At 39.7% G+C, this 288358-nt stretch overlaps 1 protein-coding gene, 3 long non-coding RNA genes and 2 pseudogenes across 4 annotated transcripts; 2 read left to right on the top strand and 4 right to left on the bottom strand.

Moving 5' to 3' along the window:
* Positions 1-57734: 57734 nt before the first annotated feature.
* On the bottom strand, positions 57735-65705 carry LOC125755411 (uncharacterized). Its single transcript, XR_007411902.1, has 2 exons — positions 65451-65705; positions 57735-60442 (listed from the first exon to the last, which is right to left on the bottom strand). It is a non-coding gene; the product is annotated as an uncharacterized LOC125755411 (long non-coding RNA).
* A 9-nt stretch (positions 65706-65714) lies between these two features.
* Positions 65715-272790, top strand: PHLPP1 (PH domain and leucine rich repeat protein phosphatase 1). The gene is given in 18 exon segments (XM_025422101.3): positions 65715-67386; positions 169388-169584; positions 175515-175640; positions 193724-193890; positions 216667-216813; positions 217443-217673; positions 224023-224225; positions 226042-226102; positions 228744-228839; positions 232179-232334; positions 243259-243459; positions 246160-246322; positions 254768-254898; positions 258954-259058; positions 266887-267081; positions 269506-269674; positions 269676-269735; positions 270697-272790. Coding segments are annotated over 18 exon segments (5010 nt in total). The 5' UTR covers positions 65715-65918; the 3' UTR covers positions 271831-272790.
* LOC112644034 (transcription factor BTF3-like) lies at positions 163652-164147 on the bottom strand (annotated as a pseudogene).
* On the bottom strand, positions 202988-212391 carry LOC118352756 (uncharacterized). Its single transcript, XR_004810429.2, has 2 exons — positions 212285-212391; positions 202988-204070 (listed from the first exon to the last, which is right to left on the bottom strand). It is a non-coding gene; the product is annotated as an uncharacterized LOC118352756 (long non-coding RNA).
* LOC118352754 (uncharacterized) lies at positions 252189-268235 on the bottom strand. Its single transcript, XR_004810424.2, has 4 exons — positions 267149-268235; positions 266772-267022; positions 255329-255401; positions 252189-252423 (listed from the first exon to the last, which is right to left on the bottom strand). It is a non-coding gene; the product is annotated as an uncharacterized LOC118352754 (long non-coding RNA).
* Positions 272791-276438: 3648 nt separating the features above from the next.
* On the top strand, positions 276439-279942 carry LOC112643747 (centromere protein N-like; annotated as a pseudogene).
* The last annotated feature ends 8416 nt before the right edge of the window (positions 279943-288358 follow it).

Here is a 288358-nt window from a genome sequence, read left to right as displayed (position 1 = left end):
CCTGCTGCTTTGGCATAAGGCTTATTTTGAGCTGAAAGCGGTTGAGAAGAAGCGGATACAAGAACAGTTCTCTGCCCTCCTCTGTTCACCTCAAAGCAGGATATAAATTTGTCAAGGTGTCCCGCTTCCCTCTCCGCCAGGAAGGACAGAAGTGAAGTCAGCTCTCGACCCTGATAGACCCCAGCAGAGGAGCCCACACGACACCATTACTGCCTAGCCCTGTCTTCCCTTCGTCCCCTCAGATGGGAACCACACAATCTGCCGCCCTAGAAACTCAAAAAATCCTTTTCTTGGTCTCATCCTTTCTCTAAACAACCACTTTTCTTTTGTTGAGTTCAAGTTCTCACCACCCCTGAATTACTCCTCACTGGGCCACCCCCCACCCCCGCCCCCGGCTCGTGTGCGATGCACCTGCTAGTACACTCATGTCGAGTCCTTCTTGTTAACCTGCCCCAGTGACCCTAGGAGGGTGAAGGGAAAAAAATTTAAAGTGAGTTTTTCCTGTCCCACCCCCCTGCAGGCCATTCCTACCACCATCCCCGCCCCCCCCCCCCACTTTTCTTGGCTTTCTCCCCTGCCCTTCACGGCCTTCATCATCTGTTCCTGGTTTTGCTCCTGATTCTCTTGTAGCCTCGGGGCTGCGTCTGCATCTCCAGGTGTGCTGGCTCACCCAGGTGGCTGCAGCGGTGGCCACGGTGGTCACGCAGCGGCCACACCCCCCGGCGCCGGTGCCCTGCAGCCTTCCCTCCGGTCGGAGGTCCGCGACAAGAATAGAACAACAAATGGGGCTCTCAAGATTGGGCTTCCTGTCTCCGCGCAGTGACATGTCACTAACTGAGATGCTTCCTTTCAGCGCCAGAGGATGGATCATTGCCCACATCCCTTCCAATAACAGGGACACATTTTGGGCAATGCATTGAGGGAGGCTCGTCGGGCTCCGTAGGAACCCTGAGGGCTAGAGCCAAGGCACAGGTGCGAATCTATCATTTCAGCAGTTTCCGTGAAATCTGTAGGGTGGGGTGGTTGCAGACGTTCCTCCTCCTTGGAGACCCAGCTCGGCCACTTGTCCCCGTTTGCCTGGGACTCTCCTGGTTTCAGCACTGAAAGTCCCCTGTCGTGGGAAGCTCGTGGCACACTGGGACCCTTGGTCACCCTAGCGCCAGCGGTAACCAGTCCTCCACTGGGCTCGTTGTCAAAGCTCAGGCACAGGTAGGTTTGGTTCAGAGAATGCAAACAATGAGAAGAGAGTCAAGACTCAACTCGGAGAAGAGAAAGCTGGGGGTGAGGGTGGGCCGGGGGCTATTTCGGTGACAAGTTCCACGTGTGCTCACCGAGTGTGCTAGAAGGCACCCAGCTGCTGTCCATCCCTCCCTGAGCTCGGAGCCAGAGGAAATGGGTGTGAGTGGTGTCCCAACTTATTCACAGCGCTGAATTTCCTGACAGTAAGTATTCTTAGACTCCAGAATGAGTTTCTAAAACAGATTAGGTATTGTCTTGAGAGGTGATTCCTAAGGGCTTTAAGAGCTTAGGTGTGGCCCAAGAGCTGAAGGGAGGGACAAAGCACATTTCCAAGATTCCTTCCAACCCCAGAATCCTGTTTCCTTCTACCCATCTCTTCTGGCTCTGATGATTTTTCATGTTCCCTTTTGCCCTCAGTTAAATCGTGCATAGTGACCAGGAAAAAAGTGCTTTGATTCCAGTCTCCTGGGGCCTGAGTCCAGCTTCTCCAGAGCACGATGGAAAGGAAAGATTAGCATGTTTGTTTGTTGGTCCCTGAGGATGTTTAAATTTAGAAAAGGTTATGCATTGGTCAATTCCATGACAGCAATATTAGAAGTTTAAGACAGGGAGAAACATCCCCTGTGGTCCTATTATTCCGACAGCCTGAGCGACCCACTTTCTCTTCCCACTTGCTGTCCTGAGATCTCCCTGGGATTTCATTAACGTTTAACCTGGCGTCTGACCTTCCCCACACAGGATTCTTACATTATGGCAACTGGGCCTTACTGAGTGATTTGGGCAAAAAGCAAAACAAACAAACAAACAAAGCTGTAAAAAACAAAAATCCTACGTAATCGAGTTATTTCCAGTTTTTAAGTCAGCATGGTTTTCCTCCATGGAATTGTCTCACATCCTGGGAAGTCAAGCTGGGCCATCTGGTGAATTGTTGTGGTTAAAACTGAGCTTTCGGGTTGGTGGTGGTTGATCCTTGTTGTTGTTTCAGGGATGTTTCCCCTTCATACAAACAGTTCTGTTTGTTGGGAATTGAGCACTGCCTACGTGAAATCTGAGCATCTCTTTCCACTATGCTATTCGGAAGTTGTTACTTATCGCTTATCCAACCCACCACCCCTGCAGCCAAAAGATGATAAACTCTTTGGCTGATCTCCTTCTGATCAACCCCTTACACGAGTTCTTTGGTGTATTCGTCAGTATCCTCCAGACAAATAGAACCAATAGGATGTGTATATAAGGAGAGGAGATTTATTTTAAGGAGTTGGCTGGCAAGTCCAAAATCTGCACAGTGGGCTGTCAGATTGAAGAGCCGATGTTGTGGTGCCAGTCTGAAGGCTCTCAGGCTGGAGCATTCCTTTTTGCTCTTGGAGGCCAGTCTTTGTGCTATTCAGACCTTCAACTGATTGGACGAGGCCCACCCACAATAAGGAGGACAATCTGCTGCTGAAATCCTCCAATTTCAATGTTTTTTTTAAAGATTTTATTTATTTATTCATGAGACACACACACACACAGAGGCAGAGACACAGGCAGAGGAAGAAGCAGGCTCCATGCAGGGAGCCTGATGCGGGACTCAAACCTGGGTCTCTAGGATCAGGCCCTGGGCTGAGGGCGGTGCTAAACTGCTGAGCCACCCAGGCTGCCCTCCAATTACTTTCTTTTTTTTTTTTAATTTATTTATGATAGTCACAGAGAGAGAGAGGGAGAGAGAGAGAGAGGCAGAGACACAGGCAGAGGGAGAAGCAGGCTCCATGCACCAGGAGCCCAACATGGGATTCGATCCCGGGTCTCCAGGATCGTGCCCTGGGCCAAAGGCAGGCGCTAAACCGCTGCACAACCCAGGGATCCCCTGCCCTCCAATTTCAATGTTAATCTCACCTAAAAATACTTTTACAAAACATCCAGAATAATGTTTGATCAAATATCTGGGCACCATGGCCCAGCCAAGTTGACACATAAAATTAACCATCATGCTTGGATTCACCCTGCCTGTGTGCGCTGTACACTCCCCTGTCCTAACCCTGACTCTATCCCCACCCAGCCTACCACACGTGCACCTATAATCTTGGTGTGGGTTACTCCATGGGGAAGAAGGCAGGGGAGGATTTATATTCCACAAATCAAATGCCTATGAGAAGCTCAACCAGCTCTAACTGAAGTAATAAGACCAGGGCCAGGATAAACCCTTAACTCAAGGAACAACACCTAGACTCTTGCATGAGTGAGTGACTGTTTTCAGGTAAGAATATTTTGGTTTCACCTTTGGGTGTAAACTAGATGAAACAAATTATGCTCAAGAGTGGTATAAAGTAGGAGGCCCTGCATAGGTGCTGATTTCATATTTGAGGAGGTGGTTGTTACAAAGCAACAAATCCATAAAGCACAATTCATGGGTGTAAGGGCAGGGGATCACCAGCCTTTTATTTTTTTTTTTTATTTTTATTTATTTTTTTTTTAAAGACTTTATTTATTTATTCGTAGAGACACAGCTAGAGAGAGAGGCAGAGACACAGGCAGAGGGAGGAGCAGGCTCCATGCAGGGAGCCCGACGCGGGACTCGATCCAGGGTCTCCAGGATCACGCCCTGAGCTGCAGGCGGCGCCAAACCGCTGCGCCACCGGGGCTGCCCTCACCAGCCTTTTAATAAATGATTTCATGGACAAGCCTGGGGTGTTCCCACACATGGATTCTTCTTTTAAGAAGAGGAAAGATGCCTTTTGTCTTCTTTTCCACTGGGCATCTATTCAGAGTTACAGGTTAACAATGATGCTTTGTGGTACCAGCAAAATGTTGTCGATGTTGGGGGTATAAGTCTGCATTTTGTATTCTGTTTATATAAAAGGCCCTTCCGTGTGTGTGTGTGTGTGTGTGTGTGTGTTTTAAGTTGGCTTTCCAAATCACAATTTTACCATGAAACTCATGTAGTCATAAGCAACAGATACATTTATAAAATTAATTTTCTTTTTTTTAAAAGAAGATTTATTTATTTGAGAGAGAGTAGGAGTGGGAGGGGAGGGGAGAGAATCTGAAGCAGACTCCACGCTGAGCATGGAACCCATTTTGGGGCTCAATTTCACGACCTTGAGATCATGACCTAAACCAAAACCAAGAGGCTCAAATGACTGTGCCCTCCAGGCGCCCCCAAAAGTTATTTTCTGATTTCATTTGCCTCAATTGCCCATATTCTCTCAATTGCCCATATTCTCTCAATTGCCCATATTATTCTCCTGATAAATATGCATTCTGGGTTTAAAGGTGTGTCCTAACTCACCTTCCCTACCTTCATACATATGAGCAGACTGTTTCCATAGCTGGTGTTGTGCTGTACATCTCAGTGTATTTAGTTAGTCACTCAATGTGATTTTTCTGAGATGTAGCCATGTTGATATGAGTAAATCTTACTGCTTCTGACTGTTGTCTAGATTTTCCATGGATGCTGTGCCAGTTTATTTTTTATTTTTTTATTTTTTTGCTGTGCCAGTTTAGTTATCCACTCTCCCTCTGAAGGACAGATGTTTACAACTGTTGACATGGGTGGTGTTCAGCAAACACACAGACATAAGTCTATTTTTTAAAAAAATATTTTATTCATTTATTCATGAAAGACCCAGAGAGAGGCAGAGACATAGGCAGACAGAGGAGCAGGCTCTCTGCAGTGGTCCCTATGCGGGACTCAATCCTGGAACTCCAGGATCACGCCCTGAGCTGAAGAGCTCAAGCACTGAGCCACCCAGTTGACCCTGGACATAAGTCTCTTGGGGCACCTTCAGTTTCTCTGGGGTCTCACCCAAGAGAAATGATTCTGGCTCACACAAAGAGTAGACATATGCATCCTCTCACTAAATACTGCCTAACTGACATCCAAAAAATGGTGGTGGCAGGGGACTCTTGCCCATCTGTAGTGCAGCAAGGAGTTCCACTTCCCTACATCCTTGGTGGCACCTGCTCTTATAGCTGTAGGGCTGTATCTCATTTTAAGCACAATCTGCATTTCTCCGATTACTAATGAGTTGGAGAGGCTCCTCGTATATTCATTGGCCATTCTAGTTTCACTTCTGTGAATTTCTTTTTCACATTTTTACCCATTTTTCTATTTTTTTTTTCCTTGCTGACTTGCAAGAGTTTCTCAGATATTCTGGATTTTAAGCTTTTGTCCTAGTTTTGCAAAATACCTTCTTCTGGTACATCTCCTGGGTGTCCCCTTTGTCTGAGGTGTCTTGGTTTAAATGGAAAGTTTTATTTTTGATGTCCTTAAATCCGTCTATTTTTTCCTTTGAAGTTTGTGCTTTTCGTGCCCCTACTCAAATCAGCTAGTTTTTGGTATATGACCAAATGCTCCAAGGCATAGTGGCTTAGGCCAACAATGATTAACTGCTATGGGTTGGTGGGGTGGATCTTCTGGACTGGACCTGTCTCCTGGGGCTGGATGGTGATGGTGGCCTTACATCACAGGAACCTCTGCTGAGGGGGGGGGCGGGTCTGGATCTCCACTCCACACGGCCTCTCGGGCTCCAGGCTGCTAGCCCAGGCTTCTTCACATGGTGGTCCCAGGGGGGTTTCCAGCAGCAGGGAAGGCAAGCCCCAGTGTACAGCTGCTGTTCGAGCCTCTGCTTATTCATATTGCTAATGCCCCATGGGCCAAAGCAAGTCACATGGCCAAGCGCAGATTCTAGAATGGAGAAAAAAAAGACTCCACCCAACTCCCGATAGGAGGAGCTGCAAAATGTGTGTGTCCAAATGTTTTAACAAGCAGCTTCTGTTCATAGAAAAATTAAGCAGAATGTCCAGAGACTTGCCACATAGCCACTGCCCGCAGCATGCATAGCCTCCCTCACTATCAACCTCCCCCACCAGAGTGGGGCACTTGTTACAATCAATAAACCTTCATTGGCACATTATTGTCACCCAGAGCCCACAGTCTGCCTTAGGGTTCACTCTTGGTGTTGTATATTCCACAGGTTTGGACAAATGTATTACGACATGTAACCACCTTATAGTATCATACAGGGTAGTTTCACCACCCCAGAAATCCTCTAGACTCCGTCTGTTATTTTCCTCTTCCCCCAAACTACCCTGTACTCTAAGTTTATAAAGATATTCTCCTATATTTCCTATTAGTAGCTTTATCGTCTTAAAACTATTTGGTGTTTCTTGCTTTATACTGTGCTTTTTGTGTATTTGAATAAATTATCTAAATGTTTAAATACTTCATTTATAATTACACACTTGTGTTTGTTATACCCTAACATAATTGCATGTTATATAATCAGTAAAGACAAATTTAAATTTAAAATTTTTGAATTTTAATCTATTTTTTCCCAGAGTGAACCACATTTTCTTTTCTTTTTATTTTTTTTAAAGATTTTACTTATTTATTCATGACAGACACACACACACACACACACACACACACACACACACACAGAGGCAGAGACACAGGCAGAGGGGGAAGCAGGCTCTATTCAGGGAGCATGACATGGGACTCGATCCCAGGTCTCCAGGATCACACCCGAGGCTGAAGGCGGTGCTAAACCGCTGGGCCACTGGGGCTGCTCCCACATTTTCTTTTAAAGATTTTATTTATTCATGAAAGACATACAGAGAGAGAGAGAGAGAGAGAGGCAGAGACACAGGCAGAGGGAGAAGCAGGCTCCGTGTAGGGAGCCTGATGTGGGACTCGATCCCCAGACTCTGGGATCACGCCCTGAGTCAAAGGCAGGCACCAAACCGCTGAGCCACTCAGGGATCCCTGAACCACATTTTCTAAGGTCTATTATGACATAATCAGTCTTCCTCCCTCTGATCTGTAATGCCAGCCCTATCAAATACCAATTCCCCATATATATATGTGGTTCTGTTCTCAAACTTTGCCATCTATTTGCTTCTCCTGTGGTTGTAATATGGGTTCCCATCTGCTAGAGCTGGTGCTGTTTTTGTTCTTCTCAGAATTCTCTTGGCTCTTTGTGGACTTCTAGTCTTCTTTATAAATTTTAAAATTATTTTTCCCAATTAAAAAATCATCTTGAATCCATCAGGCCCTGGGTATCTAAGGTACAGCTTGGTGACTATGGCTAACAGTGCTGTATTGCAGACCCAGAAGTTGCTAAGAGAGTAGAGTTTTAATGTTCTCACCATAACAAGAACAACAAAATGGTAATTACGTGAGGCCAAAGAGGTGTTGACCAATCTCATTGTAGTAAACATTTCACAATATAAACACACACGTGTATCAAATCATCACACCGTCCACTTTAAGCTTACTTAAGGTTCTGTGCCAATTATATGTTTTTTAAGTTTATTTATTTATTTATTCATGAGAGACAGAGAGAGAGAGAAAGAGAGAGGCAGAGACACAGGCAAAGGGAGAAGCAGGTTCCATGCAGGGAGCCCAACGTGGGACCCGATCCCGGGTCTCCAGGATCAGGCCCTGCCTGAAGGCGGTGTCAAACTGCTGAGCCACCCAGGCTGCCCTGTGTCAATTATATTTTAATAAAGCAATAAAGAAATCATCTTGAGACTTTGATTAAGATTCCATTGATTTAGAGATTAATTTAGGTAAAATGAATATCTGTGCTATGCTGTTTCATTCATAAATACGGCACATATCTCTACTTAGGCAGTCTTTTATATCCTTTAATGGCATTATTATCCATAACTTCCTGTGATTTTTTTTTTTTTTTTGGTTAGGCTAATTCATAGATACTTTCCAGTTTTTGATACTTTTTCAAAAATGTCAAAGAATGTTAGGTTTTTTCCCCCGAATTTTGCCAGAGTTCAAATGTTACGTGTGCGGCCTAATGGAATCGTTGCCACGTTGTAGTAGAGCCCCGAACTGGAGGGAAGAGCATAGCATCCAGACTTATGACAATACTAATATCTGAGGTGACATCGCTTACTGTACCTTCTAAAATGCACCGAGCGGCTAGTTTCAAAGTGAAATTAGCCTGCTGACGTGCTCACCCAAGAGCTTTTAGTAGATTTTCTCTCCTGGTAACGCAAAGGCCCACCTCAGCAAAACTCAAAACAAGCAGAAGTTCACGAATGACTCTCCCTGGAATCTCCTTCATTGCAACAGTTCCCAAGTGTTCAAGAGAATTAACTGTTCAACTGTAGAAACTGGGTCCCAGAGAAGTTTCGAAAACCAGCCAGATGGGAGAGAGTTTTATGGCACATGTGATCTTATACCCCAGCAACAAAAAACCAGAGGGAAGAAAACGCTTGCGTTTCCCTTGTCAGCACAATGCCTATAATTTTCCTTTGTTCTGGGGGATAAACACCTCCTGAGAGATACGAAGGGCAAAGCTTATATACCTGCATTTCCATAATGCTGGGTGCTGAGGATTGGCGTTACTTGCTCATTGCTTTTCATGTTTGCATAGAAAAAAGGAATACAATAAACCTTTGAGAAATGTATGTTTAGACAGCTTGAGAGTGCTTTGTCTTTTGGATGCATGTGTGCGTGTGTAGCAGAAATATCCCCTGGTCTAGGGAGCAAATACCATATGCGTCATTCTTTTGTCAAAGAGTATTTCCGCCTCATTTTGGCCTTTTTCTGTTTTCATTGCTTTTTTGGTTATATTTTTAATCCTTTTTTTTGCATTTATGTCTTAATATTTGGATCCAGTGCAAGTATTTCAGTCAATGAAGAGGCGTGATGCCCTAGAACCCGGGAAGCTCAATCCAAAGTGCCAACATTCCGCTTATGTAGGACCTAAGAGTTGCTTTTCTGAGCCTCAGTTTACTCATCTGACACAGGAAGGGTTTAAGTGACCCCACATGTCCTCTAAAACTCCGGATTGAAGATTCTGGATATCTTCTGGGACTCTTGACATTTGGAGATAATTCTTGAGGCTTCTATAAATAAAAGTGAAGATTGGCCACTTCTTTAAAACCAGTGGGGAGCTCCGGGAACACAGTCCTCACCCAGTCTCTGTGATCCCCGTGGAACCGAATCGGAAATCGCCAGAATGGTGGGGCATTCACAGGGTGGCGAGGAGCAGAGAGCCGCCTTCACATATCCTTCCAGAGTCCACATTTCTTCTTCCAGCAATTTCTTGAATTGCCGTGAAAATTGGGATGGATGAGAATTTTGGGTTTTCCACAAGATAAGAGGCTCACAGATAAAGTGAGTTATCTGTCTTTTGTTCCGACCGAAAGGTGAATTTACCAGAAATTCTGCTGAACATCTAAGGAATTAATCTGGACGAGTGAGCTCAGCCTGATATGAAGATGCTCCGATGCCCTTCTTAGCAATGATGCTGAAATAGCAACAGCTTTAGTTTGCTGAGGCAGTAACAGCTGCCAGGGGAGAAAAAAACAGAGAGAGAGAGAGAGAGAGAGAGAGAGAAACTAGAAAAGCAAAGCCATTCCAAAGATATAAGGTAGCAGTTTGGGGGCTATCCTCTTGAAAAGCTTATTTTAGCAATCAATCAGCCAATACCTATTGATCGCCTGCTTACCAAAATGTCACATCTGCATTCTCTGCCTTCCAGGATCTTAAGATTTAGTGAAAAGCCACCATTTCTCCTCCAGGCCCGTGAGCCCCAGGGCCCGCTGTGCTTTCTCAGGCTCACCCATGCGGGTTTACATCATTACATCCTTGGCTTTTCAATCCCTTTGGGTTCTCAGGCTTCCACACTGTGAATCCGGCCACTGCTGGCTTTCGGCTGCCTGGGTCCTGACCTATTTCAGGCTAACCATTCCTCATTCTTAGAATCCACCTCAGTTCCGGTTGTGTTTGCCTTTCCAACTCCATCCTATCTTTAGCCCCTGGTTCTGCTGGATTCTGTAGCTGAAGACCTTTTCCCCATGACCTTTTCCTGGCTCATGTGACATATCGAGGGTCCTAGATTCTTTCCACTTCTGCATCCTAGCTGCCCCAGCAGATCCCTGTCTGTCGACTGGAGTCATCCTGAAGCCTGTCCTCTACTAGAACTTGACTTTTCCTTAGACACACAAATGTGCCCATTCACAGCCAACGTGGGTTAGGTCCCCTCCTCACCGGGTCAGATCATGCGCCACTGGACACGGGCACCGTAGTGTCCAGATGTGGCTCGTTAGACATTGAACAGAGCAGACCAGAGCAAGAGCAGTGTCTCCCAGAACATGAGAGACTCCTAACTCTGGGAAACAAGAGAAAGGTGATGGAAAGGGAGGTGGTTGGGGGGTGACTGGGTGATGGGCACTGAGGGGGGCACTTGATGGGATGCGCACTGGGTGTTATTCTATATGTTGGCGAATTGAACACCAATAAAATAAACAAACAAATAAATAATAAATAAAGATTTTTTCACACATGAAACAAACAAACAAAAAAAGAGCAGTGTCTCCTGTGTTCTAGGACTTCAGATCCCACTGAGGATGCAAATTGGGACTTTTCTTGAGACAGAGCTCCAGAGCCAAATCCATTAGAGATCCAGGGTTCTGGGTGGGAGAGGACGGGCTTCCTCCAGAAGTGAGTGATTTCCTCAGGCAGAGGAAGCATGGTGGCAACAGAAAACATTCATTCTTTGGTACCTCACCAGGAGGACACAATTCCCAAGAATCTGTGTAGGTGTTGGGATTACAGAGTCTAGCTCTGATAGATTATCAGGGTAGACACAGTGGTTCCAAATCACCTTCATTTCTCCTACCCCATCGTCCTCTTTCTCCTTCCATTGCTGACTCCATTATGCAGCCAGGTGCCAGGTCTGAAAACGTCCTCTTCCCCCTAAGAGAATACTGTTGAGTGTATCTGTCCCCCCGTTGACCCCTCCTTTCTGTCGCCTAGTTCAGGCCCTCACTCCCTCCCAGCTAGGCCAGTGCACTAAGCTCCTAGCCTGAGATTTCCAGCACCACCCTCACCATTCCCCATCTCCACTCCAACACACCAGCTTCCTTTAGCCTTAAGAAGGGAGGTTCATGTCGTTTAGTATGACCATCAACGTTCTCCGTGAGCTGGCCTCCCACATCATCACCACATACTCTGAGAAATAAGGTAGAGAAAGGCCAGATGTTATTCTTGATCTGATTTGATCCAGTAACATTCATATTATCTCAGCCCCGCCACGATGAATGTCTCCTTATTAAACAGGCCCTGTATTTCCACCCTTGGCCTGAGCTCCCCCTATGCCTTTGCCTAGAATACCCTCCTGGGACCTCCCATCTTCTCTCAAGCTGCGCTCGAATAGCCTCACCATCCTACGGATCAGAATGACTCTCCTCTTCTTTCTGTTGTTATGGCATTTAGCATCTTTGACCTCCTGCTGCATACAGTTGCTGAGGCGTCTCTCTTTCCTTAGCACCTTGTAATTTTTTTTTTGCATCCAGAGACACGTAATACTCCTCTTCATGGTCGCCGTAGTCATTGGCCATCATAGGTGCTCCGGGAATGTTTGCTGAAACAATTCTGTCCAAATAGGTACCTGAACGTCTGGCTCCGGAGCTGGATACAGACCTACATGCACATTTGTGCTCTAGGCACCCCTATGTAAATGCACGTAAATGCCTGAGCACACACACACATATATATACCTATGCATGCACACACTCACAATGTATACATATGCACATGTCTGCACACTTGCACCATGGGCAAACCCACACACATGTTCACACACACACACATGCACACATACAAACCCACACATGGGCACACATGCACACTCCCACCTTATCATTATCTTTTAAAGAGGACTTTTGCAAAGAGCATATGAGTGTGGACTGGTGAAGGACCCCAGGTGCAACCCATAAGGGAGGTAAAGCATCGGGGTTATATTTGGGGGGTACACCTATTCCCCACATTCTTTCAGGAGAAGGAGGAGGGGGCTCTTTTTATGTAGCACCCCTCTGCTCAGAGAGGGTGGAGTGACCTTGTTGATAGGAAGTTTGGGAAGAATGCATTTCTTTCCCAATGTGATTGGCTCAGACCATCTCTGTTTTCCTCTTTGGGAGCCACCTTGCTGTCAGGGTGTGAGTTGGGGGGCAGGCTGGGGAGGGGCAAGGTCAGCATGAGAGGCTGCCATGGTCTGTGCTGCTGTGACAGGAGTTCAGCATTGGAAAGCCTATTTGCTCACAGATAGAAGCTACATCTTCAGTATCAGATTAATAAAGGTGATGTTGTAGCCTGGCCCTGCCATCTTTCCTGCTTTATTTCCCAACGGGCTCATCAATCAGGGAAGAAGAGTGTTCTCTCTCAGGACCCCGCAGAGACCCTAACAGAACGTGAATAATTTACCATCTCTCCAGTCTGACCATGTGCCTTCAAATTCACATAAGGAAGGAAAGGAGGCCGGGAATGGCCCTTTGTTCTCAAATGGTATGTTTTCTTACCGCTTGCGATAGATAAGACCCCACTGCAGGTGCTTATCATGTGCGGCTTGATAAATGATAGTTCTATGATATATGACATATATATGTGATGCTTCTCAGCTCTCCCGGGGCTAGAATATCCTTGAACAAAAGGACTCACTCGTGTTTACTTCAATCTGTTTACAACTTTTTGCCAGCAAGTGCCCTCCTGCTCCATTGGCTTCATCTCCCTGGGGAGTTGGTCTCAAACCTTGGGAGTTGGTCTTCCTCCCCTGGGTATGACATCATTGCTGTGCCTTGTCGGGGATCTTATCCGGTAGGATCTGTGTTTTCTTCATGGTGATAAGTTACTTCTGAAGAAACGGCCAAGTTGCCCTGTATGTCACAGCGTGCGTAATTCTGGGGTGACAGTCTCTTACTCGGTGCCCCGTGACATTCAGCACTGATTCTACCTTTTGTGATGGGTTTTAAAAACATATTTTTTATTTATTTTTATTTTTAAAAAAGATTTTATTTATTTACTCATGAGAAACACAGGCAGAGGGAGGAGCAGGCTTCATGCAGGGGGCCCGATGCGGGACTTGATCCCGGGTCTCCAGGATCAGGCCCTGGGCCAAAGGCGGCGCTAAACCGCTGAGCCACCGGGCTGCCCAAAAACGTATTTTTAAAATTAGAGTATAGTTGGGGATCTCTCGGTGGCTCAGCGGTTTAGCACCGCCTTCGGCCCACGGCCTGATCCTGGAGACCCGGGATCAAGTCCCTCATCGGGCTCCCTGCATGAAGCTTGCTCCTCCCTCTGCCTGTGCCTCTGCCTCTCTCTCTCCTCTCTGTGTTTCTCATGAGTAAATAAATAAAATCTTAAAAATAAAAATAAATAAATAAATAAATGAATGAATGAATGTATAGTTGACGCACAATGTTACATTAGTTTCAAGTGTATGACAGGGATTCACAACTTTATACATTATTGTGCGCTCCCCACAAGCATAGCTGCCACCTGTCACTGTACAACACTATTACAATATCATTGGCTACATTCCCTCTGCTGTACCTTTAACCCCTGTGACATTCATTCTATAGCTGGAAACCTGTATCTCCCCCTCACCTTCACCTTTTCTGTCCATTCCCCCACCCACTTCCCTTCTGGCAACCCTCACTTTGTTCTCTGTATTTATGGGTCTGTTTCTGTTTTTTGTTTGCTCATTTATTTGTTTTGATTTTCAGATTCCACATAAGAGTGAAATCATATGGTGTATGTCTTTCTCTGGCTTATTTCACTTAGCATAATACCCTCTAGATCCATCCATGTTGTTGCAAATAGCCAGAACTCATTCTTTTTTGTGGCTGAGTGATATTCCACTATACATCATGTTCCACTATATACTGCAGAGCCCATTGATAGCAATATTACAATTATTTATGTCTCCAGCTAAAAGTTGGAGGGAGGCTTGCAATTGCTAGCTTTGGAGGAGGGCTATAGAGAATGTATTCATTTAAAAAATTATAACCAAATAGAAAACATTTCTAGGGGATCCCTAGGTGGCTCAGAGGTTTGGCGCCTGCCTTTGGCCCAGGGCACGATCCTGGAGTCCTGGGATCGAGTCCCACATCAGGCTCCCGGCATGGAGCCTGCTTCTCTCTCTGCCTGTGTCTCTGCCTCTCTCTCTCTTTCTCTGTCTATCATAAATTTTTTAAAAATCTTAAAAAAAAACATTTCTAGAACAGTGTTCTATTTTTGAGATTTTGAAATGGGAATGAGAATCTCAAAATGTAAAGTTACTGTACCCATCGTGCAGTGTACTGCTGTTAGACATATAATTCCTTTTGATAACAGGTCACTATGAATCCTCCAACCTGTTCCCACCCCCTTCAAGTGAGGTGAAGCTCTTGCCTTGCACACCAGTTCAGAGTGAAGTGGGGGAGCTAGTTCTTGTCTCATGGAGTCAAAGAATGAATCTTACAGACAAAGGAGAGTGAGTAAAACAATAGAAGTTGATTAAGCAAGGATACAGAAAAAGCTCTCAGGAGTGAGGGTGTCCCGATAGGTTTGCCAAGATGGGCCCCCAAGGGCAGTCTTTTATTTAGAATTGACCAGGGAGCTTGTGACCTTATCATTTCTGTGATGTCTTGGTTTGAGTAAAGACTGGTGATAACATCTTTAATGGCTTCTTTTTTGGGTCTGGTTATTCTTTGTTGGTCATAGATGACTGACATAAAAAAGACACCTAGGGCAGGGTGGTCTGGTTGGTTCCCTTATCTCTGGCTTCCTTACACCTCTGCATTTTTGGGATTTCTGTAAGCCCAATCCCATAGTCCCCTATCTATCTCTCCCTGCCTCTCATACAAGAGTTCTCATAAATGTGGCATGTGCCAGGCTGGTATTCCAGGTAATTTCAGTGACACAGAGATGACCCTCTTTTTTACTTTAACAGTTACATATCTATTTTCTCATATGTTAGACAAAAATAATCAAAGGGGAGACATTTCAAAGAAAAGTGAGGAGAGGCCAAGAGAACAATGTAACAAAGGAACACGACTGGACGTGCAGCATTTGGTATTTGCAAACAGGAGGGAGAAGAGTATTTTAAAGTGTGGTGGTGGGGCCCATGTTAAGATACAGGAGAAATAGGGACACCTGGGTGGTTCAGTGGTTGAGCATCCTTGAGCTGCCTTCAGCTCAGGGCGTGATCCCGGGGTCGTGGGATCGAGTCCCATTTTGGGCTCCCTGCAGGGACCCTTCTTCTCCTTCTGCCTATGTCTCTGCCTCGCTCTGTGTCTCTCATGAATAAATACATAAAATCTTCTTTTAAAAAAGAAGAGAAATAAGATCAGATAGAAAACGTGGAGTCTGTCAAGAACAACTTTGAGAGCAGTGATAAATGGCATGTTAGAAACAGACATGGGCTTTGGAGAAAATAAGATGGAATTCTGAGATTAAGAAGCTGAACTCTTGACCATGGATGTAATGATGGCTATTTATTTATCTACGTCCTTCCTTCCTTCCTTCCTTCCTGGTGATCTCTGGGTGTGGTGGCATCACAATTAATTAAATTATCACCGGTGGTAGTCATGCTTCTGGCAATAGCAGAATAGGTTGTTTTGTAGCAAACTTATTTCTGAAAACAACTAGAAAAGCTGCACTAAATATGAAAACATTTTTAAGGCATTGGGGAGCTACCAAGGTACCAAGAATTTGCAGTACCAATGTTAGGAGGTTTTCTCAAACTACAGTAAAAGCAAGCTAAATATGAATAACCAAAGTTGAAGAGAAAACCCCCCTATATTCGGAAATTCAGCACTTACAGTACCCACGAATCAAAAAAGAAATCACAATGGAAACTTTAAAATATTTGATTAAAACATAATTAAATTTCCTACATCTCAAAACTTGGGGGATGCAGCTAAAGCCAAGTATAGAGATATTTGCGTTTTAATATGCATATAGCAGAAAAATTTTTAGAGGCTGGAAAATCAGTGATCTACACATCTAAGAATTTTAAAAAGCAATGAGAAAGTCAAATCTAACAGTAGAAAGAAGGAAATAGATTTAAAAAAGTAGAAATTAGTAGAATAGATAATCAACCTATAATTGATTAAATCAACAGTGCCAGAAACTACTACTATAAATTTTCCTCTCAGCATAGTGTGAGCCTCACTCCATATATTTTGATATGTTGTGTTTCTATTTTCATTTTATTCAAAACTTTTAAAAATGTTTCTTAAGACTTCCTTGTAGATATTGGACTACATTAAAATTAGGAATTTCTGTCCATTTAAATGATATCATTGAAAGAGTAAAAAGCAAACCACAGAGAGTGAGAAGCCATTTATCACACATATAAGCAACAAAGGGCTTTGATCTGGAACATGTAAAGAATTCCTACAAATCAATAAGAAAAAGACAACCCAATAGAAAAATAGGCAAAAGATTTTAAAAAACAACAACAACAACAAAAAACCACCCAGGCACTTCATAAGAGAAACTATCCAAATGACCAATAAATATATAAAAAGATGTTCAGCCTCACTGGTCACTAAAGACATGCAAACTAAAACCACAATGAGATACTTTTATATACTCACAATGGTTAAATATCAATACTAAGTGTCAGAGAGGGTGTGGATCAACTAGAACTCTCCTATGCTGCTGGTAGGAATGTAACTTAGTACCACTTTGGAAAACTGTTTTTGCAGAATCTAAAACTGAACGTTTTTATACCCTATAAAATCCCATTCTTAGATATACAGCCAAGAGGAAAGCAAATGAGCACACCAAAGACAGGTAGACAGATGCACTTGTCAGGTTTATTCACAGCGCTCTGCGGTAGGCTATGAAGGGGCATCCCAAATACCCACAGTCTAATCTCTGGAAACTAAATATGTTACCTTACATTGCAAAAGGGACTTTGCAGGTGTGATAAAGATGTTGAGATGGGAGATTATTCTGGATTATTTAGGTGGGCCCCATGTAATCACAAAGATCCTTACTCTCAGAAGGACACAGGGGAGTCAAGGTTAGAGAGAAGAGGTAGGATGGAGACAGATGGCAAAGAGCATAAAAGATGCTATATTATTGGCTTTGAAGATGGAGAAAGGGACCATGAGCCAAAGAATACATGTGGTCTCTAGAAGCTGTAAAAGGCAGCTTGGATTCTTCCCGAAAGGCTGCAAAAGTGACGCAGCCCTATGGACCCAGTCTCGACTTCTAAGCTCCAGGACTATAAGATAATAATCTTATTTTAAGCCACTAAATTTGTGGTGATTTGTTACAGTAGCAATAGGAAGCTAACATATGTTCCAAACCGCAAATGGCTAAAAAACAGCGGAATGGGTAAATAAATGGTAGTATATTCCTATAATGGAAGCCTTTACAGAAATTTAAAGCCTTTACAAAAATTTAAATTTAAATGATCAATTACAGCTTCATACAACAACATGATAAATTCTCACAAATGTGAGCTTGAGTAGAGAAGCCAGGCATAAAAATGATACACATCGTATGATTCCATTTATATGGTATTTTAAGCTGGTGCCCTCGCGGCCTACTTGGGAGTCCCACAGATAGATGTGGAGCCATTGAAGTGAATTAAATTATATGGAGGCCCCAGTTGTGATAGCTCACTATCCTTCAGGAACTTGGCAGAGCTAGTCCTGGGAATAAGATAATTTGAACAAGTACTATTTGGAAATTTCTGTTTACATTAGGTTCTTGGCTTCTTTGACAACATCTATATTCAGAGGCAGTCCTCCATAAAATTGAACAATAGGATAATAGGAGGAAAGGCATTCCCTTTGATTACCTTTCAGAGGTGAATAATGGGCTAAGAAAACTCACTGTTCTGCTTTCTTTCTAAATTGCCAAGCAGGAAGCAGACTTGAGGGTGGAGTTGGCACTTCCCCACAGAATAGGGGGCCTCTTAAGAAAGAATTTAAGGGAGTTTTGGCTGTTTCACAAAACTTAAGTCCTAAGAAGAATTCCTTAGGCTGCTGTAACAGAGGGCTTTACAAATTAAGGGTCTTGAAGCAAATCCTCCCAGCAGTAGAGCTGAGCACTGCTCCTGACCAGCAGTGGGCAGAGCCACGGCTTACATGGCCCAGAACATTCACCTGAGGCACCACATCTGAGGGGGACAGGGTGATTAAGAATCTGCATGTTCAGTCCCAAATTATTTTGTACTAAAGCACATTTGGAGAATGAAAGTCCCTGGGCAATCTGTACCTTCTTGTCTCTTTCATGCACTACAAGTGGCCGACGCTGATAAAACCCCCACATTCAGGTAACATGGCAGTTGGCTTCCCACAAAGCAGTCTCATCTATTTAATACTGCCTATTGGCATCTAGGATAGCACCTAAGTACTCCTCTCAGTGGGGGGGGGGGGGGGGCACCCTCTTCTGCTGCCCATGGATCTCTTCCAGGCCTGATTTATTCTCGGTGGTTAAAGTTCCATCTTAGGGCAATGTACTCTCAGGAGTGGTCTGGAAGTTTCTCTTGGAGACCCATTCACTTTCTTCCCTATTTATGTAGTCATCCTGTGGAATATCACATTGTTCCACATTTTTACAACAGGTAGACTTACCTGTTGTACTTAAAAATATATATATGCGTTTGTGTTTTGTACATGCTGATCCTAGACCAAATTGCAGTGTGAACCAGAGCTTTCTCTGGAGTCCCCCAACTCATCTGAAGTCTCTCTTCCATATTTTGGGTCTTAAGCTCTTGCCCTAACAAACTCCCTCTCAAGACAAAATTGGAAGCCAACATACCAACAGTTATGATTGTCACAACTCAACTAGTTGCCTAGGTCATTTTCAGAGAGATCGGGGTCTGAAAGCAACGAAATCCTGCACCCCAGTGTTTTACGGAATAGCACACAGTTTATTGCTCAAAGAAATAAACTGGTGCCCCAGAAATCACATTAAATAAGCAAATGACAGCTTGTGATGTCCCCTGCATCCCCGTTTTAATATCTCAGAATTGGCAAGAGAGATTTAAAACAATAATAACCATTGATTCATTAGTTGATCTAGTTCCAGGTCCCCCTCAGCCTGAGTATAGCAACGGGCGATTGACATACCACATCCCATAAACATCAAATCCTTCCTTATGAGAAAAAGTCATCCTTATAAATGGAAATGATCGGGTTTTTTCTTATTTAATCCTCCAAAATGCCAACTACAGCAAGCTGAGCCTTGCAAGCTTTCAAGGGTTGTTTGTTGGATGAATATTACCCACTAATGTGCTCCCAATTATTGCTTTGATGACTATCTCAACAGTGTGTTAACATACATCAGCTAAAATTTCATACGTATCAATCTGATGGGAGAGAAGAATATTTCAAAAATTAGATTTCTTGCCATATTTTACCAAGATTTTGAATTTCTCAGGAAGCCAAGAAATGCTTATTTATTTGGACTGACCCAAAATGTAACACTTTTAAGGCCAACTTGATATATTTATGACCAATCTTCCAAAATCATGTTCCATTTTATTTTTAAATTGACCTCTACATCATCAGTTTTTTCCAGTTTCTTATTTTTGGCAATATTATCTCTCATTTTCTTGCTGTCTCGGAAATGTTCATGATGATTAATAAGTATTTATCCTTGAACCTAGCGCTTTATTTCTAGTTTTTAAGAGCCTTCATGTATGTTTCTGACTTCACCTTCACACATACCTGTGAAATAGCAATAGGGATAAAGAGCTGACTGCTTGTCACAAAGAAGATGACATAGTGCCCAAGCTGTTCTTCTGAGAGATCTAGCTGGAGGGGTGGGTGAGGACTGGGGTGAGAAATATAAAGACAGGCAGGAGAAATGAGGTAGAAGCACAGAGTTGCTCTTTTCCCCAGTGGAGAAATTTAAAAATTTTAGATTGTTCCTTGTCAGTTAAATACCCATATGGTTTTTGAGCCAGGTCTGATTTTAAAAGAAAATATTTAAGGGATAGAACAATTGCGGCTCAAAGATTAGTGCTTTGTCGCATATTGAGTTTCCCTGGATTCTTGCCAATCTTGGAAAATCCCATGGCTTTGAGTTTGTGTGGACTCTCAATATGCATCCCCCCCTTTCTTTCACATGCCTCCCTTCTCACTGTTGTGAACCTGGGGCAGTTACGGTAGAGATAGATACACATACACCCAGAAATGTCAATCTTCAAGGAAAAAAATAACCATACAGTGTCTTGGAAGTTGTCTAGGAACAGATGACACATTGCCATAAATTGTCCCTGTACTTTGGCAGATCATAAGTGAATACAAACATAACACTCTTCAGTTCACTTATGGGGTGTGGTGCTCAGAAACTCCCATCCAAGAACTCTGGCTTAATGGACCATTTCCTGTGTTGATGTGGGGCATGGGGCATCCTGACAATGTATCATACAAATTTACTACATAAACTGAGAACATCCTTTAGGACAGCAATTTAGCTGTGGCAACAACCATAAAAATATTCATTCCCTCTCATACAATAATCCTATTCACTGGTGGAAATTGATCCCAAGAAATATTTCGCTGATTTTGAAATATTTTTGCTTAAAGACATTTTTTTTTTTTGCAGTGCAATCTATGAGACAGGATGGGTGGGAATAAAGGGACATATAAATTATTCAATATTAGTAGAATAGCATATAAATTATAGTATATTATCCAGTAGAATTTTTGCTGCTTTTGAAAGTTGTAATTATATAATACCATAGGAGAAAGTTGAAATGTAATATTCATTGGCAACAACAAATTCAAATTGCTCATGCCTTATGATTACATCTATATGTTCTGTTATCTATATAAACAAACACACTAATGTCTGAAGAACAGAGCCTGGAGCCTGGAAGAGAATACAGAAAATCAAAACAGATGTATTCAGATGCTAGAATCGAGATAGGTTTCTTTTTTTTCCTCTTCCTCTTTCACATTATTTTAATGAAAGTTTTATGATACACAAAAATAGATAAAATGCAACATTGGCACAACTACAAGGAGAGTCAAAATAAAAAGACAACAGATTGTCAGCCTCAGAATCTTTTGGCTTGGGTCAAATTTGTGACCTGATGGACTATAATGCTACTTAAGTGCCATTTGTCCTCTGGTGTCCTCCACCAGGAGGGAATAGAGGACATATTTAATTGTTCAGTGGATGTTGTTGGAGGGAAGGGGGTGGCACTTACCAGCATTTCATGTTCTTTAATAAAGATATGCCCATCATGCTTTTTCTCTCTGGCCACATACTGTATGCTAATGACCTTTATGCTACCTTGGAGCGGATGGCAGTACCATTGCGCCCTTTTTAAGCCTTTAACTATGAAGGCATTCAGAGTACATCACCCCAAAATGTGCCATCTTGGCATGTTGAGTTAAAGACAATTGAGAAATGGCAGCTACGAGAAGAGCACCCTGACCCTCCTTTCCTTCCTGAAGGCTGGAGATGAAACTCCTGTGTGAAAGGTGCCCTCTCTGGACCAGGAGGGAGAAGGCGATCTTATCACAGAGATGGGGAGCTGGGGCTGAGAATCTGTACAACCTTTATTAAAGTCACCCTTGTTTTCCTGGTTACTATTCCACAGGTTACGACCCAGGCCCACACCCTTGTCCTGTCTTAGCTCCATAAATGTATTCCTGCTCTTTGTGGAAGACGCTGTATGAGCTGGAATTCCAGGCCACTGTTCTGAGTTATGTTTCCTTGTGGTTTCTGTTGTATGATGTGTGTGCACATGTCAGTAAACTGTTTTCCTCTTGTGAACCTTTTTGTTAAGGAGGCCCAGCTGAAAACCTAAGACGGGTGGAGGTAAAGTTTTGACATTCCTACAACCACAAACGAATCACAGAGGAACAATTTCTTGGGGACCTAACTACCAGATGGTAAGTGGTGTGTGAAGCCAAGCAGCAGACCCAGCTCGTGCCACAGAAGGATCAGTATGAATGACTATGGTGCGTGTGTTACGCTAGAGGGGACAGTGGTGTGCAGCAGAGAGAGAAGGGAGAGAGTGTAAAATGGAAAGAACTTCAGCAAAGGGAGATGCAGAGAACTTCCCAAGAGAAGGAAGCTCAGGCAAGATCCACACGCTCAAGGAGTTCAGGGCACATCCCAGCCATGGCGGGACAGGATTTTTGTCCCTAATGGTCCTTGGCCGCACTAAGAATAAAGAGGTAGACCAAAGAGTGATGGGCAGCAAAGCAAAGTTTATTGAGCAATAGTTCAAAGCTCCCAGAGAGGGAGGGGCTCCTGAGAGAGGTTGCCTCCAGAGTTTCTAAGTTTAGAGATTTTTATAAGCTCTTTTGCAGAACTGTCTTAAGCAATCAGGGTACACTGAGCCATGCTACTTAGGGTTCTGGTCACACGTCTGTCTACCTATTAGGTTAATGTCTACAGGCTGATGGTCTTTCTTGCTGACATCTGGGGACTTATGACTTAACTGTCCCTTGCCCATGATGGTGACAAATGCTTTGTGGTTAATCATCTTATTTTATTTTTAAAGATTTAATTTATTCATGAGAGGCACACAAAGAGGCAGAGACACAGGCAGAGGGAGAAGCAGGCTCCACGCAGGAAGCCCAATGTGGGACTTGATCCTGGGACCCCAGGACCACACCCTGGGCCAAAGGAAGGCACTAAACCACTGAGCCACCTAGGGATCCCTAGTCATCTTATTTTAGGACATTTTGCAGAAGTCATTTCTACAAGGGCTGCAAAGCAGAATGTGAGCGTGCTCCTGTCTAAGCTGCAGAACAGGATGCCAGAGCTGTTTTATCTTAACTGTCTGGACTCCATGCTTTCTTGTTGGGGACACTGGCCCTGACAGGTATACCTAACTATCCAGCTAATGTCTGAACAATGGTTGGTTCCGAAGGGTGAGACGACCAGATAAATTGCTTTGAAAAGCAGGGAGAGACATCATCTAGTTCCCCACTCATCGTGTTTAGCACAGCCTGACGTGGAGGGAGTATTTGGTAATTGATCTTGAGTCAATCAGTGAAAGAAGGCACGTCCCCAGGATGGACTGGCAGAGAGTGGAAGCAGGGAGGGCAGGGGAGAGTAGGGAAGCATGACCCAGGGCAGTGGGGGTGGGAGTGAGGAGAAGAAAGGAGTGTCACATGTATGCAGGAGGATGGGAGCGCCCAGGGGGAGGTGGCTTCTAGATTGAGAACCTGGGAAACTGGGAAATTAGGAGGAGGAGAGGCAGCTGGAGTTGTAGCTAGAATCCCAGAGGTGGGGCCATGAGTGTTTCCAGCCCTGCAACCTGGGTCTTCTCAGATTCAGTCTCTTAACTCATAACATAAAATTACAGAAGTGTAAGCACATTAAAATGTATTACAAGGTGTTATTATGGCCACATGGGACTAAGAGAAAATGAGAAGATGGGGGGAAAAAAACCTGTCTCCAAGGTAAACAGTTAAAGTTGCTCGAGAAGAGGGAAGAGGAGTCTTTTTATGGAAATGAAGGGGTCCAAGGAGTCCCTGAGCACCCACAAATTGTACAAAGACACAGTTCATGTTGCCACCTGGTAGAGCTGTGCCTTTGTCCTCTTTGTCTACCAATCCTGCAGAGAAGACTAGCTCTGAAACAACTGATTAAATACATTTAATTGACTTGGAAAACATAAATGGGGCCTCACGAGACTTCTTTCTGTTTGGCCAACTTTTAAGACATTGTCGCATGACTCTTCCGCTTTCTACCTGACTGAGACACTCTGATGGTTCTATGATTTCTCTAAAGGTCCATATCTCATCCTAAAATACATTCTTGTATGACTAGAGATTTATTCCTCGGCCTTGGGGTTTTCTTTAAAAAAAAAAAAATGGATTCAGCTGTATAAAGCATGGTGCCAAAGGCAATCCTGCTTCACAGAATGAGAATCAGTCCATTTTTTGTTTCCAGATGGACTAGAACTACTTGTTTCCAGTATTCTTTCCTGTATCCTCAAATTTGAATTTAAGAAAGGTTGTTCGTTGAATAAGCAAGTCAGAAATGTCAGCTTTGAGCTAAACCAGCGGTTCTGGAAGTATGGCCCTAGACCACCAGCAGCAGCCTCATCTAGGAATGTGTTAGAAATACACATCCTCAGGCCCTGCCCCAAACTTACCGCAACAGGGTCTCAGCAGCCAGGGCTCAGCAATCTCTTTTAACAAGCTCCCAGGTGATTCAGACACACACTCAAGTTTGAGGACCACCAGGTTACAGAATAAATAACTATTAATCAGAGTTTTCCAGAAAAACAGAACCGATCGGCTATATACAGGTATACATAAGAGGGCATTTATTATAGAAATTGGCTCAACAGTTATGGAGACTGAGGAGTTCCATGATCTACCTCCTGCCAGTTGGAGAATCAAGAAAGCTGTGGTATAATTCAGTCAGAATCCAAAGGCCTGATAATCCAGGAGTTGATGGTGTCAGTGCCAATCCGAGTCCCAAAGCCCAAGAACCAGGAGCTCCAATGTCTGAGGGCAGGAGAAGATGGACGTCTCAGCTCAAGCAGTGAGAGCAACTTTGCTCTTCCTTCACCTTTTTGTTCAGCTGGGGCCCTCGGTGGATTGATTGGATGATGCCCGTGTGCCATGTTGGGGAGGGCAATCTACTTTATTCAGGCCACCAACTCCAATGCTAATCTCTTCCAGAAACACCCTCACAGCCACACCCAGAAATGTTTTGCCAGCTATCTGACCATCCCCTAGCCCAGTCAGGTTGACACATGAAATCAACTATCACAATAACTAAAACTAGTGTTTAGACTGAGCATCATACAAAGCAACACCTTTACTTTCTTTCATTCATTCAGTCACTGTTTTATGAATATTTTATGGAGTGCTCACATATGTCAGACATTACAATATGTGCTGGGATGATAAAGCCACCAAGGTTCCTACTCTTGGACAGAGTTGCAGATAACGTACAGGAGGTCTAATTCAAATTTGAATTTCAGATAAGCAATGACAATAATTTTTTAGTGTAAGTATCTCCCAATTTTTGGATCGTTTATCTAAAATTTGCAAGGAACTGGGTGCTCTGTATTTTTATTTGCTAAATCTGGCCACCTTACCTTTGTGGCACTTATATTCTAGTGGAGGATACAGACCCCCCCCCACCAAAAGTAAACATGTAATGAAACAATGCTTTTCTATGGCGATATGTACAATTAAGAATATATAATGGAGTAACATGGGAGAGAGTAGCATTGGATAGGCTGGTTAGAGAAATCCTCTCTGAGGAGGTGGGAGGCATGTACATGTAGATCTGAGGGAAGAATGTTCCAGGAAAAAGGAACAATTTAGTGCAAAGCCCCTAGGGTAAGAAAGATCTGAATATGTTCTAGGAATTGGCCAAAAATCAGGATGGATGAACATAGCAAGTGAGGGGGAGAAAGGCATAGACGGAGATAGAGACAAACAGGAGCTCAGTCATGGAGGACTTGGCAGACCAGAGTAGAGAGCAAACTATCCTCTCATTGGCGAGTTTTTAAACACAGAGGAGTCTCAAGCCCAGCTTTGGGGTTTTACATGATCTTCTAGCTTCTGCGGGCAGAATGGTGTGTAGAAGGGGCAAGAGTGGGAAGCAAGGAGGCAGGTCAGGAAAGCCGTGTTGAGGTTCAGGAAGGAGATGATCGTAAAGAGGGGACCTGGGGGTAGTGATGGATATGGGAAGGAAGGGGTAAATTCAGGACATGCTTTGGAGAGCAGTTGACAGGACCTGCTAATGGATGACATTTGGTGGTTGGAGAGATAGGGAAACAACATGGGTGAAGGTGCTTGTCACTGAGATGGAAAAAGACTGGGGGGTGGATGGGTTTCAGTCTGGGGAAACTGAGTCCCATTTTGGACATGTTGCATTTAAGAAATCTATTAGTTATTCAAGTTAGGAATTCAAATGGATCATTTCAGGGCTCGAGATACAAATTTAGGATCAATCAGCACATACATGGCATTTAAACTATGGGACTGATTAATATTACCTGGGAGACTGACTCCAGATGAAGAGGAAAGACCAGGGTGAAACAAGGCACTCCCACAGGTAGATTTGGAGGTTCCATCAGGGGACAAATGAGGAAGTCCCAGGAGGAAGAATGTTTTATTCAACATCAGCTTCATCACAAAAATTGTGTATGTGTGTGTATAATATTGTAGTTCTGTGTATATATTTGTAAATTATGTCAACCACCCCTCTGTCGATTTGAAGACTATCATAGCTTGATTAGATGCCATTATAAATTATGCATATCATGAACAATTTCAAATATATTTTTGCTCCGTTTGGCTTTTTTTAAAAAATAGTCGTTAAAAACCCCAAATTCGTAACATGAAATCTATTTTCCTAACAAATGTAAGTGTGCAGTATTGTTAACTATATGAACATTGTTGGGCAGTAGATGGCTAGAACCTGGCCTTGCATGGCTGAAACTGTGTATCTATTGCATGACAACTCACTGCCCACCCCCCCATTTCACCCCAGCCCTTAGTAACCACTATTGTATTCAGTGCTTCTGAGAGGCCTTACGTAAGCAGAATCACGCAGTGTTCGTTCTTGGGTGATTGGCTTATTCCACTTAGTGTCCTCAAAGTTCATCCATGTTGCCACATATGGAGGATTTCCTTCTTTTTATACAGCTAAATAATATTCCATTGTAAGTGTATACTACATTTTGTTTATCCATTTTTCTGTTGGTAGACATTTGACTTTCCATTTCTTGGCTATTATGGATAATACTTCAATGAATATGGGAAGGTAAAAATCTCTTTGAGATCCTGTTTTCAACTCTTTTGGCTAAATACTCAGAAATGGGGTTGCTGCATCATACGGTGGTTCTATTTTTAACTTTTTGAGGAACCTCCATACTACATCCATAGTGGCTGCACCACTTGACATTTCCACCAACAGTGCACAAGACTTCCAGTTCCTCTACCTCCTCACTAACTCTCATTATTTTGTTTGTTTTACAATTCTAACAGTTCTGAGGTGATAGCTCATTGTGATTTTGATTTGCATTCCTCTGATGATTAATGATGAACATATTTTCATATACCTGTTGGCCATTTATATGTCTTCTGTAGAGAAATGTCTATTCAAGTCCTTTGCCCATTTTTATTTTATTTTATTTTTAAAATTTTATTTATTAGAGAGAGAGAGAGAATGAGTGGGAGGGAGAGGGACAGAGAACCTGCTAAGTGCAGAACCTGACACGGGGCTCAACCCCTTGACCATGAGATCATGACCTGAGCCAAAACCAAGAGTTGGATCTTTAACACACTGAGCCATCTAGGCACCCCCTCCTTGCCCCTTTTTAATTGGGTTATTTTTTTTTTGCCATGTTGTAGGAGTTCCTTATATATTTTACATATTAACCCCTTATATATGGTTTGCAAGTATTTCCTCCCATTCTGCAGGTTGCCTTTTTACTCTGAATTGTTTCCACTGCTACACAGAATCTTTTTAGTTTACTGTCATCCCACTTGTCTATTTTAGCTTTTGTTTCCTGTGCTTTTGGTGTCATATCCAAGAAACCATTGCCAGGACCATTTGGTCTCTTAATATTAAGGGTAAATGTATTATTTTTCCCACAGTGCAGTGCTTCTCCAAAACTTGTGTTTGCATTTCCCTACAAAACTAAATCATTTTATTTTTAATGATGACCTTTTTTTAAAGATTTTATTTATTTATTCATGAGAGACACAGAGACAGAGACACAGGCAGAGGGAGAAGGCAGAGGGAGGCTCCCTGTGGGGAGCCTATGTGGGACTCGATCCCAGAACCCCAGGATCACACCCTGAACCAAAGGCAGATGCTTAACTGCTGAGCCACCCAGGCATCTCTAATGATGGTCTTTTAAACTGAATTTACAATAGAATTAGCAATAACATTAGCCATTTCATCTTTAACAGAATAAACCTCCCAAAACTTTACATTGATTCCACAAATTGTATGAAACAACAACACATGAGTGCCATTATTGGGCTGAATTGCTTTGGTTTTTGAAACATCTGATGACATCATATCAAATCACTATCATTAACCCTTTGCAAAGTTCTGCCAATGGAGTCAACACGAAACAGTGATTGCCTCATATCTCACATCTGCAAGAAAATTCGAAATAAAGAAGAGCAAATGAGGAGAACAGTTATCTGATATAAACAAAAACTCATGCCTCACGGAGTGATGTGTAAATGACAGCTGTGCACGTCAAATCGCTGTCTATGGGAATAACAACTTAGCTTCTTACAATAAACCCTAACTTGAAAGAGATGCTGATCTTTCCTCAGCAGTGCCTTCTGGCTTTCATGTGATCTGCGATAGAACAGCTTCCGTAGCGGATGGTAAATACCAGCAAACATTTTGACCAAGTTGTTTTTTTAAAAAGATTGATTGATTGATTGATTGATTGATTGATTTGAGAGAGAGCATGAGCGGGAGGGACAAAGGGGGAGAGAGAGAGAATCCCAAGCGCCATGTGGGGGCTTGATCATTCTCACAACCCTGAGATCATGACCTGAGCCAAAACCAAGAGTCAGTTGCTTAAGAACTGAGCCACCCAGGTGCCTCTTGACTAGCTGTTTCAAGGGCCCATTTCCAGTATTGCTATTGAGACCAGTGCTTCTTATTCTGGTCCCCATGCATTACCTGCTTGTTCTCTCTGAAAACTTCTAGGATTTTTTTTAAACCTCTGGTTGCAACCTCTTCATTTTGCAAAAATGTTATAGCTTGTTGTGTGTGTGTATGTGTTTAGATGCTCAGTAAATCTATGAAGTCATGTCTTTAAATTCTAGAGAAAATGTCTATTTCTGTAGTTAATAGTGCCAACTGCTACCTAGTACATTTTTTCTTCTTTCTTAGTAACATAATATCTGTACATAGGATTTCTGCCCTCTGCTGTGCTTTCTGTCCCCTGGATCAGAATATCTCTGGTTCACCTTCTTCAGATAATAGCAAATCTATTATCTGCTGCATGGTAAAGGAGCACTAGCCCCTGGCCATGTAGGGCAAGAAGATCTGGGTCTAGCTCCTTCTTATACAGACCTGTGAGCAACTCCTCTTGTTTTGAGCCCCATCCTGACCCCTGGACTCAGAGATGTCTGATGCTCCCAGATTCTCAGCCTCTTGAGGATTCGTGGTGGATTCAATTTCTCTCTGTTGGCTTTGCTGGGTATAGACACTGAGCAGAATGGAGAAAATAAAACCTAACTTATATGTCCTTTGTCCAGCCACTTTAAATCTTTCAAAAATTTGTTGAAATGTTTTGCATCTCCTCTCTCAGTCACTTCCCCCTATTTTATTCTTTTATGGCTGTCTTGGTGGGTTTGGAGAGGGAGTAGAAAGGCAGGCATTCAGTCTGCAAAGTTAACTGGAAGCTGACATCCTCAGCTGAGAGGGCAAACCTAGGTGAGTCTATGCTAAGAAATTCCAGGCTTTTGGTCCACACCCATAGCCATAGGATTTTTTAAAGACTAACAAGTTATGAAAAAAAATTAATCTGCATCACAGTTTTATCTAGAGATGCCTACATGGACATAAACAAGTATCTAAAATAGTTACCAAGTTTCCTCTTGAATGAGCAATAAAGCAGCTGCCTATGTTTGCAAGAATAAGAACCACTCACTTCTACTCAGCACTCTCAGACTCCCAGCCCGTTGTCTTTCCAGGCCATTGTCTTCCCATTAAACCGCGCTGCCCCTCACAGATGCTGCTGCTGGTAAAGATGCAGATGACCAGGACGGTGGCTGACACTTGCACGGCACTCAGTATTGTGCTCAGCACTTCTCGCTTTTCCAGCTTCACAAACATCACTGCCTGCAGTTACTCTGTACGATTCTCCCTCACCGGTTAAGAAGGCACAGAGCAGTTAAGTATCTTGCACAAGTTCACGTAGTTCAAACAGAACGGATGGTTCAGAGCCAGGATTTGAACCAAGAAAGTTGCTACTCTGGAGTCTTTGCTTGTCTGACTGCATATAGATGAAAATATGGAATGTATGGAATCCCCTATAACTTCAAAACCAATGTCACAGTCTCTCATCTGATCCTCACAGTCCCAGGGTGCAGCTGAGGAAGCGAGAGCTTCTGACTTCAGGCAGCAATGCTAAGGCAACTCACTGTTCTACCTAGAGATGCACTGATGTGCTGTGTTTTTAAGATTTGTAGAGCCTTGTAACCCGAAGCTCAGCTGTGTCACCGGTCTGTTTTGATGATTACAAACATTCATTTACACCAAATTCCAAGAAGAAGCACTGTAAAGGTAATAGAAATATTAGAATGCAAGTTATAAATTGTTGACTCAAACCTCAGAAAGCATTTTCCCATAGAAATAACGTGAGTCATGGTGAGTAGGTGGGTAGGCAAACACACAAATGCCAGCGAGTTTCTTACTGTTACCACAGTAACCACAGCACTCCAGGGCCGGGGTGGACAGCAGCCCAGCAGGGAAGAGGGGGGTCTGGAGGCAGGGGCTGTGCCCCCCACAGGAGGGATGAGGCATAGAGGCCTTGGAGAGGTGTCTGCGAGGGGCTAACGCAAAGGCCAGTTGTGAGCTGAGTGTTTGTATACGCGGGGCTCTACCCAAACCCATGCCACTTAAGTACAGGGGAGTAAAATTTACCATTTAATCAAAGAGATTTCCTGGAACAACACACGCATGCCCATCTTAAGGACATGGGAACCCGAGCTGCTATGCTTAAAGAACCAAAGGTTGGGACACCTGGGTGGCTCAGTGGTTGAGTGTCTGCCTTTGGCTCAGGTTGTGATCCTGGGATCCTGGGATCCAGTCCCACATTGGGCTCCTCACGGGGAGCCTGCTTCTCCCTCTGCCTGTGTCTCTGCTTCCCTCTGTGTCTCTCATGAATAAATATATAAAATATTTTTTTTAAAAAGCCAAAGGTGGACAGAGATCAGATAACAGGCCTGAGGCCAGCTGAGAGACATTTGTAGGATACTATGTCCAACTAAGTCCAATTTTCCAAAAGAATTCTGTTTTCTCTCGAGTTGCCGGGCCTCTAGTTTTACTATTAACCTACAGACTTTGTTAGAAGCCCTTTTTTGTCTCAGGGTGACATTAGGAGACTCACATTCTGAGCTAATATAATCAATCATTTTTAATGAAGCCTCCTGACTTTTACCAAATTCCAAATTAGGGACCTTTTTGGGATAAATCACTTGCCAGCTTGACCCAGGATAAAAGCTGTGCATTTTTATGCTTTAATTGATTAATTATAATAATTATAACCATAATAATCATTCATTCATTCAGTTATTCATCTATTTCCTGCAATCATTCTGAAAATTATATGATATGAGGTGACCCAGTGTAATGATGATGGTAGTTTGAGTCCTTGAATTCACCGGATCTCCTGCAATTGTAGAAGAGTAAACATTTCTATGCAGAGGTTTTTCCTATTGCCAGACAGCAGAGGTTGTTTTATTTTATTTTGTATTTTTTCCTGGAAGAAATTAAACAGGTCTTACAACCCAACCTGACTCCTGGCCAAGTATCCCTGCTGTTTATTGTCAGAGAGGATCTGATAAGAGAGTAGCCATGTTAAATTCTAGAAGATGGGGCAGCCCCAGTGGCGCAGCGGTTTAGCACCGCCTGCAGCCCTGGGCATGATCCTGGAGACCCAGGATCGAGTCCCATGTCAGGCTCACTGCATGGAGCCTGCTTCTCCCTCTGCCTGTGTCTCTCTGCCTCTGTGTGTGTGTGTGTGTGTGTGTGTGTGTGTGTGTGTGTGTCTATGAATAAATAAAAAATCTTTAAAAAAAAATTCTAGAAGATGTGCGAGGACTAGACCAGAAGCTAGGCCTAGAACCCGTAGGGCCCTGTCGCTGGAATGTTGGGAGGCTGTAGTACTTTCTAATGTCTTAGAATAAGCAAAATCCACTTGAGGGATTTTTCTTTGAACTCAAGCAAACGACAGAAAAACAGTTGTATTTGAATGGTCTGCTCCTTGTCAGGATTCAGTCAAATGGAGGCCTCAACGGCCCCTCCCTCCAGATTAGGATGCTGAGTGATGAGTGATGATTCTAGTCCAGGCCATCCTTCCATCCTCGAAGACCACAACCCCAAATGACAGTTGGTTGGCTGCCCAACGGGAGACAAATTCTCTTTTTATCACTTTATTGAGAAAATGGAGGCCATTATCAAATATTGTTTCCCATCTCTTACCTTTTCAATTATACAATGTGCTACATCTAAAATCTATCCTGTCTTTTTTTGTTGTTTCAAGGTCAACTTTTCCACCTACGTTTGGGCCCTGTATTATTTTGGCACCTGTAAGATTTGTTTTTAATTGAGGTAACTTTCACATAATGTAAAACTAACCATTTTTTTTTTAAACTAACCATTTTAAAGTGAATGATTAGTGGTATTTCGTACACTCACGGTGTTGGGCAACCATTCCTTCTATACAGTTCTGAGCCATTTCCATCACCCCAAAGTAAAACTCAGCACCCATTAAAAAGTCACTCCTGATTTCCACATCGTCCTAGCCCTGGGCAACCACCAATCTGCTTTCTGGCTTTATGGATTCACCTCTTCCAGATATGTCATATAAATGAATCATATTGTAAGTGACCTATTGTGTCTGGCTGTGACCTTTTCATTTGGCATAATGTTTTTGAGGTTTATCTGGGTGGCAGCATGTATCATTACTTCATTTTTTATGGCTGACTAATATTCCATTACATGCATGGACCATAGTTTGTTTATCCATTCATCCCCTGATGGGCATTTGTGTTGCTTCTACCTCTTTGCTACTATGAACAGTGCTGGTGTGAACGTTTAGGTATAGTAAATTAGTAAATATTTGTTTTAAATTCTTTAGGGTATATACCTAGGAGTAGAATTGCTTTGTCCTATGATAATCCTATGTCTGACTTACCAAGGAACCACCAAGATATGGCTCCTCCTCAGCCTCCTCCCCAGGCTTTTGGATCCATCTGCTGTCAGCCTGGTCCTGCCTGCCCTGCCCCAGGGATCTACAACCATTTCCCCTTTTTCCATGCTTTCGCCTTTTCCACGATATCAATCACCTATCAGGTCTTGCTCCAACATTTCTCCGATTTCCTAATTTTCCTCAAGAATTCCCTCTCCTCTCCTCTGGTATCTTCCCTTGGATGAAAAACGATTCTAGTCTCGCCATTAAAACAGAAAAACATCCCTGTCCAATTTCTCTTCTCTGAATAGTTGTCTACATTCTCTCTCCCCTCTTCAACTTCCTTTCACCTCTCAAATTCCTGCCCTCTAATTTCTATGGAAGCTCTGCTCCCTAAAGACCACCTCTGACTTCCCAACTGCTTTGAGCGGTGTCAATCGTTCTGTCCAACAATTGTTCCTTGTTAACTTATCCCTCCTTCCTTAATACATGCTCCCTTCATTTCCATGACATTTCCTGGCTTGTGACTCCCGACATTTATGATTGCTCTTCTCTCTTGTAGGCGTGACTCTCTCCACTCAGTCCTTAGACTCCAGTGTCCCCCAGGGTTTAATCCTTCCTCCATAGTCCTTGCTACACTCATCGTTTATGCACAGATAACTCCCAAATCTCTTTCTCTAGAACTTCTATTTCCCCCCTAAGAAGAGAACTTGGCTATCCTACTGCCTACTAGCTGGATAGATGAATACGCATCTCACATGTACCCAAGCAGAGCCTAAATCATATCTTCCTCCTACTTTCCTCATCACAGATGGTAGCATCACTTGTCACTAGGTCAGAAACCTGAGTGTCATTCGAAATTCCTTTCTGTCCCTCCCATCACCACCCAGACGATCACTCAGTATTTCTCAACGTGGTCCGGTTTTCTCCATCCTCACTACCCATGCCCCAATTCAGGCAGGCATCATTCCACTTGGACCACTATGCCAGCATCCTCAAGAGTCTCTCTTCCTTGGTCTTATTGTCCCCTAATTCTTTTCCTCAGCTGCTGAAGAGATCCTTCTTATATGCAAATATAATCACACCCTTCCTGCTTTCTATTCTTCGGTGGCTGCCTGTCTCCCATTGGTCCTTCACTGATCTACACACGCCTCACGTCTGGCACCTCCTGCCTCTGACTTTGTTAGAGGGACTCTGGACTGCAGGCACCCCACTGCACTTGGCATGACTGTTCTTGCCTCTACACCTCCCCTCTTTCTCCTGCTCCATAACTCCTGCCTACATCATCCTTGAAGGCTTCCTTGGCCCCATCTTCTGGTCCCTGCTCTGCGCTCCTACATGTGTCAGGTCCTTTGCTGTGGTTGCATCCTTACACCTTTCTGTAGTGATCTTTTCCATGTCTTTCTCTTTCACAGGGTTGGAAGCTCCTTGAATACCCATCACTTGGCTCCATTCCTGCTACATTGTTTTGATCCTCAGAATTAATAGAATGAATGAATAACATACAGATTATCCCCCCTTTTCTGTGGGAAAGGATCAGCAAAAGGGAATTTAGAAGCAATCACTGGAGACAATATGAGAAATATGTCAAATAGAAAACATCACGCTGTTGGTTAATCTGATTTTGTTTTTAAGTCATGGCATTTAAAATATGTTTAAGAGTAGCATTTAAACTCTAGGAATTCTAAATTGGGAAGGATTATCGGAGGTCATCTGTCACAACCTCCAGTTTCTAAAGTACATTGTTAAAAGAGGAAAAATGGTCATTTTAAAAAATGCCTCTCAAAAATAGCTTCCTATCTCTTCAACCCCCCTTGGATGATGGGCCTTTCAATATCTGGATCTGTGGAGCCAAAACTGTTAAACTCCAATCCTGAATGGAGGCTCAGAGGACAGGACTGGAGACAGCTGGCCGTGGAGAAGACATGGCATTGCCTGGTGAGTCTCGGCCCCCCTGCCATTGGCTGGCCCCGTCTACTTGATGTCCCAGGTAGACCTGAGCAGCAAACCTTACTTTTCCATGTACCAATGATGTCTCTGTTACTGAGAGAGCATCAAGGTTACTTGCTTTCCTCGCTCTTGCTGTGTAACTGGTTTATAGTAATGATTTTTTTTTTTTTTTTTTAATGTTAGAGGCTGAGAAAGTCTTCCTGACTTTGTTCACTCAAGTCTATTTACATAGGGCAGATGTACTTGGCAAGTACTAGGAAATGTTTAACAGACTGGAAGGGCTTTTACACTCTATGGAGATAAAACTCATCTGTGACTGTTTAAAGCAGACAGTAGAAGGGAGGGGGATTAGAGAAAAAGAAATCATTTTACTCCCTAGTCTGATGAGAAGGAAGAGAGATGTCAAATCACCCAGGGACATCTAAGACAGGACAAGGAAGCAGCGGTGGGTAGGAGTGGTTGTACTGTTGCTGGGAATGCACCCTCACAATACACAGCACCACCTGAAAGGTGCCTAACCGGGACCTGGGTCATGGGGCAAAGCAATAAGAAGCAGCAGCAGAATGAATAATAAGCCAGGACTGGCACAGTGGTTGGAAAGTTGTGTCTGGATAGAGTTAGCAGAGGAAAGAAAGCTGCCCGACTTGGAGTTGAGGGGATGCAATCAGAAGAGCCCTAAGGGTGGATGTACATGAGAAGATTCCCTAAAGAACTGCCTTTGCCTCAGGGCGTTATCCCAGGGTCCTGGGATCGAGTCCTGCATCGGGCTCCCCGAGAGGAGCCTGCTTCTCCTTCTATCTATGTCTCTGCCTCTCTCTCTCTCTCTGTCTCTCATGAATAAACAAATAAAATAAATGAACTGGGAAGGGTTATGGTCAATCTAAGGCAGTGACTCTTAAGGGGGAGGCGTACAGAGGCCAGGGACACTGCTCTTGGTACAATGCCCAGGGCAAAGCATTATCCAGTCCAAAGGTCAACTGCGCTACGACTGAGAGACCCTGATCTAAGGGAATTCTTCAACCTGATAAACAACCCCAGGGAGATTGACTGGATCTATTGAGGGCCAAGTCACAGGTCCCTGCCCTAATCTGCTTGTGCCAGGCTACAAGGTCCCACACTCCCGAGACCTCACATTGCCAGCTAGAAATGGGCTGCAGTGACAATATTGACACCACGGAAACTGGCAGGTACTACAAAGCGGGGCTTGGGCCCCCCACACCCCACACCCTACACCCTGGAGAGCTGATTCTAAACAGTTGCCACCACACCACTGTTTCTCCACTAGGAGAAATGAGACAAATTCTCTCTTCCCTCTATGTTTTTTTTTTTTTTTTTTTTTTAAGATTTTATTTATTTATTCATGAGAGACACAGGGAGAGAGAGGCAGAGACACAGGCAGAGGGAGAAGCAGGCTCCCTGCAGGAAGCTCGCATGGGACTCGATCCCGGGACAACAGGATCACGCCCTGGGCTGAAGGTAGTGCTAAACCACTGAGCCACGTGGGCTGCCCTCTCTATGTTTTTAAAGGGCGCTCCCCTTAAACACACAAGTGAAAGTGACTAAGTCCTTAATCCTTCTGTCTCCAACCAGAGATTCTCATTGCTGAGCTCCACTTGTGGGGTTGCTGATTCAGTGGGTCTTTGGGGCCCAACAAAGCATTTCTCAGAAATGCCTGCGATGATCTTGGTGCTGCTGGTCAACCGTTTTGAAGACCACTGTTGTGTGCTGCCACTGAAAATGGCCCTGGTGACTCGCATGACTGTCATCAGGAAGCAACTCAGTAGACTTTCAGGTGACGCTTCTGCATCTCTCAAGTACTCACATAAATGCGAGATATGGACCATCACCTTGTTCAGCCTGTTTATATTCTAGTTTTATTTCTCTGAAGATAGATCATAGGATCATGGTGCATGGTGGCTAATGAAATTATCTCAAATGCAGAATGCTAAGTAATAGGGTGAGATTTCAAGCTTCTCAGGTAAGGCCTATCTACTCATTGTGCCCAGTGGTCTAGGAACATTGGAGCTTTTTAACAAGAAAAAATTCTAGAAAGCATGAAAATGAATGTTCTAAAGTGAGATAATTGGGGGAAAAAATGAAAGTTAAAAATTTTAAGAAGACCCTAAATAGATGAGTCTTCTAAGTGCTGATGAGAAGCAGTGTGGCTCCCAGTGTCACGGTAGTTCAGGTGCCGCACTGTCCAGATATGCCCCAGAATGCAGGCATGCTGCATTTGTGCTCCAAACCCACTTCTAAGCAGGACTCTGCTCTTCCTTCTGGAAGCTCCCCTGAGAGAAGATGCCCACTTGAGGCAGGAGGAAGTGATGTAAGTTTTATGGGCTGTGAGAGGGCCTAGTTGCTTACCACTCAGCATTTCATCCCCTAACTCCCGGTTAGTCATCTGTTCCCAGGTGTCTCTACTTGGCTTCCAGCTACAGAGCCAGACTCTTCCCCTCATCCCTCTCCCCCACTGCAGCCAAGTGGAAATGATGGCTGCCCTCTCCTGTGCTGTGCTGGGCACTTTAGCTCCATCTCAGCTCCTCAAGCCCAGCCAGCAGCTGGCCCTGGCTCACAGAAGACTCAGGAAAGCATATCACCAAAGCAGGCCACTTGCTTAGGGGCTGTATCAGAAGGGTCCTGTAAGGAACAGATGGGACGTTCCAATAGGGTAATTTGAGGAGAATTTAATTGAGCGTCCATTTACAAAGGCAGAGGCAGAGCTCCAGGGAAACAACTCCAGGGTAGGAAGAGTGGCAGGCGGAACTCTAGGATGACCTCCAAGGAGTCACAGCTTTGTCCTATCTCCTCCCCTTGAACGTGGGTAGGCCCCATGAACTGCTCCTAGCCGAGGGAATATGGCAGGTGGGACGGATGTCACTCCGGTGATCAGGTCACTGTGTAAGACTTACTCTGCCACTAACCATGTGAGCTTGGAAGGGAACCCTAAGTTCCAGAAAACAGTGCAGTCTGGCCCACACCGAAGTTAGTGCCTTGAAAGGCCCTGAGCAGAGCGCCCTGCTAAGCCAGGCCAGACTCCTGACTCACAGGAACCCTGCGTTAGCCTAACTGTGTGTGACCCCACCCCTCAGATTCACTTGTTGAAATCCTAACCCTCCATGTGACAGTATTGGGAGATGGGGCCTTCACAAGGTGATGGGGTCATGATGGTGGAGCCCTCGTGAATGGGACTAGCGGCCCCATCAGAGAAACCCAGAGAGCTCTCTTGCCCTCTTTGTGCCCTGGGAGGGCAGCCTTCTGTGTCTGGAGGAGGGTCCTCCCCCGACCTGCTGGCACTCAGATCTCAGACTTCAGCGCCCCGATGGCCAGAAATACATTTCTGCTGTTTGTAGGTGCCACTCTGTGGCGCTCACTCTGTGGTGCCTAAATAGACAAGACAATGTGAGGTAGTAAATGTGGGTTCTCTTAGTCACTGAGTTTATGGTAATTTATTAAGCAGCAAGACAGGGGTACGATATACCCTTCAAAACCCTGAGGCAAGGGAAGGAACAGATACCAGAACCCAAAGAGGGGGCCCACAGACCAGAGCTGAGGCCTTTGGTAGGCACAGCCACCCAGCAGTGGCCGGAGAGGGAAGGAGCCGACCTCACACTCACCCGTCCTCCTCTGTCCCCTGTCCCCTCCCCAGTGTTCCAATTAGCGAACCCTGCCAGAGGCAGCAGGGTGGGGGCCAATTAATTTGGTCTCCTGGGTCGGCTTCCCCAGGCAGGGAGCAGGGTGGAGGAAGGTGGACAGCAGATTTGGACGAGCCAATGGGATATACCTTCTGGCACCAGGGGATTCTCAGGCCCACTGTGGGAAAAATAAGTGTTTTCCTTCATATTGTTACCTGTGGAATTGGCCAGCAAAAGGAAGGGGGAAAAGTTAGAGTTTTGGCTTCCACAGCAGAATGAGTAAACAAAAGTCTCCTGAAAATGAAAATGACTGCAATCTTTCGTTTTCTCCTTGTTAAGAGGGCTAATCAGGGCATATGGTCACAAACTTGCTTTACTCAGGGGGCCCCTGTACTCTAATTACATTCGGGCCCAGCATTGTTCAAGGTCTAGAAAGAGACAATTTATATAATAAGGCTGGCCATAAATCAGACAGCTCTGTAGTTACTGGGTAAACGAGATGGCCTCCAGAGACAGCTTCACTGTTATTTTTTCCCTGGTTATTTCTTGGAAGATAGAATGTATTCACTGCTCTGATAAGAATAGATTGTTTAAACACACTGTATCTCATTTTACAGCTGGAGACTTGATGACCTGTATTAGTTTGTGAGGGTTGTCATGACAAAATCCCACCAACTAGGGTGGCTTAAACAACATACTAACTCACAGTTCTGGAGTCTGCAAGTCCAAGGTCAAGGCAAAAGCAGGATTGGTTCCTTCTGAGGGCTGGGAGGGAGAACCTGTTCTAGGCCTCTCGCCTTGCTTCTGGGCACCCCAGGTGTTCCTTGGCTTCGAGATGATCTCCTGGTGTCTTCACACTGTCTTCTGAGTCTCTGTATCTAGTTTCCCTTTTTTATAAGGACACAGTTCTATTGGACTAGAGCTCTCTCCAATGACCTCATCTTAACCTGACCATCTGCAAAGACCCCATTTCCAAATAAGGTCACATTCATTGGTACTGGAGGTTATGACTTAAACACCTTTTGATGGGGGAGTACAGGGAGGGGACACAATTCAACCCATCAGAGGCTCTAAACCAACCTACAGTTTAATGGCAAAGCCTACTTCTAGTAGCCACGTTGGAGACACCAGTGAATCCTCATTTGTGGCTGGTGAAAATGTAAAATGGTGCAGCCACATCGTAAAATAGTTTGGCAGTTATTTAAAAAGATAAACACATACCTACCACATGACCCAGCCATTCCATTCCTAAGCATCTATGCAGGAGACATGAAAGTGTATGTTAAAACTTGCTCATGTGTGTTCATAGCAGCAGCAACCATGAGAGCCACAAACTGGGAACACTGGAAATGTCTGTCACCTGTGAATGGATAAAGAGGTGTTTGTTATATCCATATGGTAGAATATCATTAAGCCATAAAAAGGAATAAACTATTGATACCTGTCACAATGTGGATGAACCTTGAACACATTATATTAAGTGGAAAAGTCAGTTACAAAGAGCATATGCCGTGTGATTCCATTTATATGGAACATCCAGAAAAGCTACCTCCGTGGAGTTTCCTGGGATTAGGAATGGGAGCAATTGTAAACAGATGAGAGGGGTCTTACTGGGGAGATGGAAGTGTTCAAAAACTGGATTATAGCGATGGTTGCACAAGCCAATAAATGTACCAAAGATCACTTAATTGTACACTTAGAATGGATGAATTTCATGGTATATAAATCGTATCTCAATATCAGTATTTTTTTTAAACTCCTGGTGTCCTTAAGGTAAAAATCAAATGCTTTTACCATTTATTTACAAGATGTTCTTCAATAGTGTGTTAAATATATCAAACCCGGGTTTATGCACCAAGACAGAACCATATACAAGATAAAGTGTAAATAGAGAAAAAAAAAAAAAACCCACTCCAAACAAGGTTCAGGACAGCATGTATTTGCTTGGATTTTTCTTTCTTTTTTTTTTTTTGCTTGGATTTTTCTACAAGGTAACACAAGAAATGAGTAATAGTGCTTTACCCTGAAGTGTGGGAATGGGATAGGGTCTTTTCCCTGTAAACTCTTTTGTATCTATGGAATTTGGTATCATCTGTATGTTTTAAAAAATGCAGGTATTCAAACATTTTTAAGGTATCAGCACGCCACAGTCCAAAACATATACTCAACACTGGAGATGACCTTCGAGAAAATAAAAATACTGGATTTCTACTGTCACTTATAAGTGATCCTTCTAGATCTGATATTTGGCCTTCTGTGCTAAGAATAGTTTATTCACCTCCACCAAGGAGCTATTTGCCACAAGAGGCCATGTTGTAATTATGTGGTCATGTTCAAAATTAGGGATTTTGTGTCTTTCTGGTCTGTCTTAACCACGTCATATGGGGAAATTGGGAAATATTCTTTCAATGCAAACTGTCCCAAGGAAAGGTACCACATAAACATTGAATCATTAAGATAATACATGTTATTGGGAGGTGGGTGGGAGTTCCTATTTATATATCTGCCTTCTTTTTTAGAGTACTTGCTGGGCCATAGTTAAAAGGGGAAGCAATGTATTATACTATTTGTTTTCCCTTTTCACAATGTTGGCTGCTGTGTAGGATGCTTATGTTACTATTTATTGATCTCTCTCTATTCCCTCTGTTGTTGTTCTAATGATGTCATGCAAGTTGAGAACAGCTAAGATTTTTTTCTAAGCATGAGAAAATGGCATTGTAGAAGAGATTCCTATAATCAAGTAGTTGGTTTCTAATGAAAATGAGGGAGATTTCGCTGACCAGTCTTAGAATACATTAGAGACCCAGAGCACGTCAGTCATTAATTCTTTCCCATTCTTTTCACAGGGATGTGGGGTTCTGGTTGCTGTAGGCTCTTATACTTTGCTGTCGGGCTCTTCCAAGAAGTAATGCTCTGTAATTGCCCAGACCTCTATGGCTTGAGAAAACTCACAAGTATCACATTTGGGAAAATGTCTCACCATGTCCAGCCCCTTACCCCATCTGACTAGTCAGCCAAGCAGACAATAAAAAGCCATTCTGGTCTTTTCTTGGAGCTGTTGTCGTGTGCTAATAGAGATTTTTTTTTTTTTTTTTTTTTTTGGTCTGCTTCAGAGTGGGGTAGGGAAGGGAATTATTATTTCCTCAAAAATGTGTTTCTTTAATCCAATGCTTTAAAAATGACACTTTTATTCAAATTAGTTGTAGCCAAAGGAAAGAAAGTAAAGAGGAGCATTTATTAATGACAAGGCCTCCTGCTGGTCTCAAGAAAGTGTTTCCAAAGCAGGCTGCATAAAAATTGATCCAGCCACAATGTGCCCCAGTTATCTTTATTAAGACATTATTAATTTGCTCAATGATGAGCTATCACGCAATTCTTATATGCTGTCCCCCCAAAACAAAGATGCTACAACTTCTAGTTTGCAATGGTGATTTCTACTTCATTTCAGGGAACATGGAAAAATGGAAGACAGTATATAAGACATCTAATCAAGGTAGATCTTCACAATTCCTATTTAAGGACTTTTCAATCTTTTTGAATATATGCTAAAATTAAACGTTCTTCTGAAAAAACTGATGTATCTGAATATCTAAATGTATACCTGTGAACTTCGTCATCTACTTTTCTATAAAACACAACATATGATAGGTTCATATTACCTACTGAAATAACCTGGCAAACTTGTTTCACAGTACATTCATCTCCAAGGGAACTTTGTCCCCTAGTAGTTTCCGTTCTAAGTATATTTGGTTACTGGTTTCCAGTTCCCATGCAACAATGCCTAACTATTAGCAGCTTCCACGACAGTGGAATGGTGCGGTGACAGTTTAGTCAAAGCAGTAATTAGATGCACGTTGATGCTCTTCTTGTTCTCCATCTCCTGGTCCACAGGCGCATGGCAGTCAATGTGGGAGCTGAGATTTGAACCAGCTGTCTTCACCACTTTGCACTTGACCCATGCAACTTGACCACTTGGTTCTAATGACTGGGTGTGCCTCCTTCCTGCCATCCTTACTCAATCTGGACATTTTTATTTTGCCAAGTCTTTGCCAAGCTGTGGGGTGAAATGGCAAAATGAGTTTTAAAAGTGTCTTTTTCTCTATATTCTATTTTCAGAGGAGACACACTGACTGGTAATAGTGACTGAGGTAGATGTGTTCCCCAAATGCAAGAAGAATAATACAGGTGTCGTGTTGCTTCCCCTTAGAAATAAAATTAGAAGTAACAAACAAGCAAAAAATAAATGGAAGAAAGAAATAATTTCCCAGTTCCAATGTCCTCATTAGAAATGGATCACTTAAAAACAAATTCTCTCTCTCTCCTTCCTTCCTTCCTTCCTGCCTGCCTGCCTGCCTTCCTTCTTGCCATATTTGGTAAAGACATTATGTGCTTTGTATAGTCCAGATAAGACCTCAAGATCACGACACATTTCAGCTTGGAGAAAGCTTACCTACACTCTTTGGTTTGAATGTAAGAAGACAAAGAAAAGGTACTGTTAGGAAGACAAAGAAATGTAGTTATGTGAACAATGTAAGGTAAAATTCTGTATACAAAATGAGTATTTACTTAGCATTAATGGAATGAATATTTATTCCACAGACCAGCTGTACACAAATTCACAAACAGCATCTAGGTGAAAGGACTTCTGAATTTGTGTGGTCAGTGGAATGCTATTGGTTGTAGAAAAGTTGATCTGATAAAACTTCTTAGTTTGCTTTCAGTAAAAGAGAGACATGACCACTGTGACCAACATAAAAAGAATTGAGTTTGGTGTCTGTCAAAGCTAAGCGATGATAAGAAATGCCCAAAGAATTAACTTCCATATGTATTCCAGTTGTTTGTTCGAGCTTTGTTTCAGACTCTAAGTATCTCCTGAAAGAGGAGGCTGAAAGGATGACTGTATCTCCTGGTAGGTTTTAAAAGAGAAAAGCTGGCCACGTAATAAACGCTGCACAGTGTGGTTAAGGTTATGATTTGGAGAGTCAGATAGGCCTAAAATCTGATTCTAGGGATCCCTGGGTGGCGCAGCGGGTTGGCGCCTGCCTTTGGCCCAGGGCGCGATCCTGGAGACCCGGGATCGAATCCCACGTCAGGCTCCCGGTGCATGGAGCCTGCTTCTCCCTCTGCCTGTGTCTCTGCCTCTCTCTCTCTCTCTCTCTCTCTCTCTGTGTGACTATCATAAATTAAAAAAAATCTGATTCTATTTATTAGCTAGATGACCTTGAACTCAGAGGAATCTTTCAGAGCCTCAGTTTTCTCTTCTGCAAAATGGGAATATTCATTCTTCAGTCATTCAACAAACACTGTGTGCTGCTAATGTGTCAGGCACCGTTCTAGGCGCTAGAAACACAGCAATGAACAGCAATAACAGCAAAAGCCTTGTCTTAAGGACTAGATATCCCAGTGGGAGGAGACAAAGACAACAAGCCAACCAATAAATAAATACAGACTCTGTCAGGTTGTGACATACGCTGTATTCATTTTCTTTCTTTTTTTTTAGCATTTTATTTTCTCATCATGAGAAGTGTACTCTTTAATCCTCACCTGCTATGGCCCCAACCCACCCACCTCCCCTCTGGTGACCTGAATCAATTTGCTTTGCATAGTTAAGAGTCCGTTTCTTGGTTTGTCTCACTCCTTTTTTTTTTCCTTTGCTCATTTGTTTTGTTTCTTAAATTCTGCATACGAATGAGATCATATGGTATTTGCCTTTCTCTGACTCATTTCCCTAGCATTATGCTCTCTAGCTTTATCCATGGTGGTTACAAATAGCAAGATTTCATTCTTTTATGACAGAATAATATGTTATTGTGTATATATAACCACCATTCATCTATCGATGAACACTTGGGCTGCTTCCATAGTTTGGCTATTCTAGATAATGCAGCAATAAACACAGGGGTGCATGTAGCCCTTTGAATGAGTGTTTTGCTATTTTTTAGGTAAATACCCAATAGTGTGATTCCTGGACTGTAGAGTAGTTCTATTTTTAATTTTTTGGGGAAGCTCCATACTGTCTTCCACAGTGACTACACCAGTTGGCATTCCTACCAACAGCGTCCAAGGGTTTCTTCTTTCCACGTCCTCACCAACACTTGTTGTTTCTTGTGTTTTTTATTTTAGCTGTATTAGTTTTCTTGGGTTGCTGTAACAAAGAAAGTACCACCAACTGGGTGACTTAAAATGACAGAAATTTATTCTCTCACAGTTCTGGAGGCTGGAAGTCTGAAGTCAACATGTTGGCAAAGCTCTAGGAAAGAATTTCTTGCCTCTTCCTAGCTTTTGGCGGTTGCTTACATCCTTGGCATTCCTTGGTTTACAGCTGCACCATTCCAATCCCTGCTTCCATAGTCACATATGACTCTCCTTGACTGTGTATCTCTATGTGTCCTCTCCTCTTCTTATGAGGACACCAGTCACATTAGATTTAGGATTCATACTAATCCAGTATGACCTTGTCTTAGTTAATTATATCTGCAAAGACCCTATTTCCAAATAAGGTCCCATTTTGAAGTTCTGGGTAGACATGATTTTGGGGGGCCATGATTCAACCCACTACAAATGCTATGGAGGAAAATAAAGCAGGGTAAAGGGATAAGCATGGGAGAGGTGCTATTTAAATAGGAAAGGGTCATTTGGGAGCAAGCTTCCATGGGTGAGAGGAGGGCTCCTTGCCATTCATCCAGAGGAAGAGCACCCAGACAGGGAGATATCACAGCAGTGCAAAGGTCCAGAGCTGGAGCCTGTTTAGTGGCTTCAAAGGACAGTCAAGAGAGCTATGTGGCTGGAGAAAATGGGCCAGCAAGGGACAAGAATGTGGGGAGCCAGAGAGGCTGCCAGGGGCAAGATCACTTATGGCCTAGTAGACCAAGATGAGGATTTTGGAGTCCGCCTATCTTTTGATAATTTTGTGAAGCTAAAGTGAGATATGATTTCTTAAGCACTTAGGAGTCCTCTGCTAAAAGCAGGCACGTGGAAATGTCCGTTCTCTTCCTCCTTGTTTACCTTGCTCTCCCAGCTCTGAGGCAGCACATTAAGAAATTTCTCTCTCTGGGCTTGGTGTGACCGTCTTCTTCAACTGAGTTCTTTTCTGTTTAACTGCTCACCTGATAAAGGATCTGACATTTTCCATTGCTGAAGGGACAGCATTTCAGAGCTTGTATCAGATAAACTCCAGCAAGTAACCTTTCATAAGGAGGGTACTTGCTAAACCAGGACACCTGCTGAGCAAGGGGAATTACTTGGGTTGGAAATAAACCTCTTGTCCTGCATTCAGTCCTCAGCCCTAGTCATCTCTGAAGACCCTCCATTGACACTGGAGAGGATTGTGGCTAGATTCTAGGAAAGTCTCTTATGTCTTTTATTTCCAAAGTGGCCCTGTGACTGATCTAAGTTGGTGGACTTCAAATGGTCACATAACATTTAAATCTCATCATTGTCCTTTTTGTTTGAAAAACATTTTAATGCGTGAAAGAAGTGAGAGTTGATGTTACATGTGAATACATAGCCCACAGATGAATCCTCATTCTACCCCCCAGACTGTGTATCAAGCAGCAAAAATATTTGTAAATTTTTAATCTGTGTGAATTTCATCCCTCCTTCATTTGTGCTTAAAATATGCATTTACCTCCAGCCTGGCTAGAAGGAACCACATCAGATATTGCTAATTTACCCTTGTGCTGCTAGCTTAGAAGGCATTGACTAGCGAATTCTTGTTTCTCATTTGAAAAAGGCTTCAACATCCAACTGGGTTGCCAAACCAACCAGAGACCTCAGACTTATTGTATCCCAGAAAAAGAAGCAGATGACATCCAAGTACACTGTTTTCCCAGGAGTCAGGACGAGCTACTCCCTCTCCCCTAATTATGAATTTTAAAAGGCCATTTCAGCTATTTACTGCTTTACAGAAGTTCCTATGATCTGTGTGGAAAAGTGGTACTGTGGGGCATTCTAGGGAGGTACTCCACAAATTCTGAACCTGCAGGCTCGGGAAATCCTGCTCTGCCCCCTGAAGGGTAATTCGGTTGACACTTCAGTGGGAAATTGCTAAATATACCAGCACAAAAATGTTTGCTAGCCAGGCTGTTTGGGGTGGACTTGTGTGAGCTTTTTGAATTTTGAATTAATACCATTCTTTTAACTATTTGTCCTTCTGATTGGTCGGAGGTGGAAATGTCTGGAAAGCAGAAATGTGGAAAATAGACACTGCAAATGGGAAAATTCAGTGTCATGGTGGGCTTTTGAAAAACATAAAACTTGGAATGCCTTGGTGGCTCAGTGGTTGAGTGTCTGTCATTGGCACAGGCCATGATCAGGGATCCTGGGATGGAGTCCTACATCCAGCTCCCTGCAGGGAGCCTGCTTCTCCCTCTGCCTATGTCTCTCTCTCTCTCTCTCTGTGTCTCTCATGAATAAATAAATAAAATCTTTTAAAAAAATTAAAAACTAGACTTTCTATTTGTCTTGCATCTGTTTGGAGGGTGTGGAAGTGTGTAGGCAATTTATGCTAGAAAACGTTTATGAGAGATAGGGAACATTTGCTACCAATTATACTTTTAGTCCTGACGCCAAGCTCTCAATTTGACTCAGCAAAATGAAATAGTCAAACCTTTCTGATGATGAGATTTAACATAATATTTGGTATTTTGAATGTAGCCTTTGACACACCATTTTGTTTGTTTTCTTGTGCTTCCTTCTTGTTTGGGGTGTCAATAACACCGCAGCCAATGACAGGCAGCTGATCACCAGGGAAATGCAGCCAAAAGGAAGATCCTCGCCAAGGCATGAACTTTAGTCCAAATGCTCATCTCTGACACAGACAATGCCAGCCCTTGTGTGGGGAAGAAAAAAAAAAAAAAAACAGGGACAGAGCTTTGTATGGGAATGGAAATGACAATATGCCCTAAGATCCACTTTCTTATTAATGCAGGGTTTGTGCTACGGCACCATGAAAGACAACTGTGTGTTTACTGAAAACAGGGTCCCAGTCATTGTGTGGTGCCCTGGAAAAATACAAGATCCTTCTAAAACCCAAAACCTTTTTTTAATTTAAGGCTTATTATAGGGTGTGAACTTAATCCTTAGATTAGAATACCCTCTTTAGAAATTTTTCATTGTTTATTCGAATGGTCTGGGCCTCTTTGACCCCCTGCGTACTTGACCTTAATCACTCCCCTTCCCACCCTATTGAAACTCCTATTTTCCTTGGTTTTCTCTGCTGCTCTCTTAATGGAGTCTTTTTCTCTCCTGACACTCTAAATGGCACTTATGCAATGTTTGTCTTCAAGAACTCTCTTATTGCTCAGCACCGTTCTTCCTATAGAGTGAATTCTCTTCCAATCTAAATAATTACAAAATCTCTATTCCAAACCTCGTCCCGCTTCCCAAGCTCCCATCTCTCATTTTTGATCGCCGGAACATCTTGTCTCTACTGCAAATGATACTTGATTTTAAACCCAACTTCTTTCTCCTGTTCCCTCCATCCAACAAAAAGTGTGGTCCTTCTGATTTTTAAAATTCAATTTTGGTTTTCATCAATGTTATCCATAAAGAGCCAAGTAGTTTTATTTCATAAATCGACAGTTCCCTGCTCCCCCATTTCCTTCTCCCTAAAGGCAAATGCTTTCAATCCTTTTAGCTATTTATTTTGGTACTTCTTATCACAGAATAATCTGTCTACATGGCATTTCCATGTGAGGCATTACAAACCTTACCATTACTACCACACATTTACAATCTCTGCCAGGCATCCTCCCCAAAGAGTTAAATCAAAATTGTGGTTAGATTGTCAACAATTGTCTTGACGACGTAACTTCCTATTGCTGAGTAATGTGGTATTTTTAAGACTACTTTTCCTATTGTCTAAAATATTGCTTCCCCTGAAGTTAATAATTGTCTTGGTTTTTCATTCGCTTGGTTGTCTTCATTAATTACCACGAATTAAGCCCCAGAGTCTTCACCAGGAGAGCAAATATCTTCTCACTGTCTTGGAGCCCACATGGGCATTTTATTAATTTTATCCCATGGAAGCATCTCTGGAAGAGCCTTCTGACTTCTCCTTCATCCTGGAGTCCTCAGGCCTGCAGTACAGCTCCCTGTGTGGTTTCCTTGACCATCAACTGGGGGATCCCCTCCCCTCCCCCTTGGGGTCTATGTTTTCCAGATCCTCTAACATCCTATTTCTTGGCCCATTTCTTCCTTTCTCTATGGCACATTCTTCAGGAGGCTCCTGAGAAGGAGAAAGTGACGGGTAAAGTTTACAGGACTTTGCATATCTGAGAAAGTATCATTATTTTGCTCTAACTCTGTTTTGCTCTCATTTGTTTGTTCTTTCCTTCATTCCTATCTAAGTTATAATTAGTTGTTTGGCCAGCTATGGAATGCTAAGTTGGGAGTCATTTCCCTTCAGAAATGTGAGGGCATTACTCCATTGTCTGCTGCTTTGCTCCTGGGAAGTCTGAAGCCATTCTGGTTCAGACTTTGAATATAACTCCCCCTGCCCCCCACTATAGAACCTTGAGGGTTTTTTTTTTTCCCTTTTGTGCTTAATGTTCTGAAGTCTCATGATGATGCACCTTGATCTAGATCTATTTTTTTCCATCTCCTGTGCTGGGTCCTGGATGGGCCACACAATCTAGAAATTTATGTTCCTTGATTTAAAAAAAATATCTTTTATGATTTTTTTCTATTTCCTAGTATTTGGATATTAACGCTTCTCTAATTTTTTTCTGTATTTCTATGATTTCCTCAAGTTTTCTCCTAAGCTTTCTTTTGAAATTTTCATTTCTTTTGTCCTATTTTTTAGAAGATTTTATTTATTTATTTGAGAGAGAGAGAAAGAATGAGCAGGAGGGGGGAGGGGCAGAGGCAGAGGGAGAAGCAGACTCCCCACTGAGCAGGGAGCCTGATGTGGGGCTGGATCCCAGGACCCTGAGAGCATGATCTGAGCTGAAGGCAGATGCTTAACTGAGGGATCACCAGGTGCCCCTCTTTTGTCTTATTTTAATGTAAAAAAGCTCTTTTTTGTTTGGTGTTGCTTTTTTATGACTTCTTGTTCTTGTTTCATGCAGGCAGTATTTTCTCTTTTCTGAAGACACCGATAAGTAGTTTCTAAAAGTCTGTTTTCCTTCAAGTTACTTTTTTTTTTTTTTTTTTTTTTTAGCTTACTTCCATTTTCTTGTGAAAGGATTCCTTCTGGCTTGATTCTCTGCTGTGCACTCTTCCTCCTATGTGTACACTACTCCTGGATGGTGGGCTTTGCTGCAGAGCAACATAGCAGGGCATCCATGGGTGTTTTGGGGGGAGGTTTGCTGGTCACCCCTGGGAAGGATCTTTCATGAAGATAAATTTGGCTGCCAGAAACCTGGGCAGAACCAGTGCAAGCCTATGCCGGGCTTTGTGAGAATCGGGAGAAGATGGCTTCTCTGGGAGGTAGCTCTCCAGGAGGAGGGCTCCATGATCAGATGGTACCTTCTGGACAAGAAGAAAAGGTGCACCTTCGTCTGGGCAGAGCCTACAGCAGGGCACATGGCTGGTGCATAGAACACAAGCTGGATTTCAGGCTCACTCACCCCCTCTGCCAGGTGCCCTGTGCAGAATTGAGTATGTTCCACTGTGTGTAATGGTATGGGGTCTAGAGGCAGAGTGGAGGAAAAAGTCTGGGAGAGCATGTAAAATTTCACTTCAGTCATCCTTAGTGTTCCAAATCCCAGAACTCTCTATTTTTCTGCTATTTCCAGGGAATAAGTGCTGAAAAACAATTAGTTTCACTGAAAGTGATCTATTGCCATCCTCACTTCCTGAATAGACTAGCAGCCTCTTCTTTTTAAGTTCCATCTTTAGGGGCACATGGGTGGCTCAGTTGGTTAAGCATCTGCCTTCAGCTCAGGTCATGATCTCAGGGTCCTGGAATCAAGCCGCAGGCCAGGCAGCGCAGAGTCAGCCTCTCCCTCTGCCCCTCCCCCTGCTCATGCTCTCTCTCAAATTAATTAAAAATAATCTTTTTTTTTTTTTAAAGAAAAAAATCCCACATTTATTCCTTCCAGGAAGAGCCTAGTGTCAGCACTGAGATTTTAGGAAGACCTTCATTGGAGAGTATGTTGCTTCTCAGATCTCTCCCCTGCTGGTTTAGTGTTCAGTTTCTTAGTTCTGCTAACTTGGTTATCACTCATCCCTTAGGTTTTCAGCTTCCAAAATTTTATTGCCTTGCTTCTTCCTATCTACTTTTTTTTTTTAAAGATTCATTTATTCATTCCAGAGAGAGGGGTTGGGGAGGGGCAGAGGGAGAGGCAGAGAGAGGATATCTCAAGAAGACTCCCCACTGAGTGTGGAGCCTCACACAGGGTTCCATGGATCTCAGACCCTGAGATCATGACCTGAGCAGAAACCCTGAGTCAGGCACCCCACAATCTATATTCATCTGTCTACTGTCATTTTTTTTTAAAGTCTGCTACATTTTAGTGGGATTTCTTGAGAGATGGGAGTTAAACAAGTATTTTTGGTCTGTTTTTTGTTTTGCCAGAAATTGATCTTGTTTTAATATATGTAAGGTAATTTTATGATTTTTTTCTCAATAGTTTCTTCCTTAAATTTGTCCTTTTCCATTCCTTCTTGAGGTTTTCATGGTCTCTGGCCAGGTTGAGCATGTGATAACCAGTTTCTGGAGCAAAGGTACATTCAGGCAGTTGTACCAACAGACTACTGTACTGTTAAATCATGCTGCACACAGTGTAGACAATATATTTTTCCTACCCATCTGGACTACCTGGTCAGTTTGCTGACTTTTGTACTGTCCTTGAATGGCTTGGACTTTGTCACTCTTTGAGATGGGCATAGAAAAGCATTGCACTTCTATATTAGCACATTGGAAAAAGAAGACATTGTCTATCTACTAATGGGTACAGGTGCATTAAAGAGCCCTTGATGGCTTTTGCTAAGAAGCCACAAAGGGGCCATGCTTTATTTTGGCCACAAGCAGGATGATTTCTGATTTTTCCTCTTGGTGAACTTGGTTGCCCAGCATGACAAATGGAACCAAGGGATTGTAGACTTTTCTAGATGAGAGAGTGAAATCCAGAGAGGTAAGTGTCACATAGTAAATCAGCTCTATGCTCTACTGGGCCCCTTCCCCTTGGCAAACCTAGTCCTCCAGGACTTGGCATCAGCTCATTTCTTCCCTAGGCAGACTTCCTTCACCACCAGCCCTGCTCTCAAAGGCTGATTCAGAGATCTTGACCAGATGCTACCAAAACAACTTGTGCTTACCTCTGTTATTGAGGGAACATCTTTTTTCCAGACAGTGTGAGTCAATTCTTATTTTATTTGGGTCCCTTCAGATGATAACATCTTTCTGCTGAAACATCTTTCTTTCAGACAGTTATATTACTGCACAGTTGGTGAGGTGGCCATATACCTTAATCACTTTGATTGAGCTTGGGTAGTTTTCGGGTTTCTGTAGCAATATATTTACATCTTAGTATAGGCTATTTCTCCAGATTTCAATGATTCTTTATTTTCAGAGACTTTGTCCTCAAAGTTTGTGAGTGAGAGTATCTAATCAGAACTGGGATATCTACCTCCCAGACTTGTTGGGAGAATCAGGTGAGATGATGTACACAAGAACACTTTGTCAACAGGAATGCTCTATAAGGATGCATGGCATTATTTTTGCAATACATTCTATTCTTTGTTTATAGTCCAGACTGAAAAAAAAAACTTAGATGGATTAGAATATGAGCTTTAATCTGGAAAAAAGTTTTACACTTTAATTGACCTTTAGATATAAATTTATTGCAAGCTGACTTACTATGTATATAAAAGTACAACAGCTGGAGTTGTTAGTTATTCTTTCCTTCTTCCATTTTTTTTTGAAATGGGTTTAAGATTTTTCATTTTAAAATGTCAGCCCCCCCATATTGATAAATCAACCAAGCTTGTTTGTGTTCAGTCCTATATACAAATTATGTTCATTTTGTTCAATTTAAAATAGAACTGAAGTAGACTCAGATATACCTTAAAATACTCTGACACTAATTTTTGAAATTCTAATGGGTCTCTCTCTCTGAGTCTTTTTTTTTTTTAAGATTTTATTTATTCATTTAGAGAGAAAGAGAGAGCGCAAGCAGGAGGAGGAGAGGACACTCTCAAGCAGACTCCATGCTCAGTGTGTAGTCCAACACGGGTCTTGATTCCAAGACCCTGAGATCATGACCAGATCTGAAATCAAGAGTCAGATGCCTAACCAAGTGAGTCAACCAGGCACCCATCTCCTTGAGTCTTTTAACACCAAATTATGAGTCCCCAACCTTTTAAAAAAAATGTAAACACATTAACTAAAATTTGTTTTTTCTTCCTATGTTTTGGTATCACTATTAGTTATACATCTTATCAATCAAATTTGCTTTACAGTAATTAAGTATTTACATTTTAGGAGGGGAAAATATGAACGGGAGATTTTCCATGCTATCATCCTTCAGTATACTTTGCCTGACTCAGGTCTAACATGAATTGATTTCACAGTTAGGTTTCTACACATTCAAGCACCAGAGGGAAAGGAGGTCATAATTCTAGAAGATGTATGTTACTATGGAAGTGTTAACTTCCATACAAAAATACAAAATACAAAAAGGACATAATTATAAAATGATTGTTCATTCTTTGCAATATTCTGAGGGCAAAAAGCCCTCTGCTAATTGTCAGATTTTGAATTTTTCCTATTTTTCGATTTAAAAAATTATATCTATCATATTCTAATTCAGAAGAATAGCCAGCTACTTCCTTCTCCCTCCGTCCCTCCTGCCTTCCCTGTCTTCATCCCTCTCTCATGTACAAGATGAGGATTCTAAAGGACAGGACTGAATTCCAGTTGAGAAGTTGATTCCTGTTGGAGAGTAGGCACATATTTTTATAGGAGCAGTGCTTGTTGACATGTAGGCATTTTTCTCTTCCAAAGCTGTAAGATCCAAGAGAGGAGGGTATATGGATGATGTGGTCATCACTGTACTCTTCATACCTATCAGAGTGCCTGGCACATAGTAGATGTTCAATCAAACTTTCCTGAATGAGTTAATCTATATGGCTGGTATCATCACGATTACCCAACATCAATAAATGCACATCTGTTTTGAGTCTGGATCTGTAGGTTCACATTGAGCTCAAACAAGGAAAGATAGGTCCTGGTTCATGTGCTTTTGTGCAGATTTCTTTGTTAGGAAAAACATAGAAATTAAGATTCACCGACAAAATTGCAAGGTGAATACCATTCCACTTTCTCTCCAGATTTTGCTACCTATTTGGGCATTGTCTCCATGTATTCCACCCAACTTTGTTTTTCCCTGGGCCCACCTTACCCAACACTCCACCCGTCTCCTATCTCACATGCCCAGAGTCATACGCAATTAAAGTATTAAGTAAATCCAGTGTTCCCATGTCTTAAAAAAGACATAACCTTTTATTAAAGGGTTATGTATAAAGTACTCATATCACACAGACCTACGGGAAAATTGTAGTGGCTTTATAATCTTTCTATCACTTGGTATCATCACTGTTGGTTTTAGTCATTCTAAGGTATGTAGTCTTGATTCACATTTTCCTGATGAGTAATCTTGGTGGGCATCTTTTCACACGCTAGTTGGCTTTTTGATTATCTTCTTTTGTCAAGTGCTTGTTTAAGTGTTTAGTTGTTTTGCCTGCTTTTTTGAAAGGATTGTCTTTTTTTTCTTATTGATTTGTAGGAGTTCCCTTTGCATTCTGATTATAAATCCTTTGTCTCCCCACGGTCTGTGGTTTCCAGTCTCACTCTCTTGATAATGCCTTTGGAGGAGAAGTTTTGTGTTTTAAAAGCTTTGCCAATCACAAGGTCATTTTCAGAAGTTTTGTTATTTTAACTTTCATATTTAGATCTAAGATCTACTTCAGATTAACTTTTTGGCATGATGCCCCATAGCATATTAATTATAGCCTAAGAATAATGAGCTCTCTCTGTCTTCTTCAAAGACCTTGGTCCTCACATCCGTTACTTTATCTGAATGTGGTCATTTCAACTCAGGCTAGGTTACTGGAGAAGCTGTACAGATGTTCTGGGGAAGGAAAGCCTTTCTTCTCAAGTCCTATCTCCTAAGTGCCCGCTATGCTTTGTATCCATGTCTGCTTATGTTCTAGGGCAACTCTCGTTTGCAAGCATGATGCCACTGTGCAAAACTTATGGCCTTTTTAATGGTTGGGGAAAAATCAGAAACTAGATTTTCTGTTCCAAAGCAAAAAAATGCACCAAAGTTGAACAGGCAAGGAAGACTTCATTTAAGGTTATAGCAGTAAGGGAGAGACCTGAACTTAGCCTGAGCCCAACTTCACTGAAGCAGGGGGCAGAAGAGTTTTTAAGGGCTGAGGTGAGCAAGTGAGAGAGTACTGGAGGATGTTGGGCCATCTGTGCTTGAGAATTGAATTTTCCAAAGGAACAATACATTTCTTACCTTTTTATGATAGGAGGTAGTTTTGCAACTTGGAGCAAGACCCCCACTGAAACTAGGCTCTTACTTTGCCACAGAGACGGGGAGATAGCTCTGCTTTCTCCTTCGATTATATTTCAAAGAAGGGGTTCCCAGGTCCTTGAGATAAACATTTCTGGGCTAAAAAACTGGCAAGAGCCTTTAAGGATGATTTACATACATCTCAGAAGAGTAGGGAATCAATAGTTATGAATGTTTTAAGGAAAAGCTCTAAGTAAAGAGAAGTCAGGCACCTGCAGTCATGAGGAAGCCTATCTAAAGTTTAGTCTAGTTGAGGGAAACGTTAGGTTGTCTTGGTCACCTTCTTCTCAGAGACCTGGTGAAGATACTATTAATAAATGCAAGCTAGAGTTGCCACTTGCTCCCTGGGCCAACTACTTTATCCGTCTACAAGTTGGGTGGGCTTCACAAGAGTGCCAGCCTGGCCAGAGAGCTGCTCTGGGAGCTGATGGTTATCAGGACTGCAGGAGAGACGCACAGCTGCTAGTTGCTCCAGATGCTGATGTGAGTTTGACACCTGCTTCCCCAGGCGTAGAAGAAAGAACCTTCGCTCCTCTTTGCCTCAGAGCTGGAGGCCACTGGCCAGATGTGTTCACCTGCAGTGAGGACTGGGGTCCTCAGGGGGCGGCACTGTGGAGGTCTGTGTCCTCCTCCAAAGCCCCACCTCCTCACCTGGGCTTGTCCATGGGGATCTTAGGAGCATAGCTGGGGCCTGAGACTGTTTTTTTCCAGTTTCAGCTCCACTCCTGCAGTCATACCCCACCAACACTGTCCCTCATTTCGGGGCCTAGGGAATTTTATATTCTGTGCAGGAGAGGTAGTGAATCTGGGGGGGTTGCCAAATGGCTTGTCTGGAAAAAATCTGAGTATGTGGGGAAGGGAAGCAGTAAGGCTCAAATGGATCAATGAGGAGAAGCGAGAGAAAATTCTGGTTGTTCCATGAGCTTGGCATGAGCCACGTGCTGGGGCTGGGGTTGTGCCTGAAGATGAACGGAACTTACACTCTGGTCCTGTTTCGTTCGGACTCCAGAGGGGCCAGTTCTTTTTTTTTTTTTTTTTTTTTAATTTTTATTTATTTATGATAGTCACACAGAGAGAGAGAGAGGCAGAGACACAGGCAGAAGGAGAGGCAGAGACACAGGCAGAGGGAGAAGCAGGCTCCATGCACCGGGAGCCTGACGTGGGATTCGATCCCGGGTCTCCAGGATTGCGCCCTGGGCCAAAGGCAGGCGCTAAACCGCTGTGCCACCCAGGGATCCCCAGAGGGGCCAGTTCTGGATGGTTTACCTTTGTATTATTTATTTATTATTATTATTTTTGTATTATTTATTTTAAACCAAAATATAGAGGATGCAGCAGGGAGCCCAACAAACCCCAAATATGCAAACACCCCTGGGATTTCTAGGGGTGACTGAAACAAAGCCATCTCATTTGACTGTCAAAAGAGTACGATGGTGGAGGAAGCCCCCCCTTTGCTGCTCTGGGTCAATGAAAAGCCTCTTTTCCTGGGGACTCATTTCTGAATCCCGTTCATTAGCTTGGCCCTGCCACCTGGGTCCAGTAATCTTTTTTTTTTTTTTTTAAGTATTCATTTTTTAACATAACAATACAGAGGAGTGATGAGCAATTTTTTCAAAGAACCGATCACAACCAATGAAATACCTCCTCTCACTGAGGGTGAGTTGGGGCCATATTACCCAAGCTCTAGGGGGAAAGCCACCAAATTTGGAGCTCTAATCTTGGTGTCAGAAGGCTTGGGTTTCTATTTTTGCTTTGCCCCTTTCTAGCTTCAGTGAGCTGAGAAAAGATCCTGTAACTTTCTGAGCTTTTCTTTACCATGGGAATCACATATAATGCTCACTAGGGTCAAAGGGATGAGAAAAATCTATGGATAGGCCTGGCAATGACCCTGGATAGGGCTTCCAGATAAAACGCAGGACAGTCAGTAAAATCAAATCTCAGATAAGCAATGGATAGTTTTTCATACAAGTTTGTCCAAATAGTGCAATGACTGGGTGTCCTATGTTTTTATTTGCTAAATCTGGCTGCCCTGCTGTGGCATGGGATAGGCATTTAATAGATATTTCCTCACTTCCACTTCTTCATAAGCTCATCTAAAAAGGATTTTGGACAGCACCTGATTTGAATGCGGTTAAGTTGTGATTGAAGGATGGGGAGAGAAGGAAAGATGACTGTAGCAAGATAGGCTGTAACTATACTCTTATTTCCTCAAGGAAGAACAGTACAAAAAAATGGTATAAAAACACTAAGGGCTGGCATAGCGTCCTGTCTGGTCATTGATTCATTATTTATGGAGCTCTTAAATAAATTATGGTTTGCCAAAATGATGCGTTTTTATCTAGAAATTAAAAATTATATTTAGGGTGAGTTTTTTTAGTAACATGGAAAAGTCTTTATGGAATAGTTTCGAGTGAGAAGGGCAGGTTAAAAAATTGTAGCTATATTCTGATCTCTACTATATTAATATGCATTTAAAAATCTGAGAGGAAATACATGAAAATAAGTAGAAGTCATTGGATTTTTTGGTTCATCTCTGCATCTTTAGTGTTTTCAGTATTGTCCAGACTTTCAGTAATAAGTAATAAACTTATTACTCTTAGAATTAATATTTGAAGTTCTCTCCTAAATTAAACTTATAGTTTATTGTTTTAAATTATAAATAAAATTCTAAATGAAAAAAGTGATGGGAAATTTAACTTTAAACTCTTAATTATGAACAAAATGTAGAAGTTCAGATTATAACAAAAAGCATACAGTTGATTTTTTCAAATAAGATTTATTTATTTATTTTAGAGAGAGGGAGAGACTGTGACTGGGAAGAGGGTCCGAGGGAGAGGGAGAGAATCTCAAGCCAACTCCCCACTGAGCAGGGAAACCAAAGCAGGTTATGATCTCATGACCCTGAAATCATGACCTGAGCCAAAATCAAGAGTCATAGGCTTTACCAACTGAACCACCCAGTTTCCCCTATACAGTTGATTTTTAAAGAAACCTTTGTTATGAAGCATAATACAACAATGTACAAATGTACAACTGAAACTGTACAACTGAATGTAGAAATGTACAACTGAAACACATTTTCTAAAAAGAGGGACCCACCTAGGTCCACCTAGGTCAAGACAGAACCCTGTCAGCATCCTGGAAGCCCCCTTAGGCCCCTTGCCACTCGCTCTCACCTAGTGGTTTGTGTTATTTACTTCCTTTTCCTTTTGTTTCAGTTTTACCACCTAAATTGGATCCCTAAAAAAATAGTTTGGGTAGTTCTTGAACTTGGTATAAATGGAATCAAATGGTGAGCATTCTGTTGGGCCTGGCTGCTTTCAATCAACATGCTAAGCTTCATTCATATTGCCTAGCATTGTGATCACTTATTCATGTTTGTTGCTCTGTTGGTATTTCAATGTAGACTATACTGCCACTGATTTATCCATTCTACTGTTGATGAACATTCAGGTTGATTCTGTTTTGTATTGCGAACTGCAGCTGTTAACAACATCCTTGTCACGTGTGCTCACTGGGGCTGATGTTTGGTGCCCTGACCTTACCTCGTGCTGAGATTTCTACCCATCTGTGACTATAAAAGGAAAACTGATAAAGACCTTGGAGTTTGGGAATCTGACGCTGTAGATCTTGTTGTCATGGGTTGGTTCCTATTCATGACAATTCAGATTTCAAAGGACTGAAAACCCAGCAGTTTTCTTTAATGTCAGAATAAACCTGCTGTTTTTTTTTTTTTTTTAATGCATTAGAGACTCTTTTAAATGGCAAGAATCAGTCTTAAAAGGCTCCCCCCCACACAATTTAATAGCATCTAAATGTGAAGGTCTCTACTTTTTGACTAACAAAAACATTTGCCAGTATTCCAAATTAGACAATTTTGTTTTTAGCCAGAATCAGACTTTTTTTTTTCCCAGAAGAGATTTTAGAGACACTATCTAGTTGAGTCCCTTTGTTTCCTAAAGCAGTAACTAAAAACCTCCTTGAGGTCAAATGTCTTCCCAATGTCATACTTAACTAGTAAGTATAGAACCAGGATTAGAATGAAGACTTCTGATTTCCAACCTTAGACATTACTGAGCTCCCCTAAAATATTACATGTGGCTACCTTTCAACTGTGGAATGTGTAGAAGGCTGAGAATGTTATTCTGCTATTGTCGCCTCTTTATATCCAGCTTATTCATACACCCACCTGAGCCTGAGTGCATCTTCTTGATTTTCCTGGCATCCCATTGTTACCACAGAGGTACGATAAGATCAAACATGTTATATGGTACCGGTGCAGTAGTTACATTTTGTAGTATTTTGATCCATAAGGCAACAGATGGCTTTAAATTGCTGAATTCTGGAAAGTAATACCTCTGTATTCATCTAACCATGTATTACGGGCTACAGAGTGGAAGAGCACTAGAGATAAGTCTTTGGATGCCCTATTGCTATGATTACCAGATGCCGGTCTGAGATGTGGCGCTGGTTTGCCAGGTATTCTTCTTGATTTGTGGTAACATGAGAAAAAAGGGACAAAGTAAGGAATTTTCCATAAAGTTAACTTTGTTCAATTTAAAAAGACTACCTTTTATACGGAGACTTGTCTTTCCACCTCTTTGTGTGTGTTAAAATGTACTTTCCTTAATAGTATTTTTACGATATTTATAGTTTAAAAATGTTTTTGGGGCAGCCCGGGTGGCTCAGCGGTTTAGCACCACCTTCGGTCCAGGGCCTGATCCTGGAGACCCAGGATCGAGTCCCACGTCGGGCTCCCTGCATGGAGCCTGCTTCTCCCTCTGCCTGTGTCTCTTCCTCTTTCTCTCTCTGTGTCTCTCATGAATAAATAAATAAAATCTTAAAAAAAACCCTAAATATACTTATAAAAATGTTTTTGAAGGCAATGCTTATACTGTTTTATTTGCTCTTACATACTCAGACCTAACTTAGTGCTTGATATGGGAGACTTAATGAATATTCAAATGAATGAGTAAAAGGTTGATATCCCTAGTTTGGTCAACAGGTTTTTGGGTGGTGGGATTTCATGAATCCCCGAAATCTAGAAGTCTGATGAATTTCAGATTGTCACTCCTGAGGAGTGATACAAAACACCTTGTATACTGGAGTGTCCTTGCCCAAAATTCACAGCTACTTGGCTCCTGAGAAGGTGACTGTATTTGGAAACAGGGTCTTTGTAGATATGATTATATCAAGTTACAAGTTATACAAGTTAAGACAGGGATCATAATAGATTAGAATGGGCCCTGATCCCGTGACTGGTATCTTTATAAGAAGAGGAGTTGAGACATAGAGATGCAGGGAAAATGACAAATGCCAGAAAACAGAAATTGAAGAATGTACTTCCAAGCCGAGGAATGCTGCAACCACCAGAAGCTGGACAAGGCAAGGAAGGATGTCCCCAGAGCCTCAGAGGGAGCATGGTCCTGGTGACACCTTGATTTTGGACTTTCAGCCTCCAGAACTGTGAAAGAATACATTTCTGTTGTTTTAAACCATCTAGTTCATGGTACTTTGTTATGACAACCTTAAGAAACAACTGTATCTAGGAGTCCAGACCAATGGATATGATGGGAAGTAGAGGGGAGAGGGGTAAGATTTCTAGGAATTGATTGTGTCTCCTATAATCATTCTGTTGTGCGGCACAAAAAGAAAATATCCATGCTACTCCTTTAGGGTATAATTAATGACCATAAATATAGGGGAATCATTATCTAGACACTACTTTTCTATTTTTAGTCATGGAAGATTTAGGGAAAATGCTTTAGGAGATTTTGGAAGGATTTTTGTTAGTTAGAAATCTTGGTGGAAAGAGATCTTAGGTACTTGGGACAGATTAGAACCCAAAATGAGTTTCTAAAAAGCTGAGTATAGATCAGTTTTTGAAATTAATATCTTTAAATGTATAAATATTATGAAGGCCCAGATTTAAAGCAATTATATGATGACTTTACATATAAGAGAAAGAATATAGAATATTTAGGGAGGAAATATTTATACCCTAATATGTAACAAATATATCTAGATTGCCATATTTCCCATTTGCCTAAAACAACCACCATCTATATAAAAGAAGAGGTCAATTTTAACTAAAGATTTGAAAAGATCGATGTTTATATACAAGCTCTTCCTTGGGGGGATATTTTTTTTGTCTATACTATTTACTGGGGGTAAATGGTGCCTACCCCATTTATTTTACCCAATTTATGTAAAATTTCAATAAATATCTGTTGAATAAATGTCCCAGGTGATTCATATTGAATGGATGTCCCAGGTAATTTACACTGTTGCTGGAAGAGATGAGATTACAAGGTCTCTACTCGGTCTAATACTTCATCGTTGTGACATAATATAATACATCTGTTTATTTCTACGAGGGAGGATGTGAGAAATAAGGAAAAAAAAATAAAGAACCACAGGATTTAAAAGGGTGCACTAAAATCTGAAAAGCTATCAAATGTACTTTTATAAAGTGGACTACCTATGATGATAGTGGCGATCTGAGCTTTCGATAGAGTTCAAATGCTAAGTTTTGTGAGGGAGGGGTAAGGTTTTAGAGAGAACAGAAGGTATCTTCCTGCCAGTGAGAAGGGAACATATGAATTCAGTTTAGCCACCTGGGACCCATTTAGTGCACTAGAGCAGTAATTTGCTAAATGGGTCCCTCATAGTAAAAAAGAATGAGTAAATAGTGAGCAATTTAGGCATGGTAAACCACTAGTAGCTCAAGGGATATAAGAATGTGAAACTATAATTAGATCCCTTGTTCATAATGTACTAACTAAATGTATTACATTGTATATTGCATCTTTCTGAGTTTATTTCTGGACACAGCTGAGCCCCTAACAATTCAGACTGAAACCATCCCAGCTATCAATTCATGCTTCCATTAAAATTCCAACTGCTTATATTAGAAAAAAATTCCAAAGATGGTTTCTTTTATCTTGGATCTAAGGATGCAAACAGGATTAACCTAGATGCAAAACACAGCAAGTCAGTTATAAATCCCACGGCATAAAATAAACTGTGGCAGTAAATTGAAAATTATGTTCTCTTTTTCTATACTTAGCTGTGAAAATATTTTAACAACTTGGCATCAGGGTTTGCAACTTTTACATCTGTTGTTTCTTTTCAGGATTATCTTTTAGCATTTTAAGATGTGATTCTTTGAAGAGTGTGGCTAGTCAGAAACGAGGTATTAGATTGTACATTTGGAACATTTTAAAGGACTCATGAGTTACATGGTTTCAGGATAGTGGCCTATTCCTGCACTCTAAGTAGGAGAAGCTGCTATTTCCTGGGTGTCTGGAAAATATTTGTCCTTTACTGAAATCCTTTTCTTATTCAGAGCAATTGTATAGTGTGGGTTAGCTCAGATAGTCTGGATGATGTTCCATGATACTAGCAAGTTCTAAGCACATATTTCATTGCCCTTATCAATGTCTGTTATTTCAACTATGAGGTTTCAATTGTTCTAGTGGTAAGGGGACTGTATCCTTTATGAACTCTCCTTTACTTTCTCTCTCTCCACTCACCCCAAAGTTCAGTAACTTTATTGAAGGACTGTAAACCCTTACTCTTCTGCTCTTCTCTCAACTCTGATTTTTATTATTCTGGGTACAATGGAATAAGGCATCTTTCAGACAGTGTGCACAAAATAGTTTTATCTATTAGAAATTATATTCTGCATTCTTCTTCTTCCCTACCCTGTCCCCAATGCAGGATTTTTTGCTTTGTCTTTTAGGCTGGATATATTTCCTTTTTCCTTTATGCTGAGATATTTTAACATTAACATCAGTCATTATTTCCCCCCTTCCAATTCAGTAATCCCTAATAGAAAGTGAGGCAAGTGTGTATGATGACTCCCAGCTCCTCTTACCTTCGGTACTTTGGATACTAACTTCTCTGAGCTATGCTTTTTCTTTAATTTTTTTCCCCTTGGAGGAGATGTTTTGGTTATAAATACCTTCAAAGAGTAAACAAAATTCCAAGAGGATAAAAAGGTAGAGTTGGGGTGATCGTATAAATCTGAATGATGGGAACCAGAACTAGATTAAGTACAGTACTACAATTTCTTAGAGAGGATGAAAATGGACCATTGGCCAATGGTAACAGTATTTATGATTAGAATAAGCTTTCCATGAGTTCATTACATTAGCTAAAGAAATATACCTCTAGAAGGCAGCTATCTGGGAGCTATAAGGTATATTTCTTAAAAAGTAAAAATTAGGGCAGCCCAGGTGGCTCAGCGGTTTAGTGTTGCCTTCAGCTCAGGGCGGGATCCTGGAGACCGGGAGACCCAGGATCAAGTCCCATGTCCGGCTCCCTGCATGGAGCCTGCTTCTCCATCTGTCTGTGTCTCTGCCTCTCTCTCTCTCTCTCTCTCTCTCATGAATAAATAAATAAAATCTTTAAAAAAAAAAGCAAAAATTAAACAGGTTTGTAGGAAATCAGCTAAGGAACTAATGAATATAAAGAGGTGTAAACAGTCTATGTTTTAGGACTGAAATTTAACATGCTCTTTGTTTTTTAATCTAATTAAAGAAAGGGTAAATTAATATATTCTTTTCATTTCTATAACTAATTGTGTTAGGAGCTACTCAAGGCAACATATGGATTAGCGTAGCTGATATTTATTTTAAATATATTACTTCTTTTCTGCTTTGCTTTCTTTCAGAGACAGAACTTTCAGCAACTACCTAGTTTCATATGTTACAGAAAACTTTATCCAAAGTTAGTCTCTATTGTTTGACTTCCTAGGAAAGTCATTCCCCTTGTTTTAATTTTGTCTCCTCCCATGTTACCTTGCATTTTGAATGTCTCACTGTTGAATGTCTTTCTTTATAATAACCTATATGCTCTATATGAAGGCAAGAACAGTGTCTGTTTTTTTTTTTTTTTTTTAACAGTGTCTGTTTTATTCAATTGTTTACCACAGTGACTGGTGTAAACTATGTTTATAATTATTTGTTAAATTGATGTGACTATCTTATCTCTCATGGGAGGATTTGCATTCTCCCTCATTTAAAAAACGGAACTCTGTGCTGTTGATTGAATTGAGACGCAATAAAAATTAGTTTCCTAAGGCCAAGGGGTAAGACTTCAAAAGAAAGATACAGAAAATCATTTCCAGGAATTTCAAGAATTAAGAGAAATATTTATTTTTATCCTGGTAGCTTCCTCCATTCCTCTTCAATGAAATTGTGTAGATAACCTAAGTGTGACTTTCCTTGCCCTTATCAATTTACTTCAGCGATAAGTTTCAGCGGATCTCTTTTTTCTCTTTTATAGATGTTTTAAATTTTTAAGTAATCTCTGTGCTCAAGTGGGACTCAAACCCTCGATGCTGGGATCAAGAGTCCCATGCTCCACTGATTGACCAGCCAGGCACCACCCTGATCTTTCTCTCTGTGGCGCCACCCCTCCCCCCCCCCCCCCCAAAAAAAAGGTCAGTAACTGTATTGAAGGCAGGCTCTGGATAGTTGGCAGTTGACACGTTCTCACTCACTTGTGAAAATCCAGATTTATAAAACAATCTGGGGGAATGGTATTTCAATTAGATCCATTAAATTCTTTAGAATAGGAAGCTATTCTAGTGTAGCCTACAATGTTATTTTCACTGATAAGAAAATGCAACTTTTCAGACCACAACGAAACATTTCAGCCGCAAAACCCATTTTCCCCCCTTAATGCTCAAAGAAAGAACAAGGTAAGACCTAAGAGAGAATACACAGGACGAGCCAATCTCACATCCCACCACGTCTCTGGTCCATCGTTTCTTCTCCTTTGCACGGCTTCCATTGTCATTACGGTAACCCCAAACTTTTAAGGTCACTGGGGGAAAAAACAAGACCCGAGTCGTTTGCCCTTTTCCTTCCCACATATAGTTGTAGGAGAGGCTCGGCTCGGGGTTGCACCGCTTCCAGGAAGCGCTTTCACCAACTGTCCAGGTTGGAACTTCCCTAGCCTGGAAAAAGTGAGGAAAGTAAGGTTGGCCATTTTCACCGCCGGTTATCCGGCGGGCTCGGGTGTGTTTTTGCATCTCCTACAAGGCGTGGAGGTGAGAACCCAAGAAAGCGGGAACTTCACACCGCGTAGAGTTCCTCAAAGCCCTCACTTTAAACCAGCAGGGAAAACGAAAGTCTTCAGGGGAGCGGGAACGGGCGGGCTGGGTACAGCTTAACCAACACCAACACTCCCAGATGCAGAGTTTAACAGCAGAGGGCACAATACCCAGTGGCCGGAGCCCGCGGCCGGCTGCAAGGAGGGGCAGAGAGGAAGGCACTCTGGGGCTTGTGGTTCGCCAAGTTTCCCTCCGCCGGGTTCGTTCCCGCGCTGGAACTACAACGCCCAGCGTGCACCGCGCGCCTCTCCGGGCTCTGCCCGCCCCTCTCCGAGGCTGGCGCAGGAACCTCCCGGGAAACGGCTCCCCCCTCGCCCCGCCCCCGTACGCACGCGTCACGTTTGTTTACCCTGAAGCCCCGCCTCCCCGTCGTCCTCGGGCTCTCTCCGCTCCTCCCGGGAATGCCGTCATGCTAATATGCATATTCATGAGGCCCCCGTGGAGCTCCCGCCCAGCCCGCCTCCCGCCTTCCCGCTCCAGGCGCCTGATTAATATTCAATGAGCCCAGCGACGCGGCTGGCTCGCCCCGGCGAGGCGGGGCCTGCGCTCCCGAGCCCGCGACCCGGGCGGGGAGGGCGTGTGCGGGGGGGCGGTGGCGGCGAGGCGGGCGGGCGGGCGGGCGCGCGGGATGGAACACCGAGGCACCGACGGAATGCTCCGAATTGCCACATAATCCCCTGGAACGGCCGCGCCGCACGCCATTGGCTTCTCCCTCGTCGCCGCGCCGCCGCCGCCGCCGTCTCCCACCTCGGGCTCACCGCCTCGCTCTCGTGCCGCTGCCTCCGGAGCTGGGGGGGAAGCGCGAAGCCCCACTGCAATGGAGCCCGCCGCCGCGGCTACGGCGCAGCGACTCCCAGAGACCAGCAGGGAGGACCGAGCTCCGGCTCCGGCTCCGGCCCCGGCTCCGGCGGCGGCGGCGGCGGCGGCGGCGGCGGCCGGGGGCGGCCGGAGCCCGGAGCCCGCGCTGCCCCTGGCGGCCCCGGCCGGCGGGGCGCGGGAAGAGGCCCCCGGCGAGGCGCTGCCGGGCCGGGCGGGAGGCGCTGGGCGGCGGCGGCGGCGCGGCGCGCCCCAGCCCACCGCCGGCGGGGCTGCCCCGGGGCCGGGGGCCGGCGGCGGCGCTAACTCCCTCCTGCTGCGGAGAGGGCGGCTGAAAAGGAATCTGTCCGCCGCCGCCGCCGCCTCGTCGTCCTCCTCGTCGTCGTCGTCGTCGTCGTCGTCGTCCTCGTCCTCGGCCGCCGCCGCCTCGCACTGCCCCGGCGCCGCCGGCCTCTCGGCGCCCTGCTCGGCCTCGGCGTCGCTATGCACCCGGAGCCTGGACAGGAAGACGCTGCTCCTGAAGCACCGGCAGATGCTGCAGCTGCAGCCGTCGGACCGGGACTGGGTGAGGCAGCAGCTCCAGCGGGGCTGCGTGCACGTCTTCGACCGCCACCTGGCCTCCACCTACCTGCGCCCGGTGCTGTGCACGCTGGACACCACGGCCGGCGAGGTGGCCGCCCGCCTCCTGCAGGTGGGCCACAAGGGCGGCGGCGTGGTGAGGGTGCCGGGCAGGGCCCCGGGCCCCGCGCCCCCGCCCCCGCCCCCGCCCCCGCCCGGGAGCTGCGCGCCCGCCGCCGTCGGGGACCCGCCGCGCGCGCCCCCCGCGGACCTGCCGCTGCCCCGCGGCCCCGGCGGGCGGACGCGCCGCGCCTCCCGCGCCAGCCCCGCGCCGTCGGACTCCAGCCCCGGGGAGCCGGGCGCCCGGCGGGCCCTGGACGGCGCGGCGGCGGGCGCGGCCTCCGACACCGAGAGCTTCAGCCTGAGCCCCAGCGCCGAGAGCGTGTCGGACCGGCTGGACCCCTACAGCAGCGGCAGCGGCTCCTCGTCGTCGTGCGAGGAGCTGGAGGGTGACCCGGCCCCGGCCCCGGCCCCGGCCCCGGCCCCGGCCCTGCCCGGCCGCTGCGCGCAGCCCCGGCCGCCCTCCCCGACGGCCTCCCCGCCGCCGCTGCAGCCGAAAGGCCCGCGGGGCGTCGACGGCCCGGGAGGGGCCGCCCGCGACCGGCCTCGGGAGGAGAAGGCGGCGGCAGCCGCGGCCCCGGGCCGCCCCCCGAGCGCGCCGGAGAAGGCGCCGCCGCCGCCCACCCTGTACGTGCAGCTCCACGGGGAGGCCACCCGGCGCCTGGAGGCCGACGAGAAGCCGTTGCAGATCCAGAATGACTACCTCTTCCAGCTGGGGTTTGGGGAGTTGTGGAGGGTGCAGGAGGAGGGCATGGACTCGGAGGTCGGCTGCCTCATCCGCTTCTACGCAGGTAAGGCGATCACCTGCCTCTGGCGCGTGCGGTGGGAGCCCCCGGGGCCCCGAGGGCGGGTGCCCTGGGCCGGCTGCCTGCCCCACCGAGAGTCCGTGCGAGTCCTCGGGAGCCCGTGTGACTTCTCCGCAGCGTTCCCGCGCCCTGCGTGTGACACGAAGCGGGGCGCGGGCCGGCGGCCTCGAGGGCCCGAGGTGGGAAGCGCTGCGGGAAGAGGCGGCACCACCGCCCGCAAACCCAGGTCGCGGCAGGACGTGGAACCAGGGGCCTTCCCTCGGGCCTCTCCTCCTGGGCATGTCGGGTTTGAGGCAAGTTGGGATTTCAGGGGAACCGTCTGGTGCACAGAGAGGGAGATGACCAACAAACGTGCCCTAGGTCGTTCTTTGTGCATTTGTCCACCGTTGGCCATTCTTGCCCCCCCCCCCCCAGCTCCTTTCTCGTCACCTGGTGCCCTCGCTCAGCTCTCTTGTCTTGTTTATTTGCTCCCTGAGTCCTCGCTAACAGACCCTTCTTAGTGATACTCCCCCCTCCCCCCGGAGCTTTTTTGCTTTATTTCAGTTTCATCTACAAGTGTGATTCTTGCATCAAAAGTGATGTCGCCTATTTCTTTTCCTCATTTCTTGCTGCCAGCCTCTCCCTCTCGATTCTGACCGTGGATGGCAGTGTGACTTGGCAGTAGGGATCACAATAAGACTTGAAGTGGTTATCATCTCTTGAGATGGTATCTAAAATCCTCCTCATTCTTTTTTTTTTTCGGTTCCAGATGAACACTTTTAAAATTTTTCTATTTTCTCCCCAGCTTTTTGAGATATTAGATCTAATTCTTAACTAAGGGTGACTGATGTTTCTCTCTTGATTAAAGAATCGGAGGGTACTAAATTAATGAGCTATATACATCCTGGTTGATACATTGAAGCCTTATATTTGTTTGCATCTTTTTCCTCCTCTAGTTTAAACAATTATGCTCTTAATTATAAGAAGTTTTATTTAAAATAGAGTTAGCATGACAAAATTAAATCAGGAGACTTAAATCTTCCTCAGCGTTACTGTTTCAGTTTGTAGGTGCTGCTGGAAAGATAATCCTACTTGTAACTTTGTTAATCTGTTGTTATACTTTCTAATTTAATGTTTTTGGTCCAACTTGTGTCTTAGTGGCAGTTTAGTCAGTTTGAATGAAGAAATCTTTACTGGCACATTGAAATATGCAAGACCAGTAGGATTCTTGGTGAGATGTCCTTTTAAGTTTCATTGAAGTTTTTCTATAATTCAAGTGGATTTCTGACGGATTTTTGCCTTATAAAGAAAGCCATATCGTAATACAATAGCATTTGCAGTTATCTGCAGATAATATCTCAATTGGATGACACAGCTTTAAAAGTTTATGACCTAGAAAATCGGTGATTTTTTTTTTTTTTTTTAATGTAGGAGCAACAATTATATCTTTTTCTCCTGGAGCTGATGAGAGTATTTTACAAAAGCATTAAACGGTAATCACACTTGGAATGAGGATAATAATGTGAGAATGATAAATGCCCTTATAACCAAACCGATTGCACTGAATGAAATATATATAAAGCAAGGGATATGTAAAATAAACAGTATTGAACATATTTTATATAGATAGAGCTCTGCATCTCTTATTTCCGCATGTTTTCCATCATGATAAATGCCCATGGGAAAAGGTTCTGGGTGTCCTCTTCATGAAATTTAAATCTTTGATTCCCTTGATTGCCTCTTCAAGTGTGTCTAAAGTATTCTAAGTGAATGATACACAGTGGTCTTGTTTTGTTTTAAACTTATCAATAGAAAAGTGACAGATTTTCTGGTTGAATCTTAAATTTCTGGTGTGGTCATTTTATTCTTTTTGTTTTGCTCTTTATGAAAAGCTGTAATTGTTATTTTCTGAACTTCATCTCTGTATGCACAGCATAAGTATATATATACCTCTGTGTATACACTTGTAAAAATAACTAATAAAATGGGGATGTCACAAACAGTATCCAACCTGTTATTGAATGTGAAGCCATTGTAATGTGTCCTAGAAGGAAGATGCTTGATTGTTATAGAGATGGCTAGTTGTGTATTTTGGTTTTTACACAGAATTGAGCCTATTTTAATCCCAAGGTAATAAGCAAAATGTCTGTTGTTCATTTGCCACAGAACAAAATTCAGTATATAGTGAGTCCAATTGAACTTTTGCAAGAAAGTAGTTATTGACGAACAAAAGGGCCTTTTTATAAGGTGGTCTTATTATGGGAACACTGTCAGGACTTCACACGCACTGAGGGCTTGTACCTCACTGGTGGAGATTCCTAGAAATTACCCTTGCAGTGGAATGTAGGACACCCAATGGGAGTGTTATATTTTGGTAGTAATTCTTTCCCTTAGGAAAAAGAGAATTAAGGTTTATTTTAGAGGAAACCCTTCAAGATGGTGTTGTATGCCACATTTGTTTTTATAATTTTACATATAACTGAAATTTCTTGAGCGTGTCTTTTTGTTTATATGTGTAGTTGGAGTTAAGGATAGATTAGGAAGCTGCCTTTGAAGCCTTTTGAATACTTTCCTGTATTTAAATTGAGCTCATTATCTGCTGTCTATCTAGTTATCTAATCAGCTGCTTTTTTTTCTTTTCTTTTTTTTTTTTTTTTGAGAAGTTCTTGTCCAGGGAACTTTCATTCTTTTGAAGGTCACCTTTCAATAGAATTTTAGTATTTATAACTTGATTCAAGTTATTATTAAAAGGTTTTGAAAGGCATTTGCAGCCTTTGAATATTTCAATACTTATTTGGGTAAAGTAAAATGAAAATCTTTAATGAACTGTAAGGTGTTGGATGAAAGTGCTATCTAATTACAGAGTTGTTAATGAAAACTTAGTTTGAAGATTATTAATGTGTCTTTCAAGCATTTTTTTAGCTGATTTAAAATATGACAAAATTTACATGTCTATATGAGGCTACTGGTCTTAGGTATTTTAAGTACTTTAACATTTAATTTCCTTTTAAAACAAACCATCTTAAATTCTAATTGGAAGAGTAATTTTAGGTAAAAAATTTTTAAAAATTTATGTTGCTTGAAATAAGTTATGGACTTCAAAACAATGAGTTTTGCGTTTTGGACTCTTTGGGGAGTCTAAGTCATTGACCAAGGGCAGTATTAAACGATATATTTTTTGACTCTTGTATCACCTTTTAGATTTAGTGGTCTAGCCACTTAAGTTCAAATTGTAATAGTGGGAAAGGATGTTGATGGAATGGAGAGCACACCCACTGTGCCTACTGAATCTTGGACAAGATATTTTTATGTGACTTCTTTGGATTGCTCAGGAGAACAATTTCCTAACCCCTCTCATATTTCTTCTTTTTTTCTCTTTAGGGAATGATCAAACCTTACATGGTTTCCTACATGGAAACCGAGAAGGGGTGGTTCAGCATTAAGCTGTAATATTGACCAGCAGGCTCTTATTACTATAATTACAGCAGTATTGAGTAACGTGGTATGAACATGTGACACCAGTGTGTGCTTGAGCAGTCTTTTCAATGTTAAGAACAAAGGGTTTGACTTTATTTTTGTTGTTTTATATTTGTTGTTCTTGATGTAAAGTGCATGCTGTCTTCTTCATAACTGTGGTTTGAGAACATCTATTAATATGTTGGGTTTTATTATCTTCAAAAATTTTAAAGGGCTTTCACATAAATTATCTCATTTGTCCTTTCAAAAACATTATTAGGGAGGAGTCAGTGTCAATCCTCTTTTCAGATGGAGAAACATGCACAGAGAGGTTTGCCTCTTGCTTGTGGTTTTTCAGTCCTTGGCAGAGCTGAGAATAGAGAGCTGGGATGTTCTGTTTTGCAATTCATATCACTTTCCATGAATCGATGCTGAATTTCATTTACACTTGATTCTTTCACTTGGTTAGAAGCATTCAGAAAATACGCTATTTTTGTTGTTAATGAGGTGATATTATCCTCCAGTCTAAAGCAGTATTCCTTGTGAAATGTTGATGGCCCTAATTTTTATCATGCTGTTTTTAAAAACCTAAGGTACCAAGACTGGCAAATAAATAGGCAGTACAGAAAGAGTACTAAAGTGTTGTAAATAGTCTGGTTGCAATAGTCATACTTGCATTTAAGTTGTTAGGAAATGAAGTTTACTTAATGACTATTTTTTTAATTCGACCATGCCTCATTTGTTAAACTGTAAATCTTCATTGGGTATAGAGAATTAACACTTCATCTGAAAAGTGAATAACTTTTCAGGGGGGAAGGTGTGGTAATTTGGTGCTTTTAAAACATAGCCTTACTTGTAAAGTATTGAAAATCTACATCAGAAAAGGTTTGCTTAAGTCCTATTTTACAGTGGAATTGTTGGTACATTAGCGATAGTGCTTTATTGGTGTTACTATGCTATTGTTACAATTATTTTTATAATTCGTACAGTATATGGAGCTGGAGAGTAAGCTATTCTCCCTGAATTTCATAGTTGTTTCTAAGATGTGTGTCTTTTGTGCTCAGTGAAATAATTACAGGGAGAGGAGATGTATAAGTTAGTTTTAAAGTTTTTGCGTTAAAAGTTTTTTTTTTTTTTTTTTTTTTTTAAGGTTGTTAAATCCACCACCTTAACTGATTGGTTATCCAAAGGTCATTATTAGTTTTTAAAGTGTACAATGTTTTTGTTATTTCTTACTCTCTTTTTTTTTAAAGCCCTGAATTTGATTTATTGGTAACATAACATTCATTGACATTCTTTATGATCCAAGCCTAGTGTAATACTTGGCATTTTAGTTTAAACATTTGTTGAATTGAATTTGTGGAATTTTGTTAAGCAGCTGGTGGTGTATGCCCTGATTCTTCAGCCTTCCATCCTGTTTGGGTCCCCAAGGGATGTGTTAAACACACATATACACAGAGGCATTTCTTATGGCAGGAGATTTTAGATGTGCCACATAGTATTAATATCTTCTGTTTCACGTGAGTGAAGCTCTGTGTGGATTTTGAGAGAGCAGTTCTCTCTTAAACTTTTCTTAGAGTTAACAGGTGTTCTTTTCCCTTCTTTTCAAAGGCATCTCCCACCTCAACTTTGAGATGCATTTAATGAGACATCTGTCAAATGAGGCATCTTAGATTTAATGATTTTGTTATGTGCCTGGCTTGAACGCAGTTCAGTCTATTTGGACAGGAGAAGGGTTTAATTGTTGTACTGTGAAAGTCAGGAGATCCTGAAGCCACTCAGTAGAAAAGCTTTTCCTTTAAAAAAGATGCCTGATATTTTGAAAAAGAGAGGAAGTTATCGAAATGTCTGGGAAAATGAAGCCTTAAAAAAAAAAAAAAAATCCCTACCTTCTAAAACCTACTCTACCTCTTTAATCCCAGGCATCTGGTGTAACACTGGTAATGAGAGGTTTTGAATCTGGTCTCACGTCCGTCCCTGTGCTTCTAGGGCAAGCCTTTCTTTATACTTACCTTCGGTTTTCTAAAGATAGCATAATTAAAACAAAACAAAAAAAATGGCCATGTGGATTCTTTAGACATATTAGGTATTTATAACCTAAGTCTGTGTGACTGGTTGTATTTGGATTTGTATGAAACTTCAACTCTAGGCTTTGGGAAATTTTGATAAATTTGAAACTCAGGGATCTGGAAAGAATAGACTTCCATGATATTTTTTTATTAAAAAACATTAGGATATTTGGTTAACTGTGAAATAGCAACTTTTCCAAGTTGTGTGATAGTGTACTTTAGAATCAAGCATAGTGATTACTGCATTACTGAAGTATAATTACACTTTGATGTAGAGGTGGAATGGTTTTGTTAAATATTTCGTATAATTAAGAGGTATACTGGTATACCTCTAAGTATGTTTAATGAAACAGAGCATAACCTTTCCAGATCTCTAAGTTCTTGTTGAAATAATTGTTTTCATGTTGTATTTTTACATTTGAGGTTGCTTCAATACATTGTAAAACATATATTCTGATAAAATGTCTTGTTCAGGTACAAGTCCGGTAGTTTTCTGAATTTGGAACCTAGCAGTTCTATAAGAAAAGGAGAGGAAAAGTCTGTTTGTAGGTTGTACACATTTTATCAGTTTGTAAATGTCAATATTTTATCAAAAAACAATATGCAGAATTTTTGATATATACTTTCCCAAATGAAGCCTGCTAAAATTGGTCTCATTTTCAGTTATGTGAAAGCATTCAGTTGAAGACTGAACAGAATTAGAAATAATTTTGTCTTACCCCGTTTTAATAAGGAGTGAAAAATCTAATTAGAAATTTGAGGTTTGAGAGGATTTGAATTGGTTGATTTTTCTTTTTAGTTTTTTTCCCCCCTTCATTCATTTCAAACAGGAAGAGTTTTATTTCTCCTATTATGTTTATTTCTAGCTATTTCTACTGATGCTTACATCTGGTGGAAAAGAGGTTAGAGAATGAATCTTACGATATAATTGCCTTATATGCTAGAATATTTGGGCTTTATTTTCAACTATGAGGCATGTTTTTAAATACAGTGGAAGTATGATCTCTACTTGTTTTCCTTGCCTATTCAATAATTTTCTGGATTTTACAATCAGTTCACTCCTAACACATGGTCCAGGATGTGAAATTTCATGCACGGAACGACTTTATTTTTTTACCTTGTCAGTTATGAGAAATTTTTTCCTAAGGAGTTCTTTTTTCTCATCCATATATTTTGAGAACTTGCCTGGCTGTGTCTTAGTCCGGAGTGGGTGCTACATTATGGTTCTTGAGTTTGGCTAATGTGTCCTGGGATCAGGTGGAAGTAACCTTGATTAGTGTTTGTTTGTTTGTTTTTTCAAAAATAACTTTGGGGGCAAAATTCCATGGTTTTATCTAACACTCTGAGAAAAAAATGGCGTGTAGTTTAAGGAAAGTAATCTGAAAGTTTGGAAACTTGGCATGACTTTGGGCATTCATTTTAACCTGTCCTGAGTATTGCTTTCCTAGCCAGTAAAATGATGAGCTTGGAGTGGAATAAGTCTAAGACCTCTTTCAGCTCTTAACATACTGGGGTTCCTTTGGAGAACCTTTCCTTCCCATTAGAAAGACTAAAAGTTGTAGTTGTTTTAGTTAAGTTCTATAAGACCTGTCTCTGGATTAAAAGAGTCAAATCCCCTGCATCTTCTCAGCGAGAAAGGAATGGACTTGAACCTCTTATATGCAAGATAGCCTGAGATGGACAACCAGAGTAGACCCCCCTTTTTGGTATAGATTTGGACTGATGACACCATAGGTGATGTTTGGTTCCCTCCCTCCCTGCCAGCCCTGCTTCTCAACGTAGACTCAGTGTGCTAGAGTTGAATTTAAAGAAATATATCCTTTTTAAAGAGTTCTTCCTTGGGATCCCTGGGTGGTGCAGTGGTTTGGCGCCTGCCTTTGGCCCAGGGCACGATCCTGGAGACCCGGGATCGAGTCCCACGTCGGGCTCCCGGTGCATGGAGCCTGCTTCTCCCTCTGCCTGTGTCTCTGCCTCTCTCTCTCTCTCTCTCTCTCTCTCTCTCTGTGTGACTATCATAAATAAATAAAAATTAAAAAAAAAAATTCTTCCTTAAGTTGACTATAAAATCCTTTCATCGTTCAGTTTATCAAGTTTACTGTAATAGTAACTCTGTATTCGAGGTATTCAAACATGCAAAATTTACTAGTTTGTTAGTTTTAATTCTTGGTGAGCTGTGTGCCTGTCTCCTTGAGCTTCGAGTCTCAGGAGAAAAAGCCATTTAAAAGAAAATGAAAGTTTTGTATTGTTGATTTGATTAAATGATAGAATTTAGGCTCCCATAGAGATCCTAACATCTGTATTTTTATAGATGAGGAAAGCAAGACCACAGAGGTTAAGTATGTGGTCCAAGATCATTGATCAAGTCAGACTCCAGATTAGGAGTAGCACCCATGGTTTGGATTATCTGTCCCTTGTTTTTGTTTTTTGTTTTGTTTTGTTTTCTTACCACTCTATGAATTACAAACTTATCTTTGGATCCTCCTTATATTTAGTATTCAAAATGAAAGTTAAAAAAAATGGAGTGTATACTTCACAGATTTGGTGGTTTCTCTGTGACTTCAAGGTATTTCTAGTTTCATTTCGTTCTAATCAGTGCTTTTGAGAGGTTGCATATCTCTTTGACAGATATAAAGGGGGCTTCTAATGGAACAGCTGGATATCTTAATTGCATAGAGGGAAATTATTATTATTATTTTTGCATAGAGGGAAATTAGATTTCATCAACAATGTTACTCTTTGGGGGATTTAATATGGAACTTTAAAGTTGACAGACAGGTGGCTGAGCGTAGTCACAGTACTAGAAAATGAGAAAACCAATGGTGATTGGTCTAGCACTTTGAAGTTGAAATTGTTAGAATGGAAAGGTGGTAGAAATCATAGACTTTTAACAATTATTTGGGAGAAAAATTTAAGAATAGATTTTGAAAATAATTCCCATTCCAACATGTTCATTAAAAAGATTGAGTATCACATCCTTAAAAAAAATTAAAGATGTTTTCTCACAATGAGATGCACATAGCTTATTCAGGCACACAGACAAAGTTCCCCTTTTGTGTAATATAAAAAAATCAAAACAACTGGCTTCAGTAATCTTTGGGCTTTTGTTGTTTGTTGGCTTTGGAAGTCTTTATCACGAAATCTGCTACTGTTTTGAATATCTCGGAGAGGGAGAGAGAGAACGAAATTCCTGGTCCTGTTAGCAAAAAGACAGTTTGTGAATATTTTTAGGAGTGTGAGAGAGATTCCCTTCTATATTAGGCTCTATTTTAATTTAATCATTTACCTTAAGCGAAAGTTTTAGCTTTCCTTATAGGGAAGTTAATCTATTGAGTCAATTAATTCCTCAAAGATGACTGTTCATTTTTAATATTGAGGAAGGGAACTTTTTAAAGTGCAGAAGTATGAAAGGGTAAAAATACATTGCATCTGACATGTAGAATATGTACTCCAGATGCTGAAACACAGGAGAAATTTTTCTTGATGGTCTTTTGGAGAGATGGCAGCTGACATTCAGTTGTGTGTAATAAGGATCTCTCCTTATGGGAAGAAGTAAACACTACTATAATTGAAGGACACTTTTTCTCTTGTGTGCACCCCATACATGCGTTCTCCATGGAGTGTTGAGGAAGGATATTAATGGAAGGTGGTGGTCCTATTTATGGGTGGAAGGGATAGGTGGAGTGTGGTAAGTAGTCTTGGGAGAAAAAGAAATCTTGATTTAAAAAAAATTTGCAGTTCTAATTACATGGAACTTTTTTTTAAAAAACATCTTAATTGGTAACATATTAATATTGTGACGGCCTATTCTCATATCCTGTGCTCATTTTTTGTTTGATATTTGCCTTCTTCCTATGGGTTTATAGATTTGTTTTAGGAATATATTTAGGGAAACTAGCTTTATTTTGTAAGTCACTAATATTTTCTTTATCCATTACACTTTTATGTCAGTCTTTTCCTTTAAATATTCAGGGTTCTGTGTCATGCTTAGGAAAGACTCCCTATCCCAGGATTAAAAAGTGAAATTTCCTGTATTTTCCTGTGGTATCTTATAGTTTTATTTTCTATGCTGAAAATTTTAATATGTTGTTTAAGAAAGATAGGAGGTGGGAAAGAACAAATTGTGTCAATGCTTTTTATTGGATAATTGAGTTATTTCTTCACTGATTTAAAATGCCACTTTTCCTCAGTTTGTCATTTTTTTTTTTTTCTTAACTGATGGAGATTAAAATCTATGCTATAGAACAGTAGAGGTTTAATAGCTATTTTGAATTTGTTCAGGAAAACAGGGAGAAAGGGAAGGATCCTTATCTGATTTCTACCACATTTCTTTTTTACTCCCTAATTTCTCAGTAGCTTTCAGGATGGCAACTCATGTGCTTTTGGAATATGGATGTGTCAGGATTCTCCTTTCCTATGGATACTTTGTCATCCTGAAGTAGTTAGGGTGGGAGTGGGGTTAGCTGGAGTGTAAAATGCTGATATGTATATGTATATATATATTGCATTAGGCAGAATTCACCTGCTTATTTATGCTGAGGAGATTCCTTTTTTCTCCTTTTAAAGAATTTCTGGGACTACTTTGGAGGTCACTGTGAAGCACACATGATTTATCTTTTGAATATAGAAAAATGAAGACTAATATGCCTATCAAAATCAGTAACAACTGCCAGTGGTGCTTTGAAATTTTCTTTAGTTGACCTGAGAAGGGGTTTCTGTGTGTAGCTGTGAATTGAGATGACAAGGATATAATGCAAAATAACTCTGAGATAGCTGAAAATTGTGTAATGGGACCAGTGTTCTAAATGGTACTTAGGGTGCTTTAGTGCTATAGGTAAATGAACTCCCAGAAAAAATGAAATAGTTTTATTGGGGGTAGGGGATAGTAGAGTCATAGATGTCAAACCTAGAAAAGTCAAGTTAGAACATCTGCCACCTTTAGTAAGTGGGCTTTCATGGTCTGGTGACCAATTCTTAGTTATGTGACCACAAGACAAAAATTGTACACTGTTGCATTTCATGGCCTTCCTCTTTGGTGGAAAACTGAGATTCTCTTCTGTAGGTGTTTAGTTGTATTACCTAAATTCCAAATTATCTTGGATGGAATAGATTCTAGGCTTGAATCCATTAACACTTAAGGGGAAAGTCTCCAGACCCATTGCCCTAAAATACTAAATGAAATAAAGATGCAGTTGCCAAACTTACTTAGGTGTTTACAAGTAACGTTTCTTTTCCTCCACAATGACGACCTGTATGGCATTTTTATTAACTTGAAGAAATAAGTGCAAAAACTCCGTATATATAATGTTCAAGAAATTTGAGTAGTATTTTGTTATTTAGCAAACTTTTATATCATCCTTATTACATGCTAGGCAGTGTTTTATGTGCTATATATATAATGTGGAAGTGCTTTGTGTGTGTGTGTGTGAGTGACAGCCCTATGAGGTAGACCATGTTACTACCCTACCCTAGTATTACAGATAGAGGAACTGAGTTATAGAGCAGTATAGTAACTTGTCTGGATTTGTACAGCAAGTGAGGCACAGAATTCAGGGCCAAGTATCTGACATCAGAGTCAACTAGTTAGTATTGACCTTGTTTGCTGAATGTGGGGAACTTATGCCTAGTAATCTGGGGCCAGTTTGGGCATATCAGTATTTGGAAAACATAGAATTTGAAGTAGTTAAGGCCTGGACTTGAGTTCTGAATCTGCCACTGTCCCTAGAGCTCTACTTGCTTTATTCCTTCTGTTTTTTGTTTTGTTTTTTAGATTATTTTATTTTAAGATTTTATTTATTTTTTGGGGAAAGAGAGCAAGTGAGCTCAAGGAGGGGAGGGTAGCTGTAGAGGGAGAGGGAGAAGCAGACTTCCCGCTGAGCAGGGAGTGAGATGTGGAGCTGATCCCAGGACCTTGGGATCATGACGCAAGCCACTTGGTGCTCCAAGATTTATTTACTTATTAGAGAGAGAGAGAGAGAGAGAGAGAATATGATGTATGAATGAGGGAGGGGCAGAGGCAGAGGGAGAGAGAGAGAGAATCCCAAGCAGACTCCTTGCCGATTTCAGAGCCTGACACAGGACTGGAGATCCTAACCCTAGCCAAAACCAAGAATCAGATGCCAACCAACTGAGCCACCCAGGCACCCCTCCTTCTCTGTTGAAAGAGGTACTTTGTGTCCCATGAGGTTGTTGAGATCAAATGAAATAAATGTTACAACCAAGCTCTAGTTTTAGAGTGGAAAGAGCACCATAATCGAGGACTTAGACACCTAGATTTGACTGTGGGCTTCTCTACTCGATGTGAGACCTATCATAAGCCCCGTAACCTCCTTAAGCCTCATTAGAGAAAGAGAAGTGATAAAATAAATGTGTCTCAAAGAACTTTGTAAGGTTCAGATTTGATGATATATGTGGAAGTGCTTTGTAAACTGTGAGATGTTACACAAATGTAGTGTGGTTTTATTATTCTTAGCAACAGCAAATTGCCACAAATGTTAATTAGAGTTAATTAGGGCTCATTAAGGAAAATGGGATATACAGTTGCTCAGTGACAGTGGCAGCCTGTACACTTCCATCCATCCATCTGTCCGTCTAGTAATTATTATATCTATATGTCAAAGGTGCTTTTGATTAAAAAATGACTGATTTGAATTTTCTAGGATCCCTTGACGTACTTATAGTTTTGAGGGCATTTCGTAAAAACAACAACAACAACAACAACAACAAAAAACAAGCCAACATTTTTATACAAAGGTGAAAAGTGTTTCAGTACAGGCAGGGTTCACAGATTGCTATAGTAGAAGTGAAAGAGAAAGGCACCTGCCTCCATGGTATGAATCCCCAGAAGTCCCTTGAGCCAAAGCTTGAGGGACCAGAAAGAGTAGATGATTGCCTTAATTCTGGTATCCTGAATTCTTTGAGAAGCAACTGTAGATTACTAGTTCAAATCCAGTCAGACCGAGTTTGGGATTAGTAGTTCTAGTTTAATCCCTTAAGATTTATTAAATACCTTTCTGTCTAGGTATCTAGGCCTTTTTATCCACTTGAATCATTTGGGGTCCATTTGGTATTTGAGTTTGTGAGGGTACTATTCTGGATTAAGCAACTATTAATTCTGCTTTTTTGAAAAGAAAATACAAATATGTACATGCTCCATGTTGCCCTGAAGCCTGGTGCTGGTATCCTGCCATACATATGAAAGACATTGTCTTACTTCTTTCTTTAAGGGCTGTGAGGGTTTTGGATTCTTCAGATTTATGAGAGTTATGGGAAATGTGTTTATCTTCTGGAGACAGTTACTTTCTTTTAGTTTAGTGATACATGTAGATTGCATTAATGTAAAGTTTGGACAATGATGAGTTGGTCATAATCTGGGAATTTTATTTTTAACTGTGTTCAGCTAGTGTTTCAATCTTCATTGATGAAGAAGACTTTTTGTTGGACCAGGAGGAAACACAGTTCTTGAATGTTCATATAAACAAAAGCAACATATTAGCTCTTTAATCCATGGCTGGAAAGCTTGTTCTACACATATGGCAAGTTAAGTCTTTACTAATGGCCTGTTATAAATTTTGTTTTGTTTTTGTTTTAAATAGAAGGCATGTGTCTCTGCGAAATATTGTCTCGTGTAGTAATGTGAATGACAACACTGGGAAAAAATCATTTTACTTTTTTTGTTTTTAAATTATGACAAACACCATGGTAAAAAAAAAAAGTTATTTAGATTCTAACTAAAGTAAGTCATGCTTCCAATTCAAATGAAAATGCTTCTCATTCATACTCCTCAGCATTGAGGTTAATCACCTGCCAATGTGTATTTTCCACTGTCATTAGCACCTTTTTGCACTCTGACAAATTTTTACAGAGACCTCAGTTGATTCATTAAAGTAACATCAACACTTGACAAGCTGATTTTATGGGGGATATTTTTTTTTTGTGTGTGTGTGTGTTTTATGGGGGATATTAACAGAAATGTTAGCATCAGTGTAATCATAAAGAGAATAGTTTCTGGTTCTCCTGTTTATAAAGCAGACACTCCAAATCCTTTGCTCTGTAACCAAGTCGTAAGAGCGACTTGGTGTTTTTAGCCACAATTTGAATGGTATTGTGTCATTAATAAATACACGATGACAAAAGTTCTGTAAACAGATATGTTGGAACTACTTAAAAGGATAATGTCATTCTGAAGATACCACATAAAAGTCCATTTCTGAAACTAGGGCTTGTTTTGTAGTTAGTACAGTCAGAATGCTTGTTTTATATCTTGGATCAGCTTGCTGCTGCTAAGAGAGAATTGGGAGCGGTCATTGCTTCCTGCCTTTGGAGATGTGTGTAAGATCTTCCACCTCCACCGCATCCCCACAACCTCTTGGTTCTAAGAAACTGGCAGATTAACCCCAGTGACTTCAACCTCCAAATAATACTGATGGATAAAGGAAGGTAGTACTCATTTATCTTTAAGGTACCATCATAAGCACAACTATACTTACTCCTTTGCACAGTATCTTTATCTTTTAGAAACATTTGTGATACTGGAGTAGGCTCAACCAGAGTCGTCAGGATAGTTACTAAGTCAGAATCTGGTGAATGTAATAATTGAAGAAATACCTGCTAGATTATACCTTTGCCAGACACCATGATATAAAATGGGTGACAATCATGTGGATATCTGAGGGGGAGGGCATAGAATCTGGGCATTTGAAGAGACCAGTGGCATCTAGTTCAGTTTCTTATCTGGCATAGAAATCTGTGCTTCCCTGAGTGATGGTCATCTGGCGTCTGCCTGTTGACTGCTTACTAGGTAAACATTACTCCAGGATAATGTTGACTGGAGTTTTGCTCTCCTTGAGATGTGATCTATTCACTAGCATCATCAGCATCTCCCAGGAGTGTGTTAGAAATGCAGAATCTCAGGCCCTTCCTCAGACTTACAGATCCTCAGTCTGATTCAGCTGTACAATGCACCTTAAGAAGTGCTAGCATTAGATGATTTGGGAGTGGGAGAGATTAGATTTGGAGGAAAGAAATCATTAGGAGCTTGTGTGAGTGAGATACAGAGCACCTGAACTAGAGCAGTGGAGGGAGAAAAGGAGACCTGTGAAGATGGTATCCTAAGACTTAGTAGCTAATTGGCTGTTTTGGTGAAAGAAGCTGACATGTGTGCAGTTTGAGTGATGAGAGAATTGTGGGTCAGTTTGTGAAATTAGTTCATATCACCAGTTCAGTAAAGCTGAAGGATCAGGTTCTAGAGTTAGGAATTGTATATGAGAATGAATGAAGGTATGTCTCCTGGTCTTAATATTCATGAATATTTATCAACTGAAGACTGATTTTGCAGAGGATGAATTTTTTTTTTTTTTTTTTTTTTTTTTGCAGAGGATGAATTTGAAGTGGTAGTACGTGTTAAACTAACTGAAGCCATCCGTTTAGCTGGTAAATGCGTGTGGCTCACCACCCAGCTTCCAGAGCTCAGTGGAGCTATGTTGCTTTCTACTGCTTACAGTATGTGCAGTAACTCCCAGGAAGGTGGTATAAAAATTATTTGTTTACTTGGTTTTCATATGACTCCTTCTTTTTGCATTCAAAATAAATGCTAGTGCTGGTTATGGACAAAAGTGAAGAGGTCTAAAAAGAATGTTTATTTTAAATTTATGAAGCTGTCAGGATGAATGCCTTTTGAATGTTGGCACTTTTCCATCTGGTGTGTGTGTGTGTGTGTGTAAATTACATAAATAATTATAATAAAACTTGAAATACCTTAATGAAGGCATTTACAGAGGGCCAAGGGAACACAGAACCCTGATAAAACAGCTCTCCCTGGAAGTGTAATGCCTTGGAAAGGCTCCATGGGAAGGATTCCCTTTGTGAATGGGGTGCTAGCACTGCATGACAAGGGGGTGTCAGGAACTAAAGCATGAATGAGAGGGTACCATGTAGGCAGGGAATGGTGGGTATCTCCACTGGTGAAGTGTTAGGTGATGAGGTTAAAAGTGGTAGGAGGTAAAACTGAAAAGGAGGTTGGGGCCAGATGATGAAAGGCCTCGCATGATAAGGACTTGACTTGATAAGCAGCGGGAGCTACTGAGCATATTACATGCATGACGGTGACATGGTTAGGTTTATATTCTAGGATGTTAACTGGCAGCTAGCTGGAGGATGGTTGGAGAGGAAGCTGCTAGAGACTTGGTTACTGCCTTATTGTGGCCTTTAATAAACATTTATAGCACTCTGTTAGGAGCTGGAGATCCAAAGAAAGAATGGCCTTGCCTCAAGGAGTTTAGTCTGGTAGGGAGAAAGAAATAATTGCAATACAGAGTATGTCACTTTTGAGGTTTGTACAATGTGGTTGTGGTACCAAATAAGGAACTAGTCAGGCCCGCTGCAGTTGGAGTGGGTGGAAGATGATTTTGAATATTGGAAAGAGTAGAATAGGAATAGATGGGATAGGGCCCTGATATGGGGACCAAGGGCCTACCTGGGAGCTAGATGAAAAAGACCTGAATGGACTAGGTCAGTGCAGTTAAGACCTGCAGAATGAAAATTGTTTAGAATGTAGAATTTTGGGGTCTTATCAAATGATTATATGTTGGAGGAGAAGAAATAGTTCAGGATTTATTATTCATTCTGAAACTAATTTGAGTATGTCTTCCAGGTCGGGAAGTGTGTCATGATATACCATGTCAGGGATGTACTATGCATAAGACTGACAGGATTTGTGTGTCAAGGGTGAGGGAGGAGGAAGTTTCTGGTTTAATTGACTGTAATCCCATCACCCAACAGGAGAATACAGGAGCAGGAATTGGCTTTGAGGAGTAAGTGGGTGGGAAGATGTGAATTAGATTTTGGATGTGTTAGAGTTAAGGTGCCTGTTAAGGCATGTCTGGAGAGAGCTCAGGGGGCATCTAACGTTAGGCAGTCGATGAAGTGTTGGGATTGAATGCGAGTGGAGTGAGGAGGGGCCCGAGGAAGCAACTCTGAGGACTATTTGTATTTAAACAGTGGGAGTGGATTATGTTGAGTGCCAGAATTCAGATAAAAAAGAGACCTACTGGGGATCCTTGGGTGGCTCAGCGGTTTAGCGCCTGCCTTTGGCCCAGGGCGTGATCCTGGAGACCGGGGATCAAGTCCTGCGTTGGGCTCCCTGCATGGAGCCTGCTTCTCCCTCTGCCTGTGTCTCTGCCTCTCTCTCTGTGTGTGTCTCTCATGAATAAATAAAAAAATCTTAAAAAAAAATAAAGAGACCCACTGTATGACTATATTTATATGAAGGTCAGTTAACAGGCAAAACTAATTTTTGGTGATAAGTCATAATAGTTGTTACCTTTCGAGGGCATGTTGATGAAAAGGGGTTTGAGCTATCATCTGTTGATACTGTTCATTGTAGTTTTCTGAGTTTTAGTTTCCTGGGTATAAACATTGAATGTACCATTCGGATTTGTATGCTTTATTTGATATGTTAAGCCTCAGTAGAAAGGAAAGAGGTGCTGAAGGAAAAGACTAGGAACAGCATTTCTATCCTGAAGGGAAAGAGAGGGTGGGGAAAGCTAAGAAAGATGCATGAACGGAGAGGGAAAAATAAGTTCTGAAAGAAATAAGAGGGACGATATCATGAGCACCCATGAAAGAGTTAGCTGTGGGTGGGTATTCTGCCATCTATTTATTTCTTTGAGGCTATTAGGAAGAATGGGTAAGGATAAATATTTATTTTATTTATTTAATTCTTGAGTAAATCAGCCAGCTAATCCTAGTCTCTGCCCTTTTGGGGATTTATGACCCTGGTTTCAACCTATGCTGACTTTTCTGTAGGGTGATCCTTTCTTGGGTTACTCTGAAGCACCTTACTGCACTGGGTGGGGTTGGAGGGTGTTAGTGAAGTAGAGGTGTAGGAAATGATTGCCAGACTCGGTTTTACAGGTTTGGCAGTGTTTGTATTGGGTACGTTGGTTTGTTTTGCACAGGTTTGGTTTCCTCTTCCCAATCTGTAAGAGTGTGTGTGTGTGTGTGTGTGTGTGTGTATGTGTGTGTTTTGGGGGAGAGGTTAAGTATATAGATATGGTCAAAAACCTATGGAAAGGTTGGAACTAATAAATGACAAAATGGTGTTTGTACTTTTTGTTATATCCTGTTTCCTTTCTGTTTATATTACTTGTGGAGTAATAAAGCTTCTGAGATACTTATTTTTTTTCTTCCTCATGATCTATTGAAAGATGAAAGTTGCTTTTTTTTTTTTTTTTAAGACTTTATTTATTCATGAGAGACACAGAGAGGCAGAGACACACAGGCAGAGGGAGAAGCAGGTTCCCTGTGGGGAGCCCAATGCAGAACTCAATCCCAGGACCCTGGGATCATGGCCTGAGCCAAAGACAGATGCTCAACTACTGAGCCACCCAGAGAACTGATTCTGAAGACACATTTTCCATTCCTAGATTTTCAAAGTGACTTATGTCTTGAATGTTTATAAAATGAGCATGAAGACATAAATAAGATTAGATTGGTATAAATCAGATCGTGTAGGGGGTAGTTATTGCTGAATAATACATATTGTTAAGAAACCATGCCAAACCCATTGTTTAACCTCTTGTTAATTGTAACAAGTGTTGAATTTCTGTTTTGTGCTCAGTACTTGGACTAGATGCTTAGATTCTAAATGTGGTTATTGAAACAGATGAAAAACCAGCATTTTGGTTGTTCTTAAGAATGTAATTGCCCAAATATTTACTGTAGTCTCTAGATCATCTGATCATCTGTTATTTTATATTCCCATTGCAAAGTTGGTTTATATAAATTTTTAATAAAGATGTTTTGGGAAATAGGATAGAAACTCTTCAGAGAGAACCATAATTGTTAACTCTTACTATCAAATATGGTGAATTGCCAAACAGTAGTAATGTTGAGAGAAAGGGTCATTGCTTTTGATTTGGAGAACCTGGTGGAATGGCAGTAGAATTGTTTTTATGTTTTATTGGATTGGCAGTTGTAGGTACAACGTTTTGTTTATGTTTAAAATTCACTGATCAGTGTAATGGAAACTGTTTTTATGGGATACTCTCTTTTGTTTCTCATCTACTTAGTCAATGCAGATAGTTGCGGAGTGCTTGCTTCCTAAGGCATGAGGTGCTTTGAAGGTTGTGGGAAAAATGAATCAGATATCCTGTGCATTTTTGGAAGCATAAGCCAGGTTGCACAAGGACACAGATGATCATAAAACAGAGCCCAGTAAGGTGGTGTAGGGAGAATACTCCCTCCTTTCCTGCTTGCAAATAAATCTTGAACCTTGTGTCCACTACATGTCAGTCTTTAATAAGACAGACATGGTCCTTGCCCTCGTGACTTCACAGCAAGGAGGAGACTTGTCAAACACGTACCTGTATAAATAACTGTGGCAAGTGCTGCTAAGGAAAGAACAGTGTTTTTTTGTAGCGGTGAATCCTTGTCATTTAAGCTGAGACCTGAAGGATGAATAGTGGTTTGAGGGCTTGGGGTATAAGGTACGTGGAAGGCATTCCAGATGGGGAAACAGTATATGTGGAGGCCATGCATGTTTATGGACCTAGAGGAAGGACCACACTGTGAATGTAGTACAGTGAGTGAGATTGAGAGTATCAAGAAGCAAGGCTGGAGAATAGTCAGGGCCAGATCATGGGTGTGTGTGGTCTGGAGTCAACTTTTGGCAAGTTGAGTGCTTTGATCATCATAATCCCCCCAAATTAAATAACAAAATATGTAGATATGCACTCTAGGTTATGCCTGGCTGCAAGGGCCTTATAGGCTGTAGCTAGTGTTTTGGAATGGACTTTAAGAATAATAGGAAACCATTTCATTGGGTTATCAAATGTTAAATAGCTTTTGTCTCATTCTAGGACAGGTGTCATGACTATCATTTTATAACTCTCCTTTGTCTTCAGTAGAAAGGATAAAGGGAAGAGAAAAGTTATCCTCTCTTTTCTATATTTGTTAAGCCTTCTATCCTGGATACACAGAACAGCCAGTTTTTTTCTCTTTCCTGTGTACACTCTCTACATGTGCTTTCTTTGTCTTTCTAGCCTTTCCTGTAGCCACTTAATTCCTTATCCTGCTATATTGACTCTGCACTGAGACCCAAGATGCTCTCAAATTAATGGGGCCATGGTTGAGAATAAAGGCATAAGCTTTTTACCAGCCTCACATTAATTTTTACAGAAAGCTTTATTTTACCTTCTCCCTCCTCCCATCCCAGCCCACTCAATTTTCTCTTAGAAGAGAAAAATTAATGCCCTTCATCAAATGAGTAGTATATAAACATTTCCTGTTGTGCACTCCCATCTTCCCCTAACTTACCCCCAGCAATAATAAGCTGTGATGAATATCAAGCATGTTTGATTGAGGAAATAAAAAAAAAAAACAATTCACTGTGTTCTTTTAACACATTAGCAATCAAGTTCTATTTCAATGAAGTTGGGATACAGTATTACAGTTTTTATGTCCTTTCAAGAAGATATTGAATGAGATTATACCTGTTTAGGATCTCTTTTTTGTACACTTTTTAAATGAGAGAGGTCCTGGGGTCATTTGTGCACAAAGTCAAAATTTCAATTAAGGGCAGATTAGTTTCTTTACATTATTAGTGAAACTATTACTTTCTCCTTTTTTCCCCCCTCTTGGTTGTCTTTGTATTTTGCATTACTTTCCTGCTTTTGATGAGATCAAGTGATAGTAAAAAGGAAACAGGTAAAGTTTTTTGTTTTAGGATTTTTGTTGCCATTAGGGAAATTTCAAAAACTTTTCACTTTTTAAAAGTAAGCACAATTTCAGGTCATGACCTCAGGATCATGAGATGGAGACAAACACCCCCACAGGCTCTGTGCTGGGCATAAGACTGCTTAAGATTCTCCCTCTCTTTCCTGTCCCTTTCTCCCTCTCTCTCTCTCAAAAAAAAAAAAAAAAAAAAAAAGTAGACAAAATAATGAAATTTTATGTACTTATTGCCTGGCATCAACAATTACCTACTCATGGCCAGTCTTATTTTATCTTGACTCTCCTCCTACATAGATTATTTTGAAGCAGATCCTAGACATCCTTTCATTCATCTATAAGTATCTCTAAACTTAAGAGTCTCTAAAGTATACACTCTTGTAAAAACAGCCATGACACTAATTTTGTTTTAAAACATTATTCCTATTTTTCAACAAATATCTAGTCAATGTTCAAATTTGTAAGTGTCTTAAATTTTTAGTTTGAATTATGATTGAAATGTCAATATCTTGTGATTGGTTTTATTTTTTTTACATTTATTTAAAGTTTGATATCCTTACTGTCTCTCTTTTCCCCTTCAGCCTCCTCTCCCTTTATTGTTCCCTTGCAGTTTACTTGTTGGAAAAAACTGGGTATTTGTCCTCTAGAGTTTCTCATAGTTTAAATTTTTGGGGTTATATCTCTGTGGTGTTAACAGGAATATATCGAAAGTTTTGATATATACTTTTTTTTTCCTTTTGAGTTTTGTTTAACTTTATCAAGAGTGTTAAATTGGATCTCCTTTTGGAGGACTTAGAACAGAGGTCCAAAACTAGTGCCCATTGGGCCACGTGTGGCTCACAGACCTGTTTTGTTTGTGGACACTGTTTGAAAAGTTTTTTTTCAATTGACTCCATGCAGCATGTGAACTCATGACCCTGAGATCAAGACCTGATCTGAGGTCAGAAGTTGGGAACTCAACAGACTGAGCCATCCAGGTGCCCCTGAAATATTTTATTGTATTATTATTTTTTCCCTGAAATATTTTAAAATTAATTGTTATCATTTAAATATTGTAAAGTTTTCCATAAAAATCAAGGTTTATTTTTATTTTTATTTTTGTTTTGGTCAGGAGATGTGGACATACCAGGACTCTGTGGCAATGTCCACAGTTATAGCTGATGAGTGGTGGCAGCTTGCTTCAGAGGGTGCCTGTCCTTTTCACATTACCCCAAATACTCCACTCATGGTTTCTGCCTGGTCCCAGTGGGCTGATGGATTTGTGAACTCCCAACTTAGAGCAACAGGACTTGTTTTCATCTATGTGGTATTGCTTAAATTCTATGCATGCATGGTAGCTTACTTCTAATTTTTTGCTACATGTTTTACTCCAGCTGGTGTTTGGGCTGTTTTACTATCTAACAATTGATGTTTATTTAGATAAATGGCCAGAGCCAGCTGATGTTCCCATTGTGCTTTGTATATCTATCATAAGACTTGTTCAGTGCGTTGTAAGAGTCTATTCTCATGCCCCCATGGAAATTGGTGTTTATAGTTTTAGAAGCTAACAGAATGCTTGGAACATAGTAGGTATTCAGTAAGTTCTTACTGAATGAGTGACGGAGGACAGGAACCAGTGAACAAAACTAACCAATGGAGAAAATATAGAGAAAAAAATCTTATAATGTATATCCATGTTCAAAATTTCATAGATGTTAGTTCTTCTAGTCTTCCCCATTGGCATGCGTTATCAAAAGTGACTGTAATTGTGCTGTGTGCAGCACACTACACTGTACAATATTAGAAATAACTTGTATAGATGTGCAAATATTTAATAACATAAGTTAGCAATAGATTTTTCAATAAGAGATTTCAGTTTATTTGTGTTTGGAGAACATATTAGCTGGACTTTCCTATTTTGCCTTAAGAATTGGAGTTTAATTCTTCCTTTGGTTTATGTCTAGTGTTAACAAGGGCTTGTAACAAGTGTGAAAAAGGAGAGGCGGACAGCATGAACGAGCTCACAGACATGGGTAGTTTAGGAGAATACCTGGTATAATTGGGTAAAGTTTTTAAACCTGGCATTTTTACATATTGCTAAAAATAACACTTGGGAAAAATACTTTCATGTTTTGGAGTTTAATCTTATTTGCATTATAACAATAATACATATTTAAAAAATTACAATTGAGGGGGCGCCTGGCTGGGGCACCTGGCTGGCTTAGGAACATGGGACTCTTGATCAGGGTGGTGAGTTCGACTCCACGTTGGGCATAGAGATTATGTCATAAAATTTAAAAAAAATTATAATTGATGCTTTATTGAGGGGAGGAGAGTGGTTATGTTAAGCCTACCTGAACTTTTCCTTGCTTACTGACAAATTTTTATAAAAGTGTGGTTAAGGTCAAGTTCTGTACACTTGGACTCTTGGGGAGTATTTAATTTATCATGAGTAAAAAAAACTAAAAAATAAATACAAGTTGCCAGTAGCACATGTTCTAACCATCTGAATTCTTATTTCTTAGTGATAATACATGAAAATGTAGATTGTGTGATCCTAAATTATCAATGAACTGACATGTCACTAAGAAATCTCACTCATTTTGCACATTTTTTATTATGACCTGAAAAGAACAGATGGTACTATTAAAAGTAAGGAATTTCAATTTTAAAGTCCTTCAGTGGCACTTGTGGGAGAAATGATAAACTCTTATTGAAAACATCTGGTATCTTCATGTAGTAGTAAGGTTGAGCATTACGAAGAAGCACAGTAAATATTGAAAGGAATTAGAGAATTTTTTTTGAAAAGATGATTTAAAAATTTTTTAAAAAATTTTATATAAATTCAGGTTGCCAACATATAACTCCAAGTGCTCATCTTACCATGTGCCCTCCTTAATGCCCATCACTCCATGAGAAGATGATTTTAATAATTGCAATAGGAAGAGTATCACCACACTGTACTTACAAAATATATTTTTCAAGGCACCTTCAACATTAAAATGACGATGATCACTGGACCAAATCTCTGAGAAATTCCCAATTAAAAGAAAAATCTTCATGGTACTGTTGCCCCTTTTAGCTGCTGTATTTAAAAAAATTAGTTACTGTTGGTAAATATCACCCAATGTTTTTTTACATAAAGATAAAAGGAAAATTATGATAAGATTCTTTACAGTTTGGAGGAAAACTGATTTAAATGGGAGATTTGAAGCTGAAATACTGTGCTAATTTCAAGTGAGCTGTGTCAGAGATGGTCTGTGTCAGAGGTATTAAATCTAGATAGCTGAGCACTGGCTCTATTTCTAGGCCTCCAAAGGGAAGACTAGTGCATGCTTAATGGATTGTTATATATTAATAAGGAGAGGAAGATAGTTGGAAGAGAAACGGATTTTTTTATAGTGAGGTTTTCGAAGATGTTAACACTTCCCTGCTGTTAAATATTACATTTTATTTATGCAATTTGATTTTCTTCTTTTCTGCATATTACCTGTAATAGCCTTTGAAAATTGTAAGATGAAAATTACTTGAATGATGTGCTTTAAATAGCAATTAATTTAGCTTGATTTTACCCACATGATTTTAGCCTTGCAGTACTTTTTCATTTAAAAAATTGTTTTGTTGTTGTGAGCTACTTTAAGCCTGAAGACAAGTTGGGAGTAATATAAAGAATACTTTGAGCTTTGTTGAATGTAACATTTTACTGTATTTGATTCACATGTGAGTGTAACATTATTTTTTAAAAGATGTATACATGTATACACCTTATGATCTCAGAACCTGGCACATGCTTTGTGATGTTCATTCCCATATATCTTACTTTTTTTCATATTATTAAACGTGGTGGATTCAAATTTTTAAAAATTATTTGCTGGTGCATAGTTATGCAATTTATTTTTGTGTTTTGATCGTAAGCCTAGCAAACTTGCTGAGTTTGTTAGTTTTTTGTTGTTGGTTTTAAGTTTCTTTTTTTTTTTTAATTTTTTTAAAAAATTTATTTATGATAGTCACAGAGAGAGAGAGAGGCAGAGACACAGGCAGAGGGAAAAGCAGGCTCCATGCACCGGGAGCCCGACGTGGGATTCGATCCCGGGTCTCCAGGATCGTGCCCTGGGCCAAAGGCAGGCGCCAAACTGCTGCGCTACCCAGGGATCCCTTGTTGTTGGTTTTAATAGTTTGTATATTTCTTTGAATTATTTTATGTAGTCAACCATATACCTTGCAAATAGTGGTGGTATTATTTCTTTCCAGTCTTAAACATATAACTTCTTTTTCTTGTCACACTGGCTGGGACTTCTAATACAGTGTTGAAGGAAGATGGTGAAAGGAAACTTGAATTTTATTCCTGACTTTAAAGGGAATTCATTTTGCCATTTAAGTTACCAGTTGATAAACTTTGTAAAGAGTGTTATGAGAAGTTTGCTTTTAAAATCATGAAAATAGTATTGATTTTATTTTATTTCTGTACCTAGAGATCTTATGGTGTTCTTCCCCACCCCCTTTAATCTCTGGAATGTGAAGTTAAAATTTTTTCTAATATTAAATAATCCATGAATTCTTGAAACTTAAAAAATTATCTTGGTGAATTTTATTAGCTAATATTTTAAGTAGTATTTTGTGTTTTAGAAGTAGAATTAGCTAAACTTCTCTTTTTGAACTGTTTTTCTCCTATTTTGTTATACTGGCCTCAAAAGGTAAATTGGGAGTGATCCTTTTTAAAATTTTTTTTCTGGAACAATTTGTATAAAATAGAGGAGTTACCTGTTTGTTCCCTGAATGTTTGATGCAACTTGTTTAACTGTAGCTTTTCAACAGGATGTTTCAATATATCTAATAGTTATAACTATAGATAGGTTTTCTAATTCATCTAGGGTCAGTTTTGGGAAGGTAAATTTTTCTAGAAAATATTCTATGTATGTTTTTCTGACATTATTGAAATCTCTACTGCATTTACAGTGTTTCCTTTGTATGTGTCTTCTCTTTATTGTTGGTCTAACCACAAGTTTGTAACTAGTATCTGTGTTTTGAAAAAATCTGCATAGGTTTTCCTGAAATTTAAGTTTCCCTTCCCCATATTTATTTAATATATGCCCTTATTTTTAATTCTATCAATCAGTTTTTTAGGAGTTTCATTTTATTCTAATAACTAAAGTCAGATGCTTAGCTAGTTAATTTTCAGCCCTTCTTTTTTTCGAAGACCAGTTAGTTTTTCGTTAGTTTGGGCTGCTATAACAAAGTACCAGAGCCTGGATGGCTTCTATATAACAAAAATGTATTTCTCACAGTTCCAGAGGCTAGAAATCAGAGTGCCAGCATGGCTAGGGTCTGGTGAGAGCCCTCTTCCAGGTTATATAGACAGCTGAATTCTTATATCCTCATTTGTCTGAAGGGAGAGGGCACTCTCTGGGTCTCTTTTATTAGGGCACTAATCCCATTCATGAGGGCTCCACTCTTATAATCTGATCACCTCCAAAGACCCCACCTCCTAATACCATTACACTGGGGATTAGGTTTCAACATATGAAGGGGACACACACACACACACCACCCACACATACAACACACATTGTCTATAGGAGACCATAAATACCTCTTTAATACCACTTTAGTGGTAGCCCACAAATTTTAATGAGGTGCTTTAGTTTTCGTTGATACGCAGTTCAGTTCTAAGTATTTCATAATTTTATTGTGATTTTTTTCTTTGTACATTATTTATTGCTTACTATGTTATAATTGTCAGAGAAAATGCTTATATGATACTGATTCATTGGGATTTTTTGAGGTTGATTTTATGGCCTGGTGGATTTGTTAAAATTGTTCCATGTCTGCTTGAGAAGAGTTGGATGCTGGTCTGTAATATATGTTCATTAGATCATGCCTGTTAGTTGTATCATTAAAATCTCCTGTAGCCTAATTTTTGAGTGTTCAATCTATTGACACTATGATAAAATCTTTCTCAGTGATTGTGAATTCATTAAATTTCCCCTTTAATTCAGATGATATTTGTTGTATTTTGAGACGGTGTTGATCAATTGCAGGTAAATTCAGAATTTTAACCTTGTTGACTGAATCTTTTTCTTATTATTTAGTGACTTTTTATTTCCTAAAGGGACTTTTGCCTTAAAGGATATTTTATTTAATATTGATGTGATGTTCTTTCTATATTGTTATTTTTGTCCTTATTTTAAGCATCATATAGCAGGCTTAAAATTTAATTTGAGGATCTATAAATTAAGTCCATTTATTTACATTTTAGTCCATTTATTTCCTTTTAATTTTATATTCCCCTCTCCTGTTTAGATTTGTTAATCTCTTGGTGGGGTTTCCTTTAGTTTCTCATATTACTTTCTATTCATCTGGAAGTTTTATATTTGTTTTAGTATTTAGTGGTTACCTTAAAATATTTAACTTGAACATGTGACCTAAAAAGCCTGTAGTTAATCACCATTCCAAAGCTGTGTCTCTTAAAAAACAAAACACAACCCCAAAGACTTTAGAATTCTTTAACTCTGATAACTTTACTCCTGTCCTTGATGTTACTTGCAACTGGTCTTTTTTTAAAATTACTTTTTACTCCTTAACTTCTTCATTACCTTTATTTGGTCAGCACATGCTTAGATTTACCCCTAGGCTTACTGGTACTCTCTAAATATGTACGTTTTTACAGCCTCATATTATCAAACTCCAAACGTCCTGGGGTTTGGAAAAAAGGATAGACTTACCACACCACCCCCCCAATTATAAAAAATGATACGTATTTCTTGTCAAAGTATTTGTTGCACTTTGGAAAAGTATATAGGAAAAAGAGTAAGTTTCTAAGCTTAGGGATAACACTTAATATCTTGATTAACTATTCAGCTTCTTCCTTTCACTTTTACTCTTTCTTTTCTGTTGGTTTTCCTCTTCCCCGTTGTATTAGTGTCCCGGTACTGCCATCACAGAATGCCACAGCCTGCATGGAGTGTACTACAGCAGTTTTTTTTTCCCCTCTAAGTTCTTGGAGAAGTCCCTGATCTGGGGTTGCCAGGTTTGGTTTCTCCTGAGGCCCTGCTCCTTGGCTTGCAGATGGCTGTCTTCTTGGTGTGTCCTCACATGACCCCTCTTCTGTGCACTTGGAACCCTGGTGTCCCTTTGTGTGTCCAGATTTCCTCTTAGAAGGACACCACTCAGATTGGATTAAGGCCTACCCTGGAGCCTCCTTTTAACTTAATATTCCTTTTGAAGGTCCTATTTCCAGATACAGTCACATTCAGAGGTACTGGAGGGTAAAGGCTTCAACATGTGAATTTTGGGGGAACACAGTTCAGCCCCTAATACCCATCTTCCAACTTCTTTCTTTTGGCAAGTAGAGTGTCAGTTGCTGCTGTGTGCAGATGTGAGTTCATTGGGGATGTAATGGTGAATGAGACAGTAGTAGTTCACATCCTCATGAGGCTTATAGTTTACAGTCTTACACGTATAGTATAATTTCTCTCCCTCCCCACTCTAAACCATCCTCTACCTCTCTTCCTTCCCCTTTTCTCCTTACACACACGCGCGTGCGCACACACACACAAACACACACTATGCTTTTTGTTTTGTGATGATTAATATAACCACTTTATTTTACATATATAACTTACATATGTAGAGGAAAAAGCCTTTACAGTCTTGAAAACCTAGCACTTAATATTTTATGGTGTTTCTCAGAGTTCTGATGAGATTCTAATTGTCTCTAGATTTCTGACTACTAAAGTTTTGTCTTTTACATTTATTGATCTTTCTTCCTTTTTCCTGTATTTCCAGCTACTTGTGCCACTTGTCTCTGTCACATAAAGACTGTTCTACAGGTTTATTGGTAGTAAGGATGAATTTCTTAGGTTGTCAAAAGCTACTAGGAATTCTTCTGCAGTTTATTAATGCACTTGCTTTTTGTTGCATCTCAAAACGCTCTGTCCCCTCTCTTCTTTTTAGAGTTTTAGATGTTAGGTCACCTCGTTTTGGGTAGAGGGCCTGGGCAGAAGAATAAAAAGACAAAAATGAAATGGTTCAAGTACAGTAGAAAGGGGAAATGAGACACATTTGTGGAGCTGATTGTGTGTCTGTTCATGTAACATACTGTTGCTCAGGTACCCCGAATTCTCAGGGGCCCAATGTGATAGCTGCATTTTTCTTTTAAATACAGTTTTAACTGCCGTTTGACTTTTGAGTATGGTAGCTCAGAGGTAGATGATCCAGAGTGAATCTTAGACTGATTCTTAGAACACCTGCACATCTGAGATGTTTGATAAGTTTTTCCTACTAGTGATTCATGAATCTAATAGGTAGAATTAGTTTGGAAACATTTTCTATTATTTTTTAAAAAATAAGTGTGAAGCCTAGAGGATGTTTGTGGGAGGAAAGAGGTAGTCTTTCCTTGTCTGACCACTGCCTCTTAAATAATGTATTTGTACGGGGGTCTGTATAAGGTAGTATAACTTGAAGTTCCCTTAGAATCTCACCTCCAGGTACAAGATAATTTGTATTTCTTAAAAGGGTGGATTAAATTATTGTATCTAGCCAACTTCCTCCTGAAATGTTTGTCTAAGAGCAAGAACAACATCAACTCAAGGGGAGAAAGGGGGAGCGGGTAGGGGACAGTCATCTGGCTTTGTTAGCACAGTCCAGCTCCTTGGGAAAGGCTTTCATTTGTATGCCGCCTAATTATACTGTAAAATAAAAGACCGAATCCATTAAATAGCCAGGCCCTTTGTGTAGCTCCTGAATTCCTTTAATTTAGTGGCTGCATAGAAGCTTTATTCAGAGCATTCATAGTCCTGTACTATCTTTCCTGTCTAGATGCCAGGTCCTATTCATGGTGTTCTCACTGCAGGAAGTTCTCACATTCATTTGAGGGTGGATGAAGGCAAGGGGGAGGGGAAATCTGGGGGTGGGGGGAGGCAAAGGACTGTGTGGATCTTTTTTTCCCCTCCATTTCCTGCTCTGCTCCTTAAAAACAAAACAAAACCCCAAACAAAAAGCAAACTCAAGAAGATAGCTATAAGTGACTCAATGGATTGATAACTCTTGGTAAATCACAGAAGAGTTGTGTCTGCCTCTGGCATCTATTTACAAATAGTACTAGAACACCCAGAAGAAGCATTTCAGGTCAGATGAGGGTAGGAGGCATTGGAAGAATAGATGGCAATCTGTTCCAAAGGATTTACTTCCTTTAACTGAGTGTATTTTAAAGGACTTTTTTTGGTCCGGGGGGGGGGGGGGGGTAGGGGGCGGGAAGGTGGTGATGGTGGAGGTGGGGGGTAGGAGAGCCTGAGAAGAGATGGGGGGATGATAAAAAATAGTTTTTAAGGTTGTATTAGCAAGCAGGTTGGGAGTTGACGCAGTTGCAGGAGAGAAGTTCAAGTGAACATCTTAAAATTTAAACAAGAATTTAAAGAGGCCAAGGAATGCTTTTTATCCCTTCCTTCTGTAGAATTTTTAAAAAGTATTACTTTTGGTCTGGTTTCTAATATATGACCTTTTTACTAATAGATGCTGAATTCTTTATGTTTCCAGTTTTCTAAATAAATAGATATGCATGGGAGGAAGGGAACTGGAATGACCCAAGTTGTGTTATCTTTTGTTTTGTTTTGGGATGCTTGTGGGAAATAAATTAAGAGAACGATGAGTGTAGATGGACTCTTGAGAGTAAATAAATAGTGTGCCAGTTTTGAATTGCCAGGTTATTATCTTGATTAATGGTGGTTCTATAGCCCAAGGAAGCTTGATCTTGTTGAGTTTTGTTTGCCCAGAAACCTTGGTGAGTAGAATGGGGTTCTTAGGGGGTGGTCAAGGTTAGATTCTATTCTTGTTACATGTTTAGTGTCTTTTTCAGGCCTTTTGAGTATGTGGTATCATTTCAAGTTTCTGTTGTCTCGGTAGACCCTTCTTGAAGTTGGCCATGCAATTAGAAAACAAAACAAAGTTAAACAACCCCTCGACCACCCCTCGTTTCAGTCAGATCTTCAGTAGAAAACAGGAGTGATGATTGGATGAAAAGTAGAAGAAAGTGAAGAATGTAGATACATGTTATGCTATATTTTGTACTGTGAAATACATTTTTAAAAATTGTAAACAGAAGAAATAGCTATTTAATATGATAGGAAGAATTCCTGATATGTAGAATCCTTGCCTGGATGTGTAGGAAACCAAGTAATAGAATGGAATCAAGCCAAAGAACTGAACAGTCATTAGTTTTCATAGAAATAATGCAGAGTTTCATTTTTGGTGAGGTGGGAATCATAATGTATAGTAATATTTCATTATGTTTAAGTACATAATTAGGCAGTTGTCTTTTCCTCTTATGGCAAGCTGATAATGAAAATGTTTCTAGTTATATTTGAAATAAGTGTTGCACCAGAGATTGTCCAGTATAGTAATGAATAGGTATTAAAATAATTTATGAAAGAGAAACAGGTTGTATTTTTATGTGATAGTCCCAAGGATTTTTGTTTCCATGCCTTAGGAAAATAATTTTTGAGATAAAACCATAATGTTTAAATTATTTTCCTCCTTTTCTGCATTCCTTTTTTCTTTATCATTAGTCATATTTGCTAGTAAATGTTATAGTTGGTGAGAAATCAAATCTCAGCTAACATGTATATCCTTTATAATTACTCACTGCTGTGATGTTTTTCTCCTAGGATATGTGCTTGTAGGAATGGCCATATTTAAGTCTTAGATTTAAGTCTCATAAAATATGATTCTCATCTACTAATCTCAAGTGGGCACTCTACTACTAACACTTTATGTTGGCTTTCCAGTTTGATGATAGGGTTAAAAGTACGGGTCTGTTTTACCCACAGTTGTACTCTCACTGCTTAGAGTAGATACACATAAGAGTGGTGACTTTGTTACCTTAATTTTATTTATTTATTTATTTATTTACTTACTTACTTATTTATTAAAGATTTACTTATTTATTTTAGAGAGAGAGAGAGTGAGCATGAGTGGGAGGGGTAGAGGAAGACTCCCTGCTGAGACTCCCTGCTGAGCATACAGCCCAGACTTGGGTCTTGATCTCATGACTTCAAGATCACAACCTGAGCCAAAACCAAGAATTGGACACTTAATTGACCACCCACACAGGCACCCTGTGATTTTGTTCTTATATTCATTTTCACACAGCCTTTGTTTTATACCATTTTGCGTGGAGTGTTTTTACATTCATGCCAGGAGTTTTCTTTTTCTTTTAAGATTCTATTTATTGGGATGCCTGGGTGGCTTAGTGGTTGAGCATCTGCCTTTGGCTCAGGGTGTGATCCTGGGGTTCTGGGGTCAAGCCCCATATCAGGTTCCCTGCAGGGAGTCTGCTTCTCCCTTTGCCCGTGTCTCTGCTTCTCTTTCTGTGTCTCATGAGTAAATAAATGAAATCTTAAAAAAAAAAAAAAGATTTATTTGTTTTTTTATTTATTTACTTAGAGTGTGAGCTGGGGGAGGGATTGAGAGAGAGGGAGAGAGAGAATCTCAAGCAGATTCTGAGCTGAGCACCAAGCCCAATTCGAGGCTCGATCTCATGACCCTGAGAACATGACCTGAGCCAAAATCAAGAGTCACATGCTCAACCAACTGAACTGCCCAGATGCCCAAACCAGGATTTTTCTTTATTTCATTTTATTGAAGTTGTAATTTTTATCACAGTGAATTAAATTTTTTAATTTCAAATTTAAATGGGAATAGTTTGTCACTTTCAGAAATAGTTGTCTGGAGCAGTGGTTCTCAACCCAGAGCCTAGTTTGTCGCAGAGGGGAAATTTGGCAGTCTTTGGAGAAATATTGGTTGCCACTACTTGGGGGTGGGAAGAGGTTTAAACTACTGACAGCTAATGAGTGGAGGCCAGGGATGCTGCTAGACCTTCTGTAACACACAGGACAGACCCCAATAACAAGGAATCTGTCTCTAAGTGTCAATAGTACTGAAGTTCAAAAGCCCTGATCTAGAAAACAACTCAGTAGAGAAAATGAAGAACTTTGATTTAATCCTGCAAAGTATGCCCGCCTACCAATAACTTGAAAGGAAGAGGCTCTCATGGAGAGAACACTAAGATTCCCAAGACTTAAAACGACAGAAAAAAACCAAAATATGAAATAATAATTGGAAAAATTGTGCTACGTGAGGTATTTACATTTTTTTTTCCTGTTGAGTTGAAGTATAGTTGACACACGATGTTATAGGAGTGTCAGCTGTACAACATAATGGTCTGACATTTACACATAATGCTGTGCTCACCACAAGTGTAGCCGCCATCTGTCTGCAAACTGAAACAGCCTGCAGAGTTGGAACCTGTTTTGATTTGTTCCTCATACATGTACGTACCTTCTAGGATGGTCCAGGCACCGTTAGTTACCGTGGAGAGGATACAGGCATGTAGGAGACTGGGCCCGTGATGCTCAAAACCTCACATTGATGTTGGACTGTGCTCTCAGAGGCGGACGTGCCCCGTGCTGTGGAAGAGCGAGAAGGAAGGAGTAGCTCAGTCAGGGGTCAGGAGTAGTTGAATAAACCATTTTCATAGAAGATATGACATTAAACTAAGGGAAAGATGTGAAATTATATTTTATATAATCTAGGAGATAGTGGGGATTTTGCCAGGTGAGGACAGTAGGGATACAGACGTCATTTCTGGAGGAGGGGAAACTTACGAAGGCCCCGAAGCCCTGAACAAGTGTGCAGAGTTTGGGTAAGGTGGTTAATTTTGTGTAATGGGAACAAAGATGAAAACTGTATTGGAGGGCTTGGAAGAGACAAGGCTGGAGTTGGGGCTGGAGACGTAGGATCGGTACAGGAGGAAGCCTGTCTGCCATGTTAAGTAGCATGTGGACCTGATTTTGTAGGCGTGGGGGCACCTCGTAGGGATCTCTGGGTGGCTCAGCAGTTTAGCACCTGCCTTCGGCCCAGGGAGTAATCCTGGAGTCCTGGGATCGAGTCCCACATCGGGCTCCCTGCATGGAGCCTGCTTCTCCCTCTGCCTGTGTCTCTGCCTCTCTCTCTCTCTCTGTGTCTCTCATGAATAAATAAATAAACTCTTTAAATTAAAAAAAAAGAAAGATTACTTTAGAGCCGGATAAGAGGGACAGGAGCCAGGAGGCCAATTACAGGTTTGGCTGTTTAAGTTCATTTGAGAAAAAATGAGGCAATGGGAATGGAATGGAAAAAGGGGAATAAAGGTGATCAAGTTCAGAGCTGCTTGGAAAAAGAACCTACAGGTTTTGATGAAGGTAGGCTGAGGGCTTCAGAGAAAAGAAAAAGGAAAAAAAGAAAAACAAGCTAAGACTGAATTATAGATCCTGTGAAATTGAAGACTATGAAATAAACAATTTTGAGAACATGCCTGGCATGTAAGTCACTCTGCCAGCTTCCACTTACACCTGAAGCTCAGAAAGCTCAAGAATCTTCTTTGAGTTCATCCAGGTAGGTCTGTGGTAGAGTGAGAATGCAACTCTGATCCTTTCCCACAAAATACTGCTGAGCATGGCATATGGGCTGTGCTCTACATAACGCAGGGGCATGTCACCGAGATGACGATGTAAGTTCTAGAGTCTGGTGCCACAGTACTTCCTCCTTATGCCGAACACAGAATACTGGGTGCTTTCAGTAAAGTTTCAATAAAATGTACTTTTATTTAATCCATACAAGAACATGTTTAAAGATTTTTTTTTTTTAAGAGAGTATGAGCAGGGGGAGAGGAGACTGAGAAGGAGAAGCCGACTACCTGCTGAGCAGAGAGCCCAGCTTGGGGCTCAAACCCAGGACCCTGGGATTATGACCTGAGTGGAAGGTAGATGCTTAACCAACTGAGCCACCCAGTTGCCCCCTTATGATAACATGCTTAGATGGATATAATTATTTTAAAGAAATTGGGATGCTAGGAAGTCAATGAGCTCCATTTTGATATGTGTTGATCTCTTATTGAAGAAGAGAAAATACATTGTTAGGGATTAGACTGCATGTTTTATCATTGTAACTGGCCTATATAGATACCGTTTTAGAATTAAGGAGGAATTACTTAGCAAATTTATTCTCAGACGAAGCAAGGTTTGTTTTATGGTAGAAGCTCTCTTAATTGACGTCACTGTCTACTCTTTATAACATTGACTGTTCCTCACAAAGGTTTGAGGCTAGGAGGTGATTTTTCTGGTTTGCCTCTGCAGTTCTTCTCTACCAGTTGAGTTGAATATTATATTGGCTCTGTCTTCCCAGCATATCCAGGATTTGATTTATCTCCACTGCTAACTCCTTAGTTGAAGTCTGGTCATCTCTCTTGGATTTATGGGCCTGGATTGATGACCTGTCTCCCTGCTTGCACTCTTCCCAACCAGAATGATCCTGATAAAATTAAAGTCAGATCATGTCACTCTTCTCAAAACCTTCCAATGGTTTCTGCCTCAGAGTGAAGGTCAAAGTCTTACTAATTTCCAGTATAGTGCTTGGCTTGTAGTAGGCTCTCAGCGTTTGTTGTACAAATGAATGGCTCCCACTTTAAAGAAACAGAAACTGAATGTTTTAGAGAATGCATTGTAAGTGTGGTTTATGTAAGAACCATGAGTTTATACTTGGCTGTACATCAAAAGATTGATAAATGAGTGTACACTTATGTTTTATGTTAAAATGTAATTGTTTAAGATATTTTAAATATTTTATTCTAAATGTTTTACTTAATAGGCCCTTTTTCAAATATTAATCAAGTGAATCTGTATAATTCACATAAGAAGACTTACGAAAGAAAAAGAAGACAACTTACAATATGGTATATATGGAGAGTTTGATTAGGGGAAAATAACTGAGGGCTTGTTTTAATAATAGTAATTATAATAACTATATTTATTGAACCCATACAATGTCCCATAGGCTGCATAGGCACTTGGCATGTGTTGTTGGCAGCTGATCTTGTTCCCTGATGGATGTCTGAATCTTCTTTTCACTGTTCCTGAGAATTTGATCAGTGCAGTGTCAGGAAATGTGTGTAGCTGTTTTCAGGTGCTGTGCTAAGGGTTGGGGCTTTCAAAGTTCATTAGTTACTGATTGCAGCATAAACATTGAAACAGGACATGCCATACCCTCATTACCAGCTCTCTAGGTGAACTTCACCTTACTGGGGTTATGACGTTGTGTGATTGAAACAATTAGATTAGTAAAAGAGGGTTTTTTTTCAAGTTAATGACTTTAAAAGTTTGGCATTTTTTTTTCTTTGCAACTTTGCTTAGAGAAATTGACTGCTTTTGTAAAATTTCTTATGGGCAAAAGAAAAAGATATTACAGTGATTTTTAATCCTGTGAGATTGAGGGTTTTGTTTTTTCTTGAAGTCTGCTCTTTTGGAGTGGGGTTAATTTCCTGGAGTTGTCCCCTATTCTTGATTCCTAGTGAGGGCTGTGTGTGAAATGCTTTTTGTTACAGTTCTGTAACCAGCCCTTCAGCCTGCTGGTTCCACCCCTCTGTCCTAACCACTGCAGCTGTTCTGAAGGGCTTTTCCATCTTACCTTCTCTGGGGGAGCATGCCCATTGTACTCTGTCTCACATACACTGGCCCCTCACTTGTGCTGAGCTGCTTGCTCAGCTGTTCCTGTTCTTTGGAATTCCTTTCATCCTTGTGCAACAGGCATTCCCCATCACCTGTCTTGTCACTCTGGCAGACTGTGCATGGGGCCAGGGGATTGTTGTTGGGAATCAACATTGGGATTGCAATAGGGCGTGTCCGGGTGTGGACATGAATGTGTGCAGGGGTCTATCTGTAAGTTTGGCTTACACACTCTTAGAGGTGTGCAGGCTGCTGTCTTTAAACTTTCTGAATTCTCTCTACCAAGTGTCTGTAATAAAATGTGTTTGGCTGTCAAAGAAGGCTTTATGGTACAAAGGATGACGAGACTACGTTTCACAGTTATACTAAGAAAGAGTCATAGTGCTTGGGGGAAGCATGGTGGAATCACCCACTTTGGATCCACAAGTATCAAAATTCTATCAAAAGGTAGAGCCTCTCTGACAAATGTCAGAAGAGGACTGTTCACCTATTGTATCTAAGGGTAATAGAAGTTGTTTGTCTTCTGATTTGCTAGAAGTGTAACTTAATGGCATGCACAGTGTACCAAATTCCACATGTAAATGAAGAGAGGAAAAATACAACTTGAGATTTTAATTTTTTAATGCGTTATAGAAAGCATCAAATCGTTCCAGACTTTCTAGGATCCCTAATATGTGTCACTAGGACCAAAATAGATTTCTTGAAACTAACAATTGACAGTTTCATTTTTTTTAGTTAGATAATAGGATTTTGAAATAACTGACATAGTGAAATGAACTAACAAGTATTTTTTTGAAGGCTATTAAAGTTTAGACATATTCCTTTCTTTGTTGTCTTCTGGATAGATGATCATTATAGATCCTTTACTCAGTATAGCTATAGATAAGTTGAAAACTGTCAGTAGCCAGAATGTCCAAAATCTGATCCCATCATGCTTTGTTAGCTCATTGGCTCATTCTTTTCCTTTCTTTGGGTTTTTACCAATACCAGCCTTCTCTATAGATCACTCCTTTCCCTTTAATGACCCCATGGGGAAGGAAGAGGGAAAAGTTTATGTAGAAAATTACTGTATAATATGCTGGTAAGATATTTGTAACTACTATTGTTTGAACTGGGCATTTACAAACTGGAGTTTTCTTAGAAGGTATTCTCTTTTTTCTCTCTGAAATTCTCTTGTTTTCCCTGAGCTAAACTTTTTGCCATTTCTTTACATCTGGGTAGGGAAAATGAAAACATGATTTGTGAGAATATTTTTTCCCATTCTATTTGTGGTAACTGGGAACTCAGATTAGTGTTTTCTTTTTTTTATTTGTTTTTCTTTTCTTTATTTTTTTGAGAGAGAGTACATGTGTGCACGATGGGGGAGGGGCAGGGAGAGGGAGAAAGAGAGGAGAGAGAGAATCTTAAGCAGGCACCTTGCCCAGCATGGAGCCTGCGCAGGGCTCAGTCTCACAACCCTGAGATCATGACCTGAGCTGAAATCAGTAGTCCAGATGCTTAACTGAGCCACCCCGGCGCCTCTGTTTTTATTTTTTAAAATAAAATGTATTAGATTAGCTTATATTACACTAACAGATAACTACCAAATGATTTAGTGGCTTAAAATAGTAAAGGTTTAATTCCTGTTTGTGTTATATATATTTGTTGTCCGTTAGCAGTAGGTTAGGTAGGGGGGAATCTGCACAGCATTATTACTCAGGAATCCAGGCTGATGGAATAAACTAGTATCTGGAACTATTACCATGCAAAAGGCAGAAGAGAGTTCTAGAGGGTTTTCAGTTTACTTGGCTGAAGTGACGTGGCCCACACAACCACAAGGGAGTCAAGAAGTTAATCCTAACTTTCACACCTGACCAGAAGAGGAGGCCCACACCATGGTATGGGTCACTTAGGTTGCCTTTTTGCTGCAAGTAACGGACAGCCTGAATCAAGCAAGCTTAAATCCTAAGGGAATTTAGTATTTCAAGGCACTGAGAATCCAGAAGTTGACAGGCTTCAGATAGTCGGTGGTGTGATCAGAAGCTCAGTGCTGTCATGAAGCAACTGAGTCCTGTTTCTCACCTCTGCTATCCCTAACTTGGGACTTTGCTCCCAGGAACGCTTTCCTCTTGGTCAGAAGCTATGTTAGCAGTTCTGAATAGGACTTCCAGAAATGATAGTCTGTAGAGGACGGCACAGGAGGAACATAAATTTTCTTAGGAAATCTTTCCCAGAAACGCCTCGCTGGATTTTTCGTTTCATTGGGAAGATTCGTGATATGTCCATGCTAAACCAGTTACCATGATTGATTTAGAAATCACAGTCTATCTGTTGGAGCTAGGACTGGGTCTACTTTCTCCTGAAGCATGTGGCTATTGGCAGGAGAGGTGGGTACTTGGTGAAAAGTAAGGTTCAGTCAAGAAGGGGAATGTGGAAGGAGCCACCACAGCGTGTGCCAATTCTTTGCAGTGAGTATATGTATGCTGAGGCTCTTGTCCCTAGAGGTGATGAGAGATAACTCATTTCATATGGGTGAAAGGTGGTACATTTGAGTGGACAAGGGGTAACCATAACTTTAAAACCTCCTCTTCAGGGGCAACTGGGAGGCTCAGTGGTTGAGCATCTGCCTTTGGCTTAGCGCATGATCCTGGAGTCCTGGGATCGAGTCCCATATCAGGCTCCTTGCGGGGAGCCTGCTTCTTCCTCTGCCTATGTCTCTGCCTCTCTCTGTATCTCTCATGAATAAATAAATAAAATCTTAAAAAAAAAAAAAAACTCTTCAGATAGTACAGCAGATGCAATGTATGATTGTTTTGTTTTGTTTTAACAAAAGTCAACACTGTATGTATAACACTGCAGTAGGTGCCAGACAATGCATTATAGGAAATACAAGGCCTCAAATGCATCATCTGTCATCAGTTTATAGAACTTCTACCTAAACAAACAGAAACTTACATGAAGCAAACCTGAAATGGCCATTGCTTCTCTTATCTCTCCAACAGTTCAGTTTTTGCTTGGATGGGATAAAACTCAAGTGCGAATTTAATTAGTTTTTATTTCATTTCTTGCTCTTTATTAAAGATGTATTAGTAATGTTGTGATTTGTTCTGCTGTGTTTCAAATAAGGCTTGGTGTTTCTTTGAAGTTTTGAAGAAGTAGTGTTCCAATTTCTTATCTCTCGAGTGCAGGCTACAGTAGTGATACTGAGACCCATTTGTATGGGGTGGCCCCATTTAACTTCTGAAACCTTTGTTTCTTTTCTGTTCCCACAGAATTGAGCTTACTCTTCTGTCTGGCACCTGAGGTACTTGGAAAGGGTGCTGTTCCCTAAAACTTGCAATGGGGCTGGGAGAGGTGTGCTCTCTCTCTTTATAGCTTTATATTTGCTGTTTTCCTTCTAATTCTTTGGTGGGACGGCCCTGCAGTACTTGACTGACTGGGTGCTGTCCCGTGCTGCCCAATGCTTTTTTTCCAGCTTTTCATTTTAGCTTTGGAGCCTTCCTCCCAGGCTTGCTCTTTCACCTGCTTCCAGACCTGTATGAACAGATCACCTCTGAGTATTTCCTGCAAAAAACCCTTTCATCTTGCCCATTTGGCTCTGGACCCTGAATGTATTTGTTTTATGAGCAAGGCCTTTTTTTCATTTGTGTGTTTCGGGTTTGAAAAAAATGTTCAACTCATTTTCATCTGTGGAAAGTTCCAGATTATGGGCACGTCTAAATAAATTCTCGTAGATTATGGAATGGGGGAGGCAGCTCACATTTTGACCCATTGAGCTGGTTTCTACATGTGTAAAATGCCTTTTTCTCCAAGTATTTGAAAAATATCACACAAAGAAAATTTATTATACTTGGATGGTAAAATTACTTGATTATAGGGGTGAACTTTTTTTTCCCCAATCTTTTAGTATATGTTTAGCAAAGTAAATCATACACTTGGCATCCAATAATTTAATAACATAGCTTTAAAAAAAAAAAGGCAAAATGAAATACTTCATTCATGGCCAGGAAACTGACATTTCAAAGATGAGGAAATGGGCACAGGGAGGCCAAGTAACTTGACCGAAGATTATGTGGCTAGTAAGTGGGCAACCTTTTGTGCTCAATTGTGCTGTTCTGACATGAGTTTCTCCTTAGTCTTTTCCTTTAGTGTTTTGTTTTCCTTTGATGTAGTTAATTTCTTGTTTAAAAAAAAGTGAGAAGATGGTTAAACTATACATTCTACAGTTTTATTCTCTTAGGCTAGTGACTGTTAGACTTCTTTTTTCTTTAAAGCAAAATCTTAATTCCTCAGTGCATTTTTGGGTAGTTACAGAAACCCATAATTATCGACCAAAGGGAAAAAAATTGAGTTTCTTTTTGCTGAAGAGCCTTTGGCATCTTAACTTTCTAGGTATTATTTAGTGAATTGGTATGAGACAGAGATGAAACATCTTATTAAGTTTTATTACTTTCCTCAGTAAACCCATTGCAGAAAAGAAAATTTCAGTTAATGACCATACTTGGATTTTGCATGTGGAAAACCCTTGCTACTAGAATTAACTATTTCCTTGAGAGTTAAAAAAAGAAAAAAACAACAACTCTCCATTTCTGAAAATTATTCAGTTTTAAGAATAATGAAACATTATTTTCACAGGAAAACCAAATGCAAATTAGCTTCTTTTCACATGGTGATTTCAGTGATGGGAGGGTTGTAAGGTTAAATCCTTGTGCAGAATGGAGGCTCTTGTTGAATTCAAATCCTTCCAAACCTAGAAAAAAAGGGAAATTTGTGTCGGATACATATATGTTTATAGAACCAACAGTGATGCTTGTGAGTCAAAATAGGATTTATATGGGAATGTTTATTAGTTGAATTTGTGAATCTACTTTGTGGGAGGTATAGAGCATGGAGTGAACAGTCCTTTAAGATAACTTATCACTGCCTTTTTTTTTTTTTTTTTTAATCACAAATGTAATGACAGAGGGTGATTTAGTGGATGTGGTGGGATCCATGTCAAGGGTCTGTGTGCTAGTAATGGTGTGGAGTCTATCAAATGGTCATGTCATTTCATAAGATTGCTGTAGAAAAAAAGCTAAAAAGAATTGTCTTGAGATCTCACATAAAAAGTTTGGAAAATGTTTTCTTTGAAAGCTTGAAACAGTTGCCATTCACCTGTAAAATAAAAGCACTCTATACTCCTAGGCCCCATTCTACTCTGAGATTCTGTTGTATTTGCAACTAAAATGTTTTGAATTTATTCACAAGCATGTTTCTTTCTTTTTTTTTTTTTAAGATTTTATTTATTTATTCATGAGAGACACAGAGAGGAAGCAGAGGCATAGACAGAGGGAGAAGTAGGCTCCCTGCAGGGAGCCCGATGTGGGACTCATTCCAGGGCCCCAGGATCACACCCTGAGCCAAAGGCAGATGCTCAACCACTGAGCCACCGAGATGTCCCTCACAAACATGTTTCTTTGAAAATGCAACAGATTGAGAATGTGTGGAGAGAGGTGGGAAGAGTCAGCTATACTGGTTGTGTTCTCATTTGTGTATCTTTGACTAAAATAATATTTGTCAAAATCACTTGGACATATGAATATTTCTGTTTCAATTTCAAGATCTTAACTTCAAATGTAACATACTGGTGTGCTTACTTTCCCTTGGCTATGCTTTGTTGACTAAGATCAATGGCTAATTGATCTTGGCTAATGGCTAATTAAAAAGGACTAATTCTACACTTTGTTGGCAAACCCACAAATATAGTATGTACTGGTTTTGGAGATCACTTTTTTTTACCCTTATGTATGGACCCCACTTTTACTTGTGGTTAGTTGGATCTTCTATGACTTAAACTATGTATTTGTCTATTCCTCCTAGACTACTTTTCTTTTGGAGTATACAAAAAGGATAGGTTGAACTAGTGATTTTCCCATTTTGGTTTGAAAAAGTGAACCATTTCAGGTACATGTGTTCAAAGTGAACAGACTTTAAAATAGTGAAATAATTGGGAAATCCATATTTAATTATTCAAAAATGTCTCAACCCTTTCTGATGTTTTTACCCTGCCTGGTAATTAGAATTCTAGGTTGTCAACACTTTAGCCTCCCAAATATCTAAATCTAAATAACAAATTGACGTTATTTTTCTTGTGTTGTAAATTTCAGCTTTATCTTTCTGTTTAATTATTATTATTATTTTTGAAGATTTTATTTATTCATGAGAGACAGAGACAGACAGACAGAGAGAGAGAGAGAGAGAGGCAGACACAGGCAGAGGGAGAAGCCGGCTCCATGCATGGAGCCTGATGTGGGACTCAATCCCGGGACTCCAGAATCACGCCCTGGGCCGAAGGTGGCGCTAAACCACTGAGCCACCCAGGCTGCCCTTTAATTATGTTTTTGATGTTGCTTCAGATATATTTATGTATATAGTTACATGTATGTGTTCAGGAATGTCACTGTAATTCTGAAACATATTAGAAATTTGTTGAGAATGTGGTATGAGACTGGGATTGCCCACTACTACCCAAATTAATCTTAACTGGTTCAGAATTGGGGATATTAGAGTTTCTATAACTAGTGGCTTGACTGACACACTTAAGAGTAGGTTTTGCCTGGGCCATTAAAATCATTACTGTATAGTTTGTCTTTCCTCCATCTTTCTCTTTAGCACTCTTTAACTTTGGGAAATTGAAAACCAAAAAAAAATTAAGATTGGAACATGTTGTTAATAACTAAGTTCAGTTTAGATTAGAGGGATACAGTGATTCATCTAGCTTTATAGTATTCCAGTTGTCAGAACTGTACTTCTTTGCCCTTTGGGTTCCATACTGTTTTTGTTAGAAATCATAGTAACACTTTCAGATAGTTGCAATCTGGCATTTCCAGGGACTGGATGTTAGTGGTCCACAGATTTATATTGTTTGTGAAATATAGTGTTTAATTAAAAAAAATTGTTAGCATTTTAAAAATGAGATTATTTTTAATGTCTCTTGAAAGGAAACAGTCTGGCAACACCAGGCCCACAATCCTGCACGAAGTGAAGCATAGCTGCCGTCTTTAGATGATGTACAACTGTTCCCCAGTTACACTGAATTCTTTTCGTTTTGTATTACTTGCCTGGCCCCATAGGCATTTTCAACTTGCAGTCCTGTTCTAGATTTCTTACTACAGGTGCTTCCCCATTTTTATGGCATTAGATTTTCTACCTTTATTGCTGCTGATTCTGTGCTTACTGTGGCTTATGAACTGGTGAAGAAAAATGTATGATTTTGGGAGCTGGCTATAATTGGTCTGGAATCCTAATTTTACCATTTACTTAGCTGGGCATATTTGGACAAGATTTACATCACCTCCCTAAGCTTCAGATTCCTGGTGTGAGTAATAAGTATATTCCCACCCCATGGAGTAGTCGTGGCCCTCGGTGTAATGTTCTATCACCCTCTTCTGTCTTTCTTCTTCCAATTCTACTCTCCTTGAACAATGCATTTTGTATTACTTTTTTACATTGTAAACTAGGTAACACCATTTAATTCTGTAGGGATCCAGAATTATGGGAAAAGAAGGGTGAATATAAAACAAAGTGGAGGCCTTTTGTTTGTTATTGATAGTGGCTTAGCAAAACTTGATGGAAATTGCACAGTGGTATCCCTTGGAATGGGTGTCCTGGCATTTTTAACGAGGACAGGGCTGTATATGTACAGATTTTAAGTTAAAACTTAAAAAGCAGTACAGCGTTTTTTTAATGTTCTAAGAAGTATGGTGATTGTTAAATAGTACAGTTTTCAAAGCAATGTGCTAAAAAAAATGAGAATTGAGAATATGAGGCTATCAACATATAAAAATATAGGCATTTTACAAATGTGAAATAGAGAAACATATATTTCTCTTTTTTTTTTTAAGATTTTATTTATTTATTTGACAAAGGGAGGGAGAGAGAGCACAAGCAGGATGAGCAGAAGAGGGAGAGGGAGAAACAGGCTGTCCATTGAGCAGGGAGCCTGCCAAGGGACTCGATTCCAGCACTCTGGGATCATGACCTGAACTGAAGGCAGATACTTAACTGACTGAGCCACCCTGGTGCCCTCTGAACATATATATATATTTCTGTAAGCATTTTTTAAAGATTTTGAAAACAGGAAAGTGTCCTAGACTCTATTCTTATGTATAATCAGATGCTCTGAAACCTAATAAAGATCTAATAGTTTTCAGTATGAGATTACTTAACTGATAACATTTATTTTTTTTTATAGCAATTAGTATTGATTTTTAATTTATAAATTACAGGTGGTATGAGAGAATTCCTGACTGGCTAAATAGATAACCTCTTTTTGTTCTGAAAGATTAATTATCTGTGCTTGCAAACCTGTGGCTTTGATGTACTTTGAATGTAGTCCAACTCACTCATTGAGAGTTGAAGAGATGTTCAGGATCCTGCAAGGAATGATCAGCTCAGTCTGAGCTAGGACGTGGGTCTTCTCCATTCAGTTTACATTCTTTCTATAATTCTTCCCTAACTTTTAAAAAAAAGTACGTTTTTCTAGAAATCTTTGTTCTCTTGATGTTACATGATTTTCACACAGATTTATACTTTGAAATTAAATTTTAAATATTAGAACAGTTCTTCAGTTTTGTGACTGGGTCTTATAATTGATCCAAGTAGGATATGCTTTGCTCAAAGGAAGTATCTTTGTTGCATAGCTATAATCTGTTTTAAAATGCTCTATTTCTTACTTTGCCATAATGGTTGTGGTAGAGATGTCTGTGGGAAAGAGATCTTGGTGTTTTTACTCAGGAAATATAAATTGTAAAATAAGATGATCTAAAACACAGCTGTTACTTTTTAACACCCTTTAATACCACTTTGCAGCTAAATCCACAAAACCTACCAGCCCAAGGTTTCACCTAGCCAATTAAAATTTCTATCCAGAAATTTTCCCAGTGTGGCTCGCTTACTCATTTTTTTTTTTTTTTTTGTTCTCTAACAATTGGTTCTGCCTCCAGGATATGCGTGTGCCCACAAACTGCCTGGGGCAGCACCACCCTGTGTAGACAAACAGTTGCACCAAAGTGGTTGCAGTAACTTGTCTGCCACCCTCCCCCACTGCTTGGAGCATTCTTTTATCCCTACCAACTCTGTATGCTTCTGAACAAGGGCCTTAACTGTGCTCTCTGACCTCCTCTGGAATTCAGGAGGAAGAGCACAAGTGATTTCCATATAGATTGTAAGTGGGGCACTGGACATCTGCTGTCCTCAGCCATAGCTTCTGTCCTTTGGTTGGGTACACACATTGTGCCTGCCAGAAGTCCTGGGCATGCCTCATTCAGCCTCTTGTTGCCTGTATTAAACCAGTGCTACCCACCTACTCCAATCTCTGTGGCAGAAGGAAGGTGGAGGCTGCTATGCACCTGCCATTTTTGTTCTGTCCCCTCTCACATCTTACTCTTTCTTGCTCTGTAGTCACCCCGACTGTAGCACCATGACATTGTCGTCTGGTAGCCTTATGCTTTTGTCTTCTGTATGTCCCTCCCTACTTGCTCCCTGGACTCTTGATTGTATACACCCCTGTTCTCTCTAAATGTGACTTTTCCAGTGGCACTAAGATGCTTTTCCTATTGAATAGGCCTACATTCTGTTGCTTCAGTCACTAAACACTTAAACATTCAAATAGCCTTAAAGTCACTTTCAAGACCTTCAGCTTCTGTTTCTATCCTCTATCCCTGTTTTGTTGTTGTAGGTTTGTTTTTAAATAAGCAAATCCTTTATAACTCTTTTTTTCTTCTCAACACTGTATGTTCTCAGCCCCATCCAATCTGGGTTCTGCCTCTGCCTTGTTATGGAAGTAATTTTCTTGATGATCACCAAAATACGGATGGTAATAACACTTAACAACTCATAGGGTTCTTGGGAGGATTAAATGAATTAGTACTTGTAAGTCTCTTCAACAATGTGCTTGATACATGGTAAGCACTCAGTAGATGTTAACTTTCATTTATTAGTTATTGCCACCTCCATGAATGTCTTTGTCCCTTGTCTCCTTTAAATATTGACTGTATTTGACACAGAAGATCATTTCATCCTTTTAAAATGCTTTTCCCTTCCCTTGGCTGCTATGACACTTAACTGTCCTTGTTCTTTCCCAGTGTCATTGACCATTTTCAACTCCTTCATTGATTTCTGTTTCACTTGTCCTTTAAATGTAAATGTTTCTGAAGGATCTCTCCATCTAAGTGTCCTTCCCTCCAATTGCTCTTTGTGCATTTTGATTAATGCTATTATATCTTCTGACTCATTCAGTATTGTCACCTTAAAATCATCTGAAATTCTGTCATCTTCATTTCCTTTCTTCATACTATCTCCAGATCTAGCCCTTTTCCCCCCAGTTCCTGTTGATTGCACCTCTGTCATTTCTTGCATAGCCTAGTCATGTTCATTGCCACTATTCTATTTTAGGTCTCCAGTCTTTTAACTTTTTCCTCTCCACCTTGCTACCAGAGTTGCTTCCTTAAAGCTCAGTTCTGATGTCACATCCCATTGGTTTTCCGGTAGTCTCCATAGAGGGGTGCTTACATAGGGAGTGTACAAATAGATACACATGGATGTGGGAAGAAAATATGAAACCTTGTTTTTTTATGCTTAAATTGAAGTCTAGTAACATTTGATGTTACATTGGTACCTTCTTTGGATCTATAAGTCATTTATTTGGTCACATACTTTGAAACATCCTGAGGGAAGAATGTAAGACAAGTTAACAGCCCTCCGTTATTTGTTTCATTTCAGCATATTGCAGTTGATGCCTGCTTAAGTGAGTATATAGAGTGTATTAATTTTTAATAAGCAAATACTTGCAAAATAGATACATGACTTATAAAAATTCCTACAAAAAAGAAAATTGAAGATAATAATGCAAGATGAATAGGTTTTACATGGGGGAGAAGAAGAGTGTTTCACTCAGAGAGAACAATGTGTAGGAACTTAAAAATGTCATTCTGGATTCTGGGGCAGCTCGAGGTCCCTTTGGTGCTACATGTTGGGTGAGAACTTCTTTCTTCTGGTTTTGTGTTTGCTTGTATGGGATGGGCATTTATTGGGATAATATTATATTCCTGACCTCTCTAGGAACCCTCACCTACTCTTCCCTAGGGGAGAAGAAGTGACTTGTTTTTCTGAAGTTTGGAAAAAGGAACTGAACACATGTCTAGTTCAGCTCATCATTTCCTGCAGAGTGCCTACATTCTGTCCTGCCCATTCATACTGTAAGTTTTGTAGGGGCTGGCCCTGCAGGAAGGCTTATGGCTGTTGAGCTGTACTTGTGACTGGTAGATAAATTCATTTAATTCTGGGCTAAAATATTAGCAAGACCAGTTGGCTAACTGATCTAAGCTACCTTTTCCAACCTAGGCTTTATTAGTAATAAAGCTGATATATATATATATATATCTCCATCTGCCTGATTTCTCTCTCCGTTTCTCACTGGTTCTAAACTTGGGAAGGCGGGGGAAGCCTCTATCTCGAAAGTCAAGTTACTAATTACTGACTCTGAGAGTTGTTTTATAAGGATAAAAGATATAGAATGAAGTTTTTGAAAAATAAACTGTCTAAAATGTATGGATATTTATAAATATTCTTTAGAGTGGAAAGTAGAGACAAGCTGGGACCTGTTACTTTTATAATTAACTGCTATCCACAGATTAAATCCAGCTCCTGCCAGCTACCCCTGCCAAGTCCCTGGATTATGGGAAGTGGTTGTGGTGGTGGGAGGGAGCTAAGTGGAAATAGCAAATGAAAAAGATCTGACGTTGAATATTATCTGGCTATCAGGGTCTAAATTATAGTATTATTAGGGTCTAATTATAGTAGATATCACAGAATCTGGGAATGCTGAAATGCCAGATCAAGAAAATTAATTTTCCAACAGAAATGGGAAAAGTTAAATAATTTCAAAGGACATCACTAAAGCAGAGATTGCCTCAGCTTTTCAAAAAAGATTGCAATGTTATTTGGCCTTTTCTTAGTTAATGAGAGGTGGGAAATGTGCTTGCATTGGAGTATCAGAGCAAAACCACGATTCCTACTCCCACTTGAGAAAGTCCTAGGATTTGGGAGAATACACTTGTTACTATATAAGATTAGAAAGAAAATCATTTGCAGTTTTCTGTTCAATTTGATCTTTTCCTCCATATATGAAATGATAGAGCCTATACATGGCAAAACCCAATTTAGTTCCTGAGAGTTTTAGATGAAGTGATTTAATGGTTTGGAGCATGACTCACCTGTGGCATAGGCATGAAATCCTACATAATGACTCATGAGAGTTGCTGCTGCCACACAGTTTTAGAATCCAGGAACTGAACTTTGAAAATATATTTAATTGCATTTCTAAGTAGGTAAGTAGGTAATAGCTCTTTGAATCTGGTGGTAGCATGTGTTTGGGGGCATGGGAGAGAAGATAGAGTGTCCTCCTGTCTGTTATGTTAGAGAAATTGTGCCTCCTACATTCCCCCTCTATTGGCTTAATAGAGTACAAAGCAAAGACCTAATCAGTTCAGTGAGTGGCCCATTTAAATCTGGCGCTCTTTATCCACAAAGTGGCTTGGAATGAAAGATGCTAAGATGCAGTATTTGGCTGGCACTAGTTAACCACACAGAATGTGGAAAAGAGAGTTGATGTGTGGCTCAAGTCATCGTAGGGCTCCTGGGAAGGAGATGAGAACCCACTGGTACCTCTATATCTGGGAAAAGGAGTGTTGCTGAGAAGCCCTGTTTTGTAAATTTGTTTGATTTCAGTTTTAGACAAAAACTATCCAGTGAAGTCTAAAAGTTTGAGAACTGCAATATATCAAAGAAGCCACAGCTTGGATGAAAAATTTCAGCTGCTATGATTAAAGAAAAGCAAAAACAAAAATTACAAAAACAACATTCTCTCCCATTCCTCAAACCTTAAATCAGTGGGTAGATACCTTGAGAACCAAAGAGATTGAATACGATGGAGAAGATCCAAAAACGGAACCAGACATGACCTGTAAGGCAGGAAGTACAGCTTGAGATTCTATTGAAAACAACTCAACAATGATATCATTGGCTAGGGACGGAGAAGGCTATTTTGTAACTCTCTCGGATATGAGTTTAATAATTATATTACTCTGTAAGCAACAGAAACAGAGCAACAACAAAAGGCTGTGTAACAATCTTCACCTATCTGGAGTTTAGGGAAAAATAGGAAAATAGGCAGAAATTTTCTCTGAATATCCCAAATTGATGACATTAAATCTTACCTAGCTCAGATTTCATTATCTTTAAATATGATTCTGTGAAGCTTGGTTATGTGGTTATATTAGAAATATGCAATTGGGAAAAAGAGGCTATAGGCAGTTGCAGTGACAGTATCAAGCAAGTATGTGGGTGGGGATGGAAATTATATGATTACCTAACAATGAAAAAGGAGATAAAAAACTGTAGAAAGCAAATACAAGACCTTAAAATCTCAGAAGCTGTGTTCTAATTAGGATAAAAGCAAACAGTTTATGTCTTAGTAAGCCTTTAGGTATCAGAATTACAATTAAGTTATTTTATAGAGGTCAAGTCAGTGGTTTATATGCTGTTCCTTGGGAAAAGGTTATGGTGCAGATAGCAATCTATTAGTGATGTCTTCCTCCCTCATTGATCATCATGGCTGAATAGGAGATAATATTTGGAAAGTTTAATATGTCATTGTATAAAATGATTACTAATAGGATAATGATAAAGACTGAATCTTAAAAGAATAACTTTGTCTAGAAAACTCTTAAGAACTTGTCATACACTAAGCATTCTAAACACAGTTTCAGAGATGATTGGTTGAAAGAAACATAAGGCAGTCATGTGATTTAAAGCTGAGACTAAAAATACATTTGAATTTCAATGGCTTGTTGAATATAAATCTTAACTAAAATTTTTGGTATTATGGCATCAGAAGACGATGTAGGAAGGACACGGAGATTTCATGTAATTCTTGGTTTCTGCTAGGCTGTTTTACAGAATTTTGAAGCCTGTCACGTTAGAGGTAAAAATTATTGACAAGTTGAAAAAGTGAATTTTGGTTTTGAAATTAAGAGAATAATGAGCTGTGATTGCTGTGGGGAGGGAAGATAACCATGATTTTTTAAAGATTTTATTTATTTTTTATTCATGAGAGACATAGGCAGAGACATAGAGGGAGAAGCAGGCTCCTTGTGGGGAGCCCGATGGGGGGACTTGATCCCAGGACCCCGGGATCACACCCTGAGCAGAAGGCAGGTGCTCAACCACTGAACTACCCAGGCATCCTTCAATTATATTTTTCATGAATATTTTTCCTTTAGTCCTCTGTCTTGAGCCTGTTAACTTGCAATCTACTAATGAACCAAATGAAGTAAATTTTGATCATAAACATCACAATAAATGAATGACTACAGTTTTAAGCTCTTTTAGCAAAGTGCTCTAGTCCACATTCTTGTTGCAAAACATTGCATGATGTAGCCCTTCTTGTTGAGTGACTTAATGGATGAGAATGCCATACTTTTTATACTTAGAAATGTATTGTTCATGTATCAGTTCTTAATTTGAGAAAAATCCATCTACACTATCTTCATTTGAAGACTGACCGTCTGAGATTTTGTTTATGTGATTAATTTCATTGTCATCCTTCGAGTTTAGAGTGCTGTCATCTGTCTCTGCACTCATCTTCTGATTTGTCTAATTGTGACGTCTTTGTCATTTTTATTCTCTTTGCCATTATGGGCAGACAGTAACAATTTCTGAATTCTCAGCTGTGTTCAATGTAAAGCTAAAAGCAGATGACCAAGTTAGTATGTTCAGTCTAAAACTTTCTTGAAAGATCACATCATACTTTGGTAGTACAATAAGAAAACTGAAGGATGGTACAATAGTAGCAATACATTTCATTATGAAATCATCATTCTTTAGGTGATCCCACCATTCCTCTGTTTGCTTATGTTAGTCTTTTTTTTTTTTTTTTTTTAGATTTTATTTACTTATTCATGAGAGAGACAGACAGAGACATAGGCAGAAGGAGAAGCAGGCTCCTTGTGGGGAGTCCAATGTAGGACTCGATCCCAGGACCCTGGGATCAGGATCTGAGCCAAAGGCAGAAGCTCAACCACTGAGCCACCCAGGCACCCCTCTTTTTTTTTTTTTTAAAGCAAAGTTGGGAGTAATTGTTTAGTAATAATGAAATAATCTTACGGTAATTTTTAAGAATGGAACAGCTTGCAAATAGCAAACTGTTTCAAGATATAGTAAAAATAAGATCACTAAGATCCCGTAACATATCTTAGATTTATAAAATGGTCCCCTGGACTTACCTGGTAATTGCAAGATAAAGTGAATTTTATTGTTTTTAGAAAGAATAGGTAGATTTTTCTCTTTTTATTTGGATGACCTCTAAGAGGGATAAGTCATGAAATACAATCCTTACAAATAATTAGAACTGCTTGAAAAAGAAACTCAAAAACTGAAATTGGGTACAGTGGACCCTGGTGGTTCACTCAAGGCCACTTGAGATGATAGGCAGTGTGATGTTTTATGGAAGCAGAAGAGAAGTGATGGATGCCAGGAACAATATAACCGGAAAAGACCTGGATTTGGTCACACTGGCAACTTTGGGCTGCTAGAGTTTGAGGGTATCCTTTCAGCTTTAGTTTCTATGGTAGTGCTGTATTGGATCTTCTCTAAGATGTCACACGCCACTTTTTTTTTTTTTTTTAAATGTTTCATAGATTTTGGTTGCTGGAAGACTTCCAGAAATATAATGAGATATTTGTGTTAGCTGGTCTGATCTCAGTTAGGTAGATGGGACATTCTCAGAGCCTTGAAAGACTTGTAGTGTAGCTTGGAGCTATTGTACATCAGTGTGTTATTATTATTATTTTTTGGTGCTGTTATTTTTGTGGGCCTTGGTTTAGTTTGTCTTTATTGTCTCTCTGTGGTAAAGTAGTATATTTCAGAGACTGGTGTTGGTAAGAATTTTGGCTATATGTAAAGTTTCATTGTCATTTGTATGTCTTCTTTATTTACACCTTGTCACCACAAGGTGCTAGAGTTTGGAGGTAGGACTACTAAAAATTTGGGCGGGGGGGATGAGGGCACCTGGGGTGGCTTAGTCAGTTAAGCATCTGCTTTCGGCTTAGGTCACGATATCAGGGTTTGAGCCCTACATGGGGCTTCTCCCTCTCCCTCTGCCTCTCCCCTTCTGCTCGTGCTCTCTCTCAAATAAATGAAACTTAAAAAAAAAATTTTTTTTTGAGGGGGTAGGTTTTCCACCAGTTCTTAGCCAAAATTTAGAGTATTTTAACTTAGAGGAAGCTCAAAGCAATGAAAAACCAGTGCTGCTGTGAATTTGGTAGAAAATATCATAACCTTTTTGTGACATATGCCTTAATTCATTGGCTCATTCTACCTATTTCCAAAATCTCATTAGTTGAACTAAATTCAAGGCCATGTAAGATATGGTTCTAGGCCAGTGTTTTCCTCTTCCTGTATATTATTCACTCCAGCTGAATCAAACCAGTCTTACTTTTGTATGATATTTCCACATTATTAGGCACATAGCCATGGCATGGGGAAGTGCAAGGGGATTGGAGTCAGATCAACTTCATTTTGAGCCTTACTCAAAATTTTTGACCTTGGGAAAGTCACTTGACTTCTCTGAGTCTCTCATTCTTCATCTACAAATGTTACAAAGTTGTGATATTTATTTTTTAAAGATTTACTTATTTAGTTTAGAAAGATAGGGAGAGGTAGAGAAATCTTTGAGGAGAACCCCCACTAAGCATGGAGCCTGATATAGGGCTAGATCCCAGGACTTGAGATCATGACTTGAGCCAAAATCAAGAGTTGGCTGCTTACCCTACTTGAGCCACTGAGGTGCCCCCAAAATTATGATATTTAAATGGCATGATAAATTTGAAGACATTTGACCTAAAGGTCACTTAGTAAATCATCTCTTCCCTTATCCTTGACTGAGCTAATATAAAGATGCTTGCCCCTTCTTAAAAGAGCCCCCCCCTCCCCACACACAGTAAATTTGAAAGTTGTCTTGAGAATTTGTAGTACCCGTTGAGATGATTATTTAAGGTATAGTTCCTCCTGTGTTCTTGATCTACCATTTAGAAACCTTGCCCTTCTCATTTGTTATCAGCAATCTACCTGCATTGTGAGCTAATTCAGGCTATAAAAGCATTCATGTTTTTTTCTATATATAAGCAAAATAAAATAATATGTCAAATCAAATGAATAGCAAAAGCAAAATCAAGCAAACAAAATACCTTCCTCCAAAACCAAGTCCTTAAATTGCATTCAGCTCAGATTTATCTTTGGAAGCCTAAACTCATTGGCTTTCTTGGCATTACCACAGGATGTCCCAACAGAACCATAGCTTAACATGATTAAAGCTAAATCTACTTTAGCCTGTACATCTTATATTCTTGATTTGAGTTTGTGGCACTATTATTCACCCAGTTGCCCATGGTAGATAATTTATTGAAGTATGATTTATATATGGTAAACTATACCCATTTGAAGTATATAATTTGATCAATTTTGACATCTGTACACCTGCAAAACCACCACCCTAGTCAAGATATAAAATACTGCCAACAGCCTTTTTAAAAAGTTTTCTTGTGCCACTTTGCAATCAATTCATCCTTCCTGTATCCTTGGCCTTAGGGAACCAATGATTGACTTCAGTAACTATAAATTAGTTTGCATTTTCTATAATTTTGTATAAATGGATTCATATCTATCAGAATTCACTGAGAAAGAGAACTAATAGGATGGATATATAGGTATAGATGCTATATATATCTATAGATACATAAAAAGATTTATTTTAGGGATTGGCTTACATGACTGTAAGGGCTCACAAGTCCAAAATATTCAGGGCAGGCCAGCAGCCTGGAAACTAACGGAAGAGTTGATGTTACAGTCTTGTGTGTGAAGTGTATGAGGCAGGCCAGCAGTCTGGAAATTCAGACAGGAATTGGTGTTATAGTCTTGAGTCCAAAATCTATATGAGGCAGGGTTTCTATAGTACAGTCTTGAGGCCGAATTCCTTCTTCTCTGGGAAACCTCAGTTTTTGTTCTTATGGCCTTCAGCTCCCATAATTGGATATCATGTGTTGTAAATTTATTCTTCTGAAAGGATTTTTTTTCTCTTCTTCTAAAGTAAGGACTCTTTTAAACTTTTTTTGTCTGTGTTCAAGCCTTCATTCTTCATTGTCTTTGAACTTCACACTGAAATATTTTTCTCATCGATGCCTTATGCATGGCGTCTTCCTTCTCCAGTCCATTTCTGTAATATGCCACAAGTCATTTTAAATCTCACTCTGTTCATGGTACTCCCTGGAGAAATAACTCCCACGGTAACTTTCCATTTCCTCAAAATTGCCTAAGTCTAGGTGATAGCTTAGCTTCTGATGGAATGTCCATGTTATAGAATGTAGCTTGGGGAAAGAGAAAAAATCAGCCAGTTTTCTATGTAAAGGAGTGATCCCAAACTTGGAGGACTTAGGCATGACAACATTCTGTTGTCATTATTTCTTTTATTAGCCTGAACTCCTTTTAGATTTTTTATTTAATTTTCTTTTTAAGTAGGCAAGCCCAACGTGAAGCTTGAACTCACGACCCTGAGATCAAGGCCAGAGCTGAGATCAAGAGTTGGACACTTAACTGACTGGGCCACCTAAGTGCCTCTAACCTGGACCCTTTTTAATGTATTGCTTTTAATATTTTTACTAGTTCCTAACACAGACCATTGTGACATAGGAAGTTTTTGTGCCTGTCTTTTTCTTTTGTTTTTTGGGTTTTGTGTGGGGTTTTTTGGTTTGTTTGTTTGTTTTACCTTTAGGAATTAAAATAGTAGTAATGGAAATCATTGACTTGAGAAAACTAGGCAGCCAATAATTTTTGGATGCTATATTTTTATTTTTATTTATTTATTTTTTAAAATATTTTATTTATTTATTCATGAGAGACACACACAGAGAGAGAGAAGCAGAGACACAGGCAGAGGGAGAAGCAGGCTCCATGCTGGGAGCCTGACTTGGGACCCAATCCTGGGACTCCAGGACCACACCCTGGGCCAAAGGCAGGCGCCAAACTGCTGAGCCATCCAGGGATCCCCTTTGGATGCTATATTTTAAAAAAATCTTTTAGTTTTATATGTAGAGGGCCTAATTTTTTTTTTTTTAAGGTTTTGTTTATTTGAGAGAGAGCACAAATGGGTGGAGGAGCAGAGGGAGAAGCAGACTCCCCACTGAGCAGGGAGCCTGATGTAGGGCTCCATCCCAGGACCCTGAGATCATGACCTGAGCTGAAGGCAGAGGTTTAACTCACTGAGCCACCCAGGTGCCCTGAGGGCCTTTTTTTTTTTTTTTTTTTTTTAGATTTTATTTATTTATTCATGAGAGAGAGGCAGAGACATAGGCAGAGGGAGATGCGGAAATCAATCCCAGGACCTTGGGATCATGACCCGAGCCAAAGGGAGATGCTCAACCACTGAGCCACCCAGGTGCCCCAGGCCTAATTTTTTTTTTTTTAAGATTTATGATTTATTTATTTATTTTAGAATGAAAGAGTCTGAGCAGGCGGAGGGGTAGAAAGAGAGGGAGAGAATCTCAAGGAGACTCCCGTGCTGAGCGTGGAGGATGCAGGGCTAGGTTCCAGGACCCTGAGGTCATATCTGAGCCGAAATCAAGAGAATTTATTTAAAGAGAATAATCTGGAAGACTAAATATAGCCTTCAGTTTAATTAGGAAGTAACTTTTGTTGCATTGGCAGTGGGAGATGTGTTGAAGAGAATGATAAGAGCATCACTGATCATTATTCTGAATTTTCTTTGACATGTTTTATACCATGGCTGTTCTATCAGGGCCTTGCTGTTTAGGTTTGAGACAGGTTTCTAAGCAGCAAGATTACATATTTTTAGAAATGTAGAAGCATGTGTTCAAATTGAGTTTGTTCTTTGGATGATTTATTTTTTGATGTAGGTAGCATTAGCCTTCTAACAGGCATCTCGTAAAACTGTTTTATGACTGCTAATCTAGATCTCACACAGAGTATCTGGGAGATAGAGTCATTTGACCTAGAGAGTAACAGAGAGCAACTGTGTGTTAGTGTATTGATTTTAATGTTTGCAGCTTGATGATATGGTATAGATTTCAAGTCATTCCTTAATATGTTTGCTCAAATTATACTTTGGAAATATTTTAAATTCAACCTTCTGCCTCCCATGGTCCCATGAGGTTAGCTGTGGGCTCGTACATCTTTACCTCCAGGAGTGTGAGTTGTCGGGGGTGGTAAACTCAAAAGCGCCTTTGGAATTTGTAATGATTCTGTTGTATTCAGTAAGTAATCTGATCCTGTTGTGCTCCTATTAAAACCCTTCCAAGGGTTTCCCATTGCATTTAGAATGAAATGCAAACACCCTTTCAGGCCTCCAAGCTCCTGTCCCTCTTCTCCTTATTAGCCTGGCTTCAGCAGCTCTGCCCTCTGAGCATTCAAGTTCATTCCCTCCTTCGGCCTTTGTACTTGCAGTCACCTCTGCCCGTAATCCTCTTCCTCCAGACCTTTGGATGCCTTTGTCAGTTCTCAGATCAAATGTCATCTCCTCAGAGAGGTCCTTGCCAGTATTTCTCCCCAGCCACTCTATTCGATTACACTATTTTTATTGTCTTCATATAGTACTCACTGCCGTCCCTCTCATTGGTCACTAATTCTCTAAAGAGTCTGTGCCTTTCTGTTTGGTTCCTATGTATCCCTATGCATGGAAACACATAGTGGGTACTTTGTAAGCATTAGGAGAGATGAATGTTCCTTATAATTATCCTCATGGAAGTAAAGTGACAAGTTAAAAACAATATGTGACTAGGTCATATGAGTGTCTGTTTAAATTACTTGATAATTGATTCATCTTTTCATTACATAGTACAGAATTCAATTATGGTTGGAAGCAGATCCTGTCTCTTGTGGCTGGGGCTGGTATGCAGATACAAGATCCTATCTTTTATTCAATTTGTCAGGTCATGATTTCTATCAGTTCTTTAAAAGAGATAGCTGAATAATAATTTCCTTTTTTCAAAATTTTAAGTTTATATTCTAGAGGCATTTTGGAAATTTCTAAAACGTCATTAAATCATGTGCCCTGTTTTTTTATTAAATTAAATCACGTCTGAGGCAGGGTGGTAGATTGGGAGGATTCTGGAGTGGAGGTCAGGAGGCCCAGGCTCTGGTTTTAGTTCTGCCAGTAGCCAATTCTCCACATGAGTCTTTTGGCTCTCAGTTCTCTAATTTATAAAATAATAGGGTTGAATGAAATGATCTTAAATGTTTGTTCTCTTTTGGGGCGCCTGGCTGGCTTAGCCGGTAAAGCATGAGACTCTTGATCTCAGGGTCGTGAGTTCAAACCCCACATTGAATGTAGAGCTTGCTTAAAGAGGAAGGACTTTTTTTTTTTTTTTAAACAGTGTATAATTATGTAATTCCAGGCATGAATCAGTTATTCTTTCACTTGCATGGATGTGTGATATATATGATAGTTGTCTAGATATCATTAAACTTTTGCAAGAATGGAAAGTCAAATTTGTTTAATTAGCAGAACATTAAAACCTCTGAAAGATTCAGAAGTGCTCTAGTTTATTTCACTTTTCTGGCAGCAGCTATGCTGAGAAATACTATACATGATTTATTGGATGTATTGATTTTAAAAGTGACAATGTTTAAATGTATAATAAAGGTTTGTCTTTAGGATACTACTTTTGGCCTTATCACTGTTTAAAGGATCCCAATCTTGTTCTTCTTTGGAAATCATTTAAGAATTTTATAATTTGGCATAATGTGTCCTACTTAAGTGCGTAAGGTTTATTTAAAGTTCATATAATTCATCATTGACATTAGATACATAATAGTTTTCAGAAATAGTGTAGAATACCGTATGTCCTATATTCTTTAGTTCACTAGTCCTCAAACTTTAGCATGAGCATCAGAATTGGCTCTAGGATTTGTTAAAATAGAGATTGCTGCCCTATCCCCGAGTTTCTGTCTCAGTATGTCTGAGATGAAGACTGAGGACTTGGCGTTTCTGACAAGTTCCTGAGTCATGCTAATGCTGCTGGTGAGGACTCACACTTTGAAAACCTTTGCAGTGGTTTGTCAAGTTCTTCCTTTGCACTCACTGTGACATCTCCATGCGGAGGAGTCCAGGTTCCTCCTTACTGTATAGTGAGGTGTCTCAACAGCACCAGGCCCCTTCCCTTTGTTTTCACCTGTGGTCCTTGATTCCCTGGTATTATCTGATATCACTTATCCTTTCCAGTCTCCCAGTGAGTGTGATATTGTAATAAAAGATTAAATGGAGCTGGAACCCTTAACAATAGGACACTGCTATTGGTAACTTAACCTTTTGGAGTGTGCGTTTACATGAGAAAACATGCATTTAGAGGTGATGGGCAATTTACTCTCCTCAGTGTGACAACACTGTCTTTACAATCAAATACTTTGGCTCAGAAATTATTGGGCAGACCAGGTGGCTCAGCGGTTTGGCACTGCCTTTAGCCCAGGGTGTGATCCTGGAGTTCTGGGATCCAGTCCCACATTGGGCTTCCCTGCATGGAGCCTGCTTCTTTCTCTGCCTGTGTCTCTCTGCCTCTTTCTCTCTGTGTGTCTCTCATGAATAAATAAATAAAATCTTAAAAAAAAAAAAAACAGTATCTCTACCACTTAATGGCTATTTAAGTTTGTGAAAATTATGTCACTTTTCTGAATCTTAGTTCTCTAATTTCTAAAATAGGGTTGATGATATCTGCCTTATAGGATTTTCATAAAGAGTTAATTAAATTAGATAAGGTGTATAAAATACTTCCCAGGTACTCAGTAATTTGGTGGTTTCATAAAAGGTTACATGTCAGTATAAATGATTGTAACTCCCATGTAGTTGGGAACAGTGTTACTCTCAGAGAACTATTCCTGTCCTGTTTTCATGTGCGTTGCTCACCTAACCTGCTTGTGGGAGCCTAGCTGTGGGCAGTAGACATTTAGTTGTCTACTAATGTTTGCATAGATCCCACCTGTCTTGTTTGGAAATGCTGCGTCTTGTTCCTGTCTAACCTGGCTCTGTATCCCTGGTGTGTGGTGCCCATATCAGGCCCTTACTGCTCTGTGGACCTGTTGCAGCCTGTTTCTCTGACTGTAATCCTCACTGTGTGCCAGGGTGATATTTTCCTCTTTCTGGCTGTATGTGAAATATAAATTAAACACCAGTGTATTTAGAGGTGTGTAGCTCCACCCCCTACCTGGGATAGGATGATTTTTTTTTTTTCATGAAAGTAACCGATCTTTAAATATATCTTTCAATATGTATATGATTTTAATTTGTCAGATTTAAGGGACAGCTTTGTGCATTTTAAGTGCCACTTTTCTTATGACATTAGACATGAGACATAGAGCCCAATGGAAAAAAATTTGATTTACTATATATATGTTCTCTTAAAAAGTACCTATATTCACCAGATTCTAGTTAGCTTAGAACGTATTGGGGAAATTCACAACTGTGAATTCTGTTCATTGAAATGGAGATCCCCTAAGATGCTGTTTTAGCCCTCTAACAGTGTTTTGTGAGAAAGTGCCAGTTCGTCCCATCACAGATTATGCTTGGTGGCAATGGTGGTGGTTCAGTGACTCTTCATTGTTGTTTTACATTCTGTTTTTGGACATGGCCTTGAATTCTCTGTTGTCCGAAGCCCTATTGTAATGATGTACTTTCAGCCATATTTATGATTTCATGCTTTTTAGCTACAGAAGAGATTTGTCTTCGTTACGTATTTACACAAACACTTTGCTTCCTATTTCCTTTTTCAGTGAACCAATATTCATCTGGCTCAGTTGGGTTGGGGGTGGGGGTTCAGCAAATATATGAGTCTGACGGAGCAATTGTCTCCTAAGCATGATTTTTCTTGCATTTGTGAGCACCCAGCAAGCCTAGTGCAGTGGACTGAGTAGAACTCACGGAGAGAGAGCAGAAGCATCAGATGCAGACTACCATTTATGGAATTATGAAAAATAGATGTTAGGTGTATGGAACAAGATGTAGTAGTTTTGCTCTATTGAATTAGTATATTTGAATATTAGTAGGATAATTCAGGATTGGCACACAGTACTATCACCTAAAAAGATAGGATTTAGTATGAAGCATTGAATAATACATCATAGGTCTTTCCCTGCCTTTTATATATTCTTGCTTAAATCTGTTTTACTATAGTGCATGAATATATACAAATTTAATTTAATTTAAATGAATTCAGCTACATGCACTCCATCTTTTGTATAAACTATAAATGTGTATATGTCAAAGAATCTATAAATGAAGATTTATAAGAATTTCAATGTGATTTTTGTCTTCTTCACTAATTTTATTATCTATTCCCAAGTAAAATGCAGCTGAGAGTAGGAGAAGAAACAGGGATGAGGACTTTTAGTGTTGTTGAAGGTGGTATAGCAAAGAGCAATGTAGTAATTTTTGACAGATTAAGATCACTTATTTTTGGAGCAAAGTGCTGTTTGGTTTCTGTACTTCCAGTGGTCTGCTTTTTGGTATCTGTGCTGGAGTAAAATGAATTTATTTGCTTTTGAGATGTTTTGAAAACTTAGGATGGTTTGGGTTCATTTCAGCTCTCATAAGCAAATAAGCTTTGGTGAAAGTTTATGAGAATCTCTTACATAGGCTGGGGACCAATGAAACGTCATTCTTGCCAGAAGTTGGGAATGGTATAGAAATGGTACCCACCAATGTACTCCTGCTAAACTTGATGAATTAGAATATTTGTTTTCACAGTCCAAAATAAAATAAAGGTAAAGTGAGTCACCTATAGTTACTAGATTGAGGTACTACTTCCCACAAGCCTTTAGGTAAATGCCGCATTGTAATGGTTACCTTAACAAGAAGCTATTGTGCTGCACTCAGGAAATGAATATCTTTTCTGATCCATGAATACCGCCATTATCAGGGGAACACTTGAAGCCTTGGAGAAAGCTTTTCTTTACCCTTTCTTCTTGACACATTTTTTTATTCCCTTAGAGCAGCTACAGGTTTATGTTTTAGAATACCTAGTAACAGTAAATCGTCTTCCATACAGAGTAAAATGAGTGACTATAGATAGGCACACAGTGTCCATAATGGATAAGAAAAAGGAAATATTGATACTTGTCTTTTAGGAACCTCATACTTCTCAAATTAGGTTAGATCTGTTGTTCCAGAGGGGCCTGAGAATGAGTAGAATGTGGGCCACAGTAAGGAGGGGCCTCCTGCTGCCAGCCAGCAAGCCAGCCAGCCAGCCAGCCAGGGCCTCAGCAGCTGCTGCACCAGCAACTTCAGAGCAGGCTCATGATCTTCAAGGATTTTAATCTTTAAAATGTGACACAATGGCAAGAATCTTGAGGTTATTTTCATTCTTTGACTATTCTTTCCTCATCCTAGATTCTTTATACAGTAGGAGACAATACAGTGTCTCTACAGCAGTAGTTTTCTTCTGGGTAGTTTTGTCTCCTACGGGACATTTAGCAACATCTGGAAGCATTTTTTGGCTATTACACTAGGGAGATGGCTTCTGGGATCTATCATCAGACAGCTAAATATCCTACAATATTCAATATAAAGCCTATCAAGAAAGAATTACCTACCCCAAATGTCAGTAGTGCCATGGTTGAGAAACCTACTGCTGAGGAATCATCTCAGAGAGAAACAAAAGTTTCTAGTATTAATAATCCCATCCTGAAGGTTAGTTATAAGAAAGACAGCAGGAGCAGAATTCTAATTTTTAGTATTCCCTGCCTTAGAATGAAGTGATAGAATTTGGTGTGCTGTAAGTCACAACACAGGTTTTGTGGCCTCTTCTACAAGTGCCCATCCTTAGAAGGGAGAGAAGGTTGTGGGTTCTCTTGGTTCTAGAGCAGATCATTTCAATGAGTGGTGCAAGTTCAGACTACCAACACTACGCATTTGTTTGTGTGCTGAAGAAATGAGGGAACTATCACCAAAAAAACCTCATTTAGTTTGCAAGTGGTATGTAGCCTGCTTCAGTCTGTGGTGCATCACTGGCTTTCCTGTCATCCCATTCGGTCTTAATTTGAGTTTTTCACAGTGAATTGGAGAAGAGCACAAGTCTACTCTCACTGACAAACCAACAGAAGATTATAGGGATCTTTTTTTTTTTCTTAAATTTTTGTAATTGTGGCTTCTTTTTTGACGTAGTTGCCATAAATCAAGAAATTGAGGCATGGTCTGCTCAGGGCAAAATGAGTCATGAAGTCAGAAAATATATAGATATTTGTGGAAAAAGATTAATATGACATAAGTGCTAGAGGAGGAGAGAATAATTTGAAAACTAATTATTTATAACTTGAGGCAAATAAATCATAGTTCCAAAATTATGTTGTTAGAAAACATGGAAAACCAGATAATTGGTATGTTTTTCTGTTTGATTCTCAATTTTAAAGGACTCTAATTGATGTATTGTGTATATTGTTCACTAAATACAGTGTTTGGATGGTAGAGAGGGAGTAGAGAATGCATGTGATAGCAGCTCAAAGATGTGCAGTGCTTCTCCCCCAAAACAATTACAGCGCAGTGGCTGCCAATGGTGATGTCAGTCAGTAGATAAAGAGCCATTTAAGACTTTATAACCATCATTAGAAGAACAGAGAGAATTTGTGCAAAATCTGAAGCAGTGTTAAGATTCCTACTGTGTTCCTGTTTTGTTGCCTTAAATGATAATGTTCTTAACATTTAATTACTTATATAATTTACAAATTATATTTAGTATCACCCAGGAAAAGAGAGTACTGTTTATAGGGGGGCGAAGTGGTTGCTCTGTTTGCTAGAACAGAAGCAGAAATGCAAAGCAATATTTTGGGACTGAGATAGAGGAAGATAACACTGGTTTCTAACTTAGTAATGTGGCTACTAGAGGTGGTGTTGGGCAGAACTGACCTACCTAAACTGTACATTTTAGTACTGTTTATAGATAAGTAACATTCTCTTGAGGAGAGGAGAGTGCCAGTAATATAGGCTTAAATGATAATAAGTGAGGGGGCCAACTTCTTTACAGTCAGAAAGAGCCTCACTTAAAACTAATTTTCCAAAGACCCTCAGCTGCCCCTGTACTCTGCTATTTTGCCAAGACTTGGCATGTCTTTTCCCTGGATTGTTACCCTTCATGCTGGATTTGGAGCCTGAGTTAGAAGGAAGTATACTAACACTATAGAGATGAGGAAACCATGCCATCATTCGGCATGGTGGAAGCAGGCAGTGCATGGGGAAGAGTGGTGAGCCATGAATCTGGAGAACTAGCTAAGTTAGTCTTTGATTTGAATATTATCTCAAGATTTTCAGTTCAAAGTTTAGTGCCTGACCCATAATAAATGCTTAATCAGTAACTATAATGATGTATAGGTAACTGTAGGTAAATACTTAGAGGAAGATTACTATGTTCTCAGTATATCTTTTATCACTGTCTTTTCTCTTTCTGCTCCTGTTTCAGATTAGACCATCAATTTGAGAGGGACGGAGAAAGACTGAGGAATGAGAGAGGGAAGAGAGAAAGCAAACAAGTACCAGTGCAACAGAAAGAAAGCTTAAGTACATTGGGCTAGCCTTTGTATACTTTATTGCACTTAACCTCTTGGAGAGAGAAAGAGATACCTGGAAGAGAGAGATACCTGGAAGCTTTAAAAGAGTTATTAAAGAAAACAATTTGATGAAAAATGAGCAAAGAACTTGAATAGACATTTTCCCAAAGAAAATATACAAATAGCCAATAACACATGAAAAAAATGTTCAACATCACTAATCATTAAGGAAACACAAATCAAAACACAATGAGATATCACTTCACACTCATTAGGAAGGCTACTATAAAAAAGTGTTGACAAGGATATGGATAAATTGGAACCCCCCCCAAAAAAAAATTGGAACCCATGTGTGCTGTTGATGGGAATGTAAAATGGTACAGTTGCTATGGAAAACAATATGGCAGTTGTTCAAAAAATTAAAAATAAAATTACCATATGATTGAGCAATTTCCACTTCTGAGTATATACCCAGAAGAAATGAAAGCAAGAACTCAAAGAGATATTTGTACACAGTCGCACAGTTGCCAGTTGTGTTGAACAGATAGTAACCTTTTTTTTTTTTTTTGCCTTGATCCTTATGTATGGTTTGTGAAGTTTATTTAGTATGAAGCCTTGTATATAAGATTGGACTAGTACCTAGTCAGTTAATTGAGAAAGTTGGTTAAAGCAGATCATACAGTGTTTTTAAAGATTTATTTATTTATTTTGGTGGGGGGAGAGGAAGAAGGAGAGTCCAAAGCAGAGTCCACACTGAGTGCAGAGCCCAACACCGGGCTTGATTCCATGACCCTGAGATATCAACCTGAGCCAAAACCAAGAGTCAGATACTTAAATGACTGCACCACCCAGGTGCCCCAGAGCATAAAGTATTTTGTGGTATTTTTTATTTTTTTAATTTTTTATTTTTTTGTACTTTCTTCATGCTAGACTTTGTATGGAGGCAGGGGAGATGTAGGATACCTCTAAAGCATCATTCTGAAAAAGGACTCTGAGAAAAGCAAAGTACATTTCCTAGAGTAATATTCCCAGGCTGACAGGTAGTTCCAGGAATTAAATCAGGAACAAAACTGCTATTTTAGTTCTTGCCTCAGAACCAGGTGATTAGATTTTTATCAGGTCCTGCCTCCCCACTATTATTTACAGTTTCTTTAGAAACACATTTTAATACTTTATTAATTGATTCACTTTATTGAGTTTCTCCAAAGCATTGAACTTAGTTTTCATAAAAATAACTTTTCTTTTTTATTCCTATTTTCCTGATATTATAAATGTTAATGTAATACAATTGTTACTACAGGTTTGGTTTGAACCCACCACTCAGCAGGTAGGGGTAGAAAAGTTCTGTGATTCTGTGGGGGACTTCATAGTGCCATGGGCTTCACTGATGTGTTCTGGTTGAAGGAGTCCAGACGTGTGGTTAATCTGCTGGGTGGGGTAGGAGGAGATTGGTTAAGAGCATTTTCTCTGTTCAGAGTGTTTCTTTAGTCGCCTGCCTTTTGAACAATATATCTAGTTGTATCAGACCTCAGTCGCACAACATTCATTCAGTACCCTCCTGTCATAAACATTTCGGGTCTCTTTTATGTTTATTTGATATCTTTGAATAACTTGCCCATGAAGAAATTAGGCCACTAGCATTTTCTCTGTTTAGGGCTGTAGTCTCCCTGTCTTGGAGGAGCTTTTATGGTCCTTTGCTTTAAATTCCTTCCTTTGAATCGGTTGTTACCGAGAACCCTGGGCGGTATCTCTGGAAGATGGATCATCTTTCATTGTCCTGATGCTGTGTACTTTGGCACACTTTTAGTTTTCTTTATGAGCCGGATACTGGGAGTACAGGAAGCTAAGGTAGGAAGCAAGGACTGAAACAGTGGGAAGAGGGAGAGATGACTTCTGTCACGAAGGGGCTAGCACTAGGCAAGACCCACAGTGGGTATGTGATCCTTGGTGAGGATCAACATGGTGAGCCTCACGTGAAATCAGTCCCTCCCCTTCTCACTTTATATTGGAATCGTGCCTTCTGGCAAAATGTAAAAGCTTTCCCCTTTGTATGCTGTTTGTAACCGAGCATCATTTTATGTGGTTCAAGTGAGCTTAAGAGTAGATGGAGATCAGAGGTAGGGTTTCTTTTTTGTTTTGTTTCTTAACCTAGGGGCTGTTCTTGTTCAGTCTACCGTTGTGTGTCACCATAAATTGTAATTAAAGCTTGTTATATCTTATGTGTTTAAAAACACCAATCTTGAGTTTAAAATAACCATACCAAGCCGTTGATAAGGCACAGCTTCTGTTTTTGATCCTGGATGGATAAACCTAAAACAGACAGATTTATGTGAAAAAGATATTCTGGATTCCAGAGAAAAGATGATTTACTTAGGATGGCTTTTTTTCTTTTTCCTTCTTCTTCTTCTTCTTTTTTTTTTTGCTTAGGAAACTGCTCTCAATTTTTGAAATATGGTTAATCCCAATTATCTTTATGGAATATAGGCAAGTAGAAACTTCCAGGATATCTGGGCCACTCACCCTCTCTTTCCTTTTGGTCTTTACTTTTGTAGTCATTAGTGATTATATGTATTCATGAAGTACAACTACTATGAATTTTGGACTTCAGAAAAATCACAATGCATTAAAGAATGATTCTGTTTGAGTATCTGAAATTTTATATGCTATTTTCTCCTTTTGTTTGCACATTTGATTATATGCAGAAGCTTCTTATATCTTATATTCCCTTTTTTCTATTTGTATTTTTATGTTTCTGTATTGTGCAAAGGGAGCCAGTTCTTCCAGACCCTTCTAGCTGTGTGTTAGCAAATAAGGAGGGTGTAAGAAGGCAGCTTTTACCAGCTATTGAGGTGGCTGGCTTTATTTCCCATCACTGGAGATGTTGATGTTGTGGCAGAGAAGCCCATAAAGCTAAATTAAACAAAGCCACATCAAGGCTTGTGTCACAGCAATAAACTAGACAGGGAGGGCTGCTCTGATACCATGTCAGATGAATACACGTGGGCACGTGGGAGAGGAAGAATCACTAAAAATACTTCAGGAGTCTCAACTATGCTGTGTAATTTCTTTCGTTAAGCCTTAGTTAATATATGTAAGATTGTTTGTTTTCACAGAAACAAAACAGGAACATTTACACATTCTCTCTGCTGACCAGAGAGAATCATAGCTTGAAAAATGAGAGGGGTGTGTGTGTGTGTGTGTGTGTGTGTGTGTGTCTATGTCTATATATTGATCAAATATTACATTTAGCTGCTTTGGAGTAAAAGCAGAACAGTGCCTTTGTTTTTGAAGAACAGACAAGTACACCTAAGATTTCATAAAATGCTGTATTTTTACCAGAATTTCTAGGCTGTTTTAGAAAAGGTGTTATGCAGAGGTGAGATACGGAAGGAGCTCCTGCCGTGAAGGGTGAATGTGTCAGGAAAACCCCTCACTGGGAGGGGCCCACACCCTCCACTCTTCGTCAGGGTCCCCAGCCCAGCGTCAGGGCTTCTGCATCTCTGTTGTCTAGTCTTGGTACTGTGGTCCTGCTGTCTGCCTTCGGTTCTTTTCATGCCTCCAATCCCTGATGCCCATTTGGAGCATAGCTTTCTTCTTCTGTGGCTGCAGAAATTCTGACTGATGAAGGTAAGTAGTTCCAGGCTGCACTTGAGGTTAATTATAATTATATCTAATGCATATGCACATACCTATTTATAAATACAAGAAAACTAAACATACAAACCTTCAATACTTTTCATAGCAACAACTTAAATTCTCTGGCTTTTTTTCTTAACACCCTCCATATGTCATTTACTGTGGTTGTAGTCCTATGTGTAAGTATACTTATCTTCCAGCTAATTTTTTTAGTAAATTCTGTGTGAGGCTAGTGATTTTTTTGAGCTATAAGATGATAAAACAGTAGCTAGGAATAACAGGAAACAGATTGCATAATACAGAGTCACCGCCTTCGTAGTTTTCCCAAAGAATTTGGAAAAGCAAGACTTTATAAATAAGAAGTCATATATAGGTACACCTCACCTGTTTGGTTATCAGGCAGTTTTATCAGTTGTAAACATAACCGTAAGCCAGGTAGCCTGCAGAAAAGGCCTCTCTGCTGCAGCCCAAATAGATACTGCAGAATTTTAGTAAATGCACTTGGCGTAATTTGGAAGTAGCAGTCATAAAGTGGGAGCCAGCCAGCCTGGGATCTCAGTAGTCCCTGAGGACATTTTTATGAATATCATTTATTATACTCTTACATATCCTTTAATAATGATGACTCAAGACCATCAAGAAAAAGTATTCACTGTTTATTTGACTTTTGACAAGGCAGGACAAGCTATGATATATTCAAAAGCATTGAAATAAACTTACTGGGATCCCTGGGTGGCGCAGCGGTTTGGCGCCTGCCTTTGGCCCAGGGCGTGATCCTGGAGACCCAGGATCGGATCCCACGTCGGGCTCCCGGTGCATGGAGCCTGCTTCTCCCTCTGCCTGTGTCTCTGCCTCTCTCTCTCTCTCTCTGTGTGTGTGTGTGACTATCATAAATACATAAAAATTAAAAAAAAAGGAAATAAACTTACTGCCAAAAGAATAAATTCTTAGACATCTGTAAAGCTCAGTAATCTAGAAGAGCACATGATCTCCAGGGTTAGGACAGCCAAGATATTATTGTTACCAATTACCAGTATAGAATGTTCTAGAAAAAGCCCCAGGCTTTAAGTGGGACAGGAGAAGATACCACAGTAACTCCTTGTGGTGGTGTGCATGCTTGGGGTGTGTGGTGGGGAGAAACTGGGGCCAGCAGAAGTAGTTAGGTGGCTGTTGCCATAGTTGAGGGACAAGTGGGAAATTAGGGTCAAGAACTATCACGGTGGGTACGGATAGTTCTCTATAGGTATGGATAACCGAGAGGAAGGTCTGGCACGCAAGAGATACTGTGAAGCCTGTAGGGCAAAGTGACTAACTAGATAGGGAAAGCAAGAGGGAGAGGGGATTTAAAAGCGACTCCAGGTTTTGCAGCTCTTAAATCTGGGAGAATGTTGTTTGCTACTGCAGAAATGGGACAGGGAGCCGATTTTGCAGTGAGGGAGACTGGCTTTGTTTTCCTGGTCCCGGGTTGAGGAGCTGGCCAGATACCTGGTGGACCTTTGGACTGGAAGCCTGGAACTCTGAGAGCCTCTTTTTTAGCTGTTCCCAAGACAAGCGGAGACAGGCATGCTTTTATTATTGTCCTGGTAAGTGCTTAAAAATTATTGGTTGGTTTGTAGTTCTTTTGAGTTTTGTGGAATGATTGGATTTGCTTGAAAACAAACTTTGTTCAGATACATAGTTTTTTACTTTCAAGTAAAAAGTCAGTAATGAGACCTGCTCATGTACTTGGAGAGAGGGAACAGAAGCCAAGGCAGGCTTGCTACAAGCCTGACATTGCCGTAGTCATGAGTTTTCTTTTGAAATGTTATATAAAATCTCCATTCTACAGTATGATCATTTTAATAAAATTTTTAAAATATGAAAGTATTAATAATTGCTTCCAGTCCAAAATGAAGAGTTTCCTGCCATGTTTCTCTTATGGTCTTGCTTGGCTCTTCTTTCAGAGTTTTTGTTGTTGTTATTTTTTAAGTAAGCTCTGCACCCAACGTAGGGCTCGAACTTACAACCCTGAGATCAAGAATCACATGCTCTACCAACTGAGCCAACCAGGTGTCCCTTTAGTTGGCTCTTCTTGAGTCTACATAGATATGCTTTGTTCCTAACTGTGAGTTTTAAAGGGAAATGCAACTTCTTGCCAGCAATATGACAGTTCTTTTGGTATATCATCAAATGTTCTTGCTGTGTTATTTCCATAGTCTTCACAGAAATATTCTAAATTAGCAGAGCATTATGAAATTCTGTAAGGAAAACAAGGTAGGATAGCTCCTATCATTGGAACTTTTTTGTGGCTGTTTTTATAATAGGATAATAGGGAATGCCTGAAGGGACTAGTTAAGACTTTTTGTCTTTTTAGAATATACCGCTTATTGTTGACTGATTAATAATTGCAGATATTGTCATTGAAGGGTTAGGATTCCAAGTGGTTAAGTAGGTGACCTTGAGGGAAGTCAAGTCTTAAGTGACTTGGATCAATACCTTTTAAAAAAGTTACTGCCCTTCACGTTAATGAGCAGACTACTTTTTCTGGATTGAGACATTTTCTCTTTTTTCTGAATAAAGAAATTATAAAAATATCTTTTTTTCCCCCACTCTGAATATAACCATCTCAGATTCCTATAGCCAGAGAGAAGATTTTATTGGGAACTTAGCACACGTTTTTCTAATCAGAGTGCTTAAGCGAAACCTGTCTTTCCATGCTGCAACCTTACTTCAAATGAGTGCTACAGAAATAGGAAACTAAACCCAAGAGGCATTGACTTGGAGAGTTTCCCATCTTTCAAAGAGCTGGAGCCTGAAGGCAGTTTAGAAAAGAAGTATTTTCTCAAGCATAATTTATTGAATATTTAATGATGATTTTTCAGTGTCAGAGTAAAACTGTATTTGTTATATACCATTTGTGCTCCACAGATATTGATGTGAAACAGCTTACCTTACTGCTGTTGTCCTTTGAGTACAAATGGCTTTTCCTAATTTTTTCAAGTAACATCATCACTTTTCTTACTTGGGAAAATAAATTCTGATTTTGCTGTCCTTTTCTGACTGGCTGCATTTGTTCTCTTCTCATTTTCTTCTAACCTACTTCTTACCTTTTTATGGATGTATTCTAATGACTTCTCTAAATACTGGCTACCCAAACATAATGCAGAGGAGCAGCCCATTGATAGACAGGTTAAGAACGTTTTCCTTTTATTATGAAGCTCTGAGTTTGAATTATATTTTGATAACTCAGCATCCCTAATTTTCTTTTTAAATTTCCCTTTTTTCCCTTACCTCTCTTTTCAAAGTGTGGGTTTTCCCCTATATTTGATGTTTTGTACCACACAAAGAAATGCTTTTGCAATTAACAATAAAATTTACTTGTGGAATAGCACTGAGAGCATACTTGGGTTAGAAAATCTGTGTAAGTTTTATCCAGTGAATGTAGTGTGCAGGGGGATACTTGTCATGACCTGCCAGTCACCTAGTTATCTGCATAGAAAAATCAGTTCTGAAAAATTTTATTTAATAACCTAGAGGGATTTGATGTACTAAGAAATAGGGCTTTCAGATACTTTGAAGGGACTTTAATGGCAATGAGTACATATAAGGAATTAGGTGCATTTGAAGATTTTTTCCTCTGTAATATGGATTACTAACATCTGCTTGCTGTATGGTGTTGATAACAAATCACCTTCATTCACTAAGTACTGTGGATGAAGAGATGAATGAGACAAGCCGTGGAGAGCATTCCCATGCAGATGTCTCTGCCTGAGCTTTGTAAGATGAGAAGGGAAGTTAAACTGGTAAAGAAGGTAAGGAAGAACAGATGTGTCTGTCTTCAAGCAGAGAGACATCAGTGACACATGCAACCATAGAGATGTGTTTGGGGTACTGCACGTGGGTCTAGTGTGACTAGAGCGATGGAAAGTTAACCTGGAACTTGCAGAAAGATGTGCCTGCAAAGGTCAGCAGGGATAGTCCTGAAGAACTTCCTTAGCTCTGTTGTGGCTAGTTTAGGTGAGGCACTACTGTCCAGTGGTCAGGAGCATGGCTCTAGGTTGGATCCTGGCTTTTCCTCCTCCTAACCTGCTCTGTGACCTGGGGACAACTCTCATGGTCTCTGGTGCCTCATCAGCAAATTGGAGCTAATAATTGTACTCACTTCATAGAAATGTTGTGATGATTAAATTAGGTCAATGCTTGTGAGTGTGTGCTCAATAAATGCTAGTTCCTGATGTTGTTAATGTAATTATTGTTACTGTCCTCTAAAGACTGTGGGACAATCATTAAAGGAGGTGGTGAGACAGGAGAGTAATTGATGGCATTAGCAGAGTAAAGGAATGAAGTAAACTGGATTAAATACAGATAGATGGCTGTTGTCATCTAGGAAAGACAAAATGAGGTCCTGAAGCAGTTGCAGAAGTAGAGGGAGGGAAGGATGGATTAGAGATTGAGAATGGAGATTTGGCTAGTGATAAATTTGATATGGAGAAATTAACCAGTGTGTCCAGATTAACTAGCTGGTTTAGGGTTTGGTTAGCAAATGGGGAATCCAGAGAGAAAATAGATGAGGAGGAACAGGTTTTAGGATATGAGATGATGAGTTTAATTTGGATTTGAATTTCATGTGCTTGTAGGTCTTCCTAGTAGAGAAGTTCAGCAGCCAGTTTGGACTAGCTAGTTGGGGTGGGGGTGGGGGATTGGGCTGACCTTGTGATGTGGAAGTTAAGAATGATATCACGGAAGGGAATAGAAGTAAGGAACCTAGAAGTCAGAGCTGGAAATCACTCACATTTATAGAAACCCCTCATATTGAATGAACATGATAATAAGAGCATCTGTAAGAGGAATTCCATGAAGAAGATGGAGAAGTAGAAAACTGGAGAGGAGGAATGTTATAGAAGTTGAGATGGGCTGGGGAGAGTGATTCAGGAGTGAGCTTGTTATGGAGAGCTGGGGCCAGTACACAGGAGGTAGAGGGTGGAGTTAGTTGCCCTTTGGAGAAACTTGGCTCTGGAGAGGAGGAGAGACTCTTATTTATCAGTATGGTTCCTTGCTCCATGACCTCCCTGATCTGTGGTTGAAGCTCTGTAACGGTCCATCTCTCCACCGAAGCCTCTTGGGAGTTTCAACTCCACTTGGTATTTTGGGACTAAGCCTGTCCTGGATCGAGCCAACATGACTACTGGGTCCCAGCCATGTCTTTTTACCTCTTGTAACTAAACTAAGCTCTAGTCTTGTTCTTTGATCTCTTTTTTTTCTCCCCTTCACAGTCTCAACTAATTCCCTCCATGCCTGCCTTCTTCCTTCTTCTTTTCCCCTCTCCCCTTTTTCCCCTCCCTCCACTTCCTCTCCTCTCCCTTCCTTCCCCTTGTCTCTCCCTTCCTCTGCCATGTTAAAGTACTTTCTGTGGTTTCCCATCTAGTACTTCAATTTCTTGGACACTGAGGTCCACATTTTCCACTTAGTTCTTCGTAACTGTTATGAGTAAATCTTCAAAGCTGAATGTTTAATACCGACTGTTGATTCACTCTCACGTCAGCTTGCCTACCTGATGTAACCATCCTGTTCCAACTGCCAAATTCACCTGGTGATATGGAGCTTAATCTACCTATTGTCCAGCTTTGGCTGATCCTAATACTGACTGGTCCTATGTCTAGATGGTCTGCAATAGCTTGCTCCTCTCCCATAACCACAGTTATAATCTGGATTTACTGAACATGGAGCTGTATATATATTATAACAGTAGTTAATAGTGATTGCATTCCCACCTTTAGTAACCAGTGTTCTCTATTTCAGCCTTTTCTAACTCTATACATTTTGCATTAAAATTTTTTTTCCTGGGGCGCCTGGGTGGCTCAGTCAGTTAAGCATCCAACTCTCCACTAGGGTCATGATCTCAAGATCATAGGATCAAGCCCTCCGTCAGGCCCCATGCTGAACATGGAGCCTGCTTGGAATTCTCATTCACCCTCTCCCTCTGTCCCCTCTACTGCCCAACTCTGGCAGGCTCATACTCTTTCTCTGAAAAAATATTTTTTCCTAATCCATTTATTTTATCACCCTTCCATTTGTTGATGACAGATCAGGAAGAAAAAAATTAAAGAGGACAGTCTTCAAGAAAGATGTATGGTGCTAGAGTAGTAGATAATGAATAGAGTTGTAAGTGCTATGTATCAAGTACTAGGCCAGATATTACAGATATATCTATAGTATCTTATCTATGGTAATTTTACCTGTTTTACAGATAAATAAACTAAGGTTTGGCTTAGTAGCTTACTGAGGTTCACACAGGAAGAGATAAACCCAGCATTCAAACACAGCTCTAACTCCAAAGCCTATACTCTTACTATCACACCACATTGGTAGTTCCCTACTCTCCACCTGTTCTGGTTTGAACTAGTTGAATGTCTCTCAACAGGGGTCCGTTGGCCTCCTGTTGGGTCTTAGCTTCCATTGTGTCCAGTCCTACATCAAACTTAAGTTTTACAAGTTTGGTCTCCTGATATGGATGAGTGTCTCTGTTGTTGCTGTCCACATGCATAATGACCTTTGCCATAACTAATTAATTTGCTTTCCTGAAAGGTAGGTATTGTTAAAAGATTTTAAATCAGCATTTTTATCCTGGAAATAAGTGGCTCTCTGTAAGACTGATAAGTCTTTTCAAACTTTAGAAGAAATGTCATAAATACACAAGCACATGATTAGCAATTTAAAGTACTAATTTTTTACGCACATCACTTAGGTTTTATTTGTAGATTTATTGTTGATGACAGAGGATGAGGTACTCCAAACTGGCCCTTGTTATTTAAATATTCCAAGGGGACTCTGTAGGCCTAGGTTTGCAGTGCAGGAGAGGATTAGTTTTTAATGAGTATCAGTAGTTTTACTCCCATAACCACATTAAGGATTCAGTGAATGGAGTAGAAAACAAAATGCTTCTCTTGAGAACAGAGGAGAGAAAACAGAAATCACAGACCTTACGCCATGCAGGCCACAAACCTCTTCGTTATCCACGGTTCCACCCTCTTTTGGAATCTGCCTTTTTATTACTTTCAGGCAGGGTTGCCAAATTTTTTATGTATAGGGCTGAATAGGAAATATTTTAGGCTTTGCAGGTCACATAGATCTATTGCATATTGTTATTTTTTTGTTTGTTTTGTTTTTACAACTCTTTAAAATTCCACTTTACAAAGTTAAGAACCATTCTTAGGTCACCGGTCATAGAATAAAAGCCACCGGCTGGACTTGGCCCTTGGGCAGTAGTTTGCTGACCTCTGCTTTAAAGGAACCTTTTTAGTTGAGCCCTGTGATCACCTGGAATAAATGTAAGTTCATCTTCCATCCCATCCTCTAGAAAGCATAGAATCCTTTTCTACTGCCAGTATCCTATTGCTCCTTCTCATTCAGGCTATTAGTATGGCCTGTCGACCTCTTCCTTTGCAGGTTCCCCCTCTAAACCCTTATTGCCCCATTGCCAGGATTATTGCCATAATTTCCTGCTGTGCAGGTTTCTCTACTTACAGTCTGTTACTGGTCCCAAATGTCCTATACATAGCAATTAAAATAATGTTCTGGAGAGACAGTTATACCGTGTCATCTTTTATTGAAGGTACATTAATTTCTTGTATGACCTGAAACTCATCGTTTGAAAGGTTACCGAGCTTCCCGTACATGGTACATTCTTATTTGTTTCCTCTGTGAACACACAGTTTCTAAAGCAAGTTGTATCTTGTGATTACTTTCTGGACAAACCTAAAACTGTCGATCATAATGGATTTTGTGACGTACATTGTAAAAATCAATTCCAAGTTTGTAAGACTTAGATGTAGGATTCAGAGGCTCTAATACTAATGTAATCATGATGTGTCAGTCACCACACTTTGCAGGTACACTGGCTTCCTTGCCCTCACTACAAACTAATGAGGAAGGTACTGTTTTTTTTTTTTTTAAACCATTTTACGGGGAGGACCTAAGGTACTCGTCAACAAAGGAAATGAGTGACAGAGTTAGGACTCAAACCTGGGCTGTCTGGCACCAGAATTTACATCTTTGAACCACTTTGCTGTATTGCTTCCACAATGAATTAAGAGTTAAAAGAAAGACTTTGAACCTAGTAGAGGAAAGGAAGGAATCGTTCAAACATAGCTTTAACCTTCATCCCTTTCCCTGCCAAGGTCCCAGGTCTCTTTGTATTTTGTTGTTTTGCCAGATAGTTTATGAACTTGGCTGAACTTTATAGATGGAAGTATTTGAACATTTGAAATAGGGAAGAGTTGAAGGTTATCAGAACAGAAAAAAAGTACAGCTCTCTTCCAGGAGCACGATCAGGTGCCTTTACATAGAATGTGCCAAGGATTCTATCTGTAGGCAAAGAGAAGAAAAAGCATTTGAACATGATTATTCATTGTGAAAATTTGTTAAAAACATCAACAAAGCACAGTTTTGGTCAGCCATCTGCTGAAAGATAGAAATGAACTTGTTAAGAATTTGCAGTTGTCTCAGAAAACTGTTGATGACTGTTTTGTTTTTGGATTGCATATTGTCATCTGGATTGTTAATTGCTTGGGAAGAGAAATTTTATTTTGTTTCTTTTGCAATTCAAGCCTAAATCATTCTTTCTTAGCATTCTGTACATAGGCAAGCGATCTATGAATGTTGAGCAAGTAAGATACAGATAATTGATCTCATTGAACAATAGTTAATTTTGATCTTTACTCATTTGTTTCAGTTAAATCCTCAGATACTTAAGGTAAAGAAAACTGATAAATAAAATTCTTACTTTCCAGCCTGTTTAAGAATATTCTTTTGTAACTAAAACTCTTTTATCATAATAAAACAGATGTTAAATATTACCCAGCCATTCACTGTATAACTTTTTATTGAGGCCACCATGTGGAAGCCTCAATAAATGACTCTCTGCTATAGGTTCTCACAATCCAGCCAGGAATAAAACAACGGTCTGTGTCCCATGAAGTTTAGATTCCAGTGGAGAGAAAAGATAAGCATAATACAGAAAGAAGTAAATTACATAATATACTAAGTGATAGGTGCTGTGGAAAAAAGAAAAAGTGGGGCAGGGAAAGGAGTGCCAGCACACTGGGAGGAGCTGGTTCTTGTATTATAAATGGGGTGGTCAGGGCAGGCCTTACTGCAGTTTGAGGAGGCGAAGGAAATGAGGGAACAAGGCAAGTGGCTAATTAACTGTAATGCTTGTCACCTCCTCTTATTCTATTACCACTCTTCAACTTGTTGTAGATAGACCGTGATTAATTTGAGTCCCTGTTGTATTTCAGTGGTTAAATTCTGTGGATGGTTTATGTCGCATGCATTGTGGAATTTTGACATATTGTACCTTTTGCCATCATACTCAGAGCAAATAAATGAACGTTTTAGACTTTGTGTCGCGTAAATGTAATTTATTTGGGTCAAGCTCTCTATTTTGTGGTTTGATTATTTTTAGCAAGTGCAGTCTTCATGTTTTAAAACTTGCTCTAACAGTATTAATATTAGATTACAGTATATAGTCGTGATCTCAGCTTTTTTTTTTTTTTGCTTCTAAGGTTGATCATGCATAGACTCTCACCCTTAATGTTTTCCATTATATGCAGTGAAAATTACTCCCATGGGGGAGGCAAAGGGAGGGTGGCTGAAGAATGAGGCCTTCCTCCAGGGGGTCATAATAAAAAGAAGAGAATGGCTCTCAGTTTTGATATTTGCCTTGGTTCTAATTATTTGTTTTATTGCTTTGAGAGTTTGTGTTAACTGCTTGTGATCCTAATAATAACTTTGTGAGCTAGGGCCTTTTTTTCTAGAGTGCCTTGAAGGTGTTGGGTGCTGAGTGGGCTTCTCAAGCTACCTTCATTCTTTGCCTGACTTAGTGAGTTTTCGTAAACACTCCTAACCTCAATCCTTAGGAGTGAGAATCTCTTGTTACTGCTGGTGGTGGATGTACCAATAGAGAGAAATTCAGCTGAAGTTTATTTTATGAAATCTTTTTATTGTCTACTTTCACCTAACTGGAAATTTCCCTTCTTGGTATTTGTGCATATTAAGTTGAGAGTTGAATTACAACTAATTTCTAATGCAATTATCCAGAGCAATTAATTCTTAACTGTGGGTTTGCCAAGGTGACATGTTTTTTTTCACATGGTAGGTGTGGTTTGGAGCTGAAGAGATGCATCAGGCATAAACTGTTTTTATATAATGTACAGTTTCACTACCAAAATTAGTCAGTGTTGTAAGTGAGACTACGTGCCAAAAAATAATTATAAGGGACTTCGATAATTTGGTACTTGGGATCAGCCACGGAGTGAGTATGCCAATGTTTACCTTAAAAAAATGGGATCCCTGATCTCTGGAGTTGACTGACCTGTAAGTTTTGTTGTGAAACTGTTGAGTGAGCCTAGAGGATTGTGTTTAAGCTCTCATTTTTCTAAAACAATTAGTAAAAGAAAGTATTACAGTTTGTGCCATTGATGATCATATTTACTAAACTGAAGAGCTTGGTAAATTTTGAAACATTTATGTAAATTTTATACCCAGATTTTTAAAAAATCTGCAGCAAGGTCAGCACTGTACTTTGTAAAATAAATTATATAAGAATTATGTTATTGTTAATTTTGTTCATAACTGGCTATGGAGAGGAGTACTTCTCTGCAGGTGTGCTCAGATTTCTCTGGTTATGATAGCTTAATGTCTAGTAAAAAGCTCCCTTTATTGAATGCTTTCTGTGATGCCTGACATTGTTCTCAATGTTTTACGTTTGTCTTACCCTCATAACAATTTGGTTTGATACAATCTTCATTTTATAGCTATGGAAATTCTCAGAGAGGTTAAGGGTATTCATTCAGTAACTGTGTTTTGAGTTTATACTGTGTGCTAGGCCTTGTTCTAGGTACTGTGGATACAGCACTGGCAAAAACATTAAAACAAAGCGGAACAACAACAAAAATCCACCGCCAGGGGTTTGATGGGGAGCTTGTCTGCACAGCTCCTAAAGGACAGAGCTGGGGTTTGGACTTTGAGAGCTTGACCTCACAGCCCATGTGCTGCACCACTGAGCTGTGCAGCCGTCCCGTTTGTTTTTATGTCCATAGTTTCCCTCTTCTCTTACCAACTCTTGGGAACTTACCATCTGTCTCTTCAGCATCTCAACACATTTTCTCACCTGTTTCTTGTCTTTCCCACATTCCATCATTTATATTTACCTTTCATGTCCACATTCATGTACAGTTAAGCTTTCATTCCGTGTCTTTAGGATCAGTTACCTTCTGTTGTTTTGAGGTATGTCCACACCATTTTTATTTTTATTTCCTCTTTTCCCCTCTCACCATCTTCTTTTAACCTCTTTTCCTTTTTGCCTTCTGTGTCCCTCAGTCCCCTGACCACCTCCCTTCCTGGGCCAGTGTGTATGCTAGCACCCAGAGGCAAAGGAATGTTGGGGGAGAAGGCCGAGGAGAGCTACCTCTTCTTCCAGTTGTTGGCAGGGAGAAAGGTCAGATAAAAGAAGGGTGAACTCAGGAGTGATTAGGGAAGGGACAGACTCTGTGCCCAGGGAGAAAGAGGAGAATAGCAGCACAGCCAATCTGGGAGGCAAATGAGAACAGACCCCCAGTCTCCCTAGAGGGGGGCACATGGGAAGGGGGCAGATTAAATTCCATGGAGGGGAAGAGCCCAGTGGAGCCTGAACAAATGGGGATTAACCCTCTCCCAGATAAAATATGACTTTTTGAATTTTGATAATAGAAATTGTTTTAAGCTTTGCAGATATAGTCTGTATGGCTCTAAAACATCATACAGCTATGTGGATAGGTAGAGATACCAAGACATAGACTACAAAATGCAGCTGAATTATAGTAACCTTATTTCTAATCTCTTAACTAGGGCTAAATATCTTCACTAAAATAAGCACTTAAATATTGGTTGGTTAAAAATAATTTGGTCTCATTCTGTAACTTTTTTTTTTTAAATGCACACATGCATATTTTCATCCATCTTTCTACTGTGCCAGGCATTGTGAATGTATAAGTGAATGAGACTGTGCCCTGTGTAGTCACTTGGAACTTTGTTGAGCAGACAAATGACAACTTTTAAAGATGTCTAAGGAGTATAAACTAAGTAAAAGCCTACTAATTACGGCCTTTGGGTGGAGCAGTTCAGACCAGTAAGTTCAAATGAAAAATTGAATTGGTGTAGGAGTTCAGGAAAGTCATTAAAGGCAGAGAGAATAGCAGGAATGGAGTCAGGGCAGGGTAGAAAGGATTCACGTGGAGAGAAGCCCAGTGAGGGCTGGGTCTATGGTGAGTGGCAGAAGATGAATTTGCAGAGCAGAGTGGAAGATGGAGAGTGCAGACTGCCTGTGCCTTAATCACTTCTATTTTTGTTTTTATTTATTTCATGCTTTAAATAAAGTCAGATTTAAGAAAAATTAATGTCAAAATGTTTAGTGTTAGAAGAGTATGCTGCCTGGATACTGGATATATTAAGGGTTCATATTGGTGTTAACACTTGGTACACATTAGAAATTTTAATTTAAATATTTGCCTATCATTAGCTTTCTATATCAAATTGCTTTTATTTTTAAAGAATTTAAGTCTTTTATTAAAATATACATTCAGAAAGCTGCACAAGTCTTAATCACCAAGTGACTTACTCTGAGCTCAAGAAATTGAATATTAACAACATCCCAAATCCCCTTGTGCCCCCTAGTTACTATTATTACCTCTACCTTCCTCCTCTAAAATAACCATTCTCCAGATTTCTTCTTCTTCTTCTTCTTTTTTTTTTTTATTTAAAGATTTTATTTATTTATTCATGAGAGACATGGAGAGAGGCAGAGACGTAGGCAGAGAGAGAAGCAGGCTCCCTGCAGGGAGCCTGATGCGGGACTTGATCCAGGATCACGCCCCAAGCCCAAGGCAGACGCTCAACCACTGAGCCATCCAGGTTCCCCTCTTCTTGTTCTTTTTGTTTTGTTTTGTTTTGTTTTAGAGCAGGAGAGGGCAGAGGTAGAGGGAGAGAGAGAATCTCAGACTCCATGCTGAGCATGAAGGCCACTGTGGGGCTTGATCCCACAACTGTGAGATCATGACCTGAGCCAAAATCAAGAGTTGAACACTACCAACTGAGCCACCCATGTGCCCCACTACTTGTGATTTCTAACATTAACAGTTCATTTTGCCTGTTTTTTTTTTTTTTTTTTTTTTTTGTTTTTAAGATTTTATTTATTTATTCGTGAGAGAGAGAGAGAGGCAGAGACACAGAGAGAGAAGCAGGCTCCATGCCGGGAGCCCGATATGGGACTCGATCCCGGGACTCCAGGATCACACCCTGGGCCAAAGGCAGGTACTCAACCACTGAGCAACCCAGGCGTCCCTGTTTTGAACTGTAGATAAATAGAACTATATCGTGTGTACTCTTTTGTGTTTAGCTTTTGCTTAAAGTTGTTTGTAAAATTTATCCATGCTTTTGCATGTAATGATAATTTATTTTCATTGCTGTGGGGTATTACAATATGTAATTGTTCTGCAGTTTATTCATTCTAATGTTTATAGGCAGTTGTAAAGTTCCGTTTTTCTTTTTCTACTTACAATTAATATGGTCATGAAAAATCTTGTACATCTTTTAGTGCACTTACATATTTATTTTTGTTGGGTACATCTGTACGAATGGAATGAATGAGTCTTAGGGTATTCATGTTTTAATTTCAGTAGATCATGCTAATAGTTCTAAAGAGGTGTGTACCAGTTTATATTTCTATCAGCAATGTATGAGAGTTGGTATACATCCTTGCCAATACATGGTATTGCTGGTCTTAAATTGAGCCTTTCTCTTTGGTGTATAGTGTGACCTCATGTGTTTCTAATTTACATTTCCCAATAACTAAGATTGAGTACCTTGCATATGTTTTTTGGCTCTGTAAGTATTTGTGTGTGTGAGAGAGGAAGGTGCAGGTAGAGGCCCAATTTTTTACTGGGTTGTCTCTTTAAAACATTTTTTTAAAAGTAATTTGTAGAGGTTCTTTTTATATATTCTGAATATCAGTCCTTACTTAGCTAGTTATATATGTTGCAGATACCTTTTGTCCACTCTGTGGCTTGCTTTTTTTCACTCTCTTAATGGTGTCTTTTGATGGCAGACGTTCTTAGTTTTAATGTACTCTAACATGTCTACTTTTTCCTTAACGATAATTCCTTTCTGTGTCCTGTTTAAGAAATCTTTGCTTGTGTTAAGGTAATACAGATATTCTCCTATGCTAAGAGCTGTTTATGGTGTGAGGTAGAGGTCAAGATTTTTCTTTTCCCCCCCTTCATCTATATGCATAGCCAAAATTGTTTTTTTTTAAGTTTCAAATCTTCGGAAAGTATTTCAAAATGTTTTATCTAATCCAGTTTCCTTTGCAAATAGTTTTATGAGGTAAAATGTTCTTTTAATACAAATAATGGTTGTTTTGTTTGTCCTATTTCTGTAGTTTATCATATCCTAAATTGCAGACTAGTTTTTCTACCCGCCCATCTGCTTTTCTTCATCTATCTATGGAGAAAACAAAACAAAAACTCAAGCTGAAGTGTTTTATATACAATGTATACCCTCAGAAGTCATGTCCTTTGTTGAACACAAGAAATACACCTTTGATGTCATCATTGACATCATATGCTATGCATATGTTATGCATATAAAGAAAAATGGAGGATTTGTAGATAAAATTAGGTAAGTCAGGAAAATCAGTAATATCTATTTCTTCTTTCTAGATTGATTTCTTACAGTAATTCCAAATTGAATTTATTGTTAGAACTCAGAAGGAAAGGTGCTCTTGTATTTATTCCTTCCTATTATTTAATATTTATGCTTTTTTCCTTTCTCCTGCTTTCCCCATTTTTAGTCAGAAGGCATTAAATGGTCATAGCAGTAGGACTGGTGAGCAAGTATATTATGCTTTCAGAGTAGCTTGTTATTTGGTTAGTAGATTCTTTTTTGTTGTTAGTTGTATTGGTCCCAAGATTTGAGTAAACCTCTTTCTTCTGAAAGATGATAATACTTCTGAGGCAAACACTTTGTAGGGAAATAAAAAGATGATAAATAAGAATTTTGTTGTGTATTATGTCTACACTAATTCTCTCTGTAGTTGGACTGTCTAAATGTTGTTTGCAACGTTGAAATTATATCTTTGAGGATGAGTTTAACATCTGTTTTGAAATCTGTAATTTCCTATTTATCTAAACAGAACTTTGCCCTCAGATCTTAGTGTGAGATTATATTCTTTAACTTTAAAGCTCTTAAGTATAGTTTTATTTTCCTTATAAATTTGTTTGGGATTATATGAGCTGAAGTGTTGTCTAAAGGGGATAAGATAAAGAGTCAGAAGCTGTTTGGGGAAATGCCAAAAATGAAAACTCTAGGTGAATGCTCAGTTCATCAGGAATTAATTTAAATCAGTATATTAGTTATCCAAAAGTAGCTTTAGTTTCAAATCCTTTTCATGAAAAAAATTGCCCTCATTCCTTTTCATAGTGAAAGCTCTGGTTTATTATAACATGAATACGTTAATTAGATTTTCTGTTTTCAAGTTAATAAGTTTTGGGGATATTATATGCAACCACAAAGTAGTTTTCTTTCTTTCTTTTTTAAAATTCTATTTATATATTCATGAGACAGAGACAGATTGAGAGAGAGAGAGAGAGAGAGAGAGAGAGAGAGGCAGAGATATAGGCAGAGGGAGAAGCAGGCTCCCCAGGGAGCCTGATGTGGGACTCGATCCCAGGATTCCGGAATCATGACTTGAGCTGAAGGCAGATGCTGAACTACTGAGCCACTCAGGCATTCCTAGTTTTCTTTTTTATCATATGAAAACTCTCACGTCTTTGGCCAACAAATATATGCCAATATAACATTATTGGCAAAATATGAGGTAGTGATTCCTTATTAATCATAATCCATCTTAGTTTGTCTAGGAAGTTATATTTTCCATCAATTGTATTTACCCTAAAACTCAAAGACATCAAATTAAGGGATGAGGCTAAAATTTTAAGTAAATTTCAGTTGAATATATTGAGCAGTTCTCTGTAGGCTTATGATTTCTGGGGTAGATGCATAAACAAGAAGATAACATTGTTGTACTCACATAGTTTGCAAACAAAACTACAACTAAGACATTTGTGTATGTAGATCATTCTGAGGTGAGAATTTGGAAATAATCGATTCAGTGGTATATTCCGGAGTTCTACTTCTGCTGTGTGGGAGTAAGGGAGTAGGTGAGTCCAGTGTGGTGAAGAGAGTCCAGTTGTGTGATTACACACTAGTATGGCTCCAGCATGCATTCGTTTTCAGAGGTGAGTAGCATTTTGCCCTATGTCTGGACTGGAGATGTTTCCCCTTCCAGTTTAACCTATAAACTGAAAGCCTGACATAAATCTGACAATGCAAGTCAGCAGAGGCTGATAAACAAGAGCTGAATGAATGTGAAACATTTATTCTAAACTTGGGGTGAAATAAGCTAGTCAATTGTCTAAAAAGTTAATAATGCTGCCCTAATGGAGTTTGTCAAATTAACAATGATAAATGTGGAGATTGAAAGGATTTTTGGATTTGGCACAAGAAATGGATGGATTTTGTCATCTTTGTAGTCTCTTAGAAAGGTTTATACTTGATTGTGTTTGATCACTGTAGTATGTAATTTTGTATCCATAGCTAGTAATTAGTCTTCTTTGCTCCTAAAAATACAAAATTTGAAATTTGACATTTTGTGTGTATGAAGGACAAGTTTTGTATAGTCCATCAGCTAAATGTTATTCCTCTTTCTTTTGTATAGAGTTTTTGGTTAGAAAATACTGTATATAAGTTGAATTTTTCTTATCATTAGAAGTGGTTTCTTATTTTATCTCCAGTTATCTCAGTTAATTTGTTTAGACTTTTAGTGAATGTCTGCTGTGTGAGACACTGGTCTGGGCCCTGTGAGAATATAAAGGTGAATAGCGGGGATCCCTGGGTGGCGCAGCGGTTTGGCGCCTGTCTTTGGCCCAGGGCGCGATCCTGGGGACCCGGGATCGAATCCCACGTCGGGCTCCCGGTGCATGGAGCCTGCTTCTCCCTCTGCCTGTGTCTCTGCCTCTCTCTCTCTCTCTGTGACTATCATAAATAAATAAAAAAAAAATTAAAAAAAAAAAGAAAAAAAGGTGAATAGCATGATTCTTGCTCCTGAACTAACAGAAGATAGAAAAGTTAATAATTTTAACATTATATGAAGTATACTTTAAGTATGAAGTGTATGTAGAGTGTTATGGACAGAGAGAGATGATAAATTAATTTGACAGGCAAAAAACACAAATGTGAAATACTTAAGTAGGACCTTGAAGGTTGAATAAGAATTGGTTTTCTGATTTTATTTGAGAGAGAGCATGAGCAGAGGTGAGGGCCAGTAGGAGGGGGACAAGCAGATTCCTCGCTGATGTGACAGTCCATCCCAGCACTCTGAGATCATGACCTGAGCCAAAAGCAGATGCTTAACTGGCTGAGCCCCCCAGGTGTCCCCTTAGTAAGATTTCCATAGAAGGATTTGACCAGGCTTGAGAGAGCTTTGAAAAAAATGAGTTATAATAGTGATCCATACTTTTGGTGTAATTTTAAGAAATCCATGCCTTTTCTGAAAATAAATTCATTTTCAGATTTTTGTTTACTTTGTGTGTATGTGTGTTCCCTTATTATTCTATTGACTCAGGACATTTTTGTCTATTTAATAGCTATCAAGTTTTATCTAGCTGATGAAACATAATGTGTAGATTTATTCTACTACGTGATGTAATTTTTAATTTTTACTCATTGGTAATTAGTGAATTAATTTTGTTAGTGTTAAGAGCCAAGCTAAGAATAAATGCCATTTGGAACTGCTTATAATTGTTAATATGAAAGACTCCAATTGCAAATGTGAAAACCTAGAATTAATATAGAAGTTTCTAAGTGGTTAGTCTGAGAAGTTAGTGATTTACAGTAGGCAGAGAGGGGCTGAACAGAAATAACCAGGAATAATATTTGGGGCTCAAATGCCTTGACACAGGAGGCCTGTGTGACTGGGGGGCATGGCCAGGGCAAGTGGGAGGGGATGGTAAGTCAGAGAGTTAGTAGAGGACCAGGTCAGTAGAACTTGCTAGGTTATAACAGAGCTGGGCTTTTATTTTGAGTTTGTAAGTCATTGAGGGCTTTTGAGTGGAGGAATATCTTTTGGGTACTGTGTTGGCAATAGACCCATGTGAGTTAAGGACAGAAGCAGGAAGACCACCTAGCAGGCTATGGCAGAAATTCTTGAAAGAGAGATAAAGGTAAAACACATCTATTATAGGTGGAAGTAAGGTTGATAGATGATTGAAATCTGGATATATTTTAAAGATAGAGCAGAGGTGGAGCTTGGATTAGATCTGGGGTGTATAAGAGAGAGGAGTCCAGGAACACTGTGGGTTTTTACTGAGATATTCAATGGGTGGAATTGCCTTTTCTGAAGATGGATTAATCTTGGAAAAGTAGGAAGAGACATTCAGGTGGAGATATGGAGTAGACAGCTGGACAAAGGAAACTGGAGTTAAAGGTGAGAAGACTGTACTGGAGATATAAAGTTAAAGGTCTGTTGTGATGAGCCCATTCTTTGGATCTCATCCATGTATGTAATCATGTAGGAGTATCACACTAATTATATGCAAACTTTTTTTTTTTTTAAGATTTTATTTATTTATTCATGAGAGACACAGAGAGTGAAAGGCACAGACACGGGCAAAGGGAGAAGCAGGCTCCATGCAGGGAGCCTGACGTGGGATTAGATCCCAGGTCTCCAGCGTCATACCCTGAGCTGAAGGCGGTGCTGCTGAGCCACCCCGGCTGCCCAATTATATGCAAACTTGTTAATAGTTCTCTAATGCCAAATAATTGTCTTAAATAATCATTTTGTTTGGAATTAGTACCTTATGTGATCCCCAGTACATTGTACTTTTTCTGTCATGGTTTCTATCAAAGTATATTATACTTGCCTGGTTGTCTTAATAGACTATAAGATTTTTGAGGGTTGGAACCTGTCCTCTTGTATACCCACTGCCACATATAGAGATATTTATGCAGGTCACTTAAAACTCCATTTAATATGAATTCAATTTCAGTAGGACTGGAATATAAATGTCACTAAATTTGTATTTTTAAGAATATATATCCTATGTGAAAGCTAGAAGCCACCACCTTGCCATTTTTACACAAAACTTTAGTGCAGCAAACAAAAAATAACTAAATTTTCCTTTTTTTTCCCCTTTCTTTTCTTTAAAAGGATTGATTGCCTTTAGGGAGATAAGGCATAAGTAGTATAAATGGAAATTAAGTTATAACCATATAACTTTTAAAAGGACTCCAAATCATTAATTTGAGAGAAGCTCAAAATAGCTCTGCCATGACTATCTTTTTCTGTCCAAAGTTGAGTATTTATGAAGACATTATGAAGACAGAGTAAGCATTCAAACGGTTATAAAAATGAAAATGTCATGTTTTTCCTTCTACCATTAACTTTGACTCCTAACCACAATCCTTAATTATAATGCCACAGTTGGATGAGTAGGAAGGAACGTTCTTCTGATCTTTAAAAATTTGCTTGATTTTAGCAGATTGTTTACAGGAATAATTAATACATTAAAAAGATGCAGCTCACGCAGTCCTCTGACCTCTTACAGAAGAAAATAGCACCAACAAAAGGTATAATAACACTGAAGGCACTATCACCATTATCAACAAAAATACGGAACATTAAGGAGTTACTCTCTACACAGCTGGGAAATAAAAATATCTGGGGAATGTTAATATGTAAATCTTAGAAAGCTAGGACCTGGTGCCAAGAAGGACCCTTAGTCATCAGATAATCCTCTGTGGTGTGTGTGTGTGTGTGTGTGTGTGTGTGTGTGTGTATGTGTGTATGTGTGTTCTCCCCTCAGAACCTTTCTTTAAAAGAAATATCATTCAGATAACTCTTGATAACTGCTTTATTAGCAATTGGATTAGGGGAAAGGTGGGACTTAAGATTACTGAGGACAGTTTGTTAACCAGTGATTTAATATTATTTTCCCATTTTCTGTCCCCATTTGAAAGATAAAGGCCTAGAGAAGTAAAAGAACTTATCTGAAATCCTAGAGCTAGTTAGTGGCAAAGTCAGGTCTAGAATTCAGCGTTTTTTTTTTGATCCAATCCTGCCTTAATTCTCATTGTAGACTTCAATGTTAATATTTTCTTTAAACTAATATTAATGTATTTATCATTAGACTTTATTTAAAACTGTAGGAACTCTATTCTGTATGCTAAATTAGGAGAGTTGTTTGTTTGTTTTAAATCTGTGAAAGACACCAAAAATTGATACCATGGCATGAATGAAACATGCAAGTTTGGTTTTGGTTGAGTTTCACTTGTATATTTGATAGTGGAATCAGAGGGTGTTTTTTTTTTTTTTTTTTTTTTTTTTTGTAGGTGAAAGATTGGACAGAACCAGCGCAAATATAGGAGCAATTGTTCAGGCAATAGCACAAAACCCAGGATGTGCTGGTTGGATGGAGTGTCTAGGTTATTGGGCCTGTTCTCATGCCATTGGGCCAGGTTTTGGTGAAAGCATGACCTTGGCTTATTTTCTTAAAAGAGCCACTTGCTGTACTGACTTTGCAGGTTTATCTTGCAAAGGCATGTGGTACCAGATGGTATTGATGGGAACTGAAGGGACTTCCACATTTTAACAGAAACCAACTAGAATCCCATTTTTTGCCTTTTCTTAACTGGAATGATAAAGTTGACAGAAATCTCTACCATTTTCACTACAGTTTTTGAAAATTTTCTTTCTTTTTATTGAATAACTTATGTGAACTAATAACTAATGTTACTGTATTTCCTCTTCCTACTTCTTCTCATATACTGTGACAATTACAGAGGCTTGAAAGATGAATAAGACATGGCTGCTGCCTTCGGAGTTTAGAGTCATCGAACTTGAGGGTAGAGAGGGGAAAGTGGGAGAAAAGTTAGGGTAAAGATATAAATATAGTGGTATGGAATACTTGTGCCCTGGGAAGTGGGGATCAAGGAAGACTTTGCAGAGGAGTCATTTGAATTGCAAGTTGAAAGATAGGTAGGATATTACCTGATACAGAGGATAGTAACCACTGGAGAGTTGCTTCATAACACAAAGCTCCCTCTCCTTTTCACTCTCCCTCGTTTCTTTCTCTTTCCTTTCTGTTTCCCCCTCCCTTCCCTCTAAAAAAGGTATATTCACTTGCCAGACACATTTATAAGTTTCCCATGCCTACTATTATTAGGTGGTACAGGCTCCCAAACACGTCCATGTCCTTCCTAATCCCCATAATTTGTGAATGTTACCTTATTTGGAAAAAGAGTCTTTGCTGATGTGATGTAGCTAAGGATCTTGAGATGGGATAATTATCCAGGAGGGCCCTAAATCCAATCACAAGTATTTTTTATAAGAGAGAGCAGAGGAGACTTGAGTCACACATAGAGAAGACAGTAAAGTTGTAGATGGATTGGAGTGATGTGGCTACAAGCCATGGAATGCTGACAGCTCCAGAAGCTGGAAGAGGCAAGGAGCAAATTCTCCTCTAGAACCTCTGAGGGCATACAGCTCTGCTGACACCTGTTTTCTGGGGCTACTATAAGAAATTATTACAGACTGACTTAAAATGACAAATTTATTTTGCAGTTCTAGAGGCTAGATAAAAGTGCTTCCTCTGAAGGCTCAAGAGGAGGATACTTCCTTGTCTTTTCTAGCTTCTGGTGGTTGTTGGCAATCCTTGGTGTGCTTTAGCTTTGCAACTGTCACTCCAGTCTCTACCTCCATTATCACATGCCCATTTTGCCTTCCTATGACCATGTCCCAATTTTCCTCTTACAAGGACACTAGTCTTTGGATTAGAGCTACCCTAATCCAATACGACCTTATCTTAACTTGATTGCATCTGCAAAGACCTTATTTCCATATAAGGCAGCATTCACAGGTATTGGGGATTAGGACTTAAACATATCTTTTTTTGGGAAATGCATTTCAACTCACAACAGGGGTTGTGGATGGCTGCCACAGTGACTTAAGAGAATGGAAACAAAGGAATTAACTGAGAATTTGTTCAGTCAGCAAAAGGTGAAAGCTATTGGATTTGGAATATGTTTGGGGAATAGAGCTGATAAGAATAGAAGATAATGAGGAGGACAGGAAAATTGAGAATGATGTTTCTCCTTTTACACAGATACAGTTGCTAGTCCAAGATAGAATGATACATAATGATGACCTTGAATACATTTGATTACAGATTTTATTGGCATTTTTTAGCACATCTTACAACTAATTGATTGTTGAGTATGCTTTTTTTGGTGAGTTTTTTTTTTACCCTGGATGTTGGTTAAATGAATGTATATGCTCAATAAGTTCTTTCTGTTCAGTGTTTTATAACTAATGTGCACATTATTTGTACATGTGTTGGCATTTTAGTTCACTGTCCGGTTGGTTTATATAATTAATGGATGCTAGCTAGCGTCATTTGGAGTTGTTATGTACCAAAAGTATGTAAAATTGTGGGAAAAAAATACATAAGATTTTAATAGTCTGCAGGTTTAAATCTTCATGGTTTTTAAGTCTTCTTCTAGTGCTAAGAGCTTCTCTTGAAGACAGTTAAATAAACAATGAGGTTTGTTTAACTACGAAAGAAGTTTGTTTGACGTGGAGGGAAGTGAAGTGCTGGTATTGGCACAGTCTACTGATGTGCCATTTTACTGGTCTTTAGCCAAGCTGTTGCCCTGCTACAGACAAAAATCGTGGAATGCTTCATGTATCTTTTCTAGTTTGAATTTCCAGATACCGTGCTTAAAGACATGGTACTTTTGTTTGCCTGGGCATTTGCCTTTAACATTTTTTTAAAGGTCAAAATGCGATGTTGTACCTAGCAATCTTTTTAGAGCTCAGCTAGCACAAATTGCTTGATCTTAGATGATACTTAATGATTAAGTAAGTTTTATTGTAAACTTAGTAATGTATTCGCTACGTTATAGAGAGAATACACTACGTTATAGAGAGAATACACTATAGCAATACTGAATAAAGGCGGTAGTATAAATATGTAATTCTCAAATTTTGAAAAAAGAACCGTAAAACCAAAGAAAAATAGACTTGATTAGATCAGAGATCTGTAAGGTAGTAGGTGTCCTCCCAAAATTCATGTCCATGCAGTGCCTCAGAATGTGATGTTAGTATTTTTGCTGATATGATAAGTTGAGATGAGGTCATATTGGATTAAAGTTGGCCCTAAATCCAAGGACTGGTGTCCCTATAAGAAGAGAAGAGGGTATACAGAGCTACACACAAAGAAGGTGATGGGAAGATGGAGGCAAAGATTGAGATTATGTGGCCACAAGGCAGAGAATGTCAAAGGATTATCTGTAACCACCAGAAGCGAGGAGAGAGGCATGGGACAGCCTCGCCCTTAGAGCCTTCAGAAGGAGACAACCCCACAGACACCTTGATATAAGACTTATAGACTCCATAACTTTCTGTTGTTTTAAGCTACTCAATTTGTGGTAGTTTGTTGTGGCAGACTTAGGCATGCAGGTCCATGACTAATACAGATAGTTTAGGATTCCAAGAGTAACTTTCAATGAAAAATGGATTGTTGCAACTTTCAGAGCCACTATAGCTGATATTCAAGTTGCTGCTCAGAGTCCCTCTTCTGGAGAATTGACTGCTGTTATGGATGGTATCTGTAAGAAGTGTGCTGGCATCATTTACCTCTGCCCCTCCGTTGTGACAGATAGCACAGTCAATCACAGCCCTTTTCCCCTTGTACGTAAGAAGGATGGGAGGTTTTGCACCCTACTTATGCATATTGGTGTTCCTAGTTTTAGAAGTTTGCTCATGCAATATGATAACAATTTATTTCAGTTCCAGTTAGGGTGAAATTTTGATTTGAATATAACTGTGCTAGAGAAGTTTTAGTTACTGCAACAACCAGTCATACTGATTTTATACTTTAACATGATACAGATTTCTTTTGTTCTCATGATCAAGTCCATTGCTGATGTTTCTGGTCAGGTAGCTCCATTCCAAGTGACTCAGGAACCTGAGCTCCTTCCATCTTGTGGCTCACCAGCCCCTTGAGCATCCTGAGCGTTCTTCTAGACCATCTTCATCCAGCTGGTCAGTGGGTGAGGAGCCTGCGGAAGAGGATGTATGGCATAGGCAGATCTAGAAGTGGTTTATGTATTTCTGCCCACATTTTCTTGGCCAGAACTAGTTGCAAGACTTCAGCAGAATTCCAGGAGAGGATGACAAATGCAGTTACTATGTGCATCCAGGAAGATGAAATGGGATTGTTGAACATCCAGCCAGGCTCTACCAAAATAGCATATGTAATATGTGCCATTACTGTATACAAAAGTGTGTTTTGGTATATTCATATTTTAAAAATCATTTTAATATATTTTCTAGCCATAAAGCTTTTATTTTATTATTTTGGATGTTGGATTTAGATTTTCCAGTCATTCTTCTAAAAACGGTAAGTGGACATTATTCCTGTTGAGGAATAATGACTTATAGAGCCTCCCCTTTATCCTCCTTTCTGATTGTTCTTGCTCTGATCTCTGTTACTCATCTTTGGGTTATATCTACAGTCTTTATATTTATATCTGTTTATTATCATACTCCTCATATACTTTATGATGGAAATAAGGACAGACTTATTTTGTCAAACTATATATATACATACTGTAATTTAGTTGAATGACTTTAATCTGCCCATTGATATAACAACCTTCTTTTTTTTACTTTTTTTTTTTCAATTTTATTTATTTACTCATGAGAGACACAGAGACAGAGAGAGAGAGGCAGAGACACAGGCAGAGGGAGGAGCAGGCTCCATGCAGGGAGCCCGACGTGGGACTTGATCCCAGGTCTCCAGGATCACACCCTGGGCTGAAGGCAGCGCTAAACCCCTGAGCCACCCGGGCTGCCCCCCCCCCCTTTTTTTTTTTACTTAAAATAAGACTCCCTTAATGTTTCTAGAAAAGAAGTTTGAAATATTTGGCTGATAATTCTAGATGAATGTTTTCCTTTGTAATATAAACTAAAAATTGTTAGAAGCTTAGAAAGTTTGTTTTGAGCCATGTATTTTTTTTCTTCTGTCTCTTCTTCAAATACCCAGCTATAGACTTCATAGTTTTTGTAATTTGAGCCGTGTATGTTGAGAAGTGCTTGTTTCCTTTAGCCTAAACATGGGAGTGTATTCACTGACAAAGCAGGTACTCATTGAGCCCTTAGTCTGTTCCAGATATTGTGCTAGGTTTTGGACCTGCACATCGGAAAAGGCCACAGCTGGTAGGTTGTGTATTTGGCCTACTCTCTGGCATTTACAAGCCACAGAATGGGGCTCATTGGAGGAACTCTAAGGCCCAGGAAGCCTGGAGTTCTGGGGTTCTAGAACCCTCCGAAGACCAAAAAAAGACTTACTTGTGAATAAATGATTTGGTCATCAAAGAATTAAATCAGTACCCTAGATCTGAAAGATTTATTAAATATGCTTTTATGATAACAAGCACTGTAAAATCCATGACAGTCAATTACAACTATTTTTTCATTGTGGTTTGGAAGTGTTTTTATCCATTGCTGAGTGTTTTGTTACTCTTTGTAGTTACAACCAGTTAGTGATTTATGGCAAAGTTACCTCTCCCTCTGACTTTTCCATTTGGTAAAAAGCTGTTCTTTTGGGCTTTTGGGGGGGAGGGGCAGGTGGGAACAGAGAGGAAAAACAGTGCTGGATAAAATCAGAATGCTGTGTACGTGTACAAGTGTAAAACTTTTCACCAGAAAAATTATAGGCCATTTTTTCCCTTCCCTTGCTTTTTTAGCCTATTTTCTTTTAATCATTCTTTAAAAAGTGGAGGCTTCCCATGTCTTATTCAAACACATCTACTGGTATCAGCAATCTGACACCTATTTCCAAATAGATAATGGATGTGGGTTCATTTTTTTGAATAACATAGCTTAGTGTGCTGTGTTTTTGTTTTTTTCACATGTTCTTAGGATGTCTGCAAAGGTCACTCGTTTCTTTAGGAAAAATATTTAGTAGTGGAAGCATGCTTATTCTTAATCATTTTGCTTATTTTGCTCATTTATAGCTAATTTAAAGTTGCTACCTAGAAAGAACTGGCAATATTAAAGAGAGATTGGGAGTCACAAAAAAATACCTTGTACTTTGATTCGGCAGTTCATACAATGAAAATTTGGAAATAATAGTTAATAATGAAATGAGTAAACAAATGATTATTTATGGAGTATCTTGCAAATCTTTAAAATAGAATGACAATTTGGAAAAGTCTATATGATACAATTTGAAGAGGCTAAAGCAGGGTATAAGATAATGTGTATGTTATGATTACAAGATTATAAATAATTTGCAAATAAATTGAAAAAAATTCAGACTATAATGCTACTAAGAAAGTAGGATTGTGTTTATTTATGTATTTTTACTACCCTTCTAAACTTTTGATTATTGGGCTGTATTTAAAATAGTAAAAGAATATAAGTGAGAGCTTTGTACATTTTGTGTTTTATTCTGAGAAGGTTTAAAATAAAGCTCTTCAAGTTTCCCATAGTTACCTATAGGTAAATCATGTAAATGGACTAATTTAGGGGAGGTTTTTGTAATTGTTTTCTTTGAGATTCCTAGTAAACTGAGGGATGGTCATCTATTTAGAGTGAGTGAGTTTCTGACATTTCTGAGGTGACATTGGTAGAAGATAGTTTTTCAGGTCATCTTTAGAATATCTGACTCTAGATTAACTTCCTTTAGAATATCTGAATCTAGATTAATGTAGAGAAAAAGGTAACTATTTAATGCAGTAGAGAGGGATTAGGAGTTTTGCTCTTGGAATCTGTTTCTGTTACAAAATTTATTTATTTATTTATTTATTTATTTATTTATTTATTTATTTATTTTTTTTTTTCTGTTACAAAATTTAAACCTTTCGGTGTGAGTTATAAAGTGGAGCATAAACTTGAACCCCACCTTCCAGAGAAAACTGTGGATAAACATTTTGAATCATGTGGCATTTTAATGGGATTGTGTGGACGTTGCTCTTTGTAACATTGTCAAGTCATCTTGGCTAAAGTGTGTTCTTCACAACAAAGGGACTGAAATGTATCTGGTCTCTTTTACTAATAGGAGAGAGGAGGAGTGATGTGGATTATCCAGAAATCATTCATGCTTGATTTTAGAATTTTTTTTTAATTTTTTTTTTTTTTTTTTTTTATTTATTTATGATAGTCACACACACACAGAGAGAGAGAGAGAGGCAGAGACACAGGCAGAGGGAGAAGCAGGCTCCATGCACCGGGAGCCCGATGTGGGATTCGATCCTGGGCCTCCAGGATCGCGCCCTGGGCCAAAGGCAGGCGCTAAACCGCTGTGCCACCCAGGGATCCCTGATTTTAGAATTTTTATTTTAGCATTTATTTATGAATGTGTGTGTGCCTCATTGGAACTTTGTAACCCTCCGTTTAATAAAAGCATCCCTCAGTGAGTGAAGACTTGACTCAGCAGGAGCTCTGGTGCTGTCTAGCCTCATCATCCTGATTTCCACGCCCACAGCGGTATGCATCACCTCTGACACAAGTCACAATTTTTATCTAAAGGAGGTAGTGAGTGTGTTTATTCTTTTGAGACCAGTTATGGGTATACTGGACCTTAGGCATTCTCAGATTTAAGATTTAGTCATCCCAAGGCCTCCCGCGCTTCATGATAAATAGTCATTTGTAATTTTTCTGAGGCCTGCATTTGAATCAGACATACCAGGAGGCCTGTTGCCCTACTTCATGGTTTTGAGAAGTTCATCTGTTTCTCCTCACTCATGGTGTTTTATGCTTTAATGCTTATGACATTATGACATTATCCTTTGTGGAGAAGTATGACAAAAATAAAGCCAGCTGGAAAAGCAGGTGATGAGGATTTTTCTTCAGTCTACCAAAGTGATGGTTTTTAGCCAGAAAATAGAAGTTGTAGGTAATTTAAGAGTGTTAAATGTGGCAGAAGCTTGACAAACCTATGGACCTGAACAAGTCAACCGTGCACTGTAATGGAAATGACAATAAAAAGTTAGTGAAACTGTTACAGTGATTTTTTTCTAGCCAAGGAAAAAATTGCTCATCCAATGAAAAAGAAAAACTCAGGACACTGTTGAAAAGGCTCTTAAGGTATGCTCTGGTTATGCACCGGGAGACGAGACTGCCATTTCTGGGAAGTAACAGATGGTGAAGACATTGAACTGACAGGTGAAGGTTGATTTGATGAAATTTCTCAAATGCATTTTCTTTGCCAAATGTGAAGTTAATAAGGGGAGGCCACACCCGCCAGCCATATATTGCTCCTGGAACTGAGCTGAAGGAACTCATAAAGCAGGGAAGGGTTATGGTCTCTGTAAATGCAAGATTGTAATGAAACCCACCTTTGAAGAAAATACCTTCTCTGAGTATAGATCCCCAAAAGAGATGTGACCCTTGGGTATTCAGACAACTAAGGGGTAATTCTGATGATGGAATGGAGGGAATTCTAAAGATGCCTGGGAGATGAGACAAGTTCCTTGTGAGGACAAGAGATGAGGGAAGGAAGGAGAGCTGAGGGTCTGAAGGCAGCATTTGCTTCTTCTAGTTCATTCCTAGTTGCCTTTCTTATCCTTTCCCCAGCTTTGATGCATTTGCTTCTTTGGTTAAGGTTTATCAACCAAAGACTGATGATCACTAGGTTGAAAAGACGGTGTTAACCTAAGGCTGTAGCTCAGTGAGTCTCAAATAGTGGTTCTCAGACCTGCAGCATCAGCAGAATGGCTAGCCCTCACAGAATTACTGAATTGAAAACTCTGGATAGTGGAGCCCTGCAGTCTGTCTTGAGAAAGCCTTCCAGGTGATTTTGATGTAGGCTAGTTAGAAGCCCTCTGCTGTAATTTGTCTTCATTCAGCATTTCCTTGCAGCATTTTATTTATTTATTTTTTTCCTAGGCAAAGAACTTTATTAACCTTGTTTCAAACTTTATTCCCAGGCTTCTTCAGCTTAATTAGCTGCAAAGAATGAATTGTGTATAAGCAAAAACTGAAAAGAGCTGCAGTGTCCAAGGGGCTGGGGCTTAAAAAGATTAGAGATCTAGATTTTATCAGATCCATGAACAAAATTTTAAAAAGCAGTCATAATATAAAATAGCAGCTCCCAGTAACTTCTTCAAGTTTTATCTTCTTCAGTCAATTCTGTTTGCTTCATTCTTGGAAGCTTCATCAAAATTCTCCACAAGATCTGGTACTTAGTCGTCATCATCATCCTCTCCGGAGCAAGTGGTGCTTTTCCATCCACAGACTGTTTGGGCAGAGCTTCAGCCAGTCTTAAACTAGTCAGACTGTCTGCACCAAGCTGGTTTAAGATACTGGGTAGCATTTCTGTCAGCAGCTTTGTCTCCGCATGGCCTGTAATGGTGAAAGTGTTCGCTGCCAGCAATGCCTGAACTTTAGGGTTGTTAAGGTAGATCACTGTTCCTTGGTTTGTGAACATATTCACTTCTTCAATATCAGAGATATTGTTTACCCCTAACTTCTTTAAGGGGAACTGAAGTTTTTTATCATCTGCTGTAGCTGTTCTATGAACCACCTTCTTCTTTCGGTGAGCAGTTCCTTTCCCACCAGTGCCACTTGTGTTTGCAGTTTGGCGAGTTTCTCCTGGTTCATGATAGTGTCTTTCATCTTGTTGGAGCGGGAATAGGGTTGGTGCTCAGGGGGTCTCGGGCGGACCAGGTGAGATTAGGTGCACACACGCGGGGACACAAGATGACAGCTCCTTTCAGTATTTTAATTTATTATACTTATATATTACATACAGTGTGCAGTCATGGTAATCATTATTTTGACTTCTCGAATTTTTTAGATTCATGGCTAATTTTATTACAGTTTATATTAGACTTTGCTTTGGTGGAGTTTTAAAAAATTATTTTGGCTCTGTGTTTACAGAATCTATAATATGAAGGGCTAGCTCACATTTCCCAAGTACTGTTTTAATTAGTATTTTAAGGGAAATTATAAGCTCTAGTGGTATTCAAGAATTTAGAGATTAGAGAAAGGTTCAAGTCATGAGATTTCTCTGCAATAAGGGTCTACGGTAATTTTGGGGATACAGATAAACCTAATCAAACTGAGTATCTGTCAGTAAGAAGCAAGATTTACTGGGCAGTTGACTTTATATATTTTGATCTGATACATAAATTAACCCTCCTCAAATCTATTTAGCAGCTGGTTGTCATTTCCATTAGCTAAAAGCAGCTAGTCTTAAATCTGTTTCAAAGCCCCTGCCAGCACGTCTTGCTGAGCTTGTTTAGGCTTTCAGCTGTGAGACAGAATTCCAGGTGCCACTTCAGCGCTCAGGTCTCTAGACCTTGTTATGGGTTGTTTAAATCCTTCGCCGGCTCTTGAAATGACCCTAGGCAAGTAATTTAATTCAGTCTTTCTGTCACTGAAAGTAGTCAAGAAGGATTTAAGGATTTATATGCAATAAGAAACATGCTTTAGAGTTTTATCAGTCAGAGCTCTAAAGGTAGAGGAGGTGAGGTGAGGGTTCCGTGTTTGCACTCATTTCTGACCATTTTCAGCTCCAGGGACATGGTCAGTTCTTCCATTAACTTTCGTACAGTGATCAGACTTTCTTAGTTTTTGGTGCCATATCATGATGAGTACTTTCATTCTCTAAAGTTTTGGAAATTATGATTGCTTTATATACTATTCTTATTCTTGTTTTCTACTATTTCTGGTTATAGTAGACCCTCATTAGTTTATACAACGGTTTGTAAATTTGTAGGTGATTTTAGGGAAATGTGGGTTATTTAAGTAATACTATATGTTCAGGTAATAGAATTAAATGAAACCAACTTTATAACGTTGTATTAGTTATTGTCCTGAAATTTAATGGCTTAAAATACCACACATTTATTATCCCCTAATTTCTCCGAATCAGGAGTTCAGGAGTGAGTGGCTTAGCTGCCGAGTACTTTTGGCTCAAGTGTCATGAGCTGTGCAGTCGGTAATGTCTTGGGGGCACTGGCTTGAATGGGGCTGGAGGATCTGCTTCCAATATGGTTCAGTCACGTGGCTGCCAAAAAGAGACCTCAGCCCCTCACCGACTGTTGGCAGGAAATTTCAGTGCCTCACCTTGTTGGCCTTTTCACAGAGTTTCCAGAGTGTCCTTGTGACATGGCAGCTGGTTTCCCCAGAGGCACTGATCCTAGAGAGAGAAAGGAGGAAGCACAATGCCCTTTACAACCTGGTTTCAGAAGTTGATTGACTTCTGCCACATTCTGTTTGTTAGAAGAGAGTCACTTAGTCACGTGCAAGAGGAGTGGAATTATGCTCTGTTGAGGGAAGAATTGTAAAGAATTTTATGGACATATTTTTAAACTTCTACAGTGATAGGCACGGTTATATATTTAGCAAAGACGTGATTGGCAACAACCATATTTGTACTTATTTCTTTCTTGTTTCAGTGCTTTTGTAGTTATAACAGGTGTTTCTGCTACTTTATATATATTCCTGAAAATTCTCATGTTCTCCAAAATTGTAAATTAAAAAAATAAAAAGGTTTATGGGAAAATGCAGCTGGAAGGGGGTAGGACTATAAGTCCATGCATCTTTATAACCAAAATACTAACAAAAATAATGATGGGTCCTCAGGAGATCACCCATAGGGCCCACTCGGGTATCCTAGTGTGCCTGAAAGTTGAACTGCCTTAAGGAATATTAAAACTGCACAATAACAGAACAATAGAAATGCTGGCTTGTGCGAACCAAGACAGCATATTTGCTGTGGGCTTATTTCTTTGCTATTGAAAGTTCTAATTCTAGAGTAAATCTTTTTGAATCAACACAATATGCATGTTAAAATGACACCATTCCCCTATTTACAATCCTATGAGCTAATTGGTATTAATGAATCACAATATTGTAGGAGAGCAGACTGTAGTTTCTCTTAAATAAATAAATACTTCTCTTCTAATCATTTATTTAGTAAAATTCCCTACCAATAGAGAAAGACTGAAGGAGACTTCAGTCACTCTGCTGTGATCAACTTGAAATCCTTGCTTTTGCTGTCTGTTTTTCCTCCTGGATCCTGTAAGAAATGCCTTAAGCCTGTAGGGGATTAGAGTAACATTTCTAAAATAAAAGTTTAAACAACTGATCCAACTTTGAACTGGAAGGCATTGGTTACTTGGTGTTGTTAATATTTATTAGAGCATAGGACAATTGGAATTCCTTTGAATTGAGAAGTTTGAGAACTGGCAGGAAGAGATAAAATATTCCTTATGTCATAGAATAAGGAAGTCTGACACAAAGGAGGCATCTGGGTGATTGCCCAGGTATATAGTACTTATTCTTCTCCATTTTCCCCAGAGCCCTGTTTGAACACAGCAAGTCTTGAGGACATGTCTGATCTGGAACACCCAGGCAGAGAGCCGACCACAAGGACATTGAAATTCACTCAGAATAAGACAAGAAGGGGTTTGATTCAAACTGGGATGTTTAGGGCTTTCCAAGGACAGACTGATCTTACCATTAGGCTCTAAGACTATTTAGGCCCTTTGGGAGTTTTTCTAACGAGAGAATAAAAAGCCTGTCTCTGTTGATGTCTCCATACTCCCCTAGACGTATATCCCTTCTGGGACATGTAGTCCCCTCTATCTGGTGATTTGTTCTGGGGCTTTCTCTAGCATTTTTGTGGAGTTGGGGATTTGCACGGCTGTCTTTATGTACCGCTGTTGTAGATCTACTTACCCACAGATATACATAAATGTGACAGGTTAACAAGTGTCCTTGAAGCCACTCTCAGGTGTGGCTAAATAAAATGTCTCCTCCTTAACCTGTATGTAAATGTGTGTGTGTGTGTGTGTGTGTGTGCGCGCACACATGCATATTTAGATCAGGTTCCTCATTACAGTATGTTAGTTTTTTACATTCATTAAGAGCTCCCATAGGGATCCCTGGGTGGCACAGCGGTTTGGCGCCTGCCTTTGGCCCAGGGCACGATTCTGGAGACCCGGGATCGAATCCCACATCGGGCTCCGGGTGCATGGAGTCTGCTTCTCCCTCTGCCTGTGTCTCTGCCTCTCTCTCTCTCTCTGTGACTATCATAAATTAAAAAAAAAAAAAAAAAAAAGAACTCCCATAGTCTTGCACTTACCTGCTTCCCTACAGAAGAGTCTGTCATGTAGAAAGGAAGCCTGGGAGTCTGAGCATTTTTCTCTCCAGGTGTAAATGAACTTACACAGAAGGGGACAAGCAAATGACTGTGGCCTGATCCCTTACTGGCAGACTTTGGCAAGTTGTGTCTGACCTGAAGTCTCCTGAGCTTCCTACCTCTTTGTGGGGCATTAGCGTCTGGTAACTGAACAACTCAGTGGAGTTCTCAGCCCCCTTGAGAGTGTTAGCTTTGTGTAGTTGTTTGCTGGGCACCAAGTTCAAATAGCTGAACCACTGTTACACTTCATTCTGGCCCAGCCCCAGCAAAATTATGTAGTGTGCAGTATCTATTTTATAACACATTTGATATACTGGGAGAAAGAGGAAGTGAAATTCAAACCTGCTGGTTTTGTTATTTCTGCCCAAAGGTATGTACTGGGAGGGTTCCAACTCTCTGGATCTCTTGAGATCTATTTCTGGTGCTCCTGCTCTTCCTGTTTCCTTCTCTAGTAGGTATTAGACATCTACCAAAACTACTTGGTATTTATGTGAATTTTAAATATTAATAAGAATATATTTACCTTGGGGACACCTGGGTGGCTCAGTTGTTTAGCATCTGCCTTCAGCTCAGGGCATGATCCCAGTCTGGGGATCGAGTCCCGAATCAGGCTCCCTGTGAGGAGCCTGCTTCTCCCTATGTCTGTGTCTCTGCCTCTCTCTGTATGTGTCTCATGAATAAATATATAAAATCTTTAAAAAAAAGAAGAAGAATATATTTCCCTTGAATATGTTTCTTCTGCTAGCCTTTGGCAACTAGGCAAATTTCCAAATAAATATAACCCTTCTGGCTTAGGTCCTACTTAAGGACACATGTCTCTCATTAGTCTATTTCTGAGCATGGGTTTCAGGACTCTTTGCTATTATACATCCAGTATCTACAACTGGGAATGTTTTTCCCCTTGTTTATAATGCTGTCATACATTAATCACAGTAGTTCTCCGGTCCATTTGATAGGACTTGTCTCAGTGTCAGTTTGCCAAATTCATTTCCATCTTGGACACGAAGATTCTTAAGATCTTTCCCACAGCCATCTTTGTCTTTGATGCCTCTCTCTCAGTGTTCCCTCTATGAGTCACAAGCACCACCACACACCATCCTTCATAGATTGGTGTTCAATCTATCTTGTTAGAGAGTAGTATTTTCTTATTAGGAAAGTTATATATTAAAAAAAGAGAAGTTAAATATTTTTTTGTCTTCTTAATAGAACACTTAAGTGTTCATTAAGTGACTGTAGGAGGAAAATATATCAGCATTTAATTCCATTAAAACTGATTAGTTTCATTAAATGCTGGATCTTGAATGTTATTTTCCTGTCTTGGTCTGTAATATTTTCTTCCTAATGTACTTAAATAAACACAAGCTATTTATAAAAATCTTGAAGTCATCCCCTTTTATAAATGTAGGAAAAAAATGTGAAGATATAGAAGGAAATAAAATGGGTTATAACAGAGGACTTAAAATGGTCTTTTCTGAGGGTTTTAAGGAAAAAGCTTTTCTTTACCTAAAATTAAAGTGCGCCTGTGGAGTAGATGTGGTAGTTTTTAACCATAATTGTATGACTGCAGATTTCAGAGTCCTTCAATTATAAATTAGATTGTTGCCCAATAATTATTCTCTGTTGCCTTGGTAGTTTATCCGGTATGCCAATGAGTTGAAAAAAGCCCAACTCTTTGGACTGAAATATTTGCTTGTGTTTGTTTCAGGAAAACCTCACAGCACCGGTAGCTCTGAACGGATTCAGCTCTCAGGAATGTATAATGTCCGTAAAGGCAAAATGCAGTTGCCAGTGAACCGATGGACCAGACGCCAAGTCATCCTGTGTGGGACCTGCCTAATAGTATCATCTGTGAAAGACAGCTTGACCGGAAAGATGCATGTTTTGCCACTAATTGGTGGAAAAGTAAGTTTAAAATGAACAAAATACTAATAGGTTACCTAGTGTCATTAAGCTTACTTTGAGCCATTTCTCTAATATGGGGCCCATGGTTTTCACTCATCTAAGATCTAATTCAGTTCCTCTTGTGCTCCACCATTGGGCATTGTTGGATGGTAGAGTTGTGGAAGATAACAATGCCATTGGCCCACGTGAAGCCTCCGTGGTTATCACTTTGTTAGTACATGCATCTTACTTATAGGCCTGAAAACAGAGCAACTAAAATTCAGTATTATATTTTAGGCTGTAGATGATGAATTATTCTTTATGAGTAGACATCTCTTGGTATCTTGAGTTTGTATTGTGTAGTATAGTATAATAATGATCCCTAAGTCCATGGCTTTAGGACCATTCAAACATGCTTACCAAAGGTTAGACTCTCTCTTTCTTGCATGAATCTTTGATCCAACTTCGGCATACCTGTCTCTTTTTGTATAGTGACCAATGCAGTCAGCGGGTTTTTTTTTGTTTGTTTTTCGTTTTTTCATTTTTTTTTAGTCTTTATTTCTTAAATTCTTTTTTAAAAGATTTTATTTATTCATGAGAGACACAGAAAGAGAGAGAGGCAGAGACACAGGTAGAGGGAGAAGCAGGCTCCATGCAGGGAGCCTGACAAGAAACTCGATCCTGGGTCTCCAGGATCACGCCCTGGGCTGAAGGCGGCACTAAACCCCTGAGCCACCCAGGCTGCCCCTAGTGGTTTTTTTTTTTTTTTTTAAGATTTTATTTTTTCTGAGAGAAGAGAGAGCATGATTGGTAGGAGGGGCAGAGGGAGAAAGGGGGAGAGAAACAGATTCCCCACTGAGTGCAGAGCCCGAAGATGAGTTCAATCCCAGGATCCTGAGATCACGACCTAATCCCAAAGGCGGATGCTTAACCAACTGACCACCCCTGCAGTACCTCAAAGTTAGCATTTTTTAGTTTATCACTTTAGTCAATCATAATCTTTGAACCTGAAATGTTAACTTGTTTCAGAGAAAAGCTGTAATATAGCTGGTGGATCTTTCCAACATTACTAGCTGGTTTGCTTTGGGCATAATTATTTTATTCCTATCATTTATAAAAGAGAAAGAACCAGATTGCTTGGGAAAATGTTACATTCTTTTTTTTGCCAGATCGATTTATTAATATCCAAGTGTTGGTAGGAGTATCATTACCATATAATTATATGTTAGTATTTCCTGATTTTTAAATGATATGATAATCTCTTAATAAATGGGAAGGCGAATTTGAATGAAGAAAAGGGTTTTTGAAAATTGGGGGCATGTTAGGCAAATATTTTCTTTACCATTTTTCTTCCTGAATGGGCATTGGAAAGAAGACAGAACGTGGAGGATATAAATAGAGGGGGGGAAAAGAAAGTCAACTTTTTGTTAAGGTGAACTTTTTAAAATTGGCACATGTTTGATGTGCTGGTTCCAGGGATTAGAAATGCATACGGTAAAATCAGATGTGTGCAGTAGTAAATGGCTTTGTTATTCACCTGCTATATGGCAAATTCATTCTTCATTTAAACTAGTCTTTCCTTATGTAAATACCCCATGGCAGATCCCCATCCATCCCTGTGCTATTATGCATTCTAATCCTAAGAAGACTAATACTTGATCATTTAAAAAAAAGATTTTGGTCAGGCTGACAGGTACGTTTAGATCTATTTCAGTCACCTCTTTTGAAACCATTACTTCCCTTTTGTCTGAGCATTGAAGAATTAGTGGTATCTTATTACTGAAGATTTTGTCCTCTGGATTGAATTCTGAAAAATTAGTTATCATTATTACTCCTGTAGGTCATTATTAAAAATGCATATTTAATGTTTGATGCCCTGTTAGGTCAACAGCCTGTTTGTTTCTTCTCTATGATGTTAGGCATTTGCTTAGGCAAATTTAATATAACTATTTATTAAATAACCTCTGTGGGGAAGCCACTTTGCTTGGTGTCCCAGAAATACCTAGATGGGTAAGTCATCAACTCTGCCTTTGAATTGCTTATAATTTCCTATCCAGAGGTGAAGGATGGGCACAACAATATCTGCTCTAAGAGACATGCAGAAAAGTAGTGCAGGAGATGAGTGGAAGGAGAGATTACATTTTCTTGTGGGGAATCAGGGAAGTTTGTGATGAAGGAAGTAGCAATCATAGTAGAACTTGAAGGGTGAAAAATCTCTTGACATATGAAGTAGATGGTCAGAAAGATTATTGTGCTCAGAGAAGCAGAGGCAGGAAAGCAATGGAATGTTCAGATAAGGTCAGAAGATCGAGTTATAATTAGCATTTTCATTCAGAGCTAGCAACTTGTCTTGTTTCCCAGGCCTATTATTGGATGGACTTCTACTATTGAATAAATTGAAATAGCTTCCTTTTCTCACAGACAAACCTTGTAAAACCTGTTTTGCACTACGCCTTTAAAAATAATTGAGTATATTGAAAAACAGTCTTTTAAAACCTGTTTGACCAAGTTAGGGAAAAATAATTCAGTCTTTGCAATCTGAGTTTTCATTAATGTTTATTTGTTCCTTTTTTCATTCTGTTCACTGTTTCATTCTGTTAAAGGAAAAACTAAGAGTAAATGGAAGGTTTTTGTTTTTGGTTTTGTTTTTTTAAATATATATGAAGATACCTAGAAATGAAGTATGAGATAGACTGACCATAACTGAGCAATACTTATTGATAATCAAATCTGACACACCACTTAGAGCATGGTCCTTTAGGGTACATTTTCAAAAGTTAATTCCAAATATGAAATTAAATGAAGCACTCTTAAAATTTAATGTTGAGAAAAACTTATTTAATAGACACGTTTCTATTCATTGTGCAACTATTATGTTATTCTTTAGAATTTAACACTAGATTTTTAAATGTAATATTTTAATATTTTACTCAATAATTGCTAAATTATGATGCATAATAAATCAAATAACCATTAACTACTATTCAGTTTAACTACTATTCAGCTAATCATAGCATTATCAGTACCAGTGTTTCTATCTGTGTTCTCTTTATATCTGTCCCATTGCCTTCCCCAACCCCAAGGTATCCACCCATTGTCCTAAAATATATATTCATCATTTTCTTTTTTGAAATAAGTTTAATCATGTAACTATGTTTTGCTTGTTTTTGATCCAATAAAAAAGGTATTGTGCTATGTGTGGGCTTCTGTGTTTGAATTTTTTCACTAAATATTATGTTGTTTCATAATAAGATTCTATGTTGCTTGCTGTATGTGGTTTTCATTTCTGAATAATGTTCTCAATGTTCTCTTCTGTAAATGTTTTAAATTCTCATAATTTCTTAAGTAATTTTCCTGTTGATGGACATTTGGGTTGCTTCTAGTTTTTTGTTATTATAAATAATGCTGCTGAAATAGTCTTACATTGATATGCCTCCTGGTATGCAAGTAGTTTTCCTAGGGCAGTAGTTCTCAACTAGAGTTACTGTGCCCAAAGGGGACATTTGGTAATATATGCAAGTGTTTTGATTGTGAAATTATTGAGCAGTCAACGTATCAGTTGATATTAGCTAAATTATGCTATAGTAACAAATCCTCCCAGATGTCAGTGACTTAACATAACTGCTTTTTTTTATTCCACTAATTGTTCACTGTAGATTGGTAGAGATTTCTTTTTTCACATAACTGTAAAGGGACCCAGTCTGATGGAGACTCTGCTCTCTTAGAACATTTGGAACATGTACCCTACTTTTGGTGCTTAGGCAAGGGAAGACATAACAGGAGGATCATGAACTGGCTCTTGTATATTTGGATGCAGAAACTTCTGCTTATATTCATTGGCCAGAATGAGTCTCACATGACTTCACCTTACTTGCAGAGTGTCTGGAAAATGTGGAAAGTAGATAGTGTTTGGTTAATACCAATCTCTTTGGTTCAGGGGGAATCTATTGGCATTTATAGGGCAGGGACTCAAAGGATAAAATGTCATGCAAAGTATTAGACAGTACTGTACAATGTAGAGTGAACTGTTTAATTCAAAATCCTATAATAAATGACCTCCTTGAGAAACACTGCTCTTAGATACATAGTTAGGAGTGCAGTTACCGGGCTGTAGGGCATATGCACATGCTATAAGATGATATCAAATTGTTTTCCAAAGTTCACGCATGGTTTTACACTCACATCAGTGTACAAGTGTTCTTGTTTCTCTGCATCTTCACCAAACTCTTTTGAGATATAATCAAAATATAAACTGCATATTTTGGTAGTAATTTGATAACAGTATAGATAGCTAAATACGCCCATTAAACCATCACCACAGTGAAGAAAAAAAATGATCATACCACCCCCAAAGGTTTCCTTGTGCTCCTTTGTATCCTTTCCTCCCACACTTTTCCTCACTTTCCCTATCCTCCAGAAATCACTGATCTGATTTCTTTTAATATTGATTAGTTTAAATGGCATTTTAAAAATGTATTTTCTCTTTAGAGTATAAAAATGTGGTTGATTTTTGAGTATTGATTTTTATATCTAGCCCCACCTTGCTGAATTTTCTTATTCTAATATAGTGTCTATAGATTGTTTGGCATTTTACTATGTAGCTAATCATGATATTCAAATAATGACAATTTTCTTCCTTCTTTAATATATTTAATACATTTTTGGTCTTAGTGTAATGGCCAGAACTCTGGTATGAATAGAATACTTGTCTTCTCAGTGATCTTAAAGAGAGTGATATATCATCATTAACACTGAAGTTTGCCTTAGATGTTTGATAAATACCCTTTGTCAGCTTGAATTGTTATTTGTGTTCTTGGTTTGCTAGGAGTTTTTATCATGAATGATGAATGAGTGATGAATGTTATGAAATACTTCTTCTGCAGCTGTGGGGATGATAATATGGTTTTCTTCTTTAACCTGTTAATGTGATTAAAGATTTTGTAGCTCCAGTAATGTTAAGCCATCTTGCCTTTTACTGAGGTAAATCCAATTTGTTCCTGATATGTAGGGTTTTTAAAAAAGATTTTATTTATTTATTTGACAAAGAGCGCTAGAGAGCACTAGCAGGGGGAATGGCAGAGGGAGCAGGAGAAGCAGACTCCCCACTGAGCAGCGAGCCTGATGCCAGGCTCTCTCCCAGGACCTGGGATCATAACCTGAACCAAAGGCAGACACTTAACCGACTGAGCCACCGAGGCACCCTGACATCTAACTTTTAACTGCATTTTGGTTCCAGAACATCTAACTTTTAACTGCATTTTGGTTCTGATTCTGATCTTTTTGAAAATTTTTTACACTTGTTGACTTGTGATCATTTTTGCAAATGAAGCATAGGAACTTGTGTAATGTCATGTTACTTGATTATCTGAACTTTTTCCCCTTAGGATGAATTTACTGGGCAGTGGAAATTTGATTGGACTGTATCATTGCCTGGTGAGGACTTGAAACTTCTCTTGGTAGAGTTTTATTTCATGTTAATTTCAATTTCATGTTAAATTTTTAAAAACTTATTTAACATGCTTAAAGACTTTTTTCAAAAGATTGTAATTCAGAGTGATACAAAAGTCCCTTAAAGTAAAAAACTTACCTGGAATAAAAATCCTTAAGTAAAATATTAAGTACAACTCCTTCCAAGGGGAGGAAGAACCTCAGCACCCTATTGTGACGATAAAGATAAGGAAGGGAGTCATCCAATTTAAACAGGAAGAAGAGAAGTTCCCTCTTGTGGGGAAATTTGAAGAAAATAAAACTCCCCGTTTTCGATTTCCTAGTAATTTAAATTTGTTGGTCAGACTTAGGAACTTAGTGTGTTTTAAGTATGAAGAGGAACATATATAGGGAAAGATGCAAATCCGTGCAGGCTCACTGGCCAAAGGTATGTATGTTGGGCCAATGAACTATGTAACTGGTCTGCTTTCCTGCCTCATTTTTGTCTCTGTTTGTTTTTATAGGTAGAAGAAGTGAAAAAGCACCAGCACTGTTTAGCATTTAGCTCCTCTGGACCCCAAAGCCAGACCTACTACATTTGTTTTGATACATTCACAGAGTATTTAAGGTGGCTTCGACAAGTCTCCAAGGTAGGTGCTTACCCAAGAACACCGTTCAGCTTCTAGCTGGCTCAAGGGTTGCTTTCTGCTTTATTCAGTTCCATAATGTAGTATTATATATATTTTTTTCAGATACTGCTAGTAGTTTACAATTTTTAATTTTGTAAAACTCGTTTGGGCTGAAAAGTAGCCAATTAAAAAAAATTTTAATTGTTTTCATTTGTTAGGTTTTGTTTATCCTAGGGGACAAAAAAGAATTCAGTGGGTAGACTGGCATTACTATTTTAATGTTAAAAATAAGGAACATAGGCTAAGAATATTTAAGGGACTAGCCCAGGGTAGGACAACTGTAAAACCACAAAATACCCAGAGAATTGTTACAAATTTCCCCTCTTCCTCTATTTTTTCATAGAAGTAGTTTAATCTGTGCCATCTCCTTTTCGCCTGTTCAATTTCTGCCTTTCGGATGGCTTAATTTCTTTTGACATCTTGATTATTTTGACCATTTTATAGTCCCCTAATTAAATAGGATCACCATGACCTATGAAATAGTATACCTCTGTGTGTGTGTGTGTGTGTGTGTGTGTGTGTAATGGAAGCCAGAATAACAGGATAAATAAGATAAATAAGTGTTGGTATTTCAAGTACTGTGTGTGAAGATGATTTTACATCACATTTATAGAATTATGTGTAAAATGGGTGGATTGTAGTACTTTGTGCCTTGGTTTTGGGTGTGTTTATGAAACGATGAAACCTCTCTTGGGTATAGAAGCATTACTTTGGAATTTACTTTCATATTTTTGAATTCATAATCCAGTTTGCTATCCAAGTTCAATATGATTCAGACTGCTGTATGATGTAATTATTTATCAAACAAATGAATAGAGAATAACTTTGCTTAAAAGTTAATAGAAAATTTGAGAATAACATCTAGAAAGACTTTTTTGAAATACTGGCTGCCCTTGAATTATCAGGTAAAAACTGTGTTCTCGGGTGATGCCATACACTTAAGAACATTATTGGTTTCCCCTCCTTTCAGAGAAGAAGCAATGGGCAGACTTAGGATTGATAGGACCTAGAAGATTCTCCTAACCGTGATGCAGAGTTAATGTGATATTAGAGGCCTTAAGTGCATGTGTCTAGTTATTTTAAAATTACTTTGTGGTGGCAAATGCGAGGAGGCAAGTATTAAATAATACTGTGCTTTTATATTTAAATGGTTGCATGGGTTCAGGGCAGTAAGTCAACTGCCTATATTCTGCTTTTTGAAAGTAAAATGCCAAAATGTAGTCAGAGTGCATTACATTTCTATGTGGAGATGTTGATTTTTTAAAATAAACTTTTTATTTTGGAAGAATTTTCTATTTACAGAAAAGTTGTAAACATGAAACAGTTTCCACATATCCCCACCCAATTTCCCAAACACCTTCTATTACCATGATAGATTTGGCAAAACTAAGAAACCAATATTAACACATTACTCTGAACTAAACTCCAGGATTTATTTGGATTTTACTAGTTTTTCTTCTAATGTCTTCTTTCTGTCCCATGGTTTAATCCAGGATACCACATCACATTTGACTGTCATGTCTCCTCTGGTCTGTGACAGTTTTTCAGTCTTCTTGTGGTTCTTTTTTTTTTTTTTTTTTTTTTAATGACTTTGACAGTTTTGAGGAGTCTTGGTCAGTATTTTATAGAATGTCCTATATGGAGACATTTTGATCTTTTAAACCAAATGCAGTGTCATAGTCACCTGCTTTGCATTCTTTTTGGAACAAGTCAGAGGTATAAATACTTAAACATGGATAAAGATGTAAAAAAACATAATTTATCAAGCTTACCAATGACAGGTTGTTTTGATTGAAACAACAAAAGGATTAATAGGTATTGAGTTTAATAGTCTTGTATATTAAACATCCACACAATTGATAAGTCACTCTTCTAAAGCTAGCAAGCACTTATTAAGCACCTTCTGTATGTCAAGTATGTGTTTTATGTACTGGGATATAGCAAAGAACAAGTCTAATTCCCCTCTCTTGGGAGCACTTACATTGGGGAAACATATGATAAATAAGTAAACAGACAAAACACCAAATAATCACTATATATACAAGTTATAATATATACAAGCTATATTACAAGCTATAATGACAGAGAATAATGGAAGAGGAGTAACTCTTTCTGACTAGGGGACATTTAAACTGGAATGTCAGTGAAAGAAGTAGAAGTATCTAATTATTTGAAGATCTAGTGGCTGGAGTTTTCCAGGTAGAGAAGATAGTGTGAAAGTCCTAAGACTGGAACAAGGGATGTAAAGTCAGGGAAGGCAGGGGTCCTCTGTTAAAGAAGAGAATAAAGAACTGACATTATATTATTGGCATAATGGCAAGCCACTCAAAGAGTTCTCTTCCAGAAAGTTACATGATCTGACATTGCTATTGTGCGGAGGACAAGAAGAGAAGCAGGAGGGTCAGACTGGCAGGAGGCTCTTAGGTATATTCCAGGCAAGAAGTGAGAGCAGAAATGGAGAGAAGTGGATAGATGTGTTTTGGGATGTGTTTTGAAGATTGAGTGACAGGATTACTGATAATTACATATCAAGCATGAGGAAAAGGTCAGAATAAAAAATGGCTTCTAGGTTCTTGCTTTGAATGAGTAGGTAAATTGTAGCCTCAGTCAGAAACCAAAGCACTAATTAGACTTTTTATATTGGCACCTTTAAACAATGGCAAAATAGTTTTTAACTTCAAAGAGTTTGTTTCTAGAGAGACAGCAGAGGTAAGCAGAAGAGGTAGATTATGAAATGCCTCTTTAATGGGTTATGGAAATTGTTTATTTCTAACTTGCTGCTGGTGATTGTAAATGTCAAGTGTTAGCTTGGTTAGTACTCTTCGATGCTGCTAGTTTGTGAATATGACGTCTCCATGGTCTAGTAGGATAGTGGATCTGGAACAAGGCTCTCTCTCTCTCTGACTATTCAAACCACAGACAGATTCATGCACCAGGCCATTCAGTAGGAGAAGATGGGGGCTAGGGAGAGAAGTGACACAAGAGAAGGTGATGGTGGCAGGTGGAGGAGTGTTGGTGTGAGTTTCCTCTTCCACTGATTATTGTATTGCCGTTAGAAAGTATTTAATGTGTAATGTAGCTATATGCATAAGATCATTCACACGCATATATGTATACAAGCTTACATTTCACACAGTTGTGGGTGGGTGCTTCCAGGAGGGAATTTAAACTAATTACCTTAAATTACTAGAATTAATAATTAGTTAACTAGTAGCTGGCTGCTATTAGTAAGAATGTATTTGAATTAACCTCCTTTCCTTCAGAAAGGCTCTGAATGTTTGGAGAAAACAAATGTATGAGAGTAAAGAGTTCGGGTTTTAAACTAAGGCAGACATAGATCCTACCATTCACTGACCCTGACACTGTCAAAGCTTCTAAGTTTTAGACCTTTTCATTTGGTAAAGGGAATAGTATTAGTTCTTACCTCCTAGGGCTTATGTCAAATATTCATGATAGACTTATAACTGGCACAAAGAGGTTCTAACGGTGTGTGCGTGTGTGTGTTTGAGAATGACCGAGTAAATAAATACATAAAATAATTTTATGGCCATCATTCCTGCTGTTAATCACTGATTGGCCAAATGATCTTTTTAAAGCATTATCTGTTTTTATGTTTATTTTAAGCAGATAAAGACATATGCTTGGTTTATCTGAACAAAGGACCTTTTGCTATTCCTAACATAGCGGCCTTTTGGGGTAACATAATTAGAGATGTCAGACATTGGGGAGAATGATTTCTTCCTGAAAAGTCAGGGATCAGGGACAGAGGGCAGAACATCTTACTAAATGCATATTTTAGATAACAGTGTCTTTCCTCTCTCTATTCTTAAAAACCAGATACACATTTCAAAAGTTTTTAGAAGATGTTATGGTTAGTGAATTAAAGGAGAAACTGGTTGTAAGGGTCTGGTTGAAGAGGTTAGATATTATAGAAGAAATCCATATGAGAACCCACTGTTTGGATGTGAATCACTTATAAAACAGTCATGCTCTTCTTTAAACTTCGTTTATTAAGGGTAGTCCTGTGACAATCTCTTTTTCTTTAATCCAGCATCCTGGGTGAGTAAGTTGGGGCTACTAGAAAAAGGAGGATGAGAAGCTGGATCCATTGGGGAGTATGTGCTTATGGGAAATTTGGAGTGGCCAGAGCTGATTCTCATAAGCCACTTGGACTTCCAATTTCCCTTTCCATTGTCCTCTTCTTCCTCATGTCTTAGGCATTAGGAAGTTATACAGTATAGTCATTCAGGGTTACTGTGGAGACTTTTCTTTTTAACACCACATTCACAGAATGGATTGTCTTTATATCCTAATGGTTTTTTCCCCTTCTTTTTTGTGATATCTTTTCATCTTTTTAAAATTTAAATTCAATTAATATATAATGTATTATTGGTTTCAGAAGTAGAGGTTAGTGATTCATCAGTCTTCTATAAAACCCAGTGCTGGGGCTCCTGGGGGGCTCAGTTGCTTAAGTGTCTGCCTTCGACTTAGGTCAGTCTGCCTTCGACTTAGGTCATGATCTCAGGGCCCTGGGATCAGCCCTGCATCAGGCCCTCTGCTCAGCAGGGAGTCTGCTTCTCTCTCTCAAATAAATAAATAAAATCTAAAATAATAATAACACCCAGTGCTAATTATATCATGTGCCCTCCTTAATGCCTATCACCCACTTACCTCATCCCTCCAGCTCCTCCTCTCCAGTGACCCTCAGTTTGTTTCCTGTAGTTAAGAGTCTCTTATGGTTTGTCTCCCTCTCTGATGTTCTCCTTCTGATTTTTTTGTCGTCTTTTATTTTTTCCTCTCTTCCCCTATGATCCTCTGTTTTGTTTCTTTTTCTTTTCTTTTCTATTCTTTCTTTTCTTTTCTTTTCTTCTCTTCTTCTTCTTCTTCTTCTTCTTCTTCTTCTTCTTCTTCTTCTTCTTCTTCTTTCTTCTTCTTCTTCTTTCTTCTTCTTCTTCTTCTTCTTTTTTTGGTGGGCAACAAAGCAAGGTTTATTGAGCAATAGCAAAGTGATAGTACCAAGCTTGGGAGGAGGGAGGGGACACAAGAGGGTTGCCCTCTGTTTTGTTTCTTAAATTCCACATCTGAATTAAATCATATAATTGTCTTTCTCTGATTAACTAATTTCGTTTAGCATGATACCCTCTAGTTCCATCCACATTGTTGCAAATGACAAGATTTCATATTTTTTTGATGGCTGAGTAGTTTTCCATTGTGTGTGTGTGTTTATATATATATATATATTCATATGTCATACATCCTAATGTTTAAATGAGATTCATTTTGATAAGGATCTGAAAGTAAAACAACAGAAAGAAATATCTGAGTTTCTGATTTTTAATGACCATCTCCACCTCAGACTGAGTAGGAGGACAAAAAGAACCAATTCCAATGATTTTTAAATTAAAATGAATGAGATAATTAATATAAAGGAAAATCCTTTATTTTTATGCTTCTGGATCTTAGCTAAAAGAGAAGTGTTAATCTTCTAATTTGTTTCATTTGATTATGGGAAAATTTATAAAAAGTTAGATATGTTCTACCAAGATAGGTCTTTACATACTTATTTTTCTTTAAATTTATTCCTAGGACTTAGTATTGCTTGCAAAAATAATACACAAGGCAGTGTCTTTGGAGTTTTTGTTTTGGGTGGGTGTTAGTGGTAGATACTGTGAATGGAAGGAAACAGCTCCCTTGGGAGGATTACGATATTGATTATAAAGTCATCCCTAAAATATTAATGCATGACATGCTTTAAAAATCCAGTAAACATCCCATTGTATGCAGTGTAAAAAAGGGCTCTGTTTGCTCAACACAGGCCCATGTATTTAGTGTGTTTTCCAAATGGTGGGAGGAAGGTTGGGGGCAGGGGGTAGTTGAGAAAATAGGAACTGCAAAAGATCTCCTGTCAAACACACGAATGACATTCTAAGAAATGCTGACCTTTATATCCATCTTTGTGGCCCATTTTTTGGAGTGCATTAGCTTCAGACATTGATTAATCCTGTGAACTCTCTTCAGTTATTATTTATGGAAATCTATAGCCTAAGCATACTTAATTTTTTATTAAGCCATAGTTACTTCTACAGCACTGTATTGTCCCACTTTAAAGTTTGTTTCTTTATTTCAAGGAAGATTTAAGATCACTGGGTATTATGCATGGATGTGTTTTTAATTTTGTATTATGGAAAATGTCAAATATTTAGTAGTGGATATAATAGTAGAGTAACAACCATATACCTGTGACCTAGCTTCTACAATCTTCAGCAGTGACCAGTTGTGTTACAGGTATATGTTCTATGGCCCATCATTACAAATTCATACCCCATTAGGAGCATAGCTTGTGCACGCGTCTCTGTCTGTGTTGATCAGTGGTGTACATGTTGGCAGTTTCCAGTGGCTGTGGTCATCATAGTGGCACTCTGTCCTATCTTTCTTCCAGTATTAACTGTAGTATCTTAATTCTAGGCCTCTTGTGTTTTGTTTTGTTTTGTTTTGTTTCTTTAAGTCACTGCAGTGAACTTTGGTTGCCTGGATATATTGGGTTCACTCTTACTGTGCATAGTGTAGGGAAGTTAGGGCCACATTTCGTGCTAAATTAAAGATCACATGAAATAGTGAATAAATATCACTATTTAAATAAGAACAAAGTATATGGTCAATCACAAATGAACTTTTGCTTTCAGGTGCTTTAAAAGTGTTTTATTGTCTAGATTTCACTCAAAGAATACTTCACTAATACTTGAGTCCAGTCATTCTAATGTAATAAGATTAAGGTTTCCAACACACAGATTTGTGTCATTAGAAATAGTTGCAAGGAACCCTGTAAGATTACTTAGTCATCTTTTACACATTGTTTGCTTCTTAGTTTGGCATGTAGATTAGGGAGTATGCTGCTTTTTGTCAGCATGATTTGAAACCTGTCTTTTAGGGATTGTGCTAACATTGGGATTATAATGGTAAGAGGCTTTACTCTCAGTATGTTTCTGCTAAGAAGTCCAGGCGTTTTATGTTTTGTTTTGATTTGTTTTGATGGAAACCCTCACCTAACATTTTATACCCATTTTTTAGGGAGAGAAGTAAGGGCCATTTGAGCAGGGACAGTCTAGCAGATCTGTGGTAGAATCTTAAGTGAAGCAAGTGACAAGGATTTAGCTTATAATACATCACCCCATCCCAAGGAGATTGCTCTTATACCAACGCTGTAGTGAAGATGTGAGAAGAAAATTGGAAATCCAGTATATGAGCTATTTGGGTACAGGAAGACTTCAAAGAAGTAATGGGCAAATTGAATTCTGAAGGATGAATAGGAGTTCACCACAAGGATGAGGGGAAGAGCATTTCAAGGAGAGATGTAAAGTATGTACAAAGGCACAGCTGGGTAAAATGTGAAAACATAGTCATATCACAGATGTCTGAGCAGCATGAGAAAGAAAACAAAAATAGAAGCTAGATAAAGTAAAAAAAGTACTGGCCAGTCTAGATTGTTTCCTGCTAGTTCCATGTCATTTCCTGGGGGAAATTTGATTATTATAACTAACTTTACAGCATAGTAATGGATTCGTTATATAGAAATTCATGGTATGCAATCTTTTCTTATTATAGATATGAGCAACAGTTTATGAAATTAAGGAACTTAGGAATTCTGCTTTGAATTTAAGCTAAAGATGAAATATTTTGGATTGCATTAAGTTTTGTTTTTGTAATACATAAAACTGATTAAGTTAGTAAAAATGCTTAAAATGATCTCTTTGTGGTTATAATTATGCTTCATCTTATTTCCACATTGCTAATCCTGTCTGTTCTTTTTTTCCTGTGGCAGCTATTGGTTCTGAAATCCTAGTTAACATATTCCTAAAGAAGGGTTTTTTCCTTGAATTCTGAGTCATTTCAGTTTAAAGCCATTTAATTTTCTCCAAAGTTTTATAATCCAGTTTTATACAAGTAAAAAAAAATACATTTGCTTCCCATACCCTAACAAAAGACTCGTACTTTTGTGAAATACTGCTGGCTTGTACATTTATTGGGTTAAACTCATCCCCTGTGTCTCCGTCTTCCCTCCTCAGGTCTGTCACCCCCTCCCTGTTCTTCTGCAGCTTTGTTGGTGTTACTACAGAGTTGCCCCGAGAGACATGGGGAGGGAAAGGAGAAGACTAATTCCACCCTTTCTTTATGCTGGGCACTCTTCCAGACTCCACTTCTAGATTAGGATCTCAACAAACGGAAGAGATGTGCTCCTCATGTGGGATTTATCTGTATATTGTTATTACTTTTAATAAAATTCATTCACCTTTTCAAGTGAGGGGCTACAGCTGTGCTTAAAGTTACAACGTATTATTTTAAGATTGGAAAGGGCCCTTGTCACGTAGTCACCAAAAAGGTAGTATTACCTAGTGTAGTTTTCTGGAATAATTATCGTAACAATTATTTGGCATTTTCTTCGAAATTTCTTTAGTTTAACCTTAAATTGTAGCCATGATCAGTGCTCTTAGTTTAGAGACTTCAAATTCAAGATTCGAAAAGGACTTTCTGGAGTCCCAGACTTCCTTCCCTCCTAAAAACTGTCTCTAGTGTTTCAGACACCTGTAGTGTCTGCCCAGACAGCTCTTCCTTACCAGTGAGCTGAAGTCTGTATCCTGTGGCTTCAACCTGTTGATCCAGTTTTGCTCTCTGGTATAACATGAGCTAATTCTACTTCTTCCCCAGTTGGTAACTTCTGAATATGGAAGTTACCATGATTTCTCTGCCATCCCTCACCCCTTGACAGTCTGTTATCAGGAGGAGCATCCCTGGTAGTTCCGACAAGTCTCTGTCACATGGCTCCCAGATCCTTTCCTCAGCTTCCTTTCGGGTGTTACCTGGTTTATTGATACGCATACTTGCAGATACCAGCTGGGGAGCACCATCATCTTCCTTTCTTCATACATTGTATCCAAAGTGAATTAGTTATTCATTCATGAGGTCAACACAAAAATAAAAAGAGTTTTTGTTTTTAATCCCCAACTCATTGATATATTTTGTTAACAAAGTTACTTAGCCCTTGAATTGATCTAGTAGTGACCACAATAATGCCAATAGAAATAACTAAATGTTTTGGTATCTTTTCTATGTGCCAAGCACACGTCTAGGTGCTTTATAGCAGCCTTGTGAGGTAGGTACTCATTACAGCTCTACGACCTCAGGCTTTACAACAGAAGATAGTAGTCACTCTGGAAGAGATACTATCACATCTCCATTTTGCAGATGAGGGCACTCTATGGTATACGGTATCCAGCACTGTTTTATGCAAGAAGTTCTGCTACCTTGCTCTTTTTTCTTTAATTGTACTTCTGATGTTTTACAGTGGCCTGAGGGGACAAAACAAACCAAGACTCAAGTAACAACTGAAATTTACTGAAAATGTCAAAGGGAAGTACTTCATATATACAGTTGTCAGCAGAATCCAGGCAGCTCAGTGATAGAATAAAAGGTGGTTTGTCACACAGTCAGTTGTGTGGGATATGCTGCTAGGGACAGGAGCTTCATCGATCTTCTTAAATGATGACCAAGACATAGTTAAGAAATCTGAGATGCTTTCTGAGTCATCTGAGGCAGATTAAATTGATAATCATTAATAAATTGATTTTCTTGTTGAGGGGACAGGCTGCTGTTGCCTAAGTCTTCAAAAACTTGTCAAGTATTGCCATATCATGAACTTAACATATATGATCAATCACATCTTTGTATCTAGCCATGTTAATATTATAGAGTTAAGTTATTTTAATCTGAGTATTTAGACTAATGTAAATATATATTTACATATCCATATATATATGTCCTATATATATATATACTTAAGAGTTTAGTTTCCATTATATATATGCTTATCTTGAAAAATCTCAATATTTGTAATATTTGTAACTCAGAGTATTGCATTTCCTGCAGCTGCTCTGAAGAGTTCTTCTACCCACTGGTTTGATTTATAATTTTATAAAGTAAGGAATCGTGGAATAATTAGAAAAATATCAGTGACCTCTGTATATCTAAAATACTGGACCTTGTATATTAGATTTGGAGCTTAAAATACAAAGTCAAGTACCTTATTTCTAATAGTAGAATCTTTTAAGTATACATTTATATCACTTCTTTTACCAGAAAGTTAGAATTCAGGTTTTTTTTTTTTTTTTTTTTTTTTGTGGTTGGCTATCTTTCCCCTTCCCCATGTCAGGGAGATGCCACTTTCTCAGGTGGCCACTGTCTAAAGGGACTGTTTACACCCAGTTTGCCAATAAGGAAATGAGGAAGGAACTCTGAGTTCAGATTTGATCTCCACCCAAGCCAAGCTCTGTTTTTCTGTTGTTACTCAGAAACACAATGGGGTTTGTGTGTGTGGAGGGGAGATAACTGCCAGAGCAACACAGGAGTGATTCTGGGAGGCTGGTGGTGCCATCTCCTTGGAGTTTCTCACTGCTGCTTCTGCCAAGAAAGGTGGTGCCGGGTCTGCATTTCCAGTTGAGGCCATGCAAGGAGCTCCCTGGACAAATACCACAGTTGTGGCTGCTCTTGGTGGAGATGTGCAAGTCTCTGCCCAGGTCCCTGGGAATACCTGCCCATTTTGTTAAGGGAGGGGAATGTAGGTGCTGGAATTGTCACAGCATTGCCCTGAGATTTGTGTTCTCTGCTCTGTGTGCTCTCATCACACCATTGGTGTACCTTCTTGAATGACTATTGTTTAGGTATCTGTGTCTCAAGAGACCAAGCTTTTGAAGACATAGAGTGTGTCTCTCCAGGACCAAGTATAGTGCCTGGTTCATTGAGGCAAATGATAAACATGTGTTGAAAGATTCACTCATCCCCATCCATTCCCTTAGCAAAGAGAGACCTGGATGCTTAAGTGGTGCTCTTATTCTAAATTTCTCAGTATTGTTTTTTTTCTATATTTTTATAGCCTGATGCTTTAACAGTATTCTAACAAAATCGGCACCTTGCTTTGCTCCTATTAAGTATAGTAATTATTAATTATTAATGATTACCAATTAATTATTAATTAGTGGCTCCTATTCATGTATATATTGTAATTAATTTTATACTAAAGTTTTCTTCATCTGTTAAACAGATTTTATAAAATGGTAATGTTAGTACAGGATCAGGAGAGATGTCATTGCAAAAAGGTCTGGGGTCAATTGAAAGTATTTCTTGTAGAAATTTATAGAATTTTTTTTTAAAGAAAATGATCACATGTTGTAAGGCAGTGTTAATTTTAATTTTATTAAAATTGGAAACTTCATTTAGAAGGTATTAAAAAACTTGATAAGATGAAGTTGAAAATAAGTTGCTAGAATGCTTAGCTAAAAGATTAATAAACATTCTTCTAAATTCATATTCTTCTACCTCATGCCTTCCCAAAACATTTTTTAGGAGGTGAGAATTAAAACTAGGTCAGTTAAGAGGTTAAGAATTTTTTATAGAAGTGGAGTAAACTCCCCAGAGACTATCCCTGTAGCCAGGGCATAATTTCCCAAGCCACTGAAGGTTAGGCCAGAGCAATTAATGACTCATTATACTGGTGAACAGCAGTCTTTTGCTTTACACAAGCAGAATTACTCGTGCTATTTCAGCTGCTTTGACCAAGCCTTTCAGGGTCATTTTGCTTAATTTTTGAGCATGTTTGGCACATAATAAGGATAAATGCCACTTCATTAAAATATAGTGGTAACAACAACAACAACAAAATCACTTGAATGTTTTTCTAAGCTTTCCCTTGCTAATAAAAGATGATTGCCCACAAAGTGAACATCAGGAGTAATGGGAATAATGTGGAGGACAGTTCTGTTGTAGAAGATGATAATTTCAAAAGCATAGCAAGGATAAGTTAGGATAGAGATATTTTTGGGTTAGAAATGCAACTCAGCTAGACTCAAAGTAGAGACTAGTTTTGACATAAGTGTCCTAAAAGCTTGCCAAGAAACAACTGAGCAAAGTGTTGAGCTGAGTAGCATGTTAGAAATATCTGGAAGCCCAGTAGGTAGTCTGAAAAGTTTGTTGATGTTCATATTATAATTTTTATATTTTACCCCATAGTGTTCTTTGGGGGAGATATTTTGAGATCCAAGTGAACTCCCTCTACCCCCCACCACACACACATATTTACAAGTAATTTGGAAAAAAGACAACCTGAGAAGGTGACTAGAATTCATGTCACTTTTATGTGTCTTCCGGAATGGGATTTCCCCTCCATGAACCTACATGTAGGTTGGTGATTAGTTCACCAACTCTTAAAGCCTTCAAAAGAAGTTTTGCTGTTAATCCAGACTAGCACTAATTTCCCTATCACAGTTATATTGAACTGATCTTCTAACACTTGAATCCCTTCATGTGTAGTTCATGTTCTGCCTTTGATTGAGCTTTATCTGTGTAACTGCTCAAGGTGGCGAGAGCAGTTGTCTCTGCTATCATCCTTTTTGTGTTACAAGTTTGTACTGCATGCAACTGTGGATGCTGGTCAAGGGATACTGCGTCTGCAGAGCCTTTCCTGATTTTTTTTTTTTTAATGAGGAGAATATTATTTACAGCAGCTTGGTAAATTCAAAGGGTAGGTACTGTCTATTCCACTTTAGTGTTGAGGGAGCAGAAGGACAGATGGATGGAGTGACTTATCCAGAGCCACGTGGCTAGGAAGTGATAGAGTTGTTTGTACACCCTGATTGTTAAGACTGTGCTCTTTCTCCTGCACGTCAAGTTGCTTGGGTTTCAACTTTGGTCTTCCACTGTCTTGATGTTGGGAAGTATAATAGGTGTACAGTAGCTTTTGCCAAAAGGATTGCATATTCTAACTGTGAGGTCCTTCCCATAACAAAGAGTTGAGGCAGTTTCTGCACGTGCTTTTTTCTTTCACTTTTCCCCCAACTTTCTATAACTTTTAAAACTTGTCCTGTAACCTTTTAAGATTCAATTTGGTGCTTACCAGGTGGCATCACCGCTGCCCAGGTGGACAAGCAGTGTAGACAGGACTGGGCAGAGTCCATGATGTCAAGGAATGGTGCCCCCCTGGGGCTTCACCCTTCCCTGGAGTCTGTAGGCAGCAGGTACTTTCTGCTTTTCTCAAGGGGACTGTCTTCTGTACTGCCCTTCCTGAGCCTTAAGCTCATCCTAGGGATGACATCTGATCATCTTTGCTGTGGCCTAAGGGGTTCTGTTATTATTTTATCACGGAAGTTATAAGTACAAGCCCTTCTGCAAACTCAGTTTCTGTTGTGCTTGAACTGTGTGACCATGGACGTGCCCTGTGACTCAGCTTACCCTTCATCTTTGAAATGGGGATAAGTCATTGCTACACTGAGTTGTTGTGAAGACTAAATATGATGGCTAAAGCGGTTGGAAGAGGGCCTTCCACAAGTGAAGCACCCCCTAAATGTTAGCTAGAATTATTGTTATTCCTACTACTTAAAAAAAAAAAAAAGTTAGAGTAATAAAAGACTATTTGCCCTGAGGTGTAGCTAGGTGGCTTTTTGATTTATTTTTATTACTTATTTAGGTCTTTCCTGTGAAGGATCTTAGTTTTAATAGGTGCTATGTATGTGGGTCACAGCTTCTTTGGGCAATCCAGCTGCTAGTTTTTTCATTTGGGATTTGAGCAAAACTTCTTTGAGGCGTATCCTTAGGTGCCCAGGCTGGTCTGGGTGGAAGTGCTTCAGGCTCCCTTTGTCACAGGGACTGGGTAGAGGTGCAACTCATGGTAGCTTTTGTGGCCACCTTAGCAGCTTTCTGCCCTGCTGCCAGCATTTCTGCTGTTGCTGTAGCTGTTCTAGCTCTGCAACGATCCCCCCCCCCCCCCTTGCTCATTGTATCCTTGTTAATGTGGTTTCTTCCCTGTTTCCAGCAGCAACAGCTCGCGGTACAGAACGAGGAAAGGAATCAAATACCACTTGACATTTAATCATTCTCTTTCAGTTGTTCAAAGAGAGTATTTAGTGTGATGCTTCCATCGAAATAGGATTTGTCCTCTTGAAAGTAGTCTCTGTGTGAAAGAATATACTAGGTGGGTCAGATGCAAGCTGGTGAGAAAGAAAGGGCTGTAAAGTAGTCCAGTGGCCATTCTTCTGGCAAATACTTTTTCGAGGGTCACCAAGTACTGAGCAGGGGGTATAATTAGTGAACAAAATAGGCAAAAATCCCTGCCCTTATGGAGCTTACAGTCTAGAGACAGAGATTTTCAGAGCCTTTCCATGCTTCCCATTTTGTTCACATTAAAAGCCAGAGTGTTTGCAGTGATCTAAAAGGCCCTGTCAGATCTGCTGAGGCCCTGCCAGATCTACGCCTTACCTTTCTGATCTCATTACAGGTCCCCTTACCTATGGTCTCCATGATGTTCCTTGAACATGCCAGGCACACCCCTTTCTAGGGCCTGTACACTTGCTACTTCCTCTGCCTGGAGTGTTCCTCTAGACACATCAGTTCAGTGTCTTCTTCATATCCTTAGTGTCTAAATGTCACCTTTTCAGGGGAGCCCACCCTGACCAGCCTATTTAAATATAACCTACCCATAGTTCCAACAATCTGACCCTCTTTTCCTTGCTCTATTTTTTCCATAGTGTTTGCCAGTTTTTAACATATAATTTACTTATGTATGAGATCTAAGTTTAATGGAGGCAAGTATCTTAATTTTGTTCACTGAAGCATACCAAGTACTTACCAAGATCAGTAACTGGCGCATAGTGGGTATTCAGTAAACATGTTGAGTGAATGAAAATGAAAAGTACTCCGGAAAAAATTATGAAGTGGTATATATTAGTTTACAAATTAACAAAACCAGGATCCTTGGGTGGCGCAGCGGTTTGGTGCCTGCCTTTGGCCCAGGGCGCGATCCTGGAGACCTGGGATCGAATACCACGTCGGGCTTCCGGTGCAGGGAGCCTGCTTCTCCCCCTGCCTATGTCTCTGCCTCTCTCTCTCTGTGTGTGACTATTATAAATCAATTAAAAAAAACAAACAAACAAATTAACAAAACCTTGGTGACTTTAAAACAACAGAACTTTATGCAGAAGTCCAAAATCAAAGTGTTGGCACGACCATACCCCTCTGAAGGCTCTAGGGGAGAATCTATTCCTTGCCTCTTCCAGCTTCTGGTGGCTCTAAACATTCTTTAGCTGGTGGCCTGTATTTCTCTGGTCTCTGCCCTCATGTGGTCACATAGACTTCTCTTCTTCTGTTTCTCCCTTAAACTCCTTCTGCCTCTCCCTTAATAAGGATACACATAATCATACTTAGGGCCCACCTGCATAATTCGGGATGATCACCTTCTCTCAAGATCCTTAAGAAATGCTTCTTGTCATATAAGGTAATATTCACTCTTGCCATGTAAGATAATATTTATAGACTCCAGGGATTAGGATGTGGAAATCTGTGGTTTTGTCTATCTCAAATCCTTTTTGGGGCCATGATTCAGTGCACTACAGTGGGTTTAAGGGGGTCCTTGGAAGAATTGTTGTCCCTGGTGTACCACCTAGTAGAACACTGAATGCAAGGAAAGCCAGAAGGCTACTCTCATCCATTTTCTTCTTTAACTGAAATTTTCATTGAAATTACACTTTTTTAAAAATTAAACACACAGAATAATATTACACACAAAGAATAATATTACAGTTTCCATGTACTTGTCTTCCCCAGTTGTTAATGTGTTCCCATAGTTCTTCATATCTTCCACTGTCCTCTTATAAGGAAATAATCATTACAGATAAATTCCAAATCTCCTATCTTCTCATTCCTATTTCCTTTTCCTTCCTTATCCATCTAGAAGCAGTCACTATCGTTAATTTGGCATGTGACCAATGTATGGTTTATGCAGTTAATAGTTACTGCTTCATAACTATTTATACATGGTATATGGAGTCGTGTGTGTTTGTGTTTTCTCCCTCTCTCCTGGCTTCACAATATATAAATCTCAGAGAAGGCCTCTGGTTAGCCTAGCTTAGTACCTGTTGGATCAGTCTGTGGGTTCAGTAGATGGGGTATTCTGGTTGCTGAAGCCTGGAGAATATGCCTACCCCTATGGCCAGAGGGTCAGCATGCTTTGTTCTTGGGATCTCAGGTGTTGGAAGGATTGCTATAGGAATATATGGAAAAAGGATTTGAGGTAGACAAAAACACAGATTTCCACTTGAGTTTTAAGTTTGAGTTTGGACATTAGGTCCTCTGGGAAGCCTTCCTTGACTTCCTAGATCATACTCTGTGCCCTTGTACTTCTGATTATTGTAACCATTATCATGTAGTACCTTAAGTCCTCTCTCCTTCTCTTGAAGTGTGTTCACTCAGGGTGGAGACTGTGCTGCCTTGTTTACTGTTGTACTGTAGGAGATAGAAGGCCTGGCACACCATTGTGTGCTCAACATCTGTGCACCGCGCTTCCTGTGAACAGGTTCCTGTGAGTGTTTGCACCTGCCTTTCAGGCACATTACATTCCTCAAGGCTCTTTTTACATCTTTTGGTGTATGTGGGTGATTTGGCCCTATTTGGGATTCCCTCCCTCCCTCCCTTCCTTCCTTTCTTCTGTGGTAAACAATTTCTTCTTTTTCTTTTTTAATAGTGAAAATTCAAGAAAAGATATGGTTGCTAAGAAGCAAACTCAGACTTCCTCTGTAAAGTTTGAATTGAGCCCTGCCAGGCTGTTTTTACCCCACTCTCCCCTTAGCTCTATATGTGCACAGTAATTTCTTTCTAACCTCAAATATGCTATCAGCAGAATAGTTTTACTATTCTGAATACCTTTTTAGTGTCAGGAGAATTTGGATTTCAGTAGATGTAAGATGTGAATCATTCTGTTTGGCAGTACTGCTAATACTAATAGCGATAGTACTAGCAGTCACTGTGTATTGAATGCTGTTTCTGTGCCGTCTTGTAGATGTCACCCTTACACTTGTTACACAGATGTGAAAACTGGAGCTTGTGGGGGCTCCGTGATTGGTTCAGGTTCTCTCAGCTCCTACTTGGGGGAACTAGAATGTAAAGTTGCACATGGACCCCAGAGTCACACTCCTGAAGACCATGCCCTACTGCTTTCTGTAACTGGGAAAGAAAAAGCTGGAGTTTGGTAATAGAAGAGGACATCAGATTGATCATAGTTAAGGAGTGATGTTTCTACCATAAAGCTTTGGTAAAAATAAAGAGCATGAGGGAGAATCAACCCAGAGCTTAGAACAGAATTCCCATAGAATTCTCATGGCCTCTCTGAGGAGAGAAGCCAAGGTGTGTGTCAGAGGGACCGAAGCCACATACAGTGGCATAAAGTGGCACCACATGACCTGAAATATGGGAGAAAGCATTTGAGAAATACAGATCATCCAGTGCTCTGTCTCTAGCACGCTAGTTGGTCTTTGGCCCTGGGACTCTCACCACAATAAGTCATTCAACCATGAAGGCTTTAACTATGTGGATAAATAATCAGACAGAAAATAAATTTTCCTTAGAATACTTGCATGAAGCAAAGCACGATGAATTTGTCAGCATCTCACTGAAGCTTTGTGCGAGAGATAACCCGAGAAGTTAAGAGCAAGCAGGCAGTGGAATCTGATCATATGCTACCATTACTATTAAAGATGTGTACAAGGCCATGGATACTACTTTTATTTGTGCTGTTTTAAATCTGTATATTCAAGGGCTTTGATAGGTTCCATCTAGACCTTAGTGTCTATCTCCTAACCCAGTATTTATTCTAGAGTCTTGTATTATTTAGCTCTGAATTCTCTTACCATGAATGTTTTCAGGAACTTAACCCACGGTTGGAGATTACTGGTATCACTGAACCTGATAGGATAATCTGTGCTTTTTGTAACCTGTCTCCTATACCAGGTTACTCTAAGTGCCTCCTAGGCAGGGACACTGTTTTCCGCTTTTATGGTACCTGACTCAATTCTATAGTAAGTAAATAGTCTACTGGTTTATATTTGGACTACTAGTGGCACTTGTATAATATGTCTGTGTTCTCAATGGGGTCATTATATTTCCATCCATAGAGGGCATCTGTAGGATAAATGGAGGGTATTAAAATCAGGCTGGGTTTTATCCCCCTCCAGGTTGCATCACAGCGCATTAGCTCAGTGGACCTCTCATGTTGTAGCCTGGAGCATCTGCCTGCCAACCTCTTCTACAGCCAAGACCTCACTCATCTCAACTTAAAACAAAACTTCCTAAGGCAAAATCCCTGCCTGCCAACTGCCAGGGGGCTCAACGAACTGCAAAGGTGAGCATACAAAAATGGGTAGCTTCTGATTGTTTCTTGAATATTCTGGCTTAAAAAGCTAAAAAAGCGTGTAACCTTTCTCTTTCAGAGGGCAGAATAATAGGATTTTATGAAAGTAAGGATATTATCAATTCCATCTGAATTTTTTTGACGGTCCCTGCCTTTGAAATAAATGATTTATGATATTCATTAACTGGATAGATTTATGTAAGAAGAAGATTTCTCTTGAAAACACTGATCTGCAAATGAATCTGTGTGTGATATCTGTTACTTCTGACAGATTAAACTATTACTTTTGAAAGTTATAAAAAGTACATTTTTTTTCTGTGAAAAAACATTTCCCTACCAGTTTAAGAACTAAGGTTTAAATCCACTAATACCAGATCATCTGGGTGATTAGCGTGTAGGTTTCAAGAGTCAACTGTTAGATGAAAACAGTCTGCTTTATAACTGGAGAGAAGGGACTTTATTTGCATGTACCTAAAACAGATTTAAGAATTTACTATATTCATTTACTTTTTAGAGCAACAATCATTCTTGATTCTGTGGTAAATTAAGCCTCATATATTTGTTGCAGATATATAAGACTATAACCGCAGAAGACTGTAACTCTTAAATAAACAATGAATTGTTCATTTGTTCTAAATGGCAGATAATGATCTGAGATTAAACTATGGTAACACCATCGTGATTATGTGTTCATGGTTTTTAATATTCAGGAAGAATAACCCAGTATGTGTTTATTATAAAGTTTGTGCTATGTGTAATTGGAAAAGAGGAGACTGTTCTAATGGTCTTTTCAGACAAATGTGAATAGTCTTCTTTGATACTATACCAAAACTTGACAAGTGGTCATTTCGTAAATGTTGATTCCAGCATTGAATCTAAAACCCTGTTGTTAAACTTTAAAAAATTCTTTTACATTAGCTTCTGTTGATCTTTCTTGCACTTTGATTGGGTCCTTGCCCATGCATCATTTTGCTGCATTAATTATTGGTCATTTGGGAAATACTGGTTCATTAGATAATGGGGATATTCCCAATGTTAACAGCATTTTATTGTGCAATTTTAAGATATCACAGTTGTTAATACCACCACTGATCTCATCAGAAAAATCTTTAAGTATTGGGAAGTTCTCAAGTTCACGGTGGAAGTAAGTTTTCCAAAATTTTGATTTTCATTTGGAAGCTTGAAGGCTGTCCTTGGCAACAAATACCGTCAGTTGTTTTTCCTGAAATGACCTTCTCACTTCATTGTAGAGAAAATGTCTGCCAAATACCCAAGTCTGAATAATGAATTTGTCAGTTGTTCTTTCACATAAAAGTGATATTCCATGAATTATTGACTAGTTTGGCTCACGGCTCAGATAATCATACAAGTGTTTTCTTTGAGAAAACCATCATATTTTACTATACAGCAGAGGTGCTTTTTGTGTACTTCCCATTTTGTCTCCCAGAAAATAAAAAAGATGTATTCAGGGGTCAAGATGTAATACAAATAACTTTGTTACATTGTGAAGGACATTTCTAAGTAAAACTAGCATTACAAATTATTATTTTTAGATTTATTTTTAACTGAAATATAGTTGACATAGATTTGTTTCAGGTGTACAGTGTAGTAATTTGACAATTACAAAATGCTCACCACAAGTTATCCTCTGCCACTGTACAAACTATACACTATTATAGTATTATTGACTGTATTTCCTGTGCTGCATACAAGTAATTTTAAAGAGTATTTTTGCTGTGATTACCTGAAGAAAAGAATATGGTGAAAACAGACCGTTGGGTGCTGCACTTATTTGGTTAGTTAGGCAGTAAGAACTCCAAGAAGGCTCAAGCACTTCCCTACTTTTTCCCTGTAGCAAATGGGTACAATGAGAGGAAACCACAGTGAAATCCTTGAACTTCAGTTTTTATGTGCCCTATGTGTTGATAATAATAATTTTACTGACACTACCATAATAAAGTGACTATGATTTTTCTGCCTAAGTATTAATTATATCATGATTCAGTCTGTTTTTGAAGTTTAAAATGATTTTGAAATATTTTTGTGTATTTTTTTTTAAAGATTTAGTTCATTTATTTGAGAGAGAGCGCAAAAGTAGAGTAGGGGAGAGAGAAAAAAAGAGGGTGGGGAAGGAGGGAGAGAGAATCTGAAGGAGACTCCCTGCTGAGCTCTGAGCCTGACACAGGCTCTGATTCCAAGACCCTAAGATCATGACCTGAGCCAAAATCAAGAGTAGGACAGTCAACTGACTGAGCCACCCAGATGCCTCTTGTGTATTTCATAGCAGTGCAGGCTTCTGCATTTCCACTACAGAACTTCAAGAACTTGATATCCTACTATTGAATACTAAGACATCAGCAAAGGGGCATTAGAATTCATTCAAACCAAAGCTCTCATTTTAGAGATGAGTGAATGGAGAACATAAATGTCAAATTCAGATTAATAGTTACTGTGAGGCAGTGTAGGGGGATCAGATTGGGGAATGATCTGAAAAGGGTTTCAACCATATCCATCATATTTATTTCTTTAAAAAACTTAGAAGCAAATATGGCAAATAGTAATACTTGAAAAAGCTAAATAATGGATATTTGGATGATCATTATTTTTTTTGTATTTCTCTATTTGCGTGTTTCATGATAATTTCAATTTTTTTTTAATTTCAAAATTTAAAACCTAGACACAAAATCAAAATGCTTCTCATTCCATAAGGAAATACGATGCTCCCAAAGAGCCAGCATTTGTGAACTAAACAAATAAATACCCAGGTGAAAGGATATTTGGGACATTGCCCTGCTTGTTTTTAGTTCTTTCAGAGCTTTCTGATTGGCTTTCTATATCTGTGGATCCTACATCTGTAAATTTCTTTATAATTCTCCCCCTTCTCCTGTGCTCCTCATCCCTCAGCATATGGCCTCTCCACCAGCTGTTGGAGGAAGCACTTCTCTGCTCTCACCTGGATCTGGCAGGAGCTTTGTGTCATTCTCCTGCTCTAATACACCCTCTCTCGTTTTCTTAGAAGTCTGCTATTTTGTACATTCCTTGGTTTTGTTTTATAGTTTAAAATTTAAACTTCTTTTTCCATCAGAATAACATCCTATGTAGATTTTTTAAAAATCTTAATAAACAACAAGACTTAAAATAAGATATATGTGCATGGAACTCCAGCCCATCCTTAAACCCCAGCCCTGCCCCAACCACTTTTGAGTCTTTTGGCTCTTTTTTGCTATTTTCCTCCACCTTCAAAAGTACTCTGAATGTACTGCTATTTTAGGTTGGTGGGTTTTATTTTTTTTGCTGTTTTGTTTTGTTTTGTTTTTTTTGTTATTGGACATTATATATTGACTTAGTATGGAAGGTGAAGATTTAACTCTGTGACATTGTCACACCATCTGCACAAACTGCTGCTCCTCCTGTTCCCTCAGTGGATTCCTGTCAGTTTGTCCTTATTGTGAGCGTGGAGCTGTGGGCCACTTTTAAGGCACTTAAATGCAGTGATTATATTTTCTCTCTTGTGCTGGCTGGAGAGTAATCTCTCACTTGTGTACTTTTTTTCTCTAGTCTTCTAAGTTTTCTGACAGAACTCTAACATTCTTCTTGACACCTTTTTCTTGGACACTTCTTTCCTCCCAGAGTTAGGGTAGCTACCTGCCCTGTAAGCCTGCTGCACAGCTGGCGTCCTCAAATGACCTTCTGTCATTTTCCTGGTGGTTCTCATCTGCTCTGTGTTGGACCTGGAGTTTGCTGACATCTAGTAACTTGAAGAAAGACTTACTTTACTTCCTCTTTTTAATGGAATACCTTCCTGAGAAAAGAGACATGGGAGACCAATTTATAAGACACTTTGCATATCTGAAAATATTTTTCTCTCCCACTTGGATGGTTACCTTGGCTGGCTTCTAGGTAGGAAAACATGTACCCTTAGAATTTTGAAGCCAGTGTACCCTTATGATCCAGGGGCTATAGTTGGTATTAAAAAGTGTTATGCTATTCTAATTCCTCTCCTTGTAGGTGATCTTTTTTCCTCTTTTGTTTACTTGTTTGTTTTAAACAACCTCCAGAAGATTTTAGGATCTTCTTTTTATGGCACTCTATTAATTTCATCCATTATGAGGGACACTCAATCTGAAAAAATTATGTCCTTCAGTTCTGGAAAACTTTCTCATTCTGTTTTTTGATCATTTTCTTCCCCATCTTGGTTTTCTCTTGTCTTCCCTTGAATTCCTGTTAGTTAGGTGGGACCTCCTTCTTTATCCTCTAATTCTATAATTTTCCTATCTCTTTGCCTTAATGCCCTATTTCTTGACAGATGTTCTCTACTTTATCTTAACCCTTCTGAAGTTCTGCTGTCTTTTTCAATAGCTCTTTCTTGTTTGTTTTTAATTTGTGTGCATTTTAATAGCATTCTCATCTTTTTTTCATGGGTGCATGTCTTCTGTTTCTGAGGAAATTAAAGTTATTTATGTCCTCCTTGCACTGTTTTTCCCCCGTTTGTGTAGGTGTCTGACTGTTGTGTTAGAAAGGTAACTATTTGGTGACCCTTTGCTCTCTGTTCCTATTTAATGGTAAGTCACTGAAGTGAGTTGGGTACCGTGATATGTGGGCAGGGCTTTTCCACCATATAGCTTCCCTACCACGGCTATCAGGGGTGAGCTCTTGGTTTCACTGGGGGAACTTCCAGAGACAATATCTGTGGATCTTTTGCCTAAGGCATGTCAGTTTTACTTGGAGGAATCCTTTGGTCTTCTCTGTGGGCAATGCATGCCAAGATTCAGGAAGCAGAATGATTGGAAGACAGCTGGAATCTCAAGGTATAGTGTGTGGATTTTTAATTGTTCCCTGTTTTCAAAACAGTGTTTTCTACTCTGCCTGAGGTCTTTGAGCCAGAGACTCTCCAGTTCAGTTTCTTCCAGGGAACAAACTGTCTTCTGCTGGAGCTGGGGAGAGGATCTGAGGTCTAATTCTTCCTTGTATGACCTCATAAAGTCTTTTTGTAGAAGTATAACAAAAACATAGAAAAGGCAGTATAAGTGCACAATTTGGTGGATTTCCAAAAAGTAAACACATCCATGTGACCAGTACCTGTATGAGAAATAGAATATCTAGCACCCCAGAAGCCTTCCTGTGCTCTCCTCTAAGTACCCCAAAGATAATCACTATCCTAACTTTTAACAGCATAAATGAGTTTTTCCTGTTTTTGTACTTGATATAAATGGGTAGGTAGTATGTAGTGTTGTCCAACTTCTTTCATTTATGTTTTTTTTTTTTTTTTTTTTAAGAAAAGCAAACAAAGCATATGAAGGTACACATTACTAGTTTGTACTTTATTGGGTACAATATAAAGCCATGTCTTTCACTTAAGATGGAAGATTTTACAGTTTTACACTGCAACAAAGGTTTCTGTTTTCTTTCTGTTGCTTTATGCCTGGGGGAGATGGAATGAGGGAACTTGGTTTGTGGGGGGCTTCTGAGCAACTGGTGAAGCTGCTGTTGTGTTGCCCTTTGGAAAACAAATGGGCTTTAGGCCAGTTTTTTTTTTTTTTCTACCATTTATTACTATCCACATTGTCCAAGAAATGTTTTATTGCAAAGTTCTCAAAGTAATGAATCTGTAAGTATGTAATACACATACACGCACTTAGTGCTATAAGTTATAATATATATTTTAAACTAACAGACTCCAAAAAAATTTATGTAGCTTTTATATTCCAATAAAATTAATATACATTTGAGATATGCCATATATTAGTTGCTTATTTTTATTCATGGATTTAAGGAATTTGTGCTAATTTTGAGTGTGTGTTTCATTGTGAATATGTTAGAGAGGTACCAGAGGGGGACTTATTTTGTTTTTACCTATTTCAAGGAATGAATTTTTAGATTACAAAGTTAGGGTAGATATCCAGGGAGTAATTTTAAGTACAGTGCATTTATAACAGGTAGGAGTTCTGTGACTTTTTCTCTTAACCACATATCCCCTTAATTTTTCTTCCTATTGGAAATTCTTGCCTTAAATAAATGAGCTGTTTTTACAGAACATTTACGTTGGTATTTCCAGCAGCATTCTAAATCTGGAAAGATGGCATGCTGATGTACACACATAGGCCAGCAGTTTCAGAGGGAAAACATTGTTCTTGGAACGACCACTGTTTGTTTTTCCTTTATTGGCATTGGAAGTCTTCAAGTTAGTTTTCAAAATATAGAGGAGAGGCAAAATCAGAGTAATTTTTGGTAGTTTAATGGTTTCTTTCCTGATGATGTATGTCACTATTAATTATGCGTTATTTACCTCTATTTTATTAATAGATATAGTACTTTACTTACTGTAGCCACATCTCCATTTAGATGACCCAGATGGTATTAGTACTAAGATTATTATTATTTGAAATGGAGAATTTTAAAAAATAAAATATAATAAACTTCTTTGTAAAGTCATGAAGAGGATGACCTTTTTGCTGGTTTAAGTTCGAGGAATATAACTTTCCTTCCCATGTCTTAATTTTATTGTTTTTAATACTGTACTAAAGCAGTATGAACTTACTTGTGCAAAATTAAATTAGGGTTCAAACATATTACTGTACTGATAAATCTAGCTCTTTTAAAATTACCATTTATTAAGGTTTTGTGGGTAATAATACTGCATTAAGGGATCTAGAGCTTGTAAGGGATGACAGATCAGAGAGTTCTTTTATGGTAATAGCACAGTGTTTCAAAGAGCAAGCTCAAAAGCAATTTGATGTTAATAATTTGTATGCACCTGTTTCTGGTAGCTTTGTCCATGGTACTTGGAAAGTTTGCTACTTCATTTAAACTTAAATATCCTCATCTTAGATAATTTTAATTTATTAATCACTTCTGCCTATCACTTTTATAGATAAGCCTATGTTTTAATATTTGACAAATTGGTAATAATTAAAACATACTTAAATTGCTTAATTCTGTATTTTGAAAATTAGACAAAGTATATAATAATCACTCTCTTAAATACAAATTGATTATGTTTCAGTTGTTTTGATGGCTGGTGGTTGTCTGTCACTTCCACCCATTAATAAGGGAAGCAAATCTGATTTCCAGCTCTTGCTATTTATAGGTGAGTTGGTATAGAGAAACAAATTTAGCACAGCTAGAGGGGCCCAGCAAGTTCTAGGAACGGAGTTGCTTTTTTCAGTAGGAGGATTATTAACTTTAATTTCAGTGGAAGTTGGGGTTTCAAATTATTTGGTAAATCATGTATGTCTACAAAATTTTTAATGTATTTTTTACCATATGTGTTCCTAAAATAGGCCAAAAAAATATAATTCCCCTCAGATTTACCACCTTCAGACTTTTTTTTTTTTTAACATTCTTCTTTGGATACTGAACTTTGTTATTGTTTTGTTACTATGCTCCTCACAGTTTCACAATATTTTATGCAATAGTTAAAACTGCCCTCCCAAAGATGTAATACGTAGGAATAGCAGTATTGCTTCAACTTGTAAACAATTTGATGTTGCATTTAATTTTTGCCTGAATGATTTTCAGTGTAGGTACTGATTGTAAGGAAAGAGTTGACTTCAGCCTGTCACCATTTTTGGTTTTTGTTTTTGTTCTTTTTTTCCTACTGTTTTCTGTATTTATCTTGTTTGCTTTGAATTCTTAGGGAGCAGGGATCTGTTCTTCCTCAGAGGAAGGATCTACTACCAGATGGGCCATTAAATAACTACATGGTAAATGAATGACTGTGTGAACGAATGGTGGTGGAAATTGTCTTTATTCATTCAGCTCTGTGTTAAGTATATCCTCTTTCTTTGCACAAGGTATTTGTAGCCACGTGTAGAAGGAAGGGAGACTGGTAATTAATCCTTAATGTGTTTCTTTGGTTGAGGTTAAGATGAGAGGACAGCCTGTGGGGTTAGGTGATTCAGAAAAGATTACGAAGATGTGTAAGAAGGGATTTGAAGTTGGAAAAGGAAACATTAGATTTTAAACAGACAATATGATATTGGACTGCTTTAAAAAAAAAGTCTACGAGTCTATTCACCATTCTCTAAACATACTTCACCTTCACCTTGCAAAGGAATGTGCCTCTCCTGCTTCTCATCCACCAGACCCAGGCTCTACCCAGTGAAACCTCCTTCCCTTCAAAGCACGTTTGTAGTGACCTTTGCTTTTTGAAGCTTTTAGTTATTTCCCATTTCCATGTGACCTTTTTGTCTTCTGAGTTGTTAGCTTTCTCTGTACTTGATGCATTTACCAAGTATACCTTTTATAATAAACAATTGAAAACTTCAAAAATCGCCATCTACATGAACTCCTTGAGATCAGACATGGAGTTTCCTTATCTTTGTCTTCACTCTCTGCTTCTCCCTTATATTTAGCCACAGGATGTAATACATGGCAAGCCCCTTAATAAATATTTGTTGGATTGAATTGTTAGTTTTCCCACCACCAAGGATAATCAAAAGGAATGTGATCCTAAAACTTTCAGAAAAGAGCATCCAAAAAATGCTTTAAACATTGGCACCATTTGGTATGTTTAGTGCTTGAGGTGACTATTTTAAGCCGACAGTAGTCCTTTAGAATGATTGTAGATCAATCATGTTACATTGTATGGCACCTGGAGATCAATTTCAAGGAACTGAGAAGTTAGTGTATAATTGTATCTTATAGACTATGGTATAAAATGGGTATAATGTAGCCTAAAATAAGGTAAAGATTACAGTTACCTCTAGGTCAAAGACAGCGTGAGTTAAAGACTTGGAGGAAAGAAGTGATTTGATACCTGTTTAGAAGCAAAATGTGTTTTAGCTGAAAAGAAGAGGGATGTTCAAATGGGAGAACAGTGAGGAGAAGGAATGAAGTTAAGTTGGGTGTGCAAGTGTGTGGGTGGAATAGAATGAAAGCTATGAAGAAATGAGCATTGAGAAACTCATAATTATGCCAGGAATTTATCAAATACCTTCTTCTTAGAAAGAAAGCTCAATATTCTACATTTTTAATCTCCATGGAATGGAAAACAAATGACCTTATTTCCTACTCTTCTTTTGGGGATCTTGGCATTCCAGAGCTACCAAGTTATTCATGTTAATTACTTACCCATACCAAAAGTTCGTTTCCAGGTTTTTAAAGAGAGATTTTAATATTAATGTTTTTATCAGTAATTTCTGAAAACTCCCTTTTAATGGGAATAGTGATGATTCATTAACAGTAGAATCAGGAGCAGCATGCTAAAATGTTTTTGCAGCTCATTTGCCAGACAGAACTGCAGTACTTAGCCCAATTTCAGCTTCTTTGAAGATGCTCTGCCATATAAAAAAATACTACAAGTGAACAAGAGCTAACTGCTGCAGAAAGGATATGGCCAATGTATTAAAGAACACTTAGTGCAAGTGCTGCTCAGGGATGAATAACCTTGGGATGGAATTTCCACTACTGGGGTTTGGTGAGTCTTGCCAAGTGTGTAAGGAATTTCATAGACTAGGTCTAATGCCCTTCTTTCTGTTAACTCTTCCCAACACTGGAAGTTCCTTTATGATACAGCTTTGCTTTTCAGATGGAATTTTGATCCTCTTGGGAAGCTTTCCATTTCACACAATTCCCATTTTCCTCCCTGATCAAAGGAAAACCTTTCCATAGTGCTTGGGGCGCTGAGATTGTGTAGCCTTTGGTCTTCCCCTTGTTGTGGGCTCTCGACCTCATTTCTGAAAATAATAGCCAATTTTCCTCTTCCCTCACATGGTGCATGTAAAGGAGGGAGCTCAGAAAGAAACAAAAGATTTCTTTATCAGCCAGACTGTATTAAATTACAGTCTGCCCTGTTGACTTCTTGGGATCCTTTAAGATGTTTAACCTTTTTTCCCACTTAAATAAAAAGAAAGGAGGGATCTTCAGAAGCCTTGGCTTCATTCCAGTGAGGCGATTGTATTCTGGCCAATTCCATTCTTCCATTTGTTCTAGTTGAGCTCTTTGCTATACTCTGCAAGCTTTAACTTAACTGCAAGCGGTTAAAGTTGAACACAGTATTTGTAGGTATTTGTTATTCTGAGTGGTGACCAACTTTTCACTCTGCATATAGTTCTTGGACACAGTGATAAGCATGTAGGGAGAGGCCCACCAATGATGCTTATTTTGTGGTTTTTGATGATGAAGTGTTGTCACGACTTGGGAGCACAATTACTGTTGTTCCTGATGACTTCTGAAAAAAAGAAAAAAAAAAAAGCCAAAAAACCCTTGGTTGCCAATGGGAGAATGCTGAGGGAAACTCAGTAATGCCCCCTTCTCCCTCTCTTCTCTGCCTCAGGTCAGACAGCCACAGCTCACTCCTGAGCTCCTTCTGACCACATACATGCGTCACTTTGGAACACAAACGATCCATGAGAGTTGTTATGCCTTAGAGTGCCTGTAATACTGATGTCGCTCACCATGCTCTCCATAGTAACAGAGCTGTGAATGGGAGGAGTCACACACCTGCTGTCATTTCCCACGGGGTGGGAGAGGTGGGGAGGTGGGGGGGTAGGATGATGGTGCCATTGCTGGCAGGATATTTCACAGTGGCTTCTCTCAAGGAGGGCACACCCATCCCTCCCTGGTGATGTGTTTGGGAAATGTAATTAACAAGAGAACCTTAGGGCAAGTCTGACTTTCCAAATCGTTTTCTTTTTTCCAATTGTAAGATTTCTGTCAGAATGCATCTTTCACCCCACAAAGAGCAGTAGAATGTGTGTGTGTTTAGAATGGAAGCACAACAAGGAAAGCAGAGGTGTTCTGTGACTTGCATGATACATACAAAGCCATGCATCCTTGCAGAGATGATTTCACTCTCTTATTCAGATTTTTCATAGGTAAGTAGCAGCATCTTCATCTGGAATTCAAGGCGCTCTGTACTTTATGTGCCCTTTAAGACCACAGTTCTTACTGCTTAACGCAGTCATTTGCTCAGTGTTTCCTAAGTATACCCTGTATTTTTTGCCTTCCAAATCAGTGTTTCTCAAAATGTGATTTATGAAATACTTACCTCAGGATCACATGGAGGTATTTACAGGGAACGGAGATACCTTCTTTCCCTGCCATCCTTGCAGAGTCAGAACCTCTGCTGATGAGACCCAGGAAAATGCATTTTTAACAGCATATGCTAGATTTGAGAAACGGTCAGGTCATCCTGTTCTCCAAATTTGAACGTTCTCTCTTTCAATCCCCATCTCCCCATTAAACTCTTGTTTGTGTCCCTTGGCCAAAGTGAGTTTTCTCTTCTGTAAGTACTTACTGTTTTTGTTTTTGTTTTCCAGTGAGTTTTCACCTTGTGCTTTGTATTATAGCAGCTTTGCTCTCAAACTATTTTTAAGTTCCTGGAGGGTGAGAACTGTATGTAGTTCACATTTGTATGCTTCACACACCTTTGTGCATAATAAGAACTGAGACAAAGTTTAGTGAATGGATAGTTCAGAGTTTTATCATACCTAGTAAACTTTGGGTATTGGATTTTTTTCTATTAACCAGATATACTTGGTTTATTTGTGATGTGAGCTTGAGCTACTCCTGTCTAAGCACATTTTCATGATATAATTATTCTTTTTGACCTTAGCTTATGTTCACTTTCTCCTTTGGTAATCTGGTATCTTTGATAGAGATGTTATCTGGTTTTCATTTTTATATATCCATATATGACTCAACTGGGAGTTTATCCAAGTATACTTTATAAATCTTCTCTTTTTTTCCCCTTTGAGAAGAGGAATGGAAATAGCGATCTGTTTTCTGCTTTTTGCAGAAATATTTTTTACATTTTTGTTCTTTGTCCTACTAGTACGGTGGTTAATATTAAACATCTCTTGAATGATGTTGTAATTGAATTGGTTCTGGGCAGATCTCTTAGTAAAAAAATGAGAACAGATAGTCATGGATAAAATGAATAAAGAAACCATTTCATAGGAAAGATATGTTTAGCTGTAACATAGTAACATACCTCTTGTTTGTCTTCTTAATCATTATATTGCCAATTTATAAAAAAATCAGAAAATGACAGATTTATGCTGCTTGTGACTCATTGTTTTGATGAATTTACTTAGTGCAGAGTTACTGTAGATTACTGTAGATCTAGTGACTGCTCTTTCCACATGATTACCGTCTTATGATTTGGAATGATTTTCTATAAAATATACTTCCTTGATTCATGGGAGCCTGCCCCTTTCGTCTCCCTACCCCCACCTCCCCGTGGGTAGGAGCTCTCTTACTGGCTACATAGGGTTAACTTAGCCTAGGTCTGGCACAAAGTAAGTGCCAATAAGTGCCTCCTATTTGAATTATTTTAAAAGAGGATTAAAATAGAAATGTCTCTCTTTAGGGAATGCTTTAATTTGCATCCCAGCAATATGTCCATTGTAATAGTTGCCAATATGAGTGTTCTCGATTTCCTTGATTATTATTTTGCAAAAATTATGTCTGTGAATTGTAGCTTTGCTATACTTATTCTGTGGCAATTCTTAAGCAAATTTTTCTCAAATATAGTTTTATCCAAGATATGCATGCATTTATTTTTGTTTTCTAGTTATAGGAAAAGGTGATATGCCTGTTTTGCTTGTACTGAGAGTCATTAATGGTGATTAGGATTAAGATAGAATGGTTTCTGTTTATTTTGGCTCAAGCATTGAGAAGCTGGTTGTGTGCCATATTAGCATTTGTACATTTGTACGCGTGCTGAAACTACCAGAAGACCCTGGCAGGTGTTCACTGGCTCCGAGGCTGGTGGACTTTGTCCTGAAGGGACAACAGGAAAAAAAATCATTGCACCAAGAAGCCGAGAAGTCACCAATGAGAGAGTTCAATCCCAGGGCATCAGAGTTTGAGGGTGTGAAAGCTAAAAGGAGCTGAGTCATGACTTCTGAAGAGTAGATGTTCCTAGCAATCCTGAGGTAGGCCCAGTAACTTAAATGTGTCTTATGCCACTGCAGCTACAGACAAGTCCGAAAGGAACATAGGGCAAAAAATATTCTTTCTTTCCTTCTTTATCCAGGAAAGACAGCCTTTGAAGTCTTTTGCAAATTGTTTTGTTCTCTTACATAAATACTATAGCTCTGGTTGCCCTATGTCATAATACCTGGATTAGGGCAAATATATTAAAACAAGGCTGTAGGACGAAGTTCACGCTAGAGGAATCAGAATTTAAAGTGCAAGGAGGATAAATTAAGTTGCTAACTGACATCTCTTTCACTCACTGATTTAACTAATCCTTCTCAAGAGAAAGTACATTTAATACACATTTTTTAAAAAGTACTTTGATACTCTTTCTAAGATGTATCCTTCTACAGATAAAAGGGACAAGTTACTCTGTCAGATGAATTGTTTAATTGAAGCATCTTATGGGCTCCAAGCTACAAGGTGGGCTCTTGGGAAGAACAAAAAAGCAAGGCATTTGATTTTATAAATTCTCTTGGAAAAAAAGAAATAGAAACAAAAAGTAAACGTAACTTGTTTTTACCTATGCTTTTCTCTTTGTTTTGTTTGAACAGTAGTAAGCTATTTTTTCTTTTTCACTCTTCCCCTAGTGTATGAAATTGAATGAATATTGAAAATGGTGATTAATTTAAAAAATGGTGTTGGCATAATTAACTACTAGACCAAAAAAAAAAAAAAAAAAGTAGATTTCTACCAAACAACACATGTAAGAAATAAATGCCAGGTGCAATAAAGATCTGAATGTACAAAATGGAATACATAAATACTAGGAAATATAGTGCCATCTTTTGTGCCATCTTTTGGGATGTGAATAAGAGGACCTTCCCAAGCAAGGTGAAAAATATAGACTCCATAAAGGGAAAGATTGCCAAATTTGAGCAAATAAAAATTAAAAATAGTATGTGTGCTGAAGTCATTAACGGAGTGGAGGAAAATGAACAGAAGGCTGGGAGTATCATGTGACACATATGCAGCATATGACACTGAGTGTGGCAGTTAATATTCAGGGAGCTGTCCTACAAATTGATAAGCTAAAGACAAATAACCCAATAGAAAAATGGGCAAAAGATATGAATATGTATTTTGAAGAAGATGAACTTCACAAAAAGATACCACTTTTTGCCCATCAGATTAGCCATACTGGAAAGAATGCTCACATTAAATGCTAGCAAAGGGAGCATGGAAAGGAATTGGGAGTTTGAATTTCTACAACATTTTGGTAATTTTGCAGTACATATTAAAATTTAAATTATACGTATTTTTAGACCCATCAGTTACACTTTTAGAAATACAGGTTCACAATCCCTTACCCAAAACTCTTTAGGCCATTTGTGCTTCAGATTTCAGAGAGTTTCAGATTACTAAAGATAAATAGCACATATATTATATATTCTGTAACACCTCTAGCGTGCTTTGGGACTCCATAAGCAGACACGTTTATATATCTAAAGAGAATAAATTCACATTAATACATCAGTTCAGGTCTGCTTTGGTCACCACATGAATCAGTGAAAATTTTTTCACTTTTTTAGAGCCTGTTGGATTTCAAAATTATGGGTAAATCATTGGGCACCCATAAATACTGCAAAATGAAAGCATTGATGCACAGATGGATATGTTGAATTATTCCTTATAGCAAAACAAAACAAGACTGGGAGTACTCCTAATGTCAGTCAGTGAAGGGATGGGATCAATTGTGGTACCTTTGTGCTCTGTGTATTATGCAGCTATCAAAAGAGTGAAACTTTTACCTACTGTCTCAGAAAGATGATTTGTTTATAGTAGATGAGAAAACAAGTTATAGAAAAAAATGTGAGTGATATAATCCCATTTAAAACATGGGGGAGGGGGGGATCCCTGGGTGGCGCAGCGGTTTGGCGCCTGCCTTCGGCCCAGGGCGCGATCCTGAAGACCCGGGATCGAATCCCACATCGGGCTCCTGGTGCATGGAGCCTGCTTCTCTCTCTGCCTGTGTCTCGCCTCTCTCTCTCTCTCTCTCTCTGTGTGTGTGTGACTATCATAAATAAATTTAAAAAATTAAAAAAAAAAAAAACATGGGGGAGGGAGGCTATCTCCTATTTATGCACATATGTGTTTTATAAGGAGGAGAAGCTTTCGAAGTCTGTATACTAGACTTGACGCTGTTTAACTCAGGGGGATGGGGTTTGGAAGGAAGTAGGAGAGACTATTAATGTGATCTTTATATGCTTCTATAGTTTGACTTGTTAAAATGAGCATGTATTATTTTGGTAATCAAATAAAAGCAATCCTCTTAAAAGCTAATATTGTGAGTATTCCCAAGCACTGACAGTCTGGCAGCTCTCCACTAAATAGTCCAGCCACTCTGAGCCATTAGAGAGCTGCTTCTCATAATTAATGGAAAGCAGGAGACTAAGCCCAGAGCTAGACTTACAACTCCAGCCCTCGAGTAGGTCCTTCATTACTTAATATTGGAGCCTAATAATTTCCAAAGTGTATTAGCGTGTTCCCCCACAGGGAAAAAACAAGTGAAATATAGACTGTTACTATGAAACGGAAATCCAGTCACCAGGGAATCTTTTTCTAATTGACCCACTTGTAGTGAATAATAACTCCAGAAAATAATATTGATTTCTCTCTGTTAGAATCATTGAGTAAAACAAGCATGGTTTCCTCTTCATGTACGTAACATGTGACTCCCATTTAATCACATTGGGAATATGTTTAAAAACAAAAGTGCTTCCACCATACTGTTATTTTTACAGTCAAAGTTTTGTAATCTATCCTCAGTTCCTAAAAGGAAAATTACTAAAGATTTAGGTGGATCTAAAGCTAATTATTATGTCTCTGAATAGTCATCATACTATTTATTTGGTTTTGCTTCCTAAATATCCATAAAGAACTTTGTCCATTGAGTTTTGAGTGTGGATTGAATGGATACAAACTGAGAAAGGAGAAAGATTGAGAGTGTCTATGATCGTGACAAAACAAGCCCAAGAAGGGAAAGCATATGAAAATCAGCATTTGTATTTGTTTATTTTTCTCAACTTTGATATCAGGAACATTGGCTTTTTCTTTGCTGCCCTTGGAAAACATGGCTCCACTTCATTCTCTAAGGAGCACTTGCTCCCAAGTGGCTTTTCGGAGGCCAGAATGAAATAAGCTGATAGAGCTGCAGTTGATCTGTTTAAAGACCTATATACCTGTCTAATAGAGATAGGGAAATGGGATGCATAAATGTGATGCATTTTAACCTTTCAGGTTAATTTAAGAAACTAAGTACCCTTCCTTTTTGTAGTGGGAGTAACTTGGAAGATTATAGGTGGTAAATTTAGTGACTGAAGAAAACAATCCATTTCAAGCTGGGTGTAGACTCTAGTATGTCATACTCTGTCTGGATGAAGACAGGAAACTAGGCAAGGGCAGCGACAAAAACTAGTGATTGCTCCATTATCTCAGGAACAGTTTCAACACAGGTGCTATTTCTACTTTGTTGTTCATTAGTGATGGTATGAAGTGGGGGAAAGAAAGGAAAAATTAAGAACATTAATATATCAAACCCCTCCACAGCACAGCATGTGTTATGTCTAGATACAGGATCGTTGTTACTATACTTTTGATTTTATAGTGTAAATATAGAAGGAAATGAAAACGAAAGCATTATCATCAATTTGGCAAAGCAGTGGTAGTGTCAGCTCCACTCTACCATCTTTCCACTTGTGACTTTCCATCATTTCAAGGCCCCTGCCTTCTGCAAGCAATACCATACTTTGTTATATGGTCCTTAGGATAGCTAATTTGGAAAGGACTTCAGTTTTTCTTTGTGAACACAATTAGAGTTGCCTCTGTAGATTATCAAGTATTTAGTTGATTGTACTTTTAAGATTTATTTATTTATTTTAGAAAAGGAGAGAGTGCACAAGTCGGGGAGGGAAAGGGGACACAGGCTTAATGCTCATGTGGAGCCTGATGCCAGGCTCTGTCCCACAACCCTGAGATCATAACCTGAGCCTAAGTCAAGAGTTGGAGGCTTAACCCATTGAGCCATTCAGGTGCCCCTGATTGCACTTTTATGTGACGCTTAGTATTAAAAAACAAAAGTGTACCTTGGAACTTTGTTAAGCGAGACCCAAGTTCTAGAAGCCCATAAATGCCCATTGCCATTGGCTAAATGTAATATTGTAATACTGCACCCATAACTTTGCTTTAAGAATTAATAAAGACTCTGGATAAATGTTAACTTGATTTCTTACCCCCTGCTTTGAGCTGTATTATAGAACAAATGGACACAAATTATAGTTCTTTCCTTAAAGCAGATTGCTTGCTCTACAGTGTGAAGTCAGACTTTGCAGGTTGTTGGATAGTTTGTGAACCCTGGGTAGTGCCTGAATTGGTTTAAATGGAATTGCACGTGGTGTTCAAAATATTCATCGTCCTCCATTGCCTACAGCGTGCTACTCTCTGTCGGGGGAAGTGAGGCTAAAAAAGAGTGCTTTCCATACTCTGCTCTGAGGCTACTCTTTGACCTGTGACTTAGAATTGTTAGTAATTGATATCTATTTATATTAAAGTCTCTAATAAGATGTAATAAGAGCAGGAGAGATGAGAAGTAGTACTGCTGTTGAAAGGCGGTATTTTCAGGTTGTATGCGATGTTTACACAATTTCTCTGAGCCTACTTTCTTTATCTGTGAGCTTGGGAAATGAGAGAAAATGACTTCAGAGGCCCCTTTATTCTCACTTTAGATAACTGAGAAATGAAGAATATATATCTACTTCAGTTAACTTTTTTAGCCTTGGCACTGTGTGTATGTATATACAGGTATATACATATAACAGATGTTTTTTAAAAATAAATTACAGAGTTTACCCTTTTAGTTCTAGAACATCAAGAAGAGTCATTCCTTATTAACTGCTAAACCAACCACTATCATTGTTACAATCATCATTAGTAATTTTTATTAATATGAAATTTTATCTGTTCTGTTCTATATACCTACATTGAACAGCTATCAGGAAATATTTGTAATCTGAACAAATACAATGTAACTTCATTTTAAGGACTTAATTTTAGGGTTTAAGAACTGTAATAGTAAAGAAAGAAAAAGGAACTGTGTTAGTAGTTTAAAATTATTTAAGATATTTCACCAAATATGTATTTTTCCAAAGGAGGAAATGGAACCAGTTTTATTTTGGAATCTGAGTCTGTGCATGTTTCATAGTTTATGGGGCTCACCTTTTAGCATGACAGAGCTCAAAGTCTTATTTTATAGGAGACATAGAGATTTCCAGTCTTTTCTTCCCTAACACTATGTTGTCACCTTGTTCCCTCCTCTGCATTCTTTTTGAGTGAAGGTAAAAGGAGGAAAGGTCATCCACTCCCCATTTTGATTTCTTATCTCTCTTTTAAACATTGCCTCTGGTATCTCTTCCCCATTTTAAGACCTGAGATAAGTAGATTCTAGGTAGACCTTCCCTCTTACCTTTGAAGGGATTTTTGAATTGGCAGATGCCTGTTGCCTGTAATCGGACTGCTTTCCACATCTGTAAAGAAAAAGTGGAACTCTAAGAAGAGTAAGGGTTAGAGTTTCCAAAACAAATGAATTTTAATGTGTTCAGACCAAGAACTTGAGTTCTCAGAAACAATCCATGCTTTGTTTGCTAAACAAGTCTGCTGAACACTGTGTTCTTTTCTGGGAAGAACTTGGAGGATGGGCTGCACAGGGAGGAATACAAGGGATGTAGGGAATATGATGAGAAGGAAGGAAAAAATTTTAAGATACTTAGATGTACAGGTCTAGGGCAAGAGTATAAATGGAGGCCCCATACCATATATCTAAATATTTAAGTTGTAATCAAGCTAATAAACTGTTAAATAAAATATGTCCTCTCCTCCTACCTTAACAGATTTAATAACTTGCAAGCGTAGTATCAAGTTTAGAATTTTCAGACCCCTCTCAGGATCTCACACTGGTTCTGGCAGCATTGGGAAATCTGGCCCAGGGGCCCAAATGTCTTTTCTTTGTGTCTCTAGCTCCATCCCTCACTGTAGGTCTGTGGACACACTGTCCCAAGTTCTGTCCGTGCCTAGGGCCTCTAGGTGAAGAAGATGGGCCCAGGGAAGAGGCCCACGGAAGCCCTGAAAATAAGGTTGGGTGTCATTTGGGTAAAGAAGTCTGGAACTCTGCATATCCTTAGTATGGAGAAAATGCTTGTCCATGAAAACATAATGTGAGCCATATACGTGAATTTTAAATTTAACAGTAGCCACATTAGGGAAAGTAAGGAGAAACAGTTGAAATTAATTTTAACAATATATCTTATTTAATGCAGTATATCAAAATTGCTATCTGTTCTAAAAAACATTATTGAGTTTACGTTCTTTTCTGTGTAAAGTATTTGAAATCCAGTGTATATTTATACTTAGAGAGCATCTCAGTTTGGGCTAGCCCCACTTCTGGTGTTCTATAGTCATCGAGGGCTGTTGCTCTCTTACCAGACTCCTGTTCTGCGTGGGGATGCTTGACCCCTGGAACTGAAGACAGTTCACTTTATTGTAAGGTCTGGTAGTGTTTTTGTATAATTGAATTGATATAAAGAATAATTGCATTTCTTTATATTTAGAGCCTGTGGCCATTTTAAAATCCAAATATATATACATAGGCTTTGGAGTTTACTTGTTTTTATTTCTGTTCATTTCTTCAACTTTCTTTTTACTCATTCAACTTAATACTGCTTTCCTTTGGTGTGGTTATAGTAAATTTGTTTGCAAAATTGAAGATACTCCCTGCCCCTCCTCCCCACCCACCATGTTATTGACAAATACTTTTCCAAAAGCCAGTGCTCTCATTTGCTGTCTTGAGTTAAGTCCTGGAGGTGTAATCGTATCATCTCCACTCTTGTTGGATAATGTCTTTAGGGAAGGTCTTTTTCCTTCCTAGAGGAACTTTTTTCTAAGTTCAGTTTAATTGTGTGCGTATTTTTAAACTGTGGCCACTTCTACCAAATGAGGAATCATATCTAGAAAGTAGGATACTGTTTTTGTTTGGACTAGAACAGCAGTTTCATCTATTTCAGGATAGAGTTGGCAGATTTAGAAGGGAGAAAAAGCACCCAGTTAAATTTGTATTTCAGAAAAAACAATACTTTCTTTCTTTCTTTCTTTTCTTTCTTTCTTTCTTTCTTTCTTTCTTTCTTTCTTTCTTTCTTTCTTTCTTTCTTTCTTTCTTTCTTTTAAGTATAAGTATGTCCCATGCAATATTTGGGACATACTTTACACTTAAAAAAAAAAAAACCTGTTGTTTATCTTCTGTATTTTATCTGGCAACTGTATATTAAACTCCTTTACTCTAAAAAAATTGAAGACCTTAAGCAGTTTCTATTTATGTGGATTAAATCTATTGATATTTACATTAAAAACCTAAACCTGAGAAGTATTTTAATATATGTTCGTTTAGAAAAATAATAAACCCATTCTTATTAACCTACACATTTTTTATGAAAAGTAACTATTTTAGGGCAGCCCAGGTGGCTCAGCGGTTTAGCGCTGCCTTCGGCCCAGGGCCTGATCCTGGAGACCCAGGGTCAAGTCCCATGTCGGGCTCCCTGCATGGAGCCTGCTTCTCCCTCTGCCTGTGTCTCTGCCTCTGTGTGTGTGTGTGTGTGTGTGTGTGTGTGTGTGTGTGATTAATAAATAAATAAAATCTTCAAGGGGTGGTGGAAGGGGAGGAGGGTGGGGGTGAATGGGTGACGGGCACTGAGGGGGGCACTTGACGGGATGAACACTGGGTGTTATTCTGTATGTTGGTAAATTGAACACCAATAAAAAATCAATTTATTTAAAAAAAAAAAGTGACTACTTTAGAAAACTAAATATGTAGAAAAGTGTCATCGTTTTGTATTTTTGCAAATCTTTCCATGTCTGTCTTAATAGAAGATAGTTGGATTTCTCCTGTTTCTGCAACCAGTCAGGTATGCTATCACACCTGTACCATGTGGAAATCTCCACTGGACACTTGAGAGAAAAGAAGAATGGAGAAGGCAAATGGCATCTTAATATTGTTATGAAAGTAGTTTTGACCTGAGGGATTCTCTTGAAAGGGTCTGAGGGACCTCTTCCAGGGTCTTCTAGCCAGGTTTTGAGAACCTCTGAACTAGGAATAACAGAATCTGTAATTCTGTCTCATGTAATGAATAAATCATGATGATTTAGTCAGAATAAAAGATAAGCATTCTTTGTTTTAAGAAGGCCTAATGAATCACATTGTAAAGTATAAAATTTCAAATGATTATTCAGGTTTAGTAGTAATTCTTAAGTTTTTTTTTTTTAATTTAAAATATTATTCTGTCTATACTTTGCCATTCAAGAAAATTGCTATTATAAAAGAAAAATCAAATGTGTCACTTTTAACATGTCAAATAGGCCCATTGTCATCTTTCTGTGTAGAATAAACTTTATGTCACTATTTAAAACAAAACTTAGGGGTGCTTGGATAGTTCAGTAGCATCTGACTCTTGATTTCGGCTCAGGTCATGATCTCAGGGTGGTGAGATCAGCCCTGCTTTGGCCTCCTTAGTGAGGAGTCTGCTTGTCCCATCCTCCCTTCTCCTCCTCTCACTTGTGTGCTCGTGTGCTCTCTCTCTCTCTCTCAAATAGAGAAATTAAGTCTTAAAAAATAAAAAAGTAAAGCTTAGCATTTTTTATTATAAAATTCAACAGATGGGTCACAGGACAATTTCCTTAAATGCTGATTGAATTGAATTGGAGTTATGTTTAAGATATGCATGTCTGTTCTAGGCATTATGCATACTGCCCAATATAGAGACTTGGGCAGTTTTAAAAATAATTAGCATAATGCAATAACTAATCTGATTCTCATCTCAAAAAGAAAGGGTAGAGGTCAGTAGTGGACGGACTGAGAAGAAATAAAACTTTAAAGATGACTTCTTTAATCTCTTGGACAAATGAGGAAATGAAAGAGCCATTCACAAAAATAGAATAGGAGGAAGTGCTGGTCTGGGAGAAAGACATAGGTTGAATTTCGCACTGAAGATGCTGTAGGGTAGCCAGGAGCAGGAGACGGTGTGTGGTCAGTTGAGAGTTGTTCACAGAGCAGCAAAATGATTTCCAAGGAAGGCAAGGTAGAGAGAGGAAAGAAACTGGTCAAGCACAGGATTGTGAGAATTGTGTGACCCTGGGGTGGGGAAGAAGAGATGAGGAAGAAAAAAGAAAGGACCTAGGAGGAAAGAATTGGAGAGTATTGGAAGAGGGCTGGGGAGGAAAAGATAGTGCAAGTGAAACGAAGAAGAGCTTCTCCAGAAAGGGGGTGTGGTTAACAGGATCAACTGTTGGGTTGAGATTAAACAATGATAATAATTGGTTCTCAAATTTGAAACTATAAAACTTGGTTCCTGAGAGAGTGTGTACTTCTGATAAATTAAGTTTTTATCTCAGGTTAATATTTGGGGAGAAGTGAAAGCAGAAAGATTTGTGAATAGTGTGGGATAACACAGAAATTCCGGAAGAGCTAGACCTGTCTGTTTTCTCCTTCCCTCTCTGTGTTATCAATTAGTGGTATGTTAATGAAGCTGGCCCAGGTAAAGCTAAAAAACCTTACTCCAACAGAGTCTTATTCTAGACTGACAGGTTTGTTTGTTTTTAATTATAATGTTTTTTATTTTATGTAAAACACTGGCCTCAGAGTCTGAAGAGGTGCATTCCAGCTCGGCTGCACACTTAACCTCTGTGGGCTCATTCCCTCCTCAATTGAATTGGGTTAGATTATCTCGAACGCTATGCTAAAATAATGTGACATTATGCATCTATGACATTTGTCTTTTCTTGTCTTTTGCTTTATTGTAACAGGTTCACCAAGTTGAAGAGTCTTAATCTTTCCAATAATCATTTAGGAGAATTTCCGTTAGCCGTCTGCAATATTCCAACCTTGACCGAGCTGAACGTGTCCTGCAATGCTCTTCGAGCAGTTCCAGCAGCCGTCGGAGTTATGCACAAGTACATACTTTAAACTCCACTGCATAGTATCCCTCAGAATGCCTCTTCCCCCCCACCCCCCTACCCCCGGGAAGCTGCACTGGGGTCACAGCAAATGATTAACTTGTTATGTCGGTCATGTAAGACTTGGCCCCAAAGCAAGAGATTGGGCTCTTCTGTAGAGTTAGTTTATTAGCTTTTATATTCTTTAGAATCTTGTAAAAAACTGAAATATCCTTGTTTAAAATTGGAATATCCCCACAGAGGAGCGTCTCCCCATGGGATGACATGCTTACTTTCTCATTTTCTGAGTTATGTTGAATTCTAAGACTTTAATATTTAAAATAACAATGAAAGATGGGAATTGGGGCTGATTCACACTGTAGTTAGTTCATGTTGTTCCCAATTATGCCTATCCAAGTTGGGAAAATGGGTCATAATTTTGGTTTTCAGTAAAAGATTAAGATGCTTATCTCTGATCTTTTCTCTGTGGTGTATTATTGCTTCAGGTACTCTCCTTATGCATTTTGCAAAAGATAGTTCATTTTCTTTTCCTAATGATGTGATTTATACTTATGGAACTTGCATGTTGATAATAAACACGTAGAACTTACACGTTCTCTTTATAATTCTTATGTTTCCTTTACTAGCTTACAGACATTTTTGCTGGATGGAAACTTTCTCCAGGCGCTTCCTCCTGAGTTGGAGAACATGCATCAGCTTAGTTATCTTGGTCTTTCTTTCAATGAATTCACTGACATTCCAGAGATTTTGGAGAAATTGACTGCTGTGGATAAACTTTGTATGTCTGGAAACTGTATGGAGACCCTGAGGCTAGAAGCTTTAAGAAAAATGCCTCACATTAAACATGTGGATCTAAGGTAACTATTTTTAAGAAACAGATCTCATGTAAGTGGTTGGCTTATATTTAGGAGTAGGTTACAGCCCTTTTGGTGACATTCTGCTGCAAGGCGAGCAAGCTGGTTAGTTGCAATTTATGTGAATGAAAAACTGTATCATTGAGAGCAAAGTGGGTATTTTTTCTCTTTGTCCTCCTTTTCTGTGGCTTGAGACAGTTAACATCATTGAGCATTTCTTCTTTCTTAAATTTTTTTTCCTTCCTTCACTTCCCTAATGTAATACAATGTACTAATTGAATTATTTAACTTATTTAATTTCCTATTTTTCTATCCAGGTGGCTCTGCCCTTAGTTTACTGTTCTTTACAAAAATATAAAATGCATAACTTCCTGTTAGGCCCAAGGTTGGCTAGAACCTCCACTCTCACCCCTCATAAGAGCAAGGAACCTGCATTTTTATTCCTGATCATGCTAAATAAATAAACTTCTACTGAAAACTGCTAGCATGGTCCTTGCTACATTAAAGATGTGCCATGATAATCCCTTAGTATGTGAGGTTCAATTTTAGTTTCTAATCTACAAAGAATCAGTATAGGAGGAGGAAGCTATTCTAAGTATCTGTTTTTTGGGGGAAAACAAGAGACTGTCATGGGACTGAGTTCCTACAAAGCAACATATCAGGCTTAGACCTTCATAACAATTTGCCCAATTTGATACTTTTTCAACCAAACTAATTCCTCCATTAACGAGGGGTTGATGACCGCATACTAATGATGTTAAATCTTGGGCAAGAAATTTAATGTCTCTGTGCAACTATGTTCTCATCTCTAAATTATAGTTAATAACACAACCTAATTCATAGACTTTGGGAAAGATATGAGTTCAATGCCTCATACTCCCAGTGTGTTATGTATCATTCTTATTACTTCATTGGGAATTATTTTCTATTTATGGAACCTGCTCAGATATCATTCTTAGCCTCTTTACTCCTCCCATTTGTCAAAGATGATTCTTTCTTTTCCTTACTACCCACTTTCCTCTCCGTTGGTAACGCTAGACCCTCACTGAGGCCTCTTGACTTCTGTCAATATAAAGAAGCATCGTCTTTTGCTCCTTTTCTTCCTTATTTATATGGTCTAGCTTTGGAAACACATTTATTCCAGTCCCTCAAATAATTGCTTTCCTTGGGGCTCCTGGATGGCTCAGTGGGTTAAGCGTCTGCCTTCCGGCGCAGGTCACATCAGGGTCCTGAGATCGAGCCCTGTGTCAGAGCCTGCTTCTCCCTCTCCCTCTGCCTCTCCTTCTGGCTCATATGCTCTCTCTTTCTCCCCTCCCCCCTCTCTAAACAAATAAAATATTTTTTAAAAATTACGTGCCTTTCCCTTTCCTCAGACTAAAGAAATCATGCCTGTTGCATCTGGGGAAATGTTGGTTAGCAATTTGCAGACCAAGAATTCCTAATTCAAGGAATACAAATGGTAGTACTTTATCTGACTTCAAGAACTTTGTGGAATGTCACAGGAGAGGGCACTGAACTTTCTTTCTAAATTGTTAACATTATTTGTCTCTGAGTCACTTGGATTTAGAAAACTTTCATATTAAAGAATTTAAGGCCTTTTAAATGGAGCCACCCAGATTTCTAGTTCTAATTGGATCTTTTTAGATGAGGTCAGTTGCAGGACATTTAAAGACCACAGTAGCCGTGAGACACTCTACATCTTGAATGACTATGCCTAGCTTACTGCTTCCCTCCAGGCCACTGAGATGAGAAGGGGAAGATCTTGGTCTGATTTGCTTGTAATTCTGCCCTAGTAGAATTGCCTAGTAGAATTAAATTGAGGCTAGTAGGGGACTTTTTTTTTTTTTTAAAGATTTTGTTTATTTATTCGTGAGAAATAGAGAGGCAGAGACATAGGCAGAGGGAGAAGCAGGCTCCCTGTGGGGAGCCTGATGTGGGACTCGATCCCAGGACCCCAGGATCACATTCTGAGCTGAAGGCAGATGCTCAACCACTGAGTCCCCCAGGCATCCCTAGTGAGGGGACTTAAGGGGACTTTCACTTAGTTTCTGCAAAGGGCTAATTTTATTGGGTTTTTTACTCCTTCAGATGTAAATGTAACATCAGATGAAAAGTGATCATTTATCATTTTTCTTTTAATCTTTCTCCTCATATCAACTTTCTTTGAGTCTGATACTGTGTCTTCTGTGGCATCATTAATAATTCCTCTTTTCTCTTGGTGCAAACTGGATGTTACCAACATCTCTCTCCCTGATCACTGTTTTCTGCCTCAGTGGTTGCTTGTGCTCTCAGGAATTGTTATTTATTTTCCATCTTCACGTTGATTATTCCCCTGTCTAACCCTTATTTCTCTTCTTGGGACTAACTCCACTTGAGCTGTCTGCTGCATAGTTTTACCTTGGTTCCCCCACACTGGCACACTTACCCACACACCCCTGAAACAGTTCAATTTCTTTCTCTATCAACTAGTTCTTTCCCTTGGATTCCTATTTTACTGATTGCAGCACCACTTCAATGGTTCTGTAAGCATGAAACTTTGGACCCTGTCTATAGTCAACCACCAGAGTCTATCAGTTCTTCTTTCACAAGGTTTCTCTCTTTGTCCCTTCCTTTTCCTTCTCCCTGCTACTGTTGTCTCCTAGCTGAGCCATCTCTTTCCATTGTGTAGCCTCTGGAGCAGTCTCAGAAGGCCCAGAGCCCTCAATTCTTTAGCTGGAGATATTTAAGCTCTTCTTATCTGGTTTCAACCTACTAGTCTGTGAGTCCCTTGGGGCTGAGACTCTAACTCAGAGCTACTCCAAGTGTGGTCCTCTAACCTGTGCTGGTTACTTTTCCACAATGAAATATGTGTAGAAATTGAGACTTAACGTTTTAGAAACACGTGGTGATTTGACATTGCCACAATATGTAAATAGACTCATTTAAGGCAACTCATCTCGTTGTACCAGGAATAGACTAGTTTAGTTGTTGATGAACTCACACAGGGAGCCGCCTGTGGGTCACGTGCAGTATGACTACACATCAGTCCATGGTAGATTAGAAGTCTAGAACAGAGCTCATTCACCACAGATAACCAAGCAACACTGTCCTCCTTCATCCTTGTTACCCAGTGTTAGCACATCATTGGTACTTTGACTGACAAAGCCAGCCCCCTTGCAGCCTCTCGCAAGCTCTGCTCTCCTGCACTTGTGTGTGGCTTGCTCCCTGTGCTCATCTTCAGTCCAGAGACCATTCTGCCCTAAATCATGCACTGCTTTCTTTGCCTACTTACATCTATTAATTGTACCTAGTCTGGGGATTCAATGAGGTGCTCCCTCCATTGCAGCTTTTTGACCATTCTCTGTATTTTATACATCATTATGGCACTTGTCACATACTTGTAGTTTTTTTTGTTTTTTTTTTGTTTTTTTTTTAAATTCATGAGAGACACAGAGAGAGAGAGAGAAAGAGGCAGAGACACAGGTAGAGGGAGAAGCAGACTCCCTGCAGGGAGCCTGACATGGGACTTGATCTTGGGACTACGGGGTCATGCCCTGAGCCAAAGGCAGATGCTCAACTACTGAGCCATCGGGGCTATCCTACTTGTAGTCTTTATATTTTAAAGCATTTGTGATTTTCCCTCACTAATGCATTAAAATCTGTTGAGAAACACCTTGTTTTATTCACTCTTATTGACACAAAGCCAGGTCATCATCCTCATCATCACTATATCTTTCATTGTTTGCATACTATGGGCACCTCCTTCATTTGACTTTCTCCACTGCCTTGGAGGACAAGGACAGTGTTATCCCATTTTACAGATTAGAATTAGGCTTAACCAGAGATACTAGGTGACTTGTTCAAGATCATACTAGATATGATGAGCAAATTGGAACTAGAATATCATGCTCTTTCATACTGCCTGTGTACGCTACACACAGCAAATCTCAGTATTTATGAAATAAATAAAATGTCTATGTTAACTGGAGATTATGGGAAGGAAATTTTAATCACATTTTGCCTCTTTGAAAGTTCATCCTAAATAGTTATGTTATTGCTTGAGCCTGAAAACTTTTGATATTTGAATCCTGATAAGACTTGGCAATTTTTGGGATGCCTGGGTGGCTCAATGGTTGAGCATCTGCCTTTGGCTCAGGGCGTGATCCTGGAGTTCTGGGATCAAGTCCCACATCGGGCTCCTTGCACGGAGCCTGTTTCTCCCTCTACTTGTGTCTCTGCCTCTTTCGCTGTGTCTCTCATGAATAAATAAGTGAAATCTTTAAAAATAAAAATAAAGAAATGCAGACTCTGAGGCCCCACCCCAGATCTACTAAGTCAGAATCAGCATTAAAAAAAAAAAAAAAAGACTTGGCAATTTAAACTGAACAGTTCCCTCTCATTATAGATTTTTTTCTTTTGTCTCCTCATTAAACGAACCCTTTAATTATTTTAGTGTGAATACAGTGAAATTACAGGAGGGAGCCATTCCAATGAAGATGATAATGCCACATTATGAAAGTTACTTACAGTGTAAAGTAGGAAAATCACAGGACAGTTTTTCAATTACTATATAGTATGTTATGTTCAAAAAGAGATTTTTATTATTTTTTTAAGATTTAGTTTATTTATTTTAAAAAGAGAGCACGTGCCCTCCAGCTGGGTGGGGGAGGGAGGTACAGAGGGAGAGATAAAATCTCAAGCAGGTTCTGCACTGAGCATAGATAGAGCCCAAGGTGGGGCTCAACCTCATGGTCCTGAGATTATAAGCCTGAGATCATGACCTGAGCTGAAACCAAGAATCAGACATTTAACCAGCTAAACCACCCAGGCATCCCTAAAGTGAAATTAAAAAAAAAAAATTCTGTGTACATATTCTAGTAATCTAGGGAGCATTTGGAAGTAGGCAAATTACTGGGTTGTGGCCAGTTTTTAAATCTTACAACCTGGAATAAAAAAAGAGAAGAAGCAAAAAAACAATCATCTTGGGGACATTTGAAGAGCCCATATGCTGTGTTTACAGATTGACAAATTTTAACTCTTTGCTATCTGTCACTCATCTTTGTGTTTCAGTGACTTTATCATATTGCTCTTAATAATTCAGTTATCATTACTTTCTTATTTTCAGTTACCATTATTTTATTTTTTCAAAGGGCAGAAATTCACAACTTAGAACCTTTAGCTTTTTCCTAAGCTCCAGCCCTCATATTAATTCTTCTAACCAAGTGCATTATCTCAGCACTTTGTTGGCTTTGTAGGGTTCTTACTGTTTGTAAAGGAGTTGGGGATAGCCTAGCAAACTAGGAATTGAGATTTTCATCTATTTTTCTCCCTTTTGAAGTATGTCTTCATTCTATTGATTCCTAGTCCCCATTACTACTTACGTATCTTCTTGGCAACCCACTCATAGCAACTTCAGTCTGTTAGTTAACTAGTTCTTGTGGTCTAAGTTCTGCCAGCTGTCTCCTGTGCCTAGCTCTGTCCTAGATTTGTTGATCCCATTGCTGTCCTTTGTTTAGTAATTTCTCAGTGAATCCTAGATACCAAATTTCAGTATTTTCTGTGCTTTGCTCTTTCAAGCAATATTTTATATATATATAAATTTATAAATACATGTATTTTTTTTAAGTAGGTTCCATGCCCAGCTTGGGCCTTGAACTCACAACCCTGAGATCAAGACCTGAGCTGAGATCAAGAGTGGGATAGTTAATCAACTGAGCCACCCAAACACCCCTCCGGCAATATTTTAATAATGGAGATAGTTTTGATAATCAGTCCTTGGTCCTACGCCAGCCAGAAATCCAGATGTGTGCATTCTTATGTCTGGTACATGTGTGGCTCCCATTCATTACCCCCGTTCCCAAGGTCTCTGTTAAATTCTATCCTATATGAACTGCTCATCTCCCTGCTCACTAATCCTTTCTCCTTCCTTAAATATTTAGTATAGTTGTAACATGCCTAACAGGTTGTTCTAGGTTTTATTTTTTGTGTTGTTTTCCACCAAATTTTTTGAAAATAAATGATTAATTCTTTGAAAATAAATAAAATCAAATGATTATTTGATTAATAAATGATTTTTCCTCTTGAAATGAATTAAGGTAAAATCAACATATGTGCTTGTCTTCTAGCCTAAGTGGTCCAAATTGTGTTTGAGAATATACTGTCAAGATTAAGACCTTCATGGAATTGTAGCTAAAAATAACCAAGGAATCTGGCCAGTTAAGGAAGTCCAGATGCAGAGATTAAAGAAATAATGGAGGATTATAATATAGTGAGACTGGCATCCCATCTCCTTACCTCGGCCTATTAGGGTGTGGTTATTTATTTATAGCACTGCAGTTAATTATAGTCTCTGTTTGTGTCCTTTCTCCTCAAGACTGAACGTAATTAGGAAGCTAATAGCAGATGAAGTGGACTTTCTCCAGCATGTCACTCAGCTTGATCTGCGTGACAATAAGCTTGGTGATCTAGATGCCATGATTTTCAATAACATTGAAGTTCTACACTGTGAAAGGAATCAGCTGGTGACATTAAACATCTGTGGCTATTTCCTAAAAGCGCTCTATGCTGCTTCTAATGGTATGTAATGTAGACCACATCAAAGTTTCTCTTCTGGTTTTAAGAATTGACTCAGCGCCGTCATCTCTACCTCACTCTGATTTTACTTTGCTCATTTAATAAAATAAGTGTCAGGTTTTGCTGAGGTAAAAATCATAAAAGAAGAATGCTGGTATGGTATTTAAAGGAACCAAAACGGAAGATTTTGTAGTTCCCAACCTATTTTTCTCATGATGTTTAGGGATGTTACTCCCACTTTTGATTTGGCTACTCTGCTTAAAGGGCCTGAATAAACTATTTTGTGGACTACCTCTGTTAAGATAGTAAGTCTGGAACCATGATTTAATATGGGAGAGTGAAAATGAAAGGAAGGTCCATTTTGGACTCTATTCAGGGCCTCAGATTTCATGCTCCTCAAACAAAGGAACTAATCTTAAGAGAGATCTGAATTCTATACCCACAGGGACACCACAAATCAAGAGTCTTGCTCATTTAATGAGATCTTTTCCACAGCATCTGAAAATCCTGACAGTTCTAAAAAAGAAAAGATCCTAGGTACCTATGTTTGCTAAAGTGAAGATTTCGATTCCCTGCAATCAGAAAACTGAGTGAAAGCAAGTACTTAGTACTACAAGTTGAACAGTTGTTTATCAAATACTTGTTCTATGCAGAATGTAGTGCATGATTTAAAGGGGATTTTTTTCTTTCTTTTTTTTTTTTTTTTGGAATGACTATTATCATCTCACAGGAGAAACAAGACAAATGTCCGATAGCTTCAGGTACCTGAGAGTTATAGGATTTTGATAGCCAGGAGGCACAAAGTGGGTGTTGAAGGGGAAAGAATCTGAATGTAGTCTGTTTGGCAGATGGGAGAAGTCAGGGAATTCTGAACTCAGAGGTGCGCGCTGGAAAATGAGAAGAGGTAGTTATAAGATGATAGGATGTGTGGCTTGGAGTCAGATGCTGAAGGTTTGAAGCTAGTGCGGTAAGCTTAGAGAGACCCCGTGGAGATTCTTAAGTGGAGGGACATGTGACAGAAGTGAGTAGTGTACAGGGTTCATTTATGGAGAAGAATGGAGTCCTTGCCTCCCTGCTCATCCCCGTCATTGTAATGGTTTTCATGGGAGCACATGGGAACTTGCAGTCAGGACTACAGATGTTGATTTGAGGCTCGTCTGTTCCAAAGTGGTACCTGCAACCGTGGAAGTAAGGTAACTGGGAAAGAGAAAAGCGCTGGTACCAAGTCAACTTAGAAAATCCTCAGAGCTGGCACCAGGATAGGCAACCAGATGGATGCTGAACTTGTGAATCACAGAGTGAATGTGTGGAGAAGCAGAAGGGCATCTAGAAACTACTCTGAGAAACAAAGCCCTGTGTGGATGGTTGTATCCTTTATCAGACAGCTTTGAGGAAGGGTTTTCAGATTTCGGTAGACGAAGTCCTTTGTGACCCTCAAGAACATGGTTTCGGTAGAGCAAAAAAGGCAAAAGCCAGATGCATTTGGTTTTATGGAAGGAATTCCAGATGTAGAAAACTGTGTTCATACAGTTTATCTTCCAGATAACATTTACCATGCATAACAAGGAGAGCCACAGGATTGGGAAAAGGTAGGAAAGTAGAATGAGTGATTTATTTTGATCTCTAAATAAGATCTTGTGATTAAATTGGAGGTTCTCTGTACTTTCCTGTAGTTTCCCAGTTTAACAAATGGATGTATTGTACTTCCTAACCTAAACAATTGTGAATAAAGCACAGTGAGGATGTTCTACATACAAAAAGAGTCTCTGTGTGACTTGAATGGTAATAATGTCTTTGTGTTTTTTTCCCTGCCTCCTAGAACTTGTTCAACTGGATGTTTACCCAGTTCCAAATTATCTGTCCTACATGGATGTTTCACGGTAAGAAGCCAAGTCCTAGAGCACTCTAGAGTCTGCTTGAAAGTTATTTAGATCATCCTGTCTGAGCTTATGCCTAAAAATTTTAAAATATATTTTGACAGTAAATATTACAAATTAAATTCAATAGTTTTTACTTATCCTTTGAAAAATATATATAAATATCTATCAATTAAAATACTACATTTGTGTGCTAGAGTTCAAAATAGAAGAAACAAGATATTATGTCCATGTGGTCACCAATTTGGCCACCATGTTTGGGCCTGAAGGATTAGTGAGTTGAGTATCATATGGCTGGAAGGTCTAGAAGTTCTTTAATTATATTAACCATATCTTCAGTCTTTGAAATGATGTTAATTTCATTTTTTAAATATTGTGCTCTCTTTGATTTTTTTTTTCCTTTTCTCTGTTATTTTGCACCTGCATCTTCTTGCTAAGAACCCTTAGAAAGTAGCAACCAACCCTACCAAAGTAGGATTTCTGTCCAGCCTTCTCACTTTGCTTGGCTTATCTGCAAATAGACTAACCATCTCACCTTTTATACAATTCACTACAGCAGTGTGTCATGTTTAATTCCTGAAGGCCTAAAGCATGTATTTATATTTATAAATTAGATTTTAATAACCTTAACACTCAAAAATTGAAACTTTTAACATAACTCCAAAGGAGATATCCAAAATTTTCTGAACAACCATAGTACATGAGGGAATGTGGCCCACTCAGCATAACAAGTGTTAACTCATTTCCATATGCAAAATCTGATACAACTGGCATGTAATTGGTCAGGTGCAGAATTTGCCTTTAGTCATAAAAATATACAAACCTGGTGATTTTCAAAATAATATTCTCAATCAGAATTATGTAAGAAAGTGTCAGAAGTATTAAAATTACAATTTTTCAGAAATTTAATTATAAAATACTTTATGAATACTGCTTCATTAATTTCCTACTAAATTCATGTCTAACAGTTTTGTTTAATAAACTTGAAGTCAGATATTATCTGATTATTATTTTTAAACAGTCTGGAATGCTATCTTCAACCTTTAACAAAAGTATTGGAATGGGGTTTACATACATGGGGATGTAGAAATAGCTTGAACAGATTTATTTCAGAGAGTCAGCTATAGAGTAAATCTATTCTTTTATTTAGAGCATGTAATTGGCAAATGGTTCCCACTGAAACCCCTGAATGAGACTGAATTGGAAACCCTGTCTTGTTTTCCCTGAATTGTCACTTAAATACTATCCATCTTTCTTTATAACTCTAATATCCAGGATCTTCATTGTAGATAACTTACTCTGCTCAGTCGCCTCCCCAGCAATAGGGCTTTCTCTTAGAAAACCTGACACCTCTGACATAGCTCTTCACCCTCCTCCTCTGATGTATTTATGTTACCTGCAGGAACTGAGCTGTCACCCATCATATGGTGTTTACTAGGTCCTCAAGTTCAAAGTTTCAGGTTATTTTTATGACTGAGAAGAGTTGTATTGCTATATATCAAGGTTGTTTATAGGGAGAGGGACTTCTACTCTCCTATCTTATGAAGATGTTTTAGGGGTTAACCACTATAAAATAAAATAATTGAGGGTGTCAATCTTCAGAACTTCAAAGCCAGAACCCTGTGTACCTGTACAGATGCTAAAAAAATAATGCTGGCTTTTCTATATTTTAATTGAAAAGTTAGTACACTAGCAAAATTAAAGAAAATGGTTTTTAAATCACATGTAATGCCCCCAATTTAACATCACAATGGGTTTTTTTTTCCTCCTTTCACTTATCAAAGTGAAGGGAGGAAAAAAAAAAGGACCAAAGTCCTGTCCCAAGCATCATATTTTCACGGAATGGTTCATCTCTTTTTTGAAGAATTGTGCTCACAGTATATATACCATTTTACATTTTTCATGCCTGGTCTTTTAACATATATAAAAAAAAAAGAAAAAGAAAAAGGCTAATCATCCTTGACTAGGGGGATAACTCATTGTAGTAGATTTGTCTAAGAAGTGTTGAGTTCATTTAATGATAAAGTCAGCATTAGTTTAGTTCACTTCTTTCTGGTAATTGTAATTGCCATCTCATGTCTAAGTTAATGTTTTCAAATAATAATTCTGGACCTTACAGGTCAGTGTACCATTTCACTGGTGCCATTTCTTTCCTTTTACTGTGATCTGTGATCTGTGGCAGTCCTTTCATGATACCTGCTGGAGTTGAGAAATATTTTAATGTTAAGGGTAAAAGTGTGAATTGGAAAATAGAACTATTTTATGCCTTTTAACTTAATTAGAAGAATGTGTATGCTTGTTTGTTTTTTCCAATATAAGATATCCTCTTGCTAAGCTTGCATGGATTTATAGATTTCTTAGGATAGCAATTCTGGGAACCAGACCTTTTCTTTTTTTTTTTTTTTTTAAGACTTTAGAGATGATGTAACTGTGTCCTTTTCTACTTTTTCTTTCTTTCCTATTCCTTGTCACACTTCATCTTGCTTCTAGATTAAAGTGAATATACATATCCTTTTGATTAATATTCACGATACTTTGGTATTTTGTTTGAAGTTTTATTCATTTTATGTAATTATTCTGAGTTTCAAACCATACTTCAGGCCAAATTCCAATCAGAGAAAAAACTGTATATTCTTATATTTAGGAACTGCTTAGAAAACGTGCCTGAGTGGGTATGTGAAAGCCGAAAGCTAGAAGTTTTGGATATTGGCCATAATCAAATATGTGAACTTCCTGCACGGTAAGTATTACAGATCAAGTGAGAGAATCTCAAATCAGATAAGCAGTTTTTAAATAATTTAGCTTGTTATTATGAACTCCTAGAAGGCTTTGTTTTGAAACCTAATTTCTAGGATCTTTTACCTTATGTGGTATCCTGGAATTACAGACTTTCTTCATGCAGTGGAGAGTAGAGTGAGACTTTGTCAGCCAGGCTTTCCACAGCCACGATGAGCAGTGCTTAGGGGGTGCTTCTAAATAAGCAGTGTTTGAAAACTTAGCCAATAGTATGATTGGTTCACCTCAGTAATCTCAGTTCTTTCAGAATCTTCAGCTTCTGTCTGTTGACCAACATATCTACCTTCCCCACAAATAATTCTTGGTTTTCCTCAAACATAACTTTGGGAAAAACAATTATTAGATCATAACCCTAGAAAGAGCAAACTAGATTCTGTTTTTCTTGGTAGAAATTAGGAATAAAGGTCCAATAACTTTTCTTCTCTATTTTGTCTTAATATGTGTTATTTTTATTTCATAATTTTCACTTTAATGGCAAGATTTGTGACACAGCCATTTCTTGATGTCTAGTGTCCATAGATACAAATATCTTTGGGTTAACGAATTCTGGTACAAAATATTACTGTTAGTGACTAGCCATGCAATTAATAACAAAAAGTAGGCTCTTCCAGTGCTGCCATATAGAATTTTCTGTAATGATGGAAATGCTATATATCTTATATGAGTGGTTCCACTTGTCACATGTGACTGCTGAGACTTACAATGTACTAGTCCTAACTCAGAAGTACTGAAGTATAAAATATGCAGTAGATGCAAAATACCTCACTAATACTGTATATTAGTTAAATGTTAAAATAATATTTTTGGTATATTGGGTCAAATAAAATGTAAGAATTTATTTGTTTCTTTTCACCATTTTTAATGTGGCTACTAGAAAATTTACAATTACATATATGGCTGCATTGTATTTCTGTTGGTTAACACTGTTAGAATATAGATCTCATAAAAGAAATCTGGGTTACATTTCAGTCTCTAAGAAACTCAGTTGATTTTACTTTGTTCTCTGGCCATATGTTATACCTGGAATTTCAGTCTATTTGAAAATGCTTTCTGCTTTGGAGTTTTATGTTGACTGAGTATTTAGGTGACCCAGTGCAGCCAATCACATTATCAAGAGGACTTTGATGTGCCCTGTGGATGGTAGTGTATGTGTGAGATGGAGAGAGACTTTTTCAGAAGACAAACAGCAAAAATCAAAATAGGCTACTACTAATGGGGGAAAAAGAATTTGTTGGAACAAAATCTTTGAATGTTACCTTTCTTCTGTTTTCTCTGTTGTCTTCCCTACTTCAAACCTCCCCAGTCCGACAAATAGCAGCACATTGGTATCCCAGACCTCTGTTTCACTGTGGGCTACAACAAAGATATTATGTGTACAAACCCAACAATTACATAAAAATAAGATAACTGATATTTTTATCCACATTTCCCCAAAGTTCATTAATCTTTGATTTGATCTGAGTCAGTCAGCCTTGTTTGGGGATCTAAATGAATTCAAAAGCAAATGATTACAAAGCAAATTCCAAATGCCTTCTTGTTTAGGAATTAAAAGTATGTGTCTGTGTGTGTGCATGTGCACGTTTTGTTTAACATGTAGGACAAAAACAGTATGTACTATTTTCTTACGGTGTTTAGTTGTAAAGTTTCTATCAGCCCTTTCATTGATCTAATATTCAGGCAACAAGACAGCAATTTATTAGAAGTTGATTTGATATACAAGCTTTATTTAAGCAATGTATATGAAGAATTTGACAAAACAAATTAATATTTCAAAATAGAAATGTTAAAAGGAAAATAAGGTATCTTAATGCTTAGTATCCAGAAGAATTTAGCTAAGTCCAGTAGTTAGTATTTAAGACTCATTCTGTAGTTATAATATCTACTTTCTTATTTGGAAAGTCAAGATAAAGATTTTGTTATCTGTCTTTCAGTTATCCATTTATTTAAGGATGAAGTGTGTATGTGTAAATAATAAATAACACATTTTTCCCTCTGAATACTAAATTGCACCCCAGGCCCAGCAAGACAGTAAAATTAGTGAACCAAATCCTGAATTACTGGGTTGAGGTGAATTACAGAGACCACCCTCTGTGATAGTGGTGACTATTGACCCCTGTGACTGAATGTCCTGGATAATCTTTCTTGTCACATGGATATCCAAACCTTCCAGGCAGGCATGCCAGGTACCTTTTATGGCAGCCCATGGTGTCACAATGTTGAGACAGGTTACTTGTGTCTCTATGAGTGAAGAATCTAGTTTTAAAGTGAATAAAGTTCAACCATCATGTGGAGTGATTTTAACAGCTCTGGTGGTCCATGAGTAAGGTCAGAGTGGCAGAAGGCAGGAGGTGGGTAGGGGTTGCCTCGTTCTTTGACAGTGTACTAGGACGTCTCCCTCCAGAGTGATCCTGATGCAGATTATAACCTCACTTTGCCATAGACCCCACATTTCTGGGTTTAAGCCCAGGGGCTGTTCTATTCTCTACAACTTTCGAAGTCTGAATTGGTCATAAAGCAGATTTATATTTGATTAAAAAGTATTCATCATTTGTTGCGGTTTTGATAACCCATAGAAGAAACACAGCCAGGGTTCCAAACAGCTCTCTTAAGGCTCAAAAGAGACTAGTGAATTCAGTGCATTTCCTTCTCTTTGGGAGGGGTCTCTGTTTTGTCTAGGATTAAATCAAAGAGAAAAGAAAGGTATACAGACTTAGGGAAGTGAGAAAAGGAAGAATTAATTGTAACTGTGAAATGCAAATAAGGAAAAATGTAACTTTTTATCAGTTAGCATTTGTAAAAGTTTAATCGGATAGAAGAATCTTTATTTAATGTTGATCCTATAGGTAAAAATTGGTCAACTATATTTATTGAGAACCTTTTGTAGGTAAAACACCCGTGTTCCAGGGCAACAGAAGACATGAGCTCTACCTTGAGACCTACAACCTTGTAAAGCATGTCTTCGGAGTCTTACAAGGGTAGACCCTTCTCTTCAGTATCTCCTATGGAATTTTTTTTTCTCTTTCACTAAGTAGAGCTTCATTGTTAAATATTCCTGTTCACAGTTTTTCCCCACCCTCCTTTATTTTTTTTTGTTTGTTTAAGTATTAAAATATAGAGAGCTCCAAGTTTGAGCTTATGTTAATATGAATTTGCAGTTGCTCTGAATGAATGTATGTTTCTTTGGAGAGATCATTTAAAGTATTCGACTCCTGTTCATTTTTTATTTCTTATCCCAGATTAGCTCTAAATACGTTTCCTTCTGTCTTTGTCCCCTTTTGCACAGCTTATTTTGTCACAGCAGTCTCCGGAAGCTGCTGGCTGGACATAACCAGCTGACAAGGCTACCTGAAAGGCTAGAAAGGACCTCAGTGGAGGTCTTGGATGTGCAACACAACCAGCTCCTGGAGCTGCCACCGAACCTTCTCATGAAGGCCGACAGGTAAAGTAGCTTGTTTGTTTTATTATCCATCTGAGTTGTCGAATGCCTCCTTGTTAGTATTCTTGTCTTATATGGTATGAGACCAACCCTTCGTGTGGATTATCTGATGTGTCCGAGATTTACAAAGAAAATGGTTTTGCCAGCCGCTTCTCTATTTAGGAGGGGGTGGAGACAGGGGCTATCCTGCAGGCTCTTCATTAATTTTGCTGCTTCCTGGAGAGAAGTGATTGGAGTCGTTGATAGCATGTGTTGTGGAGGTGTAGCTATAAAATGAAGATAAGTTCGCTACCTGCTCATAACGTGCACAAGTCTGCTCCAGTCTGAGCTGAATATTCTTAGGATTCTCTGCTCTCGCTTTCACACATTTGTGACTTTGGGTCACAGACATAGTTTCCCTAGAGTTTGCTAAGTTCTCTTGCTGATGTTGTTTTCTGACCCGTTGTACTTAATTTACCACAGTTTTCCCTTTGCTTTTAAACTATTTTCCTTTGAACAAATGTTTCCTAAATAGCTTGTTTTACCGAGGAGTTAAAGACATTGTTTTGATTTGAGAGGGAGGTTAGTTTAAACATTCAGTGGAATCTATTTTCTGTGGAGAGTTGCCACATGCAGAACTTTCCTTAAAGAAAGCTTTACATTAACTGAATGTTGACTTACTTTGGAACATCTTTTTTGCATCACACGAAAATGCTCAGGCTGATGGCCTGCATCATGTTGACCTCTGCTAAAGTTAACTTTTAGTGAGTGACCATAATTTTAGAGGTGATTTAACCTTTGGTATACCTCATGAGAAAAACAAAAAATTAAAAAAAAAAAAAAAAAAAAAAAGAAAAACAAAAAATTTAAGTTTAATTTTATGGTTCTCTTGCAGAAGAAAACAATGATGGGTCTTTCTGCCTTAAAATATGAATTTGAGATATGTTTCATTCAGCATGTGATTTTTCATGGATGGAAAGAACTCTGCCTTCCTAAAGTGAATTAGATACCCGACTATGTGTACCAAACTCCCTTTGCTTATTCCTGTCATAATTCTCATCACACAGTGTCTTATAATTTCTGTTTCCTGTCTGTCCCCACTATTAGATTATGAATGCTGTGTCCAATGACTGTGTCTTAATTATAGTGGTATCCTCAGCATTTTGCAGCATGTCCGGAATAAAGCAGGGTGCTCAACAAATATTTATTTAATGAACAAAAGAAAATTTAAGGAATTTTAAATACTACCTTCACCCTTGGATTTTCACTTTTTTTCCTCTCTGTCTCCTTTTAAAAAAAACAAAAACTTGGGACGCCTGGGTGACTCAGCAGTTGAGCATCTGCCTTCAGCTCAGGGCATGATCCTGAGGTCCGGAATTGAGTCCCGCATCAGGTTCCTTGTAGTGGGCCTGCTTCTCCCTCTGCCTATGTCTCTGCCTCTTTCTCTCTGTATCTCTCATGAATGAATGAATGAATGAATGAATGAATGAATAATAAATAAATAAATTAATAATATCTCTTAAAAATATAAATAAAAATAAATAAAAACCTTCTTAATCAAAATAGAGCTTATAGTAAAAAAACTGTACAACACTTGAGCATACCACTCAGTGAATTATTACACATATATGCCCCTGTAACCATTGCCTAGATTAGGACAGAGACCATTCCTAGTTCTCTCTTCCTTTTCCTTTTGTTCTTTTTTTCCTCATTTTAAAAAACAGTCTTTGTACTTAATGTAAGTTACAGTGAATTCCTACTGGAATAGTTCTAGAGAAATAATGGAATTGTGAGAAAATAGGATTGTTAAATTGTAATTGACATATATCATTCTATATGTGCTATATCATTCCCCTGACAAAAAGAGCAATGTTTCAAGATCATTTAAAGAACTGTTTGTATTTCTATATTCATATCAAAATACAGTTGAACCTTGAACGACATGGGGTTTGGGGTAAAAAAATCTCTGTAACTTTTGACCCCCCCCCCCAATTTAACTAATAACCTACTGTTGACCAGAAGCATTACTGATAATATAAATAGCAAATATTTTGTATATTATAAATGTATTATATACTGTATTCTATAAGTAAGCTAGAGAAAATAAGTGTTAAGAAAATCAAAAAGAAAATGCACCTCCAGCACTATACCATATTTTAAACATCCATGTATAAGTGGATCCATACAGTTCAAACCCGTGTTTTTCAAGAGTCAGCAGTACAATGCACAGTATATGGGTAGCTGAGGACACGTGCTTTTTGTTGTCATGTGTACTGTAGGAAAATTCTAAGTTATGTTGTAACCTTGTGTTTTCTTTCATAAGGCTAACTAGACAAAACTTGGGTGTAGTTTTATCATGAGAATCTACTTGTTCTCCTGGGTGTCTATAGTGAGTCTCCAGAAACAAGTGGATAGATGGACTCAGATTTAGTAGTCTTTGAGTGAGATAAATCTTTTCTGAATCTGGCCAAGCCTGATAAGCTCGGAGCTAATAGAGTAATAAAAAACACTGGAACTCCCCAACAGATAATGAGTCTTTATTCAGTTCTGAGGGTTCAGTTTTTAAAAGGACAGTTCTGTATATTTTTAATTCTCTAGAAGCAATCAGTAAGCAGGCAGTGGATCTCCTTGGTGCTGGGGCTGATCTAAAACATGTCCCTGAGGGGAGCTCATAAGTGTAGTCAAGGAGACTGTGGTTTCATGTCTGGAAAAGAATTTGAGTTGGGCAGCTATAATTTAGATTCTTCCACAGGTGATTCTGCTTACTGTTGACTTTGTGACCCTGTGCAGCTCACTCTGAATCTCAGTTTTCCCATGCTGCATATTCTGGACAGTTCCCAAACGGAATCTGTAATTTGGAAGTGGAAGGACTGTGTGAACTGGAATATTTCTAGTAATTCAACATGGAAAATTAGGGACCTGAATTGAACCACTGAAAGAGGACATTGCTGTCATGGAGAGTATAAGCTGAGCTAACAGTGTGAGCTAAAGGCGTTGAGGCAATTCCCATAGACTGAATAGATGGGTCTGTCTGAAGCCAATTGCATTTTGGAAAATAGGAACTGTTGTGGGGGCATTCACCAGCTTCTGTGGGTTTTGGGAGGAGGGCAAGGCTGTGTGAAATGTAATTCTGGCATAGGAAAGTCCTGAGAAGGAGGCTGGGTGAATTACAAGGAGCAAGCATCCTCCTTTATTTTATAAGAGAAGAGCAAATGACCAAAAAAGGCTGAAATGAACTTTTTCAAGAAGGCATATTTCAGTGCTTTTGTTTTCCAACCACCATAATAGCCACCTCTCAGCATAGTGTATTATTAGTCATGTCTCTGACTCAGAAAAAGTTAAGAGTTTTGGTTCTCTTAGGCAAATAGGGTTATGAAAGGGATAGTGTAAAGCTGATGAGTGCTTTACTCACTTGTTGAAAGACAGCACAGAACACTTGATAATGATTCCCATTAAACTATTTACTGCTCATAAATGGTTAATACTTCTGCTTATCTCCTTTCCAAAACCTAAAAAATGGGAGATTTTTATCTTCCTAAATTTTATTTATTCATTCATTCATTCATTCATTTGTTGTGCACCCGCAAGCCTCAGGGTGAGGGGCAGACGGAGAGAGAGAAAGAATCTGAAGCAGATTACTGACATATAGGGCTCAATCTCACAACTCTGAGATCATGACCTGAGCTGAAGGCAGGAGTTAGATGCTTAACTGACTGAGCTACCCAGTGCCCCTCTATTGAAGTTTTTATAAAAAATTGTATTTTTTTTACTGAGGCATCATTTACATTCAGGAAAATGTAGAGAGATTGTGTACTTGGTTTGATGAGTCTTGGGGTAAAGAATAAAGGAAAACTGACAGTTGTGGGAGCAGGTCGACCCAGAAAAGATGCAGCTTAAAACATGAAAGAGGGTTTTTGAGGACAGAATCTCCATGACAAGCATCTAGCAGGTGGTTTCACTTGTGATTTGTTCTAGTTTGCATGGTTCAGGCCAACATCTTGCTGCCCAGTACACTGAAGTCACTGTGCTGGGTGCCGCAGGGCATTGGAAATGACTAACATTGGTGTTACCCTCAAGAGGCTCACACTCTGATGCAGAATTTAAAATAACTACACAACAGACCATAAGAAAAGGTGGGTTTTGGAGGGTAAAAGAGAGGGGGGAAATGACACAATTGGTTTCAATTTATGCTCCTGGCATGAAGAAGAGCACTTTGCTGTTATAGAATACAGAGCTGTTTGTTTGGTAAATAGCTTCAGGCAGTAATGAAACTTTTTTTCAATTCCCCTTCTATTCAGTTTGCTCCAAAATACAAATCTTAAAAACATATAGATGCTTCTTGTTTCTTTTTTTTTTGTGGTAATAAATTACTGTTGCCAGTTCTGTGTTTGGTTATATAACTGAGGAGAGGGCCTGAATGCAAGTCTTCATAAGTTATAAATGGTTTAGCTCGTGCTGTAAGTAGAACTTGTGCTTGGAAGCTTTAAGAGAACTGTCAGAAAAACATGCGTCATTGGACACAGAGCAAAAGACTGAACTTTGACTCTCTTTCTTGTGAGTTTTTCTTTAGCTCTGAATCTTGCCTGCTAAAACCAATGTCATGGTTTTAATTACGATATTGTCTGTTAAGTATTATAGCTTTAGAGTGGCATCTATTAATCTTTACCTGGTAGTAGAAGGTATTTGGTAACCCAATGAGAGAAGGGAGCCTGCTTTAAATTAGATGTCTTTTAGTAATATCTTTCTCTTTCTGTGAAACCTTAGACCAGTATTATTAAAATTCTTATGGTTTGAACCAGCAATGTTAGCTTATGAATTTACTCTCCTAATTCATCTTTGAGTCTTGTTTATTTTTACTTGCTTTTCACTGGCAGCTCAAAAACTGTAGACAGATGTGAGATGTGATGGACCGTGTGTTGCCAAGTTGACTGTGATTTTGTGTCTTATGATGAGGGTGGGACTTGGTCCTGTAGGGTCAACTGGCAGTGTTCTAATCTAGATCTCTCACTGTCTTAGATCTCTCACCTTACCTCTTTTTGCTTAAAGTTGAAGATCTTGATGGAAGCCCCTAGGAGTTTCAGATAATCAGTCTTCAGAAACAGATGGGCAGGGTGGGATAGATAGTCACCAGAGCAGATGGATGAGGTACTGCCATCTTTCTATTTGCGAAATCTTGGTGAGGTCCACCTCCCTGTCCATCTCACATCTGCACACTCATTGGATGGTGAGAGAGCTGTTCCTATATGAGGCCAGTGAATTAACAAAGCTGCAGCTGACCCTTTAAAAGAGAATTATAGATTCCTGTTGTGGGTGGACATTAGAGTCTGTTTTTTTCCCTGGTTGGAGCAGTACAAGGTACTTTCAGGGGTGGGAGTGGGGAGAGTGTATGTGCAAATGAAATACATGGTAATTATTAAATATCCCCAGAGTATTAGTCACATTACAGACCATAAGTTTTAGTGACTCAGAACGTGTAAATATCAAGGGGACTAAACAGGAACAGAGAATGTGGAGAGCGTGATCAATTGACCATGACAACTGGTGCCTTTTGGCAAAGACAGATATTTCTGGCATTTTTAAAAGCTAAGTTGCCTACACTATTTTGTTTAAGTGAAGGAGCTAACTTATGAACTTCTGATATTTTGAGAATAAAGTTAAAGTGTTTCTCAAAGTGTCTTCAGAGTACCCTGGGGCACATATTAAACATGCAGATTCCTGGCCCTTATCTCCGTTTTACTGACTCCGTAATCATCAGAATCCTTAATTCCACAGAGTTTTGAAGCCTTACCCTGACCTACTTAATAAGAATATCTGGGAGTTGAATCTGAGAATCACATGCCTTCTAATAGGAGGGCACAATATCACTACTCTGTATTTCTACCAAAAATGCACCACATTATCCTAATGATAAAACCTCAAACAAATCTAAATTGAGAGACATTCTACAAAATAATTGTCTAGTACTTTTCAAAAGGTGTAAAAGTTGTTTAGGACAAATAAGACTGACAAAAAGAGTTGCTAAGGAGGTGCCATGACAAAACACAACATGGGATCCTGGATTGGATCCTGGACCGAATAGAGGACATCTGTGGGATAATTGATGAAACTGGGATAAGATCTGTCAATTAATTTGTAGTATTGCATAAATGTTAATTAATTCTTAATTGTACTTAATTTTTAAAATGAATTATTTTTGTGTTCTTGTTCAACAGTTCTTTCATGTGTATAATTTTTGTTTCTTTACCTCGTAGCCTTGTAGCCAGGCAGATTTCCATACCTTCCAAAATAATAGATTTCTTAGGATGTATGCACTTTTTCTTCACTTGGAATCTCTCTACTCTTTGGTGATGTCGATAGGCAATTAATAATTGTGCGTCTTTTTTCAAATTAGTGGAGTATAACTCTAATTTAGTGGGTTTCTACTAGCACTTTAGGAAATTAAGCAGGATAGAAAACATCATTTTAAGATAGAGTCAGATTTAGTAGTGATTATGAAACTTTTTTTTTTTTTAGATTTTATTTATTTGAGAGAGAGAGAAAGAGAGCAAGCAGGGGAAGGAACAAAGGGAGGGGGACAAGCAGACCCTGGGTTGAGTACAGAGCCCTGCACGGGGCTCGATCCCACTTCTCTGAGATCATGACCTAGGCCAAAATCAAGAGTCGGATGCTTAACTGAGCCACATAGGCGCCCCTGTGAAACTTTTAATTATACATGTATATCTTGCGTTTGTACTGAGTGGTCATGTAAAAAGTAGTTTGTACTCTTGGTTACTATCATAAAAGTTTGAAAGCCCTTCCCCTAAGAGCTCTCAGCCTTGTGAAGACAGATGAAATTGTTAAAAGTGTCTTACAGACAGATGATAAGGAATTTAGAGTGTTTCACAGTTCTGGGACGTTTGGAGGCCAGAGATCAAGGATTTGTCTAAAAGAAGGGTTTTACTGGGCTTAGAATCTTAACCTTTTGCATTTTTAATAGAATACAAGTCCCAGTACTGATCTCCTGAAAAATTATTAAAATGTAGAATGCTGGGGTGCCTGGTGGCTCAGTCAGTTGAGCATCCGACTCTGGGTTTTGGATCAGGTCATGATCTCAGGGACGGGAGATTGAGCCCTGTGTCGGGCTCCCCCACTCAGTAGGGAGTCTGCTTGAGGCTCTCTCCCTCTGCCCCCTCCCCACCTCAAATTAAAAATGCAGACTTCCTGGTATACCTACAAATAGGTAAATCTGTTTTGATACTAAGTCCTGCACTTTGTTTCAGTGACAGAATTTGGCTGTAAAATTTAAGGATGTGCTGGAAATTACTAAAAAGCAAACAAACAAAAACAAAACAAAACAAAAAAACCTAGATGAGCCAGAGCAGATGGACAGAATGTGCCAGGGAAGAACAGAGCAATTGCTCAAGAAGCAGGAAGTGGACTTGTCTCCCTGCTGTTATGGGCAACTTTCCAAATGCTTTAGGGCAGGAGCTGTACATGAGTGTTTTTTTCTCTGCAACTTTTGTACTTTCTGCTAAGAAAAGCTTTTGAGTACTAAGTTATCTTAGGAGTGGAGTCTAAAGTACTTTGCACATGTGGTCTTCACACTACCCAGCAGGTGCCCTGCTTGACCTCCAGCATTTTTGTAGAGAAGGGCCTATGAAAATGTCATCAGGAAAATGTTTTATTATTAGTGTTTTTTAACATTTGAATTTTGGAGAGATATGTTAGGGAATCTTGGGCTCTTAAGATTAATGAGGTCTGAGTTTTATTTCTGGCCCTGCCATTAATTTATTTAACAATTGCCAAGAAATTTGACTTTTCTCAGCTTGAGTTTCTGTCTTCGGTGAAATAGTAGGGGGCATCACTGTGATGATGGGAGAACCAAATGAAATAGAAAATAGGAAAGCGCTGTGGTCTCTACGTATTACCTTACTGATGAATAGAAAGCAGTCATATGTTACTGCTTTTTCTCTATTCAGCAGAAGAGGGTTGCCTAGTGAAGAGGATTATATGGATGAAACATTTCTTGGCACGTGAAACAGTCTTTTATCTTTTATACAGTTATCACAAAAATCTATAAGGGAGAGGCTTAAGGAGGTTATCATATCATCTTGAGTTGAGACCAAACTCAGTACTTAAGGAATTTTTTGGAGGTTTTGAAAGCAGGGGGTAGGGTTATACACCCTATTTTTTTAGCTCAACTGTTAACCAAACTGGAGAAATTTTGCAAAATTAAAGTAGTTGCTCAGTCTGGTGGAAATGCAGCACCTACACCATTAAACCAGTCTAATTTGTCTCCTGCTGGAATACTGTGAGGTTGTGAGACAAGTCTTTTTAAGAGGATGGGCATTGAATTGAATTTTTCTGAGACCATTATAATCAGAAATCTTTTTAGCCAGATTGTCTCCTCTCTGACCGTTAACTAACAAGATGATTCAGCCAGGCCCTTTCAGTTCAAATCAGATCCTTTGGAACTAGCCCATGTAATTTCAACTTGGTTTCATTTCCTGGAGGGGTAGGATGTGGGATTTTTTCCCCCTCTTAATTTCCCACCAAAGAGCATATAGCTCTTCAGTATACAAATTTCAACAAGATGAGAGAACAAGTCTTTATGGAAATCACTTTCTTCTTTTCATTCAGTTGTTGTGAGGGATTTTCAAAGTCCCTTTGGGAGCTTTCTAGGTGAGCATTCACTTGTTAAGTCTTTTTTCCTTTCAAAACAATGTTCCTTCCTTTTCTGGCCTGAAAATACACAAACATTCATGAATTCTCTTTTTTTGCATCCTTAACTATATATTTCCTAGACAATTATATTTTCATGAGATTGTCCTATAGTTTCCCAGCTAGCCCCATTCCATGATATTTCAGGGCAATACATTTTAATTTGTTCTAATTCTTCACTGAAGAAACCCTTAACAGGGTATTTAAGTCAGGTGATATAAATGGGACCTAAGGAAACAGACTCATAAAAATACTTTGAAGAACTATGGTGCTGAAATTGGTTTCCTTCCTAGTTCAAAATCATTTCAGAAACTGCATGAATGACCTTTATTTTCTTCTGTGTAGCACACACGACTATAATTTCCCATGACTATTTATGGTCTGTACAGCCCTTTCTAACTTCCTTTTTTTTTTTTTTTTTTTTAAATGTCAACGGAATACGTGTTTCTTTAATGGAAAATGTTCTATTTTGGGGAAGCTGCTTTTCCTTAGACAAGTAGTGGAGTTGGAGGGTGTGTGTAAGTATGTGTGGGGGTTTGCAAGATTGGGGAGGATTAGTGGATTGAGAGCTTGGCATGATAGTCCTGGTGATGACTCCTGAATACAAAGCCTTCTTTTTGATCAAGGTTAAAAATAACTGTACCTCATATTCCATATTCTTTTTTTTTTTTTTAAGGAAGATTTTATTCTTTTTTTCTAACATATGGCAGAGTAGTCCTGAATTGGACACTGAAAGTTTCAAACCCAAGGGGTTGTGACACAAGAGAAAGGTGGTTCATTAACAGGCTTTTCCAGGTGCAGAGGCAAGGTGGCTTTGACCTTGGTAAGCACAGTGGGGAGTCTGATGGGCGGACACTCCGCATGTTCTGGGTGCTACAGCCTCACAGGGGAGCCCACACAGTGGAGATGCATCGTGAAGCTGGAGGGTCACCAGTGTGACTCATGAGCCATGCACAGTACCTGCTCTGTCCTTCCCTTCTCTTGCCAGTGACCTGGAATCCAATCACAGCAAGAATTTTGTTTCAGTTCTCCAGCTTTGTATTTTGATATTTATGTTGCACAATAACTATGGAAGGAAGACATGATTTTAGTTTAGCTAGTTTAGTGTAAAAACGTTCTTCATATTTTAGCCATTTTCACTCTCTCATCTGGATAACTGGTAGCATATACACTTTTTTGATTTTAACGTAAATCTTATTGACGTACAATATAAAGGAAAAGAGGCCAAATCATAAGTGTCGCATTTGACAAATTAAGTGAACACTTGACAAATTAAATGTGTAACTAGCACTTGATCAAGAACCAAAACATTATTGTATTAGAAAAATTAGACCCTCTCCCAGATTCTACTTCCCTTCCCTGACTTCTAATAGCATGCATTAGTTTAGCTGTTTTGTTTTTTTAAACATTTATTTATTTTAGAGAGCGAGAGCGTGTGTGCATGCAGGGGGTGCGGGGCATAGGAAGGAGAAGGAGGATTTCAAGCAGACTCCTCGCTGAGCACAGAGCCCAACATGTGGTTTGATCCACCTTCCCTGAGATCATGACCTGAGTCAAAGTTAAGAGTTGGGTGTTTAACCAACTGAGCCACCAGGCACCCCCCATACATTAGTTTTGCTTGACTTTGAATTTGATAATTACAGACTTATGCAGCAAATCCCCTGGTATTGCTCCTTTCACTCTATTTGTGAGCATCATCTTGTTGATGTGTGTGGTTGGAGATTTTCATTCTCAGTGCTATATAGTAGTCTGTTGTTTCAATACAGAGCAAAGTGTCTCCTGCAGTTGTGAGTAAAAATCAGTAAAATGTGGTTTGGGCACCATACTGAAAAGGACTTAGTCACTATGTGATTTTGTTGTATTGTGACCTAATGTCTAATTGTTTTATTACTCTGAGGGCCCTTTTATTTAAAACTAGGCAATTGTTTTCTCTTCCTTAAGACAGAATTTTAATTTTACCTTACCACTTTCCTTTCTACACCCTACCAACTATAAAATTAATCACTTCCTCTCACCTTTCTCTTCCATAAAAATTGATTTTTTTTTAAATTTAACACAGTTATTGTGTTTATTTATCATAGACAGTGGAGTTATATATCCATACACCTGCTAGTAAAGCCGGGACCCAATTTTAAATTCATATTTTTAAGCCCAGTTTCTAACATGCCAGGTATCAGTCAGAAAAATTCTATATTTGTTGAGGATTCTGGACTCATCAGTGGGATTTTATTGCATTTTGTCATTGTAGCCTGAGATTCCTGAATGCCTCTGCAAACAAACTGGAAACCCTTCCTCCAGCCACTCTTTCTGAAGAGACGAACAGCATCTTACAGGAGTTATATTTGACAAATAACAACCTCACAGATAAATGTGTGCCCTTGTTAACAGGACACCCTCATCTGAAGATCCTTCACATGGCCTATAACCGACTACAAAGTTTTCCAGCAAGGTAAAAGATCACAAAGTAATATTCTTCATTCCATTTCTGAAAATGGATTCGTAGATGGAAAAGCAAAAGATAAAATGTTTATTTCCCAGATAATGTAAAGCTTGTTACTCCTGTTCACAGTTCTCTTTCACATGAGCAATGATTAGCATTTCCCTAAAGAGAAATGTGTTAGTTTTTCTAATATGAATGTATCCAAAGACCCAATCATTACAGTGTTGTTGTGATCTTGAAATAAGGTATGTCATTTCATGGATGTGTTTTTTCTTTTGGTTCTTTTTAACTAAATTATTTTTGAAAAACTAACCTAATACAGTGTGTGGGAATTAGAACATAAAGTAGGCACTTGACGGTTCTTAATTAGCTACTGGTTTGTGTATTTGTGCTGTGGTGTAAAAGGCACCAGAGAAACCATGTGGCATTATAAATAATTTATGGCTCTTAGAATATTCCATTTTTAATTCTGTTGTAATTTGAACTTCTAATTTTAGGGAGCAGTGGCCTTGTGTCTAACTTTGAGGGAATCCACACATGGAGTCTGGAAGGATTTTATTCCACTTCCATGTCATTGGCATTTGTCCATCTAACAAGTTAAGACTTGGAACACATACCCACACATCAAAGTAGCAAACACTACCCCCTCTGGTATTCTGCTGCTAACTACAGCCCAGCACTGGGACAAAGCAAACTATGGGCACAGCTTACCTCCTCTGCCATCAAGGCTACAAATCTATTGAAACTTTATGAAAAGAGAAAGGCCCAAATATGCATTGACTTAAAGTATTGCTCTGGGTTTTTGTTTTTATTTTGTTTTCTTTTTGTATATCTTTCTTTTTTTTCTCTCATTTGATGTTAATGATTAAACCTTTTTTTCTCCTGTGTACTTGACCTCTGTGTACTTTTTTTTTTTTTATTTCTATGTACTTTTACTGTGTACATAATAGTATTTTACTATGGAATAAGAAGATGATAATTTTGAAAGGACTCACAGTACCATTTAAGACGACGAATGAGCCCTGCAGGAGAAATTACCATCAATTCACATTTTGATGGTATTCCTCAGTGACTCATGCCAGTTGTAATCAGCCTAAATACAGAGATTTTTTAATGCACCTCGTAAAGATCCATTTTGCTATTATTTCTGTCTCCCTGGGTATTGTGATGTGTGTGGCACAGTAACTCCCCTAAAGACCCTGAGTTCCTTAAGAGTCAGGACTGCAATTTGTCTCTGTCAGCCCCACGACTCCTATGAGGTCTGGCCTGGGGTAGACACTCAACAAATGGTTGCTGAATTAAAGAACATGCTTCAGCGGTCTAGTCCATCAACCACCTTCTTTGTATGTTGAGGGATAGAAACTTCTTGAACTTTTTTCTTTCTTGGGCCTGAGTTTTCTACTTTCAGTTATTTTTCATGCCCCCATTCCTCATTGATTTTTCCATATTTCTTTCCAAAATGTGAGAGTCTTACAAATTCAGGCAGTCAGAGCTGGATTACTTCACAGTCTTATGTACACAATGTTGTTTGTAACACATCCTGATGCCATGTTGACTGTTCAGGATATTAAAAAACCTGATGTTGTAAGATGAAAACTTAGTTCTTATTGTATCTTCAGCATATATTTATTTCCAAGATAAGCAAATAAGATAATCTTTATATTTGAGAGATTTCAGAAAGAAAAGTAACAAATGAAGACATAGCAAATAGAAGAGATATCAATGACTGTAAACTAAATGATTCAGATTATAAGTTTGAGTTCTACTTTCTGGGAATCCTCCGCTTTTTGGAGTCCAGCATTACCAGTGGTAGAAAAAGAGAGAGGTAGTGGTTGCTGTTACAGGATTATGGAGATGGAGGGTTTTTTCCCCCTCCAGATTTACAGAAAAGGCAAGAAAACCTAACTCTGAAATTTTCTTTATTTGGTTACTATAATTATTACTTAATATTATTATGATCAAGTACTAATTAAGGTTGAACAATAAAAGACATTCTTAAATAAAAGTGTTCACTATATTAGGGCATTTTATTAAGGTAAGATTAAAGAGAGTCCACTTTTGTATATGTTTAACAGGCAGTGAGAGAAATTTCGTTTAGGTATGGTTCGAATTTGGGCACTGCCAGAAGGTCAGGAGATGATCCAGATGATACTTCCATCACCGTATCATCACCAGTGTCAGAGGAATTTGGGGAGTAGAGTTTTAGGAGAAGCATATCTTCATAGGGCCTATAACTTCATTCTCCTCTACATCCCCTTGAGTTTTCAGTGCCAGTACAAAGAAATCATTCTCTCAAACTGAGCTCCTTTAAAGCACTTATATTGGATTAATGCTAACTTTTGACCCACTTGAGTAGGATTTTTGTTGGAGTTTGGACTAAGCTACATAGCATAGTGGTTGTTGCCAGAATAACTTATCCACACACAGAGTTTTAAGAGGAAAGGGACATTCATTTTTCTGTTTTTGCTAATTTGAAAAGTTGAAGTTAGTAGTTTCTGTTTTGTAGTTGGAAAGGAGGTATTTAAATACTTCAATACTCAAAAACAGTAGTGAAAAATGGCCCTGTTTGTTAAAATAGCTGCAAATGAATCTTTAAAGAATCCTTAGGCTCATAGTAAATTCCCTTTTTATTCTCGTTATGTATTACTTTCTTTAAATTCCCTTATGATTATTTTTGACCCCCTTCCCCTTGGATTTCCTCTTTTTTAGCAAAATGGCAAAGCTGGAAGAACTTGAAGAAATTGACATCAGTGGAAATAAACTAAAAGCTATCCCGACAACCATCATGAATTGCCGGCGCATGCACACCATGATTGCTCACTCTAATTGCATTGAAGTCTTTCCTGAAGTTATGCAGCTCCCAGAAATCAAGGTATGTGGTTTGATTCCACAAACTCCAAGCTGCAGGTCAGAAAAGAGAATTGTTTTCTCTAATTCATCAGTTCAGGATGTTTGTACCTTTCCTAGATTGAAGACTTCCAATCATCCTTGCCCCATCTTTCCTAACCATTGGACTACACTGTTGAGTCAACATTAGGGGAAAAAAGTCAACAAAGACAATAAATAAAAAGATACTGGATTGGGAATTGAGAAAATTATATTCTGGGCTCTGTCCATAACTAGCTGTGTGAGTTAAGGCTAACCATAGGGTCACCTAACACTTTCCCATCTAACAAGACTTGTCCTCCTTATTTCTGGGGTGGTTATGAGGTTCAAAAAGTATGTCACTTAAATGTCTGACAGCAGCTTGAAAAAGTTCACGGTACTACTGCACACTCTTCCCCCAGACTCCCCCAATTAAATAGCATCCACCACCGCTGCACCCAATCAGTAATAATTCCCTAGATACAGTATCACTGCTGTCACCAAATATTCATTTCAACTTAACGAAATTAGCAGATATTATTTCCATTTGATACTGAGCTCCTGAATAATGAAAGGATTTGTGTACATGAAGACAACAAATTGGTGGCAGAAGATAGTCTGCAGTTCCTGACTTCTGACTCAGGGTAGATCATAGGATGAAACCAGTTCAACAGAATGAAAGCCATCTAACAACTTTTTATTCATGTTTTTTTGGCACAAAAGTAAGAAGTTCTTTACATATCATGTATTTTTTCACTAGCACCTTAGCATTTCTGACCATCACTTTTGTGCTTAATAAAAAATAACTCTGTAGTTACAGACTTGGAGCATATTCTAATCTTCTAAAAGGGAACAGAAGTCATCCTTCTTGGCCATTCTTCTTTTTTCAGGCACTTCCCGATACGAACTTTGTGTATCAGATTATAGAAAGTGTGTAGACATTTGAAGGCACTTTAAGTAGTACACATCATCTTCATACATTTTGTGGGGTTTTTTGTACATTTGTGGTCAAGGCATACACAAGCCATCTTCTAAGTGTGTGCATGTGTGTGCACACTTTAGGCCATGATGTATTTTACTTGGAGCACACTATCATTTCATACGTCACTGGCGTTTTAGAGCATTGGTTATAAGCTAGCAGACATAGTTTACTTCTGCTTTCTACATAGTACCTTTCACAGTGGTGACAAGGCAGGGCTCTGAAGGGAGGCCTGGAGTTGATTCCCAGTTACAAGTTCCTTAACTGCTCCATCTCCTCAGGTGTAAATGAGGGGAAGAATATTCCTTCCTTTACCACAGTGCCGTGAGGATGAAATGAAACAGTACGTGTGAATGTTCGAAATAGGAGTGGCACATAGGAAAGACTCTGTAAATGTTAGGTATGATTAATACAGTCCTTGATGTGGTTCAACTCTGATGTTGATTATATGGAATTCTTCTGTCTGATGATCAGCAAAATCTGGAAATCTGTTACTTAATCAAGTCTTGGCCTCCAGCACCAGCAAAGGTTAGCAGCTAAGCTTCCCAGGGCCCCTGTGCTGCCCATTCCTGGACACAGGGGCTGCGCTGTGGTATCTTCTACGGGGGCCTATTGAACTGGTCTCTGTGCGCTATGCCCAGTGGGACCCCAGTACAAGAAGGGAAAAGTCTCAAGACCAACCTCCCGTTTGCCAGTCTTACTTTCTGCTCCTATTTTAATGTTCTATAACTCTAAACTGTGGATTAGGCTTGTTGTTTTGTTTTTAAGTATCTGGTTTAAAGTACAGATACAGATAGACATTTAAACTTTTTAGGTTTTGACTAGATTTTGCAAAATCTGACTCTTGTTCTGTGAAAACAGATCCTCTCCTAGACCCTTGCTTGGCTTCCTGGATTCTAAAGTCGGCGCCTCCTATTTCTGTTTAACGTTTTCCCTGTTGACTTTTGCCTGTAACTGACTTTACAGCTCCTTTAAAAATTTTACTTCTGGTATTGCCTTTTTAATGATTTTCTTTCTTTTGGTCTTTGATTTTTCTTGTTATCCCAGATATTAAATCTTAGCATTTTCCATATGTTAATAATCTCCTGTCTTTCTGATCCAGCTCTTCCATCACCAGCAGATAGAGATTTTGTTGTTGGGGATTTTCTCTGGGGTGGGAGTGGTGGTGGGCAACATCAAGCATCCTGTATGTGCAGAAGTACACATTTCACAGCCCTGGACAGATAGTGTTGATAAAGTAGTAGTTATAATGTTTTAGAACTCTGAATTGGCATGTCAGTGTTCTTTCATATGAGAATATTTTAAATTGCAGTGTAAGTATTTACACACATTTAAACCATCCAAAAGAAAATTCTGGGTGAAAAGGCTTAGCTGTATCTCAAATGATAAAATACCTATGAGCATCTTCACTGCAAACTGAGCTCTAAATTAGCGTGTTTTTAATGTCCTCAGTTGAAATACTCAGCCTATACTAAAATTTTATTATTGAGTTAATAACCCTAGATTATATTCATATTGCTTGTTGGAAATAAAGTGAAGTAATTGTAAAGTAGTTCATAAAAGGTATTAGATCATTGCAATTATAAAAACTGAACAGGGAACATGATTTAAAGAAGCATGGGCCCTGGTATATTTAACTAGCTTGTTCTCTCCAAGCAGTCTCATCTTTTAAGCCATTGAAGAAAAGTGCTTATTCATAGCTTTGTTACCAAAGCTCCAAAGCCAGTTATTACTTAAAAGTATAAATAAGTTCCCCTACTAAAATACATGTGCCAAAATATATTTTTGTAACTTGAAAAATTAAGCCATTATTCATCTACCTCTAAAACAGAGAGTGTATGCACCTTCTAATCGGATAAAATTTAGATCTGGCCATTTTCCATTTTGGTACGTCTTAGTGAGATCTCATCATCAGGCATCACTTTCTGTACTTGAGCAGGAAGATCATATAAGTTGTTAGTAAGAAAAAGTATATTTTCAGAGTTTTCCAGTGAGCCCAAGTGGACCAAGTGAGAGTACTTTTGTTCCTTAGTTTTATTGTCTTCACTTTCAAATGAATCTTCTACCTTTAGTCCTGTGTGCCCTGAGCAGGTTGTATTCTATTCTGGTCCTAAAGTAGACGGGCTTCCCTCTGGATATAAATCAGCTCTCAATGAGCTAAAGAAGAAGATATGATCCCAGAGTCACCACATAAGCCAGATTTGGCTCGGCTGGTCCTGGGCTGAGGTCCACATTTCGGCTACTCATGGCTAATGAATCCAAATAGCAAAAGTGATCATGAGTATGGCATTCAGTTCCCCAAGCTCTTGGTTGAGTGACTTCCAATTAGTGACTTTTTCTAACCTTTTTTGAAGTGTAGTTTAAGTAGGTAAAATAAACTGGTGATACATATAGTAAATGAAATGTGTAGTTTAAACACCATATCAGGAACTTCTTTTTTAAATTTAACATGTTCTCGTGGCATCTTGATTTTAATTACTAGATGAACAGTATCTTTTTAAAATGTTTCAAATTTTCTTCAGAATATTTTCATGTTGTGCTATGCAGTAATAAACTACTTGGATAAGGTGAGTGAACTCATCTCTAAGATCTGTGTTATTTTCACTGGGAAATGAAGTATGAAGTATTTTTAATATGCCACACTCTTGAGAACAGTGGGTACAGGAAGTTGACTATCCCCTGGAATCAAACTGTTTGCTACTGTTTCTAAGGTGAGATGAGAGAGAGAGAACCAGTGTGGTGATAAAAACACCAAGAACATGGGGAAATGGCTGGGTCAGAATAGATGAAAGGAAAGGGATTAATTTTTTGGAAAGTAGGATAATGCAAATGAAGACAGATCAGGGACCACTTTGGTGTCAGCTGGGTAGAGTAGCCGACCTCATAGATTTATAAGGTCATTGATGCATTTATATTGCATATCTGAAAACCAGAAATGAGGAGCAGTCATCATTATGGTCCTAGAATCTGGGTCAGGAATAATTATTTAGGAAATTTCCTAACGTTACCTTTAACTTTGATTCCTTACAAAAATCCCGTCCTGGAAAGCCTTCTTGGAGGTCTTAGCAGTGGGCCCTTCGCTGTCACAACCATGCACACTTGTACATGTTGCTGATTCGCACAACTGGAAGTAGTATTGTCCATTTCCTGCTCTGGCCTGGGAATTCCCCCAGGGTAGGGCCTGTGATGCCATCTCTGTAGATCCCTGATGTCTGATGTCTGGCTTATTGTCTGCCACGTTAGAGGTGCTAAATCAGTGTTCCTTTGGATGAATACTTGGATTTATTTGCCTCTTAATGAATTCATAATAAAAATTAGTGAACCTGTTCAGAGAAAAATCAGTCTTTGTAACAGAGAAGGAGGCTTTATATAAAATTAAAGGTCTTTTGCAACTCCCTAATGAAAGGTGGGGCAATTTAAACAATATACATGTCTGAATAATTACAAAAATAATTACGTCAGCAAAAGCTTTTGCCCCATGAGGGCAAAGGAGTGTGAAGGTGATAGGGAGCCCCCCTTTTGCACCTGTTGGAGTGGTTGGGCAGCATGGCTGAGGTGGCAGGCTAGCTGTGGTCTGAAGAATGAAGCAAGCCATTGCAGAGTCACTCAGCTAGTAGGTGAAGTTGTCATTTGAGGGTGGCACAGGCAGTTACTGGGCAGGTAATAAAATACACAGTGCTATGGAAAATTGATATGCCAAGGGCGCCTGGGAGGCTCAGTCAGTGGAGTGTCCGACTATTGGTTTCAGCTCAGGTACCGACCTCAGGGTCGTGGGATCGAGCCCTATGTCAGGAGAATCTGCTTGGGATTCTCTTTGCCTCCCTCTGCCTTTCCACTCATTCTCTCTCTCTCTCTCTCTCTCTCTCTCTAATACATAAATCTTTTGAGAAATTGATATGCTTGTGTCTTTTTTTAAAAAAAGATTTTATTTATTTATTCATGATAGACAAGGTGGGGGGCGGGGCAGAGACACAGGCAGAGGGGGAAGCAGGCTCCACACAGGGAGCCCAATACGGGACTCGATCCCAGGTCTCCAGGATCACGCCCTGCACTGAAGGCAGGCACTAAACCGCTGAACCACCCAGGCTGCTGCCCTTTAGTAATGTTTTGTGAGGAAAACATTATAATAAAGATATTAGAGCTTTGGTGATAATTATACTTAAATGATAGATCAATTCTTTCTCTTTAAGATGCACTGATTATTTTTCCGTGCTCTTCACTAGATGTATTAGCAGTAATTTTCCTCTAAGTCATGAGTTCCTCCAACTAGGAGTTATCTAACTTTTTCCGAGGCTTGGATAATTCCATTTTGAGTATTCTTACCAGAACTTTGTGTTATAGCCAAGTAATTTTTGTAAGCTATGTCCTAGAATAGGCCTGAGAGAGAGAAAGGTAACTTTCTGTTAGTCACGTGGTAGACAAATTTAACATTCCGTTTAACAACATATTTTCAAGAAAGTTTTAGTGTATTAAACAATAGAGAAGCATATGTTCAACAACACAATATGCAAGTACTGTGTTTTTCTCCAGTCTCACCTCCCAATTTTCTATTTTCCCAGGGGTAGCCATTATAATCACTTAGCCAATAAACATTCGTTGGGAACTGTTAAAAGAATAGGAAACAGTACTTGTATAAATAGAGCACTCACTATTTATGTTAATGCCAGTAAGTCAGTGCCAGGTACCAGCATCCTGCAATTTTTATGAACAAACTTTCAATGTGCAGAGCTATCAAAGAGTATTTCTCTCTTGCTTGCCACTAAAGAAAGTGTTGCAGTGTGGTGTGACTTAGCCCAGACTGAATTTAATCTAAGCACATGTACCTCACTTCCCATCCTAGGAGACTGAATTACTAGAGACTCTTCTTGGATGACTGTTTCATTTCTTCATTCAACAAATAATTGTCTACCAATTCCCAGGCAGTTAGCTGTTTATTGGTTCCTCATTTGAACAAAAGTATTTGTTGGGCATCTGCTCTTTGTGATGCACAGTGCTCAGGACTCTGGAGAAGTGGTGGTGTCTGTTCTCCAGGATTCTGGTCTAATGGAAGGAATAAATAAGCAGATACTTTGAACAAGAAGCATCAGTTTGAAACAGGGGTCCTAGTGGAATTGGCATGGAGTTGAAACCTACAAGAACAAAGTAGATTTTTACCAAGTAAGAGGCAAGAAAGCCTGAGAGTCCCTGTCACAGAGGGTAATGTGCACAGAGGCACAGGTGAGAACATGACACCTGCGAGACCTGGAATTAACTTTGACACAGCTGAATATAGAGCGTGAGGAAGCAGGTGGTGAAAGGTGGAGATGAAGGGCCTTATTTGACATGCAGAGGAGTCCGGTGGCAGATTGGAAGGCGGTAGGGAGCAACTGAAAGACAAGCCAGAGTGATCAGATGGGATAAAGCACATCAGAGTCACCCTGACAGCAGTGGGGAGTGGGTCACAGGGAAGTGACAGTAGAGCAATGTCAGGATGCTGTCCCAGACCTCCCAGGAGAGGCGATGCAGTTGGACAGGATATGGGAACTGGTTGCAGTAAATTAAGGGGTGGGGAGGGGGGGCCAGTGCTCGGGATGATGACAGGTGCCACCTCTAAAAGGGTTATTTATAAAGATATCAATGGCATTGTCTTTATAAATAAATACCCTGCTGAACTCATTTTATGATTTTGCAATTTAAAGAATGAGCAATTTTACATCTTCAGAACTGTGAAAGTTTAAATCATTAGGTAACATTAAAAAACATTGCTTATCAATTTCATAAAATTTAGTGTTCTAAAAGGTCTAGTCTTTCCTTGTCGTGCATGCTCTGACCTGAATATGTTTTGTCAATTATGTGTTCTAAATTACTCACATCAGCCAGCCCTTACACTTGGGTGTCACCACTACTCCACACATTGTGTGGATACCATTTGTCTTGTCTGTGCTGATGATGGAATAGCTCATCATTAATAAGTATTATCAGTGTTTCATTAAAGTCCAATTGACTGTTGATGCAACCATTATTTACAAGTAGGATAACAAAACAAAAAGGAGATAACAATTTCCCCAATTAATGTTTAGGTTAAGTGAATTTATGTACTACTTAGAGTGTTAAGGTTATCAAAGGTGATGGGAGTACAGACATGGATTAAGTGCAGTGTGATGAAATTGTACCTATTTTTTAAGTTTTTGTTTATATTAATAAGGCTACAAGAATACAGAATAATAACACTGGTTGTATTAGGTTGCAACATTTAAGGCAAGTTTCCTAAGCTTTTCTGCTAGTCCAGCTTTTGGTAATGTGTTTATAATGCTCTCATAATAAAAAATAATTACTTAAAATTACAGCATAATTTTATATCATTGCTACTGTTTGGGAGCAAGGGTATAAAACAGTGTGGAAACATTGTATTTTTGAAGTCAGTTAAGAATATATTTCTCCAGAAATACGGGTTTTCATTTTATTCAGTCTCTGTCCCTCCCCAATCCATAATAGACTTAAAAATCTTTCCAAGTAAAGATGATTCTGTCTACTTTAAAGATTCTGAAATTCTTAGATACAATTTGCCTTTCAAACCATCTTAAGAACTTTAATAGGCTCTTGAGGCATTTTTTTTAAATGATAATAAGGTGCCATCCCAAGCCAGAGAGTTGAATGCTCCAACCCATTCTGCCAAATTGTGGGTTGCATATTCTTTTATCCAGAAAAATTGCCAGTCACTCTTGTTCTCTCTTGTACATGGGGAGCTGCCTTCTACCGTGGTTCCCTGCTCTCATAACACAAATGCAGCACCTCATTCTAGGGCTTACCTCATTTAAGCCTTACATAGGTTTTGAGAGAAAGGAGGCATTATTCCCATTCACAGATAACACATAATTTTGTTGTGATCAATATGCTGACCCTTTTTGTGGTTGTTTTCCAAATGAGATTAGGCAGGAACTGTTGGGGAGTCCAGGTATTGGATGCCTGGAGTTTAGGATCCATATTTGCCTCATGCATATGGCAGGCATGCCCACCAGCTAGTCTTTTTACCAATTTCTTATTTAGCTTCTTTTGAAGTATCTTCTCATTTTGGATGTCTCCTGGCCTTTCCTCATTTCACGAGTTTTTTGGCTTAAGAAAATCCTTCACTTCCATTTTGATGTTGTAATTGTAACCCTTATGGCTATAACAGGTGCAGAGATTTTGTGAGCAATAAGAAAAACTATGCTTAGGATTTTCAGTTAATGCTTATTTTTTTAATGCTTATTTTTAAATGTAGATGGGAGAATAAAGAACACAGATTTTCTGTGTTCATCAAAGAAAGTAAACATTTTAGCTGCATTCAGCAAGATCTGTTTTAAGTGTTTATGGGAGGGCAGCAGACAACCTATTTTTCTGCATTTGGCCAGTATCGAATAGTGAATGGTAAGACTGATTCTCAGGGCAGGGGTGGGAGTGTAGAACCACTCGCTTCTCCAGGCCCTCACTTCCTGCTTCCCCTGGTTCCTTCAGTGCGTGGACCTGAGCTGTAATGAGCTAAGTGAAGTCACTTTACCCGAAAACCTGCCTCCAAAACTTCAAGAACTAGACCTGACTGGAAACCCCCGACTTGCCCTCGATCACAAGACCCTGGAACTGCTGAAGTAAGTATTTAGTGATGCACTGCAGCCCCATCAGTGATCACAGACACAGCGTGAAAACTGAGCAGAATATGACCTATTAGCTGTATCGATCATGTTTGAGGTGACTCGTGAGTCTATATCGTTCACCACGATGGAGGGCCAGAAACACTCTCAAATAGTTGAATACCTAAGTGTCCTTTCAGAAAGTTTTTGAGGAAGTATCCAGCCAAAAAGGGAACAAGAATAATGCCTGCAAAGAAGAAAGGGGAGAGAAAAACAGGGGAGCAGTGATGCGCCACGACATAAACTTACATCTCAGTCACCAATAACATGGTGTGTTATGAAAGGATTTTGGAAGACATGCATCATGTGGGGAAAATGTACAATGTGGAACTAAAATCCAGATTATTTAAAAGTGGGAGTGTGGGGTATTTAGATCCTGCTAAGTTACCTCCTTGTTTGGGGAAAGGATTCTTTGATACAGTCTCATCTTGATGTCCATAGAGAATTACAGTTGAAGTTCACTGTGTAAAATATTAAAGGAAATTTCGTTAGAGAAGATGTCTTTGAGAAATTTTCATCACAGAACTCTTAATAGTCTATCAGCAGAATTAAGCTTCACAACTGAATATAGCCATTAAAAACAACAACGTAGAGTTATATTACAACTCTAAAGATCTCTACATATGATGTTAAATGTGAAGAAGTTTACGAAGAAATTTGTATGGTATGTTTAAGTCTTGGACATTGACACAGTAATCATTATGTATGCCATTTATGCTTAAACTTGTACTATCTACTGCTAAAAGTTATATTCCATTATCTTAGAAAAAAACTGAAAAGGAGTAGAATTTTAAAAAAAGAGTAAGCAGCGTCAATGATCTATTAATATTATCCTAGGCTTTTAGTGCAAGCCAAAATTTGAACATCACTCAAGGTGATTCCTGGATAGAATGGGCCTAATTAGTGCCTGTTCATTTTAGGTATTTAATTGATTTCTTTTTTTTTTTTTTAATTGATTTCAATATATAATTGAAGAATACTGCTGAAGTAGAGTATTGTAGGAAAGCCACATGGGACCCAGGCACTCTCCACTGTTTATCAATGTGTGAAGCCTTGGCCCAACCGAGTCTGTATAGACCTTAGTTTTCTCATCTGTGTGATGAGAAGAATGGCCTAGATACTTGCTAAAGAGACTTCTCAGAACTAAGAGTGAATGGATTATCAACATATATATTGCATTTATACAGGTTACTTTTGAGGATTTTTACAAAAAGATGAAATTTTATGTTAAAATAATTATATCAAAATTAGTTAAATGGAAATAGCTGTTTGGAGAAAAAAGTTGAACTTGTATTATACACCAAATTAAATTCTAGCTAAGTTAAAGAGTTAACTCTATAAAATGAAATAATTTCTAAAAGGAAGAAGAAATCCTATGAATGTATGACTTTTTAGGCCAAAAAAAGGTGGGTGGGGGGTGGTAGGAAGACAGAGATCACAAGAGGAGAAATCAATATATAAAAATTGGTTTTGATATTTACATTATAAATATTTAAAAATACTTTTTATACATTAAAGTTTGAAATATCTTTCCAGAAGTGATCAAGAGTAAACCTAAAACTAAGAAGAAACACTGGCAAAAAATAGGAAAAATAAAAGCATTCATGTTTTCAATAGAAAATGTTCTTATAAGAAAAGTCCTCAAACAAGCAAAGAACGTTAACCTTTAACAAAAGAGGTACAGAGAGTTACATGAAAACATGATGTTCAACCTCAGGATATCAAGGAAATATTAAATATTTAAATAACATTTCCCGCCGCCCCTCAAATTGGTGCTTCTGGAGTACTGTAAATTGACACAACTTTTCTTAAAAGCTATTGACTCTGTGTATCAAGCTTTAAAAAATATTCACATACTTAGACCAGGGTTTTCTGTGGCAAAATGTATTCTAAAAAATAATCAGAAAAGAGCTCATTTTAGGTACGGAAGTAGTTATCAAGATATATCTATTATATTTAGGATGGATATAAAATGATATGGGGAAATGTTTGTGATGTAATTAGAAAAAAGATGCAAAACCACATATCTAGAATTACCCTACTATTATATATGTGTTAGAAAAATCTGTTAAAGTCTCTGAGGTGAGCCTGTTACATGCTACTGGACTGGAGCAGCTACTACAAAGTAGCACATGTGTTCTCAGATTTAAAAAAGGTAACATGAAGTCTTAAGACTTTTGTGTAAGACTGTTGTTGCCTTCTGTTTAACAGAGAGAGGGCTATGGCTTCTTAATAACTTGGGAGAGCTTCCATACCTAATGTATTTCTTGTGCTTTTCAAGGGTTGGCCTGTTTATTCGACATCAGTCAGGGTGAGTGCATATGGTGGCTCTTCTGTGTGATTGAGCTCCAGCTCCTCTGTTCTCTCAGACTCGTTTAAAGATGTACAAGAGTCAACATTCAGGTCATTTCGGACAGCTGCTCAGCCACATTATGTTCTGCTGGGCAGAGAGTGAGAACACCCCCCCACACACACACACACACACACACACACTTCACTACAAAGGATTGGGGGGAGTTTAAGGATTATTTTTTTTTTCACTAATTTCATGCTAGGATGGAATTATTTCTTTGAAGTTTCTGTGTTCCATAAAAAGAATAAAAGTAATATCCGCTGTTTCAAGATTGATCAACCTCATGTCTTTAGAAATGAGCCCTCAGTTTTTCTCTGGAATTCAGAAAGGTAGCAGAGATGTAGCGAGAACCTTAGGTAGGCCTTAAGAAACTATCACGTTTGCTTGCCATTGTGCATGGATGAAATTTGGTTCCAGGTTCTATGAATAGCAGATAATGGCAGACTCCTTTTTAAATGGCTCTCTTTTATTGTTGGGATTGAAAAATTTGAATAGAGGATATATAGCTCTACTATAAAATAAGGTATTAGTTTTATTTCTGGATTTTCTATTGGCACTTTTTCAGTTTAGGATAAAGGGAAGAGTGAATGTTTGCTGGTAATTGAGAGTAGAAACTTCTTTTCATGGAATATTTTTAAATTTTAAAGAAATTGCAACCAGCTATTTCTAGAATCAGTGAATACAATGAGATACTGATTTATTTCTTAGAGTTGAAGGGTATTCAGTGTTTGTTATATTTTGGAGTTAACTTAAATTCTTGGGGTCATGACAAAAGTGTTTGTGTTAAGAGATTATATATAGGTTTTTTTCTCTTGTTTAAGTAACAGAGGAAAAAAAACTAGTGGCAATTTATAAATAAGTAGGATTTATTTCACCATGTGGTAGCCAGCATTTTTAAAAAACTGTTTCACATCTGTATGACTTCCTGTTTGGGGGCACTGAATACTCTCTAGTAGGGTGGTTTTTAATAAACCACATTCAAGAGTTTACATTTTCGGTATTTGTCTTGGGTCCTGTTGGACCAGTTCTGACGTGTGACACCGAGGTGAGATGACTTGTCTCCCAGTTTAAATTCACATAGTTGATGTGTGATTTATGAAATACCCCTTATTTCGTAATTTTATATTAGTCTTAGCACAAATGGCTGTGCAAGTTTGAAGAAAGAATTGGAAACTTCGGGGATGGCAAATCCTCAGTATTTGTGAAATATTTGAAGGGATGATATGGGCAGAAATTGGATTTGAGAATGAGTGTTGCAGAATTCTCTCACATCATTCAAATACATTACTGTGGCTTAGATTTTGTACTTTTTCAAATCTGGGTATTCACGTTGTAAGAATATACCCAACATAATATTTTCTCATACCAGGGTTGAGAGCTGTCCTTTTCTTTCCCAGGAGACAGCAGCCATCTAAGTGCCATGTGTAAAGGTCTCAACCACCCTGGGATGCTGATAAGAAACTAATTTTCATGCTCTCTCTGTATCTGCCCCTTTGTTTTCACTTTGTTGAGTAGCTAGTTTAGACTAATATTTTAAACACATTAAACACAAATGGTAAGTACAGAGCGCTTAGCAGGTGTTTTTCATTTCTCAAATAAAGGTAGCAATTCACACGTATTTGACTTTAATGATTCCCGTCCCTTCCTTTTCTCTTGTTAGTAATATCCGCTGTTTCAAGATTGATCAACCTTCAACAGGAGATGCATCTGGAGCCCCAGCTGTATGGAGCCATGGCTACACTGAAGCCTCAGGGGTGAAAAACAAGTGGGTGAAACTTTGGAATGAGAAGCGCCTCCAGCCCACCTCCCTTCTTTAGTGGGGAAGATACTCAGTGCTAGCACACACTTTCCTCGTGTCACACTGATCTGAGCAGGATTCCCCAAAGTGAGGCCACCTCATGCCTTACATTTGAACAGTAAGCTAAGCTCTGCTTGGCATCACATACTCTTCTCTGTGAGAGATGTTGCTAGGATACAGTATAACTGACACATTGAGTCTCTGTGAGACTCCAGTGTTTAGAGAAAGCCTGAGTATGGAAATGCATCCCTGCCCTTTGGAAAAGTCTATCTTTCTCTGAAGCCTATTTACCAAGTAAAATGGGATAGTATTAAAAGAGAAGTAGCCTTGATTGTCCATATTCAATCACTTCCATTACTGATTTGTTAGTTCTATGGAATAGTTTCTTACCATCTAAATTAGCTTGGCAGGGACACCTGGGTGGCTCAGTTGGTTAAGCGGCCGGCTCCTGACTTTATCTTGGGTCATGATCTCAGAGTCCTGGGATTGAGCCCCACAAAGTGGGACTCTGCGTTCAGCAGGGAGTCTGCTGATAGATTTCTCTCTTTCTGCCTCCCCCACCACCGCTCGCCAGCTCACACACTCACTTTCATGTGCACTTTCTAAATCTTTTTTTAAAAAATTCATTTATTTGACAGAGAGGGAGAGGGAGAAGCAGGTTCCCCACAGAGCAGGGAGCCAGATGTGGGGCTCAATCCCAGGACCCTGAGACCATGACCTGAGCCAAAGGCTGATGCTTAACCAAACTGAGCCACCCAGGCCCCTAAAATAAATGAATCTTTAAAAAATAAATTAGGTTGGCAGGAGTTTCATATTTCATTCCCTGAGATGTCAACTGCTTGTCTTGCTGCCAGGACTTGTCCATCTCAATTTCTTTTTCTTCCCTTTCATAGGGCCTTTGTAATCAAGCTCCTCGGGCTTGCTTTTTAGAGGTGCTAATAATTAGTACCAGAAAAGGAAAGAAGCCTATAAATTAGAATAGTCATAATTAAGGTATCGCAACCTGAAGTTTTGACAATAGGGAAAGAACAAAAAGTGGAAGATGATTCAGTAATACCCTGGGTGCACATTAGAATCAGTCAGGTGAGGAACCTAAAATCTTCAGCCTGGGCCCAGTTTTTCAGAATGTTTTAAAATCTCCCACAGGTGATTTTAATGGGCCTCTAGGAATGGGAACCACTGACTAGCTGAGTATCTTTTGTGGAAAATGAAAAGTGGAATTGTGGTTGCCATGCTGCTTTTTTTTTCTTTTTTCTTTTTTTGAGCAGAAAACAGAATCAACTTAAGTTCTGGATCTGACACATTGATCCTTCTTTCCCTAAGGGTGTGATTTGGCATTGTGCTGTCTAGAGAAGAGGTAGCCCCCATTTCAACACCTCTGCTCCCTTTGCCCAATAAAGGCAGAATAACCAGTTGTGCCTGGGCTCTGGTTCTTGCATGAGTCCTGTGTACTTTGCGCAATGTTATCATTGTATTTTTTTTTCTTTCTTTATCATTGTATTTTTGGGGAGACATTTGTACATTCTTTGGAGCACTCAAGAGTTCCTTTCTGGAGATATTGTTAAAAGACCTAGGTCTTCTCTTCCCTATGATCCTCTATTTTATTTCTTAAATTCCGCACATGAATGAGATCATATGATGATTGTTATAGGGGAAGAGAGGAAAAAAACAAGACAAAATCAGAGAGGGAGACAAACCATAAGACTTTTAATCATAGGAAACAAACTGAGGGTTGCTGGAGGAGAAGGGGGTGGGAGGATGGGGTAACTGGGTGACGGGCATTAAGGAAAACACGTGATATAATGAGCCCTGGGTGTTATATAAGACTGATAAATCACCTCTACCTCTGAAACCAATAATACATTGTATGTTAAATTTAAATCTTAAAAGTCTAAAAAAATTTTTTTAAAAAGACGTAGGTCTTGCTTATAACCACCAGTATGTGAAACTGCTAATTCCAGGATACTACTGTGAAACAAAACCCAAGATTGGTTTTTAAACATCTCTGGATATTAAAATTTATTATCTACTCCAACATATTAATGAAGCCGGGGACCAATTAGACCTGTTTTTACTGTATAATTCTCTCTTTGACCATTACTTTTTTTTTTTTTTTTTTGAGAGAGAGAATGAATGAATGTGGGAGAGCAGAGTAGGGGAGGGTCAGAGGAGAGAGATCTTAAGCAGGCACCACACCCAATGTGGAGCCCCCAACAGGGGGCTCAGTCCTATAGCCCAGAGATCATGATCTGAGCTAAAATCAAGAGCCAAATGCTTAACCAATTGAGCCACCTAGGCACCTCCACTTTTTTTTCCTTTAATGTTATATTGAAGTATAACATTCGTATAGAAAGTTACATAAATAAGCATGCAACTCTCTGAATGGTCCTAAAGCAAATACATCTGCAAAGTACCATCTAGATTAAAAGTAAAATGTTATTAGCACCTCAAGTTTGTGTTACCCTGGTCCTCACATTATTTCCCCTTGCCTTTTTTTTACCCTTAGGTTTTGCCAGAAGTCTCAAGTGTTTTGGGTTTTTTTCTTTTAAAGTGGTCATGTACACAAGGAGCATGAGACTTGCCATCTTATAAGGAGAGGGGTCGTTCTGCCTCCCAGGCTCAGATGTCTGTTTTCTTTTCTCCCTCCCCAAGGGTTGCAGTGTTGCCTCTCAGATCATTTCAGATCCTTTGGGGAAACCTAAGCAGGAACCTGAAACTGGATAATTTAGATTTCTTTCTCAGACTAAAAAACAGGAAGCTTTAACAGAAAAGAATCACTACTGTATATTTTAAAGTGTTTTTTTTTTTTAATGCGTCCCCTCATTCTGACTAGCACAGGGAATGTACAGAAGGAAGATAGACCTAGGATTATTAAATTTTACTTTGCTACAAATAGCCATATAATTAGGATAACTTTTTTTTTTTTTTTTTAATAGAGGCAAGGATTTCAAGGTATTGAGATAAGAGCCAGGCTTTGAATCTGGGCTTCTTACTTATTTGCTATGTGACCTTAGGCAGTTACTCTACCTCACTTTGGCTAAATTTCCTCAACTGTAAAATGGTACTAAAACCAATGCCTGTCCTCAGAGTTGTTGTAAGGATCCTGAGTCCCACATATGTGAAGTACTTAGAACAAGATGTGCTATATAGAAAGTAAGTGTGAGCTATTGTTAAGCTCCTCAAGAGCTAGGATTATTTTTTCAGGTATAAAACTCGGTCTAACCATGATGTAGATCAGATGCTTGTTTTTATTAATATATAAAGAATTAGAAGTTATGTATATTCAGTAATATTCACCCTGTTAGGAGTACAGCACTACAGGTTTTGATGAGGAATGTCATTGTATAACCACCACTGCAGTCAAGTTATAGAGCAGTTCCATCACTCCCCAGACTTCTGTGCCCCTTCTGTGTCAGTTCACCTCCTGACCTCAGCCCTTGGCCACTCTTGACCTTTTTGTTGCCTTGGTTTTGCCTCATCTAGGATGTCAGATTCATGGAATTATATAGAATACAGCCCCCTCAGTCTACCTTGTTTCATTTAGCATAATGCATTTTACATTCATCTGTGATGTCACATGTTCCTTTTTATTGCTAAGTGTTCCATTGCATGAATGTATTGTTTATCCATTCACCATTTGAAATCTATTTAGAATGTCTCAAATTTTTAGCAAATACAAATATGAATGTTATCAAGAGTCACTGTACAAGTGTTTGTGTGAACATGTGTTTTCTACTCATAGGTATTTACCCCATAGGATTATATATTAAGTTTCATAAGGCTGCCAAATTCATTTCCAGTTTTGCATTCCCAGCCATAATGTGTGAGAATTCTAGTTGCATATCCTCACCAGTGTTTCCTGTTATAATAAGGTGGTTGTAGCAGTTTTGGCTATTCTAATAGTGATAGCTCATTGTGATTTAATTTTGCCTTTTATAATGACTAATGATGCTAATCATCTTCACATGCATTCATTTATCATCCATCCATATATCTTCTTTGGTGAGAATATATTCTCTCACGTTAAAAACTGAAGGTATTTTTGTAGGCACCCTTTATCAAGTTAAGAAAATTCCCTTTCCGGATGCCTGGGTGGCTCAGTCAGTGAAGCATTTGCCTTTGGCTCAAGTCATGATCCCAAGGTCCTGGGATCAAGTCCTAGGTCGGGCTCCCTACTTTTCCCTTTCTTCCTTGCTTGTGCTAGCTCTCACTATCTCTGTCTCTCTCAAATAAAATCTTTAAAAAAAAAATACCCTTATATTCATAGTTCGCTAAGAGTTTCTATCATAGACTTTTTCTGCATTCAATTAAGATGATCATGTTTTCTTCCTTAGTCTGTTGATAGGTAAATTACATTGATTTTTGAATGTTGAATCAGCTTTGCATTCCCAGGATAAATTCCACTTGGTCATGATATATTATCCTTTCATATGCTGCTGGATTCAATATGCTGATAATTTGTTGCTCATGTCCACATTCATGATGGATATTAGCCTGTAGTTTCCTTGTGATTGTCTTTGGTTTTGGTATCAGGGTAACACTGGCCTCATAAAATGAGTTGAAGAGTATTTCTTCTTCTTCAGGTTTCTTGAAGAGTTTGTACAGAATTGATATTTCTTCCTTAAATATTTGGAGAATTTACCAATAAAAGCCATGTTGGCCTGGAGTTTTCTTTGGCTTCTAACTACACATTCTATTTCTCTGCTATAGGATTCTCTCTCTTCTAGAATAAATTTTGGTAATCTAGGTCTTTCAAGGAATTTATCCCTTTCACCTAGTTTTCAAATTTATTGACAAACTTGTTCATAATATTATCCTTTAAAATCTGTAGGATCTATAGTAATGGCTCTCCTGTTCTTCCTGATATTGGTAATTTGTCTTTTTATACTGATCAGTTTGGTTTGAGGTTTATAGATTTTATTAATATTCTCAAAGAACCAGCTTTTGGTCTGTTGGTTTTTCTCTATTATATTTGTTTTCTAGTTCATTGATTTCTGCTTGCTTTCAGTTTATTCTGCTCTTTTCTAGTTTCTTAACATAGAAGCTTAGGTCACTGATTTGAGCTTAGAAGATTAATATTCTAATATCAGCATATAGAGCTATAAATTGCCTTCTAAGCAGATTTTTCCAAAATAGAGAATGTACTTTGAATGACTTGAATCCTTTACATTTATTGAGACTTATTTTGGCCTAGATTATGGTCTGTCTCAGTAAATATTCTCTGCATTTGGGGAAAATGAGTATTCTGTTGTTGCGGTAAGGTGTCAATTAGATCAACTTGATCCATAATGTTGTTGTGTCTTGAATATCCTTACTGATTATCTACTTGTTCGGTCAGTGGCTGAGAGCCTATAATTATGGGTTGGTTTCTCCTAGTTTTATCAGTTTTGCCTTATGTATTTCAAGTTGTCTTAATTGCATAAACACCTAATACATTGTAGCTTTGTGATGAAAAGGATCAGTTCATTATGAAATGACTGTAATATTCTTTGTTCTGTAATATACTTTGATATTAATGCAACTTTGGCTTTCTTTTGATTAGTATAAACATAGTATATCTTTTATCCTTTTACTTTTAACCTATTTGTCCTTTTATATTTAAAGTAGATTTATTATGGGCAGCATATATTAGATATTTTGGGAGTTTTTTGGGTTTTTTTGTTTTGTTTTGTTTTTAATCCAATCTGACTTGTCTTTTGGGGCAGTATTTGGACCACCTGTATATTTAATGAAATTAATATGCTAAGGTTTAAATCTGCCAACTCTTTTCTATTTGTCTCATCTGTTTTCCATTTCTTTTCTCTTTTTCTTTTTTTGGATTTACGATTCCATTTTATCTCCTTTATTCATTCTTATTAGTTATACTATACACACTAAACAAAAGGCATAACGTTTAACTTATTATTTGGAGATAAACTGTAATTAGGCTATCATTTCACAATGTAAGAACCTTGTGTAAGATACAATGTAAGATACAATATGTATCTCCCATTTCCCCTCCCCTGGTCTTTGTGCTATTGTCATATTTTACTTCTGTTATAAATTCCAAAATACATGGTTATAATTTTTACTTTAAATAGGCATTTTCTAAAGCAGTGTTTCTCAAGTTCAGTACTTATTGACATTTTGAACCAGGTAATATCATTGGACAGGAAGGGGACTGTTCTGTGCATTGTAGGATGTTTGGCAGCATCCCTGACCTCTACCCACTAAATATCAATAGAACTGGGACCATCAGAAATGTGTCCTGGGGGTAAAATTGCCCCCATTGAGAACCACTATTGTAAAATGACTTTTAAAATAAGAGTTTTATATGTACTCATCTATTTGTCATTTCTTGTACACTTCATTCTTTTATGTAGATTCAGATTTCCATCTGGTATTTTCTTCTGCTTCATGTATTCCTTTTATATTTCTTATACTGCTCATCTTTTGGTAGTAAATTGAGTCTCAAAATGTCTTCATTGCACCTTAACTTTTGAAAGCAATTTTCACTGACTTAGAAAGCCAGGTTGACAGTTTCGGGTTTGTTTGTCTCCACCGCCCCCCCCTCCCCCACTATCAGTACTTTAAAAAAAATGTTGCTCCACTGTCTTCTGCATGGTTTCTGCAAGTCTTCTGTCATTCGTGGCTTTGTTCCTCCTTAGGTTATGTTCTTCTCTATCCTACTTCCCCCGCCTTTATTCCCAATATTAAGAAATTGTTCCTTTTTTTCCCATTTTCTTTTTCTTACTATTTGTTGAGCTTTTTATATCTATTAGGTTTATAGTTTTCTTCCAATTTAAAATCTTTTCAACCATTCTCTTCAGAGGTTTTTCCTGTCTCACTTCTCTTTTGAAGACTCCAGTTCCCTGGATATTTGGCTGCTTGAGGTTACCCCAGCACTCACTAATGCCCTGGCCTCTGATTTTTCTGCCAGTCATCTTTCCCCTCTGTGTTTAATTTTGGAGATTCTATGGGACAGAGTTAAGTTACTTGGAAACAACATGGTTCTGTAGAGCTTGGTGTGCAGGGACTCTGGTGTAGGCAGCTATCCCACCTCTTGTACTCTGCCTGCAGCCCAGAAACTTTCTCCAGGCAATCAGCTGGGCAGGCTTCATGCTTGCTCTCTGACCTGTACTTCTTATCAGCCAGTGTCTGAATACTGTTCCATAGGTTTGGGTTTTGTTTTTTCCTGCCTTTTTAGGTTGTTTGGAAAAAAATGAAAACATACAAAAGATCCCAGCATTTTAGCTTTAACTCCATTTTTGCCCAATGAGGTCTCCTTACTAAATATTTTATGAATGAATATGGACATGTGGATTCAGAATCTTGTATTCTTTCCCATACCTCCTGTACTCTTTCTTTCACTGCCATTTAAAAATAAAATCAGGGATCCCTGGGTGGCGCAGCAGTTTGGCGCCTGCCTTTGGCCTAGGGCGCGATCCTGGAGACCCAGGATCGAATCCCACATCGGGCTCCCAGTGCATGGAGCCTGCTTCTCCCTCTGCCTGTGTCTCTGCCTCTCTCTCTCTCTCTCTCTCTGTGACTATCATAAATAAATAAAAATTAAAAAAAAAATAAATAAATAAATAAAAATAAAATCAGAAGATAGGGTGGTGGAGGTGGCGGGCATCATGAAGTATCAGTGCTAATCACTGTTCTTTGATTTATGAAATAAATTAGCTGGGGTTGGTTTACCTTAGGTTTATTTTTAACCCATCTGAGGTCATGAAGAAAGAGATAAGACTGTTAATAGCGCTGGGTGGGCAAGAAAAGATGAGTAGACTTAGCACGCATCACTCTTGCTCTGCAGGTTGTGCGTTGCAGCCCTGTCGGTGAACAACTTCTGCGACAACCGGGAGGCCCTCTATGGGGTGTTTGATGGAGACCGTAATGTGGAGGTGCCCTACCTTCTCCAGTGCACTATGAGTGACATTTTGGCTGAAGAGCTGCAGAAAACAAAAAATGAAGAAGAATACATGGTCAATACGTTCATTGTTATGCAAAGGTAAAACTTAGAGTCCCTGCGAGGAGTATAGACCGTTTGCCCAATAGTCTCAAGGCACTGTTCTCACATGTGGGTATGTAAGATGCATTCAGGTGATCTGGTTTTACGTAAGCATCAGGATGGACCGTGTTTCATTGAGACATACTGATGTTCAGACAACTTTGTAGGAGGCCGAGTCAAAGACAGGAATTTTGTTTAGGGCTTTCAGTCACCATAGAAACTATGGAATGTTGTAACTCTTAGGGATGAATGTTACAAGCGTTCCCTCCTTCAAAGAATTGCTCCTTCTTATGTCACTTTAATGGCTTTGTAGGTTGTAAAGGAATTGCCCGTTCATACTGTACTGCAAACACCCCTGTGGGCCCAGGAAATGGGGAGTGTGATAAAGGTCATGAGAACAATGAGGAGTTCTCCTTTCTCCCTCCATGGTAATCTGCCAGAGGAAGTCAATTCATAACAGCAATAGAAAAAATATCTGCTAGACTTCCCTCCGACTTTCATATTCTAGTGGGCATGTACCATTAGCAATTAAATACTGACAATAGATAATATTTAGTGAGCCCATACTATCTACCAGTCATTGTTCTAAATACCTCACTGTGCCATACCATAACATCATCTCTCTGGATAAAATGCACTTACTTTACTAAGAAACTGAGGTAGAGAAGTAAAACAAATTTTTCTTTTGAGCTAGTAGATGGCACAACCAGAATTTGACCTGGGGCAATAAGACTCCAAAGGATGGTCCAACAACCACCCTGATCGATCTTTTTCTGTTTTTACCACCATTGTGTCCTGGGGGCGGGGGGAATATATGCACAGACATACATGTGCATACACGCCCTTCATACTCCCACCCTAAAGAGGTCTTTTTATTTATTTATTTTTAAGATTTTTTATTTATTTATTCATGAGAGACACGGAGAGAGAGAGGCAGAGACACAGGCAGAGGGAGAAGCAGGCTCCATGTGGGACTTGATCCCAGGACTCCAGGATCATACTCTGGGCCGAAAGCAGGCTCTAAACCACTGAGCCACCCAGGCATCCCAAAGAGATCTTTTTATAGACATGCGAGCACCAAGTAAGAATTAAGAACCTCAGGATGCTTGGGTGGCTCAGCAGTTGGGCATCTGCCTTTGGCTCAGTGTGTGATCCTGAAGTCCTGGGATCAAGTCCTGCATCAAGCTCTCTGCATGGAGCTGCTGCTTCCTCTGCCTATGTCTCTGCCTCTCTTTCTCTCTCTCTCTCTCTCTCTCTCTCTCTGTCTCTCATGAATAAATAAAATCTTAAAAAAAAAAAAAAAAAAGAAAAAACCTACCTCAGATTTCTTCCCAGCTATACTGTTCCACAACTACCATCCAATTTCTGGTTTCTGTTAAGAGCAATCATTGTGCCTTGGAATGAAGCAAGCAGTGCCTGCCGGTCCAGTCATAGATGTCCACAGGTCGGAGCTTAAAGACCCAAATTGTCAGCCCATCTCCAGGGCCATTTATATGCTTCTTATTTTCCCCATTAAGAGGACATGGGATATGGATGATCTTTTCAGCCATTGGAGGAACTGTGTCTCCTTGTGCATGACATCCTAACTCATTCAAGTAGGCAGCCTGAGTTTCCATTGCTGGTACCGCTGCTCGCCTAATGTGGATGGCTGATAGGAGCTGACAGTGCCTGCGGTCTGCCCCTATAAACAGAGGAGTCCGTCTTAGCCTTCTTGCTTCTGTGCCACTCGGGATCCGCAGGCGCCTGGGGGTAGTGCCATCCACGGGGCTTGTGAGAGGAGTTCTTGGCTCCTTTTGTCAGAACTTGTAAGTGCTTTGTGTGCTCAGTCTATAGAGTAGGGGTCACGAATAAAAGGGGTATATCACCAGCACTTTGGAGCCTGGTCACTAGAATGTCCTTCCTGTGAATATTCTGGAATAGATAATACTGGTTTAGAAAGTCTTCCCCATATAAGGCAAAAACATGAGTGGTCCAGTAATGAAAGGCTCATCCCAGCAAACATCCTTCTAAAGGAGAAGAGGGTGGCCAGGTCATCTTGAAGTACACCTGTCTGGGGGTGTGGTACAGGTGTACCTGCTGAAGCAAGCCCTTCAGTTCCTTCTGCTTGGAGCAGAGGAGATTTAAAGAGGTGCGTAGGGGGGAAAGTGGCTATTTTCCTGCTGTCCGTGGAGCCTGGGGATAAGGGAGCAGCAGGCTGGATGCAGCAGGCCAAGGGCTCCTTTGGTGGGAAACTGATCCCTAGGTGGGGTTGGGGTCAGATTCCATAAGCCCTTTTCCTTGGAGATACTGAACAGCACTTTGGTGAAAGAGGCCAGTGGACCCTCCAGGCTCTATTTTTCCTCCTAGTCCTGCCCAGGGGCCACTGTTCCTATTAAATTAGCAAAACTGACATGTGACAGGCTGTGTTTGGGTTTGGGATTCCAGGAAACTTGGAACAGCCGGACAGAAACTTGGAGGTGCTGCTGTCCTCTGTCATATCAAGCATGACCCTGTGGACCCAGGAGGATCCTTCACCTTGACCTCTGCTAACGTGGGCAAGTGCCAAACGGTTCTCTGTCGGAACGGGAAGCCGTTGCCTCTGTCCAGATCATACTGTCATGAGCTGTGAAGAAGAACGGAAGAGAATTAAACAGCACAAGGCCATTATCACGGAGGTGAGGAGAGCACGGTTTTCCTCAGAGCGGTGGGGAGGATGGGGCCGGGGTCACGGCAGGATCAGCAAACTTCCAAACTTGTCACAAAGTAAATCCTTTGTCCAAGAGGTCTGAAGGCATCATGCATAGGACAATAAAGCATTTCTCCATGGCCTCCCTGCGTCGGAGGCTATGCCCAGTGCTTCAGGCCCTTAGCTCCTCTGACACGCACAAGCCCCCTCTGTGAAGGTGCTGGTTTGGTGCCCGAGGGTGCCACTCCAGAAGCCACACTGCTGGTACTCAGATCCTGGCTCTGCAGCTGCAGCCTGAACCTGTAAGCCTCTGAGCCTCAGTTTCTCATCAGCAAAGTAGGGACAGTAACGTATCCATCCTGTCTTCCAGGGCCAGTGTATCTGTGTAAGTGTAGCCAGTTGTGATTTTTGGTTCATACCTCCTGTTCCCTTTGAGTAAGGCAGTGAGTGGCTTTTAACCAGGGGTTCTTTTGCACCCCAGCCCACTCCCAGCCCTCTGCGGGGACATTTGGCAATGTCTGAAGACCTTGGTTTTTCACAGCTGAGTGGAGAGTGCTTTGGGCGTGTGGTAGGTAGAGGCAGGGGTGCTGCTCCACATCCCAGTGCCCAGGACGGCTCCCCCAAGGGTACGGCCACACTGTTGAGAAACCCTGGAGTAAGTGTGTCCTAGGGCTTCACACGCTCCTTCAGCCTGGGCCCTCGGAGTTCGCTCTGGTCACTGACTCACGGCAAGATGCCGAGCACACCCTGTGTGCGTGGAAATTGGGGCGGGACGCCAGAGACCTCCCCGCAGCCACGCACCGGCCCCGGGTTCCTAGGTTCCCACAGAGCCGCGCGCAGCCCCGCCACCGCGGTGGAAGCTCACGATGCCCTGGAGGAGATGAGCGAGTCTAGCCAGCCACCCACCTGCGTTAATGTCGATTTGGGGCTCCCCTCCCCTCCCCTTCCAGGACGGCAAGGTGAACGGCGTGACGGAGTCCACGCGCATCCTGGGCTACACCTTCCTGCACCCCAGCGTGGTGCCGCGCCCCCACGTGCAGTCGGTGCCCCTGACCCCCCAGGACGAGTTCTTCATCCTGGGCAGCAAGGGCTTGTGGGACAGCCTGTCCAGCGAGGAGGCGGTGGCCGCCGTGCGCCACGTGCCCGACGCCCTGGCCGCCGCCAAGAAGCTGTGCACCCTGGCCCAGAGCTACGGCTGCCACGACAGCCTGAGCGCCGTGGTGGTGCAGCTCAGCGTCACGGAGGACAGCTTCTGCTGCTGCGAGCTGGGCGCGGGGGGCGCCGGGCCGCCGCCCAGCCCCGGCATCTTCCCGCCGTCCGTCAGCATGGTGATCAAGGACCGGCCGGCCGACGCGCTGGGTGTGCCGTCCTCCAGCAGCGGCATGGCCTCCGAGATGAGCAGCGAGCTGTCCACGTCCGAGATGAGCAGCGAGGTGGGCTCCACGGCCTCGGACGAGCCGCCGTCGGGCGCGCTGGCCGAGAGCAGCCCGGCCTACGCCAGCGAGCCCCGCTGCACGCTGCACCCCGGGGGCCTGGCCAGCGCCTTCCAGCGCCAGCTGTCCAGCGCCACCTTCTCCAGCGCCTTCTCCGACAACGGCCTGGACAGCGACGACGAGGAGCCCATCGAGGGCGTCTTCAGCAACGGCAGCCGCGTGGAGGTCGAGGTGGACATCCACTGCGGCCGCGCCAGGGAGAAGGAGGCGCAGCGCCTGCTGCACGTGCCGGCCGAGGCCAGCGACGAGGGCATCGTCACCAGCGCCAACGAGGACGAGCCGGGGCTGCCCCGGAGGCCGGACGGCGCGGCGGGGACCATCGGGCGGCGCAGGCCCAACGGCTCGGTGGCGCCCCAGGAGAGGAGCCACAACGTGATCGAGGTGGCCGCCGACGCGCCGCTCCGCAAGCCCGGAGGCTACTTCGCGGCGCCGGCCCAGCCGGACCCCGAGGACCAGTTCATCATCCCCCCGGAGCTGGAGGAGGAGGTCAAGGAGATGATGAAGCAGCAGCAGCAGCCTGCGGGCCTGCAGCCGGCGCCAAGGCCGAGCCCCGGGGACCCGCTGCCGGACTACTGTGACACGCCACTATGACCCCCCCGGACGCCCGTTGGCAAATAAACTAACCGAGAAAGAGTCTCCCAGGCTCACGTTAAACCAGGGGTTCACTCCACGCCCTCTCCCACGCCCCCACCCTGTCCTGGCACCTCCTCTGTAGGTTCTCCTTCTGTTGGCCATTTTTAAAAACAATTACCACTTTTCTTCTAGTGATGCTTTACCAATATGATTTGAATTTGTTAACCTCTTCCCCTAACATATCAGATGTGTAAAGACAAAGAACAAAAGGTTTAATATATTACAGAGAAACAGTTAATGATAATGTAATATTTTTTAAAATGGCTTTTTGTTGTTTTGTTTGGAAGGCAGGGCAGGTTGCCAGTGCTAAATGATTTAATAATATTGTAATTCTGTATTTCTTTGGGGGAAAGGCTTTTTTTTTTTTTTTTTTTTTTGTCTTGAAAATGATAGACATTTGTAGAATATGGAGACTAACTCCTAGGAGTTGCTTTACTCTGTCAGGTGACTTAAGTCACTGGGATTCACTAATTTTCTCTGAGAGAACAGTTGATTGAGAAATTTCTATTGTAAATAGCTCAGTGTTGTATAGTGACGCTTCAGATGTTTTGTAGTTTTGGCGTAAGGACACAGCCCACACCACTGACTTTCCTCTTCCTTCCCCTTCCCTTGCCCACCCCGCAGTGTGAAGGCTGAGCAGCCAAGAGCACTTCTGTTCAGATAGGGTGGACCTTAGGCCACTAGAAACAAACCTGCACCCCAGGGGCCTCTGCACCTTTTTTCCTCCTCCCCTGTCCACCGCCCCCCCCAACCCTCCTGACTTTTGCAGACACTTTTTGTGTTCCTTACTGCTGCCACAATCAGCATGATTGTATAGCGTTCAATTAGATCATTTACATACCAAGAGTTATATTAAAGCAGAATGCACAAATGAACATGTCATAATTTTTGTTATAATAAATACAAAATTTACAAGTATTGGACTCATCTGCTTTTGTCCCGGGAGCCAGGTGTGTCTCTAGCAGATCATACCCAACTTGGGTTTGGAATGAATGGGTGTAACTGTGGGGCCACTAGTTTTGTTTAAGGGAAAACACCCACTGGTTAGCCGATGTTGAATGCGCTAATGAAATCAACCCTATGGTTCACAATCTGCAGAGCTGTTCTTAATAGCAGGAAATAGAAAGGCTTCATCACGCAGGGATAGATAGAGGTTGTATAGAGGAGATCCCTGGGGATACTGCTCCCACAAAGCCAAGTTCTTTCCAATTCTCTCAGGGGCCCCTCCACCCACATGAACAGGTTACTAGACCTTTATGTGAAGAGCGAGAGTCAGGAGCGGCTGCCCCCCTCTCCACCGCTCGCAGACAGAACGATGGCACAGTGGGGTCCACCGGGAAATCCGGTTTTGCCAGCTGACGTTGCTGACTGCAGCACCCCCCTTCACCCCAACCCTACATCCCTTGAACCACATGTTAAACATGCTACTAATCATCTCTGTCTCCCATGGACCAGCTTCCCAGTGGTCCCTGGCTAGGTCAGAGCCAGGACAGGGCACATAGCATTTCTCATTGCGTAGACTCAGTGATGGACTGTCTGGCTCTTTCATTGGGAGCAGAAATCAGATGAGCAGACCAGCCTTGCCTTGGTAACATCGGTGCTTCATTCTGGGTCCGGCTACTTGTACACATGCTCTAAGATCATAGAAGAATGAACTCCACCCAGTAAGGGACCAGGCACCAAGGGACAAGACTGCCCAAGCCCAGACAGGAAGCCAAGCCAGCTCAGGCTCCTGCGCCCAGCCCCCAGTGCCTTGCCTTCCTTAGTCTTTGCTCTGCTCCAGAGGGATCAGGGCATACTCAGAAAGCTCCGGAATTTCACAAGAGTGCCTTGTTCACTACAGAAGATGTGGGCTAGTTCCTGGACTTCCTCAGTTCCCCAAGCCCCTGGGCCATACCCAGACTCAACGCTTGCTGCGTGAGTGTGGCCAACTGAGGCAGCAATAATTGGAAGATGCCATGACGGGTCGATCCCACAGCAGCTACTGGTGCCAGGGGCAGCCACTGGGATCGGTGAGTTCCGTGGAAAGACTTAGCTGGTGTCCTAACTTCGGTGGCTGGGGTGGGAGAAGCGGTACAGACTTGGAGCTGGTGTTTTCCTGGGTCCAGTCAGAGCTCACTTCTCCGTTGATTAGATCATGAAGTCCCGCTGAGCACACACCACAGGTGAGGTACCGCAGACAGAAGGGGCAAGGTCTCGTCCTGTAGGAGCTCGGGGTACACAGCTCGTGGATGAAAGATAACGGAGGAGCGCATCTTAGGTGGCCAGACGGGGAGCTGTGCTTCTGGGTCTCCTTGCGCTTGCCTGGGGCTCCCAGTTGGTTTTCTGAGCAGTTTCTTTTCACTTCTGCTCAATGTGGCATCTCATGATACAGGTAGAACTGCTTATAAAACTGTAAAGTGCTTAACACATGAAGGTCCCTGAAGCCAAGGGCTCTCCAGAGTGAGTATGAGAGAGAAGAGCAGCCTCTCCTGCTACATTCCCTGCTTCCTCCAGGAAGGCCAGGGGATTGGGAAAGGGTTAGAGCAGAAGCCTAGCAAGCTTGCAGCCTTGTGGAGACCCAAAAGGGTCCGATGGAAGAACCTAGAAGTTGTTTGGTGTTGGTCAACCACATGCTGCCAGGCGTGTGCCCACGTGTGCCCACTGGCTTTGAAGGGGTCACCCAGGCGCTGGAGCCCAGACACCCAACCTGGCTGACCCGGTTGCTCTTGATTTCTGTTGTCACAGCACCACCTGCTGGTGAGATTGGATTCCTTCTCTATCTTTATCCTTCCTCCACTCTTCCAGAAGAAACAAAGTTCCCTCTGGTTTTCCTAGCCTCCTGATGGTGAGCAACCCCCAACCCACCCACCCCCCCTTTAACCAGCAGGGAAGCTGCAGTAAACCACGTGATGTGCCAGTGTAGATGGGCCTTGGGCCTTGGAAGGTGGGAACCTGACCAGGGGACCTGTCATGAGGTGTAGCCAGAATCCTAGCGTTGCCGGGAGAGCGGAAGTCGGGCTCCAGCATCCATCGGTTCCCCATCCCCCTGATGAAAGAAAGAAAAGTCCACAACGCGTGTCAGATCTTACAGCTCAGCCTCTGAGAATCAGCTCACCGCCCGCTCCGCCCGGTGGGGAGATAAAGACCAGCTCCTGCCCGTGTCGACGCGCATGTGAGCACTCAGTGGAGGACGCTGTGAACTCACCCGCGTGCAGGAGGATTTCTGGTAAGTGTGGGGCTTGTATTGTCTGCCCTGCCTGCCTCCCCCGTGATCAAACCAGGTACGTACTTAAGGCTTTCCTCTCTACGAATTGCTTTACGTAAGTGGAAGTGTCACGGCTGTAAGTGAACTAACAACGATCAGACAAGATAATCGGCAACACAGCAAAAAGTAGCTTTTTAAATTAAAAACCCTTAAGAGGAACATCTGTTGGGATTGTTACAGGTAGCAGAGAGGAAGTAATGGTAGAGAAAATCGGCTTTTCTCCTTTCTTAACCACTGAATTTCTTTTAGTTCCTCCTCCAACATAAATTTTCTGCAAATTTATGCAGATTTTTAATTTCCCTTTTGTCCTTCAGCTATCATGAACCTGTTCATATTACTGCATATTTGAAAGATGACCGTAGAGGGTGTCCCCCACCCCCCATCCCACCCCATAGCAGAATTACAACCAAACTCAGACTGATTTTGGCAAGTCTGTTGCCCTGATCAGTAAGTGAAAGTGTGAACTACACGTCGCAGACAGAGCTTTGGACTGGTAACAGGAAGCAAGCTCCCCAGGCACCGCACACCCTCCTCATTCCCCATGTCCATCCATTCAGCACGTTCAAGAGGCACCGGCATCGAGCCATCACTCCATCCAAGCACTGGACGGCCACACAGGGGCTTGGGTGTAAGGGTGGCTGTGCCAACCACATGGGGTCACCACACTGAGCCTGTGTGAAGGTGGACCATAGACCCTGCATATTGCCCCTTCCTTGGCAGAAGGAAATGAGCAAAGGAATCTCATCTCCTTCCACTTCTAGGCTGTGGGCTAAAGTAGAAAGCCATGCTGTCCCCCGCCCTAAATTTAAGTGCCCCCGAACAAGCACTGCTTTGGTTGGGCTCTGGTTCATGAGTCCCTTTGTTTTATTCCAAATCAGAGACACAGGGTTCTAGCCTCTTCAAAGGGGGAAACAGCAGACAATTTTCTTCTATCTGGTTATAACCAACCAAACCACTCCCATTGTCATTCCTCTATTTCTAGAGAGGTGGAAGTAAAACTGGCTTTACACTAAAGTTATAATGACTTTCTAGTCATTACTGTTACTTGGGTCTTATTCCAAAAACTACTTTACTCTAAATACTAAGCTTATCTATTAAAAAAAAAAAGTCGAAATGAGCACAAAAGTCATTTTCCCAAATGTGGATCCCCTAGACATTGACTTTGTAAACTCATTTATAGGTCATTTGCTGTTCTGGGTCTTAAAGAAAACTACTCCACAATTAACGTTTAAAGGTTCTTAGATCAGTGTTCCGTTTAATCAAAATCTGTGCTGTAAGCCAGCAATAAATCTTGCACACAAAGTAAACTCTATTTGTTTTAGGGCCAAGAATACATTTTAAGAATTGCTGGAATATTCCTTTTCCTAGAACATTTCAGTAGGTTAAATATAGCTCTTCAGGATCCTCAGTCCCACGTGGCAACCCAGGAATGCCCCGAACTCCCCTCCTGCTGGCGCACCAGATCTACAGCTGTGTACAGAGCAATCGCCCTGAAGAGGAGCAGCATCCAGAGGACGATGAGATGACGACGATGGCGAGGCCCTTGAAGGAGTGACAGGAGAGACAGAGACTCAGCAACAAAGGGAACCCCGGGCCCGATGCTCAGAGCTGCAGTGAGGATACTACCAGGGGCCGTGAGCAGACTGCTGTGGAGCCAGGAGAAAAGCCCCAGTATAAACAGGCAATGGAAATAAAAGGGAACCAGACCCAAACCCCCATCAGACAGCTGCCAGGTCAGGGGCTCCGAGGGCCACATTCTGTGGTCTGCTCCCACCTTTGTGCAGAGAAAGGAGCCGGGGCCCTAGCTGGCCTGACACCCAGTGAGCCACCAGTTCCTAGACTCCAGCAGCCCTCTCTATCCCACCAGGAGGACCCCAGATGGCACTCATTACAGCTCCAACCAGCTCCCCAAGGTGGTATACTTTGTACTGGTGTCACCACACTGCTGTCCTGTGTCACTTCAACAGGTCACTCCCCAGAAGTCCCCTGTGCAGAGCACCCTGGAACCCCTGGCCCATGCCCGGCTCACCTCCAGCTGCCCTAGAGTCATCCTGTGCTCAGAGCCCCCTGGACCCCTGGCCCATGCCCACCTCCACTCCAGACACCCTGCTAGGGCAGCCCCTGCATAGAGAGCCCAGAGATCTCCCCCAGGTCCAGCCATACCCCCTACACACCACCTGCATGTAGAGCCCTGGGACCACACAAGGCTCGTGGCTGACTCCCTTCAGCATCCAGCCAGGTCACCCTGTGTGTGGAAAGCCCTGCAGCTGCTCCAGCCCACGCCAACCTCAGTTCCAGCCACACCACCAGGTTAGCCCCGAACAGAGCAATCCCAGACCCCCAGCCTAGGACCACAACAGCTGCAGCCAGCCAGCATCACCAAGCACACGCTGTCTACACAGGGGGCCTCCACACACGATCAACCCATCAAGACTAAGAGAAGTAGCTGTTCCACCTAATTCACAGAAACCAATAGAGAAAGTAGTATAAAATGAGACAGAAAATATACTTCAAAGAATGAGACAAAACCTTAGAAAACCTAAATGAAGTGCAGATAAACAATCTACCAGATAAAGAATTCAAAGTAATGTTCATAAAAATGTTCACCGGGATGGAGAGAAGAGTGGATGAACTCATTGAGAATTTCAACAAAGTGATGGAAAATATTTAAAAACACCAGTTGGGATTGAAGAAAACAGTAACAAATGAAAAATACACTCAAGGGAATCAACAGATTAGAAAATGAAGAACAGATCAACAATCTGGAAGACAAAGTGGTGGAAAGCACCTAAGCAGAACAGAAAAAAAATTTTTTTAAATGAGGATAGGTTAAGGGAGCTCTCGGACAATAGAAAGTGAGCAAACATTTACGTTATAGAGAACCCAGAAGGAGAAGAGAGAGAGAGAAAGGGGCAGAACAATTATTTGAAGACATAACAGCTGAAAACTTCCCTAACCTGGGAAAGGAAACAGACTTCCAAGTTCCAGAAACACAGAGTTTCAAAACAAGATGAACCCAAGAAAGTCTACACTATGACACATAATTATTAAAATGTCAAAGATTAAAGAGAATTTTAAAAGCAGCAAGAGAAGAGACACGCCTGGTGGTGACAGACACACCAAAGAGATGGATGAAACCATTGCCGAGTTTATCAAGAGAACCACATTGAAGATCCCAATGTCTGAAAGATGACAATCCTCCAAGTCTGGGAAATTTATTGATTGATTGATTGATTGATTGTCTGAGAATCAACTGCAGACCATAGACTTCTGGCAAAGAAAGGAATCTCTTGTTCAGGACTGAGTTCTGTTCTGTGAGGAGAAGCAGTGCCAGTCCCCAGGATGCAGCCCTATAAACACCACTCATACTCCACTTCATCGGCACCAAAAGTTTGGGATGTTTTTCAGAGAGTAGAGGACCAGGTGAAGACCTTGATCTTTTTGATATGGAACAAGTCAAAGGTTCATTTGAGACACTTCTTCAGGGAACAGTAGAAAATGTGAGTCTGCTTCCAAGACACTGAGGAGAATGCTGTGTGGGTTCGAGTTGCCTGGGGAACACAGTGGAGCAAGCCAACCCAGTACAGACCTGCTTATGTGGGTGCATTATTCCCAGACTCCCTACACCATCACTTCCTCCTGCCAGCTGAAGAGCAATACACCCCGTCCGTGGCAGGCACTGCCAGTTGCTAGCCAGCACCATATGTTTGTGAAAATGGACCCCAAAGCCGGAATCCGGACTCCCTTAAGCAGTATAACCAGGCCTTTGAAACTGACCCCTCTACCACAGCCCTACAAGAAAGAACCCTTGAGCTGGAAATACACATGGATCAAGGATCATTCATGAAAATGAAATAGAAAAAGAAAGTCCAGAGAGGGACTCAAGAAACTTGGGAGACTATCCTCAACCAAGACTAGAATTTGCACAACAGGAGCTTGAAACAAAAGCTGAGGCACCTCTGGTGCCTAATGAAGTTCCCTAGCCCGCATCTTCTGGAAGCGTTGAAATCCTCAGCACCAGCCAGTACTGCAGATGCACCACTTTCTCCACTGCTCACTTACATGCCCCATAAAGGAATGAATTATATTAAAGTTAGATGTAAATAAGACGAATGTGGTCTTACAAGCACAGCTTATAAACTTGACTATATTGCACACTCACTAGTTAACCACTAGCTGGATGGCTTCTGTTTATAAGCTTGTATTTTAGAAGTTAGTTCTTGATATTGACAGTTGAGAAATGTTCAACACAATTGTTGGGACTGATTCTGTCCTCTTCCACTGTGCACCTCCTTCCTCCATATCCTGCAAAGCATAGCAACTGGGGGCCTTTAAAAAGTGACAAGAGGTCCTTTTCCTGACTCCTCTCTCTCTTTGATCCTGGAGAGATCAGGTTCTAATTGCTTGTTTCTAGGAATTTTGTCTTAAGGCATGAAAAGCAGCAGCAAGAGAAACTATCCCCAACTCAAAACTTCTCTAGAAAGTCATAAAATTGGTCTACCAAAGGGTAGAATTGGGTCCATTAAATTATTGCAGGAGGTGGCATATCAAAGGACTCCTTTATATAAAATCATAGAATATGTTCAAATTTAAGTGATCATCAATACAGACTGCTATGTATTTAGGTGGTTCTATATGAATTAGGTCGATGCAAATGTTCTCAGTGTTCCAATAAAGGCCATGGGGTGTCTGAATGGATAAAAAAGGAAGGTGGGTCAAGGCTACTTTGAAGAGACTCACTTCAGACCTAAAGACACACTTACTGAAAGGGAAAAAGATTCCGTATAAATTGGGGGGTGAGGCAGGGGGAGGAACAAAGATGGAAAAGGGTTTGTGTAGAGTTGATATTAACTTGAATAGCTTAGTAGAATTCTCCAGTGAAACCATCTAGGCCTGGAGATTTCTTTTTGGGGAGTTTTAATGATTTCAATTTCCTTAATAGTTATAGGGCTGTTCAAACAATCTATTTAACATGTGGTGAGTTGTGATAATTTGTGTTTTTCAGGGAATTTGTTCATTTCATCTAAGTGGTCCCATTTAGGTCCCCATTAGGGGTGTTTTTTGGGTTTAGTATTCCCTTATTATCCTTTATCAAAATTTCAATTCAATTAATTAACATACAGTGTATTACTAGTTTCAGAGATAGAGTTCAGTGACTCAGCAGTCTTATGTAACACCCAGTGCTCGTTCCATCATGTGCCCTCCTTAATGCCCATCACCCAGTTTAGCCCATCCCCCCAACCCCCTCCCCTCCAGCAACCCTCAGTTTGTTTCCTATAATTAAGAGTCTCTTATGGCTTGTCTCCCTCTCAGACTTCATCTTGTTTTATTTCCTAATTTATTTAATGGAGTTAGCATTCCCCTGGTACCAAAACCAGACAAAAATAGTGCAAAAAAGAAAACTGCAGACCAATCTCTCTCATGAACTTACATGCAAAAATCCTCAAGAAAATATTAACAAATCCAACCCAGCAATGGATTAAAAAAAATTATACACCATCACCAAGTGGGATAGTCCTTGCAGGTATGCAAAACTGGTTCAACAGTTTTAAAACAATTAATCTACCATATCCACAAGCTAAACAATTATAGGATCTGAAAGGGAAAAAAAAGAGATGGAGTGGCAATACCTATTTGACAAAACAAAGACTGTAGCAAGAGACAAAGTAGGGCATTGCAAAATAAAAGAATCAATCCAACTAGAGGGTACAACAACAAATATCTGCGCACCCAGCATTGGAGCACTTACAACAAAGAAGCTGTTAACAAATGAAAAAGGGAAACATTGGGCAGCCTGGGTGGCTCAGTGGTCACCTTCTGCCCCGGGGGATGATCCTGGAGTCCCGGGATCGAGTCCCACGTCGGGCTCCCTGCATGGAGCTTGCTTCTCCCTCTGCCTGTGTCTTTGCCTCTCTCTCTCTCTCTCTCTGTATCTCATGAATAAATAAAATATTTTTTTTTAAAAAAAGGAAACATTGACAGTGATATAATAATAGCAAAGGACTTTTACATCCCACTGACATCAATCATAGGTCATCCAGGCAGAAAGTAAATAAGGAATCCATGTCCTTCAATGGCACAGTAAACCAGGTTGACTTAATAGATTTATATAAAACATCCCACCCAAAACAACAGAATATACATTTCATTCACATGTACTTGGAACATGGTTTGGGAGAGCTCATATGTTAGGTCTTAAAACAAATCTCAATAAATTTACGACTTAAATCATTTTAAGCATCTTTTCTGAACACAATTGGATGAACCTAGAAATCAATTACAAGAAAAAAAACCTTGAAAACCACAAACATGTGAACTAAACAAAGAGTCAATGAAGAAACCAAAAAGGAAATTTTAGAATACATGGAGAAAAATGAAAATGAAAACATAATCCAAAGATCTTTGGGATGTAGCAAAAGCAGTTCTGAGAGGGAAATTTATACCAACACAGGTGTATCTAAAGAAAAAAGAAATATCTAAATCTAACCTACACACCTAAAAAACTAGAAAAAGAACAAAGCCCAAAGTTAGTAGGAAGAAAATAATAAAGATCAGAAGTTAAATGAGGGATCCCTGGGTGGCGCAGCGGTTTAGCGCCTGCCTTGGCCCAGGGCGCGATCCTGGAGACCTGGGATCAATTCCCACATCGGGCTCCCGGTGCATGGAGCCTGCTTCTCCCTCTGCCTGTGTCTCTGCCTCTCTCTCTCTCTGTGTGACTATTATAAATAAATAAATAAAAAATTAAAAAAAAAAGAAGTTAAATGAAAGAGACTAAAAAAGACAATAGAAACCATCAACAGAACCAAAGAGCTGGTTCTTTGGAAAGATAAAATTGATAGCCAGACTCATCAAGTGGAGAAAAAGAAAAAAGAAAAAAGGACACCAAATCAGAAATCAGAGTTGTAACCACCAGCATCACAGAACTAGGAAAGACTTCTATGAAAAATTACATTATCAACAAAGTGGCCAACCTAGAAGAAATGGATACATTCCTAGAAACATATAATCATCCAAAACAGAATCAGGGGAAAAATAGAAAATCTGAATAGAGTGATTAAGTCATGAAATTGAGTCCGTAATCAAATAAATCCCAATAATGAAAGAACATTCATAGGTCAATTGTACCAAACATTTGTTTTTTTTTAAAGATTTATTTATTTATTTATTTATGATAGACATAGAGACAGAGAGGCACAGAGACACAGGAGGAGGGAGAAGCAGGCTCCATGCCAGGAGCCCGATATGGGACTCGATCCCGGGACTCCAGGATCGCGCCCTGGGCCAAAGGCAGGCGCCAAACCGCTGAGCCACCCAGGGATTAAATGTATCAAACATTTAAAGAAGAGTTAATACCTATTAACTTAATATTCCAAAAGCATTCCAAAAATAAAAAAGGAAAGAAAGCTTCCAAATACATCCTACAAGGACAGCATTACCCCATGCCAAAACCAGACAAAGACACTACAAAAAATGAAACTATGGGCCAATATCTCTGATGAACATCAATTCAAAAATCCGTTACAAAATATTAACAAACCACATTCAACCAATACATTAAAAGGATTGTTCACGACAGTCAGTGGGATTTTGAGGATGCAAGAATGGTTCAATATCCACAAAAATCAACATGATGTACCATATTAAAAAGACAAATATTATGTGACCATCTCAATAGATGCAGAAAAAGCATTTGACAAAATTCAACATTCACTGATGACAAAAAAACTCAAAGCCCAAATGTGACAAACCCACAGCTAATGTACTCTATAAAGAAAAACAGAGATTTTCCACTAAGATCAGAAACAAGACAAGAGTGTCCAGTCTTGCCACTTTTATTTAAACAGCACTGGAAGTCCTAGCCATAGCAATCAGACAAGAAATAAAAGGCATCCAAACTGGGAAGAAGTAAAACTATTTGCAGGTGACATGATATTATATATAGACAACCCTAAGTACTCTACCAAAAACCACTAAAACTGTTAAATGAATAAAGTTACAGAATCCAAAATCTACAGATATCTATGGCATTCCCAAATACTGATAATGAAGCAGGAGAAAGTGAAAGTAAGAAAACAATCCCATTTATCACTGCACCAAAAACAATACATAGGAATAAACTTAACCAGAGAGGCAAAAGACCCGTACTCTGAAAACTATAAAACCCTGATTAAAGAAATTCAAGACAATACAAAGAAATGGAAAGACATTCCATGTTCATGGATTGGAAGAACAAATATTGTTAAGATGTTTATACTACCCAAAGCAATTTATGTATTCAATGCAATCCCTATCAAAATTCCAATCACATTTTTCACAGAACTACAACAAACAATCCTAAAATAGGTATAGAACCACAAAGGATCTCAAATAGCCAAAGCAACCTGGAAAAATAAAAACAAAATGGGAGGGATCACAGTTCCAGATTTAAGGTTACTACGAAGCAGTAGTAATTAAAAGAGCATGGTATACTAGCATAAAAATAAACAGAGCAATAGAACAGAATAGAAAGCCCAGAAATCTACAGTTATATGGTCAATTAATATCCAACAAAGGGAGAATGAATATCCAATGGGAAAAAAGAAAGTCTCTTCAACAAATAGTGTTGGGAACATCAGATGACTACATGCAAAAGAATGAAACTAGACATCTTTCTTTCACCATACACAAAAATAAACTCAAAATGGATTAAAGACCTAAGTGTGAGACCTTCCAAAATTCATAAAAATTGTTAAGAACACAGAGCAACATCAGCCATAGCAACATCTTTCTAAGATCTAAGGCCTCCTGAGGCAAGGGAAATAAAAGCAAAAATAAAACTATTGGGACTACATCACAATAAAAAGCTTCTGCACAGCAATGGAAACAATCAACAAAACTAAAAGACAACCTGCTGAATTGAAGAAGGTATTTGCAAATGACATATCTGATAAAGGGTTAGTATCCAAAATATATAAAGAACTGATACAACTCAACACCCCAAACCAAGTAATCAAATTAAAAATGACCAGAAGAGAGGCACCTGGATAGCTCGGTTGTTGGGCATCTGGCTCCTGGTTTTAGCTCAGTTTATGATTTCATAGGTCAGGAAATCGAGACCCACATCAGGCTCCATGTTCAGCAGGGAGTCTGCTCAGTGATTCTCTCCCTCTGCCCCTCCCCCGACTCTAAAATAAACCTTTTTTTTTTTTTAACAAAATGAGGAGACATGAACAGATATTTCTCCAAAGACGACATCCAGATGGCCAACGGTCACATGCAAAGATGTTCAACATCACTCCTAATCAGAGAAATGCAAATGAAAACACAAGGAGATACCACTTCCCACCTGTCAGAAAGACTAAAATCAAAACCATGAGAGAAAATGAATGTTGGTGAGGATGTGGAGAAAAAGGAGCCCTCTTGCACTTTGGGTGGGAATGAAAAACTGGTGCAGCCAATGTGGAAGACAGTATGGACTTTCCTCAAAAAGTCAAAAAGAGAACGACCCTGGGACCCAGTAATGGCACTACTGAATATTTATCCCCAAAATATAAAAACACTAATACAAAGGGACACATGCGCCCTTAAGGTTTGTTTTGCAGCCCTGTTTCAGTAGCCAGACTATGCGAGCAGCTCAAGTGCCCATCAGTCAATGAATGCGTAAGGAGACGTAGTAGATGTATATGAGGGCCAGCCAGCAAAGGAATGAAATCTGGCCATTTGCAACACCATGGGTGGAGTTAGGATCAAGCTAGTGAAGTAAGTCAGAGAAAGACAAAGACCAAATGATTTCACTCATACATGGAATTTAAGAAACAAAACAAATGAGCAAAGAAAAAAGAGACAAGCCAAGGAGACTCCTGAATATGGAGAACACACTGATGGTCACCAGAGGGGAGGTGGGGGGCGGGGATGGGGACTAAAGAGTACGCTTAGCAAGAGAAGTTCCCCCTTTATTTTCTTTCAAGGGGAAAAATTAAGTTCAAATGTGGTGATTGTAAAAAAAAAAAATTTTTTTTTAATTGCTCATTGAAATGTGGGTCACATCCCTGCCTCCCTTGCTTTTTCCTGAGGAGCTGAAGCCACCATGTCTCACAGGTAAGCCTCAGAGGGTTTTTCCTGGAAGCCTCATTAGGCCTGCGTTATAACCCTGTCTCCATATAGCTCGCATAGGATTTTCATGGCCCGTTCTGATGAGTCCTCTACTTCTCCACCTGAAATTCCGTGGTGAGATTCCTTGGATCATAGTGTGTGGGGTTTTGTCCTTGTCTCATCTCCATTAGCGGTACCTGCTCCAGGGGATGAGGCGGCGGGTGGCGGGAAGAGCAAGGGCAGAGGGCTGCCTTGTCCTCTTTCCCCCCTTCTTCCCCCCTCCTTCCCCCTTCCCCCCTTCTTTCTCCCTTCTTCCCCTCTCCTTCCCCCTTCCTTCCCCCTTCTTCCTCCTTCCTTCCCCCTCCTTCCCCTTTCTTCCTCCTCCTCCCTCTCTCCTTCCCCCTTCCTTCCCCCCTCTTCCTCCTCCTTCCCCCCTCTTCCCTTCCTTCCTCCTCCTTCCTTCCCCCCTCCTTCCCCTTTCCTTCCTCCTCCTTCCCCCTCCCTCCTCCTTCCCCTCTCCTTCCCGCTGGAGCTCCAAAGACCAAGGCTCCCTGACCCCCTTCCCAAGCTGCCGAGCACCTGCTGAGCGGCCCCACCCCCTTGCTGGGCACCTACACGGTGTCTCCGTCTCTTTCCTGGCACTTCTCCCAGCCCCGAAGTGTGTACACGCGGCTCCCCTTGAACGATGTGAAAACGGACACACACACACCACCACCACCCCCGTTCCGGATGCTGTGGCCCTCCTGGCTCTCCCTCCCCTAGATCCCGGCCCGGGCACGGCCCCGCCACCCCCACATCACCCTCCCGGCCCGGGCCGTCTAGCACCCTTAGCACCGCGGCCTGGGCGTGGCTCAGCAGGGTCACGGGAGGCCGCAGGACCCACTGCCAGGGACTGTGTGTGGCCTTTAGGGACGCTTGCTGCACACCGCTGAGGGCCCCGGAGATCCAACCCTCTTCCCCCGCCCCACCTCCCACCTCCCTCCCACACCCCCAACCCGGCCTCCCACCTCCCAGGGTACCTGCACCACAAACCCAGTGTGCCCCGAGCCCGACAGTGGCAGAAGCTGCCATGTGTCCTCAAATCCTGTCAACTCTACTTCCTAAACCCTCCTGACTAGAGACATTGAATAAAAAACAATTTTTTTTAATGAAGACAATTATTTCAGATGTTAAAAATAAAAACAAAGGAAATAGAAGCAGGTATAGGGATAAAGACTATTTCACCTAGATTAGATTAAGAAGAAGACATGGAGTTCTGGTCCAATGGCAATGCAGGAAGGCCCTGCACACCCCCCTCCCCAGACAGCGTAGGTACTGCTACTGCTTGGGCCACTGCTACTGCTCGGACCACTCGCCCTGAAGAGCTGAGGCCTAGCAGTTGCTGCACAAAGATAAAGGGACCATGTAGAGTACAGCAGACACCCTAATGAAGGGGCCCTCTGCCCCCATCCTGTCACTGCAGGGAGAAGGGATAGTACTGAGGGTCTGTGAGCAGATGCATCTGCTGTGGGGCACAGAAAAAGCCTCATGTTAAAAGTACAACCAAAATATAAAGCAACCACACCTGTAACCCTGCCAAACATTGGGAGAGCTACTGGAACACTCTCCAGGTCACGGGCTGGCAGGCACCATGGTTACCACCTTGACAGTGTAGATAGGAGCAGGGGATATGTGCCATAAGTAGCCTGGGTGCCTCTGGGAGCACTCAGCCCACTCCTGCCCTAGAAGCCCTGGGACACAGAAAAGCATGTGCAATTTAAAGAACAACTGGAATATAAAAAAAAGATGCAGTCCTAGAGCTCTGCCAAATGGCAGGGGAACTGCTGGAACCCTCTTCGGGTCCAAGGAGCTGGCAAGCAACAGAGCTTACAGTCCCCCCTCCACTTTGTTAGGGCAGACACGAGCAAGCTTTGTGCGCCCTTGCTGGTCTACTGTGTCAGTAAATGCTGGGACCCACACCAGCCACAGCTGCTCAACTGGGACAGCCCCGGTGTGGTTCACACATGGACACCACTGGTCAGCAATCACCACAGCACCAGAGATCTTACCAAAATGACATAGGTGCAACGAGCCCAAGAATATTCCAAGCCTTCCCCTGCCAAGGTACCCTGTGTAAGTATCCCAGGAGCCTTGGCTTGCACCCACTTCAGCTTCAGCTGTCTGGCCAGTGTGCCCTTTGAGAAGAGAGCCAGAGGAACACCCTGACCCATGCCCACAGCAGCTCCTGTCTGTCCCCCAGGTCAGCCCCAGCATGGAGTGCCTTAGGACACCTAGCCCATGACAGCCACAGCTCCAGCCTGCCAAATTCACTAGGCACACAGTGTACACAGGGGACAATGATATTCAAGTCATTCCTTCAAGCTTAGAAATAGCTGTTCCACCCAATTCATAGAAAAGCACAAAGTTAAACAAAATGAAGAAACAGGAATGTGTTCCAAATGAAATATCAAGACAAATCTCAGGAAAGAAAAAACCTATCAGATAGGTTGCTTATGTCCATTTCATTTAAAGAATTCAAATTAATGTTCATAAGGATGCTCACAGGACTGGAGAGAAAAGTAGATGAACTCAGTGAGAACTTCAACAAAGAGATGAAAAGTATTTTAAAAAATAACCAAAGAATTCAATAACCGGAATGAAAAATATGCTTAGAAGAAATGAACACTATTAGAGGGCGCAGAAGGATGGATCAGTGACCTGGAAGACAAAGTGGTAGAAAGCATCCAAGCTGAATGATGAAAAGAAAAAAGAATTTTTTTTAAAGAAAAAATTTCAAAAAGGAGGATATGTTAAGGGATCTCTTGGACAACACCAGTGAACAAACATTTTGATTATAGGGGTCCCAGAAGAAAAGGGGAATGGGGCAGGAAAATTATTTCCAGACAGAATAGCTGAAAATTTTCCTAACCGGGGGAAAGACATCCAGGGTCAGCAAACAGAATTTCAAACAAGATGAACCAAAGGGGGTACACACCTTCTGATGCAAAAAATAAAAATGTTGAAGATTAAAGATAAAAGAGAATTTTCAAAGCAGCAAGAGAGGAGTAACTAGTTACATACAAGGAAAACCCCATAAGGTTTTCAGCTGATTTTTCGACAGAAACTTTGACTATATTATGCTTGTACTTTCTGGCCTCCAAAGTGCTGAAAGTGAAAAACAACAACAAA

Source organism: Canis lupus, chromosome 1 (genome assembly GCF_003254725.2).
Source record: "Canis lupus dingo isolate Sandy chromosome 1, ASM325472v2, whole genome shotgun sequence".
Taxonomy (NCBI): domain Eukaryota; kingdom Metazoa; phylum Chordata; class Mammalia; order Carnivora; family Canidae; genus Canis; species Canis lupus.
The sequence above is the reverse complement of the archived record's forward strand: the minus strand, read 5'-3'. Positions and strand labels throughout refer to the sequence as shown.